General features: G+C 42.3%; 3 protein-coding genes and 3 pseudogenes across 4 annotated transcripts; 2 read left to right on the top strand and 4 right to left on the bottom strand.

Annotated features, from left to right (window-relative positions):
- The first annotated feature begins 46,910 nt into the window (after positions 1-46,910).
- LOC101725632 (RNA-binding motif protein, X chromosome-like) lies at positions 46,911-50,237 on the top strand (annotated as a pseudogene).
- A 51,372-nt stretch (positions 50,238-101,609) lies between these two features.
- On the bottom strand, positions 101,610-110,031 carry Foxi3 (forkhead box I3). Its single transcript, XM_004844549.3, has 2 exons — positions 109,275-110,031; positions 101,610-105,009 (listed from the first exon to the last, which is right to left on the bottom strand). The coding sequence occupies exons 1-2, from the start codon at positions 109,969-109,971 to the stop codon at positions 104,402-104,404; spliced, it is 1,305 nt and encodes a 434-aa protein (XP_004844606.2). The 5' UTR covers positions 109,972-110,031; the 3' UTR covers positions 101,610-104,401.
- Positions 110,032-158,801: 48,770 nt separating this feature from the next.
- On the top strand, positions 158,802-162,919 carry Spmip9 (sperm microtubule inner protein 9). Its single transcript, XM_087204261.1, is given in 3 exon segments — positions 158,802-158,828; positions 159,495-159,587; positions 162,497-162,919. Coding segments are annotated over 3 exon segments (543 nt in total).
- Positions 162,920-180,982: 18,063 nt separating this feature from the next.
- Eif2ak3 (eukaryotic translation initiation factor 2 alpha kinase 3) lies at positions 180,983-265,612 on the bottom strand. 2 transcript variants are annotated; one of them, XM_004844547.3, is made up of 17 exons: positions 265,073-265,612; positions 256,682-256,811; positions 227,387-227,581; positions 226,435-226,568; positions 224,490-224,724; positions 224,091-224,253; positions 222,875-223,009; positions 222,035-222,157; positions 220,415-220,632; positions 217,967-218,079; positions 214,421-214,543; positions 198,978-199,127; positions 197,321-198,095; positions 193,115-193,276; positions 190,798-190,899; positions 189,761-189,823; positions 180,983-182,121 (listed from the first exon to the last, which is right to left on the bottom strand). In XM_004844547.3, exons 1-17 carry the CDS (start codon positions 265,381-265,383, stop codon positions 181,921-181,923), a joined length of 3,333 nt encoding a protein of 1,110 aa, XP_004844604.2. In that variant the 5' UTR covers positions 265,384-265,612; the 3' UTR covers positions 180,983-181,920. The 2 variants fall into 2 exon arrangements, with proteins under 2 accessions (XP_004844604.2, XP_021113842.2); XM_021258183.2 differs by lacking the exons at positions 256,682-256,811; positions 265,073-265,612 and adding an exon at positions 246,354-246,523.
- Positions 199,313-199,442, bottom strand: LOC147829781 (U2 spliceosomal RNA; annotated as a pseudogene).
- Positions 265,613-278,956: 13,344 nt separating the features above from the next.
- Positions 278,957-280,232, bottom strand: LOC101725241 (protein GOLM2 pseudogene; annotated as a pseudogene).
- Positions 280,233-288,358: the final 8,126 nt, after the last annotated feature.

Below are 288,358 nucleotides of genomic sequence, written 5' to 3'. Positions count from 1 at the left end.
AAAGACACCTGATAAACACTAGCTGCGTCCTAGAGTGGGCCTCAAGGAGGAAGTTGTGGTTGGGAGGTGGCGGTGCATAGGCTGGCTCTGGCAGAGGCTTTGAGCAGGTTGCTTAATGTTCCTGTGGGTCAGCATTTTTTAGGTCTAAATTACGATGAGAACAATGAGGCTGCCTTATGAAGAGGTCTCGAGAGAGCAGCACAGAGGGAGGGAAAGGAACAATAATAGTTTTGTGTGACTAATCATATTTTCAGGGAAACTCTTCTCTTCTGTGACAGGGCAGCCGCTACCCTGTGTGTTTGGATCACAGAGTATTCAGAGAAAGCCTGGATCCTGGAATCTAGAAATACATAATCCAGGTGAATGTGGTTTTTTCTATCTGCAGCAAGGACCCAAACAATGCTTCTAAGATGTAATGCGCTGCCAACATTCCGAGAACAAGAGAGTTCGCATTTTTAACATCTAGGCTTCCAGTTGCTCTTGCAGAATCAGACAACACAGGAAAAGCAGCCTGAATTCAGGCCAGGGAGCCGCTGGCTGGCAGGAGGCGCAGGCCCTGGGGGATGTGGCATTCCCGCCTGGCCCACCTCCCCCTGTGTGGTCTGCCTGGGTGTCCCATCCAGTCCCACCATTCCCCACCTCTCCCGGTGGGAAAACTGAAGGACCCAGCTTCTCAGCCCCGGGGCCAGTGACCCTGCCTTCCTCGATGGCTCTCACATGAGCGCGGGAAAGGCGGCCTTGAGGAGCACAGCGTTTCTAAGGAGCGCCCTCTCTGTGCCGGCGCCTTGGGGCCGCCCAGATGCCCGGCAGCCTCCCCCAGCCAGGACGAGGGAAGAGGAAAGCGATCGCGGTCCGCCGCGGAGGACTTTCTGTTACCCCGGATAGAACCTGACCGGCTCCCATGGGTCTGCCGGGCTGCCGCCCCGACCCCCGCACCCCTCCCCGGACCCCTGGACGGAGCGCTTCGCTCGGGCTCCCGGCCTTTGATGTCGCCCCGCCCCAGAGTTTGCCCGACCAGGCTGCTCTGTGCGCTCCCCGCCGACCTGCAGCTGCCGCTGCCCCCAGGCCCGCTGAAGACTGGTTCTGCACCTGGCAGGGGCCCAGACTCTGGGAGACTCGGTCGGTCCCCAGGTGGTGCGAGAAGGGCGGGTGTCCGGTCAGAGGGAAGACCTGGAGGACTCTTGGCAAGAACTTCCTTGGAAAAAGGGAGAAGAGAAGGCAGAGAATGGGGGGAGACGGTGCTGTTACTGGAGTCTTGGTGCCTTCTCACTTGGCTTCGGGGACCATCGGCAATGGAAGGGGACGGGAATGTGTCTTGGGTCCCAGGTGCACTCAGGCAGTAGGTCACTGGCTCGAGTCCTTGTGCAAGCCAGGCCTTGAATGCTGTCCATTCTCCCCCGCCTCAGAATCAGGGCGGGGGGGGTGGGGTGGTCCTCTTGCATTTTAGGTCTTTGCTGTGTCCCTCTCCTGCCACCCAAAGGAGAAGGGATGCCAGGGTCAGAAGGACCAAGACTGTGGTTGTCACCATTTCTGCACTGCACCCACTGCTCAGCACACAAGTTCAAAGGCACATGCAGCTGCAGGGTGTCAGGGTGAATGAACCTCACAAAAAGAGGCAGCAATGGGCCCGGGATTTAGCTCAATGGTTCTGGCACCTGCCTCAAATGTGCAAGGTCCTGAGTTTGATCCCTGGTACCAAAAGAAAAAAAGAGAAAAAAAGAGGCAGCAAGAGAAGGCCAGGTAACAGACCAGGTGGGGTGGGGGGGGGGGGCGTCTCCTGAGTCAGAATTTACCTAACCACTCCATTTGGCATAATAACAGTCTCTAGGATTTGCTAATTGTTCCCCCTTTCCCAGGCAAGACCCTGAGCTAAGGGCATGACTTGCTTTCTCTCATTTCATTCTAACAGCCCTGTGAGAGGTACCCATTGTACAGATGGAGAAACTAAGGCTTAGAAAGGGTTACTGCCCAGCCATCTCCACTGATGGAAAGAAATTTGAACTCAAGCTGGCTGACACTAGAGTCTGCCTTTGAACCCTTTTTAAAATCTGGCCTTGCAAAAAGTGGCCCAGGCTGAAGGGACAGGGTCACCAGGCAGGAGTGGTCAGATGACATTCACTGACCCCGAATAAAATAATGAGATCCCACCCCTCTCCCCCTTTTTTTCTTTTATGGAGTAGAATAAGAACGTATTTCATGTCCAAATGGCCCCAAATTTTCAGTCCTATCTTGATTTCCAAAAATTTGGTCTTAGTGTGTTTATTAAAATATCTTGGACAGACTGATCTGCCAGCCCACCTTGCTGTGAGGACACTCCTTCCAACAGAAGGAGTTAGAGAAAGGACTGGTCTCATTTTCACATTGCTTTATTGCAGAGAAAAAATTTATGAGGATATACTAAGGTTTCCTGAAAGCCAGTAGTGCTGCTTCATTGATTAGTTTTGGTGGACTGTATTTCTCCAGAACTGTTGAAAGGCCCTTACAGACTCTATCAGCCACCTCCTCATTTTTCTGGTATAGACAGTGAGCCAGGGGACAGAGAGACTGCCCACAGCTGCACAGGTGTTGGCAAGGTGCAGCTAGGGCCTGCTGTTGGGATCAGGCCTGGCCTGCTCAGTCCCAGGGTCTCTGTGTAACCGGCATCTCAAAGTGAGACTTTCAAAGCTAGATCTTTTCCTTCAGAGACAAGTGGCTCTCCAGACTTCTCCCTGCCGTCCCTGTATCTGAGCATCTTTCCCTTCTCAAAATGCTCACCCAGGGTTATGTGCCCCAGTTTCTCCTCCTGCTCCATCTTCCAGCTGTGTGAGGGCACAGCCCGAGAGAACCGCATTTCTGTGAGAGCCCTGGACATGGTCTGTGGCTCTGCCCTCCAGTCTTCCCTGGGGAGCTGTGGTCTTCACCGGGCTGCGGGGGCTCAGCAGCATCCAAAAAGAAGAAGGGCATTGAGTACGAAGAGTTTCAAGGAGCATCTCACCCCGACACACCAGAGAGCCAAGACAAAACCAGAAACAGTGGCTCCTTAAGAAATAAAACTTTCTTCAGAAATTATATTTAATGTTCTTTTCTTTCAGTCCTAGGGATTAAACCCAGGGCCTTACACATGCTAAGCGACGCTGTGCCACTGAATTCAACCCCCAGCCCTTTTTACTTTATTTTGAGACAGGATGTTGATAAACTGCCTAGGTCATCCTCAAGCTTGCAATGTTCCTCTCTCAGCTTCCTGAGTAGCTGGAATTACTGGGGCATACCATGCTGCTTCATTGTTCTTTTTTGTTTCTTTGGCTTTTTCAGACAGCATCTCGCTGTGCAGTTCAGTATGGCCTGATCTCCTGGCTCAGCTTTCTGAGTGTTGGAATCTTGGTATGGGCCACCACACCTGGTGACTTCAAAGTTCTTGATTTAAAAAAAAAACAAAAACGGATTCACATTTTAAACAGTAAGGCAGGCTTGGTGGCTCACACTAGTAATCCCAGCTACTCAGGAGGCTGAGGCAGGAGGATCTCAAGTTGCAGCCCAGCCTTTGCAATTTAGCAAAATTTTATCTCAAAATAAAAAATAAAGGGCTGGGGATGTACCTCGGTGGCAAAATTCTGTCATATGCAAGCCCCTAGGTTCAATCATCAGGAAAGAAGAAGAAAAAGGAGAAGGAGAAGGAGAAGAAACTAAGAATGATGTGAGTTTTAAAAATAATAATAATAATGCATTTTAAAAGTTCTAAAAACACAGAATCAGTTCCTTGGGTCCCTTAGGGGCACTGCACCTGGCTTTGCTGTGACCTTCTCCTCCCTCCAGTCTGATATGTGGAAACTTAGAATGTGTGTATCAGTTACAATAGCCTAGATTATACTTAGTATCAATAAGTCCCACATTTCAACATTGTGAAAGAAGAATCAGCCAATCTTTTTTGAAAGGGTCAGTTTCTAAATCCTCTAAGTTTTACAAGTTGTAAGATTGCTGTATTCAACTTCACCCTTGTAGTATGAAAACAGACATTATATAAATTTGTGAACTCAGCCAATTCTCAAATAGTTCACCAACCTGTGACTTAAAATAACCAGGGTTTATTGAATGCTGGTCTCCATGTCCTCCAAGGGCTGGGTGACTGTCCTGCTTGGCCCCTTGTTATTGTCACCCTTAACCCAGGACCTGGCTGGCTGGAAGAGCACAGGGAACCTGGCTGATCACCCCAGCAGAGGAAAAGGAACTGGAGAAGTGTGCATTGGACCCAAGAGCATCTATCCAGATGGGCACATGTCTAGTCTGCTCACTTCTCACTGCCCAAAGCGGGTCTCCTGGCCCCGGCTCGTACACAGAGGATGACTAGGAAGTACCACCTACCATGTGTTAAAAGAGAAACGAACCTCTGCGATGGTTCCTGCAGAAAACAGAGTTGTAGGATAAAGAAAATCACTAACCCTCCTGGGAAAGTCAGTCATTCTGCCCACATTCTTTGACTCCTTACAGTTTGCCAGGGATTGGAGTTACTGAAATACATTATAAGCAGCATTGTAAGATAGCATGGGTGCCCCAAGATAAGGGAAATGGAGAAGACAGGTAGGCAGGTATATGATGGATGGTGAGGAGACTGGAAGAATGTTCAGCAAAATGTTGGCAGTGGTGAGCTCCAAGTGAGTAAGATTACTTTATTTTGTTCCTTATGTTTTTCAGTATCCTCCAGCTTTTCTTCAACAATTAAGCACTCATTTCATAATCCATTTTTCTCTTATAAAAAAGAAGGAGTAGCTCCAGCTCCTATTATGGTAGAGCCTAACTTATATGGGCCTAATGTTCCAGGGATTACAATTATAAACTCTGGAAAAATTACATACATAATTTGAAGGTATGGGAAACATCCCCAAAAGCAAGCAAAAACTGGAAAGGATTTAACGAATTAGATTTGTGTTATATGCCTTTTTCTCTGTGGCTCAGAACAACTAGTATTGAGGGAGAAGGCCTTGGTCTTGTTGGCGTGGGGTATCAGAGGATGGTGCACATGTGGAAACTGAAAGGGGAACCCTTCTCAAGAAGGGAGCCAGAGCAGAAAGGAGCCCTCAATTTGCAAATAAATCCTTTCCAATCCTTGGTTGCCCCTAGAATCACATATATATAGGGGAAGGGCCAGGGATTTAGCTCAGTGGCACTGAACCTGCCTTGTAAGCTGAAGGTCCTGAGTTCAATACCTGGTACCAGGAAAAACAAAAACAAAAACAGAAAAACGTATATATAGGGGAGACTCCAAGGAGCCCAGAAGAAAACAAAAGTCAAAAGCCTGGACAATCTGAGCAGAGTTCAACTGCTGCCCACCACAGAGGAGAGAGTTTGGAGCTGGATCCTATAAAATTAGAGAGGTTCGGCAAGTACCTCGGCTTTCCATAGATCTAAATAAATATAAATCCAAGCTTCCACAATTCAAGTTGATTATCTAGTAGCTTAACTGCCTGTTACAGCAAATATCAACAGACTTCAGAGGACGATACCAGAATCCGGAGGCTTTACAATCTATCACCACAATGCCCAGGACACAGTGAAAGAGTGACTACACGTGGGAAGAAATAGGAATATGTGACCCATATATAAAAATCAGCCAGTAGGAACAGACCATGAGATGACAGGGGAATCAGAACTAACAGACAGGGACCTTAAAATTTTTTCTTTATCTACATGTTCAAGGATTTAAAGGAAGAGATAACCAAGGTGAGTGAACAGATAGAGGAGCCCAGAAGAGAAATGGAAACTATAAACAAGAACCAAATGGAGATTCTAGAACTGAAAATTACAATCTCTGAAATTGCAAAATTCACTAGTTTGTTAGATTTAAGAGCAAACTGATGATGACAGATAAAAGGATAAGCAGAATTTAAAGATAAATCAATAAAAATTATCTGACAAACAGAAGTAAAAAAAATTTTTTTAATTATCAGAATTTCAGTGACCTTGAAAGAATACCAAGCAGCCCAGCAAATGTATGGTTACAGTCTCAGAATGAAAAAAAGAAAAGGAGAAAGAAAAAGGACATGAATAAATAATAGCAGAACCCCCCTCCAAAAGTTGGTTAAGAAAATAATTAACTTGCAGATCCAAGAGGATCATCAAAATTAAAGCAGAATTTTAAAAAACAAAACAATTAATCAGTGTACATCATAGTACTACCCCACACCCTCGGTCCTGGAGATTGCAGCCAGGGCCTCATACATGCTAGGCAAGTGCTCTACCACTGAGCTACATCCCCAGCCCTTTGTGTGTGTGTGTGTGTGTGTGTGTGTGTGTAACTGGGGATTGAATCCAGGGCCTTTGCACTGAGCTACATCCCTAGACCTTTTAATTTTTAATTTGACACAGGGTTTCACTAAGTTTCCCAGACTGAATGCAAACTTGTGATACTTCTTCCTCAGCCTCTCAGAGTGTTGGCATTGTAGGCATGTGCTGCCACATTTGTCTTCTCCGTCCTATTTTAAATTTTGAGACAGGGTCTCACTAAGTCTCCAGGCTGCCCTTGAAGTTACAATCCTCCTCCCTCAACTTCCTGAGTGCTGGGATTACAGGCATGCACCACCATGCCCAGCTCTGCTTTCTTTAAAATAAATATTTTATACAATCATTATATCATTGTATTGCAATATTTACAGCATGGAAATGTAAGATATATGGCAGCAATTGCACCATGGCTAAAGAGAGATGGATAAAAATTTTACTGTTGGTCCAGGGATTTAGCTCAGTGGTACCATGCCTGCCTCGAAAGCAAGATCCTGAGTTCAATCCCCAGTACCAAAAAAAATTTTACTGTTACAAAATTTTAACATTTTCCATGAAATATTACAATATTGTCAGTAGACACTGTTATATCCCCTAAGAAGATACTAAAACAATCCAATAAGTATAAATTGTCTATAATATACAATAACATATATATTTATCTCCACTGTGTTGCTGGGTTTTCCATCACTGTGACAAAATACCTGAGAAAATCAACTTAAAGGAAAAAGAGGCTTTTTGGCTCATGACTTCAGAGGTTTCAGTTCGCTGTCACTTGGTCCTGTGGCTTTGGGCCTGTGGTGGATGCAAGACCCAAACTATCAGACCAGGTCCAATGGGAGCCATTAACTCACCTAGTTTCATGCAGAATAAAGAAAGATTCCGTTACAATGTTATTGTAAATATCCTCCCCTGTCCTCCATGTCTTGGATCTCTAATGCTTCCCAACCCTGTCTTTTAGGTCTTTAATTTTCCACACCTTTTCAACCTGTCATTATAATTTTAACAAATTAATCTTAAGGAAATGACCATGTGTGTGAGCCCTAACTTCTAAAGCTGAAGTTCTAGAAGTCCTGTTTTGTGTCTTTACAAGATGTGATCAAAACTACAGTGAATGCTGCTGCTGGGTGCCATCCAATGGAAAGGCAGGCTCATAATATTTTGCTGTATCTTCATTCCACTTTATTCACCAGATCTGGTACTGTGTGCTTCCCGGCTCTTCCCTAAAGTCAGAAAGATCAGGAAGGTCAAAATTTTCAATGGATTTAGAACACTAAAGTGGCTATGACAGTGCAAGTAATTTAATACTCCTGAAAGAGGACTTCCAGAACTGTTTCAGAAAGTGGCAAGAAGGATGGGACAAGTGTGTTTGAAAAGAGGGTGAATGGTTTAAGAGGGATTAATGAAAAAAAGAAGGATTAATGGATGTGTATTTTCTCTAATAAATATTTTAAATTTTATGCACTGTATTTTTGATCACACCTCCAACATAGCCCCCAAATTCTTGTTTATTTTTCATTAGTCAAATTCTATTATGATTGTCCCATCATACACTGCTGCCATAAGATATATTCTGAGGTCTTTTTGCCATGTGAATAATCTTTTGTAATCTATCTATAGTGTATCTGATTCAAAAGTGAACATTTCCTTACTGATCATCTACCATGGGGCCCTTGTGTGTTACATTTGTTCCAGTGCTTTCCATGTGGTGCCTGAGCCAGGTTCTTGATGTCTGTGTCAGTGCATGGTTTCCAAAGAAGAGATCAAAGGACTTGGAACACTGTGGGCAGAATCTTGCTCAAGGCAGTGCCAGGAAATCAGGTATACAAAGTCTTCAGCCATGTGACTGGCATTGCTTACTCCTGTTTCTGTGGCTTTAACGTCCTGGACACCAGAACACCCTTATCATGGCTATGACTAGGGAAGAAAATGTCTTAAAAGCCTCCCTAGCAAGGTGATAATGAATAGAAACATTGAGATATGCTGCTTTAAGAGATCATAAAGTTTAAGAGAACTGGTAGATGCCTTGGAAAAGGAAGTAAAATTTGAAGAGGGCCTTTAAACTTGAAAAGGATTTTGGTTGTTAAAGACTGTAACAGGAGAGGTAAGAGAAGAGTTAGCAAGCCAGTGGCCACCTGTAATCCTAGAACCTGGAAGGCTGAGGCAGGAGGGTTGCCATCAAGTGTGAGGCCAGCCTGGGCTACATAGTGAGTTCAAAGGCAGCCTGAACTACAAAGTGATACTCTGTCTCTAAAAAAAGAAAGACAAAGCAAAAGAGAGAAAGGAAGGGAGGGAGGAAAGGAAGGAGAAAGGAAAGAAGAAAGGAAGGAGCTATCTTTGGACTACTACAGCAAATAGTTGACTCCTAGTGGAGCAAAGTCCTGGAAGCTTCCATAGGAAGTGTAGACTGTTTCACATGCATATGAGCATCTTCCCAATTAGATTTTTCTAGATCTTTCACATCTTTAGCTCCACAGACATCCTGTATGTAGCCAGAATGTGACTGTTGAACTGGAAACATGAGGGCCCAACCTGGCCTTTGGATCCCCTCGCTCCTGCACTCCCTCGGTCTGTGGTTGTTTTCATTTTTCCCAGCTGCCCAGGGTCTGTGAAAGAATAGCTCTTGGTGATCATTGTGCCTTCTCTGTAGAATGTGGATCATGGCTACTCACATGAGGACTTTTGCTAGACAGACTCCTTCATACCAAAGGAAGATGGGAAATTCACTTCGCCATTCATAAGTGGGCCTTTGGCCACCTGCACTTCCCTGTGGGAAAGGAAGATGCACCTGGGAGGGAAGATCGGACCTGGGCTGGCCCTTAGAACCTGGGCTGAGGCAGGTGTGAGCACTCACTGGGATCCGACTGATGTCAATCATCTCTGCCATGCAAATGAGCAAAAAAAAGAAGGATCTTGTCTAGACCAGAAACCAGAACTCAGTGGGAGGTCGCCAAGGGGTGTGGTGCAGCTGGAAACAGAAAAATTCATCTCATCTGTCCTTGAACAGAACAGGATATTCATCAGACTATCTCTGGGAGGCAGGTAACAACCCCTAGCCCGGAGGCCACAAAGCTGCTAAGAGAGAGTCCAAAAGCTGGGGCTCTCAGCCTCTCAGGCAAATGTGGGGTGGGAATCAGACACTCACACTGGGGAACTCCTGCACTTTGCAAAGCTATTTTTGGTGATGCTTTCTGTTTCACGAACTTCTCTCTGGAAACAACTGAATGTTCAGTGGGTCTTGAATGCTGCCTGACAATCCTTTTGTTCTTCCCCCTACATTAGCTTTTCCTGAAGACCATTCTGCATCTTCTTCCTTGGCAAAACTCCTATTCCTCTATTTCCCACTCAGGAGCCAGGCAGACAGGAGTGAGAGTCCACAGACGCTCACCACAGCCACCCTGCTGCCAGCACAATCACCCACATCCTCTGCTTCCCCCTCTGCCTGTGCTCTCTCCTGTCAAAATCAGGTCGTTTTTCAGTGCTTGGGATGGAACCAGGACCTTGTGCATGCTAGGCAAGTGCTCTGTCATTGAGCTGTATCCCCAGATCTAACAGTGCACTAGACTGTCCTGTTCTTCAAGAATAGTCCTTGCCAGCTGGTCTCTTCTTCTACAACATACACTTTTTCTATATCATTCTTATTAGCCAACAAACATAAGCATTTTAAACAACAATAACTACAAACATCTCTTAACTATCATCATATTTTGTTTACTTGTTTGTTTTTCAGACAGGGTCTCACTTTGTGGTTCAGGCTGGCCTCAAATTCACTATGTCGCCCAGGCTGCCTCAAGCTCAATGTGATCCTGCTGTCTCAGTCTCCAGAGTGAAGGGATTACAGGCATGAACAACCATGCCCAGATATCATCACATTTCTTCGTCCCTCTTTGTAAAAAAAATTCTCAAAAGATAACCCACTAGGGGCCGGGTATTTAGCTCAGTGGCACTGCGCCTGCCTTGCAAGCACAAGGTCATGAGTTCGATCTCCGGTACCAAAAAAAAAAAGATAACCCACCACTTTTCAAAGTCCAATGTCTGAGTACTTCTCTTTATCCTCTTTATCCATGACATGATCTTCATTTTTCCTTTGATCTCACTGAGTGTTTCCTAGTCCCTTGGCTGTACCCTTTTCTCCATGCCTTCATCTAGAAGGGCACATTCATTTCCTATTGATGATGTCCTAAATTGCCACAAAGTTGGTGGCTTAGACAAATCTACAGTTCTGGAGATCAAAGTCCAAATGAGTCTCTGGGCTCAAATCAAGATGGTGGCAGGGCTGTGTTCCTTCCTGGAGGCCCCTGCGGGCCACCTGCATTCCTTGGCTCTTGGGTTTCTTCTTCTTCTAAGCCAGCAATGTTGCATCTCTATGATGGATTCTTCATTGCTCCTTGCTCCAACCATATCAGGGAAGGGTGCTCCACTTTTAAGGGCCAGCATGATTAGATGGGCCCACCTGGGTAATCCAGGGTAGTCTCCAGATTTCAGAGCCCTCTACCTTCATCACATCTGTATGGAAAGTCCCTTTTGTTACATAAGGAACATAGTTCAGGTTCTGGGGTTTAGCTCTCTCTGGAGGCCACCATTCTGCCCACCACAGAGGACCAAAGGGATTGGTCTTCTCTCTCCACTCACTGCCTACTGATATCATCCAGGCCCATAGAGGAGACTTTTGGTTACTCCTCAGTTTATATCTCCAAGCACTTCCTGTCTCCAAAACTCCAAATGTCTTTATTCAACTGACTACAAGATACCTCCAATTATCTACCTAAGAAGTTTCAGTCTCAATCTGTCCAAAACCAAACTCCAGTTCTGCCCTCCAGTCCTCCCCACTCTCAGTCTTCTACATAACTGATGGCCACTCCAGTCTTTCCATTTCAGAACACATGGTCTAGGGACTGTCTGTGATTCCCTGTTTTCTGTCTCATATACTTCATCTCATATATCAGGAAATCTTGTCTCTATCTTTAAAATATACCCAGATTGTTTCAAAGTAACCCAGTATGTATTGTGGTGGAGAGGACAGCAGAGAAGGCATTTATTTATTTTTTAAGGTCATATTGGTTTTTGTTAATTAGTACATGTTTGCAGCATATAGTGTTTACATTCCTAGTGTATAGTTGGTACATGTACATAACACACTTTAATTCCTTTTCTCCATCCATCTCTTGATTCTTTTTCCATTTGAGAAAGCTCTATCTCCCTGCTTCCTATTTTCTATCTTTTATCTGTTTTATCTTTTTTGCTCTTTATTTAAAATTTGTGTTTCTCATATAAGAGAAACCATATGATATTTAAGCTTGTATGTCTGATTTATTTCACTTAACATTATTATCTCAAGGTGCATATCCAATTTTCTACACATGACCCAAGTTTATGTTTCTCTTTATGGCAGAGCAGTACTCTGTTGTGTGAAAATATCACATTTTCTTTATCCATTCATCTGTTGATGGACATATAGGCTGTTTCTAAAACATGGGTATGCATGTATCACTGTAATATGATATCTTTAACTCTTGAGAATATACCTAGAAGGGAAATAGATTGGTCGAATGGAATTTCTAGTTTTAGTTTTTTGAGGCCTCGCCGTACTGATTTCCATAGTAGTTGTACTCATTGACATTCCCAACAACAGCATTGTTCCTTTTCCTCCTACAGCCTTGGGATCACTCCTGATATGTTAACTGCTAAAGCAGATGGATGGGTACATGGATGCTTATTTTGTTACATTATCTCCACTCTGCATGTTTGAATTTTTCCATAGTATAGTGTTGTTGAACCCATCAATCCCATTCCTATCCCATCTTTGTAAAACAGTAGTATATAATAATACACATACATGAATTTTTTTTACTTTAGCATTGTTTTCAGAAGTAAAAATAGTGGGACTGAAGTGAACACCTATCAGTGCAGATATAATTGAATTTATTTCTGTATGTACAATGTGAGGTATCACACTACCACTAAAAGAATTAATTTTTTAAAAAAAGAATTAACTTTATATTAGGTCTAATTTGGACATATGTTTGAAAATTATATATATTCATTCTATTTTTGTTTTCAGGGTTGCATTTGTAAGATCTAGCCATCTTGCTCTATATATGACTAGACTGCTGCTTCTAACTTCTCCATATCAAAGGGTGAGTTGGGTAGGTAGGTTGGTGAAGAGAGGGAGGGAGGGAGAGATGTATGTATGTATGGATGGATGGATGTATGGATGGATGAATAGATGGATGGATGGATTTCCAACTGCTCCAGTGATGGATATCTGGATCACTTCCTAACTCTCAGCTACCACACAAGTAAACCCATATATATGTGACAGTTTTTCCGGTACACATACCCAGGTACAGAACTGCAAGGTCTTCAGAATGGCCGCATTAGTCTACATTCCCACTAGTGGCACATGACAATTCCTAAATCCCACACCCCCAACCATACCTGGCATTATCCAGATGTTTAATTTTTACCAGTCCGATGAAAAGAGGTACTTCTGGCAATTATTCTTTTAACTTGAATTTCTCTGATCACTAGTTTGACCATTTATTCATATGCCCATTAGTTCTTTGCAATTCCTTCTCTATAAACAACCAGCTTATAGCCTTTGAACATCTTTCTGTTAGAATTCCTGTGTTTTTCTTACTCATTTCAGAATCCCTCATATACTTAAGATAACAGTTTCTCACTTGTTGGATATTTAAAAATATATTTGTCCAATCTATCACTTGCTGTTATTTTTTCCTGAGTTTTCTTTGTTGAGTAGAAATCATTTTGTATAATGAAATTAATCAGGTTTGGAATATTTTGTTTTGTTTTGTTTTTTTGGCTAGTGGTTTGTACTTCGAAGGTTTTGCTCTCCAAAAAAAATCTTCTATCAATTTTATATCACAAAGATTTTTACCTTCCACAGTCCAGTTTTTAATCTATTTGAAGTCCCTGTTTTATGTAGGTATCCTAGATGCTGGTTTATTCTTTCCATAAATTAAGCCAGATCTTAATCCTGTTCCCTAAACAATTCTACTTCCTACTGATTGGTGGTGTTATTTTTCTCATTTACTAAGTTCCCATTTATATCTAGGTATATCTAGAAATGTCTTTACTGATCCTCTGATCACTCTACTTTTGTGTCAGTAAAGTAGTGTTTCATTGCTAAGGTTTTAAAGAGTATTTTAGTATTTGGAAGCACAAATCATGCCCATTTTGGTATTCTTTTTCAAAGTTAACATACCTGCTCATGGACCAGTATTTTTATAACTTGTATTTGGGCTGGAATTGCATGAATATGTAGATTAATTGGGAGGAAATTAATATGTTATAATATTAAAGCAACTCACTTGAGAACATGTAATATTTCTCCATGATTCAGATAATTTTCCTACATCCTTCATTAGAGAGTAATTTAGCAAGTGCTATGTCCTTTAAAAATAAGTATGTGCTATGTCCTTTAAAAATAATTGGAGGGAGGGGTTGAAACAGAGTCTTGCTATGCAGTTCAGGCTGGTCTTGAACTCACAGCATTCCTCTTACCTCAGCCTCCCGAGTACTGGGATTACAGTCATGCACCACCATGATTCCATCAAAGAAAGGATCATGGCCAGCCTTTTCCAGGCTGCATCAGCACTACCTGTACTGCCTAGGACAATGACTGGTGTGACATTGGAAAAGTAGTTTGTTTACAAAAGAACAACTAAGAACAAACAAATGATTTCAGAATGCAAAATGACATCACTTACAGCTCTTTGGTGACCATCTTCCCACCTGCACTTCAGACAAGATGAAGTCCATACTCCCTCCAGGAACAAGCAGGGACCCCTTGACCTGACTACTACTTCTTGCTTATCTCAGCCACACCCTCTCTTGAATTTTTTGGTATCAAAATATCTTGGAAAATCCCATGTTCTTTATCTATGCTCTCTTCCTTGTCTGTGGAATGTCTTTACCAAATACTTCACCCTCACCTTTCACCAAACTCTTTTTTCCCTTTTGAAGTACAGAGAACAATGCCCTTTGTATTCTATGACATAGATTTATCCAAATGAAACATTTGCCATAGGTACTTCAAATATTCACTAAGAAATAAGGCATTATAAATAGAGTTAACCTCTTTGGATGTCCTTCCTCTGTCTCATTCTCTCCTCTTCGTCTCTAGAGGTATCTGCTATCTTGATTTTGATATGAGCCATTCACACATCTATTTCTTGATTTTTATTGGGATTTTAAACCCCACTGATTCTAATGCTTTGAGACTCCAGAGTCCAGAGAGATTCACCCAAGGTCATGTAAGAAGGCCAGGCTAAAATAGGACAAGACCCCAGGACTCTTGACTCTTAGTTCAGTGTCTTTCCAATATACCATGGTGCATATTTTTAAAAATGTATACAAATAAAATATGTACTATGTATTGGATCCCAAAGACAGCCCTAGACTCGTGTTAAAAATACATGGACTAGGCTAAGGACATAGCTCACTGGCAGAGTGCTTGCCTGGCATGCATAAGGCCCTAGATCAATCCCCGGCACCAAACAAATAAACAGAAAATACGTAGACTAAAGGTATCAAAGTGAAAAAAATGTGTTGGCTTATCTCACAGAGATGAAGTCACCTTCCCAAGGTTGCCCCCCAAGCAGTTAGCAGAAGTAAAATTGGCACCCAGGGCTGCCTGACTTCTAATGCTGCCCTCTAGTGGGGAGAGTATGAGAAATACAAAAATTTTTAAAAGCAGAACCTAGATTTGCATTCTGGTTTCTCTATTGCTGCCCAGATAAAACTGGGTAAAATGAGGGCTGGGGATTTAGCTCAGTGTTTCTGGTACCTGCCTCGCAAGCATAAGGTCCCGAGTATGATCCCCAGTACCAAAAAAAAAAAACCTGGGCAAGGTGCATCCTGCTAAAACTACCATTTGTTAAGCCTTTACTAAGTACCAGTGATCTTTACACATTATCACATTTAGTCCCTAGTCACTCTCAAAAATAGGTATTATTAGCAGGGCGTAGTGGCTCACACCTGTAATCCCAGCACTCAGGAGGCTGAGGCAGGAGGATTGCTGCAAGTTCGAGGCCAGCATGGGCTACACAGTGAGTTCAGGGCCAGCCTAAACTACAAAGGGAGACCCTGCCTCAAAAGACCAAAAAAAAAAAAAAAAGTGTACATATATATATATATGAATTATTTAATCTCTATTTTTCTGAGGAAGAGACTGAGACTCAAGCAAGTCACACTGCTAAAAAGGAGCAAAGCTGAAGCAGAATTCAGGGTCACCAGCCCGAGCCAGGCCTTCCCCACTCCCCCTGCTTGCTTCCTCACAACCTAGATGTGTTCTTTTTTTTTATTTTTATTTTCATTTTCATGGTTCCATTTTTATTTTTTTCTTTTATTCTTCTATTAGTCTATGTTTGCAGTACATAATGATTACATTCATCATGGAGAGTTGGTACTTAATTCTATTTTTTAAATTATCATATATTTTATATGTAACATATCTGACTAAAGCTGGGCATGTTAGTGTATACCTGTAATCCCAACACTCAGGAGGCTGAGGCAGGAAGATGACTGTAAGTTTGAGGCCAGCCTGGGCTACATAGTGAATTTAAGACCAGCAAGACCCTGTCTCAAAAAAAAAAAAAAAAAAAGATAGAAAGAAAGATAAGAAAAAAGAACAGATCTGAGTAAATTCTTATAGACAAGCTATACACAGAACTCTTAAAACTTAACAGTAAGAGAACAAATACCTCAGTCAGAAATGAGCAATAGATCTGAACAGACACTTCATTAAGAAGAGGTAAACGTAAAAAATAAGTAAATAAAAGCTGTTCTTGGGGGAAAAAAGAAGAATCAAGATATATCATGTACAGGCACAAATTCCCTATGATAATGAGATCATTATGTGTATCAAAAGTGTACCAAGCCAGGCATGATGGCACACGCCTATAATCCCAGCACTCAGAAGGCTGAGGCAGGAGGATCACTATGAGTTCAAGGCCAGCCTGAACTACATAGTGAGACCCTGTCTCAAAAAAAAGTGTTCCAATAAAATTAATTTTTTAAAAAAGCTGTTCTACACCATTTGTCATTAGGAAAATGACAATTACAACAATGAGATATTACCCTATATCTGTAGGCTAAAATCCATAGATCTGAAAATGTTGACTCATGAAAAACATGCATAGAAATAAGAATTCCCTTTCTTTGTGAGTGACGTCTTAGTTACCTTTCTCATCCCTGAGACAAAATATCCAACACCCAGAAGGTAAAGGAGGAAAGGTTTATTTTTAACCCATTAGTAGAATTTTCAGTCCATAGTCAGCTGGTTCCAAGGTAGGGCAGCATAGCAGAAGAAAAACAGTCCATGGCAGTGCAGACAGGAAGCAGCAAGCAGCCTACCTACCATCTTTCCCTTTATATTCCATCCAGACTACAAACCTGTTGGTTGGTGCCACCCACACCCAGAGTGGGTCTTCCCATTATACACACCCAGAACTATGGTAAACCAATCAGTAGAGTATTCTAATTATCATGCCCTTAATCCAAATTCACATATCCTAGATCTAGCCATTTTCAAAAAGCCCTACTTATGAGCTCATGAGGCTTTGGGAGGACATCTAGATTCAAGGCATAACAGGTGGGAATACAAAAAGATGTTGCCACTTTGAAAAACATTTGGCATTTCCTCAAAATATTAAATACAAGCTGGGCAGGGTGGCACACACCTGTAATTTCAGCACTCTGGGAGGCTGAGTCAGGATCACAAGTTTGAGCCCAACCTGGGCAACTTAGTGACTTAGCAAGACCTTGTCTCAAAATAAAAAATAAAAAGGGCTGGGGATGTAGCTCAGTATGAAGATCCTGGATTCAATCACCATTACCAGGGGAAAAAAAGTTAAAAACAGAGTATTTTATGGTCAACAATCCCACCCCTCCATATATACCCAAGAAAATTGAAATTATATGTCCACAAAAATTTGTATGAAAATGTTCATAGCATCATTATTCATAACAACCAAAACAGGAAGCAACTCAGAGGCCCATTAACTTTTAAGTGATAAATGAAATGTAAGATCTCCACAAAGTAGAATATTATCTGGTGATTTTAAAAAATGAAGTCCTGACACACACCCCAACAGGGGTGAAACTGAAAACATTATGCTAGATGAAAGAAGCCATTTGATAAAGGCAACCTGCACATATTTACACATCTGTTTACACGAAATGTCCAGAATAGGCCAGTCCACAGGGCAGGAAGTGGATTAGTTAGCAGGAAGTTGGGAGGGGAAAGGCAAGTGCTGAAGAATAGAGGGTGTATTTGGGGGTGATGGAAGTGTTCTCCAATTAGATAGTGAAGTTGTACAACCTTGGAAACAGACAAAAAGCATCTGTGTACTCTGAAGGGGTAAATTTTATGGTACGTGGATTACATATCAATTTGAATAAAGTTTTTTAAAAATAAAGTAGTTTTTAAAAAATGAAGTGACGGCAAGAAATAATGAAAGTGAGGGTGTGGAGCCAGAGTTACAAGCAGGCAGAAGCATGGTTTGGTACAAGCAGCGATGGTGTCTTGGTGGAATACCTAGCAGAGCAAAATAGCAAACCTCAATTGAAAGATGGTTTACAAGATAGCTGACCTGTACTTTTCAGCCCATTGAGGTCATCTAAAACAAGGGAAGTCTAAGGAACTGTCATAGTCTACAGGAGCCTTAGAAGACACAAGAATAAAATGCAATGAGCTGGATGGGACATAGAAATAGTGAGGGATATAAGTGAAAACTAAGGACGTCTGAATAAAATATGGACTTTAGTTAATATTGGTTCATTAATTGTGACAAATGTACCATATTAATGCACCATGTGACTAGGGAGATCTGGGTGTTAGGTATACACAAATTCTCTGCATCATCTTTGCAAATTTCTGTAGATTTAGAACTACTCTAAAATTAAAAGTTCATTTAGAAATTTTAAAAAAGTTTTCTTTTTTCGTACCAGTGATCAAACTCAGGACCTTGCACCAGCAGAGGCAGGCACAGTGCCACTGAGCTAAATCCCCAGCCCTTAGCAATAAAATTTATAATAATAGTTTAAATTATACAAAAATTTAAAAAATTATACAAAATACTTTTTCTCCTCTTTTGTATACAGCTCTATGAATTTTAACACATGTAAAATGTGGAATGAGCACCACAATCAGAACATGGAATAGCTCTATCATGCAACAGGTCTCTCCTGTTATCCTTCTGTAGTCACCACTGCCTGCCACCCCAGTCCCTGGAGATCACTGTTCTGTTCTTTGTCATTATTATACTGTTTTGTCTTTTCTTTCCAGTAATGGAGAAACCAGGGCCTTGTCTCTTAAACATACCATATAAATGGAAGCATGTAATATGTACTATTTTAAGACTGGCTTCCTTCACTTTCCATTATGCTTTTTGAGTCATGTACACTATTGCTTATATTAGTAGTTTGTTCCTTTTTCGTTGCTGAGTACTATTTCATTGTGTGGACATACCACAGTTTATGCATTCATCTACTGAAGAAGATTTGGATTGTTTCCAGTTTGTGTGATCATGAATGAGTTGCTATAAACATCCATGTACAAGTCTTTGTGTGAACACCAAGAACAAAATAGTAGGTCATGTGATAAGTATACATTTAATTTTATGAGATGAAATTCTATCCAAGGTATTCACAACTTCAGTGTCTGAGAGCTCTGGTTGCCCCACAGTCTCACCAGCACTTGCTAGTGTCCATATTATTTTGTGTTAGTACTTATATTTTATCATTTCATTATTCCTGTAGTTTTCCACGAATTATGAATAGAATAGCTTTGCATGTCTTTATGTTTTATATACATGGAATAATACTGAATAAATTCTCTTGATAACTTGATTTCAATGTTGAATTTTAGATTTTTAGCATTGATTCATATACACCTAGTCCATTTATTTTCATTGCTGTATGATGTGCTATTGTATGAAAATATCATAAGGCAATTGTGCAAGTCCCCTAAGAATGGTCATCCAGGCTGCTACCAATTTTTTTCTGTCAAAAGCAGTGCTAAAATGGACATCCTTGTCCACATCTTCCTGTACATAGATGTGAAAGTTTCTCTGGAATAGTAAATCTGAAATCTTTTGGTTTGAGGACCCCTTTTATGCTTTCATGCTCAAAGCACTTTTATGGGTATTGTACCTACCAACCAGTGTTGCAGGTAGGTAATGCCAACACGTTCAGAGGGTAGCACTGAGAAATTTTAAGTGAGTATTGAATAATTTTTATAAATAATAAATTCACTTTCACTTTTTAAAATAACATATATAACTATTTTCTCCTCTAAAATGAAAAACCGTGAGACAGAAGAGTGGAATTGTTATACACTTTTGTAAATCTTTGGCATAATGAAAGACGCTGGATTCGTGTGTGTGTGTGTGTGTGTGTGTGTGTGTGGTGCTGGGGATCAAACCCAGGGCCCCCCATATGTTAGGCAAATGCTCTACCACTGAACTACATCCAGTAAAGTTTGCCTACTTGGAAACAGAAGAGATTGTGCAAACCATCACAATGTTCATTCATTCATTTATTCATGGCACTTGGGGCAATGATCATACTGAAGAAATAGCACATGCATGAAAATCAATAAGCTGAATTCAGTGTTATAACTTTCAAACCATGTCTTTCAGTTAACACATGTGTACTGAATGTCCCCTCAAATACTGCTAATACTCAGTATTATTAACTCTTCCCTGGAGTTCGGTTGGAAGAACTGGAAGGATCCTGGGTGTACTGATCGGTACTCACAAGTCAGGACAAGCTGTGTATATCCTATGTGTGTCCCCCAAATGTTTTCCAAGTCCAAAATCACAGGCAGCAGTGCTGGGGCTGGATGCATCAAGCTGGTTCATTGGGCTGACGCTGAGGATGAGGTTCTGGAGGGGACACAGAGGTGAGCTCCACAGCAGGCTTTGATAGCCAGTAACTATCCGAGTGGCCCAGGCAGGGAAAGACTCAGCTCTACCCTAGTGGGTCTGCCCAAGGGGGCTGCTGGGCATTCCCAGATGGTTGGCTGCATCCCAGAGTCCCTTAGATTCTGCCTGGAGAAAAGCTGGGGAAAGCCATGTCCTGCCACCCCACACAAATCTGCCTGATGACTGGGCCCAGTGGGAAAGGGATTTGCCCAGCATGCTGGGTGGAAGTTGGCCTGCCAGAGGACCCCAGTGTTAATTAAAGCCATTAACAAGGATGAAGCCAAAGACTGTAGGCCCCTTCTACCCGAAGTCTGGGCTTTAAGGCACAGTGGGTCACCCTGGAAGCAAGGCACTTTATTGTAACCCCTCACCCCTCACTAAATCCTGTTCGGCTTCTCGAGTGACCAGCCATCTGGGTCACCCTGGCACCAGGGCTGTGGGACTTATAGTTTGAAAACTGGAAGTGTCCCCGGCAAAGCAGGAATAGATGGTCACCCTCCCTCTCTGCCTCAGCACTGGCATTTTGTCTAACCCTCCAACTGAGAAGCCAATGCCAAGAGCAGCTGTCCTCTTACCCTGAGCTGCTCTAACTCCCATGAGTTACCAATTTATACCTAATTCTCTTGGATGAGGCCTTTTTTCCTCAAATTTCCCTATAGTAACATCAGCTACCATTACTGAATACTTACCACCAGGAAGTGTGGAAAACACTATCCACCTTTTCTATTAATTCTCTTACTAATCCTAAGAGATGAACAATTTTATTCTTATGTTGTAGGCGATTGAAACTCAAGGTCACACTGAAAATACATGGCAAAGAAAGGATGGTCTCGGGGTCCTGACTGCAGTGGGCACTTTTTTGTTTTGTTTGAGACAAGGTCTCACTATGTAGTTCAGGCTGGCCTTGAATTCACTATATAACCCAAGCTGCCCTCCAACTCCTGGAGATCCTCCTGCCTCAGCCACAGTGGGCTCTTCTAACCTCTTCCTCATTCTGCCCTCTCTTCCATAGGGACTGACCAGCAGTGGGGTGGTGATTGTCCCTGGGTGGGGGTTTTGTCTTGCACCAGTCACAGGATACTAGGTATGTATGGTGGGTGCTCTTTTGTATGGGACTAGTGACCTGCATGGTCTGTATTTTAGAGGAGTCTTCTTCCATAGCCAGAAGCAAAGTTTCTGGGACTTGGAGAAATCAGAGCCAGCCCCCTGAGCGAAGGTGGCCCATCCCAGACCCTGTGGTGCTGCAGCAACGCTGCCCTGCACAGTGGTCTCTGGGCTTTGCTTTTGTGGTCCCACATTATGTGGTTTTGAGGCTTCCTACATCAGGTGGCTACAGATCCGCTGCTGCTGCAGCCTCTTCCTCCAAATCCCTCGCCAGCGGCTCCCCCAGCACCTCTGCTTGCAGTAAACATCACCTTTGCCTTCAGCAGCCAACATGACATTGGCAGGTCTCTGCTGATCTGTAAACACAATTGTGTTTTCAATCTTCTGAATGAATTTTATTACCAGGATCCTAACAGGCAGCAGGTCTCTGTTTATCTGTAAACAACAGCCCCACTCCCCGGCAGAGAGGTTAGGGTGCTGTTTGTTTTTATTACTTTACAGTAAGAGGAAAAGGTGGTTTGTGACAAGCGGCCACACTTCCCCTCCCTCTCCTGTGCATCTGAGAAGAAAATCCCTCTCCTCCCTCTCTCTTCCACAAGGTACACAGAGATTCACGCCCCAGGCCAGGGAAAGAACTGGAACAAGTCTGACGGAAGAGCGGAAGAGCGTCTCTAAATGACCCTGAAGAATCTGGTGGAAATAATTCAGAGAATAATTGTCCAGTGTTGTGTGGACTGGCCAGCATGACTCCCTGCATTTTTTTTTCCTGTTTTTCCTTTTTGGTGTGGAGGATGAACCAGGCAAGCACTCTACCATGGAGCCACACCCCCAGCCCTGGGGTTCTGCTTCTGACAGTCACTGATCACTGATCGGGTGCCCTGGGCAGAAGTGCCTGCCCTGAGAGACTGTGTCACTCAAAGTCTCTTTCTGCAAAACTTAAGTTTTCTATTCAAGTGAGTGGAACACGCTCCCACCACCCCCACCTGTTGGTGTTCTATCGTATTTTCACCAAAAGCAGAAATAACCTGGTGAGCTGAAATTTTCTAAGAGAATTTCCAGATAAATTATTAGCTTATGAAATTTTTAGTTTCATATATAAATTTCAGCATTCACTAACTCTTGCTTTAAAAAAAAAGCAAAAAGCTAAATGGGTAGCTCCTCTTCCACAAGGCTTACTTGTCAGGCACATTGGGACATGGGGAAATTTTCACATGTGTAATAGTGTAGTGAATGTCATGGTGCTTTCTCTCCTTTCCTGCATCTTTGGAGAAATAAGTTAAAGTATTTATTCAGATTAGATGAGAAAAAATGACAGAGGAGTTGGAAAAATAAGAAGAGAAAGAGAGGGCCACGATTTAGCTCAATGGTTCCAGCACCTGCCTTCCAAGCACAAGGTCTCGAGTTCAGTTCCTGGTACCAAAAAAAAAAAAAAAAAGAAGAAGAAGGAAAAGAGAGAAAGAAAAGGAAACAAATAGGCTGGAGATGTAGGTCAATGATAGAGATGTGCCTACCATGTGCAAGGCCCAGGTTCAATCCCTAGAACCAAAATAGAATAAAGGAAAATAATAAAGAAAATAATTCCAAAAGTAAAATGCTAGAAGATGAGGGAGGATATATGGCTAATGTAATTGCAAAGAAATACTTAAATTCAAGTTTTAATAGGATAATTATTCTAGTTAGTTAAAGGGAGAACTTAGATACTTACTTTTCTTCGGCTGTTTGTTCTAAAATGCATCTTTAAAGGAGTCCTAAGTCTGGTAGTAACTTCTGTAATAATTAACTAAAGAAACTGTGCAGCCCCCGCTCTGTCCTGACTCACAGCACCCAGTAGGCACAAGGTTCCAGTATTTTTCCATGAAACAGAATAGTAACTCTAAGTGGGCTATAAAAGGATGTAAAAAAAATGTCTATCATAATCCCCAGTACAATCACTGAGGGCAGACATTGTCAAAATGAGTTGAGAAACCAAGACTCAACTGCTATGGACTGAGTTTCATCCCCCCAAATTCATGTTGAAATCTTAATGCCCTATATGGGTGTATTTAGGGTAAGAAAATGATCAAGGTTAAGTGAGGACACACATATAAAACCCTAATCTCATAGAAGTTGTGTCCTTATGAGTGGAGATACCACAGAGCTATCTGTCTGTCTATCCATCCATCCTCCTGTCCATCCATCTGTCCACCTCCACTATGTGAAGACACTGAGCAGACAACCAAAAGAAAGCTCTCTCCAGGAGCTAATTGGTCAGCACGTGGATCTTGAGGTTTATGTCCTCTAGAACTGCTAAAAAATTTACACTGCTTGAGCTGCCAATTGATAGTATTGTGTCATGGCACCCTGAGCTAACTAAGACACTTAGAGGCTGAAAGTAAATGGGTGAGAAAATACTTACCATTCAAACAGTAAGCAGAATAAAGTCAACATGCTATAGCAGATGAAATAGATTTCAAGACAAAAATTACTACTAGAGACCAAGAGGAATCTTTCACAATAACAAAAAGATCAATTCGTCAGGAAGACTTAGATAGATAAACACTCACTGAATAAGAGTTCCAAAATCATGAAGTAAAAATTTTCCAGAATTGAAAGGATAAAGTGACAATTTCACATTTATATATTAACACCTCCTTTCGGTAACTAAAAGAAAAATCAGACCAAAATAATCAGCAGCCACACAGACAGAGGTGTATAGAATATCACATCCATCACCTTCAGAACACATATGCTTTTCCAGTGTACACGGCAAGCTCACCATGATGGATCACACTCTGGGACATAAAACAAATGTAAATAACTTTTAAAACATTAAAACAATATCGACTATTTTCTTTGACTACAAAGGAATTAAATTGGAAATAAATAATCATAAAAAATAACTAGAAGCCAGGCATGGTGGCACATGCTTATAAGTCCCAACACATGAGAGGCTGAGGTAGAAAGATTGCTGCAAGTTCAAGGCCATCCTGGACCACATAATGAGTTCAAGGCTATCCTCAAGTACATTGTAAGACTCTGTCTCAAAAAACAAAAAAAAAAACCCAAACCAAACCAATTAACAACAAAAGAGGAAAATTCCAAATACCTGAAAATCACACAATGTAACTTTGTATCTGAGCTCCTCACTCACTGGACATCGTTTTGTTGTGAATAGCTATCCTCTGCACAATAGGAAGCTTGGCAGTATCCCTGGCCTTTCCTCTAGATACTATTTTAACACTTCCAAATCATTTCTAGACATTTCTGGATCCCAAGGGCCAAATCACCCTGGCTCTGGACCACTGTTTTAAGTAACACATGAATTGAAAAATAAGACTTCGGAAATTAGAGATATTTTGAACCACACATTAAAAATCTAGCATTGCGTTTCAAAGTAGCTAAAGTATGGAAAGTAGCTAAAAATTGTGCTTAAAGGGAAATACATGATGTTAAATTAAATACTTATTGTAGGGAAGAAGAATGACTTCAATCTCCCAAGCTAAAAAAAAAACAGAAAAAAAAGTTCAAATTAAAGCCAAAACAAATAAAAGGAAGAAATATAAAAAATAAGAGCAGAAATCAATAAAAAACCAAATGAGGGGCTGGGGATTTAGCTCAGTGGTGCTGCCACCTGCCTCGCACATGCAAAGTCCTGAGTTTGATCCCCGGTACCAAAAAAAAGAAAATCGATAAAAAATAAGTTTTTTCTTGGACAGGATCAATAAAATCAATAAAACTTTAGCTAGACTAATTAAGAAAAATAGAGACAAGACACAAATTGCCAAAATCAGGAATGAAAGAGGAGACACCACTGGATATTCCACAGGCATCTAAATAATAATTTAAAATATTCTAAAACTCTATACAAATACAATTACAAACTGAGAAAATAGGCCAGTTTCTTGAAAGACACAAATTTATCAAAATTAACTCAAGCCCGAAGAAATGGAAAACTTGAATAGCATAACATGTAAAACTTTTGATTTTATAACTGAGAATCTTCCCACAGTGAAAATTCCAGGCCTCGATGGTTTTATTTATAAGCTCTCAACTATTAGAAAAGAATTTTACATGACTCTATCAGATAATAAAGAAGAGAAAAGTTACTAATTTATTTTACTCTTTTTTTATTTTGGTACCAGGGATCCAACTCAGGACCTTGCATTTGGGAGGCAGGCAGAGTGCCAATGAGCTAAATCTCCAGCCCAGGTACTAATTTATTTTATTTTATTTTTATTTTTATTAATTTTATTGGTGCCTTTTAGGTATACAACATAATGACATTCATCATTGGAAATTTGTATCTCTACATAATCTCTCTTGATTCTTCTTTTTTCCCCATTTCCCTGCCCTCCCTTCAACCCCTCCATCCCTCCCTATTTGCAAAGATTTTGTTTCTATTTTTTCATTTTCTCATATTAATTCCATTCCCTTCTTTCTTTGCCTTTCCAAATTCCCCTTCCCCTTTTCCTCTTTTCTTTCTATTTCACATTATGAATTATAGCTTTTAATCCTTATTTACACTTTCATCTTCTGACACTAGAGAAACTATTTGGTATTTACACATGTGTGTCCTATTTATTACACTTAAGAGTATCACCTCAATGTGCATCCATTTAGCTATAAATGTCTCTAATTTCTCATTTTTATGGCTGAGTACTACTCCATTTTATTAAAAAACCACACACACACACGCATTTTCTTCATCCAGTCTCCAGTTGATGGGCAATTGGGCTGCTTCCAAGTTTTAGCTATTACAAATTGTGCTGCTATGAACATGGGTGCACATATATCACTGTGGTATGATTCTTTTAATTCTTTGGGGAAGATACCCAGCAGGGTAATAGCTAGGTCAAATGGGACTTCCAGTCCTAGCTCTTTGAGGTATCTCCATACTGATTTCCATAGTGGTTGCACCAGTGTACACTCCCATCAGCAGTAGAGTAGTGTTCCTCTTTCCCCACAGCCCCGCCAGCACTTCTTTTTGGTTGATTTCATGATAGCAGCCATTCTTTCTGGACTGAGGTGGAATCTCAACATTGTTTTCATTTGCCTCTCTTGAAGGACCAGTGATGTTGAACATTTTTTCATATGTTCATTTGCTATTTCTATTTCTTTGTCTGAAAAATGTCTGTTCATTTCAGATACCCATTTTTGGATTAGGTCTTTAAATTTGGGAGGTCTGATTTTTTTTAAGTTCTTTATAGATTCTAGATAGTAGACCTTTGTCTGAGGAACAGCAGGTGAAAATTTTTCTCACATTGTGGGTTGTCTCTTCACACTGCTGGTGGTCTCTCTTGCTCTGCAGAAGCTTTTGAATAAGAAGAGATCTCACTTGTTGATTATTTGTGCTAGTTCACCGGCAACTGAGGTTTTGTTCATAAAATCTTTTCCTATACCAGTGTCTTCAAGAGTTCTACCTAACCATTGCTCCAGCCAGTTCAGCGTTTCTATTTTAATATTTAGATCTTTAATTCATTTTGATTTTAATTTAGTGCATGGTGAGAGATATAGGTCTAGTTTTGATCTTTGGCAAGTTGAAACCCAATTTTTCCAACACCATTTATTAAAGAGGCTATCTTTCCTCCAGTAAGGGTGTTTGGCTCCTTTGTCAAAGATGAGGTCTCTAAGTATGTCTGGAGTTGTTTCTGCATCTTCTAAACTGTTCCACTGGTCCTCAGGTCTCTTTCCTTGCCAGTACCGTGCTGTTTTTATCACAGTAGCTTTGTAGTGTAGTTTCAAGTTGTGGGTTGTGATACCCCCTCCCATGTCTCTGTTGCCTAGAATTGCTTTTGCTATTCTAGGTCTCTTCTTGTTCCAAATGAATTTTTGGATTGTTTTCTCAAGGTCCATGTAGTATGCTGCTGGAATTTCAATTGGGATTGCATTGAGTCTACATAGCAGTTTTGGAAATATGGCCATTTTCACTATGTTGATTCTTCCTACCCAGGAGCAAGGGATGTCTTTTGATTTTCTGTTAACATCTTCAATCTCTCTTTTCAGCGTGCTATAGTTTTCAGAGAAGAGGTCTTTGATTTCTTTTGTTAGGTTGATTCCTAGGTATTTCAGTTTTTTGAAGGCTATTGTGAAAGGAATTATTTGCCCTATTTCTCTCTCAGTGAGTCTGTTGTTCGTGTAGAGGAAAGCTTTTAATTTTTGTGTGTTGACTTCATATCCAGCTACTCTACTGAATTTGGTTATTAAGTCTAGAAGACTTTTGGTGGAGTTCTTAGGGTCTTCTATATAGAGTACCATGTCATCTGCAAATAATGACAATTTGACTTCCTCATTTCCTAATTTTATTCCTTTTATTTCTTTCTCTTGTCTAATTGCTGTGGCTAATGTTTCTAAAACTATATTGAACAGGAGTGGAGATAGTGGACATCCTTCTCTTGTTCCTGATTTGAGTGTGAAGGATTTCAGTTTTTGACCATTTAGTATGATATTGGCTGTTGGTTTTTCATAGATGATTTTTACCAGATTGAGGTAGAGATCGCCTATTCCAATTTTTTGTAGGGTTTTATCATAAATGCATGTTGGATTTTGTCAAATTCCTTTTCTGTGTCTATTAGGATGATCATATGGTTTTTGTCCTTGGCTCTATTGATATAGTGTATTACATTGATTGATTTGCATATGTTGAACCATCCCTGCATCCCTGGATGAATCCCACTTGGTCAGGGTGTATGATCTTCTTGATGGTCTTCTGCATTGTATTTGCCAGTATCTTAGTAAGGATTTTTGCATCTATGTTCATTAGTGAGATTGGCCTATAGTTCCCTTTTTTTGGTTGGGTCTTTCTCTGCTTTGGGGATCAAGGTGATGCTTGCTTCCAGGAATGAATTCACGAGTGTTGCTTCCCTTTCAATTTCATTGAAGAGTTTAAAGAGTAGTGGCAGTAGTTCTTCTCTAAATGTCTTGTAGAATTCAGCAGTGAAGCCATCAGAACCTGGGCTTTTCTTAGTAAATTGTTTTTTTTTTTTGGTACCAGGGATCAAACTCTGGACTTTGTGCTTTTGAGGCAAGCGCCAGGACCACTGAGATAAATCTCCGGCCCTCTTAGTAAATTTTTAATTATGTTTTCAATTTCATTGATTGATATTGTGTTGTTTAAAATTTTTAGGTCTTCTTTATTCAACTCTGGTAATTCATACATGTCTAGGAATCTGTCCATTTCTTCTGTGTTTTCCATCTTATTGGCATATAGGTTTTCAAAGTAGGTATTGATGACCCTCTAGATTTCTGCTGGGTCTGCTGTAATTTCATCCTTTTCATTCCTAATTGCATAGATTTGTGCCATTTCTTTCCTTTTCCTGATAAGTTTGGCTAAGGGTTTGTCAATTTTGTTTATTCTTTCGAAGAACCAACTTGGCTTCATTGATTTTTTTGTATCGTTCTCTTAGTCTCCATTGCATTGATTTCTGCTCTGATCTTTATAATTTCCTCCCTTGTATGAGCTTTGGGTTAGTCCTGCTCTTCTTTTTCTAGAAGCTTGAGGTTCAGCATCAGGTTGTTTAATTGGGCTTGCTCCGTTTTCCTGATGAGTAGTCACCGCTATGAATTTCCCTTGTAAGACTGCTTTCATTGTGTCCCATAGATTCTGATATGTTGTATTGTCATTGTCATTTAATTGAAGGAACTGTCTGATTTCTTCTTTAATTTCCTCTGTGACCCATTGGTTATTCAAAAGTGTGTTGTTCAATTTCCATGTGTTTATGAAATTTTTGCAGTTTCTTTTGCTATTGATCTCCAATTTAATTGCACTATTGTCTGATAATATACAGGGGATAACTTCAATTCCTTTGCACTTACTTAAACATGTTCTATGAACAAGTATGTGGTTATTTTGGAGAATGACCAGTGTGCAGCTGAAAAGATGTGTATTCTACTTTTGTGAGGTGAAACACTCTGTAAACATCTGCTAAGTTCATTTGTTCAAGAGTTTGATTGAGTTCTAGTATTTTGTTGCTTATTTTTTGTCTAGTTGATCTATCTATTTGTGATAGTAGGGTATTGAGATCCCCCACTACTATTGTATTAGTACTTATTTGATTTTTCTTGTCTATTAATACTTGTTTTATATAGTTGGGCACACTAGTGTTTGGTGCATATATGTTTATGATTGTCATCTCTTCCTCTTGGATTGTTCCCTTTACAAGGGTGTAGTGTCCTTTGTCTCTTTTAACGAGTGTTGGTTTGAAATCCACTTGATCTGCAAAGAGGACAGCTACTCCTGCTTTTTTTGGGTTCTTGTCACATGGAGTAATGTTTTCCACCCTTTAACTTTCAGTCTATGAGTTTCTTTTTGAATTAAGTGTGTTTCTTGTATGCCGCATATTGTTGGATCTTGCTTCTTGACCCATTCTCCCAGTCTATTTCTTTTGATTGGTGAATTAAGACCATCAACATTGGGCCAGGGATTTAGCTCAGTGGTTTTGCCACCTGCTACGCAAGCACAAGGACCTGAGTTCAATCCCCGGTACAAAAAAAAAAAAAAAATGGTAACATTGATGACTATAACTCATACATATTGACTTACCATTGTCATGACTTTTTGTGTTTGTTAGAATCTCCCTCTTTGCATTTAATTTCTTGTCGCACCCAATGGATTCATTCTGCTGTGCTTCCTGGGGTTGTGATCCTTATTGTCTTTTCCTAGGGTATTTTCTAAAATTTTTTGGAGTGCTGGTTTGGTATTCATGAAGTTTCTAAGGTGCTCTTTGTCATGAAAGTATCTTATTTCTCCATCAATTTTGAAAGATAGTTTTGCAGGGTACATCAATCTGGATTGGAGGCTGTTTTCATTTAGGACTTGAAATACGTCACTCCAAGCTTTTCTTGCCTTGTGGGTTTTTTTTGTTTTTTTTGGGGGGGGAACTGGAGATTGAACTCGGGTCCTCGCGCTTGCACAGCAGGCAGCGAAACCACTGAGCTAAATCCCCGGCCCCCTTGCGGGTTTGCATTGAGAAGCCTGCTGTGACTCTGATGGGCTTTCCTTTGTTTTTGACTTGTTTCTTTTCTCTAACTGCTTGTAGAACTTTGTTCTTCTGTTGCATTTCTGTAATCTTAACTATTATATGCCTATGTGTAAATTTTTTTGATCAAGGTTAGTTGGAGTCCTATATGCCTCACTTATCTGAATCTCAAGTTCTTTTCCCCTGCTTGGGAAGTTTTCTTCCATCACTTCTGTGAACAGTTTTTTTATATCATCTGCACTCTCTCCTGTGTTTCATTGACTCTAACCAGTCTTATGTTATTCTTCTTTGCATTGTCTAGCAGCTGCTGGATTGATTTCTTGTAGTCCCTTACTATTTTAAAGCAATTTTTCTTTTCCTGGTCACTAATTGCAATCTTATCTTCTATATCTGAAACTGTGTCCTCACATTGGCTCATTCTGCTGCATAAACTTTCAATGGAGTTTTTAATGTCCTGGAAATCTGCTTGCATCTGTTTTATGGATTCCATTTGTTTCCTATGTTGGGATTCCATCATGTTCCTCAGCTCCTCTATTTTTTTTTATCTATGTCCTCTCTAGATTTATTAATCATGTCTTGCACTATGGGCATAATCTCTGCTGTTATGTGAGAAATTATTTCTGATTTCATTTTTTCCAGATTCTCTTTTGTTGCCAGTTCAGGGAGTCCAGGTGGTTGAGTATGAGATTGTTCCATCTTATTTCCCTTTGGGGTTGGTTTAAGTGATCTGGGAGTCTGGTTTTGAGACTTGTTTAAGTGTCTTATCATTTTGGGGGGAGGTGGGGGATGTGTGCTTCTGGCGCCCATGGGGCTTACCTCCTCGGAAGCCCTGGAGGGTTCACCTCCTCTCATATCTTGATTCTTATTTTTCCCCCTTCCTCTGCCTTCCCTTCAACTCCTCCACCTCTCTGTATTTACAAAGACTTTTTTTTTTTTTGTATCTTGCGCTTGCAAGGAAGGCATCGGAACCACTGGGCTAAATCCCTGGCCCTTTACAAAGACATTATTTCCATTTTTTCATTTTCTCATATTAATTTCATCCCCTTCTTTCCTTTCTCCTACCCTTCCCACTTTCCCTTCCCCTTTGTGCCTTTTCTTCCTATTTCACATTATCTATTATACATTTTGATCCTTATTTATTTTATATGGCCAGCATTGTAAGGATAGTTAAGCCAAATACTGATATCTTACATAGAGAAAACTGTAAGTAAATATATCCCATGAACATAAATACAAACTGTTTCATGGCGGCATACCTATAGTCCCAAATACTCAGGAGGCTGAGGCAGGAGGATCACTTAAATCTGGGCAACATAGAGAGACTATCTCAAAAGCACAACCATACTAAAACAAAACAAAAAAATCTTTAACAAAATTTTAGCAAATCAAATGCAAAAAGGGTAACACATCATGATCAAGTATAATTTTTCCTGGGAATGAAAGGTTGTTTTAACACTTAAAACTCCAAAACATGTAATTTGACATACAGTATTAGAAAAATAAAAGAGAAAAACCCTTTAATTTTTCCAAAAGGTTTAGGAAAGTGTTTGGAAAAAAATTCATGATAAAAAATACCCTCACCACACTAAAAATAAAGAGAACATTTCCAAACCAGATTAAGAACATTTTGTGAAAATCTACATCTAACATCACACTTTTTGGTGAACTCTCAACACCTTTTACCTAACATTAAGAATAAGGCTGGACTGGGGATTTAGCTCAGTGGCACCACACTTGCCTTGCAAGCACCAGGTCCTGAGTTCAATCCCTGGTACCAAAAAAAAAAGAACAAGGCAAAGATATTCACCCCAAATGCTTCTATTTTCAACTGTACTGAAGGCCTTAGCTACTATAATGAAATGAGAAATAAAGTTATAAAGATTAGAAAGAAATGAATAAAACTTTCTTTTGTTTTGGAAGAAATGTTTACACATACTTAAAAATCCTCAAGGATCTACCAATAGTCTAGGAAAACTAATAACTGAATTCTGAATTTAGCAAGATTGTACAGTATAAACCCATAAAAATCACCTGCATGTATGTATTGTAGCAATGAACATTTAGAAAATAAAATTAATAAGTGACATTCTTTAAACTATAATTTAAAAACCCAAAATATTTAGGAATAAATGTAATGAAAAATGCAAGCTCTACACACTGAAGACTATAAAACCTTATAAAAGGAAATGAAAAAAGCCCCTTAGTAAGGGAGTGGTATACTAGACCTCTGGACTAGAAGACCAGCATGTTTAAGATAAGCCTGCTCCCCATCTTGATCTATATAGTGAAGGCAATATCAGAAAGATCCTGGGCTGGGGATTTAGCTCACTGTGCCACGGCCTACTTCAAAAATGCAAGGTCCTGAGTTCAATCCACAGTACAAAAAAGAAAAGAAAGATCCTTAAAAGATATTTTAAGAAATCTGACAAGTTGATTCTAAGAGTTATCTCTAAGATTTTAAATAACTGTTGCAAATCTAATAAAATCTATTAATTTTGTTTACCTTTTTTTTCTTTTTTTTTTTTTTGGTACCAGGATTGAACTCAGGACCTTGTGCTTGCAAGGCAGGCAGTGGCACCACTGAGCTAAATCCCCGGCCCTTAAAATCTATTTAATTTTGCGAGCAGTTGCTTCACTAAACTTACTTCAAACACATTTAAAATATGAATTAAATTCTAACATTTTATATTTAAACATCAAATTTTAATTACAACCAAAAGCATAAAGCTAGATTCTTTTAAACATATTTATTAACTTAATACAAAGCTATTAATACTGTGAGCTTGATTTACTCATCTGAATGGTTTTTCTGTGGCCTTGGGAGTATAGTTTAGCAGCAGACCGCTAGGCCAGCACGTGTCCGAGTTTAATACCCAGCAACACACACACACAAAAAATATTTTGTTACCTCCCCAGTTTTGCAAAATCCCTTACTCTTAAAAGAGGGTACATTTAACACCCCAGAGATTCTTGGGGTGAGGATTCAGATCCACGACGTGATCAAGTATGGGTGATTGGTTAAAGGCACAAGATCACAGTCCGGAGAGAGGCACCAGACCCAGGACAATGCAACCAGAGACGCAGGTCATGACACACAGCCTCTTCTTTCCTTTCTTTCTCACACAGAGCCCATTCTTACTTTGAAGATTTTTTTCAAACCCACATTTTTCATGCTCACCCAATCCTTTTATTAATTTATCCCTTTCCTTATGTAAATATAAATATATATATACTGTATATACACAAACATGAATATATATATGTGTTTGTGTGTGTAAATATACATACATTTTTTGTATTAACTTCTGTATAAAATCAAATTGCTTGATTTGGGTAGAATTTTGCCTACTTTCTCTAACGCTAGCACTCCTGCTTCCTTCCCTGTCCCTGGGGCTGCTGATCACTATGTTGCATGATTAGATTTAATTGTACACACATGTACACATGTGCATGCACACACACATACATATATCATGTGGTGACATTCCTTCGCGGATTGCACCAATTGCTATCTTATAGTCAATATATCGATCCATTCAATTTATTTGTTGTTTGCTTATCCTGCCAGTATCACCTGGCCTAACAACATTGTACTTTCCTCATTTTACAGATGAGGATCCTAGGTTCCGAGGGGCACCCAGCTTTGTCCAAATCCTCTATTCGCATCCAGGTCCCCTGTCCCATGCTCCCAAGAGCTGCACACTGTCTTTTCTATTCCTTCACTCGACCAAGTCTTATCCTCCTCAGCTATAATCCAAAGCTTTATTTTCTTCATCAAAATGTATCTGTCCTAGCTAATTTCCATCAAATATTTTTGTGCTAAGAAGCAGAATTCAAGGTAATAATCTATTTTCTGGTGAATTTTCTGGTGAGGATGTAACCCAAACCCCCAGGGAATGGGATGGGAGATGGATGGCTGATCCCATTACAGATGTGGGCATTTGGGGCCTGGGGTGGGGGAGACAGAAGGGATCAGGTCACTTGGGGATGAGCCACCCTACAGCATCCAAAGACCATTCTTTTGGGCTCCTGGGAGTAATTGATGTTGCTAAGTCCCAAGCCTGGCAGGCCCCCTCCAGTGCCTCTCCTCCAGGAAACCCAGTCCCTTCCCTAGACAGCTCTGTTACCCAACACCCAGCCAGAGCAGCCAGCCGCCCAGTGTATGCTGCCGGTGATCTCATTAGAGTGAATGGGATGAGTCAACAGGCACACAAAGACCTTCTGGCCTGCAATCTGAGAACAGGTTTAGGAAGAACAAAGCAAAGGGGAGAAATGTAACCAAGAACTATCTCTTTATTGCTTTTGAGTTGTTTAAGGGGTTTTAAGGGATTAAGGCTAAAGAAAGGTTGACTGTAGGGAGAAGAGCAGGGTATCAGTTGAACAGAATAGAGGCCATTGTGCTGACTAAGAGCCGAAGCACATTAAAGGGAAATCTCAGCAGTTTGCTGCCTTGGGGGCCCAGGAGGGGGCAGGGTGGCTGGAAGTTAAAGGTGCATAGGAATGCCAGGTTTCCAGATGGGCAGAAGCCAGGGGATAGGGAGACTTTGGGGTTCCCACTGGTTAGGAGTAGGCACCCAAGGGCTAGCACAGTCCCCAACCCTCCCAAACTCTTGACTGAAATCCTGGGAGAAATCTCACTGTAAGTGCTGGCCATCAAGAGGGGCCAAGCCCCAGGAGACATGGGAACAAGGTACCAGCGGATCCAGAGAATTGAAGGGTCAGAACACTGTCAGTGGGCACAGAAGACGGTCTTAGAGAACACGTGAAGCATTATATCCTGTCCCTTTTTTCTCTCTTTTTGTGCTCCTCCTTCCCCACAGGACTTCCTGTTTCTACCATTGTACTATCCTGTGTCTCCCTGTCTTAATCCTCTCACTATGTCTTTTTTCCCCTAAAGATAGAGGTCTCTCTGTGTTGCCAAGCCTGGCCTCAGACTCAAAGTTCTCCTGCATCAGCTTCCTGTATAGCTGGGACCAGAGGTGTGTACCACCTTGCCTGGATATCTCCCTCCCTCTGTCTTATTTGTGGCTGTTTCTCTGTTATCCCAAGAGATGTTTCCCTCACACAAATACTGTGGATATAACCCCCACCTCCCACAAATGGATGTCGGACCCAAAGGGGATTTCCACTGGTGAGAAATTTCTTTACCATCCTCTTCTTGATCCCCACCTGCTATACACCCACAGTCAAAGGCATAAAGAACAGATAAGGGCTCTGGGCAAAAGAATGATTTATGCTCTTCTTTCAAGTAAGCAGCCACAAAAAGCCCAATAATACTTTCTATTTTTAGCCCTCACCAGATGTTACCCTGCCATTCTTCCAGCAAGCCTGCCAGGTAGAGTTTACCCTCTTGGGGAAAACCCATCCCAGCCAAGGAGGTGTCTGGATGCCCTTCTTCCTTCCCTCCACACTGACCTACCTGTCTGCTTCCAACTGTCCCCCTTCATTCCCTTCTTCAAACCTATGCAGAACTTGCCTTCTGGCCCAGCCCTGCTTCTAGGAAGCTGGAGGAGACCACAGCTTATGTTTCTAGGCTCCTTTCATCAACTTTTAAATGCAAAGCTGTGAGGGGAGTTAGTAAGTCTGATTCTTACTCCTTTGAGGACAGGGACATTTAAATCATCTGCAAATAACGCGGAACAGGGAGATAAATCTTTTGCAAATTGGAAGAAGACCAAGAGATGGAGGGATCAGGGAAGGAGGGAAGGGGAAGGGTCAAGTAAAAAGAATGACCAACACTCCAAGATGAATGTAATCATTATATACTGCAAACATGTACTAATAAAAATTAAAATTTTAAAACTTACGTCACCTGGAAAACTTTCTAAAGCATTGATTCTAATCCAGGATACAGATCAGCATCACTCATGAATTTTTAAAACATAATTTCACATTAAAAAAATTCTTCCAGCCCAGAAAATTCTGATGCCTTGATTTTGGAGACAGAACTTGGAGATTTTTCTTTTTCCTTTCCTTTTCTTTGTTCTAAACTTCCCTAACGATTCCTGATTGATTGACAGACTCCTGACATAGATCTCCTTGCTTGTATCTCCAAGACAAAGTGAAATGGATATATCTAGTTATTACCTTGTGATTAAATTCACCTGAACAACCACAATTACCAAATAGGATAAATCTTGACAGAAAAAAGAAACTCACAGGCTTTCTTCTCAGCTCTGGGCTTTTGCTAGAAATGTGGGTATGGTCTCAAATTGCAACAATAAAAGTGAAAGACAATCTATTCTCAAACTCAGGAAGTTTAGTTTATCTGCTATGAGAACTGCTTCAATAGCACAAGTCAGGGAAGAGGAACAGCCAGATGCATGACACAGGGCATAAGTCAGCAGCTTCTTTGCGTGGTGATACCCAGGAACTGATAGAAGGAGACTGGTGTAGAGTTGAGAGTCTGTAACATGTGGATTGAGCTAGGTCAGAGATGGGTGGATCTCTAGTTATCTTACAGAGTGGGCTGCAGGTCACAGTGGGAAGGAATAGCACCAATTCTGTTCATTGTGGCTGAGACTCAGGTACCAGACCACAAGATGCTGAGCCTTAGACTTTTATCTATGTGCCACCCTCTATTTAGGTTCATGTACCTTTTTATGGAGCTCTAGGAATTTCATAAATGCATCAACCTCAAGAAAAAAGCTAGAAAGAGCTGGACGTGGTGGTTTACTCCTGCAATCCCAGTACTCAAGAGGCTGAGGCAGGAGGATCACCTTGAATTCAAGGTCAGCCTGAGCTACGTAATGAAACTCTGTCTCCAAAAAAAAGTTGAAGGAGAGGAGAGTGGCACATGGGATAGTTCAGAGGAATGGAATGGACAAGGACCTCATTTGTTGAGTCTTGTAGACTAAGATCAGGCATGTTCACCTTGTAATATATATGTTGGGAAAACTTTAGAGGGACTTAAGCCTGTGCTTTATGTTTCTTAAAGATCATTCTGACTGCTCCATAGGGCAGGAGTATAAGGAAATGCAAGAGTAGAGAAGGGATACCTGTCACTGTAGATGTCCAGGCTAGAGAGTCTGGTGGCTTGGATTAGAGTGATACCAAAGGACACAATGAGATGGGGAAATATTTTGGAGATCAAAGTATATTATAGGGATATTTTTATTCAGACTTGCTAATAGATTCTATATGGACAGTAGAAAGAAAAAAAAAATCAAAATTGATTTCTATGTATTTGTACTTGAGGAACTATTTTGATGGTTGTGTAATTTACTCTAATGGAGAAAACTTAGGGAAGAGTAGGCTTGGATGGGTTGTCTGAAGGTGTAGGGAATCATGAGTCCTGCTTTGGTTATATTAAGATTGAGGTGTTTAAATTGCCAAATGGAGATATTAAGAAGCCAGTAAAATAGATATCTAGAGTTCTCATGATAGGCCTGGGCAAGAGGTATGAATTTGGGATTCATTACATATAAATAAGTTTTAAAGTCATGACTCTATTATCTACAATGAAAGTGTAAGGAAGAGGTACAAACTTGGGATCCAGTTCTGGTTCACTCCAAAGTGTCAGACTGACCAAAGGGCCTGTATCAGCCAAGGTCCAATTGGGAGACAAAACCCACACATGCTATTTAAATAGGTAGAATGTAATCTGGTATAAAGAATGGTTAGTTGCATACAATATGTTCATTGAGTTACAGAAAAGAAACAAAGACCTACTATTCTAAGATATCATAACAGCCAGAAATGGTGGTACAAATCTATAATTCCAGCACTCTGGGAGGCTGAGGCAGAAAGATTACAGGTTTGCAACCAGCCTGGGCAACTTAGCAAGACACTGTTTCAAAGTAAAAAATGAAAAAGGCATATATATAGCTCAGTGAGAAGCCCTTAGTTTCAATCCCCAATATTGACACACACACAAAAAAAACATACTGTAGACTTAGTGACTGTAATAAACGAATACAACTTCTACAGCTCAGGCAACAAAACAAGAGGTTGGAATCTTTAAAACTTAGAAACTCAGAGAAGAGGCCCCACAAAGCTTATACAGGCTTCCAAGAAGAAGTTCCTGCCCTGTAAAGGCTGTTACCTTTGAGTTAAGTATAGGGAGACTTATTCTTCAAATGTTGCACAAAGTGCAAACCAGATTCAGCTTCTGCCACAAGAAGGAACTACTGTGCTGAGATAGAGACACATCCCAAGGTTGTTGCTTACTGGCATCAGAAACAAACAGGAAGAAGCAGTTCCTGTCTCTTACCTCCAGCCCCAGAGACACTCTAGTGCTTTTCATTGGTCAGAACCCAACAGGGAGACAACAGGCAAAGGAGAAGGGTGGTTTGCAAATTCTCAACCACAGCATCACAAAACTGTGTAAAGAAGCTGAGAGACAATCACTTACTAAGTGGCATGTTCCAAACATTCTTCTGCAAATATATGACTATTCACTCAACAACAAAGAAATTCTTTATTGCCCTCCTCCCAAAAAGTATCCACAGATATGTTCTTACTGCATAAAATGAGATGCTTAGTCCCAGTGGTCACTGTATTCATCTCTGGCCTATGTCAATTACTTCTTAGATTCATTAAAAATCTTATTTGAAAACAATGGTGATTCAGTTCAAAAACACTTGTGTTTGCAAACAATTTGGTTTGAAAACAGAAGCATTTGGCAAAATTTTGTTTTTCTGTTTGCAGACTGAATCAGATGACAAACATAACCTTGGGCGTCTTTCCCACACAAACACAAATATGGCCATCTTTTCCAAAATCATAGAACCAGTTAAGTTTGTGAACCAAGGTACCACTGTATTCTGTTACATAAACACTAAAATATGAAGTTAATCTGTAATGAAACTTATGCACAATAGTAAAGGAAAGGAGGATAGAGAAGAGGAGAATAGTTAATATTCACATACATGCACAAAGGTGAGGAAGGACATACGTATAGCTTTTATAGGCTCATTTCTGCCAATGGTCCTAAAGCCATGGTTGATATTTATAAACTTCCTTCTTCCACTACTCATTCTGTATTCTGTTTGCCTTCAGCCAGGATCTTAAGTGATCAGAACCTTTACCTGGTAGAATAACACAAACCTTCATTCTCAAAAAGTTTGAATCTTCCAAGTTCTTGTTTTTTTCAGTTGCTAAAGTATTTCATTAACTTTTACTATTAGACACAGAAGTACTTAGAGATGCCACAAGGAATCTTTTATCTTCCAACATAATCCTTCATGCTCCTGTTGTGTACTAGCAATTAAATTCCTCCCTGATAATCAAGACTAATAAGACTATATTCACAAAGAAAAGTAACATCTCAGCCTGGAGAAGTAGCTCAGTGGTGGAGTGTTTGCCTATCATGTGCAAAAACCTGAGTTCAGTCCCCAGCAACACACACACACACACACACACACGCACACACACACACACAAAGCTTATTTTGTTTTGTTGTCTTACTTCTCTGATGGGCTTTGGGCCTAGGAAGCCCAAAATGGTCAGGAGGCAGTTTTGCTTACCAGTCCAATGGCTCTGCTACTGTTCCCCTGGTGGCAGCTTGTCTTCTTGGGAATCAGGCTTCAAAATCAACAGAGCTCAAAAATTTTAGGGATGGGAAACAAAAATTCTGAAAGTGAATCGTTCGATATGATAGCAATCGAATCCACTCTCCTTTGCACCTCTTGATTTACAGACCTACACATTCTGGCAAGAGAGGCAGCACCATAAACTGATCTCTGATTCAAAGCATATCATCTTTGATTCTGTGACATATCATCCGATCTGCTTTGAGTATTGTCTCTCAACTGGCATTGGCATTGAAGCTTTAGTGGCTTATTCTGTTAGCTGCTTTTGGATGGAGAGGTGTATGGGAAACCAGCTAATTCATTTCACTAACACAAGCCCACTGACATACCTCCTTTGCTCCGAAATGAGTTCCTTGGTAAGAATGTGGGCAGAATAGCGTGATGGTAAAAAGCCCTTCCTTACTTCTATGGAGTGTGATGCTGGCAACCGTCAGATGACAAAATTACAACAAATTTAGTTTAAAGATCTTAATTGGCTTTTATTTGCAGTTTTAGAGTCAGACAACATCTCATTCTGAGCAGATGTGGTAGGCAAAGGAGGGCTGAAGGAAGCAAAAACATAGCAAAACAAAATCAAAAGATTGGTTCAAAGTTCCTTTCATTATAGGGCTAAAAGGAGGAAAAATCTTTATTATGAAGACTCAGGTTGACTGGAATTTCCTGTTGTTTTAGGAAACCATCCCACTTCAAAACTTCAGTTTGATTACCTGGCACTTAGCACAATTGACTCCACTCTGGACACTGGGGTTCTAGAACGTGGTACAGGTGGCTAGTTCAAAACAATGGACTCCCATAACCTTTGTTTAACCCAAAGGAGGCAAACTATTATCTATTTATAACATATATGACATTGGAAGGGGCCCAATATAATCGATCTTGCACCAGAGACTGGATGAACTCCCCAGAGTTGGCACATGTTAGGGTTCATTGTAGGTCTCTCCTATGGCAGGTTAGGTATTTAGTTGCAGTGATAGCCAGGCAAGTTTGATGAGATGAAGTCATATTGTTGAGACTATACCCAGCCTCCATGTCTGCCACAATGGACTGTTTTTATGGGGCTATTGTATAAGTACTGGAGTAGCTGGGAAAAGAGGTTGGCTGGCATTCACAAACTCTGTTATTTTTACACTTAAATATTGAAAGCTTCCTTTTAGTCGGTATCTTGTGATGTGAGCTCATAGAGGACACAGATAGCACGTAGCATGCCCATCCTGAAAAGTTATCCACATACCTCTTACCCAGAACTCCTCGTTGGTTAATGTTTCTTTTCTTTTTAAAAAATATGTATTTTTTAGAAAATCCTTTCCTTCACCTATGTCTTCAAGTGTTTTACATATTTTATCTTCCAGAAGCTTTAATGTCTGTATTAATGTTTAGATCTGTGATTCATTTTTATTTTAATTTAGTATATGGTGAGAGATAAGGGTCCAGTTACATTCTTCTGCAAACAGATAACCAGTTTTCCCAACACCACTTGTTAAATAGGTTATCTTTCCTTCAACACATTTTTGGCCTCTTTATCAAAGATCAGATAGGTGAATGTGTCTGGTGAGGTTTCCCTATCCTCAATTATGTTTCTTGATCCACATGTCTATTTTTGTTCCAGTACCATGTCATTTTTATCACTATTGTTTTGTAGTGTAGCTTGAAGTCAAGTATTTCTATGCCTCCTGCTTTGTTTTTATTGCCCAAAATTACTTTTGCTATTCTGGGTCTCTCATTGTTCCATATGAATTTTATATTTGGTTTTGCTAGATCTATAATGTATGCTGTTGGTATTTTGATTGGGACTGCATTGAATCTGTATAAGAGTTTTGGAAGTATGACAATTTTGACAATATTTGTTCTGCCTATCCAGGAGCAAGGGGTATCTTTCCATTTTCTGATGTCCTCTTCAATCTCCTTTTTCAGGGTACTGTAGTTGTCTTTGTAGAGGTATTTCACTTCTTTATTTACATTAATTACTAGATATTTCATGTTTCTTGATGCTATTGTGAATGGTATTCTTTTCATAATATCTTTATCATCCCATTCCTTGTTGGTGTACATAAATGCTAATATTTTTGTGTGTTGATCTTGTATCCTGATACTTTGCTGAAGTTGTTTATTACTTCTAAGGGTTTTTTGGTGCCATTCTTTGAGTTCCCTATGTCGACTATCATGACATCTGCAATTAATGATAATTTGAATTCTTCCCTCCCTATATATATCCCTTCTATTTCTTTCTCTTGCCAAATTGCTTTGGCTAATGTTTCCAGTTCTATGTTGAATAGAAAAGGTAAGGGTGGACATCCTTGTCTTGTTCCTGATTTAAGGGGTAATGCTTTTAGTTTTTCCCCATTTAGTATGCTGCTGGCTATTGCTTTGTTATAAATAGTCTGCATTACATTAAGATATATGCCTTCATATTTGTTTTCTTCAGAATTTTTATCATGAAGGAGTATTGGATTTTGTTGAAAGCATATGTTGATATGACCATGTGGTTTTTGAATTTTTTTTTTTTTTTTTGGTACCAGGGATTGAACTCGGGACCTTGCGCTTTTGAGGCAGGTAGTGGAACCACTGAGCTAAATCCCCAGCCCAGACCATGTGGGTTTTGACATTTATTAATTTGCATATGTTGAACCATCTTTGCATATCTGTGATGAAACCTATTTGGTCATGATATATGATCTTTCTGATGTTGTGCTATATTTTATTTACTGATATCTTGTTCAGGATTTTTGCATATATATTCATTAAGGAGCTTGGCTTGTGGTTTTCTTTTCTTTTTGGGGGTGGCAGGGCATTTGTATATTAGGAATAAAAATGTTCATTTTAAAAAAATTTGTTTGTTTATTTTTGTCGTACTAGAAATTGAAACCAGGGCCTTTGCACTGAGCTACAGCCTCAGCTTTTGTTTTGTTACTTATTTTATGGCAAGAGGTCTCACTAATTTCCTAAATTGTCCAGGCTGGGTTCAAACCTGTGATCCTCCTGACTCAGCCTCCCAGAGTGCTAGGATTACAGGTGTGGGCCACCACATATGGATCCACTTAACCTTTTTGTTGTTGTTTTGTTTTGTTTTGTTGAGACAGGGTCTTACTGTGTATTTCAGGCTGGCCTTGAATTCAGTATGTAGTCCAGGCTGGCCTTGAATTCACAGCAGTCCTCCTGCCTCAGCCTCCTGAGTGCTGGGATTACAGGTGTTTGCCACCATGCCTGGTTTGGATCCACTTAATCTTTTAATCCTTGTCTTCTCAATGCCATGGCCACTTTGCAAAACCATTACTAGTAAATTTCTATGGAACAGTCTAGATATCTGTGTAGTCATCACTATGCCAAGATAAAATGGACATTCAAATGAACCACCTGAAATTCTACCATGAAGATTGTCTTTCACTAATGTCCTTTAGGGTCATCCTGAAAGGAGCCATATTGCTGTAGCTGTCCATTTTCAGTTGGTATATTATATATTATAATGTGTAAAAGGCCACAGTTTTTTCTCCTCAGACAGTAGTCATGAGACTATGAGCCCCCTGGAGTGCATTGCTAGAGAGAAGGCAATGCAGTGAGAATTGATGTTGGAAACAGTTTAGGAACAAAAAGCCTGGAAGGGAGAAGTAGTTTGCATAGCCAGCTGGACTTCCTGCACAACCTTCTCTTGCTTTGATCATCATTCAAAATTTGCAGCTTTATCTATTATTTGGTAAATAGGTCTCAATAGCACATTCAAATGTAGTAGATGTTATCTGTAAAACCCAGAAAATCCCACAAATCATTATGTCTCTTTTATTATAGTAGATGGTATGCAAAACAGCAACTTGTCTTTCATCTTCATGCTCCAGGCCATTGGGTACTCAGAACCTCCCCTGGAGTGTCACGTCCTGCATTTCCATGACATTTATTTCCCATACTCTGACTTGGGTGTCTTATTATCTCATCTAAAGTACTTACTACTTTCAGTTATGGGGTCAGCACAAGACCATCAACATAGTAGAGGAGTGTGATTATGTCATGATGACCAAGATATCTCAGCCTATGAGATGGCAGAGAGCAAGAGAACCAGTGGATCCTTGAGACAAGAGTGTGAAGGTGTACTCTTAACCCTGCCAGATAAAAGCAAGCTGCTTCTGATGGTTCTTACAAATTGACATGGAGAACAAAGCATTTGCTTGGTCAGTAGTACATCCCAGGTATTAGGAACTATACTTATCCCTCTGTACCCATGAGGTATTGGTTCTGGCACTACCTGTGGATACCAAAACCCATCAATGCTCAGTCTCTTATATAAAATTGTGTATATTACCTAGTACACTATAAGTGTGATATAGTTATTATCCTATATGTTTTAGAAAGTAATGACAAGGGGAAATAGCTATACATGTTCAATACAGATATAACCATTGTTGGCCTAGCTACATTTTTGATCTGTGGTGAGCTGAATCCACTGATGCTGAATCTCTGATTTTAGAAGGTCAAATATTGATTTCTTTCAGGTAAATTTACTGTATCTCAAACAACAAATCCCACTACTTGATAAAATGTATGGAAATTTGCAGTTATTTCCAATATCCTTGTGCCTTCTTCATGGGCAAATGGGAAAGTTAAATGAAATTTTATTACTCTCATGTCCTTAAATCTCACTATTCTTCCAGTTACCAAGTATGTCTACCCAATTTGCATTAAGGAAATAACAATGCCATTGGTCCATGGATACTTTGGGGCATCTATGATTTGAAATCAACTTAAGACTCCAAATGCCACCTGGGTACTGTGAGGTCCTCTTTCACTGGTAGCTGGGTAGCGTCGATTCAGAGGCAGTGTCTTCTAATCCCTGCAAGCTCTGGGTAATTATTTTTTCTCAATAAATGAGAAATTAGTTCTTTTTGTTCTTTTGGGAGATTTGGGAGGTTGGTTTTTGGGGGGGGGGGTTTTGAGACAGCATCTCACTATGTAGTTCAAGCTGGACTTGAACTCACATGTAGCCCAAGCTGGTTTCCAACTCACAGTAATCCTGCCTCAGCCACCCAAGTGCTGGGATTACAGGCATGTACCACCATGCCCAGCAGCAACAAGAAATTAATACGTGCACTGTGATTTCCTTTTCTCTCTTCTGGCCTACACACCTGGGCATCATGCCTTACTCCCAGCTCTGATCTCTCTGTGACCTGGGCATCAATTTTAGAAGACAATAAGTAGTCATGTCTTTCCTGTGTCCCCAGCAGTGGGAGAGGGGACTCTGGATGAGCAGCTGAACAGGTGCACAAAGAAGAAACATGCTCCTCCTCTTCTCATCTGGACCCCTGTGGGAATGACAGCATGATTTTTTTTCCCCTCATTAGGTTTATTGGTACATTTTAGGTATAAAATACAGTTACATTCATCATTGGGATCTTGTACCATTACATGAGTATCTTGATTCTTATTTTTTTTCCCCTTCCCCTGCCCTCCCTTCATCTCCTCCACCCTTCCCTATTTGCAAAGACTTTGTTTCCATTTTTTTCCTTTTCTCATATTTTGTCTTTTCCCTTCTTTCCTTTCCCCTACCTCTCCCACTTCCCCTGGTCCTTTAGATCTTTTCTTCCTATTACACAATATCAATTATACATTTTTAAAATTACAATATCAAGATCTAGAAGACATTACCACAGATTTTACAGAATTTAAAAGGATATAGAAAGGATATTTCAAAAATCTTTTTTGAAATAAATTTGACAACTTCTAAGAAGTACCTTGGAAGACAAATTAATGAAACTAACTCTGGAGGAAATATAAAATTTGAATAGCACCTATTAAAGAAAGTATATGCCTAGCTTGAAAACCTACCTATATGACAACAGCAGGCTCATATACACTTTAACTGATAATTTATATCAAACATTTAAAGCAGAAAAAAGAAGGAACACTTCTCTCCTCATTTTAGGATATCAACATTGTGCTAATCATAAAACTGGATAAAGATAATAGAAGAAAAAAGTATGATCATAGAAATTTGTTTAACAAAACAAACTATTAAAAGTCAGATCTGGCAGTATGTAGAAAGTGGTTTTATCATAGAGATGGCAGTGTTGGTTCAGCATTGGAAGATCTACCCCCAAAAGTCATCATTTTAACAGAGGAAAGGAAAAAGCCATATGATCCTGTCACTAGTTGGAGAAAAAGTATTGGACTAAATTCTATAGCTGTTCATGGTAAAAGCTATCAGGGGACTAGAAGTAGAACAGAACCTTCTGAACAGATCAAAGACATGTACTCCATACTTCCAACAAAAATGCATTATAAATGGAGAAGATAAAATGCTTTCTCCCTAAGGTGGGGAACAAGGGCAGATATGCCTACTCTTCATCTGTCCATTAAACTTTGAAACATAGGCCCAAACCAAAATAGTCTGGCAATAAAATGACACAATTAGGATAGAATTGGCGAGGTAGAAGCAAAATCTTTATATGTAGGTGAAATGATCATCTACAGAGAAAAATACTAAGAAATCTCTAGCAGCCCCTAGAACTTGTATTTGAATTTAGCAGGATTAGAAAACACAAGGTATATATAAAAATTCAGGTTTGTGTATACTTGCTATAAATGAAGAATTGGATATTGAAATTTAAAAGTTATGTAGGAGTACAAAGGACCTAGAAAAGTAAAAAGAAAAAGATTTTTAAAAAAGTGTTGGAAGACATTTAGTACCTAATTTTAAGACTTCCTCTAAAGCTACAGTAATCAAGGCAGTGTTGGTGTAAGGAAAGACATATAGATCATTTGAATAAAACAGAGAATCTAGAAATAGAACCACACATATATGGTCCACTGAGTTTTGAAAGATTATTTAACATTAACATTTTATAGAATATAAACTCAATTCAAGAGCAGAGGAAAAGGTAGTGTTTTCAGCAAATGGCACTAGAACACCTGGTATCCATACGTAAAAAATTAGCCTCAACCCTTTATTTTCATACATAAAAATAACTTGAAAGGATTTATGAACCTAAATATGAAAGGTTAAAACTATAAAACTTTAAGAAGAAATTATAAGGGCACAGCCCCATCGGGCCTACTGCTGCCGCTTCACAGGTAACGGGCGCCTGCGAGCGAACGCGAGGCCAGCCAGCCGGGCGGGCGGGCGGGTACAGGGAGGCTGGCCGGACTGGTGCGCTCTGAGCTCCTTCCCCCAACGCTTGTCTAGTTCTCGACACTGCTGCGGCCGACACTGTTCTTTCAGCTACTGCGGGTGGCGAGGCAGAAAGAGCCAAGGCCTGTCAGCAGAGGACCGATGGGCCAGCGCGAGAGATGGAGCCCGCCCCCAGACGCTACCAGCCTGAAAGGCCAAGCCCCAGAAGCCAGGGCTTTTTACTCTTCCGGGATGTGGCTTCTGCCCTTCCTCTAGGGTGAGGGATGTGCAGAAAAGTCCCGAAAAGTCCCGTTCAGCGGCCCCAGCCACTGCAGGCGTGATACCAGGAGTTCACACGGGGTCAGAGCCTCAGCTCTCAAGACCTCCACGCCAGAGGTGGAGGCTGGATCGGAAAAAGCTCCAGTGCTGCTGCTGCGCTTGCGACCCGGCCACTCCTGATGACACTAGGAGCATGGAGACGCGAGGTATTTTAATTAATATAGCCAAATTACACGCAGAAAAAAATACTTAAACAGGATCAGGAAAGTTTTTATATATCATCAAAACCTAGTTTATCTCGTAGCGCAGTACTGCTAGAGGCTCCTCATTTCTGTGCCCCTACTGGGTAACTGTCACTTGTCCAGGGCTGCGTGGTCAGCCCTTATCCAAGAGCTGGTAGGAGCCTGAGACCTTCGCTACCTTTCTGCAGACTCACCAGGAAAACAAAATGGTTGAAGCAGATCGCCCAGGAAAGCTCTTCATTGGTGGGTTTAACACAGAAACAAATGAGAAAGCCCTTGAAGCAGTATTTGGAAAATATGGACTAATCGTTGAAGTGCTCTTGATGAAAGACCGAGAATCCAATAAATCAAGAGGATTTGCTTTTGTTACATTTGAAAGCCCAGCAGATGCTAAGGATGCAGCTTGGGACATGAATGGAAAGTCCTTAGATGGAAAAGTCATCAAGGTGGAACAAGCCACCAAACCAATATTTGAAAGTAGTAGACGTGGGCCACCTCCACCTCCAAGAAGCAGAGGCCCTCCCAGAGGTCTTAGAGGAGGAAGAGGAGGAAGTGGGGGAATTAGGGGACCTCCCTCACATGGAGGGCACATGGATAATGGTAGCTATTCCATGAATTTTAACATGAGTTCTTCCAGAGGACCCCATCCAGTGAAAAGAGGGCCACCACCATGAAGTGGGGGGTCCTCCTCCTAAAAGATTGGCACCTTCAGGACCAGTTAGAAGCAGCAGTGGAATGGGAGGAAGAGCCCCTGTATCACGTGGAAGAGATAGTTACAGAGGCCTACCTCGAAGGGAAACCCTGCTTTCTCATAGAGATGTTTATTTCTCTCCAAGAGATGATGGATATTCCACTAAAGACAGCTATTCAAACAGAGATTACCCAAGTTCTCATGATTCAAGAGAGTATGCCCCACCACCAAGAGATCATACTTACTGTGATTATGGTCATTCCAGTTCACGTGAAGACTATCCATCAAGAGGCTATAGTGATAGAGATGGCTATGGTCGGGATTGTGACTATTCAGACCACGTGAGTGGAGATTCATACTGAGATTCATATGAGAGTTACGGTAACTCACGTAGTGCTCCACCTACACGAGGGTCCCTGCCATCTTATGGTGGAAGTCAAGACAGTTACTCTAGCAGCCGAAGTGATCTCTACTCAAGTGGTCGCGATCGGGTTGGCAGACAAGAACGAGCATTTCCCCCTTCTATGGAAAGGGGGTGCCCTCCTCCTCATGATTCCTACAGCAGTTCAAGCCATGGAGCACCAAAAGGTGGTGGCCGTGGAGGAAGCCGATCTGATAGAGGGGGAGGAAGAAGCCAAAACTAGGAACAAACAAAACTTCGGACCAAAATCCCCATTCAAAGAAACAAACAAAAAGTGGAAACTATTCTGTCATAACTACCCAAGGACTACTAAAAGGAAAATTGCGTTACTTATAAAAATTTTCCTGTTAAGTTCCTCTTTGTTATTTTTATGTTCTTGTGAAGAAAGAAAAGTAAAACATGTGTAAGTTTAATTTAAAAAACCCAAAACTCAGTGGCAATGTGCCTGCCTCGCAAGCAACAGGACCTGAGTTCGATCCCCGGTACCAAAAAAACCCAAACAAAACCTAGTTTATAACCATCTTCAACCTGCAGGAAAATGGCACTCCTAACAAAAACATGAGTTCTAGATTATAGGTTTTTGTTTTGTTTCAGTTTGGTTTGGTTGGATTTGGTTTTTGGAGCTAGGGATTCAACCCAGGGCCTTGTACTGTATCTGGTAAACATGTGCTCTGCCACTGAGCTATAGCCCAGGCTTAAACAATTCTAATGTAGAAAACTGCAAAGGAGTTAGAAAACTGCAAAACTGTTTTAGGCAAAGGTGGAATTAGAGATATGGAGCTTGACATTTTAGTCTTAGGTTATTATTTTGATTCTTAAGTCTATAAGCTACTAATAACAATATATATATTCTAATTACTGTGTACTGTATGTAGTCAGTATGTACTCTGTTGTAGGAAGAAATCTATTGCAAAGATATAAGGTAGTATTCACGTGAAACTTAAAAATGAAAAGGAATTTGTCCTGATGAACGTTAAAAAGAAATCTGATTGGAAGCTTTGTGTTGACTTTTGAAAAAGGTGGTAACTTCAGACAAAAACAAAGAAGAAATTATAAGGAAAATATTAATGAATTTAGGATAGGCAAGAATTTCCTAGGATATAAAAAACATGATGTATAAAACAAAAAAATTGATAAATGAGATTCCATCAAAATTTAGAACTTTAAATGACATTGTTAAAATGAAAAGTAGTCCTTAAACAGACCATAATTATAATACATATAACCTATGACCAGCATATATAAAGAACTCCTACAGCTCATTAATAGACAATGCAATTAAAAAGTAGACACAAGAAGATGATAAATAGCCAGTACAGCACAAGGAAAGGTGTGCAACACTAGAATCAGAAAAATACTAATCAGTACAATAACAAGATTGAATTATAGACTCATTAGGGAGATGAAGTTGAAAGTTTTAAAAGAACAAATGTCAGCTTAGGTGTGAACCAGTTAGAACTTTCTAATTCTGCTAATGTGAATGTAAAATGATAAAACCATTTTGGAAAACAATATAGAAATTTCTTGTATTATTGTTAAGAACCAATAGTCCTGTTCTTAAGTTTTTACTTGAGAGGAATGAAAACACATGTTCACAATAGACTTGTACATACAAGTTGAGTATCCTTTATCTGAAATTCTTGGGACCAGAGTGTTTCAGATTTTCATTTGAAATCCACTTGATCTGCAAAGAGGATAGCTACTCCTGCTTTTTCTTTCAGGTTCCTGTCACATGGAGTATTGTTTTCCACCCTTTAACTGTCAGTCTATGAGTTTCTTTTTGAATTAAATGTGTTTCTTGTATGCAGCATATTGTTGGATTTTGCTTCTTGACCCATTCTACCAGTCTATTCTTTTGATTGGTGAATTGAGACCATTCACATTGATGGTTATAACTTATACATATTGACCTATCATTGTCATGACTTTTTGTGTTTGTTGGATTCTCCCCCTTTGTATTTAATTTCTTGTCATGCCCAATGGATTCATCCTGCTGGGCTTCCTGATGTTGTGATCCTCATTGTCTTCTCCTAGGATATTGTCTAAAATTTTTTGGAGTGCTGGTTTGGTATTCATGAAGTTCCTAAGGTGCTCTTTGTCATGAAAGTATCTTATTTCTCCATCAATTTTGAAAGATAGTTTTGTAGGGTACATCAATCTGGATTGGAGGCTGTTTTCTTTTGGGGCTTGAAATACATCACTCCAAGCTCTTCTTGCCTTGAGGGTTTACATTGAGAAGTCTGCTGTGACTCTGATGGGCTTTCTTTTGTATTTGATTTGTTTCTTTTCTCTAACTGCTTGTAGAACTTTGTTCTTCTGTTGGGTTTCTGGAATCTTAACAATTATATGCCTATGTGTAGATTTTTTTTGATGAAGACTAGTTGGAGTCCTATATGCCTCACTTATCTGTATCTCAAGTTCTTTTCCCCTGCTCAGGAAGTTTTCTGCCATCACTTCTGTCAACAGTTTTTTTTTATGTCATCTGCACTCTCTCCTGTTTCTTCATTGACTCCAATCAGTCTTCTGTTATTCTTCTTTGCATCATCTAGCAGCTGCTGGATTGATTTCTCATGGTCCCTTACAATTTTGAAGCAATTTTTCTTTTCCTGGGCACTAATTGCAATCTTATCTTCTATATCTGAAATTCTGTCCTCACATTGGCTCATTCTGCTGCATAGACTTTCAATGGAGTTTTTAATGTCCTGAAAATCTGTTTGCATCTGTTTTATGGATTCCATTTGTGTCCTATGTTGGGATTCCATTATGTTCCTGAGCTCCTCTCTAGATTTATTAATCATGTCTTGCACTATGAGCACAATCTCTGCTGTTATCTGAGAAATTATTTCTGATTTCATTTTTTCCAGATCCTCTGTTGTTGCCAGTTCAGGGAATCCAGGTGGTTGAGTATCAGAGTGTTCCATCTCCTTTCCCTTTGGGGTTGCTGTAGGTGATGTGAAAGTCTGGTTTTGAGACTCCTTTACATGTCTTCTCATTTCGACTGGGGGGGGGGGCTGCTGCTGGTGCGTGCTTGGCTCAACTCCTCTGTGCTGGCAGGGGTGGTACAGGGGCCTGGAAGCCTCCTCTTGTGCAATGGGAGAGGCTCACCTCCTCTCTGCTCAACAGCATGCTTTTGTCAAGTATGGTATCTTCTCAGGTTCCCAGAAATCCATTGCCTTCCTAGAACCCCTGTGTCTTTACTCCTCTTGTCTTGCACCACAATTACAAAAAGTCAGCCTTTCATTTGTTAAAATCAAATTCTTGCTTGCTGTGGCCCACCAGGCCTATAAAGTCTGGTCTATGTCATTGACTTCCCTTTCCTCTCTGTACTTCCTCAAGTATTCCCCAAGGCCTCGCGCTTGTACTCCCCTCTGCCCGAAAGTTACCTATTCACAAGGCAGCTGCTGCTCATCCTTTATATTCTAGCTCATATGTTCCCTCTGCAGATGACTGACACTCAATCAAATATAAAGAGAAGGAAGGCAAAGCAAATCTCCCAGTTACGCCCCCATTTCCAGACCTAGGGCAAGAGTCCTCAACCTGCTCTGGGCCTCCTCCAGGCCTCCTAGCTTCAGTCAGGCTGTGTGTCTCCCTGGCCCTTGAAACCTGCCTCCTGGAGCTGTTTCTTGGCCCTGTCCCGAGCCCTTCCAGGAGATCAGGCCAATCCTGAGTTCAAAGGTGTCCATGTCACATCCTAGCTGACTTGGGGATAAGGACTTGTCTGGTGAGTCTGGGCCAGGGAGCACCTTCATTTGGGGGTGAGTCTTGTTCTGATGTTTCTGAAGGGTGTGAGTGTGCTGTGGGTTTTTGGGGGAGAGAATCTGGTATGGATCATGGCCATGACCACAGTGTATTCATCTGCTCACTTGCTGCCCTAACAAAGATTACAGACTAGGTGGCTTAAGGAACAGGAATTTACCTTCTCAATGTTCTGAAGGACAGAGTCCAAGATTAAGGTGCCAGGGAGGTTATTTTCTGGCAAGGCCTTTTGCTGGCTTGCAGGTGGACACTGTCTTACTATCTCCTCACGTGGTGGGGAGAGGATAAACTATGGTGTTCCCCTTTCTTCTTTTTCTTTGTGGTTTTGGGGGAATAAACGCAGGGACTTTGCATGGAGCTACGTCCCTATCCCTTTTTTATTTATTTTTGAAACAGGGTCTCTAAGTTGCCCAGGCTGGATTTGAACTTGGGATCCTCCTGCCTCAGCCTCCGAGAATATTGGGATTGTAGGTGTGCACCACCACTCCCAGCTCCTCTTCTCTTGAAAGGCATCAGACCAACTTCTTGCAGATGGGGATGGACCAGGTTCTGTCAAGGAGTCTAGTTCCCTGGGGTCGTGAGCAGCACTATCTGCCTAGGTCAAGTGTGGCTATGCAATGAAAAAAAAATCTCTCTCTCTCTCTCTCTCTCTCTCTCTCTCTCTCTCTCTCTCTCTCTCTCTCTCTCTCTCTCTCTCAACAGAGCCTCACTATGTAGCCCAGGCTGCACCATGCACCACACTGGGCTGCAGAAGTCACTTTTATATATATATATATATATATATATATATATATATATATCCTTTTATTGGTACATTTTAGGTGTACAATATAATGACATTCATCATTGGAAATTTGCACCTTTACATACTCTCTTGATTCTTATTTTTTCCACCTTCCCCTGCCCTCCCTTCAACCCCTCCATCCCTCCCTATTTACAAAGACTTTGTTTCCATTTTTTCATTTTCTCATATTAATTCCATTCCCTTCTTTCCTTTCCCCTACCCCTCCCACTTCCCCTTCCCCTTTGCTCCTTTTCTTTCTATTTCACATTATCTATTATACCTTTTAGTCCTTATTTACACTTTCAGTTTCTCACACTAGAGAAACTATTTGGTATTTACATGTGTGTCCTGTTTATTTCACTTAAGAGTATCGCCTCAATGTGCATCTATTTAGCAATAAATGTCTCTAATTTCTCATTTTTAATGGCTGAGTAGTACTCCATTTTATTAAAAAATCACATTTTCTTTATCCAGTCTCCAGTTGATGGGCATTTGGGCTGTTTCCAAGTTTTAGCTATTGCAAACCATGCTGCTATGAACATGGGTGCACATATATCACTGTGGTATGATTCTTTTAATTCTTTGGGGAAGATCCCCAGCAGGGGAATAGCTAGATCAAATGGGACTTTCAGTCCTAGTTCTTTGAGGTATCTCCATACTGATTTCCACAGTGCTTGCACCAGTCTACACTCCCACCAGCAGTGGAGCAGGGTTCCTCTTTCCCCACAGCCCCGCCAGCATTTGTTGTTGGTTGATGTCATGATAGCAGCCATTCTTTCTGGAGTGAGGTGGAATCTCAACATTGTTTTCATTTGGATCTCTTGAATGACCAGTGATGTGGAACATTTTTTCATATGTTTATTTGCCATGTCTACTTTGTGTGAGAAATGTCTGTTCATTTCAGATACCCATTTTTGGATTAGGTCTTTAAATTTGGGAGGTCTGACTTTTTTAAGTTCTTTATAGATTCGAGATAGTAGACCTTTGTCTGAGGAACTGCTAGTGAAAATTTTTTCCCCACATTGTGGGTTGTCTCGTCACACTGCTGGTGGTTTCTCTTGCTGTGCAGAAGCTTTTTAGTAAAAAGAGATCCCACTTGTTGATTGTTTGTGCTAGTTCACGGGCAACTGAGGTTTTGTTCATAAAGTCTTTTCCTACCCCAATGTCTTCAAGAGTTCTACCTAACCTCTGTTCCAGCTGGTTCAGCATTTCTGTTTTTATATTTAGATCTTTAATCCATTTTGATTTTAGTTTAGTGCATGATGAGAGATATAGGTCTAGTTTTAGGGTTTGGCAAGTTCAAACCCAATTTCTCCAGCACCATTTATTAAAGAGGCTATCTTTCCTCCAGTGAGGGTGTTTGTCTCCTTTGTCAAAGATGAGGTGGCTGAGTGTGTGTGGAGTTGTTTCTGCATCTTCTAATCAGTTCCACTGGTCTTCAGGTCCACAGAAGTCACTTAACTTCTCTGGGCTTTAGGTTTTCTCATCTGTCAGACAAAGAAGCAGGAACAAGAGGAAAGAGGACGCCAGGCTCAGGGAATGGGACAGCATGCGCGCTGCGAGGTGTGCAACCTCTTTTTTCCAGAAAGCCTTGTTTCGCTGAGCAGGGCTGGGAGCCGAGGTGCGGGGTGGTGGGGAGTGGGGTGTCACCGGGGAGATCCCAGCGTGGCTCCCCTCGGCAGCGGCTCCAGGCGCTCGCAAGGCGCGGGCGGAGCCGGAGAGAGCGCGGAGCTGAGGGAGGAATTCCAGGCCGGGCGCAGGTGAGCGCATTCCAGCCTGAGGGAGCCCTCCCGGGCCAGTGTCCCCAGGCGTCTCTGAGACGAAGCCTCCCGGCTTCCCGGCAGCCATGCTCGCTTCCCGAGGGGCAAGGATGGGGCGCTCCGATCCTTCCTGGCTGGATGACACTGAGCCGAGCCCAGTTCCTCCCACCGCTGGGGCCCAGAACAAAGGAGGATCGGACCCAGCTTCCACCTCATCGAAGGCGACCCCGTACCCCTCAGGGTATGACGAGGACTCCACCCCCAGCGCGAGCCGGGCACGGCAAACGTCCCCACGTCCACGGAATTCTGTCCTCGGGGCAGCCACAGGACGGAGTTCTGCCGTCGCCCTCTAGGCGGCGGGATTCCTCTTGGGTACCCGGGGATGAGACCCCTGCCGGGCGTGGGCACTGCACGGGGCGTGGGAAGACAGCCAGGAACGGGCCAGGTCTTTTCCAAGACCGAACAGGACTGCCTGCAGAAAGCCCTAGAGACGAAAGGTCCCAGAGCTGGAGCGGGGAGCACCCTGCCCTTGCTCCCTGTCTACTTCCCTCTAGATGACACCCGGATAAGTTCCGAGAGCGTCGCTCCCCCTCCTCGGAATACAGCTCTCCCAGCTCCACCCAGCCTGCAGCAGAAGCGAGCGCTCCTATGTGCGTCCTTGCAGGAACATTTTCTTCGCTCTGATCAATCCGGGCGGGCGTTAGGGCAGAGGCGCGCGCGCGCGCGCTCCTTTTTCTGGGAGTTCCAGGACAAGGAAATGAACTCCTCCGGGGAAGTTGAAAGAGGTTCCCGGAGTGTGTGTCCTGAAGTGGAGGCTTCTGAGAGCCGGCAGAGATGGGGACTGGGAGGCCTGGGTGGGGAGAGAAAAGGAGGATCCGCAGAGGAAGCGTCACTGTCTTCAGACGCCAAAGAATCATCTGGAACGTTATGAGAGCTAATTTACAAAACAGCCCTAAGAAAAATCAAGGGTTTTTTTTTTAATCTGCGAAATGAGCAGTTAATAAAAATATTTTCCGCTCTGTAACAATAGCAACAACGAACAAAAGACCAGAACAGTTGCGATCCTTGGTTCTCCATATGTGACACTCTGCAGGGCCGTGGGGTGCTGCAGCCAGGAGACCACCACAGATCCTGCGGCCCGTGCACCCTGGGGCTGGGCTCCTGAGCCCGAAACACTGCTGGAGACCCGATGGGGAAGGCCTGAGCCAGTCCTAAAGTAGAGGGGGAATGTGTTAAATCAAGGCACTGAGTTCACGAACTGATGGTTAAATAGTTTATTTCCATAATTTTTTTTTTAATTAGAGCTGGGGCACAGCTCCGGGTACAGTACTTGCTTAGCACATGCAAGGCCCTGAGCTCTGTCGCTGGAAACAAACTAAAAAAAAGAGACCCAGAAATAAATGTAATAATAAGCATGCAGGCTGGGCGTGTGTGGTGGTGCATGCCTGTAATGTCAGCAGTCTGCGATGCTGAGGCAGTATTGAAAGTTCAAACCCAGCCTGGGCAACTTAAATTACTTGGTGAGACCCTGTCTCAAAAACAAAAAAGGGCTGGGGATGTAGCTTAGTGTGAAGGACCTGGGTTCAATCCCCAGTACAATAAATAAATAAATAGTAAACATACAGACTGGTATCTGCAATGAAGAAATGCTGCACTTCCCCCAGAGAGAAGCCACCCAAGCTTCCTTGTTACTTTGGGGTTGAAGTTAACCTGTCCAAGGAACCGCCTCCCAGGCAGCAGGAAAGATAAAAGTTGAGTCACATGTAGGAAAATGGATGCATCGGGAGAGCACAATGTGAAGTGAAACAAATCAGACTCAAGCTTAAATATCACATGCTTTCTCTCACATGCGAAACCCAAAGTATAGGTAATTTAAAGAACAAACTAAAAGACAGTAGAAAACAGGGAGGTGGATCTTTTGCAAATGGGAAAGGAACAAGGATGAAGAGAGGGAGGGAGAGGGGAGTGAAAAGAGAAGGGGACGTAAAGGGAATTAAGATCACTGCTTCAGCTAAGTTTACAGACCTGGCTCATCCTAGAGAGGAGACTCTAAATTGTGGAGACCAGGTGGCATCCGGAGAAAAGCCACCAGCCACTGAGAGAAAGGAGACGTTCTCTGAGCCTCCTGGGACCTATAAACACCTGGAGGCTGCAGAGTGAATCACCCCAAAGACCTCGCGCAGCCCTACGGCCCGATGGAGAAGGTCTAGGGCTGGCTGTCCGGGCCCCCTCTCTGTCTTTGTTCGCATTGTGTCCCCAAGAGCCCCTCCCATGCTTGGAATTCTCCTCCCAGTTCCCTAACGCTGCCTTCTCCTGCTGCGGGCCTGGCCCCTCCTGCTTCTCCTTCAGGGCTTGGGTTTAACATCATTTTCTGGAGGAAATCTCTAAGCAGCACCCTATTCTTTCTGCTGGCAATTCCAGATAGGGGATAGTTAAAAGATAATTATAAAACTGCAGGATTAAGTTCGAGCTTGAGGTTTCCAGGAATAAGAGAAGCTAAGCACCGAAATCCTCCAATCTGAGGACTGGCTCCACCCTTCAGCAGTGAGGCCTGGGTAAACTCCTAGGAAGAAAGACAAAGACAAGCAAAAGACAACTGAAAAGGGAAATCAACATGCGAAGACATAAAATCAGGTGATCTTTAGCTGAGACCTCTAGAGGTTGGACCAGGAGCAGTGAAGGAATCAAAGACCCAGCTGAAAGCCAGGAGTAAAACCCGAGACCCCTTTTAAAGCGGGGACCACATCTTGGGGGAGGACGGAACTAGAAAATCTTTTCCCCCGGTACTAGGACCGAGCCCAGGGCCTTCGCACTGGGCTACATCCCCAGCACTACCCCTCCTTTTTTTGAAGACAGGGTCTCCCTATATAGTTCTGATGGCTTTAAACTCATAGCCATCCTTCTGCCTCAGCCTCCTGTGTGCTGGGATTAGAGGCATACACCATGTCTGGCCCAGCCTTTTCAAAATTTTGAAACAAGATCATATGTTAGTAGACTTGGAGGTAGGACCTTTGGGAGGTGTCTGGTGCTCAGGTTAGGGTCCTATGCTGGCAGTAATGGTTTGGGGGGGGGGTTCCCCCTTTTGTTTTTTTGAGAGAGGGGCTCACTTTGTAGCTCAGGCTGGACTTGAATTTGTGGTGGTCCTCCTGCCTCAGCCTCCCAAGTGCTGGGATTACAGGAGAGATCCAAACTGTCTCACCATGGATGATGCAGTGGAAAGACCCCCGAGAGATGCCCAGAAAATGACAGTGCCTTGGACACACTGTGGGACATTCTAGCCTCCAGGACCATGAGCCAAATAAACATCTGTCTTTATAAATTGTCTGGTCTCAGATATTCTGTCACAGTTCGAGGAAACAGACTAAGACACCTTAGAACATCCATTCTCAGACCTTTTAGTCTCAGCATTCCTTTACAGTCCTGGAAATTATTTAGGCCTCCCAGGAACTTTTGTTTATGTGGATTATGTCAATATCTACTGTGTCAAAAATAAAACCAGGAATTTTTAAAATACTTATTTTAAAATAGTACCATATTCTTATAATCTCAGCACCTTGGGAGGCTGAAGCAGGAAAATAACAAGTCTGAGCCCAGCCTGGGCAACTTAGGGACTTATCAAGATCCTGTTTCAAAAAAAAATAAAAAGGGGCTGGGTATGTAGCTCAGTATAAAGGCCCTGGTTTCAATCCCCAGTACCACAAAATAAAAACAACAACAAAAAAACTCCATTAAATGTTAACAAAAATAATATATTTTATGAAAAAATAGCTATGCTAACACCAAAAAATTAGCCAGAAAGTGGCATCGTTTTGCATTTTTTGGAATTTCTCTTTAATGTCAACTTCATGAAAGACAACTGGATTCTCATGTCTGCTTCTACTTTCAATCTGTTGTGGTATATTGTTTTGCATGAAATATATTTTTTAAATGTGGCCTGACATAGTTGTGTAGCTAAAGAAGGGTAAAGTATTTTTTATTGTACAGGCCTTTTACATTTATTTTTTAAAATTTTAAATTCTTATTAGCACATGTTTGCAGTACAAAATGGTCCCATTCACTGTAGGGACTTGGTATATATATACAATACATCTCAATGCTTTTTTCCCCTTTCCCTCAACCTCCTTTAAAAAAAATTACTTTTGCCAGCATCCCATCTTTTTATTTTAGAAGTCATTATCAAGTTAATTATCACTAATACAGATTGACAGGCCAAAAAACAACAACAAAAAGAAAACATGAGACAATTATACTAAATCAAGGTACATTTTTAGATATTGTCCATGCTAGATTACAATAACATTTTTTCTCTCTCTCTCCTTTTTTTCCTATAATCTTTTATTTTGTATTTTATTTATATATTGGGCTTTTCATGTAAGAGAAACCATGTGATATTCAAGCCTGTGTATATGATTACCTCACTTAACATTATGGTCTCAAGGTGTATCCATTTTCCTACAAATGACTCAAGTTTATCCTTCTTTATGGCAGAGTAGTACTCCATTGAGTATAAATGCCCCATTTTCTTTATCCATTCTTCTGTCAGTGGATATTTAGGCTGGTTCCAAGATTTAGATATTGTGAATTGTGCTTCTGTACACATGAGTGTGCATGTATCACTGTAATATGATGTCTTTAGGATACAGTATTAAATAGCCCTTTCTGATAACTGGGATTGCCCCCCCCACCTTGGTATAAAACCAAAATTTAAAAGCTGCAGTTTCTTTTTTTTTTTGGTACTGGGCATCGAACTCTGGTCCTTGCCCTTTCACAATAGGCAGCGAAACCACTGAACTAAATCTTCAGCAAGCTGCAGTTTCTTGAAGGTTTGTTGGAATGTGAAATCTGAAATCATATGGATGGACATTTCATACTCTCATATTTGCATGCTTTTTTGTTGCCATTTTGTTTTTTGGTTTTCATTTTTGTTATATGGTAGTTGTTTTGTTTTGTTTTGTTTTGAGGCTGGTTCTTACTAATTCACTAAGATGCCCAGGCCGATCTTGAACTTGCAAACCACCTGCTTCAGCTTCCTGAATGCTGGGATTACAAGCATCCACTACCATGCCTGGCTCATTGTCATACTTTAAAATGTATTGGCTTAGCTGGACACAGTGGCCCATGAGGGTAATCCCAGCAGTCAGGAGGTTGAAGCAAGAGGATCCCCACAAGTTCGAGGCCAGCCTGGGTTTACATAATGAGTTCAGGAGCAGCCTAAACTACATAGTGAGACCCTGTCTCAAAAAGCAAAATAAGGGTCAGGGATATGAGGTTCAGTGGTGCCACGCCTGCTTGGCAAGTGCAAGGTCCTGAGTTTGATCCCCAGTACCACACACACAAAAAAGCAAAATAAAACAAAAATAAAACAATCAAAAAGCACAAATGTTATATATATTACCATATGTGGAAATTTCTACTCAGTTAAAAAAAAAGGAGAAGAAGAAAAGAAAAAAGAAAGTCTTTGCATTATTATCAAAACAGCTTTGACTTTGTGAGTAATCTAAATATACGTTCAACCTGGAGCCATAGAGTTGCAGAAATGTCAGGTGTGGGCAGAGGGAAAGAGAAGAGGGAAGGCTCCTAGGTTGTGGCCTGGCACCACACACATGGGGAGCCTTCTACTGTGAGAGGAAATGAAAGAGGTTGGATGTAGTAGAAGGAGAGATCAAAATTCCCCGTTTTGGTTTGTTAGGGTTAAGATATTTATTCATACACTAATAAATTTTTTTTTTTTTTGGTACTGGGGATCAAACTTGGGTCCTTGCGCTTGCGCAGCAGGTGGCGAAACCACTGAGCTAAATCCCCGGCCCACTAATAAATTTTTAAACAGCTACTATATGCCGAGCACTGTCCTGAGTGTTAGGAATGCTCTCCAGAGCTTCCATTCTAGAACGACGTGGCAGACACAGAGATGAATCCACAATCGGATGTCTAGGAGTTAACCATAGCAGGCACGGGGGTGTCAGGGATTGTTGCTGTAGACCTAGCTTTGAGACAGCCCCTGGGAATACATCTGGCAAACACCTGGACGGCCAAATGGAGACCTAGGTTGGCTCCCTGAGAGCCCAGAGTGTCGCTCAGTGGAGATGTCAGAAAGGGTTAGTGGTGGGAAGAAGAGTAGGCATGGGCATGGTGGGCTGCAGAAAATGAGCCAGGGCCAGGCCTGCTAAGAGTCTCATCACTGGGTCTGGATTTATTCTAAGGACACTGGAAAGAGAATGACATAGTATTTTTGAACCTGTATCTTATGTGGTGAATTCTGAGGGAAAAAATATCTTCGATATAATTAATACTGTGAAAATGTCCATACCACCCAAAGAGATTCACACATTCAATGCATTCCTCATCAAAACAACAATAACATTCTTCACAGAACGAGAAAAAACAATCTTAAAAATCATATGGAAGCACCAAAAACTCCAAATAGCCAAAGCAATTGCTATGGTTTACATCTTTTTTTTTTTTTTTTTAAAGTAGGTTTTTTTTTTATTAAATTCTTTTATTGGTACATTGTAGGTATCAACACAATTACATTTCTCATTGGGAATTGTACTTTTACATAATGCATCTTGGTTCTTATTTTTTCCCCATTCCTAGCCCTCCCTTCACTCCTTCCACCCTTCCCTATTTACAAAGACTTTATTTCCATTTTTTCCATTTCTCAGCATTTTTCCTTTCCCTTCTTTCCTTTCCCCTGCCCCTCCCACTACCCCTACCCCTTTGGACCTTTTCTTCCTATTTTACATTATCGATTATTCATTCTAATCATTGGTACATTTTAGGTATACAATATAATGACATTCATCATTGGAAATTTGCACCTTTACATAGTCTCTCTTGGTTCTTATTTTTCACCCTTGCCCAGCCCTCCCTTCAACCCCTCCATTCCTCCCTATATGATTTATATCTTGATGATCCCCTAAAACTTTATGAGATCATAGGCGGGGCTTTTGGAAAGTGATGGGTTATGGGGCAGTGTTAGCTGACTTGCTGTTAGGAGCCAGGGCCTCGCTGAAGGGAGGTCGTGGGGCGGGGCCTGGATGGAGGGGGCGGTTTGTGAGGGCGGGGCCTGGAAGATTACTGCTCCTTCCCAGATCCTCCTTTGATTCCCCCTATTTCCTGAGCACAGTGATTTGAGCAGCTATTCCCTGCTCTGTCTGTCTACCAGCATCCTGCCTGGGAGCCACCAGATATGGACTAAAACCTTTACAAGCTGTGAACCAAAATAAGCCTCTCCTTCAAATTGTGGGTGCCAAATACTGTGTCTCAGCCACTAGGGCAGTGACTAAGACAACAGTCCTGAGCCAGAAGAACAGAGCTGGAGGCATCCCAATATCTGATGATAAGACATACTACAGAGCCACAGTAACTAAAGCAGCAAGGCACTGACTGGCATGAAAACAGACCACAGGCTGACAGAATGGGCAGCCCAGAAATAAAACTACACATCTACAACCAACTGATTCTCCACAAAGGTGTAAGAAACATACATTAGGTGCCAGGGATGTCACTCAGCGGCACAGGGCCTGCCTGGTAAGCCCGAGGTCCTGAGTTCGATCCCTGGAACCAAACCGCCCCCCCCAAAAAAATAAAAACAAAAAAGAAACATATGTTGGAGCGAGGATTGCTTCTTCAACAAGTGGTTCTTGGAAAACGATATTGACAGCTAATCTACCCCTGTCTCTCACACTCTACAAAGATCAACACAAAAGGGGTCAAATACCCAAAAGTGAGACCTGAAACTCTGAAAGTACTGGGAGAAAACAGGGGAAACACTTTGAAACATTGGTACAAGCAATAATGTTTTGGATATGACTCAAAAATCACAGGAAACAAAAGCAAAAATAGGCTTATGGTATTATACCAAACTAAAAAGATTCTGCACCAGGAGTGGTGTCACATGCTTGTGATCCCAGCACTTGGGAGGCTGAGGCAGGAGGACCACCACAAATCAAGGCCAGCCTTGGCTACATAGTGAGGTCAAGACCAGCCTGCACTACAAAGCAAGACCCTGTCTCAAAAAAAGAAAATAAATAAAAACTTCCACACCGCAAAGGAAACAATCAACGAAGTGAAGAGCTAACCCATAGGACCGGACCAAACATTTGGCAACTATTCATGTGACAAAAAATTAATATCCAGAGTACATAATGAACATAAAGAAATTTAAAACAAGCAAATAATCCAATTTAAAAATGGAAAAATGGGGCTGGGGATTTAGCTCAGTGGTTCTGCCGCCTGCCTCGAAAGTGCAAGGTCCCGAGTTTGATCCCTGGCACCAAAAAAAAAAAAAAAAAAAAAATGGAGAAATGACCTGAATAGACATATCTAAAAGAAGAAATATATTAGGGCTGGGGATTTAGCTCAGTGGTTCCGCTGCCTGCCTCTCAAGCACAAGGATCCAAGTTCGATCCCCAGTACCAAAAAAATAAAAAAATAAAAGAAGAAATATATATACATATATATATGTAAATGTATATATATACATATATATATGTAAATGCAAACCAAAACTACAATGAGATTTCATCTCAACTCAGAATGCTATTTTTAAAAAATGCTGGCAAGCATGGTGTCTTAGTTACTGTTCTCTTGTTGCTGAGACAAAATACCTGACACCCAAAGTTAAAGGAGGAAAGGTTTATTTAGCTCACAGCTTGTAGAGGTTTCAGTTCATACTCGGCTGGCTCCTGGCAGACAGGCAACCCAGAGGAGAAACAGTTTATGGCGGGCAGAAGGTAGCAAAGCAACTAGGCATGACCACCGCTCTTTCTATCCCTTATACCTTATCCAGGCTTCTTAGGGTGAGTAGGACTCACACCCTAATCCTAGTGCCCTTGATCCTAGCATTGCACCATGAATCAATCCCAGCAGCCCACACTCTAGATCCAGCCACCTCTGATAAAGCCCCACCTGTCACCTCATGAGGCTTGGGGGACAGAGGGGGACAGACATCTAAACACCATAACAGATGGTGAGAAAAAGGAACTCTTGTATGTTATTGTTGGGGAAAGTAAATTAGTACACCCATTATGGAAAACAGTACAGAAGTGCCTTAGAAAACTAAAAACAGACCTGAGTATGATCCAGCTGTCCTACCTCTGGGTACACTGGAACATCCAAAAGAAATGAAATCAGCATACTAGGAGACACCTGCACACCTGTGTTTATTGTGGCAGTATTCACAAACCCTAAGACACAGAGTCATCCTAGGTGTCCATCAACAGATGAAATGAAAAAGTATCCAAAAAATAAAATAAATGAAAACAGGCCTGAGGATGTAGCTCAAGGTGAAAGTCTTGGGTTCAATCCCCAGTACTAGAAGACTTTTATTTTGGTTTATTTTGGGGTTTTTTTTAAGATAGGGTCTTCCTATGTAATTCAGGCTAGCCTTGAACTCACTGTGTAGGCCAGAATGGCCTTGAACTGGCTGGCTGTGATCCTCCTGTCTCAGCCTCCTGAGTGCGGGGTTTACAGGCATGTACCACCACATCTGGCCTTTTTTGTGTGTGGTCCTGGGGATTGAATTCAGGATCTCACACAAGCCAGCAAAATACTCTACTACTAAGCTGCTGTATATCCTCAGCCCAAACAGCACCTTTAGTAACAGTTATGGATGTAACATTTATAAGCATTGACTACCAATACCTTTTCTTTCTTTCTTCCTCTTTTCTTCCACTCCTCTAAATGCAACCTGAGATGTAATGACCTAAAGGTTTAAACATGAGTTTCATCTTAATGATTAATTTATCCCTCTAAACTGTTGAAGAAAAGAAAAGAGAGGGAAGTTCTTATTTTTGAAAATTTAGGAAAAATAAAGGCACTTGAGAGGAAAGAGGAAGGAAGGAAAATCAAGAAGAGAAAAAAGGATGATAAAGAATGAAAACTCAGAGCCAGATGTGGTGGCTCATACCTGTGATGTCAGCACTCAGGAAACTGAGGCAGGAGGGTCTCAGGGAATTCAAGACCATCCTGGGCCACATAGTGATTAAGGCCAGCCTGAGCTGCATAATGAGGCCCTATCTCAAAAAAAAAAAAAAAAAAAGAATGAAAACTCACTGTGATGCTGATTGCTATGGTAATTTCAAAGCCATGTAAGATGGCTTTTGATTATTTGTGAACAGTTGTTATTTGGGGATGCCTGTGTTTCTATCTAGGCTAGTCTAGAAAATCCAAAATATCTACTGCTGCATAAGAAATGATACCAAGGCCGGGGATTTAGATCAGTAGTTCTGATGCCTGCCTCAAAAGCTGAAGGTCCCACGTTCGATTCCCAGTACCAAAAAAAAAAAAAAAAAAGAAGTGATACCAAGACTCAGTAGTTAAAAACAAACATTTAAGCCAGGTGTCATGGTGCACACCTGTAATCCCAGCACTCAGGAGGCTGAGGCAGGAGGATCAACATGAGTTTGAGGCCAACCTAAGCTACATAGTGAGACTGTCTTGAATATAAATAAATAAACAAAAATTTATTATTTCCCACAGTTTCTGAGAATGAGGAACGTAAGGACTGTTCAGCTAAGTGATGCTAGCTGAAGGTTTCTCTAGGCAGTGAAATGTAAGAAAAGCCAGGAAATAACTAGAATAAAAGTCGAGAAGGATTCACTTTACAAGTAATACAAGGTGCTACCATCAGGAAGAGGCAGAGTGGGTTCTTACAGAGCTCTGTCTCTGCCTAAGCTCCCCTTACAGGTGTTCCCTTTTATGTGTGTGTGTGTGTGTGTGTGTGTGTGTGTGTGTGTGTGTGTGTGTGTGTGTCTGCTTACTGGGGAAAGACACCAAGGCCTTCAGACTGAGCTACATCCCCAGCTCTTTTTTGTTTTTTATTTTGAGACAAAGTCTTACTAAATTGCTAAGTTGCCCTAGACAGGGCTTGAACTTTGCATCCTCCTGCCTCATCTTTTTTCTTTTTTCTCTTATTCCACTTATTTTATTTTATTTTTATTGCTTTTTTCTAAGTGCCCCCCACCATTTTCATTTTTATTTGTGTTTTTTTTTTTTTTTTTTTGCTTTGTTTTGTTTTTTTGAGACAGATTCTCCCTGTACAGACCAGGCTGGCCTTGAACTCACTATGCAGCCCCATCTGGCCTCAGACTGGAGATCCTCCTGCCTCAGCCTCCGAGGGCTGGGATCACAGGCATGCATCACCATGCCTGGCTTCTTAGTCTTCCTTTTTAAATAATACCTCTATGTTTGTGGATCTGTTTATGTTTTATGGACTTTTCTGTATTTCTTCATATTTCACAACTTTTAAAAAGTCTGTCTTGGGTCGGGGATTTAGCTCAGTGGTTCCGCTGCCTGCCCCAAAGGACCCGAGTTCCATCCCCGGTACCAAAAAATAAAATAAAATTTAAAAAAATAAAAATAAAAGTCTGTCTGGTAGGAGGGTGGAGGGCTTTAGCAATTGACTCCCAGCTCAGTGCTCTCTGCGCTGCCTCAGCATTGGATCCTCACATACTGGGGACCGTAATCAGTGTGTACTGTCACAGGGGCCTGCTCCTCCGCCAGAGTGAGAGGTGCAGGGGAGCGGGGACCCTCAGATCCCTGACACGAAGTGAACCCCGACCTCGGGTGCCGCAGCTGCGGAGCCTCACGTCTGACACTGGGCGTCCAGCCCCTGTCACCGCGACCTCTGAGCCTGTCCTTCCTAAGCCCTTAGTCCCGCAGGGGTGTCAGTGCGGCGCGGTCCCTGACCCTGTCCCCTCCTCCCACCTCTTCCTACTCCAGCTTTCAGAATCTCTTTTGTTCAGCTGACAGAAGCCGTAATTGAAGGCACTGAGAAGAGCTGGACTGTGTTTCGCTCTCTCCCTCCTGCTTTTTTTGCAGTCTGCATTGAACCTTCCAAGTTCATTACCGCAGATGGCCCTGGTCAGGACCTGGGTGGTGGCAGAGCTTATGTAGTCATTCCGGAGCAGTCCGGTCCAATTAGGAGCCGCACTGGGCACTTTCCTCTGGAGCCCATTCACAAATTAGTCCTACCACAAGCTAGGCGGGCCTGCATAGGACCAAATACCTTTTGACCAGATAATTTGATAATTTGGAGAAGAAACAGTGCAAAACAGAGTGGTGTGTGTGTGTGTGTGTGTGTGTGTGTGTGTGTGTGTGTTGAAAGTAGGTGTGGCAGGTAGTTAGGGAGAAGTATTTGACCCCAAATCCCTGTACTGCACAGGGGAGGAAAAAATCTTTGTTTGTTTGTTTTGAGACAGGATCTCACTATGTAATTCAGGCTGGCCTTGAACTCATGGCAATCCTCCTGCCTCAGCCTCCCGAGTCCTGGGATTATAGGTGTGTGCCACCACGCATAGCTAAGAAATCTCTTTGATACTGAGCAATGCCAAGGAACTGGCAAGGGTGGCAGCCCCTTCAGTGCTCAGTGTCACCCTGCAGGACTGGCTTTGTCAGTGGAGCTGGGTTGCATACATTGTGTTCTCCTGAATATTTTGCAAGTTTTAGCTCCAGGGAGTTTGTAGGAGAAGGGTTCAGGAAACCAGTGCCTCATTTTCCTATTGTGGTAAAATAATTTTAATTCACTATGTTAAAAGTTCTGTTCAGTTTTCAGAATATTGTCTGTGAATGGGTTGATCAGGGATAAGGATTAACTGCACCTCTGAGATTTATTCCAAAGTTTGTGAGTCACAAATTAGTTTTTGTTGCTAAGGAAATGACCTGCTGTAAATTCAAGTTTAAATTTTAGGCTCATTGACAACAGAGCCAAGGATAGGTGCCAGTCCTCTAACAGGAGAGAGGGAAGGGAAGGGATGGGAGAGAGGGGGTGTGTTTCTGGTGAGGACGCTGCTGCAGATGTGCGGCCTCTGAAGTATTAAATGTGTCCACTCCACAGTAAAACCTTACACCAAAAACAACAGAAACACTCCAGGTCCAGATGACTTCACCGATGAATTTACTCTTCCTTCCTTCCTTCCCTCCTTTTTCTTCTTTCTTCCCTTTCTCTCCTCCTCCTCATCCTCCTTCTCCTTTATGGAGCTGGGGACTGAACTCAAGATCTGGCACGTGCTACTAGCACCCTACCACTGAGCTACACTCCCAGACCTTCCCATCCATCTGTCACCTGTCTATCATCCCTCGATCACCTACCATCTGTCTGTCTATCTATCTATCATCTGTCTATCTATCTATCTATCTATCTATCTATCTATCTATCTATCATCTATCTGCCTAACTCTGAAGCCTGGTGAGTTAGCAACCTTCCCTGTCTTCCTCGTTCTGGAACTCACTCCCCTCAAAATCCCAGCCAGTGTGTATCAGTGCTTACTATGAACTCGGCCCCTTTACACACATTTGTTGCATCAAATCCTGAGAACTAGCCCAGGAGAAAGGCTCCGTTCTTATTTGACAGACGAGAGCATAGGGAGTTGAGAGCCAAGGCTAAATAGCTGCTCCAAGTCAAAGCTAACGACAGAGGAGAAGGAGTCAACTCAGAGATCTGATTCCAAATCCCGTACCTTTAACCCTGGCCTGCACCTCTTCTCAAAGAGAAGGGCCTGAAGGGGTCCACTGCTACACTGACCATGTCTACGGTGACCCTGAAGGATGGGGACAGGTCCTGCAAGGGTCCCACAAACAGACAAACTCAATCACACAAAGATGTGCAAGATACCCAGGTGTGGTGGCACACACCTATATTCCCAACTTGGGAGACTAAGGCAGGAGGATCTCTGTGAGTTCAAGGCCAACCTGGACCACGTAGCAAGACCTTGTCTCAAAAAAACCACACAACCAAACAGATGTGCAGGAAGGCTTGGCTTTATGGGAGATATTAAATCCTGAGTGGGAGGCTCTTGGGTTGTGACAGGCCAAGGGGCAGATATTTTAGGGAAGGGAAGGGGGGAACTAGGGAAGCAAACCCTACTTAGAGCCTCCCAAGCTCACTCTGTTGGAAGAATTTCACGTTTCTTTCCCATCCTTCTTCCCTTCCTTTCTTTCTTCTTTCTCCATCTCTCTTGTTTCTTTTTCATCCATCTGAAACCTATGGGAAATGGTGGTGCTGAAACCTCTAATGATTTATTTTTTTAATCTGATTTCCAAGAGGCAGGTGTTGATCCCCACGTTGTCTGGGACGGAGGGAGCACAGGGCCCTAATTATCTCTCCTGGCAGCGCTTCAGATGAATGAGACAGGAAGGCCGCGGCCTGCCGAGTGCACCGCTCCGCGAGGGGCTCGCCAGCCTGTTATTTGGGGCTGCAGAAGGCACGGCCCAGCCCGCAGGAATCAATGGGAAAATAAGCAGCTGCTCCTGAATAGGCTGCGGTCGCCAGCAGTTGTCAGGCCCCTCGGTAATGGCTATTTATCCCCGCGTAATTGGCACCTGGGCTCCCCGCATTCCGCGCTCCCTGGCACTTCCCGCCGTCGCCACCCTGGGCACAGCCTGAGGAGGGCGTCCCCGGGGACCCCAGCCCAGAAGCCAGGGAAGCCCGCGGTGACCACAGCAAGGCTGAGATCGGTGGCACCGCCTCTCCTCTGGGCCGCGTCCCCTCTGCTCGCCGACTCCCGGGATAATTGCGCTGGCTCAGCCCAGGAATCTGCCTGCTTCCCATGAAAAGATTCTGTGTCCCCCAGGTGAAAAGGTTCAGAGAACCTCAGAGAGAGGGAAGCTAGCCCATCTACATTTGCTTTGGGATATTGGGGCAGGGAGTGTCGTTTTGGGGTTTGTTTGTTTGTTTGGTTTTGAGACAGGGTCTTGCCATGTAGCTCAGGCTGCCCTTGAACTCACAGGGATCATCCTCCTGAGCCTTGTGAGTGTGGGGATTACAGGCCTGGGTATCTACATCTGGACTGTTTCTTATGTGGTATGATAAATGAATACTGAAAGAAAGAAAGAAAGAAAGGAAGAAAGAGAAAAGAGAAAAAAATGAAAAGAGAATGAGATTTTTTAAAAAGCTGGGTGTAGTGGTGCACACCTGTAATTCTAGCGCTTGGGAAGCTGAGGCAGGAGGATCACAGCCTGGGGGGGCTACACAAGGCTGGCCTGAGCTACATAGTGAGATCCTATCTCCAAAAAAAAAAAAAAGGAAGAAGAGATACGCTAGTACAAAAGCAAAATCCCTACACAAAATATCAAAAGCCAAGCCAAGTGTTATATAATAAGCACATTATAGCATGAACCAAACTGACAAAGAAATATACTTGAATTTGGAAAATTATAATTGGAAATTATGAACTTGGAAAGTCTCATTTGTAATATGACCCAACTTTATTATTTTTTTATTATTTATTTGACACAGGTTCTCCCTCTATAATCTCAGCTGGCTCACAACTCAGGACCCTCCTGCCTCAGGCTTCAGAATGGCTTCTGCCACCACACTGAGTTAGACCCAGGTTGAACAAAGTTCCTAGGAGAGCTATGGTCATGTGATTTTCCTCAGGCGCTACTCTCACCGGGTCAGGGTTAGGCAAGCAAATTTTGCTTTTGTTGCTACCTAGATGGAACAGTTGATCCTCCTGGAGCGATTCTGAGACCCTCGGGAAGACCTAAGCCAGCACACCACAGTGACAGGAAGTCCTCCTGGGTATGTCTGCTGTCCCGGCTAAGATCAGTCACATGGAGAGAATGAAACCTTCCCCAGAGCCTCCTAGGGAAGGCAATGTGGTGTGGGCCTGTAATCTCAGCATTTAGAGAAACTGAGGTGGGAGGGTCACAAGTTCAAGTTCCACCTGCCAACTTAAGGGCAATTTAGTGAGACCCTGTCTCACAAGAAAGTCAAAAGAGTTAGGGATGTAGCTCAGTGTGAAGGCCCTGGGTCAAATTCCCAAAGTGTGTGCACACGCACACACGCACACGGCCATAAGGAACAAGAGCTTGACACCCAGAGCTGGTGCTCCCAGTCTTCGACCGACAGTGGAACTAGCAGAACCCCAAGAGGTGCGTGCCACATGGCAGTGCTGGCACAGAGCTCACATTCGCTGTCTGCATCCCATGGTGCCCGGAGGAAGTGCAGGGCACATGAGGGCCTTGGCCTGGCCACCAGCACAGGGTGAGAAGGGCTGGAAGAGTGACCCTCACCATCGCCTTAACCCAGTGCTGTCCTCCGTGCTAAGTGTACACAATCTCCTGAAGCCCCAGCACAACTCCGAAGGAGAAGGGACTGCTGTTCCCATTTGAAAAGAGAGAAAACAGCCAGGGGCAGTGGCCCACACAGGTCATCCCAGCACTCGGGAAGCTGAGACAGGAAGATTGCTCGAGTTTGAGGCCAGCCTGGGCTACACAGTGAGTTCAAGGCCAGCCTGGACTAGATAGCGAGAGCTTATCTCAAAAAAGGAAAAAAGTGAAAGAAAGAAAGAGAGAAAGAAAGAAAGAAAGAAAGAAAGAAAGAAAGAAAGAAAGAAAGAAAGAGAGAAAACTGAACCTAGAAAAGGTGAGGACCTTGCCCAGCACTACAGCACTCAGTGAGAGCTCAGGTTTCACTCAGGGAGGTGCAGGCATCGCCACAGCCAAGGCCATAGCAGTTGATGCAGAGGACAGGGCTCAGCACACCCAGGGGACAGGCGGCCCAGAACCAGGCTGAAGGATGAGCTGCAGTGTCAGGAAAAGTGACTGGGCCAGAGGGAGAGCCTGACCCAGGCCAGGCATCAGCATCTGGCTGAGGAGTGGAAAGGAAGCAGATTGGGAAGAACAAGGCTTCCACATGGAAGTTTGCAGAGCACTCAGTCTGTTTCCTGTAGTCCATCACTACTTGTGCCCCCCAAGACCAACCAAGAATATAATAAGAATAGAAAGAAACACATGAAAGCTTGAACCATAACATCTAAAACAACTACAAACTCTCTCTGATTGTTGGGCTTTTTCTGGTACTGGGAATCGAACTCGGGTCCTTGCGCTTGCAGGGCAGGCAGCAGCACCACTGAGCTAGATCCCTGGCCCAACCCTGATTGTTCTTTAATTATCCCTACATGTCTGTCGTGTCAGCTCAAGTCAACTGTAAACACTTCTTGGAAACAGTAAACCGGAGCTGCTGTCATTTATGCAGTGCATAATCTACACAACCATCCCTGACCAGCCTGCTTATATGGTTAGTGCTATATGTGCAGAGTAAAAGGCTTTTGCTTATGATGTTCTTTCTGTAGAGTCTGAGTGGGCTATCTAATCAGTCTGCTTTTAAGGAAATACAAGGAAACATCTCAGATCTCAGGAAAACTGAAGATATCCCACTACCTTTCAAGTAGACGCCTATCGATTCCTTAATTTATTAAATAACTCGTTTAACAAACACTATCTGAATAACAACTGTGGGTCAGACTCTGTACTCGACCAATGGAAAGAACCAGACAAAAATAAATAAAACTTGGGCCAGGGATTTAGCTCAGTGGTTCCACTGACTGCCTCGTAAGCCCAAGGTCCGGAGTTCCATCCCCGATACCAAAAATAAATAACTAAATAAATAAAACTTGAAAATAGCCTCATGAGGCTTAAAAAATTAAAAGTTTCCGAAAATCTTTATTTTCTATGTGAAATAACACACAAACCTCCTACAATTTTCCTCTGCTTTTATCTACAAAATGACAGTAGCACATGAGTAATCCACACACACTACCGAATTAAATAACAGCACTGTTTCTGATGGGAGCCACTCGCCATCAAACCCACTTGGGAAGTGACTCGCGTCCTCATCCATCTTGGCGATTTACACAAATGCTCACTTCTTACAGCGTTTGGCTAATCCAGTCTCCCAAACATATCTGATGATGGAAATTTTTTTTTTTCCTCCATAGATTTTATAGTACTAACTTTAGGGACTGGTGATCCAGACACTGAAATCAGAATGACCTGGGGAACCACAGCAGAATGTTTTTCTTTTTCTTTTTATTCATCCATGTTTGCAGTACATGATGATCGTGTTCATCTTGTGCACACACATCTCAATTCTGTTGAGATACTCTCCACTCCCCTCCCTCCATCTTCTGGTCCCCTTTCCTTTTGCAAAAGATCGACCTCCCTGTTTCCTATTATCTATCTTTTCTTTTATACTCTGGGTTCGCGGTATTTAAACTGTAGGTCTGATTTATTTCTCTGACCAGCATAGTTTCCAGTTGCCACGGTTCACGTCCAGATCTCGCGAGACTTTGAAGAGCGGAAGCTGACTTTAGCTCCCGGATTCTTTATGGCTGCCGGTGAGCTCACAGACAGCAGGACTTGCGGACAGAAAACGGAACCGGGCGGGAAACTCGTGTGGTGGAGTCCCTGGACACTCGGGGCTGGTGACACAGGACAGAGCTGGGACTTGAGCACCTAAGCGCTGGTCCTGGAGTCCCCTCGGGCTCCCCATCTTGGGGCAGCCACTTCCCTCCTAGGGCCCTGTGTCGTCCGGGTGGTTACACTGGACCTCACCACCCCAGGGTGCTGCGGAATGGCTGAGGGCAGCTTTGCTTGGAAAGGACCGGGGTCACCGCTGACAAGGAGCGGGCAGGGAGTGTGGGTGCCACCGTGCCAGGGTGCAGGGCCGGTCTCACCTTGAGATTCATGATAATCTATTTTTAAGGTTTTGGGGGTTTGTTTTGTTTTTTATTTGTTTTGGATATTTTGTTGTTATCATTGTTTTTGTTTTAAACAGCTTAATTTCTGTCTGGTTTTTTTTTTTTTTTTTTGGTACCAGGGATCGAACTCGGGACCTTCCACTTTCGAGGCAGGCGGAGGAACCTCAGAGCTAAATCCTCAGCCCCTGTTTTGGTTTTTTGAGACAGGGTCTCACTATGTATGTAGCCCAGGCTGGCCTCGAACTCAGGGCGATCCTCCTGCCTCAGCCTCTTGAAGGCTGTGATTACAGGTGTGCACCACCACACCTGCCTGGACTTTTTTAAAGTTTATTTTTCTATCTGTTAAACTTTGTAACAGTACCTTGACCCAGTTATATGGCTCGGCTCCCAAATCACACCTGGAAGCTGTTGCCGTTCAGTCCAGGGACAGGACAGGAACGCACCTCTCACCCCTCGCTGGGGATTGTTCAGCGCAGCGGGGTGCGGCAACCTGTCTGCCCGGAGCCGACTGGCTGGGTCTCCCCGAGCTGGGCCCTGACGCCCCAGGCCCGCTGATCACCCCACCCACACCCAGGAGGCCCTGACTCAGTTTGACATAATCAGCTCACAGCCCCCGCCTGCGTCCTGCACAAACAGGCCGTTTTCACGTCTTTTTCATGGGATCCGACAAGCGGAAAAATAATTAATGTTACCTCGGCCCCACAGTGACCCTGGCCCTGGTGTGGAAGGAAGGCGTTCGGCATAGACGCCTCTAATGAAGGCGGGGCAGACCCGGTTCTCCGAGCCAGTCTCCCGGTCCCGGGCGGTCCAGCCTGAGCCCTGGACATGGCACTGAGCTCCGGGTTCAAAGCACTTTCCAGAGAACACTCTGCCTGGGGCTTGGCGGGTGTGGAACTGCTGTGCCTGGCAGAAAATTCTCCATACCCTTGGCTCTTCCATTGTGTTGATAAAAACTGAGTTCCTCTTTGTTGTTGTTTTTTTGGTACCGGTGATCGAACTCGGGTACCTGCGCTTGTGCAGCGGACGGCGAAACCACTGAGCTAAATCCCCAGCCCCTGACTTCTTTGTAGAAGAGATAAAATTGGAACCCACAACTGTGACTCAATGTGTTCCTTTTCTTTCTTTCTTTTGCAGGGGGTAGTTGTTTTTGTAAGACAGGGTTTCACTATATAGTTCAGGCTGATCTTGCACTCACTGTGTAGCCCAAGCTGCCCTTAAACTCACAGTGATCCTCGGGCTTCAGCCTCCTGAGGCACGCACCACCACATCTGGCATTCCTTTTCTTTAGAAAAAGAAGATACAGCTTTGTTTTGTTTTGTTTTTTTATCATAGAAGTCTACATGATGATTTATGATACTGATCTGAACCTACACAAATACAACCACTTTGGAAAGGATCTAGAAGTTTCTAAAATGGTTAAATATAAAGTTAACATTTGACCCAGAAATACCTACTCCTCTTAGGTATTTCTGAGAAATAAACCACGTGACAACACAAAAACTTGTTCAGCCAGGTATGGTGGCACATACCTGTAATCCCAGCACTTGGGAGGCTGAGGCAGGAGGATCACCACAAGTTCAAGACCAGCCTGAACTACATAGACCCTGTCTCAAAAATAAATAAACCAAAAAACAAAAACCCAACTTGTTCCTGGCTTCGTCATTTAGAATAGCCAGGAAAGGAAAGCAGCCCAATTGTTTATACAACATGTGCTATTTCCATGTGATGGAATATTATTCAGCCATGAAAAGAATGAGGTACTGGGCCAGGGATTTAGCTCAGTGGTTCCACCGCCTGCCTTGGAAGCAAAAGGTCCTGAGTTTGATCCCTGGTACCAAAAAAAAAAAAAAAAGAATGAGGTACTGATACATGTAGTAACATGAATAAACTTTGAAAACATGTTAAGTCAGTCACACACAAAGCATGTATTTTTTGTTTATATGAATACTCAGGATAGGCAACTATATAGGTTAGTGATTGCTTACGGCTTTTTTTTTTTGAGACGGGGTCTCCCTATGTAGTTCAGGCTGTCCTTGAACTCACTGTAACCCAGGCTGGCCTCAAACTCAAGGCAGTCCTCCTGCCTCAGCCTCCCGAGTGCTGGGACTACAAGTGTGTACCAGCATGCCCGGCTGGGCTTTCTTTCTTTTTTTTTGTACCAGGGATTGAACTCGGGTCCTTGCGCTTTCGAGGTAGGCAGCGGAACCACTGAGCTAATCCCCGGCCCTGGGCTTTCTTTTTAAGGTGATGAATATAGTCTAATTTTTTTAAAAAACAAGGTCTCAGTATGTAGTCCAGGCTGGTCTTAACCTGGCTAAGTAGCCCAGGTTGGCCTGGAACTCTCAATCTTCCTATTTCAGCCTTCTGAGTGTTGGGAATATTCTAAAATTGATTGTACTATTGGTTGTACATGGATATGTAGTAAAAAACCATTGACTTGTACATTTTTTAAATTAAAATAAACGTGTTTTGAGCTGAGTGTGGTGGCACACACTTGTAATCCCAGCACTTGGGAGGCTGAGGCAGGAGGATCACTGCAAATTCAAGGCCAGCCTGGGCTATATAGTGAGTTTAAAAGAAAAGAATGTGCATTTGCAGTGAAATTGTTATCAGGTGGCTCTTTCTAAAAGTGGCTCACCAAATAAACGTTACCAGGTTTTGTGGTGCTCGAGTCTCCTTCTGGAGCTGGTTTCCCAGTTCTCATCTCAAACAAAAAAAATGGCCAAAACAAGCAAAAAGGAGCAGCAAAGTTTATTTGAAAAAATGAAAGTGAGGAGTAAGGAACAAACTGGCTCTGCAGAGCAAGCTTGGTTTGAGTAAAAGGAGAAAAAGCAAGATAAAAGAACACCCTGGAGAAAGCAGAGCAGGCCAGCAAGGAAAGCCGATAGCGGGCTTCACGGGCCACCTACGTCCTTATATGTTGCCCAAATCTTGAGGAAATCCGAGAGAACTTCCACATCGGGGTCCTGAGAGATGGTGCTGCGATGCCACTCTCAGGCTGTCACATCTAGGCATCCTATTGAAAACCTGCTGGAGTTCTCTGGAGAAGGCCACAAGCAGGGCTTTGAGAACTGTTCTGCCCATGTTTGTGGAATCTTGTTATTAACAGGTCACGCCTACTTCCCCAGCCAGCTTTGCCAGGCCCTAACTTCCTATGTTAATATCAGAAGAGGTATCTGGAATAAAGTAAAAATCAAGTCCCCATCAACAGGTGAGTGAATAAATTAGGGTGCATTCCATCAAATTAAAAGGAAATTAAATGCATACATATTGTAAGGAAGAAAAATCCCAAGAACTCCTCCAAGAAAGAAATGCCTGTAATAAGTGAGGTTAGTAGATGGTCAGGATTCAAAGTCACTACACAAAAAGCAATCAAATGATTGCATGCAGTGAACAACTGGAAACAAACCAAAAGCACAATACTGTTTATAACTTCAAAATACAAAAAAGAAATACTGGGTATAAATCTAGCAAAACATGTACAGGGATCTATCTGTATGTCAAAAGCTACAAAATGCCAATTGTGACAATCTTTTTGTTTAGGGGGATTTTTTTTGGAAACAGGGTCTTGCTATGTAGCCTAGGCTGGCCTCAAACTTGCAGTGATCCAGCTGCCTCAGTCTCCCGAGTGCTGGGATCACAGGTGTGCGCTACCACACCCGTTTTTTGCTTTTGTTTTTTGAGACAGGATCTCCCTATGTAGTTTAGACTGGCCTTGAACTCTCTATATAACCCAGCCCTTGAACTCATGGTGATCTCCCTGCCTCAGCCTCCTGAGTGCCAGGATCACAGGCATGGGCCACCACTCCCAGTTAGTCTTTCTTGTCAATTTAATGGGTTTGAGAGCTAACTAGGGGACAAATAAAATGTGTCTGGATGGGTCATGGAGAAATGTGTAGCCTTCGGGACTCTGGTCCACCCCTTTCTCTCTGGTCTTGTCTCCTGTGCTCTGCTCCCTGGCTGCCCCATGGTGGGCAGCTTTCCCCAGCCACGCCCTTCCGCCATGATGTTTCTGCTTGGGAGCCAGCTCACCACAGACCTGAACCTTTGAAACTGTGAGCCAAAATAAACCCCTCCTCCTTGAATTTGTGTCAGGTATTTTGTAGCAGCAACAGGAAAGATGATTAACACATCAATAAAAAAAGTAAAACAACAGCAACAATAAGCAACTAAGTAAATGGAGAGATGTAGCGTGTGCATGAACTGGAAGACTCAACATAGCAAAATGTCAGTCCTCCCCAAACCGGGCTACCAGAGCCCTGGCAAGAGTCTGTAGATACAGCCATGCTGATTCTGGAACTTGTGTAGGCAGGCAAAGGAACCAGAGCAGCCAGAGCAATTTTCAGAAAGAGTAAACTGGGAGGCCTCACACCACCTGATCGTGAGGCTCGTATTTTATTGGGTGAGTATCTGATCCAAAATGCGTGGGACCAGAAATGCTTCAAATTTTGATTTTCAAAAAATATTTTGGAAAAAAACATATTTTGGAATATTTTCATATACCTAATGAGATACCCTGGGATAGAACCCAAGTCTAAACAAGAAATTCATTTATGTTTCATACCCATGGCCTGAACGTAGTTTTTTACAATGTTGGGGTTTTTTATTGTTGGTTTCTGTTCATTTTTTTTTCATTAAATTTATTGGTAAATTTTAAGTATACAATACAGTTACATTCATCATTGGGATCCTTTACCTTTACATGATGTATCTTGGTTCTTATTTTTTCCCCATTCCCCTGCCCTCTCTATTTACAAAGACTTTGTTTCCACTTTTTTCCTTTTCTCATATTTTTTCTTTTCCCTTCTCTCCTTTCTCCTACTTTTCCCACTTCCCCTACTCCTTTAGACCTTTTCTTCCTATTTCACAATATCAGTTATATATTTTGATTCTTATTTACACTTTTATTTATTTATTTAATTAATTTATTTTTTTTGGTACCAGGGATCGAACTTATTTACACTTTTAGTTTTTCACACCAGAGAAACTATTCGGTATTTACACGTGTGTCCTATTTATTTCACTTAAGAGTATGGCCTCTATATGCATCCACTTAGCTATAAATGTCTCTAGTTTCTCGTTCTTTATGTCTGAGTAGTACTTCTATACAATGTTTTTTTGTTTTGGTTTCGTTTTTTTTGGTACTGGGGATTGAACTCAGGTCCTTGCACTTGCAAGGCAGGCACCGGAACCACTCAGCTAAATCCCTGGCCCTTATACAATGTTTTTAATGCACTTGTGTCATGACCATGACGCCTCACAAGAGGTCAAGGTTGGAATTTTCCACTTGTGTAATCCCAGTACTCAGGAGGCTGAGGTAGGATTGGTTGTGTTCGAGGCCAGCCTGGGCTACATCAAGAGACTCTGACTCAAGAAAACAAAAAAGGAAAATTCAGCATGTTGCTAACATTCAAAATATTTCAGATTTTTGGATTAGGGTTAATCAACCTGTATATCACTCAGGAAGTAACAGTGCGGTGTTGACCAAGTGAAAGACACTTAGGACTAATGGTCCAGAAGAATCCAGAGAGCCCCTCACAGAGTTTCACCAACAGATTCTTTTTCTAATTTTTTGAGACAGAAAAAAAAGAAAAGAAAACTGAACCAAACCAAAGAACAGAAACCATGGTTCCCAAATTTTCATGTGCATCCATTCACATTACTGTAAGCTGTTTGTGGAAACTGTGCTGGCTACAGACCTTCAGGTAAGGTTAAAATTTACTGTATTAAATTTTCAGATGGAGGCGCACACCTGTAATCCCAGCACTCAGGACACTGAGGCAGGAGGATCGCTGCTAGTTTGAGGGCAGCCTGGGCCACAGGAGTTCAAGGTCAGCCTGAACTACATAGCGAGACCTTGTCTCAAAAAAACAAAACGAAAAGAATTTTCAGATGACTCAGACCCAAGACTACACAACTATATCCAAAGCCACTATGTTGGAAGGCAGGTACCTGGTCACAGTCACGCATGGCCACCTTGTTCCTGCCCAAGATAATTAATATTATACCGCAAATGAGTGGCATCCCCTAAAGTATAACTCCATAAACACGATTATAAACAGTGAACCGAGAGCAACAGAACTCGTTGGGTGTTCCCTGATTCAGTCCTCAAGAATGCCACTTCAATTGATAAAATAGAAAGTATTGCATCGAAAAAACCTAATGGAAATAATTCCCACCACAATGCCATTCCTTTTTCTCTGGCTAAGGCCTCAGAAGTTAACTGCTCCTGTGGTCATTAAGATGCCTGCTCTCCTGCAGGCTTGCTTATTTCTCCAGCCTCACTTCTGCCCAGGGGTAGAGATCTCGGCTAAAATGTGCAGATCCAGGATATTACGAAGATTAAACCCTGCTGAGGAAGAACACCTGAGAAGACCCATTCCCTGTGCACAATTGCTCCCTCCCACAATCCTAAGGTCCTGATATCTTAGCCCACCCAGGCTCCTTGGGGTGGGGCCACCTCCCCAGAGGCAAAAGGCTGCCTTTCTTTTTTAGTATATGTGCTGCAGAAGCCAGCACAAGAGGCTGCCTTTCCTGCAGGGCGGTCTTTTCCTTTCCGACAACTCTGTGTTGGTGGAAAGACGGCTCTTCATGTGTGAAGTTATCTTCCCTTCCAGGGTGGGACACTTGGTTCACTCAAATCTTCCTTCCAGTAGTGGTAGTGATTTCTGGTCCTCCACCAGGACCTCCTCTTTTGGCCACTGTTGGGCTTTCACAGAGGTGGTCTTGTTGGGAGTGCTGTCCCCAGACAGCAACTTTCCAACTGGCTGAACTGTCACCTGTGGAGACTCCACCGCGTCTCCCTCCTGGACCTCCCTCCCATCCTTTCCTTGAGACTGAGCATACAGTTGATCTTTCCTCAGGGTTGTTTCTCCACCCTTCAAGGTGAGGGCCGCTGGGCTGATCATTCATTCATAGCAGATGGCAAATTGATAAGAACTATGGTGGACGTGATGGTGCACTCCTATAATCCCAGCACTCAGGAGGCTGAGGCAGGAGGATTGCAGCGAGTTCAAGGCCAGCTGGGCTATACAGTGCAATGGTCCCCCCTGGTATTATGCCAGTCCTCACAGCACCCCTGGGGGAGAGCCTGACTTATCTCTGTTTTATTTATTTTTTGACACTTCGCCAATTTCAGTTGTCTCTATTTTAAAGACAAGATAACTGAAACGAAGGGACTATGAAATTAGAAGGCAGGAGATGCGGGATTAGAATCAGAACAGTCTACTTCCAGGGCCACATTTGTCTGAGTCACAGCAAGGTTTTACAGCTTGCTGCGTTCTCCACACCCCACCAACTCTGCACCCGTTGGCTTAGTTTGAGGTACCCTGGGAAAAATATAATCTTTTTCTTTTTCTCGAAGTACTTCAGATTGAACCCAGGACCTTCACATTGAATACCTCCACAGCCCTTTTGTGAATTTTCCTTTTGAGACTGGGTCTTGCTAAATTGCCCAGGCTGGGTTTGAACTTGCCACCCTCCTCCCTCAGCCTCCCAGAGTGCTGGATTTACAGGTGTGCACCCCACATCCTTTGGAAAAGCATCATCTTAAGGCGTTATTTCCCCAAATTGGCTAATGATAATAATCTGAAGACCAAATTAAAAATATGAGCTCTAGGGTCCCAGCCTGGAGCACTGAATCTGCATCTACCCAAGGCCATACTTCCTGGGACACTTGCTTTGAGGAACAGCCTTGCCTGGGACAAGGAGCTGCTTATCAGTGAGATCTCCGCCAGCTCCAGTCTGGGAATGGTCAGCTGGAGGAGTCCTAAGGAAGGAATGCCAACCACCTCCTTGGACATGATCCCCACCTACTAGCTGGCAACTCTGAAGAGACAGGGAAACAGCAAAGGTGGTGCAGCCTTCCCGCCTGCAGCCCATACCACCTCGCTTCAAATTCTGCAAATGAGTAAATTAGGAGGAGCTTCTCTTGGAAAGAGAATTATCAAATCAAAGTAGTTTGCATCCTGGTTCCTCCAGTTTCTAAATTTTGGGAGGTTGAGAAAATGACCTAATTCTCTGTGTTCCAGTTTCCTATTTGTAAAACAGGGATCAGAATTGTTAACGACTACCTAAGGGTCTACATAGTACCTAAAATAGTTCCCAAGACATACCGACAATTCAACAAATATTATTAGTTATTATGGTTATTGTGGTGTGAGATAATAACAGGAGGCAATAATAAAGTTCAGGTCCTCAACCTGAATGAGCTTCTAAAATAGGCTAGGCATTTTAGCCCTTGTGCTATGTGCTTTGCACATAATTTTTAAAGCCTTTTTATTTTGAAGTAATTATAGACTTACAGAAAGTTGCAAAAATAGCAAAGAGAAGTCAGGTGTGGTGGCTCACACTTGTGATTCCACACTCAGGAGGCTGAGGTAGGAGGATTGCCGCCAAGTTTGAGGCCAGTGCTATCTAGTGAGTTCGGGGCCAATCTGGACTGCATAGTGAGACCCTGTCTCGAAAATCAAACAAACAAAATAGCAAATAGAGGCCATGTTGCATCCTTCCAGCAGTCCCCCAGTAACATCTTGCATACTGACAAATACATTTTTTAATCTTTTTTTTTAGTAAACTTTTATTTTTAGTGGTACACGTTTGCAGTACACGATTACATTCCTCATGAGCTGGTGCATGTACATCACACATCTTCATTCTTTTTTCATCCCCTTCTCTTCTCTTCCCCTTCCCCCCTCCCTCCATCCCCTTTTCTTTTGCAAAAGATCTATCTCCCTGTTTCCTATTATCTATCTTTTATTTTGCTCTTTATTTATACTTTGGTTTTCTAATTCTGTATAAGAGAAACCATGCGATATTTAAGCTGTGAGTCTGATTTATTTCACTTTATGGTCTCAAAACACCTTTGAAGGGCCGGGGATTTAGCTCAGTGGTTTCGATGCCTGCTGTACAAGCACAAAGACCCGAGTTCGATCCCCGGTACCAACAAAACAAAACACCTTTGAAAAGTGGGGCAGGCAGGCAACCAACTTTCCGGGGTTCCCCTTCTGTCTCTTGTAGACAGCAGCTATCTTCCTCTCAATAAATTTTTTCTACTTTTAACCACCATTGTTCCTAGAATTCATTCTTTGACTTTAGAGAACATGAACTTGCATTTGGAGTTACAATATTCCCCTTGTTTGGATTATTTTTGCTTATTTGGATACCATTTTTGGATACTGGGTGCCCTGTATCATTTTGGAGGTCTTCCCACTGAGATCATTGGATGGAGGGAGAAACAATAATGGAGTAGTGATCAGCTGCAAAATTCAGCATCTGCAAGATTTTGAATCCAGACATCTGGAAAATAAAACTTGGTGAAGAGAAAAAAAGAAGTAGGGCCAGGGATTTAGCTCAGTGTTTCCACTGCCTGCCTCATGAGTGCAAGGACCCAAGTTTGATCCCCAGTACCAAAAAACAAAACAAAACAAAGTAGATCTCTAGGAATAAGGTAGGAACTGATAGAAAAATGAGAAGATACAGAGAAGTTGTAGATATGGACCACAACACACAAAAAAGGAATGAAGGAATCTGAAAGCTCACCCTGGCTCTTGGGAAGGGGAAGCTGCCACCACAGATACAAGCCTTAGATAAGAAGAGAAGCTTGGATCTCTGAGAAATCTTATAACCTTAAGATGACAATTATGAATGCAAAAAAAAAAAAAAAAAAGAACAGTAAAAAAAGACAATGTCTGGGCCTTTGATGGTGGTAGCTAGCTATGGAACTGATACCAGAAACTGGTGACCTGTAGATCTCAAATTCTTGGTCTCAGAACTTTTACAATCACATCCATTATTGAGGAATGTTAATATCTTAGCTTTGATAAATGTCCTATGATTATATAATACATTAACGTTAGATGAAACTTGATAAAGGCTATATAGGAACGCCTTTGTCTCTGCCACACTCCTGTAAATCAAATCTAAAATTGCTTTAGAGTATGAGAGCATACTCCTGTAATCATAGAACTTGGTAGGCTCAGCAAGGAGGATCACCCATACTTTGAGGACAGCATAGGCTAAATAGTGAGTACAAGGCCAGGCTGTACTATATAGCAAGATCCTATCTCAAAAAAATATAATAATTTCAAAATAAAAAGTTTTAAAATTTATTGAGGATCCCTCAAAAATTTTTACTTATATAAACTATCTGTTGATGTTTACCATAGCATCAATTAAAATGGAGAGATTTTTAAAAATTTTATTAATTCATTTAAACATAAGAATGATATCTATTGGGCTGGGGTATTGCTCAGAGGTAGAGTGTTTTGCCTAGCATATGCAACATCCTATGCTCAATTTCTAGCATCATAAGCACACAAAAATAACAATAATATACATCACATATTAACATAAGTAACATATGTTCATTAAAATTGTATTTTCCAAAATAAGCATAAGTTTATTGAGAAGAGTTTTACACTTCTGCAAATTATTCATGTTTGCTATAGTAAAAGGCAACTTGATTCTTAAAAAAAAAACCCAAAACGTTATGGTCTCAAGGTGCATCCATTCTTCTACAGATGACTCAAGTTTATATTTATGGCAGAGTAGTATTCCATTCTCTGTAAATTCTGACAAATATGATATAGAGATGTTTAGATGAAACTTTCCAGGTAAGGAAACTAAGGCTGACAAGACAACATAGGCAACCTTAGTTTCTGCCACTAAAGAGAAAAGTTGTGTTGTCGTTTTGGGGATGCGGGCAGCAGAGACAGGGAAGGAGCATCAAAAAGAAGGGGGAGAGCTGGGCATGGTGACGCACACCCGTGGTCCCAGCACTTAGGAGGCTGAGGCAGCAGGACTGCTGAGTTTGAGGCCAGCTTGGGCTACATAGGGAGATCCTATCTCAAAATACCAAAAAAAAAATAAAAACAAAAAGAAAAGGAGGAGGAGAAAGAGGAGGGAAGAAGGATGAAGCCTCTTTCCTCCCCTAGTTTTGTCCAAGTATGACTGACAATAAAAATGGAATATATTCAGATGTATGATGACTCACGTTTATATTTTAAAATGATCACTTCCAAGGTGACTTGCCCATCACCTGGTTGCGTGGTTGTATTGTGAGGTGAGAACATGGAAGCTCTAGTGTCTGAAAAAACAGCAACTGCAGGATACATTCATTGTCAGTACTGTGTTTGTTTCACATCTTTCTTGCCAGTGCTTTGGGTAACACAGATGAGCGGCTCCGTCTCACAGATCCTCGCTGCCCAGAGCACACTTGGCCCCTCCCCCTCCCCAGTTTCACAAGTTTTGGGGATTTCAATGCATATAATACATTTTGATCACACCCACCCCTTCCTGTATCACCCACACTTGTACCCTCTCTTATTTCCTTCTTCTTGTCTAATAATAGTCTCCTTTCGACTTTTGTCATCTTTTTTAGATTCCACATATTAGGTAGAATATGTGACATTTGTCTTCCTGAGTCTGGCTTATTTTGCTCAGCATGATTCATTTTCCTGCAAATGACAGCATTCGAACTCGGGACCTTGCACTTGCAAGGCAAGAGGCAGAACCACTGAGCTAAATCCCAGCCCAGCATTCATCCTTCTTGATGGTTCAGTAACACTCTGTTGTCTCGATACAGCACATTGTCTTTATCCATTCATCTGTTGATGGGCACCTAAGCTGGTTCCACTCCTTGGCTGCTGTGCACTGTGCCATGGTAAACACACTCTCCCTGCAGTAGGCTGCACAGTGTTCTCATAGCCACTGTCACAATGCTTCGTACCGAGTCTGTAGGACTCACTCATGTTACAACTAAGTTTCTAGCTTTTGGGCCACACTTCCCCTTTTCTCCCACCTTTAGGAGGCCTCCTTCAGGCCCAGGTGTGAGGCTTGGTGGCAGGGCTCTCACTCACCCTGTGCGAGGCCCTGGGTTCCATTCTCAGCACAAACAAACAAAAATTAAAAAGCCCCTTTTATAAAAGTATCTTCTCTTTCAAAAATGATACATCTTTTCAGAGATAGCTGCCTATTTTATCACACTCAACTCCTGAATAGAGCCCTATGAATAGGAGGGCAGAAAATGCATTATTCCAACATGACACAAAAGATGTGACTTTTTAAACAATTTGTCTAAAGCCACATGGCAGGTTGGGTGTGGTGACACATGCCTGTAATCCCAGAAGTCTACGAGGCTGAAGCAGGATGATTGAAAATTTGAGCCCAGCCTGGGCAAATTTTAGTGACTTAGGGAGGCCCTGTCTCAATCACTCACTCCCTCAATCAATGGGGAAAGGCTGGGTTTGTAACTCAGTGGGAAGACCTTGGATCCAATCCCCAGTATTGCAGGAGGGGCATCCACATGGCAGACTCAAATACAGTTGCCTTTTAAAATGTCCAGAAAAGCCGGGCATGGTGGACCACTTACTTGGAAGGCTGAGGCAGGAATATTGTTTTGCATTCGAAGCCAGCCTCGAACAGCTTCACTACATAGTGAGACCCTGTCTCCATAAATAAATAAATAAGCTTAGGTAACAGAGTCTATCTTTTCCCTTCTTCTATAATCTCAATGCCACCTTGAAATAAAGAAATCAAATAAAATGAACCCCTCTTGAGGGGAGAACAGAAGCCTAGGTGTAAATACATGGAAACCCTTGCTATTTCCTCCTGAATGCCTCAGGAGGGATGGAAGCCTTAGAAGGAGACAAGAGGCCTCTCTGTAAACTCCTGCTCTCAGCGTGGAAGGCGGGGCTCAAGGACCACAGGAGAGAACAACTGTCCTGGGCTTTCAGTTGCCCAAACACCACCAGAGGAACCTTCACACTGGAGATCAGAAAAATGAATTTGGCTCCCTCTCTAGGATCTGTGGACCGAATTGGATTTGCTGTTTGAATGCAGGAAACCTTACCAAGATTATGGAAACAGAAAAGAATTTGAGATTAACACACAATGTACATTTCTGTACAGGTGGCAGGACAATTAGAAATCTAGTTAAGCTGTGGAAAATCTCTGTAAGTCTGGGAGGGATTTAGGTCTTGATGTGCTTTGGTGTAACCCATCATCAGATGCGTGTTGAACTCGCTCTCGTGCATCCAGACTCCCCAGGTGCGGGAAATGATGCAAAGGGGAAGAAGAAAGAAGCAGTTTTCTTGGATCCGCCTTTTGTGTGGAGAAAACAATTAGGTGGCCCTGGTGCCTTCGAGGGGATCCCAGAGGAGCCTTTGAATGCTGTTGCCTGGCCACATACATTTTGGAAACGTTGCTCATTTTCCTTTAAAAGTAACTAAGAGCATTTTCATAAAAATTAAAAAAAAATGGCTAAGAGAAAAAGTTAAAAAAAAAAGAAAAAAGTTCAAAGGCAAAGACTATGGTTGACCATGGCTGCACCGATGATCTCATTGGTGTATTTTCTTAAATAAAAATTAATCATGTTTTAATCAATTATGACCTGAATGAAGGTCTGCCTCCCTGTGAAGCTTCTGCCACCTCAACTGTGCCAAAGCCAAGGCTATGTTTTGGGGGCAGCAGGCAAGGAGGTGCGGGGTGAAGATGAGCAAGGTGTGCTGTGTGCCCCCAAGTCTGCCAAAAGGGAAACCTGTTCATCTGCATGGCCAGTAAGAAAGAAAATAGTGCTCTATCCTGAATACATTTATATCCCGAAAATGTGTGATTACTTTCATCCAGACCCTTACAGAATGACACCACGCAGCGTATTGTAAATTTAAGTGACAGATTTGAAGGATTAGGAGGGAAACTGTAGAGTATAAAAAGACAACTAATTTAGAGCAATATTCAGTAAACTGTAAAGAAATACATGCATGTTCAAGGCCAGGCTGAAATCGCAGCCCGGGAGACCTTGTCTCAAGAAGATAAATAAAAACAAATTAAATTAGATTAATTATTCCCCCCCCCAAATTATTCTCCCTTAAAAATAGTGTTGAAGGGCTGGGGATTTAGCTCAGTGGTTCCGCTGCCTGCCTCAAAAGCAGAAGGTCCCGAGTTTGATCCCTGGTACCAAAAAAAACAGTGTTGAATCTGGGGAATGGACCTGGCTTCACCACACCCTCTCTACTGAGTGCCAGACCTGACATTTGGAGATCGAGGGTCGCAGGGTCTGCAGAGGCAAAGCAATGTGGACCTTAGGCTGGGAGCAGGAGAGACAGGGTGTACACGGTGCTTTCCCGGTCACGGACAGAACCCATTCAGCCATTCTTGGCTCTCAGGCCCTGGCCGGGCTTTGGCTGAGGGCTGTAGTTTGCAGAGTTCTGATGGAGACATCCCACCCTGCCTCTGACATCTGTCCAGGCAGAGCCCAGTGGTTTGAGGAAGATGGGGTCTCTTTCCCCACTCAAGGGGCACAGATCTTTCTTCCAGGTGTGCTGACCTCCTGCGCCAGCCCAGCCAGCTGCCCCCTCCAGGGTCTTCTGAAGCCTCCTGATAGGGCTCTCTTCCTACGTGGTGATTCCTGTTCCCAAGCAAGCACAAACCCTAATAGCGCACACACTCGAGTTGCTTCTAAAGAAGCTTTAAGTCCCAGATGTTAGCCAGGCAAGGTGGTGCACATCTGTAATCCCAGCCACTCGGGAGGCTGAGGCAGAAGGATGGCAAGTTTGAGGATAGCCTGGGCATCTTAGCAAGATGCTGTCACAAACAAATAAACAAACACAAACAGGGCTGGGGCTGTAGCTCAGTGGCAAGCATTTAGGGCCCTGGGATCAATCCCCAGGAGCCCACAGAGGGAGGGAGAGAGACCCAGATGCTGACAGGGCTGTGAACAGCTGGTCTCCCCACCTATTACTGCCTTGGAGCATGCATTTGTCTGGAAATGGGCCAGGCTTCCAAAGTTGCCTTCTCCTAACCAGCAGCACTGAGAGAGGAAAGGCCTGAGGCCTCTATCAGGGTTTCATACGGGTGGAATGAGACTGCTTTAGGGTGCTTCTGGAACAGATTTTTATCTCCCAAAGAAGGAGATGCCAGAAAACACACTTTGGATGTCAGAGAATGGAGTTTCCTGCAGCCAGGCTTTGCAAATCTTGTAAAATTCCAACAAAGCCCTGGGGATTCTGCCCAGTGTCTTAGAGCAGAAATCTCCCCAGTGCTGTGGGCTATGGGGGAAAACAATCTTCCCCATGGCCTCCAAGCTGAAGGGTAAAGTGGGAAGGGATGGGGTGTTTGCCTGGTCTGGGTGGGTGACTGTCAAGGAGGCAGCTGCTCTGAATGGGGACTGAGTGAAAAAGACCACAAGCCAGGCATAATCATGCATGCCTGTAATCCTGGCACTCAGGAGGCTGGGGCAGGACAATTGCTGACTTTGAGGCCAGCCTGAAATACATGGGGAGACCCTGATTCATAAAAAACCCAAAGCTAAATCACCCTGGACAGATAAAAAGGCAGGGCCCAGACCGCACTAATACAGGGTTGCCCCACCAGTGAGCACTCACCTTCCCCTCCCCACTAGGCCAAGGCCGGAGCTGGGATGGTGGGGACCAGGACAGGCCCCACGTGTAGGAGCGGGATGCAGGGAGATCCAAGGGAGGGCTCCCTGATGCATCCAGGGTGCGGTCTCCCCAGCTCCTTTCTGCTGGGATAGGTGGGGTTAGGTGGATATGGCTGTGCATCCCCTTGTCTCCATACAGGGAAATGCACAGAGCCTCAAGGGCAAGCCCAGCTCTGGCTTCTTTGCAGAAGCCTGACAGGCACTCAGAGGCCCAAATTCATTGTTCTGACAGAAACCAATTAGCAGCAGGGGCAAGGCTGGAGCCCGGGGGAGGGGGTGCTTTCTCCCTTGCAGGGCAAAAAGCTGGATTCAGAGGCTGAGGTAGATTGGGAGGGAGTGTGTGTGTGTGTGTGTGTGTGTGTGTGTGTGTGTACTGGGGATTCAACCACGGCCTTGGCACTGAGTTACATCCCCAGCTACTTTTTAATCTTTTATTTTGAAGCAAGATTTCACTAAGTCACTAAATTGCCTCAGCTAGGTTCAAACTTGCAATCCTCCTGCCTCAGCCTCCCAGAGTACCAGGATTACAGGCGTGCACTACCACGACCGGCAATATTTTTATGTTTGTTATTCTTACTAAGTAGTTAGCACCAGTTCAATGTGGAATATGGCATAGGTAATAGTGTAAAATTTTGCCTTGCTCTTGACTTTAACGGGAATACTTTTAAAACATTGTTCCTGGTTCCTGGCAAAAACTTTTTTTTTTTTGGTTGTGTGTATGGTACTGAAGATTGAACTCAGGGTCTTTGCACTAAGCTATACCTCCCACCCTTTTTTACTTTTTGTTTTTTTATTTTGGGACAAAGTCTCACTAAGTTACCAAGTTTCCCAGACTGGGTTCAAACTTGTTGTCCTCCTACTTATTCTACCCCAAGTCTTTTCTCTGTTCTTCTTTTCTCTTTTCCTTTCCATCCCTCCCTCTTATTTCTTTTTTTTTTGGTACTGGGGATTGAACTCAGGTCCTTGAGCTTGCGCAGTAGGCGGCGAAACCACTGAGCTAAATCCCCGGCCAAAGAACTGATAATTAATGTTCACTTTTTTTGTGTGTGTGTGCCAGGGATCGAGCTCGGGACCTTGCGCTTACGAGGCGCCGGAACCACTGAGCTAAATCCCTGGGCCCCTCCCTCTTATTCTCTCTCTCTCTCTCTCTCTCTCTCATTTCTTTCTTTCTTTCCTTTTAAACAGGCCTCACCAAGTTGCCCAGGCTGGCCTCAAACTTCTGTTCCATCTATCCAAGTTTCCTGAGTAGGTTGAGATCACACGTATTGCCACAGAAAACTTTCCTTTTTTTCAGTACTGGAGGTTGAACTCTGGGTCTTTGCATTGAGCTACATCTCTGATCTCTCTCTTTAAAAAAAAAACCATAATTTTTAAATTTTGAGACAGAGTCTCACTAAGCTATCCAGGCTGGACTTAAGCTTGTGACCCTCCTGCCTCAGCTTCCCAGGATACTGGGATTACAGGTATGTACCACCACTCCTGACAAAACATTTTCCCAAATTAAGAAATGTTTCTTGTATTCCTAGGATGGTAGAAATACTTTTGCTGATGTTGGTTGTTTTATTTAGTTTTAATAATGAATGAGTGATAAATTTTAGCAAGTGAATTGTCATTACATGCTTCCTTTTCTTGTTCTCTTAATATATTCAATTCCATTAATAGATTTTCTTACCTTGAATTATTCTTGAGTAACAAGAATAAACCTTGCAAGGCTGTGATCTGTGATCTCTTAATACATTATGGAATTCAACCTGATAAGACAGCTGGTGGGAACTGGGAAGGATCTGAGATTTTTACCACTTGAAAGCTAAGAAGTCACCTGCCATAGTATCAGGTGTGCTCAGGGTACACAAGACTCCTGGGTCAGAGACAGGGACATTATTACTCACAGCACAGTATGCAGGTAAACATCATGGTCCCTTGGCCTGGCTCGACTTTCAAGTCCCAGAGGGACAAAATAGAGGGACCAAGAGGTAGCTGTCACACAGTGGCCTTATGCCACAGCTGAGAAACTCCAAGCTTGGGAAACCTGAATCTTTCACAAAGAGAAATAAGCAAAACTACTAGAGGGAGATTATTTTTAGTACACCAGACAGTAGGCAAACCTGGAGGGTCTATCACTGTCTTTGAAGACTGTTCACAATATCATTGAAAATATAATCTGGAGCAAAAGGGCAGTTAGTATCTCTGTGTGTCTGTTTTGAGACAGGATCTTGCTATGTATTCCACACTGGCCTTGAACTCACTATGTAGCCCAGGTTGGCCTCAAACTTGTGCTGGGATTATAGGCACGCATCACCATGCCAGGCTAAATTTTTATTTTCTAATTAATGAGTGAGTCTATAGAAAAACCATGAAGTTTGGTGTATAAATCTTGTATCTGATCATAAGATCATATTACTGAGCTATCTCATTAGTGCTAATAATTTTTAAACGTGTAAATCTCGTGTTTCTTGGAGGAAACATAAGAGATCATGGAGCCTGTCTCACAACAGACTTTTGTATACATTGGCATATATCCGTAAGGAAAATCTTTTCTTTCTTTCTTTTTTTTTCCAGTTCTGGGGACTAAACTTAAGGCCTTTTTCCACTAAGCTACGTCCCCAGCCCTTTTTATTTTTTATTTTGAGACAGAGTCTTACTAAGTTTCCCAGATAGGACTAGAATTTGCAGTCCTCCTGCTTCAGCTTCCTAGCTTACTGGGATTACAGGCCTGTGCCATGACAACCACAATTAGGGGAATTTTTCTAGTTTTCTTTTGGAGAGCTATCCAGTTTGAAAAGTATCAGAATTTTTCTGGCTCCCTAGAAAAAATTAGTAAGTTGGCATACTTATTTAAAAGAAACAATGAGATGAAACAGTCTTAGACACACTGTAGTGCTTACTCACCGATCTTCCTTAGGTGTAGATTTTTGACCACTATTCAGATTTCTCCCTTTTCCTTCATGAGCATTGATCTTTTCAAGCAGACTACCTTCTGTCAGGCCCTGTACTGGGGATTCTATCCATCTTTGTACACGCGAGGCAAGTGCTCTGCCGCAAGCTACATCCCACCTGTTTTTATTTATTTAAATGACACAGGATCTCGCTAAGTTGCCCAGGCTGGCCCCTAACTTGTGTTCCTCCTGCCTCAGCCTCTTGTAGCTGAGATTATAGGTTTGCACCACCATGCCCAGCTTGTGTCGGTTTTATTAAAATAGTCTTAGAACATGTTCTGTTTTATTTAAATTTAATTGTTTACTGTTACATAGTATTCAACAGCCAGGAATTTACTAATCTGTTTTTTTTTAAATAGAGAACATTGTAGGATTTGGTTTTCAGGGCAGACATAATTTTATGTCTGGCTGAATTTACTGGTAAGGATATGCTCACAGAGGACTTTCACTTAGTATGTCATCCAGGCAGCAGGCTGAGGCCACAAGAAGTCACTAAGTATACTCGGGAAGCTCTGGACCCAGCTCCAACCTGCACTAAATAACAGTAAACTACTAGGAAGCTTTGGCATATGTGGAAAATCTTATGAAATATGCTGCAAACTTGATCCTTATTTTCATAACCACATTTAGTTTTCCAGTTAGGGAAGTGTAAAAAGTGAAGGTCCCAGGTAATAATAATATATTATAAACTTAATCTGGTCACAACTGATAGTTATTTCCATTCCAGATGTGGTCTCTTCATGGAGAAAATCAGTGCACCTTTTAGTACTGGCTATGGAACTATTCGTAGGATAATGTTTTATTTTCTTCAAGCAAAGAACATTTGCTTCCATGAGTTTCACTGCTCCACCTGGAAGATGTGCGGGGTGTCCGTGGGTGTCACGGGTTTTATCTGTGGTCATCACTCCACCCGCGGGCCAGGTGCTCCTGTCCGTCTCTATTGACACAGTTCTAGCAGTGGGAAAAAGTTGCTATCCAACATGGCTTTATAAGACATACACAGGAGGGAAAGTGGCAAATAAATCTTCAGAAATCTACAGGGCTTCGGCCTAGTGAAGATTCTGCAGGTGGCATAACCTGGAGTCGGACAACGTGACTCATCAGCTGCTGATTCCAATTCCTTGCCTCCTCCGTACCTAAGAGCGCAGCACTGTGCTGGAGGGGATCAATGTGGAGCTCCTGTGTTTGTCCCAGCCTGGGCAACTTAGGGACTTAGTAAGATTCTGTCTCAAATTTTTTAAAAATTGGGAGGGAAGGGTAGGGTACGTGAAAAAGAATTAAGATGTGTTATGTACATGTACCAATTCCACATGATGAATGTAATCCTCATGTACAGCAGACATACAAATTTTGGACTAATAAACATACAAATTTTTGAAAAGAAAAAAGAGAACTTCACTGAAAAAAATATAGTTATATGATTTATTTCAGCCAGAAGGAAAATATCTCAAAAGAAAAACTAGGGCACAAGCACAAGGACCCAAGTTCGATCCCTGGTAACAAAAAAAAAAAAGAAAGAAAAACTAGGCATGGTGGCACACACCTGTAATCCCAGTAACTTGGAAGGCTGACGCAGGAGGATCATGTTTGAGGCCAGTCTGGGGAACCTAGTGAAATCCTGTCTCAAAATAAAAGAAAGTGGTTGAAGATGTAGTTCAGTGGTACAGCCCTTGCCTGGCATGTGCAAGGCCCTGGGTCCAATCCCAGTGTCCTACACCCCAAAAGAAATGAGGATGCTAAGCAAAGAAAGTGATAAACACTTAAGTAAACCTTAGACTCATGAATGGTCTTGACACACTTGTCAAAAACAATTGACCGTAAGTATAAGACTGTATTTTTGAACTTTTAATTTTGCTCTATATGTCTATCCTTATGCCAATACCACACTGTCTTGATTACTGTAGCTTTGTAGTAAGTTTTGAATTTAGGATGTGTGAATCTTCCAGCTTTCTTTTACTTCTAGATCATTTTCTCTATTCTGGGTCCCTTGCATCCCCATGAATTTTAGAATCAACTTGTTAATTCCTGCAAATAAACACCAGGGATTTTGACAGTGATTGTGTTGAATCTATAGATCAATTTGAGGAATGTTGCTATTTCAACAGTATCAAATTTTTCCAGCCAGGAAAAAAAAATACCTAGCATCTATGACCAGGCATGGTGGCACACTCCTATAATACCAGCACTTGGTCGCTGAGGCAGAAAGATCAAGGGCAGCAAGTTCGAGGCCAGCCTCGACTACATAGTGAGACCCTGACTCAAAAAACCAAACCAAAAACAACAATACATGTCCAAATCCTGACCACTATTGCTATCACCCTGATTGAAACCACCACCATTTCCCAGCCGCCTCCTAACAGATTCACCTATTGACCCCCTAAGCCTGACTGATTCTTTCAGAACTTAGTCAACTCCTTTCTCCCCTTATTAGGAAACATCCTGTGGCTGCTCCTCAGCCCCAGACCTCAGTCCTCTGAGTCCCCATCATCCCTGTATGCTGGGTTCTGGCCAGCAAACTCCTGCTAGAGAGAAGAATGAAGACATGAGAAACACAGGATATCTTTGTCGGGGGCCAGGGGACTTCACCAGGATGGAATGAAGCCCCAAACTGACTCACACCCTGAAATATATTGAGGAACAACAAAGACAGAGTTGTGCTGAGTGCAGATGTTTGTTTTAAGTAGCAAGGCAGGCAAGCAAGTGATGGTGACAGTTTGACTGAACAATTAACTTTTATCTGGTGTCCACTGCTCTGTCCCCTAGGGGGATTCCCATTTTCGGTGTCCTCTGCCTGAAATGCTACTGTCCCAGACAGCAGCATGCATTTCTCCTTCCCTCCCTTCAGGGCTCTGCAAAAAGTCCATCAGTGAAGTCAGCCTGGCTGCCCCATATAGGATGGAATCATCCTCCCTGCACCCTGGGCCAACACCAGGAAAACAGCACAAGGCCAGGCAGAAACCAGTAGCCACTCTCTCCTGGAGCACAGCTACACCCTCTGGACTCTATCTGGTACCTGTTACCCTGCAGCCTCCCAGACTGGGTCTCACTAAACTGCTAAATTACCCAGGCTGGGCTCGAACTTGTGATCCTCCCGCCTCAGCCTCCGAGAAGGCTGGGATTATAGTTGTGCACCACCATGCCTGGCCCTGAGTACCTAAATTGTTGCACATTAGTTTAGATCATGTTTTTGTGCCAAATCACTTTACATCAACTACACACACACACACACACACACATCCTTTATTGTTTCCAGAATTTTTTTATTTCACTCCTGGAGATAAGGAATTAGGGAGCTATATTTAGTTCCTGTGCCCCCTATTAGAATGCACACTCCACAAGAACAGGGTCTCCATTTTCTTTTGTCCACTGACAGTATCTAGTGCCCAGAGAGTGCCTGACACACAGAGCACATAAAAGGGCTTGGGGTCATACATCAAGTAGATGAACTGATATATTGTCTGCCACTGAACCATCCTCTCTTCCTGCTTACTGTGCCTCTCTCACTTGGATGCTTCCCCCTTGAAAGTTGCATCTTGCTCTCCCCCTCTCCCACTTCTCCCCTCCCCTTCCCTCCCCTCTCCAGTGATGGAGACTGAACCCAGGGCTTCCTGTGTGCCAGGCAAGCACTCTACCTCCCTAGCTTCAGTCTGGATCTCATGCAGAGTGACACTAAGATAAATGGGTGCAATGACATCAGAGGAGACTTGCTGCTGATACCCTCAAAGCTAACACCATGTCCTCCTCTCTAAGACCCAGCTCTTCAGGATTTCCTCCACCTGCTGAGGAGAAGTCTGTTGCCTATCCCATTCTCCTTCCTTCACAGGTATTGTTCTTAGAGTTCCAGACTTTTACTGGAATGTTCATGTATAGGTCTTTTTCCAGAAATCCTGCTTGACACCAAGTGGGCCTATTCCTTCTGAAGCTTATAAATCTCAATAAACTTATTGTGGAAAAAAATGAGAAATAATCAAAGTTAAAATGACTCAAGATTTTTAACCTCTGGAAACATTCCTTTTTTTTTTTTTTTTTCTTTTTTGGTACCAGGGATCAAACTTGGGACCTTGCGCTTTCAAGGCAGGTGCTGGAACCACTGAGCTAAATCCCCAGCCCTGGAAACATTCCTTCTGTAGCTTCCTTTTTTGGGGGCAGTTCTAGGGATCCATTCCAGGGCCTCCTACATGCTAGGCATGGGCTTTACCACTAACTATATCCTCAACCCTGGTTCTATTTTATTTGGAGACAGGTTCTCACTAAGTTTCCCAGGCCAGCCTTGAACTTTTGGTCCTCCTGTCTCAGCCTCCTGAGCAGCTGGCATCACAGGCATGTGTCACTATGCCTGGGTGCATTCTCCTTGATGTGCTGTGGCTGTTGGTTACTGCTGTGTAAGTTGGTCGTATTTGGGTTGCCAAGTGCTCTACCACTAAGCTCCACCTCCAGCCCTTCTCCCATTATACAGTATTGCACATAGGAGATTTTTTGGTTTTTTTCTCTTCTGTTAATAATGTAAAAGGGGGCTGAGGGTTTAGCTCAGTGGTTCTGCTGCCTGCCTCAAAAACACAAGTTCCCGAGTTCGATCCCTGGTACCAAAAGAAACACAAAAAACAAAAAAACACAAACAAATAATGTAAAAGGAATAAAAATGTTTTCCATGCTTATTTTATAACCAGTTACTTTACTGAATTTCCCTACAAGGTCACCATATGATTATCATGGTGAGCTCAATGCCACTCTTGTCTAAAACCGTTTGAGAGTCTCCCGGCATTTATAGAACACAACAGGGTTCAAGATTGTCCTCCTGGCCCACAGTGCAGCATAGGACCTGGTGCCCCCCCCACCCCGATTCAGGACACCTGAGAGGCTGAGGCAGGAGGATCACAAATTCAAGGCCAGCCTGGGCAACATAGTGAGACCCTGTCTCAAAAAAACAAAGAGCCAGGGCTGGGGCTAGGTGATTAAGCATTTGCCTTGCATGTGGGAGGGCCTGGGTTTGGTACCCAGATTGTAAAACAAACAAACCCTTTAGTGATTTAACCAGCTGTGGTTGGGGATGGTGCTCAGAAGCAGAGCACTTGGCTGGCATGTGCAAGGCCCCAGGTCCCATCATCTCCAGCACTGCCCCCTAAATGAGTGTCCCCCACTATTAGTGAGGGACTATGGCCCTTATACAGATGGTTGAAAATGTTTTAGAAAACACTAGAAATTAACATTTCCAAGCAGGGGATTTAGCTCAGTGACACCACGCCTGCCTTGCAAGTACAAGGACCTGAGTCCAACCCCGAGTACCAGAAAAAAAAATTCCAAAGTTAAATCCGTGTGTCCCATCCGAAGCCCTGACATCCTTCCCTTTCTTAAGGTCACTTTCCTTGGCTCTGGGACTCATCAGCCTCCTCCTTTTCAGCTCCACTCCTCCCTTCCTTGGCTCCTTCCTAGAGCCAGCTCCGTCCTCTGCTTCCCTTCTGGGAAATGCCCCCCAGCCCCCCACAGCCTCTTCTCTCCCCATTTCATCCACCACCCCTGTCTCAGTAAAACCTCATTCATCTTTGGAAAATTTTACAATGACATCAAATATTTCTTCTGTTCCTTTCTCACTTGTGTCTTTCTGTTATTCCTAGTATGCATAAATTATCATTTTTATAATTGCCTGAGAGTGCTACCTGAAACATAAACTTCATTCTTAAATGAGATTAGATACCTTTTTTCTTTCTTTCTTTCTTTCTTTCTTTCTTTCTTTCTTTCTTTCTTAGTACATGTTTGCAACACATGACAGTCACATTCACCTGGGGGAATTGCTATATACACATACTCCATCCCTATCAGTTTTACTTCCTCCCTTTCCCCATTCCTCCCTCCTGTCTCCCTGGCCCCAGGTCCCTCACCTTTCTTTATTAGCTCTGGTTCATGACACATAATGAATACGTTCATCAGGAGAGTTGGTACTGGTATATATCGCATCTCTACTGTTTACTAGCACAAAAGTTGAAAAGAATTCTTGCCACACCAGTGCCATCTTGCTATCTTAGGAATGGTAAAAGCCCCCCATTGGCGGGACCTGTGTGGTCGCTAGGTCCTGCAACACAGAGTTAGATCTACCAGGACATGGGCTGTGGAGGAGGCTGGGGCCAGAAGGAGGTTTTTAAAGCCCTTGCTGCAGTCTCACCTGTCTGCAAAGAAAGGCATGGGTAACAGCTGCTACAGGGGCTTTCTTGCCTCCTAAAATCTAGGAAAGGGGGAGGACTTGAAAGTCTTCTAGAGCCCTGCGGGCAACTGAAGGGCTGAGGATCAAAGGCTGCAGGTGTTGGGTGGAGAATCTCAGCTCCGGGAGAGTGCAGGGGAGAAATGAATGGGGAAGTGGCTCGGCTGTTCTAAATCCTGACTAAACATAGCAAAAATACTTGGGAGTTTGCCCATTCAAAATTGAATGAGGATAGCTTTTTCTACTTCTTGTACCCAATGATGCCAATTTGGCAAGTGAGGTGTATCATAAATAAAAATCAGGGTAATGTGGGTGCTGTGCTTTGGCTTCCCCAGAGATGAAGAAAATGTATCTTTTTTCTTAGACCAGTAAGATAATTATTTTACTTGGACATGGGCTTTATTTTTAAAATAAAATGGGACGGCCAGGCATAGTGGTGCACACTTGTAATCCCAGCTACTTGGGAGACTGAGGCAGGAGAAGCTCAAGTTCAAAGCCAGCCTGGGCAATTTAGCAAGGCATTGTCTCAAAAATGAAATTTAAGGGGCCGGGGATTTAGCTCAGTGGTTCCGGCGCCTGCCTTGCAAGCACAAGGTCCCTAGTTCAATCCCCGGTACCAAAAAAAAAAAAGAAAGAAAGAAATTTAAAAAGAACTAGGAGCTGGGTGTGATGGCATTTGCCTGTAATCCCAGCACACTGAGAGGCAGAGGCGAAGATCACAAAGTCAAGTTTAGCCTTGGCAAGTTAGCAACTTATCCAGACTCTGTCTCAAGATAAAAAATAGGAAGAGCTGGGGATGGAGCTCAGTGCCCCAGTACTGACCAAAAAAAAAAAAGATGTGGAGAGTTGAAGGTGGGGGTGGGAACAACAGGATCATTAGGCATCAACGGGGACAAGAGTCCCTGTGCAGGTGAATGCCCTGCTTGGGTCCCAACTGGAGCAGAGAGATCCTGCTATCTTTGCTTGATGCGCTTCAGAAGGATAAACTGTGGAGGAGAAAACTCCAGCAGGCTTGGCTGCAAAGCTCCTTTGAAGTGCAATGTCTGGCCCCATCCCTCCTCCCCCTCTACACTGTGGCCCAAAAGCTGAAAGTCAAGAGTGCAGATGAGCTGGGCATGGTGGCACTTGTCTGTAGGCTGAAGCAGAAGGGTCACTGAGAGTTTGAGGCCAGCCTGGGCTACATAGCAAGACCCTGTCTGAGCAGAGTCGGCTTGGTGGGAAGTGAGCACCACCCGACCTCAGTCAGCTCTACCCACTTTGTGTACCTGGAACTGTCCCCAGCCCATTTGCTCCTAGCAGGAGCTGTAAAGGAGGGAAGGAGTCTGGAGCTTTGGCCCTCTCCCCAGGATGCAGAGCTGCCTGATGCTCCTGCTGGAGGTGAAACCAGTCTCCCTCTCTATCTGGAGGCTCACAGCTTGGTGGGGGACGATCAGTCAGCCTCGGGACCCCTGCCATGTGCACTTCGAAGCTGACTGTAACAACGGAAGCCAGGAGATGTTTTTAGTATCGCATTAGTATCCTAAAGCCCAGCACAGAGCGTGAAGCCCAACTAGGATTTGCAGTTGGTGGATAAATTCCCAATGAGTCCGAGGGTCCCAACCATCATCTCAAAGTCTGGCTTCCCTGGGCAGCTTCAGAGTCAAGATGTGGGCCTCTGACCTGGCTGCTGGTGATCCTGGGGGAGGACATGCCAAGGCAGTGACTCCCCTTCCCACAGCTCACTTTTGACATTCCCAGAAAGAGGCCCCAGCCACAAATCCCAACCCCAGAGAACATGCGCGGGCAACGCATGGAAGAGAGCATCACTGCACTGCTGACAGGAGCCTGGCTTCTAAGCCCCATTTTGCAGCATCCACGCTGTGGGGCTCTGCATGGGAAAGCCACTGAAACTTCTATTTGAAAGGGAGAGGCGGTGGAGTAGGTGACTGGCGCCAGGTGGCCTAAGTCTGAATCCTGTTCCACCACTTACCTGCAGTTTTGCAAACTCCCAGGCCACCAAGGTTCTCTCTGGGGAGTTGGGTAACTGCAATATGTGCTTCATCGAGTTGTTTCGAGGGTTAATTGAGCTACTTTATATTTCATATAGGTGTTTCAGGCCTAGCACCTGATAAGTGGGTTATTATTATTTTAATGCTTATCTTTTTTAAAATGATAAAGGATTGTGCTCTATGGCTCCCCGGGAGGAATTTGGCAGGTCCCTGGTCCTTGCTGGCCCTTTTTTGTTTTCGAATCTGACAGGAAATTCCTTCTTTTTTCAGCCGTGCCAGCCACCCCATGCCCCAGCGGATGGCTTTCCATGACAAAGGCCAGGCAGGCGCCAGGTCTCCAGCCCAAGCCCAGATCTCCTGCCCCAGGAAGCACCAGGGGTTTCTTTTTCATTAACAACCTAAGTAAGGAGCATTTGGGAGCCTCCAAGGCGACCTCTGTGCCCAGTGCTTGGTCCAGTTCGGCCTGGGAGGGACTTGTGAACACCCTTGGGGGCAGAGAGGGGAGGGCTGCAAAGGACCCTGTTTCCAGAGCTCCTGGGCTACCCAGCTGCCTTTTTCCAGTAAATTCAAGAATGGGATGGAGGATCTAAAAGTGTCAAGAGGAAATCTGAAACCTGCTTATTAGTTGTTCAAATGCTCCCCGGCCCTGTCTAACTCTGTGAACAGTACAGCAAGACCCAGAGCACAGGAAGGCAGTGGCTTCCTGGAATCAGACAAGGGCCCAGCTGGCCTGGACCTGGTCTGCAATTCCAGCATTAGCCCCAGCTCTTCCCACTGCAGGGAAACCCCAGGGAAGGGCCCAGCTGCATGCCATGCCGTGTCCTCTGTACTGTCCCACACTACTAAGCATCATCTACAGTAGTTCCAACCTAGGATTCCCAACTTGCTTCCCAGGCAAAAAATGTCACATATGCAGGAAACAGCACCAACTGGGTGCTGCTACAGTTCTGACCTGGAAGCATCCATCAGAGCGCCTAGTGCCTTCCCTTGCTTTTTAAGCCCATGCCCAGCAGGGGCCAGTAGCCTGGTGGACTTCATGTTGCAGGAATTCTTCAGCTCCGCAGCGCTGGAGTCTGAGCCATCCTGCTGACCTCTGCCATTGTCAAGAGACTCTTCCTTTCACCTGCCCTCATTAATGACTTTCATCTAGTATTTCCTGTCCACTGACTACATTTTTTTTTTTTTGGTACTGGGGATCGAACTCACAACCTTGTGCTTTCGAGGGAGGCACAGTGCCACTGAGCTACATTTTAATCATACTAGTACTTTAAAAAAATCTTCCCAAGAGCCAGGGATATAGCTCAGCAGTGCCTCGCCTGCCTGGCAAGCACAGGTCCTGAGTTCAATCCCCAGTACCAAAAAAACCTCCAAAAGACAAAAAAAACAAAGAGAGAGGAGTAGAGTAAGAAAGAGAAACTGAAGGGGAAGACTGAGGAGAAAAATTACTCTTGGGTCATTCACGTCCCAGAAGCAGAAATCTTTCCAAGAAACTTTCATGCCTGAGCTCTCCTTACCCCCTAAAAAATATTTTAGTCAAAATGATTCCCAGCCCCAGGTGTTAATTAGGAAATGACCAAAACACTCAAAGATTCTCCTCTAACATGGGCTGACCAGAGCTCAGTTCTGAGCAAAGTCCCGCTCATAGCTGCCTTCTCTAGGAGAAAAGCCACAGCACAGGACAGAAACTGGCCTGTTTCACAGGCCCAGTCAGGGCCCAACTACTGGCCCAGGACCTAGGATTCTGGTGGGGTGCTGTTGCCTCACTGGCAGATTGTGGGCTGACCCCTCAGCCCACCCTCCTGGGTCCTGCCTGGGTGGCTGTGCTCTGGCAGCTCATGGGCAGGGGTCCTGAGCCTTGATGACACACAGGGGAGCCTGGGCCACAAAGAGTCACCCCAGCCCTACCAATGGGGCTACCACTGAGAAACCCTGGTCTGTGTTGGGTTTTGGCTTCTTTCTACTTGGGGCCAAGTTCGAGTCCAGCGATTTCTTTGGGAATGAGGGGCTGCCTGTGTGCCTTTCCCCCAAGATCACACCCAAACCCAAAGGAAGGAACCACTGCTGTTAGAATATAGATCCTCCCCAAAGGGTAACTTTTATTCCAGCTCTTTCAGAAGCTAAGCTGCTCAAAGTCCACATCACATGATTCTTCTCTCCTTGCCCTGTATTTTCGAGGGAAAAATGTTTTCTTTGCTGCTCCCGTTCACATTATAAATTAATTCACAATTATAGACTTGATAGAAACAATATAAAATCCATGATTTTTCACATACAAAAATATCCATAAAAACAGGATTTTGGATACAGTATGGGGTAGGTAGTCTCTTTGGTTGTCATTCTGCACAACAGCAAAAGGCAATGGGGTTTCCTTATTTCTTAAAAAAAAAGGCAATAGTGATATAATCTGTACCTCACAAGCCATGGGAAAAATACACTCCCCCCCTCCCTGAAAAATTTCCCATGTGTATTTCAAAATAAATTTTAAAGTAATGCTGTGAGTCTTAAAAAGAAAACACAGAGATAAACAAAATTTTTATAATATGTATGACAGTTTCTAAAATCTTAAAACACCCAACTATCCTCACAAAGGCTCAAAAACATGGTATGAAGGCAACTAAGGACATTATCTTCATCTTCATCCAAAGCTGTTCCTGTAAACCCAACAACTATTTGTATTTTTAATTAATACTTCTTGAATACACTGCCATTCAACAAATAATGGCCAAGTGATTACCACATAATATCCCAGGGTCTCTGACAGCACTGGGAGGAGGACCAGGAAAGTCACTCAAAGGATGAGACCGCTGAGAAGTAAAAGGGAATCCAAAATAAATAAAATTATACATCTATTTTAAAAAATCTGATCACAAATGGTTTCTCATATTGAAAGCTACAAAAATCCCATTTAAAAAAACTGTTTAACAATAAAATTTTAATAATACTTTACTAGGAAATGAAATATCCAGGACACAGCTAAGAGGGATAGGATGCTGCTAACCATCATATGCTAGGGCGATGGTCCTCTCAGAACTTGAACATCGGTAGCAGGAATAAGAGAGGTGGTATTGCTTTTGCTACTCAGGAAAACCATTTCAAGTGACTTATTTCAGCCAGGTGTGGTGGCACACACCTGCAATCCCAGCACTCAGGAGGCTGAGGCAGGAGGATTCCAAGTGGGAGGCCAGATGGCTACACAGAGTTCAAAGTCTGCCTACATAGCTAGACCTTGTCTTTTATGGTTCAGATCTAAAATGTCCCCAGACTATGTCTTTTTTTGGAGACAGGGTCTCATTTTGTAGTGTAGACTGGCCTTGAACTCACTATGTAGCCCAGGCTGGCCCTCAGCTCATGGCGATCCTCCTGCCTCAGCCTTCAAATACTGGAATTATAGGTGTGTGCCACACCAGGATTAGAAGGGTGCATTTTTGTTCCTTGCACTTCTCTGCTTCCTGGGCACCATAGATAGCACGAGCAGCCTTCTTCCACCATGCCCTCTTACCATGTCATTTCTGTCATGGAGTCTGCCAACCATGCACCAAAACAAAGCTCTTCTTTAAGTTGCAGGTATCAGGTATTTTGTCCCAGCAACAAGAAACTAATACACTGTCTTTAAAAAAAAAAAAAAAAAAAAAGGAAAGATTTTAACTAGAATCTTTGGTTAGGTGAGATCTAGCTCCATTCCTACCCTCTTCTATTCTTACAGAAGTTTGCCCACAAGGCTGGTTAATTTTAGGAGCTAGAACACAGAAGTTACAAGCACCAGATCTACCTGAATCTACAATTTTCTGTGTGACCTAGGGCAACTTACTTAACATCTCAGAAAACTACTTCCCTTGAAACAGAAACGAAGGCCGGTCAAACCTATCTCCCACAGTTGCTATGAGGATGGCAGGTTAAGATGTGTCCAGCCATCTACACTAGTACTTGGAACACAGTGCTGCTCATACAGTTTTATTTTTACTGGTACCCAGCTGAGACCACTGTACTCAGCTTTCAAGCTGAGTAGAGCAGACTCATTAAATGCTGACAAAATTCTCAGTCTGTGCTAGTGTTTTAGCCACTTTTTGAAGGTGACATTCCTTGCTTCAAAGAGAAATCTGGAAGTGTCTACCACTTATACCAGACAGAGGGGACACCTGTGAACTGCACATAAGTCCAAGGATTTGTGGCATTTCCTAAAAAATACAGATTATCTGGCTTTTCTAGAAAAATCAGCACCCTGCCATGTGGAAGACCACCGGTTGCTCACAGCAGGCTTCCACCAAGCTCTCTCTTCTGCTTCAGGTGCAAGGTGCTGTGGTTTTCATGTTTTGGAGCTGCTGGGACACATTTGGGCTTGCCATCCCGAGACGCAGCGACAAACGGAACAGAGATGGGCCCGGCCTGAACGGGGCTCACAGGCTACCTGTCTCGGAATAGATCCAGCAGCTGTTATCCAGAGACAGCTGGGAGAGCTCCTTGGAGAGTTAGAGTCCTCTGCTTCCCTGGACCACAGGACCACACAGAAGCTTGATTCAACTGTAGGATCTGTTTGAAAGGGGCACGCTACACCTCCGAGCCCTCTCGGGGGTAGACGAGGCTGTTGACCATGCTGAAGTTATAGAAGGGGCTGCCAAAAGGGCTGCTCTGGCCCGAACTGCTGCTGGCAGGGAAAGGGCTGTAATAGGAAGGTCGCTGGGTGCTGCTGGTGCTGCTACTCAGCTGCAAGGTGTCAGAGGAGCCCTCGGGGATGGAGGTTGAGGGGAACGGGCTGCTGGAGGGCAGCTGGGCACCCTGGATGCCTAGGTGGCGGCTGCCGGGGAGGGCTCGCTGGGTGCCACTGCTGCTGCTGCTGCTACTTAGGGTGCTGAGGCTGCTGAAGAAGGTGCTGAGGCAGGGGGTGGAGCTGAGCAGGGAGGAGCCAGGAGAGGATGCAGTACTCTTGGTACCCTCAGGGGGCTCTGGGGACTGTGGGAGCCTCAGGGGCAGGGAGGAGGGGCTGTTTCCTTCTGGCTTGGAGCCTGCACCAGCCCCCAGTCCTTCTGATTTTGATGTCACCACAGCCACTGCGGAGTTACTGCTGGCTTCTGAGCGGCGTTTTCGTTTCCGACGGAAGTTCCCATTGTCAAACATTTTCTCACAGTTTGGATCCAAAGTCCAATAGTTACCTTTCCCTGAGGAAGAAAGATGAGTTACAGGAGGACTTATTTATGAAATAAACCCCCAGGGGAGTCCCTAGGCCCCAGTGGATCTCTGAAACCTTGGAGTGTGTGCAATCCTACACACTCTGTATTTTTCCCTATAAATATCTATGATACAGTTTAATCTATAAATTAGGCATAGTGAAAGATTAACAACAATAATAAACTAGAGCAATTATAAAAATATACTGTAATAAAAGCTATGTGACTGTGGTCCCTGTTTATTTCTAGAAATTTCCACTTAATATTTTTGGGCCACAGTTGATTTTTAGGTAAGTGAAACCCAGAAAGTAAAACTGAGGGAAAGAGAAGACCATTGTACTCGGCTTTCAATCTGAGCAGAGAGCAGACTCATTAAATGCTGACAAAATTTTCAGACTGTGCTAGTGTTTTAGCCACTTTTTGGAGGTGATATTTCTTGCTTCAAAGAGAAATCTGGAAGTGTCTACCACTTCAGCACTAAGACCCAATCCTATTCCTGAGGCATGCACAATGAAATCACCCAAGAAGGTCTCTTATTCTAGATCCAAATGGTGTGACCTGGCAAAGCCATCAATTCTGGAGCTGCTTAAAACTCAAGCTTTGGGGCCAGGGATTTAGCTCAGTGGTTCTGCTGCCTGCCTTGAAAGCACAAGGTACCGAGTTTGATCCCTGGTACCAAAAAAATGAAAAAAAAAACCTGTAGCTTCCATTTCTTTTATAAAACGAGGATTAAAACCAAAAGGGGATGAGAATGGTACTCATGTAGTAGTCTGGGGACTTAAATGCTATCTTAATATAGCGGTGGGCACACAAGCTGTGAAAACAGGGTCTTTATATTATTTCCTAAACATGCACAGCTCATGCTCCTGAAAAACATATCCCACTGGGAAAGGGCAATCATCTGTAAGACCAATCAACTGCTGCAGGCACATATTTGGAATACTAGGAAATTCTGATTCCTTTCTTTTTTTTTTTGGTACCGGAGGTTTGAACTCAGTACTTTGCGCTTGCGAAGTACGCAGCAGAACCACTGAGTTCTAAATAAATCCCCAGCCCAATACTAGGAAATTCTGGAAGCAACATTCATGCCTCATCTTGGGCAGGACATGCCACTGCAAATGCCCACAAGCTTTCTGCCCATGGAGCAAATGTTGGGCACTCATTTAGTACATGCAATGCTCACCTTCTGCCTAGAAAATGTCCCTCACTATCACAACTGAAGTAGAAAAGACTGTCATCAAGTCTTATGACTTTATGACTCAGTTGTTTTTGTTCTTTTTTCTTCAGTACTGGGGATTGAACCCAGGGTCTTTGCACTAAGCTATATCCCCAGTCCCTTTTTTTTTTTTTCACTTGACATAGGGTCTTGCTAATTAATTTCTCAGGCTGGGCTAGAACTTTTTTGATCCTCCTGCTTTGGCCCCCCAGAGTAATAACATTACAGGTGTGTACCACCACACCCAGCTCAATGGTTTTTTCCACTTCTGACAAAGAGTCTTTGGTGTTTGAAAGTATTATTAAGCATTTACCTTGTAATAAATTCCTTACCTGGATAACCTCCGTTACTCTTCACAGATCCATGGAGATAGTTATGTTACTGGCCCCACTTTTGAGACGGGGAAATGGAGGGGCAGATGGTTAGTACTATGCTATATTCTAAGTGTTACACAATAATTTCCAAGGTAAAGCCAACATTTAAGCAGGCTGGCTCCAGATTCATCTTTCTTTCCAGGTACTGATGACTGAGCCTAGAGCCTTCGTACTGAGTGAGCTATACGTCCAGCCTTTTGAACGGAGACAGGGTCTCACTAAATCACTCCAGGGACACCTGAAACTTATGATCCTCCTGTCCTTTGTATTCAAATTGACTGCTGGAATTTCAGCAGTCAGCATTTTTTTTTCTTTCTTTTTGATAGTCTTGCTATGAAGTTCAGGCTGGCATTGAACTCACTATGTAGCTCAGGCTGGTCTCAAACTCATGACATTCCTCCTGCCTCAGCCTCCTAAGTGCTGGGATTACAGGCATACACTACCACGCCAGGCAGACTTGGTGTTCTTAAACCACCACATGAAAATGCTTCCATGAGCTAGCAGGCACTCCCGTATCTCCAACATAGCATTTTCTACAGATAGTTGCAGGGGGAAAAATTATATAACTATGATTAGAGTAATATCTGGATATGTATATTAGGCCATCTTGGTACCAACAGTGTTATGGCTTGTGTCTAAATGTCCCCCCAAAGTCTCATGCAGTTATTCATAGGTAGGTCTTTTTCAGAGGTGGCTGGATCTAGAGTGATGCTGGAATTGATTCATGGTGCAATGCTAGGATTAAAGGCACCAGGATTCAGGGTGTGAGTGCTACTCACCTTAAGTAGGGTGGATAAGATAAAAGGGATAGAAAGAGCTGTGGTCGTGCCTAGTTGCTTTGCTACCTTCTGCCCACCATAAACTGTTTCTCCTCTACCATGCCTATCTCCCTGCCACCATGCCTTGGACCAGCTGACCAGCTGGCTAGGACTGAAACCTCTACAGACTGTGAGCTAAAAAAACAAAACACAAAACTGTGAGCTAAATAAACCTTTTCTCCCTTAACTTATGGGTGTTGGGTATTTTGTCTCAGCAATAAGAAAAGTAACTAAGACAATAGTTTTTTTTTCCTTGCTACATCCCTGGCCCCCAATTTTTTCTTCTTCTTTTTTTTTGGTTTGTTTGTTAGGTATCAGAATCAAACTCAGGACCTTATCTTGCAAGACAGGCGCCGGAACCACTGAGCTAAATCCCTGGCCCTTCTTTGGTTTTTTTTTGCAGGTACCAATAGCTTTGTCAAGATCCCATCAGTAGCTTTGAACTTTTAGTGTGACTTTTATAGGAATTGATATGACAAGTGACACAATAATCCTCGGTAATTCAAAAGCCAAATCAAGATGTCTTCTACAACTGCATGCCCTGTCCAACACAATAACCACTAGCTACAGGTGGCTAATGGCACTTGAAATGTGGCTAGTTCAAATCAAGATGTGGCATAAAACACACATGATTTTTAAAGTTTTAGACCCAAGAAAATAATGTAAGAACCCCGCCAGTAATTCTTATATTTATTATATGTTGAAACATTTTGGTTACTTAAAAATAATACAACCAGCATCTCTCTCTCTCTTTTTTTAATGTGGCTACCAGAAAATGTGGTTTTCACATGTGGTTTATGTTCTACAGTAATTCTTTTAGAAATTGCTGCTCTAGAGTGTAGTGACTCCGGGGCTGGGAAGATAAGCTCAGTGGCAGAGCTTTGATTAACTTGTAAAAGCCCCTGCGTTCAATCCTCAACACTACACACACACACACACACACACACACACACACACACACACACACAAATGACTTCAGGGGTCAGCTCATTCTGAGCACCATAGAAGTGTGGGATTAAAATGCTTTTACTTCTTTTTTTCCTACTCCAACTTCCTCCCTTGAATACCTTTGTCCTGGGTTCCTTCAGAAAACCTCAAGTAGGATTGTTTCTCTCCACCCCCACCTCTCACAAGGCCAGGTAAGAGACACTCACAGTCCTCCTTGCTCCAGAAGTTACCGGATTTACAAACTGAAATTGTTAATGTACATGTACCAACTCCCCACGAGGAATGCGATCATTGTATACTGCAAGCATGTACTAATAAAAAAAAAAAAGAAACTAAACAAGAAGAAAGCACATTTGGGGTGTTCATTTAAAAATTTCAAACTAGTTAAGGTGTCAATACCACAACTTGCAGGACCCACTGAGGTTCTCCAAGCTCCCTGCGGCGGGTCAAGACGCCCGAGGCACTAGGTCGAAGGGAGCCGAGCGCAGCCTGCCGGGAAGCTTAGTTAACGATCATGGGGTTCTCTGCTCCCCTCACTCCCTTCAGAACCATCCTCCACCGAGAGCTCGCCATTCCGTGACCTTCTTCCCTGTCTACCTCCTCCCTTCAAAGGGCCAGACGAACACGACTCAAAACGACAGACAACTTTTCCCTTTTGCTCCGAACTGGTCGGCTTTGGTTTGTGGACACAGGGGATGAGCTCCTGCCTCGCCGGGTCCTCCCTCCGCGCACCTCTGTCACTTCTCTTTGTCCTCTGGTCCCCCACTCAACCGAAGAGGTTGGGGTGCTTGTTGTCCACCTGCGCCCCCCCGCGCCGCGATCTCCCCGCTGGGGGCGCACAGACCCCGCCTGCGCCCCGCGCCCTCCCCAGCCGGGTGGCACCTGTCCGGCCGCCCTCACCTGGATCGTCCTCGTCGCGGGGCACCTTCTTGAAGCAGTCGTTGAGCGACAGGTTGTGGCGGATGGAGTTCTGCCAGCCTGCCTTGCTTCGCTGGTAGAAGGGGAAGCTGTCGGCCACGTACTGGTAGATGTGGCTGAGCGTGAGCTTGCGCTCGGGCGCGCTCTGAATGGCCATGGCGATGAGCGCCGAGTACGAGTAGGGCGGCCGCACCATTTTCATCAGGTCCTCGCGGCTGGCCATGGACAGCCAGCCCAGCTCTCCGGGAGCCCCGGCGGCCCCAGGCGCGGCGATGGGCGAGGCGGGCGCGGGCTGCGCGAAGGGCCGCTGCGCGCAGCCGAAGGTGCCCGCGCCGGGCGGCGGCTGCAGGAAGGGTCCGGCCGCGGCTCCGGGGGGCGGGGGCGGCGGGGCGCCCAGGTAGGCGGCGGCGGGCGAGCCGCCCACGCCGGGCCCGTTGAGCCACAGGTAGGGGTTGGCGGCGGCCGGAGGAGGCGCGGCGTAGTCGGCCAGCGCGTAGGAAGAGCGGGTGGCGGGGGACGCACCCGGGGCGGCGGGGGCGGCGGGCGCGGCCAGGCCCGGCTGCGAGTAGACGCCGAAGTTGTCGCCGCAGTACAGGGCCATGTCGCCGGCCGAGGGCTGGTGCGGCGCAGCCGCGGCCAGGGGCGAACGGGGCTGGTCTCGCCGCTCGGGCGATTGCATCCCTTTGGGGAGGCCAACCCGGCGGCCCCACCTCGGCCTCGCGCAGTGCCTGGGATCCTGGCTGAGGTCCGACAGGTGCGCGCGGCGCCCGCGAGCTGGGCTTTATACCCGAGGCTCCCGAGGAGCACCGGCTGGGCGGAGCTCGCCACGCCCCCCGGCCCGGCCACGCCCCTCCTCGTCAGCCCCGGGCGAGCGGGGAAGAACCTCGCAGCCAGGTTTCAGGTGAAAAGCCCCACCCCGTTCCGAGCCTACCGATTCTTAACCCCATAACAAGTTTTAACGAATATGCAGACGAGAAGACAACCCAAACTGCACAGTCGTTTTCTGTGAAGTCCGTAAGTCAGTTTGGGGTGGCTGCTCAGGCCACCTGCCTAGTCCCTTGAGGTCCAATCTTTTGTGATCCGGTTACCGGATTCACATGAGGCTCTGCACCGCGGTCCCGATGGAAATCGCTGAATAGATCGGCAGAGATTGGCAAACAGGGGACCGAGAGATGGGGGAGTGAAAAGGATGAACGTCTGTCACGAACTGGTACCAGCTCCCCATGACGAATGCGGTCACCAGCACTGCACACATGTATTAATACAAATTTTTAAAAATAGGTTGACCGCCCTTTTATGGGATCCAACGGGGACCCTTCAAGTGCGGCCCTTTTTTCTCGGAGTTTTCGCGATCAGAGCAACTGAAATTGGGGTTTCATTTTTCCAACCAAACTCTGTTCGTTCACTTTCAGAAAACACTTGTTCTTTTACGTCAAGTTCTCGCGCTTTGGGTGTGATTTTGTTATCTTTTTAAAAAGTGGATGTATTCAAAGACAAAGTTAGGTAAGTGATTTTGGAACCGAAAGATTGAAAGTTTGAGATTAAAGTGATTTAAGCTGCGCAAAAACGCTGGTTTACAAACAGTCTCTTCTAATTTCTGTGGGTTTTTTTTTTTAAGTCTCTTCTAATTTCGGTACACTACGTCCCTCAGTTTTGTAAGTTTTCAGATGGGGCTCCCTGCCTGGAAACAAACAAGATTACTAGAATACTGTGGCGACCCCAGGAGCCACGCAATCATTATTTATTGGCATAACAACAGCAATAAGGAAAAGGGTCTCTGCCGCCTGCCTCGAAAGCGCAAGGTTCCGAGTTCGATCCCTGGTACCGAAAAAAAGAAAAAAAAAAAAGAAGAAAGAAAGAAAAAAAGAAAAATGGTCTCTTTTACACTTAGAAATATTACTAAATGTGTTCTCAGTAACAAGTCTGAGGTCCTCGTTTAAGAGGTAATTTTCTCCCAGAAAGAGTCATTTTGGGGACTTGGTGGTGTTTCTAAGAACTGGATTATTTTTCCTGTTTTATTTGATCAGAATAATCATGTTTACTTACTTGTCTGGTTCTTCTCTGTCTACTGTTGACTTGTGCAATCTCTGTAATTTCTTATACAGCAAAACTATCACACAAACAAAAAAAGAGGGGGGAGCTTTTTGACTTTGCCAACTGCAAATTGAATGTCGTTTTTGAAAAGTCAGTAAATCAATTTGGGGTGGCTGCTCAGGCTTGTAATTTAGAATATTTAATAGTTTGGAAATCTTTCCCTAAGGCATTTATTCTCATGATAAACTTAGTTCTGTATCCCCAGCAGCTCACCTCTCAAAAATGAAAACCTAAAATGTAAATTTTGCTTCAAATTAACTATTTAGTCATTTTCTCTGGAAAGCAGAAAAGAACTATTTGTCAACTCTGGAGCACACTATTTGTGTCTGTCTCCAGGAAGATGCTATAGAAAGGAACAGCGTTTGTCTTAATAGTACTCTGGTTTAGAGATCTAAACATGTTCTTAATTTACATAAACATGATGCTTTTTTTTTCTGCTTTCCCTTCCCAAATGTCCTGAAAAGAAATTGTTTAACTTGGTTTTGATGTTTCCCTTGGAGGTTGTAAGAGAGACATCTATGACCCAGGAAACTGGAAAGCAATATTTAATGTTATAATGCCCAAATTTAATATTTGTCCTTAAATGTAAAGGTCTAAACTAAAAAGAAAAAGTGTAAAAGTTGAGTACCTAGATGGCCTTAGATTATGAAAACTTTGAAGTCCATGTCCTTTAGTGACACATGTTTGGAGGGTTTTTTTGTTTTCTTTTTTTGGTGCTGGGGATTGAACTCAGGTCCTTGCGCTTGTGCAGCAGGCAGTGAAACCACTGAGCTAAATCCCTGGCCCTATGACACATGTTCTTAAGACTATGTAATACCTTCCTTTATCTGTCAATAGATTGCTGGCTCATACATGCTTTGCAGCTCTTTTAGAGTCTAATTTTTTTTTTTTTTTTTTGAGACAGGGTCTCACTATGTAGCTCAGCCTAGCCTTAACCTCTCAGTGATCCTCCTGCCTCAGCCTCTCAAGGGCTGAGATTACAGGCGTGCACTACCACTCCTGGCTAGGATCTGATTCTTAACCCATTGCTCCAAATTATTCTGAATGAGAGGCCATTATTGCAAATCATGGTTCATTATTTTGATTAAAGGTGCTACCTACTAGGGATGTTTTGTTCCTTAACTATATTTTTGCAGACCTTAGTTCTATTTAAAAATAACAGAGCCACCTAGTGCCTCTTTGTATCTATTACAACATACATCCCAGTACTGAGGATCTGTATGGGTGAACTGCACCTCTAGGGAGTTGGAAGTTACATTTCTCTATTTTCTTTTCTTTTTTTTGGTACAGGGGTCTATTTTCAATCCTATGTTGATTATATAAAATGAAAACTACTATTGGTCATGGCTGGGCTTATTTAATGTCAAAACTAAAATAATAGTTTTTAAATCTCCTCCCCACCTACCTCCACCTTTCTGAAACCAGGTCTTGCTATGTAGTCCAACCTGGTCTTGAGCTAAAGTTCCATTTTTTAAAAAAAAATAAATATTAAAAGCACTTACACAGACTAAAAATTATGATTAAAAATGCAAGTTTCCTCGAATAATGTTCAGTTGCCTTTTCATATAATCAAGGCAATTGATAAATTTTTTTTTTTTTTTGGTATTGGGGATCGAACTCAGGTCCTTGCACTTGCGCAGCAGGCAGAGAAACCACTGAGCTAAATCCCTGGCCCAACTGATAAATGTTTTATGCCAATGTAAAACAAAGATAGGCTGTACAGTATTGTCATCACCAAAAAAATAAAACTTTTGGAAAATTATTCAACTCGGATAAAAGGTCTCATTTTCCACTGCCACTTGGTAATACTCTTGTTGACTCTGAATCGGCTGAACAACCATGAGTTATGGTGAAATGTGGTTTGGGGGTTTTTTTGGAGTGTATGCATGTGTGTATGTGTCTCCCAATACTGGAGGCTAAACCTAGGCCCTTCATACTGAGCTGCATCTGTAGATTTCTTTTTGTATTTTTAAATTTTGTGGACAGGGTCTTGCTAGGTTGCTAAGTTGCCCAGGCTGGGCTGGGCTGGGACTTACGATCCTTCTGCCTCAGAATGTAATCATTTAAAGCTAATAGTAAAAGGGAATATAAATTTTATTATGCTCATTAATCTGCAGAAACATTAGCACATTAGTGTTTGCTAGCATTTTTATGTATTTCCAGGGAAGGAAAAAGGTCTTTAAATTGGAGATACCCCCTGCTGTTATCTTTGAATGACAGCAAACTTAGGCTGGTTTACCTCGTGTCGTCTACAAAAACCCACAGGTGGAAATCTACCCATGTCCCTGTCCAGCTTTGTGCCTAGCACTAGAGTTAGTACACTTACTTCTTCAATGGGCTGTGGATTTAGCTCAGTGGTTCCACTGCCTGCCTCACAACCACAAGGTCCCAAGTTACTTCTTCAAGTGAACCAAACCCTATTGAGGATGAATCTGTATCTGTGATTCATTGTTTTAAACCTCTTAAACACCATAGGATAAGCATATATCAACTTTTAAAAATTTTATGTTGAATTAATGAACATCTCTACTTACAGGCACCACACCGGAATATAAATAAGCCCATTCAGGGATATGTAAGCATGGATACACACGAAACAAGCAAAAATCCAAAATGGAAGCTGGGAAATTTCTCTCAGAAAAAGTGAGTAGCCAGGTGTGGTGGCTCATGCCTGTGATCCCAGCACTCGGGAGGCTAAGGCAGGAGGATCACCATGAGTTCAAGGCCACCCTGGACTACATAGTTTAAGGCCAACCTGAACTGCATGGTAGGACCCTGTCTTAAAAGAATAAAAAGGTATAGTTTAAGATATGGTTTAGTTTACTTAGGATGATAAATTCCTAGTTGGGATTTGCTGGATTGAAGAGCATTTAAAAAAATGAGTTCATCGGGGTGGACCCTAACCCAGGATGACTCCTGTGTTCACAAGAAGAGACAATCACAAAGATGCACACATGTACAGAGCAAAGGCCACACAGGGGCCTAGGAAGGAGAGAGGCCTGCAGAGGAAACCAGCCTGGCTGACACTTCCATCTCAGACTCCTTGCTTCCAGGGCTGTGACTTTGATTTAGGTCCTGGATGAGTATTACAGGTGGGTGTGGATTCCCTCCCTTTCAAAAGGAAGTGCCAGGCAGGTGTGGTGGCACATTCCGGTAATCTTGGTACTTAGGAGGCTGAGGCAGAAGGATTCTGAGTTCGAGGCCAACCTGGTGCTGGTGACTCCAATCCAGACAGGAGCTCTTGGCCCCAAATTCAACAACTACTGGGCATTTCCACTTCGTGTGATCAGAATTCTCTTCGAAACTGCTTCCCCTTGTGTTCCCAGCCATTCTCTGCAGTCACCTTATTGACCTAGGCATCTACGCCAGAAGCTGGACATTCTTCAACATCGACATGCAAGTCATGCCAGGATAGCGCTCTGCTCTTGTGGTCCAGTGGCGACATGGCAGTTCAGGCCACCTCGTGTCACCTGGCTCACTGAGGTCAGCTACCCACTGCCTCCCTGACTCCTTGGGTGCCTTCCAATCCTCTCCCCTCCACCCCTCAAAATGATCTCCCCAAAGCCCAAATCGAATCACAAGTATTTTTTTTTTTTTGGTACCGGGGATCGAACTTGGGACCTTGCGCTTGCAAGGCAGGCACCAGGACCACTGAGCTAAATCCCCGGCCCTCACAAGTATTTTTTAAAGTGAAAATACAATGAAAGTTTATTAAAGTTGGAATCCCAGTACTCTGGAGACTGAGTCAGGAGGATCACTATGAGTTTGAGGCCAGACTGGACTACATACTGAGAACCTGTCTCAAAAAAATTTTTTTTTTTATTGTAGGAAAGAAACAGTTCAACAGACAGGAGCCCAAGAAAAGACACATAGATGGTTCCGCACACACACAGCTGCTTTCCATGCCTGGGTGCATCCCACACTCTGAACGGAGCCTACCTCAGCAGTGTGATACCAGCCATCACAGGCAGGGCAGCCCATCTTGTGAGCCAGCCCTGTCCCCACTCCACACCAGCTTTCAACTTTTCCAAAGTGCAGTGTTTCCCAAATCCAATCATTCTGATGTCTCCTCCCTGACTTTTGTTGATTCTTTATACCACGTGGATGCTTGTAATTAGATTACTAATATTTTTATGGAGACAGGGTCTTGCAGTGTTGGCCAAGTGGTCCTTGAACTTCCGGCCTTGTGCTACTCATTATTTCCTGTTTTTCTTTTAAATGATTCAGATCCGACTTTAATACTTAAATTTCTTTCTTTGAGAAGGAAACCGTAGGGCTGGGGCTATAGCTCAGCGGAAGTGTGCTTGTCTAGCATTTTGGGGCCCTGGGTTCCATCCTCAGCCCCACACATGTGTGCACATACACACTCACTACGAAAGAAAGCAAGGACAACAGTAGAGCACCATTATAAATTTTAAAAAATAATTTGCCCTAAGTAGAAGGTAAACAATTTAAACATTAACTGAATCATTAATATTACTGATACAGTGTGTTCTCTTAGGCAATATTGTTAAATACTTTTAAATTAAAGTACAAATATTTAAATACAAGTAATTTAGATCCAAATCTGACAATAAATTTTGTACTGAGGCTAGGACTATATGATCAGCTTAGTAACAAAGGATATTCAGTTTTATGATTACTTTCTTTTTTAAATTTTCAAATAGAGATTAAATTCCACATTAGTAAAGCATATTCTGTGTGTGTGTTGTTTTTTTTTTTTTGGTACCGGAGATCGAACTCGGGACCTTGCGCTTGTGAGGCAGTTGCCAGAACCACTGAGCTAAATCCCCAGCCCAAGCAAAGCAAATTCTGTTTTGTATACTTTTTAAAAACTAGCATGAAGAACTGCAATTCATAAGCATCTACATGGGAAACCCAGGGTATGCCTATAATCCCAGCACTCGGGAGGTTGAGGCAGGAGGGTAGAGGGTTCAAGTTTTGCCTGGGCAATTTAGTAAGAGCCTGTCTCAAAGTAAATTGTTTTAAAAAGCCTGGGCATGTAGCTCACTGATAGAACACTTGTGTAGCATACATAAGGCTCTGGGTTCAGTCTTTAGTATGGGAGAGAAATCCTCTGAAGTCATTGTTAGAATCTCTTGTGGATTTAAGAAAATATAATCCAAGATAACATCCAGTATAGAATAAGGAAAGGATTTTTTTCTTGTTCCCTGAATACTGTTACTAGACAGAGTTTATCACCCCTGTCAAGTATTTCTTCATGCCTTAAAAAATATTTTCAGCAATTATTTCAGGTGAGTTTGTAGCCAAGCTCATTTATGAATTTGAGAGCAATTTACAGCCAGGCATGGCAGCATATTTCTGCAATCCAAGCACTTGGGAGGCTGAGGTGGGACAATTGACTTTGAGACTAGCTGGGGGCAAATTAGCAAAACTCTATCTCAGGAAAAAAGAAAACTATTTATTGAGCACCCCAGCAGGGCTCCAGTCATAGAAGATAAACAATGAACCTGCTCATGAACTTCACTAGGATCCCAGGACTTCCCCAATCCAGCCTTCCAACCCCAAGGTCACTTTACTTTCTGTCCCTGGGAAAAGTGAAGTCAGTGTGTCTTTGGAGGGTAAGTGTGGCTCTCTGTGAGCCAGACTTATCTAAAGATATGCTAATGCGAAAATCCTCACACTGTCATGCACGTGATCTCTGAAGATACAGGTGTTCTTCTGCAAAGATTTAATTCTTCTCCTATCTCCAAAAGGCAGATGAGGAACTTGAACATGAAGTAGTTGAAAAGTAGAGAATTCTATGATTAATGCTTAAAATAGGTGACAATATGAATAGCTTCCTGGGATTTTCACGGGTTACTTCTGTGGCCTAGGGACACTGAATCACGGGCACCCTTGGCTTCCAGACGCAGCCAGGATGAAGGCTCTTACTTCCTATGGAGCCAACCGAGGCACTGCACCCTGTCTCAGGGGCCATGGATGAACCCCGCTTGTCTCCTGCAGAAGGCTGAGCTGGTGGGTCAGCTAGAACCACGGTCTTCATTTGACCAGAGGCCTCTCCAGGCTGCTGGCCTCTGTCAGACAGTCTTTGTGTCTCTGATGTATTTGCTAACTTAGCGCATCTCTTTTTTACCAACCCCAATTGAACCCAGATTTGGTTTGGGGGTTTTTTGGTGGTTTTGAGACAGTCTCACTATGTAGCCCAGGCTGGCCTCAAACTCTCTCAGCAATCCTCCTGCCTCAGCCTCCCGAGTGCTGGGCTTACAAGCATGTACCACCATGCCTGGTGCCAGATTCCTTCTTCTCACTCCAGTTCTCATCCTTAGTCCTTTGCTGTGCTTCTATTTTTTGAAGTCAGTGATTGCCTGCCTTGCATAGACAGCAGTGGCTGCTGGTGCTGGTGGCTGTGATGCTGCTGCTGCTGGCCTGGACACGGTGGCCCTTCCAACTGCAGACCCATCTGGTGGACCCCACCTCACCAGGGCTGGGGCTGCAGAGCTGGGGCTGCAGAGCTGGCCTGACCACCATGTTTCCCAGTCCTACTGTGGAGTCACTCAAGGAGCTTGTTAGACCATAGATGCTGGGCGAGGGATTTAGCTCAGTGGTTTCGCTGCCTGTTTCACAAGTGCAAGGAGCTGAGTTCGATTCCTGGTACCAAAAGAAAAAAAAAACATAAATGCTATGGGGTCAGGATTTAGCTCAGTGGTTCTGCTGTTTTGCTCAGTGGTTCGCAAGCACAAGGTCCTGAGTTTGATACCGGGTACCCCCTCCCCCCCAAAACAAAGTATAAGATAGAATATAGATGCTGGCAGGAGGCTGAGGCAGGTGGCTGGAGAGTTTGAAGCAGTTACATCATGAGCACTGTTAGCAAGTTCAAAGTCAGCATGATTTGCTTGAACTACACAATCGTGACCCTGTCTCCAAAAGTAATAATTTTTTTAGAAAAGGAGATTGCTTGGCCCTACCTAAGACTACAAGGCTTAAGAATCTGAATCTCCGGGTGGGGTGCCCACAGGCTGTACACTTTTGGGGTGGGGGTGCTGAGGACTGAGCCCAGAACTCTGAACATGCTAATGCTAAGCACTTGGTCCAGCACTGAGCTGCACCCCAGCCTGTTTTTTTGGAGGGACAAGGCTTCACTATATTTTCCAGGCTGGCCTCAAAGTCACTATGTAGCCCAGACTGGCCTTGAACTCGGTGATCCTCCTGCCTCAGCCTCCCGAGTACTGGGATTACAGGCATGTGCCACCATAGTCAGTGACAGCCTGTGTACTCTTTAACTTCCATTGTCCCCCACCCCATGATTCTGACCCTGCTGAGTTCTGAGTATACTTGCCTATCTGAAACTTTAAAAATGAAGAGAAATGTTACTTCACAGCCACATAAATGGTAAAGTGATGATTCTCAAGGTAGGGGGACCTGAGAGGGGTCAGAATCAATCGATGCCTTTTTTCCAAGATGTAGGACTCATTTGGAGGCCACCGTCATGGAAAGCCACAACCTTCAGAGGTGTGGGGACAGAGCAGGGCAGGTGAGAGCCATGCTAAAGAGCCAGATGTGGAAATAACCAAGGCACCCATCATAGTGAGGTGCTGATCTATGTTTAGGGTGGAAAGGAAAGCTAATCCCTAGTAGAGCTAGAAGATGAACATGGAGCGAACATTGAACAATTAGTTAATTGGGTTGGAAGTAGGTTCTGTGGGAGTTGTAACAATATTTTCTTTTAAGATATTGATAATTTTCTTAATCATTTTCTTTTTCTTTTCTTTTTTTTTTTGGTACTGGGGATTGAACTCAGGTCCTTCCGCTTGCAAGGCAGGCACCGGAACCACTGAGCTACATCCCCAGCCCTTCTTAATCATTTTCTAAGAGCTGCATATGTATTTTGAAAGACTGAGTCTTTTGTGGACTATGATATTTTCTCCAATGATACTCTTGACTTTGACTAAGGTGATTTTGCCACCCAGATACCTTTTTGAAATATTATCTAAATTATCAAGCTGGGTGTGGTGGTACACGCCTATAATCCCAACTCTCCTGAGGCTGAGGCAGGAGGATCACTGTGAGTTCAAGGCCAGTCTAGACTACATAGTGAGACTCTGTCTCAGAAAAACAAAAAAATATAAAATTAAATCTGTAGGTTTTCAACCCCATAAAACTGTCTGAAGACTCAGTGTGCTGTAGGCTAACAACCTGTGTCTGTTTTCTTCAGCCAGGAGCACCTCTCAAGTGTCGCCTGCTAGAGGGAGGCTGCTTCACAACAGTGCGATGGCATCAGAGCTGTGAGGAGGAGGAAAAGACTGAAGCACAAGCCTCGGCATGGAAGTTTCCACTAAGCATTGGGAGCTGGCCAGGGTAAGAATGTGGCTTTTTAAAAAATTACTCCCAGAGTCTGAACTGTGGTGTGAGGAGTACACGGCTGTCATGGTGTCACTTTCTCCTGGGGAGACTGGGACTGCCGGAGAAGCCCAGACGGGGAGTTTTGTTCCAGGCACTTGTTCATTGTGGGCTTGTTCTAGTTTGCTGGTGTTTTGTTTTGTTTTGTTTTGTGAGACAGGGTCTCCCTATGTGATTCAGGCTGGTCTTGAACTCCCTGTGTAGCCCAATTTGGCCTCAAACTCATGTTGATCCTCATGCCTCAGCCTCCTGGGTGCTGGTATTACAGGTGTGCACCACCAGGCCCAACATACTTCTCATTTTTAGGAAAAAAAGTTGACAGCCGGGTCTACCATTGTCAATCTGGGTCAAGTGGCACCGGCTGCTGCATGGGCTTGAGTTGACCTGAGTAGTGCACCCCTCACCTCCTGTTGCGAGGTGGCTCTACTCTACTCGCGCAACATGGGTGGTTTCTCTGCCGGCAGATTCCTGCAGCTTTTGTATTTCTCCAGACTCCCCTGAGCCAGTTGCATCAGTTAAGACCTTGTACTTGACTTCCAAAGATTGAACAGGGCCAGGGATTTAGCTCAGTGGTTCCAGCGCCAGCCTCGCAAGTGCATGGTCCCAAATTCAATCCCCAGTACCAAAGATTGAACAAATGCTACCCGTTGTTTCCATTTTAGAACTAGTGAGTCTGGTGGTGCACACCTATAATCTCAGTATTTAGGAGGCTGAGGCAGGAGGATCACCACAAGTTCAAGGCCAGAGTGGGTTACATAGTGAAACCTTGTCTCAAAAAAATATATATAAAATAAAATTAACTCATCTCAAGCCACAACTTTGAAGTCTGTTTTACTTAGTGGAACCCTTTTGGGAAGAGTTCTTTGTGGGTCATCTTGAATCTAAGGAGTCTCCTACAGGGCATGGCCATAATCACTGTCCCTTCTAACTTTGTATGCTTTTATATTTACTCCTTGGGGCTGGAGATTTAGCTCCGAGGTACCACACCTGCCTGGCAAGTGCAAGGTCCTGAGTTTGATCCCCAGTACCACAAAAAAAAAAAAAAAGAAAGGAAAAGAAAAAGTGTATATTTATTCCTTGTCTGTGAACAATATCCTTTTATGTTTTGAAATTGACTTTATTTTTTTCTCCAGTGCTGAGGATTGAATCCAGGGCCTCATGTGTGCTGAGCAATAGCTATACCACTGGACTGTACCTCAGCACCCCCTTTTAAACAATTTATTTAGTTATTTTGGCTTTTTTGAGGCAGGATCTCAAAATAAAGTCTAGGCTGGCCTTGAACTTGAGCTCCTTTGCCTCAGCCCCCACTCCCACATTCAAGTTCTAGCCCAGCCAGGGCAATTTAGCAAGACCCTGTCTCAAAATAAAAAATAGAAAAAGGGCTGGGGATGTAGCCTGGAGTTAAGGCCCTGAGTTAAATTCCCAGTACCAAAAGAAAAGAACATTAAACTGCTAAGATTCCACTTTATTTGGGGCAGATATGAGCTACATTACTTTTTTTTTTCTGGTACCAGGGATCAAACACATTATTTTTAATATGTCTGTTTATATCTGTCTCGTATTGAACAATGAAGAGTTTTTGCACACATTTAGTTTGGAATGTTGTTTTCTCTTCTTTTTTATTTTATTTTGTTCTATTTTTTGGTACCGGGCATCAAACTTGGGACCTTGCGCTTGTGAGGCAGGCGTCAGAACCACTGAGCTAAATCCTCTGCTCCTCTTCTTTATTTTTTGAGGCAGGGTCTCACTGGGTCGCTAAGTTGCTCCCACTGGTCTCTGACTTTCAACCCTCCAGCCTCAGCCTCCCAGGGGACTGGGATTACGGGCGGGCACCACACTGGACTAAAAGAGAAATCATCTTGGAAGTAAAGAAGGGACCAGGAGGAGCAAGGCCAGCAGCACCATCTGCAGATGAGGTGTGTGGAGCACTGCGGGCATTTCCGAGAGTAGCTCGAGTCCCAGGCTGCGCTCCTGAGTATGGGAGGACAGGTGTTCACTGCCACGCCCAGCACAGAGCTTTGAGTTCAATGTTTTTGTGGTCTGTGTGTGTAGATGGGGAGACACTCAAGCTGGATGAAGGGCGAAGAGCGTGTCTTTTATTATGAGAATAAGAGTAATGATGACAAAAGATGAATCAAAGCAGCAGTCCTAAAGCCAATACTCATAACAAGGGAGGAGATCACTGGTGCCTCTCGGCTGATCGAGTTTCAGCAGAGAGGAATGCTACATAGGGGACATTTTATTGTGGAAGATCATGGCAAGCGGTGCCAGGGTTCCCCAGAAGTGATCACAATTTCTGAACATCCTGGTGAAGCCTACTTTTTCTGTTTGTTTGTTTGGTTGGTGGGTTTTTTGAGGCAAGGTCTCACTATGTAGTCCAGGCTTGCCTTGAACTCACTATGTAGCCCAGGCTGGGTTTGAACTCCTGGTGCTCCTCCTGCCTCAGCCTCCCAAGTGCTGGGATCACAGGTGTGCGCCACCATGCCCAGCTATTAACTGCATTTTACAGATGAGGAAACTGACGCAGAAGGAGTTAAGGATGATGGTCCTCAGCTTGTAAGGGCTAAGTTAGTATTTGGAGCCAGACCCCTGGCTTCAGACTGTGCACCAGACTGCATAGTCTGCGAGTTCCCCGGGAAGTGACGATGGTCAGCAGGGAGCTGCAAGGCTCACATCCCCCTAGGGACACTTTACTCTATAGCTGGACCAGCGTCTTTCACAAAATACTGGCTAAGGGGAGACAGAAGTGATGTCCTGGGTGGACTGGACAAGACAACTTCCTCCTGGTGATGTTCTGCTGCCTGCCAAGGAGCCAGCTCACCCGAGTGGCAGAGCAGATGGGGGTGAAGGAACAAGCAAGTTGGGAACTACTCACGAGAAAACAGAGTATGAACTCCTACCCATGAAAGTGTCCACAATTTAACTTCCAAAAGGAGATCTGTAGGATGGGCATAGTGGCACACACTCATAATCCTGGCACTCTGGGAGGCTGAGGCAGGATGATCCCAAATTCAAGTTCAGCCTGGGCAATTTACTGAGACTATGTCTCAAAAACAAAAACATAACAAGAGCTGGAAATGTAGCTCAAAGGCCCTGGGTTCAATACCCAGTGCCACACAATAAATAAATAAATAAAATTTAAAAACAAGAAACTAAAGGATTTCCTAGAAAGTAGAACAAAAATACAAAGAAGTGAAAACTAGCACAAAATAGATAAGAAAATTACAGTATCAAGCCAGAGGGGCCAATATCCAACAATATAAATTCCAAAACTACCCAAAAAAGTGGAAGGAGGAGCGTATAAAGAAATGATAGAAGTGGTCGGGGATTTAGCTCAGTGGTTTCACCACCTGCTGTGCAAGTGCAAGGACCCAAGTTCAATCCCTGGTACCAAAAAAAAAAAAAGAAATAATAGAAGAAATCTGCCCAATCTCAAAGCCTCTGGTATCTAAAAAGGACCAGTTGCAGCTCAGTGGTAGCGGATCTGCTCAGCATGCATAGGCCTTGGGGCTGCAGATCCTGGGACGAGAGCACAGAAATATCCTCAAAATCCAGAGAGCTATCCGAAGACTGTAGGCAGACGGCCCAAGTGTCCACTAATGAATCAGTGGGTAAAAGTGGGGTTGTCATTTAAAAGAAAATAAGTGGGCCAGGGGTACGGCTTAGGAGAGGAGACCTTGCCTACCACATGCAGAGAATGAAGTTCTGACACTCAAAGTGAACTGGAAACGGGGACGTTACAAAGCCTGTCAGGAAACAGCGCCTCCTGAAGGGTTCTGTTCCTAAGTAACACCCGGAAGTGGCAAATCTGGCGATCAGTGGGGATGCAGGAGGAGGGGTAATGACTGCTGATGGGTTGAGGTTTCTTTTGGAGGGGGATGGACATGTCCTTGACTGACTTCTAGGGTCCATTTTCTGTCCCAGTTCATCACTTCTACTCACTCTACTCATTTGACTGTTATATTCTGTTGTCTGAGATGCTGAAATCTCTTGTTTGCAAGGCATCAGACTAAGGCTGGGGCTGTAGCTCCGAGGTAGAGCACTCGCCTAGCGTGCGTGAGGTCCTGGGTTCAGACCCCAGCCCTGCAAATAACAGCAACAATAATCAGACTAAATAGAACTACCTCTGGAAATGGGTACACTTTATCCCTAACCCATTGCTATCAGGTGACAGTCAGGCTGAGAGTCTCCCTGCCCAACTTGTCCTCCAGGGACACAAGTGCCTCCCCTGTCCTCCAAAGGCCAAGGACAAGTTCTGGCCATGTGGGACAGAGAGGCAGAGCTCTCCTGAGGGCCTCCAAACATCAACTCACGTTTATCAAAAGTTGGGCTTTCACAAAGCCGCGGCCTCCGTCTGTCATCAGCAGGACCAGGAGAGGGGACCCACCTGAGCCATCCCTCTTCCTCCTGACGGTCACCACCCGGGAGTCTGAGGACCATAAATAAAGCCCTCTGCGGACAGCTTTGCTGTCTGACCCTTTAACCTGCAATAAAAATAAAGCTTGGAGAATGGACCCTGAGTCCGGCTCCCACTCAGTTCTCCTTACCTTACCTGCTGACAGGTGTCTGCCAGACTCCGCGGTTACCTTTGATTTAGCTGTACCGGCATCTCCACACTCAGAGGTCTGCCCTGTCATCCTCTTCGAAGCCGCGGTTGGTTTATGTGGTAACCTGAGCCAGAGCCATTTCCTGCCCACTGCCAACCACGCATCTGTTAACACTTGCCGGAGTGACCTCCGAAGTCACATCAAGACCCCGGAGTTGCTGAGTACACGTGGAGCCAGAGCTGCCCAAAAGTAAATGTCCTCCAAGTTTTCAAAGTAGAAAAAAAGGAGCTGTATTCCCATGTGTCTTTTTGTAAATCCCTAAATTATCTCAGTACTATTTTCCAGAGAACCAAGAATGGACCCTGGATTAAATAAAAAAAATCTTCACCTAAAGCTGGGTATAATGGTGCACTCCTATAATCCTAAAACTCAGGAGGCTGAGGCAGGTGGATTGCTGCACATTTGAGGTGAGCCTGAGCTACACACTGAGTTCAAGGCAACCCTGAGCTACAGGGTGATACAGTGTCTCAAAAACACCAAACATAAATAGCAAAATTATGATCATATTATTAGAGGATAATTATGCTACAGCAGAGGGATACATGTCTATGAGTATACATTTTGCTTCACTTTAAATGTGGGAAAATACAGCCAGGCATAGTAACATAGGCCAATCCAAACACTTGGGAGGCTGAGACAGGAGGGTTGGGAGTTGGAGGCCAGCCTGGGATACATAGCAAGTTTATGTCTTGGACTGTATAGTGAGACCCTGTCTCAAAAAACAAACAAAAAATATTTGGCTTTAAGTTTTCTGAATTTACCTAGTTCCAAATATCCACGACTTCCTGCCCTACCTCATTTCTTTCTTTTCTTTTGGTACCAGGGATTGAACTTCATAAAAATCAACCTTTATTTTTTAATTTTAATTTTAATTTAATTTTATTTTTTTTCCTACCCCATTTCTTATTGCTGCTGTGATAAACTGCCACATGGGCTGGGGATGTGGCCCGTGGTAGGATGCTTGCCTAGCATGCATGAGGCCCTACATTCGCTCTTCTCCACTCCCTCCCCCTCAAAATAATAAATTACCATAAAGTTAGTGGGTAAGAAACACAAATACAGCCAGGTGTGGTGCATGCCTGTAATCCCAGTACTCTGGGAGGCTGAGACAGGAGGATGGAAAGTTCTGGCTCAACCCGGACAATTTAGCACTTTAGTAATATACTCTCTCAAAATATAAAGGACTGAGGGTGTTTAGTATGAAGGCCCTCAGTTAAATCCCTGTAGAAAATGATGATGATGATGATCCCACAAATTTATTCCACACAGTGCTGAAAGCCAGAAGCCTTAAATGAAGGTGTCAATGAACTTTACTTCTTGCTGAGGTTTCCAAGGTGCCTCCCTGCCTTCCCAGATTCGAGAGCCACTGCACCCTGACTGTGGCCCCTTCCTCCTCTTCAGGTCCCAGGGTGGCACTCTCAGCTCTGACCTCCTCTTGGCTTCTGACCTCCACTCTTCCTGACCCTGTGATTCCCCAGCCACCTGGCCAATCTGGGGTGATCTCCCATCTCAAGATCCTCCACTTGATTCCTACTGTGAAGTCGTCTTTCCCATGGGAGCTAACGATGAAGGTGTCTGTGGGTCAGGGTCCGTCTGTGTTTCTACCATACTGATTTAAAGCCCAAGCTGGCAGCAGGGCTGGCTGCATAGTGCTGAGAGGTGAGGAGGAAGAGTGCCCTCCGCCCTTCCTAGGGGTGGATGTTCTGCCCAACCCCCTCCCAGAGCCTCCTTTCTCCCCAGTGGGTCAGCCCTGTTGAGCCCGCTCTCAGAAAATGCAGGTATGTAGCTCAGTGGTAGAGTGCTTGCCTGCCATGTGCAAGGCCCTGGGTTTAATTCCCCAGTACTGGGGGAGAAAAAAGCCAGTGTTGAACCAGGTGGGGTGGTACACACACACTTGTAATCCTGGCACTCTGGGAGGCTGAGGCAGGAAGAGCAATCACAAGTTCCAGCCCAGCCTGGACAATTTAGAAAGACTTTGTAACAAAATAAAGATATAAACAAGGGGTTGGGCACGTAGCTCAGTGCAGACCTTGGGTTTAATTCCCAGTATGAAGGGGAGGGGGAGGGAGGGAGGGAGGCGTTATAGTGCATGTGGTAACACCAACCTGTAATGTAATCACAGCTTTCAGGAGGCTGAGGCAGAAGGATTGCAACTTTCAGGCCAGCCAGGCCTGCATAGCAAAGACCCTGTCTAAATAAGAAAGACAGAGGAGTCCGGGGATTTAGCTCAGTGGTGCTGCAACTTGCCTCGCAAGTGCAAGGTCCCGAGTTCAATCCCCGGTACCAGGAAAAAAGAAAAAAGAAAGACAGGAGCTGCCAGGCCCCTTGCTATGGGAGGATGGAGGGGCGCTGACTTTGGGTGACTTTACAAGGCTGATTATCCTCTCCCCTGGGCAGCTTTCCTCAGGTGTGATACGGGACCGGATGGATCTTCAGTGCCTGCAGAGACAGTGAGGTCAATGTGGAAAGAGCTCTCTAACCTACAATGGACCACAAAATGTGGATTCCAGGGCACTCGTGTTAGGGTGTAAATACCTGTGGTTAGAGCCAGAAGAGACCTCAGACCCAATCATGCCAAACCCTCACATCAGATGTGGCGGGGCTGAGCCTGAAACCCAGGTATTCCAACTCTTGGGTCCTTCTTCCTTCCCGTGCAGCCCAACGTGAGGACGATGCACTGTGCTCAGTGCACACAGCTTCTCTTCCTAAGGAACCCAGCTCCTCCTCGTCTCCCCAGCTATCCCCACTGCAGTGCTGGTCTCCACAGTGTCAGAGGTGGGGTAGCCCCACAATTTGTCATCTCAGCGCTGTGCCATCTTCCCTGGTTCTGGAATCCAGCCGTTTGCCCAGATAGTCTCCTCCCAGATTCCCTCAGTGACTGGTTTAAGCCCTGGGTGATCTGTATCTGTTCTCTCCTACCTGTGTCTGCTTCAAAGGCAGCCAAGGCCATTCTCGTTTCCTCACCACCACCCCTTTTTTTCTGGTAACAGGCATGGAACTCAGGATCTTGCGCATTCGAGGCAGGTTTGGTGCCACTGAGCTAAATCCCTGGGGAGTGCCGTTCTGTTTGTCACCTCAGGGATGATCAGTTCCTATATGCTTTACATGAAAGTGCTCTATATTTATTGACATTATTTCTTTCCTTCCCTCCTTTCCTTTTGCATTTGAATAAATTGTATTGCATTACATCATTACATTCACTATTTTAGTGTCCATTTCTATGATTTTTTCCCTTTTAAATATTTAACTTTACTAGTACATGTTTGTGACACATACTGATTACTTTTATGGGGGGAATTGGTACATGTACATAGCACATATTAACTCTTTTTACATCCCCTTTCCCTCCCTTCCCTCCCTTCCCCCTCCCTCTCTTAGTCCACCTCCCATCTGCAAAAGATCTGTCTCCCAGTTCTATGATTTTGATCACACACACACATACAGATGTGTAATCTCTCTTACTGTCAAGATATGAACTCACTACTCCAAGGAGCACTAAGAAATCCTTGCCTATCCCAAAGTGACAAAAATCTTCTCCTATACAGACACTCCTCTCCTCCTTTAACAAACAAGTTCCATTCCTGGGACAAGATCATTAAATGAATTGGTTGCTAGATGAGGAATTGTGGTTAGTATGTACATTACAATACTCAGAACAAAGAAACAGTCAAAGGAAATTCCAACTTGATGACTTTGCTTTTATTTGCATAACTCTTACATGCAGTACTGCGATGCATAACAGAACATAAAACTACAGTACTTCCAAAGAATTAAAAGAATCATACCACAGTGATACATGTGCACCCATGTTCATAGCAGCACAGTTTGTGATAGCTAAAACTTGGAAGCAGCCCAAATGCCCATCAACTGGAGACTGGATAAAGAAAATGTGTTTTTTTTATAAAACGGAGTACTACTCAGCCATAAAAAATGAGAAATTAGAGACATTTATAGCTAAGTGGATGCACATTGAGGCAATACTCTTAAGTGAAATAAATAGGACACACATGTATAAATACCGAATAGTTTCTCTGGTGTGAGAAGCTGAAAGTGTAAATAAGGACTAAAATGTATAATAGGTAATGTGAAATAGGAAGAAAAGGGGCAAAGGCAAAGGAAGTGGGAGGGGTAGGGGAAAGGAAAGAAGGAAATGGAATTAATATGAGAAAATGGAAAAATAGGAACAAAATCTTTGTAAATAGGGAGGAATGGAGGGGTTGAAGAGGGGCTGGGCAAGGGTGAAAAATAAGAACCAAGAGAGACTATAGAAAGGTGCAAATTTCCAATGATGAATGTCATTATATTGTACACCTAAAATGTACCAATGATTAGAATGAATAATTGATAATGTAAAATAGGAAGACAAGATCCAAAGGGGTAGGGATAGTGGGAGGGGCAGGGGAAAGGAAAGAAGGGAAAAGAAAAATGATGAGAAATGGAAAGAATGGAAATAAAGTCTTTGTAAATAGGGAAGGGTGGAGGGGGTGAAGGGAGGGCTAGGAATGGGGAGAAAATAAGAAGCAAGATGCATGATGTAAAGGTACAAATTCCCAATGAGAAATGTAAATGTGTTGTATACCTAAAATGTACCAATAAAAGAATTTAAGAAAAAAAAACCTACAGTACTATAGTATACAGTATCTTCATCAAAAATCATGTATAAATAAAGTGTACTGTACCAAAAAAACACATTGGGACTCTGTAAACAAGATGCACAGAATTGTACAAATGGGTCATAAGTGCAAGCAGCTCACCTCAGTCGTAAGTCTGAACAGTCATTAAAGAGCTATGTTGTTAAATGAAGAATATCTGTTAGTTTCTTTTTTCTCAAAGTTTTAGTGTAAGATTTTACAATCCATTCTGAGTTGCTTTTTGTGTAAGGTATGAGGTGTAGATTGAAGTTTTGTGTTTGTTTTTTGCATTCCAGTATCCAATTGTTTCAGCACCATTTGTTGAAAAGCCTTTTCCTTCTCCACCAATTAATTGCCTTTGCAACTCTGTAGAAAACCAATAGACTACATATGTGTACATCTATTTCTCATTTGCTCTTCTGTTCCACTGATCTGTCTTAATTAGCATAGCTTCAGAGTGAGCCTTGAAATCAGTTCATATAAGTCACTCAGCTTTGCTAGCTTCAAAACAGACTTTGGTTATTTTGCTTCCTTTACCTTTCTGTATAAATTTTAGAATCAGCTTCTAAAAAAGAAAGAGTTTTAGAAACTCTTTGCTGGGATTTTTATTGAAATTTCAATAAAGCTACAGATCAGTTAGAAAGAATTGCATCTTAATAATATTGAGTCTTCAGATCCATAAACAGAATTTATCTCCACTTTAGATTTTTTTATTTCATTTATTAGTATTTTGTGTTTTTTGCATACATTGTACATATTTTATTAAATTTTTACCTGATTTTTAACTGATTTACTCAGGATTTTTTTGTTTGTTTGTTTTTTGTTTTGTTTTTTGGTACTGGGGATCGAACTCGGGTCCTTAGCTTTTGAGGCAGGCAGTGGAACCACTGAGCTAAATCCCCGGCCCTATACTCCATCAGTTTTGATGCTGTTATACGTGGTACTGTGTGTCTGTGTGTTACTAAGGATTGAACAGATGGTCTTCAGACTGAGATATACCCCAATCCTTTTTTTGTTTTGTTTTGTTTTTTATTCTGAGACAGAGTCCCTCTAAGTCACTAAATTTTCCAGTCTGGGTTTGAATTTGGGATCCTCCTGCCTCAGCCTCCCAGAATGCTGGCATTACAGGCATGCACCACCACACCTAGCTAATCTCTGACCTTTAACTATGGTATTTAGATGTTTGTCCTGTATTTCCATGTCAGACATGAAGGTCACTCTTTTGCCTGAAAGAAGGAACACCAAGCTAGATGTATTGCATAGAATGGCAAGGTAAAATGTTTCAAAAGCTGCATCTCATTTTGGGTGTATTATCTTCATTTGATTTCAAACTTGAATGGATGTAAATATTACCAGGTTTTTAAATTTGGGCCCCTGGGTCTCATCTACAAAGAGCCTGACATGGCAGCCACTCTGAACCTGGAAACCCTGTTTTGGGACATGATCCTTCTCCCCTCCCCATAGCCCTGCTCCCTACCAATGCAGGAGGCCACAGACCACAGCTGGAAGAACAGTGTATATTTCCCACCAGGTGGAAAATAGCAGGTCCATAGGACATGCCATCATTTTTTTTCTTTTTCTTTTTTGGTGGAGATTATCTATATCTCCCCAAAAAAGAAAAAGAAATATATATATGTTTTTTTGAAACAGTTTTGCTATGTAGTCCAGACTGCCCTTGAATTCACTGTGCAGTTTGGGCTGGCCTTGAACTCATAGTGATCCTCGCGCCTCAGCTTCTCAAATGCTGGGATTACAGATGTGTGCCACCACACCTGGCTAGACTATCAAAAATATTGAAGAGATCCACTAAGGTTTCCCTTCCCACTTTCTGAGGTTTTCATTATACCCAAATCTCGCCAATATCTATTGGTGTAAGTGAGGCCCTCCAAGGAGGCAAATTTGTTTTTCAGGACTAGATCTCTATGCTTTAGCTGCAGATTCTGTGTTTAACAAGAAATGGGAGAAAAGAAAGCAGCTACTCAAATAGAATCTGAGTCAAAAGAAGATGAAAATACCTTGGGACCGGGGATGTAGCTCAGCAGTACAGCACCTGCCTGGCAATCATGAGGCCCTGAGTTCGATTCCTGGTACCAGGAAAAAAAAAGTTTAAATGAAGATGAAAAGTTTTATAATTGCAGCAATAGAAGCATATGTAACAAGAGAAAAGTATTCTAGGCCAGTGGTGCAGGCCTATAATCCCAACATTCGGGAGGCTGAGTCAGGAGGAGCACCGTGGTTCCAGGCCAGCCTGGGCTACATAGTGAATTTGTTTTGATTTTTTGTTTTGTTTTGTTTTCCAGTACCAGGGATTGAACTCAGGACCTTGCACTTGTGAGGCAAGTGAGGGACCACTGAGCTAAATTCCCAGCCCTAGGGCTACATAGTGAATTTGAGGCCAGTCTGGACTCTGTCTCACCCACAAAGAGCCTGATATGGCAGTCTGGGTCTGGGTATGGGAACTGTGTTTTATTCTCAGACCTTCTCTCAAAAAACAAAAAACAAGCAAAAAAGAAAAATATTCTGTATTTGCCTAGCATCTATTTTGAAACTGTTTTTCTTTCCTTTTGGGGGAAGGAGGGAGAGGAAGGGTTGGAAATTCCAAGCAAAAGGAACTTTTTGCTGCTGTGCCAGATGTCTCTCCTAGACATCTGCCTCCTCCCAGAGCGCATCCAGACCTTGCCCATCCTGAGACCCAGCCTAAAGAACTCCAACCCACCAGTCCACCTTCTCAGACTTGCTGCCAAACTAGAGTGGATTCAGCAAATGGATCATGTGAGGAATTAATGATGAGCCAGTTGGCTTGCAAGATGCAAAACTTTAGAACAAATCCACCTTAGAGGCTGGAAGTCAGGTGAGAAGGAAAAATTATATCCCAGTGCAATCAAAAGAAAAACAATTCTCCAACAGTGATTCCTGGACTGCTGGGACACATGGAAAATCTCACCTACCAACGGAGCAGCAAGAAGGAGCCCCACGTGTGAGGAAAGGGTGCTGCCCAGTGCAGACTAAAAAAGAAGTACAGCTCAGTGGCAGATTTCTTGCCCGGCCCACACAAGGCCCTGATTCAATATCTGGCACTGAGAGTGGATGAGCCTGCAGAGTGGGAGGTGGGGATGGTTGCTGAGCCCTAAGAACCCAAGATCTTTCAGTTTAACACCAGGACCTGGTCCACATATCCAAGGTCTAACAGGGGCCAAATGGAGATAATGTCTGACATCATAGAGCAATGCAATCAGCACTTGATTTCCCCTTTGAAAGCCTGCTGATGTTTCTAGGGCACATTACCCAGAGTGGGCTGTGGTCCATGCACACATCAAGCAGTGTGAGAAGACAGATCGCTCTTAGAGGGGCTCTGTTTATCCACAAACACCTGGACCAGTGGTGGTGATGGAAAGCAGACACAGGTAGGGTAGGTGAGGCGCCGGGCAGAACAGGCCACAGTGCGCTGCTGATGCCCCTCTAGTGTCTCTCACCCTCTGCTCTCTTTCTTGTTGCATTTCCCAACAATGTGACTGTGTAGTGCTCTGCGAGAATAACACAAATGCAGAGATTATTTCAAACTGTCACTTTCAAGCAGAGGTGAATGTCCTACTGAATATGATCCAGGCAGCTTCAAATCTGGAGAGAGACCAGAAAGAATGGCTGCTATCAAGAAATCAACCAATAACAAATGCTGGCGGGGATGTGGGGAGAAAGGAACACTTCTCCATTGTTGGTGAGAGTGCAGACTGCTGCAACCACTGTGGAAATCAGTATGGAGATACCTCAAAAAACTAAGACTAGAGGTGCCATTTGACCCAGATATTCCTCTGCTGGGTATCTTCCCCAAAGAATTAAAAGAATCCTACCACAGCGGTATATGAGCACCTATGTTTATAGCGGCACAGTTTGTAATAGCTAAAGCTTGGAAACAGCCCAAGTGCCCATCAACTGGAAACTGGATAAAGAAGATGTGGGGTTTTTTGTTTTTTTTTTATAAAATAGAGTACTACTCAGCCATAAAGAACGATAATCTAGAGACATTTATAGCTAAATGGATGCACATTGAGGCCATACTCTTAAGTGAAATAAATAGGACACATGTGTGTAAATACCAAATAGTTTCTCTAGTGTCAGAAGATGAAAGTGTAAATAAGGATCAAAATGTATAATTGATAATGTGAAATAGGAAGAAAAGATCTAAAGGGGTAGGGGAAGTGGGAGGGGTATGGGAAAGGAAGGAAAAAACATGAAAAAAGGAAAAAAATGGAAACAAAGTCTGTAAAGAGGGAGGGGTGGAGGGGTTGAAAGAAGGGCAGGAAATGGGGAAAAAATTAGAACCAAGAGAGATTATGTAAAGGTACAAGTTCCCAATGATGAGTGTAAATGTATTGTATACCTAAAATGTACCAATAAATTTAATGAAAAAAAATCTGGGGAGAGACACAGAGAGAGAGATGGGGACATCAGAGTTTCTGGTTTGCACCTCTGTGTAGATTTCCCTGGCTGTCATACAAAACTGCTGAGAAGCTGAGGTGCAGCTTGGGGGCAGAATACTTGACCTGCATGCACAAGGCCTTGGGTTTGATCCCCAGCACTGCAAAAACAAAACAAGAACAAAACCCAAAGAACTATGGCCAAAGCTTTCTTGTTCTCCTACAACTCAGTACACTTCCCACATAGTATAGAGGCTCAATATACAATTAAATAAAAAATTAGTCCTCTCATGGTGGTTATTTGAGTCTATACCTGCTATTAGTATACTCTAAAGGGAAATATAAAATGAGAAAGAGCATAGAGAAAAGCACTGGGCAGAATAGTGGTTTGCATACTTTATATACTTAGTTAACATGAATTTAAGTCATTGATGAATCATTTCTTCAAAACTGGAGCTTATTGAAATAACCAGAAGAGACCTAGAATAGTACAGGCAATTCTGGGCAGCAAAGGCAAGGCAGGGGGCATCACAATCTCTGACTTGGAATTATACCACAAAGCTATTGTGATAAAAACAGCATGGGGTTTGCAAAAAAAAAAAAAAAAAAAAACAGACCAGAGGCTCAGTGGAACAGATTAAATGTAGAAAGAATTCCAGACATACTCAGCCATCTTATCTTTGACAAAGGACTCAAACACCCACACTGGAAGAAAGATAACCTCTTTAATAAATGGTGCTGGGAAAACTGGCTTTCCATATTCCAAAGATTGAAACTAGACCCATATCTTTCACCATGTATTGAACTAAAATCAAAATGGATCAAAGATCTAAACATTAAAATGGAAGCACTTAATCTGCTAGAAGATAGAATAGGTAGAAATCTTGAAGACACTGGTGTAGGCAAAGACTTTATGAAAACCCCAGTTGCACAGGAACTATCACAAACTGGGATCTCAATAACTATCAACAACTGGGATCTCATCTTATTAAAAAAAATTTTGCCAGCTGTTCCTCAGACAAGGGACTACTATGTAAAATATATAAAGAACTCAAAAAAATCAGACTCCCCCCAATTTAAAAACCCAATCCAAATACAGACATCTGAAGTGAATAGACATTTCTCAGATGAAGAAATAGAAACAGCAAATATATGAAAAAATGTTCAACATCACTGGTCATTTGAGAAATGCAAATTAAAACAATGCTGAGGTTCCATCTCACTCCAGAAAGAATGGCTATTATCAAGAAATCAATGTGCATCCATTTAGCTATAAATGTCTCTAATTTATCTATTTTTATGTCTCAGTCGTACTTCATTTTATTAAAAAAACACATTTTCTTTATCCAGTCTCCAGTTGATGGGCATCTGGCCTGTTTCCAAGTTTTAGCTATCACAAACTGTGCTGCTATGAACATGGATGCACATATATCACTGTAGTATCATTCTTTTAATTCTTTGGGGAAGATCCCCAGCAGTGGAATAGCAGGGTCAAATGGGACTTCCAGTCCTAGTTCTTTGAGGTATCTCCATACTGATTTCCACAGTGGTTGCACCAGTCTACACTCCCACCAGCAGTGGAGTAGGGTTCCTCTTTCCCCACAGCCCCGCCAGCATTTGTTATTGGTGGATTTCATGACAGCAGCCATTCTTTCTGGAGTGAGGTGGAATCTCAGTGTTGTTTTCATTTGCATCTCTCGAATGACCAGTGATGTTGAACATTTTTTCATGTATTTATTTGCTATTTCTACTTCTTTGTCTGAGAAATGTCTGTTCACTTCAGATGCCCATTTTTGGATTGGGTCTTTAAATTTGGGAGGTCTGATCTTTTTAAGTTCTTTATAGATTCTAGATAGTAGACCTTTGTCTGAGGAAAAGCAGGTGAAGATTTTTTTCCCAGATTGTAGGTTGTCTTTTCACACTGCTGGTGGTTTCTCTTGCTGTGCAGAAGCTTTTTAATAAGAAGAGATCCCACTTATTGATTATTTGTGCTAGTTCACAGCCATACTCTTAAGTGAAATAAATAGAACACACAAGTGTAAATACTGAATAGTTTCTCTGGTGTAAGAAACTGAAAGTGTAAATAAGGACTAAAATGTAAAATAGGTCATGTGAAATAGGAAGAAAAGGGGCAAAGGGAAAGGGGAAGTGGGAGGGGTAGGGGAAAGGAAAGAAGGAAATGGAATTAATATGAGAAAATGGAAAAATAGGAACAAAATCTTTGTAAATAGGGAGGAATGGAGGGGTTGAAGGGAGGGCTGGTCAAGGGTGAAAAATAAGAACCAAGAGAGATTATGGAAAGGTGCAAATTTCCAATGATGAATGTCATTATATTGTATACCTAAAATGTACCAATGATTAGAATGAATAATCGATAATGTAAAATAGGAAGACAAGGTCCAAAGGGGTAGGGGTAGTAGGAGGGGCAGGGGAAAGGAAAGAAGGAAAAGGAAAAATGATGAGAAATGGAAACGGTGGAACCAAAGTCTTTGTAAATAGGGAAGGGTGGAGAGGGTGAACGGAGGGCTAGGAATGGGGAAAAAATAAGAACCAAGATGCATGATGTAAAGGTACAAGTTCCCAATGAGAAATGTAAATGTGTTGTATACCTAAAATGTACCAATAAAAGAATTTAAGAAAAAAAAAGAGAGAGCTAGTGTTTTCATGTGCCTATTAAATAAAAACATTCCACTTGTTCACTTTTTTTTTTTTTTGATTCATGTCAAGGTCTCTGTAGGATTAATTAGTTAAAGATAGACATTTTGGAGTCTTTTCTGAATTTTATTCTGTCATTATATAAGTAAGTTTATTACCCTCCCTTGTGAATCAGTATTTTGAAATAGCTCCTGTGACATTTTCTGAATCTCATGCCACCAAATCACTATTAACTCTAGACAAAGTGCACTAATTTTCCATTGTGCTGAACATAAATAAGCTTCATGAATGGATTTTTTTTTTTTTTTTGGTACCAAGGATCGAACTCCGGTCCTTGTGCTTGCACAGCAGGCAGCGAAACCACTGAGCTAAATCCCTGGCCCTATGAATGGATTTTTTTTTTTAATTCCAAAAGACATTAAAGACTTTTTCTATCATAACACCACCTGAGTCATGCTTGATGCCAATTAGGTGTCTTTTTAGGGCAATTATTATTTTTGGGTTTTAGTTGGTTTTTTGTTGGTACCGGGGATCGAACTAGGGACCTTGCGCTGTGAGGCAGGCGCCGGAACCACTGAGCTAAATCCCCGGCCCAAGGGCAATTATTTTATTAGCATATAGTTATCATGCAAGCAAACATGGATTTGTAGAACACGTGGAACATGAGTATAGAGAGAGATGTTGAAAATACAGGAGAGACATTTGCTTGTTGAAATATTCAAATTTAGTTTTCCTTAAATCAACACTTTATTTAATCTTTTTGCATTCACAGAAGCTTGTTACTTAAAGATCCGGAATCTGTGCTGGGTACAGAAAGAAAGATCAGAATCTAGTATCTACTGATGGTTAAGATGAAAAAATAAATATTCAGTAGGGGTTATTCCTTCAAGAGGGAGGATTGTGCTTTTTCTGTTAGTCTGGAGAGGTCCAGCACAGGAGATGATGAGCAGTATCCATTGAATTTGAAGACAGAAAGGCAGAGCCAGATGAAGGACTGAGTTGCCCAACCAGCTGGCCAAAACACCAATGACTAAGAGGCAGTTAAAGAAAATCATTACACTCAATCAGACACAGAGCAGCCTCTTACTTATGTTTCCCCACACATTCCTTAATTGGAAAGAAATGGGAATCAGTACTGTGTTTGCTACATACCCACATGGCACCTTTCTCTACCCTTGACCAACTTTGTGTTGAATGTCTTTTGCAAGACATGTGCCCAGACCTCATCACCAACTCTAAAAACACAAGCTTCCCATCTTCTGAAGTCAGTGGAAGGTCTGAAATAGACTTAATAGATGGCAATGCTTTTCCAGAGGAATGGACTATTTATTGTTTATATTTAAAATCTTTGCATATGTCTCCCAAGTGTGCAAATACAGGAATATTTAGGTTTACTAATAATATGTTTTTTTCTAGTGTCACAAAATAAATGAAATTCAAATTTTTAAAGAGATCGAGCAATAGCAAATGTTGCAGGGATGCAAGGAAAAAGGAACCCTTCTCCACTGTTGGTGGGAGTGTAGACTGGTGCAACCACTGTGGAAATCAGTGTGAAGATTCCTCAAAAAACTAAGACTAGAGGTCCCATTTGACCCAGCTATTACTATTCTTGGTATCTTCCTGAAAGAATTAAAAGCTTCATACCACAGTGATATATGCACACTCATGTTTATAGCTGCACAATTTGTAATAGCTAAATCTCTTTTTTGGGGGATACCAGGGATCGAACTCAGGACCTTGTGCTTGTGAGGTAGGCAGCGGTGTAATAGCTAAATCTTGGAAACAGCCAAAATATCCATCAACCAACGAGTGGTTAAAGAAGTTGTGGGGTTTTTTTATATATATATACAATGAAGTACTACTCTACCATAAAGAAGTATGAGCTTGAGACATTTACAGCTTAATGGATGCATCTGGCAACTATACTCTTAAGTGAAATAAATTGGATACACATGTTTAAATAAAACGTTTCTCTGGTGTGAGAAACTGAAAGTGGAAATAAGGACTGAAATGTATAATAGATATTGGAAAATGGGAAGGAAATGTTCAAATGAGAAGGGGAACAAGGGAGGTGGGAGGGGGAAGGAAAAGATGGGAAAAGAAAATAGAAGGAAAAAAATGGAAACAAAGCTTTTTTATATAAGGAAGGGAAAAGGGGTCCAGGAGAAGATGAGAAAAAAAGAAGCAAGATATATCATGTACAGGTGCAAATTCCCTATGATGAGTATTATCATTATGTATATCTAAAATGTACCAGTAAATGTTTGCTTTTAAAAAAACACTAGCACTGACAGAGCTGAGGATGTGACCCTCATATGGGCTTAGCATTTGAGAGGCCTTGAGTTCAACCCTGAACACCAAAAACCAAAAAATCTTATATAATAATTAAGTATTATAGACTACTTCATGTACATTTTAGAAATATATGGCATTCCACCAATATTGTTATTCTCATTTTAGTGATTTCTTTTCAGACTTTTTTCCACATATAGTTTTGAAATCTATTAATAAGAAGAAAATAAGCTTCTGTCCAAAGTGTCAGGGAGGACTTGGAATCTCCAAAAACAATTTTTTTTTTCTGGTATTGGGGATCAAACTCATGACCTTGAACTTGCAAGGCAGGCATGATGCCACTGAGCTAAATCCCCAACCCTTGGAATCTCCAAAATTTACTCGTTTGTTTTTGGTTTTTTGTACCAGGGATTGAACTCAGGACCTTGCACTTGCTAGGCAGGTGGCGGAACCACTGAGCTAAATCCCTGGTCCCAAAATTTACTCTTAAAATGAGAAGGACCCTCCCTTCAAAAAAAAAGTGGGGGGGAACCCTCTTGCCCTTATACCATCCAACTTCTGGATATACCCAGAGAAACACTTAGAGATCTAGAAGATTACCGTGAAAATAGACTTGGACCTTTATTCCCTCAACCAGCATTTATTAGCACGAGTTTTCATTTCATTATTTCATTTTATTTTATTGAGACAGGGTCTCGCTCTGTAGCTCATTATGTAGCCCAGGCTGGCCTCGAACTCCGTGAACCTCCTGCCTCCGCCTCCTGAGTGGTGAGACTACAGGCGGGCACCACCACGACCCATAAGCACAAAGTTATTTCAAAGTCACCGCCTGCTCTGGGTCCCCGGATGTGAAGCTGAGCGGATGCATTGAGTCTAGCTGGGCTAGGCTGGAATTCGGGATGTTTCGCAGTCAATCACCAGTTGACAGAGATTCAAAATAGGCCCAGAGACAGTGACTGAGTCTGGAGGAGCAATGGAAGGCCTGGAGAGAATTTTTTTTTTTAAATGTGAAGGTAGAGGTCTGTGCGGAGTGCCCCGCGCATGCCCAGATTACACTTTCCAGTTTCCGGTGAGCGTAGGTGGCAGAGGCCCAGCGAGCAGGGAACCGACCAGGGTTCTGCTCGGCACACCGATGGCAGAGCGCTCATTCGTTGATGGCTGCTGAAGTCCAGAGAAGCCCGCGGACCTGTGCCACCCACACAGCTCAATAGGCCAGATGAGACGCGCACCTTCTCGAAGTGAAACCTTCAACTATGGACACAGTGTAAGAAAATCAGTCACTCCGTTTCTCAACACAACTCATCTGCAAATCAAAAAGCAGCACCTGCACACTTTAGTCAGCTCTGCAAGGAATAGCTTGGATGAGTGTCACTTCCAGTCCTAATGGCAAATTTTTATATATTTCATGCTGTTGCAGACTAAGAAACAGAAGTCGGAAGTCCTGGAGAACCCAGGCTTTGGCTACAGGCTGCTAAGCCAGGAAAGATACATCTCTGCTGATTTTTTTTTTTTTTTTTGCAGGGGGCAGGGGTACCAGGGATCGAACTCCAGACCTTGTGCTTGCAAGGCAGGCGATGGAACCTCTGAGCTAAATCCCCAGCCCTCTGCTGATTTTTAAAACTTCAGATTTTTTTTTTTTTTTTTTTTGAGTCAAGGTCTGGCCTTGAACTCATGGTGATCTTCCTGCCTCAGCCTCATGACTGCTGAGGTTACAAGCAGGTGTCACCATGCCTGGCTGAGATTTCCGATTTATAAAATTAGGATCAGGGGCCGGGGATTTAGCTCAGTGGTTCCACCGCCTGCCTTGTAAGCGGAAGAATCCGGGTTTGATCCCCGGTACCAAAAAAAAAAGAATCTAAAATTAGGATCAAAGTATTTTCGATTTAAGTCAATAAGGGTGGGGTAGGAATTCCTAGGATAGTATCTGTTCCCCCAGGCTGATCTGCTCTGCCTAATCACTTGGAAATTAATGGGGCCCCCAGGGCCTTGAAGCAGGGGGTGGCTGAACCAGAGGCACAAAGAGAGTTTCACTTTTTATTGCCATTGTCAATGGAAAGAAAAGATAAGAAGGAAGCCTTAAGACTAAGGCAGAAATCATCTCTATCAGCTTGTTTCTGGGCATTTTGGACCGATAAAAGCCTCTATTTGCATACATGTAATCTGCAGATCTGCCATTCCTGGCTGTAGTCATGCTAGTGAGGAGCAAAGAGGAAAGTTGTGACTAAAGGGTTAAACTACAGCTGTGACTATTAATTAATGAGAGGTGATTGTGATTATGATTTTCAATAGTATAGAGAGACTGCTTTTTTTTTTTTTTTTTTTTGAGACAGGCTGTCACTATGTAGCCCAGGCTGGCTCTCAAACATATGACAATCCTCCTGCCTCAGCCTCCCCAGTGATAGGATTACAGGGATGCACCACTATGCCCATCCAGATATTGCATTTAGATTCTGCTGCTAAAAGCTGAAAATTTTATTACACTGGGGCTGAGAGTATAGCTCAAGTATAGAGCGCTTGCCTAGCATGTGTAAGACCCAGGGTGGAATCCCCAGCACTACACACACACACACACAAAAAGCTTCCACCGGAAATGTTTCCCAAAACAGTGACCCTGTGTAGAATTTCTTGAAGTTTTGGGAAGGGCAGCTGAAGAATGCTGGGCACTTACTTTCCTTAGGGAACACGGAAGGTAGATTTTCACTACGGAGGAAGTGGGATGAGATGACTGCGGACAAACAAACACTTCACACTTCAAGGTGGACTGAAATTTCTCCCTTGCCCTGGCCCTCTTCTCCCATGACCCTCAGGTCCATGATGTTCCTTGGCTGAAGTAGAGATCAAAGTGAGCAGGTATCTTGTGACACAAACCGAAATAGCCCCAGTGCTTAATTATCTCTTTATGTGAACAGCCAGGCCTTGCTCCACTTGTCTGTCAATACAGGCAGGTAGTTGACTGGTACCATGGCTTTTGTTTTCCGGACAGGTTGTGTTACCTAACAGCAAAAATGAGTCAATGGTAGAAATCCTTGGACTTAATTAATCCTGTTGGAATCGTTCTTATAGACAAAAAAACTTAGGCCTAACTGTCTCAGTTTGGAATCTGTTGTTGACTACGTGTTTAGCTTTAAAAACAAATCTGAGGGGTACAAATAAATGGCCCAAAATGTTACGTATTCTAAAACATTATGTGGTAGTGTTAAAGACAGCAGTCTAATACAGTGATGGCAAACCTTTTAGAACCAACTGCCCAAACTGCAATCCCAAACCCACTTATTTATTGCCAACACTGCAATTAAACCTGAATACTGAGGTTGTAGCTGAGAAAAAACGACTCATACACTTGGCTCGCATGCTGACGGAGAGGGCTCTGTGTGTCTGCTGCAGCACGTGTGGCATAGGTTCGCCACCACTGATCTAGAACATTCTTTGCTAACTTTCCCGGGCATCCTCTTTATCAGCTTTAAGTTTCAAGGACACAAAAAGTTTTAACAAATGCAGCCCTGATGTTGCATGAAGTACTGCTTGCGAGAGGACCTTCTGCAAATCCCGGCTGACTTCACATGGGGGCCAAAGCCACAACGGCACATGAAAAGGTGATGGATTTGTGAGCCTAACAAATCAGGAGACACTGCCTAGCTGTGTGACCTTGGGCAAGCTCTGGTCCTGTGTCCTCGTTTGTAAATGGTGCTCTGAATATTCCAGCACTCTTAAGAGCCTGAGGCGGGAGGATTGTGTGTTCAAGGCCAGCCTGGGCAATTTAGAAAGTAAGACCTTGTCTCAAAATTTAAAAATAAAAATTTAAGAAGGCTGGGGATATAGCTGTGTGCAAAGGCTCTGGGTTCTACCCCCAGAACCCATCCCCAGTGTGTGTGTGTGTGTGTGTGTGTGTGTGTTCTGACACATGACAAGGTTGTGGTGAGGTTTTATATATTATACATGTGGAGTTAGCATCACCCTCGGGTTAAACACCAGCACCATATTGAAGTTCACCAGTGAGCACCCTAATTTTAAATGCAAGTCCAGTGAATTTAGACATCACAAGATTTGATTCTTCTGGTCAAGTTTTGACCCACCAATTAGATGTTATGCTGTAAGTGAAATGTGTATGAAGCACTCTTTTTGTTTTGTTTTATGGTAGTTTTTGAGACAGGATCTCACTATATAGTTTAGGCTGGTCTTGAACTTAATTGTGGAGTCCAAGCTGGCCTCGAACTTGCAGCATCCTCCTGCCTCAGCTTCCCGAGTGCTGGGATTACAGGTGCACACACCATTCTTAGCTTCCAGTAAATTTTATGGTCTGTGGGGCTGGGCATGATTAGTTGCTTTAGGAAGAACAAATAAGACCCCAAGTCTGGGGACTCCCAGCAGCAGGCCTGGGCCTCTCAGCTTTCCTTCTCAGCTGTGGCTCACTCTGGCTTCTGAGCAATCAGGGACGAGCAGTGCCTGGCCCAGCCCTGAGGTGGATTCACACCTCAGCACCCGATCACTGTGCTGAAGTTTGTGATGGTGCGGGGGGGTGGGTGGGGGGGGTGGGGGGGTGGTGGTGATGGAGCAGGTGGCTAAGTCAGCCCGGGTTAGGCATTCAGTGCACAGGTGACTGACTGACTGTGACTTAGGGCAAGTTGCTTAGCCTCAGAGCAAGGTGTCCTCCTCATAGAGCTGCCATGACAACCAGAGGAGGTTATTTTATTTTATTTTGTAGTATTGGGGGTCAAATCCAGGGCCTTTGCTCTAAGCTACATCTCCAGACTTTTTTAATTTTTTGAGATAGGGTCTCGCTGAATTGCTAAATTTCCCAGGCTGGGCTCAGACTTTCAATGCTCCCACCTGTGCCTCCGAAGTACGTTGGATTACAGACTCTCACCAGCAGGTGGCCTAGGAGGTAACCCTTGCACAGCATTTTGCACACGTCTGGCACCTGGTGTTAAGTAACAGATGTGGCATAGTGTAGCGAAGTCCTTACTGCCCCATACTTATTTTGTGTCTGAGTAGCTCTTATAAAGTACCCCTGAGAAATGTGCTAATACTTTGCTCTTTATAAATAAATGAGGGACCTCAGGCACAAAGTTTGAGATTTTTGCCCAAGGCAGGCAGCTAGAGAAGTACAGGTCCTTCTACACTGTACCTACTGCACCGCTAACCTGGGTGTGCTAAGCGAGTGCAAGGTCCTGGGTTCGATCCCAATGCTGGGTAGTGGGAAGGGGAGGGAGCAGATCCCTTCTGCTGGGAAACTATTCACGGGTCACTCAGATCTCACGACATGGACACGGGTACTGATGCCTCAGCTGTACCTACATCTTCTGCGTGCAGAGGGTGGAAATATGTGCATAAGATGCACAAATGCCAGGGCAAATGGTCAGAGGAGCAGATTGTGCAGTGTTTTGGCTTCTGGTGATGGAGGAGGCTTTTGCAGTAGGCAGGTCCCAGCCTGTGGTCTGTGAGACAGGAGTTCAAGGGGTGCTGCAAGTTGCAGAAGGTTACAGTCCATGGTGAGGGGAGGATGAGCCTGCAGTATCCCCACTCGGGCTTTCTGAGTGGTTCACCGAAGGCTCTGTGTGAAGAAAGTTTCCCACCATCAGCATCAGGGAGCTCCTACACCTTTCTGCAGCCAGGTGGCCTGGCTTGGTGTCTGCCTTGTCAGTGTCCTGAGTTAACCATGGGGGGACAGCTCACCAGCCCTGTCTCTAAGGTTATCGATGGCAGTGCCTTTGCTTGGGCTCCTCAGGGGGGATGGAGCCTTCATGAGACAGCAGGGGCGGCTTTGTCATTGCAGTAAGACTGGCGCCATTGGAACCTGAACTAGGCAGGGCTCCTGCCCTGGGCTCCAAGTCAGGGTAGGAGCAGCGTTGTTCTACCTCACTGGTCCTGGGAACCACAGAGTCCACACTGATGCAGACATGGATATCCCGGACACCCACTCATCTACCAAATTATGTTCAGCGACTGTTCTGGAAATATGTGCAGAAAGAAACTCTAGATTTCACGAGACTTCACAAGTTGCAGAGTGAAAGAAAATAGCAAGGCCAAAAAGGCATGTTGCAACAAGCCCTAAATTGCTCACATCTTCTGCAAATGTGTGTAATTTTGAAGTGTCTGATGTCACAGGTATCTTCCAGCCCAGAGAAGGGAATGGCATACAGGATGGGAAGAGGTGGCAGCACTTGAACGCTTGCTGAGGGCATTGGAAGATTTTCCCTCTAGTATTGGGGATTGAACCCATGGCCTTTGCACTGAGCCACACCCCTGTCCTTTTTATTTTTATTTTTAAATTTTATTTATTTACTTATTTATTTTTGCAGTACCAGGGATCAAACTCAGGACCTTGCACTTGCAAAGCAGGTGCCGTGCCATGGAGCTAAATCCCCAGCCCTCCTTTTTATTTCTATTTTGAGACAGGGTCTCACCGCAATCTTCCCACCTCAGCCTCCTGAGTGCTAGGATTATAGGCTTGGAAGAAAATTTGGAGATCTTTGGATTCAAATGCCCACTTGGAGGTCTTATGGGATCTCAAACCATAAGGGCCAGTGCATACTGGGTGGTTAAACTAGAAAAATCCCAAGGGTGTAATTACTCTAAAAGTCACAGCAGGGCTCTACTCTTTTTTTTTTTTGAGACAGAGTCAAAAGTGAGTTCAGGCTGGCCTTGAACTCACTATGTAGTTCAACCAAACCCAGAAAATCTCTTTCCTTGATGTGAACTTTTTCACAATGACAACAAAAATGACTGTCCCCCACACAAGCCTGCCCTCCCCTCCTCTTCACCACTTCAGTACTGTTATTTCTCTTTTTAAAAACAGATCAGAGCCGGGGATTTAGCTCAGTGGTTCTACCACCTGCCTTGCAACCACAGGGACCCGAGTTTGATCCCCGGTTCCAAAAAAAAAACACCAAACAGATCAGAACCTCTCATTTCCAGGTTCCAAGGCAGCAGCCATCCCCCCTCCTCTCCCCTCCATCCCCTCCCTTCCCTCCTTCCTCTATCCCCTCCCCATTCCTCTTCTCTGTGGCTCCCAAAACCCACCCAGCTTGTTTCTCCCACGCTGCTGCTCACCTGGGTGGGCCCACCTCCCCTTCTCCTCTGCCTCCTCCTCCTCCTGCTCCTCCTCCTCTTCTGCTGTGGTGAGGGGCTGGCTGGACCCTTGGGTGTCTGCTCCCCACAGTCAGCCACCTGGTGGCCAACAAGCAAATAAATACAGACACAAGCAAGGTGACTTCAGGTGGTGATGAGGAACACGGAAAAAATAGTAAAGCTCTGAGTCCCAAGATCTTCCTTGGGGTTCTCCCAGGATCCTATGCTCTGTGATCACTTTTTTTTTTTTTCTTTTTGAGACAGGGTCTTGCTATGTAGTCCAAGCTGGCCTTGAACTCACTATGTCAACCAGGCTGGTTTCAAAACTTAGGGCAACAGGGCCGGGGATTTAGCTCAGTGGTTCCAGTGCCTGCCTTGCAAGTGCAAGGTCCCAAGTTCGATCCCCGGTACCAAAAAACAAAAAACAAACAAAAACTTAGGGCAACCTTCCTGCCTCAGCCTCCCTAGTGCCAGGATCACAGGTGTGCTCCTCCACGCCCAGCTAATTGTGATTGACTGCTCAAGATGACCTCCAGTCACAGCACCTCACAAAGGGCCCGTGACAGACAGGGCCACCTGGATGCCCTAGTGGGGCTGTGGTAGGTGCAGCTCAGGGTAGCCAGGATGTGCTCATATCAAGGCCTGGAATCAAGCGCTTCAGTTGAATCGAGTCCCCCTCAAACTCACATCCATCCAGAGCCCGAGGCTGGCTTTATCCAGAAGCAGGATCTTTGCCCATGTAGTTAAGGTGAGGATGGAGGTGAGATCCTCCTGGCTAAGACTGGGGGGGTGGGGGTGGGGCTCTGCTAACCTGCTGGGTACCCGGAGCAACTGGAGGAGGCAGGAAGACGCCCTGGAGCCCTAGGAGGGAAGTGCGACCCTGAGGCCACCTGGATTCGTGCTTCTGGCTCCACGCATGAGGGAATGAGCTCCGTTGGGTCAGGCACCAGCTCTGTGGAAATCTATTCTGGCAGCCGTGGGAATGAACACATCTCCCCACCCTGGCACCATCACAGCACGCATGCAGCAGGCCAAGGCCAAGGACATCAGTCTGGTGGACAGCCAGGATCCAGGCAGCTGAGGGCCATGGGAGGAGAGACACCACCCGTGAATAATGAAAGCGGAGGCACGAGGTCCTGGGTTCAATGCCCCGTACCTCAAAAAAGGAAAGCTTTCAGTAGAAATCAGATGATCAAACCAGGGCACAATGCCCCACGCCTGTCATCCCAGCTGCTTTGGAGAAGGGAGGGAGGGAGGGAAGAGAGAGAAAGAAGGAAGAGAGAGAGAGAGAAAGAGGAAGAGGAAAGGGGAGGGAAGAGTGGGATCTGATGAGCAAGACTCATTACAGGAAGGGAACTCAGAGCCTTTGTGAGCAAGTGTTCTGTGCTGGGAGAGCCCGGGATAGGGAACCAGCCAGGCACGTTTCAGCGCAGGGGAGTCGGAGCGGGACACAGCACAGCAACCAGGCTGGAAGTGGGCCTGGACAGCCCTGGCCCTGCTCCCCAGGCCCCTAGTGAAAGTCACCACCGGGTCCTGTGAGAAGTGAGTATCCCCGCATGGACTGATACACATTCATCAGTGGCTGCTTTGTGCCATGCCAAGACTCTTGTGGACAAGTGAGGGGATGACTGTGGTCTCACCCTCAGAAGGTGGATCATAGTGAATGAGGAATAACGAGTAACAGAATGAGGAATTGCAAATAACAGAAAGCTCAACAAAAATTGACTTAAATTTCTCATTGAAACAATAAAAGGAACTTCTTATCCCCAGGAAAGGAACTTCTTATCCCCAGGATCTAACCAGTGATTTGGGGCTTCCCGAAGCTTCAGTCAGAATTCTACTTACTCCTGTCATTCTTTTGGCCACCTCCTCTTCTGCATGCCAGTTCCAGCCTAGGGTTGATTTCTCTTTTGTCAAGGTGTGCAATGGCTTTGGCAATGTCTGCAGCCACTTGGCCTACACATTCCCCTGCCACCATGGATTGTGTGCCAGCCCCAACTCAATCCTAAGGTGAGGAAATAAGATACCTTCATGGGTTTGGACCAGTCCAACTCATATGGTCTCCAGGCCAGTGGAACCAGCATCTCCTGGGAATTTGCTAGAAATGCAAGTCCTTGGAATCAAAAACTAAAACCTGGGGGAGGCAGGAGGATCCCCTTGAGTTCAAGACCAACCTAAACTACATAGCAAGATCCTGTCTCAAAAAAAAAAAAAAAGGAACTGGAACTTCAGCTCTGAGGGTCAGGCTCTGCAGTCTGGTGAGAAAGCCCTGCAGGTGATCCACTCTTGGGTGGATGAGATCCCATCTGTGGAGCTGGTATGCAGGTTCTTCTACCCAAGCTGTCCCATGGTAGAAGCATGGAATGGGTACTGGAGAGGCAATCATGATGTGCACTACCCTTAGTGATTAAGATGATGCTGAGGATTGAACCCAGAGAACACCAAGCTACCTCCCAGCTCTTTTTGTTTTATTTTGAGACAGGGTCTTGCTAAGTTGCCCAGCCTGGCCTTGGACTTGTGATCCACCTGCCTCAGCCTCCCAAGTGGCAGGGTTGACAGATACGTGTCCCTACACCTGACCCTTTTATCTGCCTCTTCTGTGAGAGGTTGCAAACCTAGATAAACTGCCTAGGAGGTGCATTAATTAATGACAAAGCACTGAGTTGAAACTGAAGTCTGCATTGAAGTCAATATGCTTCCTCAGGCCACAGCCACCATTAGGAGCTCCTGTGGATCAGGGATTCTCATTTATTGTAAAATTCATCCTAGAGACTCAGGAAAGATAGGACGTGGCCTTTTTTCACTTATATATCCATAATTCCTGGCGTATGGCAGGTGCTCAACAAACATTTGCAGGAGGACAGAAAGGAAGGGAGGGAGGGAGGGAAGGAGAGAGAATGGAAATGGAGAGCACTTCCAGGTGTTACCATACTCAAGATTTTGTTACAAAGAGCAGGAAAGAAACAAATTTTACCTGGGTATACATGTCACAAATGAATATAGACAAGAAAGCTCTGCAAGCTGAAGGCAGATCTTTATATCTCTGAGCCATTTACTAAACATTTGCTAATAAAGTGAACCAATAAAGGGCATGTATTTGTATCTGTGCAATTTGTCTTGAAGTTTTCTCAATATTATGGCTACTGTACTTGGTGCTATCTTATGTTTCACATTGCTGGAATATGCACAGAGTAATCCATTTAAAGTCAGCCTTTATTTATTTTCCAATTATTTTCTATGCCAGTGTCACAGGATAGATCTAGGGCTGGTCTACTGCTTGCAAGAAGATGTAATCAGACATAATGGGCTCCTGAAAGACATCCCCAAAGGCAAGATATCACCAAGGTCCTCCTTAGTTGTTTCCAAACTACAGGGAACTAAAGAATTCCCTGAAGAGCTTATTTAAAATGCTGATTCCTGGGCCTCCTCCCACCTCCCCCATGGACTCTGATTTGGAAGACCTGAGGATCTGCGTTCTCCCCAGTTGTCCCGGGAGCGACAGAGACCACACATTAAGATCCACCACCTCACCTTCAAGGTGTCTGTGGCGACAAAAGTCAGTCTTTTCCTCGACCTCCCACTGCCAGGTTTGCATTATGAGGCTGGAGGGGGCTGACCTCGAAGTGACTGGCCGGTCTGTCAACACAGTTCCCGGGAAGACGTTGCTCTCTGCACTTCATTCCCGCGTGATGGCAAGAAGGGAGATGCCCTGGGAGATTACGCTGAAGTGCCAGGTCAGGCAGGGAGAGACTGAGGTGTAACTTACTGATCGCCTGGCCCTTTCAACATCTAAATGGCTCGACCCAGCACTGACCCTGCACGCATGTGCCAGAAAGCATCTGAAAGAATCTAGGAGAGTTGACAGAAGAACAAGGAGACAAAATGAGCTCAGCTTAGATGTTGCAGTAACTGTTAGGCAGAGTAACATCTTTCAGGAGCAATGTCCTGATTTCAGCTCTTTGGGCACAGATTCTTCGCCATTATCACCACCATCATCATCAAGGACACAGCGGCCATCAACAGTTACTGATCATGGTGCATCTTGCACTTATTATGGGTAGGGACCCTAAGGCTATTGTTTCCCATTCCCTTTCCAGACTTTTGGGCAAAGAGACTTTTTTCCACCTATTCTCTAAGGGTGTCAAAATTATTTCTTAACATCTCAGGAAAGTTTTCTCCTTCTCATGGACATGGGCATCTTTCCATGTCAGTTCATGTGAAATTCTATCTTATTTGGTCTAAAAAGATGCAAATATTTCGTGCCTGCACCTATAGTTACTCAATCAGTTTTTGCTGAGGTAGACACAAGTTGCTATGGGCTTTTGGCAATTTTGAGCAATACCATGTTGAACTGTGCCATGCCTGTCTTCAGACAAGTGAGTGATCATTGGTGTAAGACTTAACACCTACAAGTGTAGTTGGTAGGTCAAAAGGTACAGGATTTGACATTTTTGACAGATGCCTCTAATTGCCTTCAAAAAAGTTGTGGCAATTTATACTCTTAACAATAGCGTGTGGCAAGAGCTCGTGTGCTCGGGTCAGTAGTAGAAACTATGCCAGGCAGTGGGCATGACTCTTGCTATCTTAATGACACTTATCTGGCAGGTAGGAGGAATGCATTGAAGCTAAGGAAGCAGTGTCACCATCAGGCGGGGCAGGGAGGGTTCTGTCGCTGTGGGGGTCTGTCTCAGACAGTGTACGTTTTCTGCATGTGGAGATGTGGCTATGGAAGCGTACTGGTTTTGTCTTCATCTCTCATGGACACAAGGGCCATGTCTGGTGTTGATGTTCTGTAAAGTTTTTATGCTCAGGAGAAGAACATCACAGATCTGAAGTCATTTTCTCAGCAAATCTGAAGACATTGTTTAAAATAAAGCTACAGTGTATATTTCCCTCTTCAAAGGTCTCTCCTTTTTCTTACCAGGCATACTTGTGGCCCACTGGCTCCTTTCCCTTGCTCGCTGGGAGTGACCCTCAGCAGGTTGTTTATTGGGATGGTTAAATCTATGTGTCAACTTGCCTGGGTTAAGGGATGCCCAGGTAGATGTGAAGCATTTTTTCTGGGTGTGTGGAGGAGAATGTTTCCAGGGAGATTAGCATGTGCCTGTGAAGGGTGAGTGGAGAGGACAACCCTTCCCAGAACAGGTGCCATCCAATCCCTGAGCACCGCACAGAGTGAAAAGACAGAGAAGGGGTCCATTCATTCTCTCTCTGCTAGAGCTGGGCCATCTGCCTCTCCTGCCCTTGGCCACCGGGGCTCCTGGTTCTTGGGCATTCAAACTCAGGCTGAAATACACCATGTTTCTCCGGTTCTCCAGCTTGCAGATGGCAAATGGTGGAACTTGTCCATCCCTATGATCATAAAAGCTAATGTCTGGAAGCTTTGAGCACCTCTTGTAATTGTACAGCCCAAAGGTAACTTTTATTAATCTCATGAAGTCTCAATAAATGTAGTACTAAATATTTGTACACAGGGGCTGGGGATTTAGCTCAGTGGTTCTGCCTCCTGCCTCGCAAGTGCAAAGACCTGAGTTTGATCCCCAGTGCCCCCAAAAATAAATAAAATAAAATATTTGTACACATTTTTCTTTTCCTGATGTATACATTTTTTGGCAGACTCTATATATCTCTGTATATCTAAATATCTCTATCTGTATTGGTTTTTTGTTTGTTTGTTTTGTTTGTTTTGGTACCGGGCATTGAACTCTGGACCTTGCGCTTGCGTAGCAGGTAGGCAGGTGGTAGAAGCACTGAGCTAAATCCCCGGCCCTCTATCTCTATTGTTATCTATCTATCCCATAGGTTCCCTTTCTCAAGAACCTTAACTAATATACTGATCCTTTCTGTACCCCATTTCCCTCATTTGCATAATAGGGAGAATAAAAAGGGTCGCTACTATGGATTTAGGGCAATGAGTAAGCAAAGTGAACCGTGCAAAGCTATCAAAGGAGCACTCAGCATGGAAGGCTCCCATGGTCAGCGTCTTGCTGCCCGTCTCCAGCCCATTATCAGGTGCAGCAGGGCGACTGTAGGAGCCCCTGGCTGTTGTAATCTTTTCTATGTTCTTCTCTTTCCTGGCCTGATGCACACCTCTCCCATGCTGGTCTTAGCTCCTGTCACCATGTGACTGCGACCACTGACATGTTCCATACTTGCTCTCACTTATGGAGAATTTTTATTTTTCCTGTATTTCTGAGGACTGAATGCAGGGCCATTGCAGTAACTAAATTGTTAAGTTGCCCAGGCTGGGCTTGAATTTATGACTTGAGATTCTCTTGCCTCAGACTACCAGATTATTGCTATCACAGGTGTGCACCACCACACCTGGCCAAGCTGTATTGTATGTCAGGCCTTGGGCTTAGGAGCACATCAAGGGGTTCTACTCCATCTTCCTGCTGAGCAGGCATTTTCATCCCCATTTTCACCACCTTAGAGGGACAGAGAGGAAAGCGTAAGTGACATACCCAAAGACATACAGTGAGTGAGCTGAGCCCAAGTGCAAAATCATCTCACTCTAAAACTCTTCTCAATACCCAGCCTTAGGCCATGGCAGAAGGGTTTCAGTGACCCACCTCAGCCTGTCCTTCTGGCTTGACTTTTAAACATCCCCCCCCAAAAAAATAAAAAAAATAAAAATCCTCCAAACAATCAAGGATGTGATTAAGAACACCTCCCCCCCCATGGTGCTTGTCGTGGTGGCACACATCCATGATACCAGCACCCAGGAGACTGAAGCAGGAGGATCTCTGCAAGTTCGAGGCCAGCCTGGGCTACATAGTAAGTTCAGGCCAGCCTGTCTCAAAAATCCACACACAAAAATATCTTTTTTGAGAAGTTAAAAAAGAATGCATAACTAAATAAAGACATAGGAGTGGCATCAAGTAAGTGGCAAATGACTGCCAGAGAATCATGAATATTCAGAGGAAGGGATAAATAGTCTGGAAATTCTCCTCAGAAGGAAGGAAGAGGCTAAGCCTTCAGAGATGTGCCGAATTTGGACAAGAGGGTGCCGATTTCCTCGCTGCCTCTCCCCTGCCATTTCCCTGGTCCCCCCAATACTGGGGGTCGTGCTGGGCCCTTGCACCCTACCTGTGTTGCCTGTCCCCATTGTGTACTTTCTCTGCTTTGTAAACTGCTAAGTGGCAGGAATCTAATATTTTCCACCTGTGATCATCATCTCACCAACACTCCCCCTCTTCTATCATACACACACACACACACACACACACGCACACACACGCACGCATGCACACATGCACGCACACACGCACCTAGGCCCAAGTCTTACTCCCCCAAGGTGTTCAACATCATTGTTCCTCCTTATGCATGGTTATACTTTCTACGGTTTCAATCTCCCATGCTCAACCAAAATATTAATAGGAACATCACTTATTATAACATGTTGTTCAATTTTTAAATTTTTTTTTAAAATTTCCTACTGTCAGGGATTTAGCTCAGTGGTTCCGCTGCCTGCCCTGAGAACGCAAGGACCCGAGTTCAATCCCCGGTACCCAAAAATAAAAAAACTAAAAAAAATTTCCTACTGTGCCCAATTTATAAATTACACTGTATCATCAGTGTGCATGGGGAAGAAACATAGTACATGTAGGGCTGGGTACTATCTGTGATTTTAGGCACACACTGGGGGTCTTGGAATATATCCCCTAGGATAACAGGGCCTGCTATGTGCTGTACACATGTGCTGAGTGGTTAAGCAAATGACTGGAGTTCTTTTTTGTTACTTTGTTTTTCTTTCTGCTTTTGAGACAAGGTCTCGCTATGGAGCCCAGGCTAGCCTCAAATTCTCTGTGATTCTCCTGCCTCAGCCTCCTGAATGCTGGGATTACACGCATGTGCAACCTGGACCAGAAAGGCCTGAGTTCTTATCCTTGTGAAACAATTTCACGGGCTCTTTGGCACTATTTCTCCTGGACTGTGCATGTGCATGGTCCAGCGAGCATCCCACTGGCCCTGGTCTCTGTCCAAGCCCTGGATAGCTCTGGGCCACAGCTCCCTCCTCTGTGAGCTGCTGCTTCCTCTTTCCGTTATAAGAATCCCTGAGATGGGCCGGGGATTTAGCTCAGTGGTTCTGCTCCCTGCCTTTCAAGCACAAGGACCTGAGTTCAATCCTCGGTACCAAAAAAAAAAAAAAAAAAGAATCCCTGAGAATCCCCAGGGAAGCTGTACAAGGCAGCTGCCAAGGCTAGTTCTGTCTCCCAGAGATTCCGACACACAAAGGCAAGGACAGAGAGCGTCAGTGAAGCCGAGGGTCCCTGGGCTGCCCCTGGAAGCCTGTCCCAGGTGACCCATTGTGTGGGGATTGGCCTGTCCACTTCACACCGAATGGCTCCCTGCTGTGGGACAGTCCAGGGTCCTGTATCCTCCTGGAGATCCGAGATGCCACAGGGCCTTTCACCAGAGGTTTCCTCGCCTGCCTGCTGCCCTGCTGTGCAGCCCAGCTGATCTTGAATTCACTCCAGGGTCAGTTTTTTGTTTGTTTGTTCTCTGCCTGGCGCCCTCCTCCCAGGGGAGGCACCTTCTTGGGGACAGGCAGTGTTTGCTCAGCCCTTCAGGCTCCAGGCCCCTGGAGGGGCAGCAACGCCCCACTGGCTGGGAGCGGTTTTTGTAGTGTGGACTCGCTGTTTGCATTTTGGGCTCTGAGGAGAGGGTTGCTTCTAATTAAAGGCATAAATGCTTTAATCCCTGGCCTGGAGGCTTCCCCTGGCGTATTAGCCGTATTAGGAAGGAAATGGATTGTAATCCCTTTAATATAAGCCTGGAGGAACTCTGGGGCTTCCAGTTCGAGAGAGAATTTCCTCCTGTGATTCCACATTGTGAACAAGCTGAATTTGCATAGACAGAATCTCAGGGCCCAGAGGGGTGGAGTCGGGGGCACTCTCAGTGGGGCTTGGGGGGCTGGGGGGCTGGGAGGGGTGTTCTCCAGCAACAATGAAGCAAGAGCCAAGCAATGGACGGCATGTTTTTCACCTTCACTGCTCACATCCAGGCCCGAGAATATGTGTAGGACTACTGTCAAAAAGGAAATGTTCATTAGGGGCTAACGCCCTCCCTGGAGGAGGGAGGGGAGGGCTGCAGAGGGAGCACGGGATGCTCTGTCCACACTGGTTATTGGATCCTGGCTTCGCATCTCTTTCACATCCTCTTAAATAACATCCATTTCAATGTAAATGTAATCATACTTCTGAGCCCATATTGCTTTCTGTAACAAATTAGTTTATCTTTCCCTACAGTTTATATGGTGTGATGGAAACTTTTTTGTTTGGTTTTTTTTTTTTTTTTTTTGGTACCAGGGATCAAACTTGGGACCTTGTGCTTTCAAGGCAGGCGCCAGAACCACTGAGCTAAATCCCTGGCCCTAATGCGATGGAAACTTTTGTTGTGTTTCGTTTTCCACTACAGGAGATTGAACCCAGGACTTTCACACTGAGCTACATCCCCTTCCCTTTTTTCTTTTTAATTTTGAGACAAGCTCTCACTAAGTTACTCAGCTAGGCTTGAACTTGAGATCTTCCTGCCTTAGCCTCCCTCAGTGCTGGGATTACAGGTGTATGCCACCATGCCTGCCTATGTGATTGAAATTTAAAAACACAAAAACCAAAACAAGCCAGGATTGGCTTTATCTCTTACAAATGTTGAAAAGAGCCCCCTTTGTATGCTGTTAAATCAAACACAAACCATGAGAGATTTAACTGTTTTATCCCTTAGGACTACAGGTGTATTGCAGTGTAAAAATGTAAAAACTAGGTACCTGGTGGTATTTTGCACTTCTCAGTGAGCTTCTAAAGGCAGAGCGTGTTGCAGTCTGGGGTGGAGAAAGTCTGTGCACACAGCACACATCTCAGGTCCCATCCAGAGGACTCTGAGGCCCCTGGGAGCAAAGCCACCTGCCCAGGCTGTGTCACCAGTGCCCAGCTGCCTCTGTAAGCTGCTGCATTGGTGTTGCTGTGTTGGAGTCTCGAGACTGCAGAAACACAGCTGCAGTAGAGGTGCAAACCAAGGGCACCCAAAGGAGCCTTAGTCCACTGAATAGAACCTCAGCTGACCAAGCATCTCACTCCCCACACCTGTGCTTCCCCAAGGACCAGCAGGCACCACCTGCTGATTCAGAACCCCGGGAATTTCGAGAGGCCTCTCTGGGCCTGGGCCCTGCCGCTTCCTAGCACTGACTTGGTCCTAAGAGTTGGCTTCCAAAGCGCCTCTTGAACCCACTCACTTCTCTCCAGGGATCTGTCCAACCTGTCCCAGCCACACCATCACCCATTGGACAGGAGGCAGGCGAAGACCCTCCTGCACCCATCCAGGGAGCTCCCCACTCGTGTCCAGCCTCGCCCAGAGCTGTTCTTGTCCCTCTGCTGGCACAGCAGCATCTTCTTCTGCACAGGGAGTCTCCCCAGCCCAAGCTGGGAGCGAGATCCTCTGTCCCCTTTAGGACAGAGTCACATGTCCCTACCTCAGGAATCTTCTCTGCATCCCCATCCTTTTCTCCTCTGTGGAGCTTGTGATAACTGCAATTACAGACTCCCTTGTGTGGTTATTTATTTATCTTTATCTATTTAGTTAGGGGTTTTTTTGAGACAAGGTCTTGCTATGTAGCCCAGGCTGGCCTCGAACTCAGGGCAATCCTCCTGCAAGCTCAGGTGCTAGGATCACAGGTGTGTGCCACCACACCTGGCTTATATTTCTATACTTTTATGTGACTGATAGTGCAATAGTTTGCTTCCACCAGCCCTCCTGCAAACACACGCATATAAAGTGTTGCTCTATGACCTTACTATCCAAGATGACAGGAATTTTTTGGTTCCATTATAATCTTATGGGGCCACCATTATATGTGAGCCTGCTGTTGACTGACCTGTGATCATGTGGTACACAACTGTATCAGGATTTGAACCCAAGACTCCAAAATCTACTTGGTAATATATGAAAAAACATACATCTGAGGCAGAAAAATCACTTATTTTGCCTGAGTTACCCCTTCTATCCCATCCTTGGGGCCACTCTGTTCTTTGCCCGATTCTTTGCCACCTCTTTCAGTTTTATTAAAGTCACAGGCACTTCTGAAATCTCCATGTTTAAAAGATGGGTAAGATCCAGTTCTTCACCTCAAGAACAGGGGCTGGGGTCAAGCTCAGTGCCCAGCAAGTATGAGATCCTGGGTTTAATCTCTATTTTAAAACAAAATGACAGCTTGGTTTTAGGAGAAATAGCCATTTCAGCTCTCAGTCTTGAGATTGTTGGGACTGTTTCAGCTGGAAGTCACAGGAACTCCACTGAAACTGGCTTAGCATGAAAAGGAAGGTACTGGCTTCTGTGCATCACAAAGTGAAGATGTTTGATGAGACTTTGGGCATGGCTGTTTCTAGGGGCTCAGTGTCTTCTTGATGTTCCTCTCTGTCTCTATCTTGCAGGTCTATTTTCTGTGCTGGGTTTGCTCTTGGCTAAGCTCTCTGCACCTGGTGGCAAAGATGACCTCAGGCAGCCCTGGGCTCATGTGGGTCTTACACACACTGTCTCTGGAAGAGACGGTCCTTCCCACCAGCAGGAGGACGTGCTCATCAGCCCAGCTTGGGTGACAAGCTTCTCCCTTATTACTGCTGTGGCCCTGAGGGTGGAAGTTCTGGTGGCCAGGTGCCCATGAAGAGCTGCCCTGGGTCGGCACTGCCCATTCCACCAGTCCCTGAGGGGAAGGAGCCCTCTGTTTGCTGTGTCTCCTGCTCATGAGGTGTGAGCGCTGTGGGGACCATGGTGTCCGAGTCTGCAAGTGCTCAGGAAATACTGTTGGGTAAGCGGAAGTGAGATCGGGAAAAGCTTCCTGGACAAGGTGGTGGCCAAAGGAGGGTGGACGTTTTTCATGTCTCAGGAAGACTGAATTTATCATTTTCACCTCTTCTAAGCATGCAGTTCAGTGGCATTAAGTGCCTTCATGTTGTTGTGCAACCATCACCTTGATCCATTTCCAGAACTTTTTCCATCTTCAGACTGAAACTCCATGGCCGTTAAGTTTTTTTTTGGTACCGGGGATTGAATTGGGACCTTGCGCTTGTGAGGCAGGCGCTGGCACCACTGAGCTAAATCCCCAGCCTGACATCAAGTATTAACTCTCATTTCTCCTTCCCCCCAGGCCCTAGTGACCCTTCTACTTTCTGTCTCTGTGAGTCTGGCCACTCCAGGGACCTCATCTACGTGGAACCACACATACTTTGTTTTTTTATAGCTGCTTTTTTTCTACTTAGCATAAGGTTTTCAAGGTTGATCCGTGTTATAGCAGGGACAGGATGAACTGGGGGTACACCAAGGCCAGGGGGCAGGCTGGCACCCACTCACATCACAATGACCTGGGCCTGCGACCAAACAGCTTCCTCACACAAGTCAGCTCATCTCAGTGACAGCTGTGGGACCACAACAGGACCCTTGTGCTGCAGGGACACGACACCTGGGGCTGGAAGGGCAGGAGCAGCCTCGGCTGGAGGAAGGAGGGGTAAGCAATGTCCACACTGCAGCTGGTCTCTGGCCCCAGGAAAGCAGCTCTCCACACACAGAAATCAGGGGACAAAGTGGCCCGCTGAGGTCTGGCTACTACCCTGTTGGCCACAGCCTGCTGACCAGAGTGAGGCCTAGGGCAGGGTTCCCTGGGCATAGTGTAGTCCTCTGCAGGACCTTAGGGCAACTGTGCACACACAGTGGGGTAAGCTCATCAGGGATCTCAGGGGGCCGAGGAGGAGCTGCAGGGCTGGACCTTCGAGCTGCTGTTCCCCCACTGGGACTGCAGAGCCCCAGACTTTCCTCACCTGGAACCCCTGCTCCCAAGCTGGGGCTGCTGAGTCCTCTGCCTGGGCCTTTCTTGCTCCTCTAGGCTGGGGGGGGGGCTGTGTTCCTAGGAGAGCCCCCCTCTTCTGTGAGCCTTCCCCTCAGTGGCACTGTGTCAATAGCTTGCAGGGGTCTGTGGTGGGGGAAACTTACACCCAGCCATCAGTGGACACTGGACACTACACAGGCATCAGTGGAACTTATACCCAGGCATCAGTGGACAAACCCAGCGCTTGTGTTTGCCAAAAAGATGACTGTTAAACATTTACCTGCACACCACTTGCCCTTCTATCTGGTTTACCTGGTAAAATGGATGTTTTAAGAGTCTCACTGCATCCTCTTTGTCCCAGGGCCCCTGTCCAACAGTCCCTCTCTCCCTGGACCCCTCCAGCCCTGGCTGATGGGGTAATCTGCAGGACGGGACCCGGGGGAGGTGGGCACAACAGACAGAGAGGCCCAGGACAGCTGTGCTTGGCTGGCACAGGTCAGGGAACAGCAGCTGCTTCTTGTGCTGTGGGTGAGCAGGGATAACCAGTTTGTCTGTCTAGGTCCTTTGCCATGGCAGGTGTGGTGTACCCCAAACAGGTAAGCGCTGTGAGTTTCTGTCCCTGTGACTGTCTCAGGGCCAGGCAGCCTCATAGGCAGGGGAGGGCTAGGCTCTTTGGGGCTCCATCTCTCATCATTGTGGAATGATTTTTTTTTAATAGACAAAGGAGATCTACATGTTTACCGTGCTCTGGGGTTTTTGTTTTTTGATTTAGCATGCATTTATTAGGCACCCACAGTGTGCAGGCATCTGTGTTGGATTTTGGGGCTGCACAGGTGCCTAAAATAGGGTCTCAACCCAGTGTATTCATTAATTTCTTCCGCATACACCCCAGCATGTGCTGCCTTGGGGTGGGTGGGCTGCAAACTCTGCTATCCAAACAGAGGGGGAAGGGGTTGACTCTTGGAAAGTGGAGAATTAAAGGGTGGACACAGCAAAAACCTGATCTGTACAAAGGTGAAACTGGAAAAGATATATGAGTTCCATGTTCCTCAGGAACTCGGAGCACTTGCCAGGCGGGAAGAAATGAGTAGAGAACAGAAGGCGAGGGAGGTGGTATCAGGGGTAGAGAAGCCAGGTCCTGAGGGCTCCTAATGCCACCCAAGTTAGCCTTTGTTCTAGAAACAATGAAAAGCCATCCAATGGCTTTATGTAAAACAATGACAAGATGCAACTCCTGTTTTGTAATCCCTCCTGTCCTCCAGGGCCCTGTGGATTTAGACATATACCAAAGCTCCCACGTGGTGGACTATAAGCCCTACGGGAAGCAAAAATACTCTACGGCCACGCTGCAAGAGGTAGGAAGGCATTCCAGGCTTGTCACTCATTCAGTTGTCCCCTGCAGTGGTATCTATTTCATTTGTTGTCTGAATGTGGACATGGAGGCACTTACTTAAAATAACATTGGGTGCCATGTGACCTGACTTAGAGGCCTTTTGTGTGTTCATGAGCATGCATGTACTAAAATGCACATGAAGACAAGCCATGCACACAAAAGATTGTGAGTAATGCAAATGGATAGCTTAAGTAACACTGTAAAACAAACCCTGTTTGAACCATAATCAGCCAGCTTCAGACAGAGCCCATGAATGAATGCTACCTCAGAGTCTCTGTGTACTGCCCAGCCCTGCCCTCCCCACCCGCCAGAGGAACCCAACACTCTGGGTTTGGGCTTAATCATTCCTTTCTGTCTTTTTTTTTTCTTTTCTGCCTTGTTTTCTAAAAAATATTTTTACTCTGTATGTATGTATTACTTTACACTTGATCTTAGACAAAAGGCCAAGAAGCTATATGTATGTATTACTTTAAACAAATCGTTTAGTTTTGTTCTTTTTTTTTCATTTGGTATACGTTAGATTCTTTGTACTCTTCCATGGCTTCTATTTTTAAACATCATTGTTCACTAGAGAAACAGATTTATATATACAGTATATGATACATATATGTTTTATATATATATATATATATATATATATATATATATGATTTACAAGGTAGGCTTACAGTGGCTATGCGCAGAGTCAGGTGTGAGAACATAAAGGTCCTGTCTGCATGCTGGAGATCTGAAGAGCTGACACCACAGTTAGCTATGACAAGCACGGTGTATTAATCTGCTCTCTGCTATTCAGCACTACACTGCATGAATGTGCCATGTGTCTCAGTTACTTTTCTCTCATTCCTGAAACAAAATACCCAACATCCAAAGTTAAAGAGGGAAAAGTTTATTTAGCTCACAGTTTGTAGAGGATTCAGTCCATAATTGGCTGGCTCCAAGGCAGGGTGGTTTGAAAGAGGGGCATAGCATAGAATCAGTTCATGGCAAGCAGAAAGCAGCAAAAGCAAGCAAGCAAGGGACCTTAACAGCATTTTTCTACCCCTTTTATTTTATCCAGACTACTTAGGGAGGGTAGCAGTCACACCCTTAATCCTGGTGCCCTTGAGCCTAACATTGCACCATGAATCAATTCCAGCCGTCACACTAGATCCAGCCACCTCTGAAGAAGCTCCACCTATGACAACATGAGGCTTTGAGGGGACAGCTAGACATGAGCTTACTTTCTCCCCACTCTCCCCTCCCAAATGCCGCAGTGAAGATGAGACACACCCTAATGTATGTGTGTGTGTGCACATGTTATTCAGAAGCTATTAGGTAAACTCACTCTACCAATTTTCACATTGCTGCCAGCAATAGAAGGTCACTCTGTCACTCTGCAATCTTGCTATTACTTGGCATTTAATTTTTTACCAATCTGGTGGGTGCAAAGTCATGTATTCCTGTGGTCATAGTTTCCATTTCACTTTTAATGAAGTTGGCCATCTCTTCATCTGTTTATGGGTATTTATTCTGTGAAATGTCTGTTCCTGAATTTTGCCCTTTTTTTTTTTATTGGATTGTTTTTTATTAGGATTGGGGATGAAACTCAGGAATACACTATCACTGAGCTACACCCCCAACCTTCTTTATGTTTGGTTTTTTGGGGTTTTTTCTGGTACTGGGGATTGAACTCAGGATCTTGCACTTGTGAGGCAGGTGCAGTGCCACTGAGCTAAATCCCCAGCCCTTCTTTATGTTATTTTTTATTTTGAGAAAGCCTCTCACTTAGTTGGCCAGGCTGGCCTCAAATTTATGATTCTCCTGCCTCTACCTCCCTAGTAGCTGAGATTACAGGCATGTGCTGCCCTCCCTAGCTGTAGAAATTCCCAAAATATCCTAGGGCTCTTTCATTTGTCAGTTGCACATGTGGCAAGATTCTTCTTCAGTTTGTGGTTTGTCTTTGTACTCTATATTTTAGTGAACACAAATCTTACTGTTAATATAATCAGATTTACCAGTCTTTTCCCTTATCATTTCTTCTTCGTCTCCTTCTTCTCCCTCCTCTTCCTTTTCCTCTTCTTTTACTGCTTCTTTTTTTGTTTGTTTGTTTGTTTTTGTTTTGAGACAGGGTCTTGCTCTGTAATTCAGGCTGCCCTTGAACTCATGGCAATCCTCCTGCTTCAGCCTCCTGAGTGCTGGGATTACAGGTGTGCACCACCATGCTTGGCTTTTCTTCCTTTTTGAAAAGAAAGAAACCTTTTCTATCCTGTGGTAGCCTCAGCAAAAACCTGATCTGTACAAAGGTGGAAAAATTTCTGAGATCCATTCTTTAAAGGAAGCTGACCATAGAATGGAAAATAATAATATGAATCATTTGTGTATAAGCTAGGTGAGGGAGATACACACATATGTTTATAGGCATATAAAATATTTCTAGAAAAAATTTTACAAAGCAGCTAACAGAAGTTTCCTGCATCTCTAGGATGGAAACCAAGGTAGAAAGAAAATAGAAAATAGATTTACCTTTCACTATAAATGCTTTTGTATGACTTCAGTATTTCCCTCTGTTGCGTATATTAACATTTGAATTAAAGGGCTAGGGATTTAGCTCAGTGGTTCTGCTGCCTGTCTTGCAAGTGCAAGGACCCGAGTTTGATCCCCAGTACCAAAAATAAAAAATAAAAAAATGAATTAAAATTTTTATTTTTGCAGTGCTGGGGACTGAACCCATAGCCTCACACATGCTAGCCAAGCACTCTTACCACTGAGTTATACCCCAGCCCTCAAAATTTTTTAAAATAAAGGAAACTGTGCTCTTAGATACTTCTGAGGGGCACTGCCTTGCCTTTCGCCTCTCTCTGCCCTCCATTCACACGGGATCTGTCTCGACAGCAGGCGAAGCTGGACGCCCAGCTCCAGAAGGAAGAGTTTCACAGGCCCGTCCCTGACCCCAGGCCCAAGCTGGCTGATGGGTATCCTGCCTTCAAGAGACCCCACATGACTGCCAGAGACCTGGGACTCCCTGGCTTCTTCCCAACACAAGATCCAGTGGCCAGCATGGAGGACATGGGCCCATTCAGCAGCACCTGCCCCTCGGGGTACCCGGCCTCCCTGGCCCTGCACCTGGCCTGAGGCCCCCCGAACCTGCTTCAGCAGAGCACCGGCTTCCCGTGCCTCCTGGAGCCCGAGTGCCAGCCTGCTGCCAAGGAGGGCAGAGGCTACCTGCTCCTGCCTGGCTGTCACTGCCCTTGGCACCAAAGAACCAAGGTCCCCATCTTGTATTGCTGGGGACCCCTGGTGCCATTTTACCAGTAGGAAGAGGGACAACTCATGCCTTGGGCCGTTCCAAGGGCTCATGGATATCCCGGGCCACTGCTCAGTCCTGCAGGCCGGAGACGGGAATTAAAAATTAAACTGGAAAGATCCTCCAGCAGCCCCAGGACTGCAGTCTTTCACCCCATCCTCCAACTTGCCTGGGTCTGCAGCCACCCTACAGAGGGAGGGAGGCAGGGAAAGTCAGAGTGGATGGAGAACTGAAGCATGTGTTGGATTTTATTATAGTTTACACTGCCCAGGCCTGGTGGTGCACACCTGCAACCCCACTGCTCTGGGACACTGAGGCAGGAGGTCGGACTGTTCAAGCCCAGACTGAGGAACTTAGTGACTTAGCAAGACCCTGTCTCTAAATAAATAAATAAATAAATAAATAAATAAATAAATAATAGAAAATAAAATAAAAGGGGCTAAGGGCTGGGGATTTAGCTCAGTGGTTTCGCTGACTGCTGTGCAAACTCAAGGACCCGAGTTCAATCCCCGGTACCAAAAAAAAAAAAAAAAATCCCTAAAAGGGGCTAAGAAGTAGCTCAGTGAGAAGGCCCTAGGTTCAATCCCCAATACCACACACACACACACACACACACACACACACACGCAAATGTTGGGTATGGTGGCACATACCTGTAATACCAGCACTTAGGAGGCTGAGACAGGAGGATCCCTATGTGTTTGAGGCCAACCAGGGCTACATAGCGGTTCAAGTTCAGCCCGAACTACATAGCAAGACACTGACTTAAAAACAAAACAAACAAAAACAAACTTCTACATACAGATTGTTTTAGGCATTTATTTCCTGGTAGGGTTTGAATGTATCCCCCAAACCTTGGGGATTAGCTTTATGTGTTGGAATCTGAATCCCCAGGTTACAGGTTACTTGTTTTGGAGCTGCCTTTGGGAGGTCACTAGGATTAGATCAGGTCATGAGGGTGAGGACCGTGTGACAGAATTAGTGTCTTTGGAAGAAGAGGAAGGAACTGAGCTGCTGCACCTGCTCTGCCTCACAAGAGATGCCTCCCCCCAGGAGCTGAGCAGAAAGCTGGGAAAAAAATCTGCATTCTGGGTGGCCAAAGGGCCAGCTAAAAACGAGGGGCTTGTTAGTATAGATGGACAGGCTACATCCTGATGGATGACTATAAATTGGTGCCCTTCTCACTTGTCCGCTCTGCGAAATGGGTGTAAGAATTCCTAAGACCAGAGATGGAAAGGATGAAGGCAGATAACATCTGCAGCTGTGTTTTGTAAACTCGAAGGATATCCACATGCAAAGATTGTCACACTGCCCCCAGCCCCCAGCCCAGTTTCTGCAGCCAGCTCAGGAGGTCCCTCCAGGGCCCAGGAATGACAAAGAGCAGCGCTGGGGGTACCTAAAGGTGGGGGTGGGGAAACAGCGCTGGGCGGCAGGGTGGCTACCGGAGAGGGAGCAAAAGAGGAGTCAGATCATTCTGCTTTGTATTAACAATCAGAAGGAACATTTTATTAACCTTCAGAGTTTTCTAAAGTGCATTCATGTACGTTTTTATGTGTTGGGCTCCTCTGCTGTTCAGTCCCTCGCAGGGAGGAGGTCTCAGCAGAGATTCGTAGAGACCATGACCCCAGTCATGGCCTGGGAGCGGCAGTTTCCCTCAGGAAGGGGTCACGGGGGCAGGGGAGGTAGAAATCTGGCGGCAAAGAGAAGCCAGGGAGCACTGAGGCTTGGGGAAAGGCTCCTGGCTCTTCCACTCCTCCCAATCCGCAGCGTGGACACCTGCGAGCCCAGGAGTCGACTCTACCTGGGGATGCCCGGCCGCTTGCACAGGATGGGAAGCAGGGAATAAACAGCAGATTTCTGCTGTAAAACACCCTGTCCATGCTTCAAGGCTGGAGTGGGGGACAGCAGTTCTGAGGTCTGGTGAGAGGAACCAATGAATGCACCTGAAATCTTGCTAAATGTCTCATATTGCTTGGTATGTTTTGAATCTTACTATTTTTGTGTGTGTAGAAGAAAGTTATATTTTTTTTGTATTACTTTTATTACACAAATTTGCAGGACATGAGTACATTCATCGAGGGGAGCTGGTACATGTACAAAACACTCCACCTCTCCTACCCTTCCTGCATCCCTGGGTCTTCTTCCTTTTGCAAGAGATCTATGTCTCTACTTCCTATTATCTAGCTTTTATTTTGTTTTTTTAATTTATGTGTTAGGTTTCTTATACATATGTTAATTAAATGATATTTGAGCTTGTGTATCTGATTATTTCACTTAACATGGTGGTCTCAAGTGCATCCATTTTCCTACAAGTGACTCCAGTTTATCCTTCTTGATAGAGTATAAATATGACGGTTTGGATTTTCAATGTGTGCAAAGGCTTGTGTGCTGACAGCTCAGTCCTCAGTGTGGTCAGGAGACGGAGGGACTTTTAGGACCTGGGATCTTGTAGAAGGAAGTTTGGTCACCAGGGTTGTGCCCTCGAAGGGGACATGGATTCTGGCCTCTTTCTCCTGTTTCACTTCCTAGCCACCCTGAGGTGAGCATCCCCCTCCACCACGTACCCCTGCCATGACCGACCGCCTTGTCACATGCCCTGACAACACAGCCAAGGAACATGCACTGAAGCCTCAGAAGCGGCGAGGTAGAACACATCTTCCCTCCTTTACATTGATCATCTCCAGTGTTTGTCCTAATGGTGGATGCTGACTACAGACTGACTATGTACTTTAAGGTTTTAATCAACCCAGAGTTCCGACGTGTACAGTTGTACTGCTTCCGAGCCAGTTCTCACTCAGCCTGTTTTTCCAGACTTGAGGAACCTGGAAAGGATAACGGATCTCCCTAGAACAGCCCCTTTCCCTAGCAGTTGCTCAGCAGAAATTAGGAGAACTAACCCTTGCCTAGCTGCATTTGTCCTTCCTGGTACAGTCTGCCTGCTTAGCAGCCAGGCTATGGCTAGTCCAGGGACAGGGCTCAAACCAACCTCAATCTCACCACCGGCCATCTCAAACCTTAACGTGCACGAGTCACTTGGGATTCTTGTGAAAAATGTAGATTCTGAGCCAGCCGGTCTGGGATGGAAGTTAAGAGTCTGCATTTCTTTGGATGCCCCTAGTCCAGCTGCACAGTGTGAGTGGCAAGGCCTGTCACTCTGAGGCTTCAGGGCACTTTGGAATCAGCTGGGAGCTTTAGAAAATCCAGGGCTAGAAGTGCAGCTTAGTGGGAGCTTAGCATGCACAAGGCCCTTGGTGTCATCCTCAGCACCAAAATAATCATAATGCTAATCCTATGCCTGGGCTCCAAACCCACAGGCTGTGATCTACAGGGCTGGAGTAAGGCCCTTTGGCAGCACTGCGGCTTGAACCCAGAGCCTTATGCGTGCTGGGCCAGCACTGTGCTACTGAGCTCCACTGCGAGCCCTGAGGGGGCCGTTTCATATGGATCACAGTATTCTTGCATGGAATCAGGATTGAGAAGCGTTACCTTAGCATCCCATAGGAACTGTATTTAAAAGAGTCATTTCTAGGAAGTCATCCTTAAAGTTTTTGCTTCTATACATCTTGGAAGAGGCCCTGGAAGAAAAGTCATGCGTCCCTGGGGATTCAGCCACAGGTGAACACACTCACACTTGGAACAGAGGACAGGTCATGAAGGTGCCCAGTGCTGGGGTCCCTCACACTCGCTGGGGGTCAGGATCACCATAGGGTCACGCTGACCTGACCTTCAGGTACCCATTTTCTGGCACTGCAGTAACAATAGGCAAACCACACTTCAAAAACCAATCCCTAGTGCAAGATGGCAGTGCAAGCCTGGAATCCCTGCACTCTGGGAGAGTAAGGTAGGAGGGTGAAAATTGCCCAGCCTGGGCAATGTAGTGATTTAGCAAGACCCTGTCTCAAAATTTGTAAAAAATACATAAATAAAATGCTGGGAATGCAGCTCAGTGAGAAGGTCCTGGATTCAAGCCCTCCCTTTCAGTTACCCCGTTTCCCCCAAAGAAAACCCCCAATCCCTTTCCTGTCTTTCCCAGGAAGGGTAACATTGCACATACCTTCGATGATGATGGTGGTGGTGGTGGTGGTGGTGGTAATGGTACTGGGTTTCAACCCAGGGCATTTACACTGTGCTTCATCCCCAGACCTTTTCACTTTCTAAAGACAGGATCCTGTCTGTGCTAAGTTGCCAGGCTGGGCTTGAATTTGCTACCACACCCATTTCTGTGTAATCATTTCTAATTCCCAAAGTGGAATTGCTGTGTTGAGGTTTTCATCACACTTTCACTTAAACAGGTAGATCTTTAAAATGTTTGCCATCTAAGTCTGGAAAAATGGGATCCCATTGTTGCTTTCGTTTGTATGTCCCTGATGATTAGCCCTGACTGGGTTCATTTCATGGATTTTTTTGTTTTTTTGTGTTTTTTTGCTTTTTTGAGACAGGATCTCCCTATGTCGTCCAGGCTGGCTTTGAAATCATGATGATCCTCCTGCCTCAGCCTCTTGAGTGCTGAGATTACTAGTGTGTGCCACCAGGCCCAGCTCATTTCATTGATTTTTTTAAAACTATTTACAATTCACCTGTGATTTGGCTGACTAGGTGCATCGTGGGTAATTCCTTAGACTCTGGAAGCCTCAGTTTCTACCCTGTAAACTGGGGACATACTATATCCCGAGGTTGTACAGCGGATCGGGTGAGAGTTCGCGAGTGCACTCTGCCTAGGATTGATCTGGCACACATCAGCGATGCAGCAGCAAAGCAGCCCGGCCTTTGCTCGGTGCCTGTCGACCCCACGTGGCCCCAGGCTGAGCGCCTCTTTCTCCTGGGCAGGCGCCACTCCCGGCTCCCGGGCTCCGGCATCCTCGCCCCTCTCATCTCCAAAGCCTTGGGGCTGCACCACTCCCGGGTCCCGGCGGGGGTCAGAGGAGGGGAGACCCCGGGCCACCCCTGCTGCCGCCCCCAGCCTAGGGGCATTGTCCTGCGGGGAGGAGGCATCGCCAGGCCTGGCCGCACCCCAGCCCTTGACACCCAACACCTCTCTACGTTTCTTGACTGTTTTAATGACACCCCTCCCCCGCACTTTCACATTTGCGCAACTCGCGGTCCTCTTCAGCTCCGGTGCGGGGCTCCACCTGTCACACGCGCAGTCAGTGTCTCCTACTCTGCAGCAACGTCACGGTCCCAACGCCGCATGCCTTGCGCTGCCATTGTTTCTCTTCTCCTTCATCCCAGCTGTCTTCCTCTCCCTTCTTGGGTTAACCGGTGGGAGCACCCGGGGCCCCTTTCCCGGCCTCTCCCAGCAGTGTAATCACAGATCGCATCTATGCGGCTATCTGCACGACTCTTTAACCATAATTATGCCCCGAAGTCCTCACAATAACCCAACCATAGAATTGCACCTCAGAGCTGAGCAAACTGAAGTTGTGATTTCATTTTAAGTCTCTATCGAATTCTAAGTACTTACCAGAGTCTATGCACAGTGTAACATTTTGATCGCTTAATCTTCACAACTTGCTATTTGCAGTGGAGGAAACAGATCAGAGAGGGCTGAAAAAAAATGATAAACAAGAAGTAATTACTGCTGCGGGCTGTGAGGGAAAAGCACCCCTGGTCAGCTAGCCGACTCAGAGAAGTGGGAATTGTTATGCAAAGAAGAGTGGTGGAACTGATAAGTGGGTTATTTCAAGCCTCCTGTGACGTTATGCAGTTATTTTAGTTACTTCATTCTGTATCCTCACATGTAAAACAGTGAGGGAGACATCTACTCTGCAGAAGTCCTAGTAGAAGCCAAGGAGACCATGTTTAATTCTTCTACAAAACAGAATAGTGAGAGCTCAGGGAAGACACGCCAAATGCTACTTATTGGTTGCATTTTTTTCTAATTTTATTAATTTAATATTGTTGAGGCTGGGCATAGTGGTGCACACCTGTAACCCCAGCACTCTGAGAGACTGAGGCAGGAGGATCATGAACAAGTTCAAACCCAGCTTTGGCAACTTGGCAAGACCCTGTCTCAAAATAAAAATGAAAAAGGGCTGGTGGGGGTGGGGGTGGGGGATGTAGCTCAGTGTGAAGGCCCTGGGTTCAATCCCCAGTACTGTAAAGAAATAAACATATAAATAAATGTCAGTGAGTATAGCCCAGTTGCCAATGTGCATGAAATTATATTATATTTTTGGAAAGAAGCCCAACAATATAGAGATTCATAATGAAGTTAATAATCTCCCACCTTCCCCCAAAATCCCCTAGGTAATGAGTACAGCATTGGGTAGAGTTCCTTTATAAACTTTATGCTCAAATCCCATCTAAACAGACAGAACCAGTGTACTGGGCTGCAATCACAGTATCCACACTTCTCTGCAACTTCGTTTGTCATTTATCTGCTTAATAAACCATTCAGTAATTCTAAATAAACTCATTCATTTGTTTTCATAGTTACATAATATCATTATATGTATGTATCTTAATTTATCCAGTTGTTCTGAATATGGCTTCCAAAGAATCTTTAGGAGAAAGGACACTTTCTCCTCCTTTGTTACTTTGCAGCATCAAATCCTCTTGCTCCTGGGCCAGGGATTTAGCTCTGGCATTGTTTCTGCCTCACAAGCACAAGGTCCTGAGTTTGATCCCCGGTACCAAAAAAATAAGGGGGTGGAGCAGGGATGTAGCTCGGTGTGGAGACCCTGGGTTCAATCCCCAGTACCACAAAAACCCTCTTGCTCCTTTTTGGGCTGTGGAAATCCTGCCAGCAGACTGGGAGGATTCTGTTCCTTCTCCAATCCCTCCCCACATTCCTAGGGCTAGCAAGAGAGGCACTGTCCAGAGTTGCTGTCATCTCCAATGACAATGTTCTCTGGGCACTCTTCAAAAGCTAACAATAAGTCGGGCATCGTGGTGCACACCTGGAATCCTAGCACTTGGGAGGCTGTGGCAGAAGGGTTGTCCCAAGTTCAAGGCCAGCTTGGACTACATAATGAGTTCAAAGCCATTGTAAACTATGTAGCAAGGCCCTATCTCAAAAAAAACAGAATAAATAAAAAGTAAGAGCTAACATCATTTAGGAAGGCAATGTCTTTCCCAATCAGGGAGCCACTCACCACAGCAATCCTTGAAGCCCCCAAGTCTCAACAATAAGGAGCAGTAACAGAGTCCTCTGGGTTGCTGGGAGCCAGCACACATTTACCTGGTGTGATTGAAAAAAAAAATAGAGTGAATGTTTAGATTTTTTAAATGTATTATAGTAAAAGACACACTGCCACTGATCCCCTTCAAAATACTCCCTCTCTCTTCAAATAGACTTATCCCATCTTTCTTGCCACTTTCTGAAGCAGTTCTGGAAGTCCTCTTTTGTGAGTGTCTGTAGTTGTGCTGCTATGGCTGCCTCAATGTCCTGAATTGATTCAAAACATTTACCTGGTCATTTTGACTTTGGGGAAGAGCAGAAATTGCGTGGTGGCAGATCAGGTGAATAAGGCAAATGAGAAACACTGTAATGTTTTCATCTGACAGAGATTGCCATAAATCTTTTAAATTGGCTCAGGACTTTGGGGCGGCCATGGAAAGACACTCAAGAAAGAGAACTTCTAAAACTGCATCAGAAAGTGGGATAGTGTGCTAAAAGTGAGGAGGAGGATTTTGAGGGGAATCAGTAACATTATGTTTTTTACTGGAACACAGTTGTAAATTTAAACACCTCGATGGAGGGACATCGGCCATCACACTAACTGCCTCAGATGGGCAACGGCTTGGTCCCCTGCCTGCTTCCGGTCTCCTGCTCTTTCTCTCTCTCCTCTTCCTCTTCCTGACTTGCCCTGGTGACCTGAAAACCTCTCCTCATATCCTTCCTCAGCTCAGAAGCTTTCTATGGCTGTCCATTTGCTAACACAGCTCTAGATTTTTACTACAGAATCCTGGGAACGTTATTGTCTTCAAAAGGAGGCACAGTCATTCCTTCTGCCCCAAACCACATCCTCCTCCTGGATTTTATGGAAGTTTGCACACCAAAAGCTCAGGAACTATCTTCTCCTCACCTAGACTCAATCTCAGTGTCCTGGTCGTTTCTTAACTGTTTTTTCTTTTAAAACTAACTTCCTTCTTCTCTCCCTTCCCTTCCCTTCCTTATCCTCCCTTCACTTGCCTTCCCCTTTCCTTTTTTCCGCAAAGTGGAAATGTGCCACCTAGTGGCAGATACTTTAGTTGCAGGGGTGGAATCTCCACACCAAGACTCCATAAGCAGTGCCTGGAAAAACTATTATGGAGTCCTGGGGATAGCAAACTTTCCCAGGAATGGGACAGAGGACATCTAGAGTCCCTGCTTAGATCTCTTTTCCAAGAGTAAGACTCATTGACTATGGCAGGTAATGGGACTGGAAGAACATTCTGTCCTCTACCCGAGAGAAAGATGAAACAGAAATCCAAAGGCTGCTAAAAGAAAAAAAAAATGTGTTTAAAAAATTATTACAGTATATGACACATTGTCAGGAATCCCCTCAAAATACACCCTCTTGGTTCAAACACACTCATCCCCTCGTTCTTGCCACTTTCTGAAGCAGTTCTGGAAGTTCTCTTTTGTGAATGTCTAATTAAGTGTGATTTGTGAAAAAATACTGTGAATGATGCTGTCAAGTGCCATCCAGTGCAAAGGCATACTTGTGTGTGCTCACCCACCGATTCACAGGATCTGGCACTGTGACACTTCTGGCTTCTCCCCAAGGTCAAAATGACCACGAATTGATTCAGAATATGGAGGCAGCCACAACAGCGCAGCTGAAGACACGAAAGAGGACTTCGCCCCCTGCCGCGCAAGCGCAAGGACTAGAGTTCGATCCCCGTTACCAAAAAAAAAAAAAAAAAGAAAGAAAGAGGACTTCTAGAACTGTGTCAGAAAGTGCCAAGAACGAGGGGATAAGAGTGTTTGAAGCAAGGGAGAGTATTTTGAGGGAGCTAATGACAACAAGTCTTTTTGTACTAAATTTTAAAAATCTAAGGCTGGAGATTTAGCTCAGTGGTTCCGGCGCCTGGCTCGTAAGAGCAAGTTCCCGAGTTCGATCCCTGGTACAAAAAAAAAAATCTAAACATTCATATTTTAAATATCCATATTTTTCCATCATGTCGTATATAACAGCTTTTGTTGTAAATGTTTTCTCACAAAGTTATTGGTGAGGAGGAAATATCTGCTTTTCCATCTGTCCCAGGAGGCAAAGGGCACTCAATTTGGGGCTAGTGCTGCCCCAGAGGCCAGGCAAACCCAGGAAGAAGCCTGATGGTTCTGCCCTTGGTCTCCCTCCCAAGATGGAGGAGGAAGTCAGACTGCAGAAGGGAGTTACCAGGCTGAGCCCCGTGGAAGCGGACAAGTGTTCCAGCCCGATTCTCCTCATTGAAAGTACAGGATATCCTTCCTTTAGAAAACTTCCAGGATTTGAGACTTTTTTTTCCAGTATCGGGAATCAAACTTATGGCCTTGCACTTTTGACGCAAGCACAGTGCCACTGAGCTACATCCCTGGCCCAAGGCTTTGAGACTTTTATCTGTTTCTAGCTCTCTTTTTTATTTTATTATTATTATTATTATTATTATTATTTTTTTTTTTTTTTGGTACCAGGGATTGAACTAGGGACCTTGTGCTTGCAAGGCAGGCGGCCAAACCACTGAGCTAAATCCCCAGCCCTTATTTTTATTATTAACATATATTAATTATACAAATTAATGGAGTTTGGTTCATTGTGATATTTCTTTTACTGTTATATTTCTTTTTATTGGAGTGGTTTTTTGTTGTTGTTGTTGTTTTCGGTACCGGGGATTGAACTCAGGTCTTTGTGCTTGTGCAGCAGGCGGTGAAACCACTGAGCTAAATCCCTGACCCTGGAGTGTGTGTTTTTAATACACGATATTTACATTTATTTTGGTGAATTGGTATGTATATATACAGGGTCTGACAAAATATATATACACACTTCAGGAAAAGAAAAATAGTATGATGTTTTTTCAACAGATGGTGTTACCTTCGTATGGGGGACCCTAGAAGATGTTGTGTATGGCAGAAAACCTACCACACTGCCAGAACTTACAGAAGAAACTGTAAATGCATGTGCAGCAATCTCAGTGACCAAGGTTACCCTAGCAGCAGTTTGCCATACTAATAAATATCCAGAAGCCAATGGCCACCACTCTGAGCACCTCCTGTAATCACAGAGGCCAAAGACAACTTGCATTAATGTCATGATGTCTCAATAAATTTAGTATTAAAAATGTATACAGTTTTTGTTTCTGAAGTATGTATAATTTTTGGTGGTCTGCCTCTCTCTCTCTGTCATATGATAATTTTTTTTTTTTGGTACAGGGGATCAAACTTGGGTCCTTTAACTTTCGAGGCAGGTGGCGGAACCACTGAGCTAAATCCCTGGTCCTCGTATGATAATTTTTGATATCTTTTTTCCTTTCCTTACCCTCTCCCTTTGCTGTGCTTTTTCATAATTTCCACATGTGAGAGAGAACATGCACTGCTTATTTTGTTGTATGTGGCTTATTCCACATCACATAATGTTCTCCAATTCCATGCACTTTGCCCCAAAAAACCTAATTTCATTTTTCTTCATGGAAGAAAAATAGTTCATACTGTATCCATGCTCTATTTTCTTTATTCACCTGTTGTCAGGCAGCTAGGCTGATTCCATTGCTCAATACACACATAGATCGAGTTTGTGTCTCACAATGCTGGAACGTGGACTTGAGGGCGTTGGGGATGAGTGGGAAGAATGTTCTTCAGAGTAAAAGCTCCTGGGAGTGGCCCTGGTCCCCAAACTGGGGTACCCCTGGTGTTCTTTGAGGCTTTGAGACATGAAATGAACTACATCATAGACTACTCCAGGATGGGCTGAGGTCAACTTCTGGGGTCACAAGCAGGAAAGTTTGGCCAGAGGTGCACTATAGAAATGAAGGGTAGGTAGCAAGCATACTTTTGGAACCACCTTTAAGTGTAACTTTTCTAAAATTATCAGCACAGGCAAAATGAAGACGTTCTCCAGAGGAGTTATCTATTACCTGGTTTTTATCACGTTTGTGGGCAGGAGGATCCCCTCTATTGACCACACAACCAGAGCCTTGGCCTTGGCCCTTGTGTTTCATCTTGGGGCCTGGTCCTTGTCAGCCCTCGGTCCTCAGGCTTTGTCTTTCACAGGGTCCTTGACTTTCACAGGGTCATCTTGACTCCTCTCGGGGATGGCTGTTCCCTCACTGCCTGTCCCTCCTGCTGCAGTGATTCCACATCCTCGTGATTGTGAACAGTGCTGCAATAAACACAGGCATGCCAGTCTCTTTTGTGTACTGTCTCCATTTCCTCTGGATCTGTACCTGGGAGTGGGATATCGGAATCATATGTAAATCTATTTTTATTTTTTGAAGAACCTCTGTACTGTAACCTGTAGTTCCTATACTGATTTACATCCCCATCAACAGTGTAGAAGAGTTCCTTTTCTCTTCATCCTTGACAGAAATTTGTTGGTTTGGTTTTTATAATAGTCATTTGAACTGAAGTGAGATGCTATCTCAGGATAGTTTTAATTTGCATTTCCTCGATGGCTGATACTGTCCTTTTTTTCATTTATTTATTTGCCATCTGTATTTCTTCCTCTGGGGGGGGCCTATTCAGATCATTTGCCCATTCTTTACTCAGATTACTTATTTTCTTGTTATTTTTGAGTTCCTTATTCTGGATATTGACTTTCCTTGGGATGAATAGTTGGCAGATATTTTCTCCCTCTCTGTAAGTTGGCTGTTCAACTCTATTGATTCCTGAGCTGGGCAGAAGCTTTTTAGTTTGCTATAATCCCACCTGTTTCTTTTTTTTTTTTTTTTTACCGGGGATCGAACTCAGGACCTTGAGCTTGCGAGGCAGGCGACGGAACCACTTAGCTAAATCCCCACCCCCACCTGTCATTTTAAAGTTTTGTTCCCTGTGTTTTTACAGTCCTATCAGAAAGCCATTGTCTGTGCCAGTATTTTTTTAGTGTTTCCCCTGTGTAGTTTCCGGTCTTCCATTAAGGTTTTTATGCATCTTGAGCTGATTTTTGCACAGGGTAAGAGATGGGCCAGGTTTCAGTCCTCTGCATGTGGTGACCTAGTCTTCCCAGCCCCATCTGTTAAAGAGGCTATATTTCTTCCTGGACCTTTGTTGAGACTTGGTGGGCTGCAGGTGTATGTGTTCACTTCTGGGTCATCTACCCTGCTCCATTGGTTTATATGTCTGTCTTAATGCCAATACTGTGCTATTTTGGTCGCTATGGATTTGCAGTGTGTCTTCCAGTTGGGTGTTCTGATGCCCCCAGCCTTTTCTTTTTGCTTATAATTGCTTTGGCTATTTGGGGACTTTTGTGCTACCATGCAAATTTTAAGGACCCCCCCCACCCAGTTCTGTGAAGAATGTCACTGGTAGTTTGTTGGGGGTGGGACTAAATCAACAGATTGCTTTGGAAAGTTATGGACATTTTAACTATATTGATTTTTCCAGTTCATGGCCCTGGGAGGTTTTTTCACCTTTTATTGTCTTTTTTAGTCCCTTTCATCAGTGTTTTGTTTTGTTTTGTTTTTTTGAGACAGGATCTTGCTCTGTAATTCAGGCTGTCCCTGAACTCACTATGTAGCCCAGGCTGGCCTCAAACTCGAAGGAATCCTCCTGCCTCAGTCTCTTGAGTGCTGGGATTACAGATGTGCGCCACCATGCCTGGCTTCTTCAGTGCTTTGTAATTTACATTGTAGAGGTCTTTCACTTTCATAGTTAAATTTCTTTATAGGTGTTTTATTTTTGTGTGTGTGGCTATTGTGAATGGGATTGTTTCTATGATTTCTTTCTCAGCAAATTCATTATTGGTGTGTAAAAAAGCTGCTTATGGATAGAATCATACAATCTGAAAACAGAGATAATGTGATTTCCTTCTCTGCAATCTATATGCCTTTTATTTTTTTCTCTTCTCTAGTTGCACTGGCTAAAATTTCTAGTACCCTTTACTATTCCTGATCTTAGAGCAAGTCCTATGAGTTTGTCATATATAGCATTTATTATGTTGAGGTATGATCCTTCTATATCTAATATGTTCGGGACTTTTATTATCAAGGTATGTTGATTTTTGTTTTCTTTTGTGTTTTTTTTTTTTGGTACCGAGGATCAAACTCGGGTCCTTGTGCTTGTGCAGCAGGCGGCAAAACCACTGAGCTAAATCCCCAGCCCTTGTTTTGTTTTTTGAGATAGGGTTTTACCATGTAGTCTAGGTAAGCCTTGAACTTGCTATGTAACTCAGGCTAGCCTTGAACTTGGTGATTCTTCTACCTTAGTCTCCAGAGTTCTGGGATTACAGTACCACCATGCCCAGCTGGGGTGTTGATTGTTTTTTTTTTTTAAGACAGGGTCTCACTATGCAGTCCAGGCTGGCTTTGAACTCACTATGTATCCTAGGCTGGCCTCAAACTTGCAGTGATTCTCCTGCCTCAGTTTCCTGAGCGCTGTATTATAGGTGTGCAGCACTGCGCCTGGCAGGATGTTGAATTTTATCAAATGTTCTTTTGTCTCTGAGATAATCATATGATTTTTAAAAAATAAAAGCAAATGATTTATTTGAAGGTGGGGAAAGGGGGAGAGGAGAGGAGAGGGGAGGGGAAGGAAGGGGAAGAGAAGAGAGAAAGATACTCTGGATGAGTAGGGAGTATTTGAAAGGGAAATGCAGACATGGATTTCCTGTCTGCAGATCATATAATTTTCATCCTCCATTCTATTTGTGATGTATTACATTTATTGATTTGTATATATTAAACCATCCTTGTATCCCTGAAATGAAGCCATCTTGATTAAAGTGCATGATTTTTTATGTACTGTGGAATTTGATTTTTTAGTATTTTATTGAGGATATTTGCACCATGTTTATCAGGGATCTTGGTCTATAGTTCTCTTTTTTATTGTGTTCTTGTCAGGGTTTGGTAACAGGGTAATGATGCTTTAAAGAATGAATTTAGAGGGCTGAGGATTTAGCTCAGTGGTGCAGCACCTGCCTGGCAAGTGCAAGGTTCTGAGTTCGATCCCCAGTACCGGAAAAAAAAAGAAAAAAAAGAATGAGTTTAGAAGGGTTCCTTCCTTTCCAATCCTATGGAATAGCTTGAGAAGCATTGATGTTAGCTCTTTAAAAGTTTGGTAAAATTCACCCGGGAAGCTATCCAGTCCTGAGTTTCTCTGTGTGGGAGACTTTTTATTGCTGATCCAATCTCATTACTTTTTATTAGTCTACTCAGGTTAATTGTATATCCTCTCAGTTTGACTTTGGTAGGGCATTAGCAAGTTTGAGCCCCATGTGAGCTGTGTCTGAGTGGAACACAGAGAGCAGGCTGTGCCCGGAGTGGCTCCTCCTATAGTGGGGTTGTGGCCCAGCCTGTGAGGAGGGTTCCCTCAGGCGCTTGGACACTGGCTGTCATTGAGCAGGTCTGTGGGACCGGCTGCTCCAGTACCAGATGCGGGCCCAAAGGCCCTGTCCTCTGGGCAGGCACTGGTGTGGGTCCAAGTGCTCCACAGGGTGAGTCGGGCAGAGTCACAGATTCCCTCCTGAGGCACCCACACTGTCCTGTCAGCATCGAGTGATCCGTGACTGGCGGTGGGGACTTATGTCCATGCGGTGGCAGCAGAAGATCTATACTCCTCTGCTGCTGCTGCAGCTGCCCTCCTAGAAGCAGGACCTCAGGTTCTGTCTCCAGCAGTGCTTGCCTGGTGACAGCACAAAGGCAGATATCAGGCCCCCTGAGGTGTCCACCAATGCTGGGGGGGAGTGCCTCACAGCTGGAAATTCTCTCATCTGGGGTGTGTGCAGGGGCAGAGAGAATGGGAAGTGTCCCCCCAAACTTTCCCTCTGGACTTTCTCAGGCTGTGCGCCCAGGAGGAGGGGAGCCCTGGAACTAGAGTTCTTTCTGCACGTTAGGAACAGGTGCCCACATAAGCACCGCGTAGCAGCAGCCCTCAGTTGTGGAACCTGTGTGGAGCCATGTGTGACTGCCATGCCCTGGTCTCTTGAGGCACCCTCCATTCCTGTCACAACACCTGCTCCCTACAGTGCCTCGCTCTCAGTGGGTGTCAGTCATGTCACCTAGCAGCACCTGGCTCCTAAGCCAGGCAGTGGAATGCCTGCGGGGTTCCAGAGGTGGGAACATTCGAGGGTTTCCAGTCCCTAGAGCATCCAAATCCAGATGCTAGGTCTCTTCTCAAGATGGCTCCATGCTCTAGCACCTCAGAGGATGACTTTTGGGGGATGAAGTGAATTCCTTAGCCTCAGGTGTCTTATTTAAGGAGGTTGCAAGCATGTAAGGGTTGTAGAACTTTCCAACGCTAGGATTGCCAGTGTCTGTGCTGATAATTTGCTGAGAATCCTTCACCCTTTGGGGAATCTGCTGGGGGAAGACGCCCCTCCTCCCCCTCTGCCTGGTGGCCAAGCAGGAGTATTTTGTTTCTCTGGCTGTGCTGCTGTTCCAGGTCTGTGAATGCTACAAAGTTTCCCCCTTTCCTCCTGTTTAATTCCACTGTTCTTGTGATGCTCACCAAAACGTGCAGCTCTACACCTGTTCCTTTGGTTGTTTTGTGGAGGAGCATATGAATGCCAGGTGCCTACACTGAGCCATCTTGTTTCTTGTTACCCCCAACCCCAGCATCAGCATTCATTCATTCACTCACTCATTATCGCCAGACTGGAGCATGAACACAGGGCTTTCACACTGAGCTACACCTTCAGCCCTTTTATTTTTAGAGACAGGGTCTCACTGAGTATCAAGTTCTTTTTTTTTTTTTTTTTTTTTGGCAGCAGGGATCGAACTCAGGTCCTTGCGCTTGCTCAGCAGGCTGCGAAACCACTGAGCTAAATCCCTGAATCGAGTTGAGTATCAAGATCTTTAAGGCATCTTTACTTTTTTACTTTGTCAAATACCTGTTGCAGCGTGTGGTGCATTACCTTCCAATTCCCCGTTAGGCCATTCATTTCCTGAGGACTGCACCTGTGCTGGGGCTGTACCTGTGTCCTCACATTTAATTCTCCAAGTATGTAATGAGGGACCAGACTTCATGCTGGGTCTTGCTGGATTTTAAGGTTGCCCTGCCCTCTGGATCTTAGTAGTGAACAAAAAGGGACCTGACTTGTACAGAGCTCCTGGCTGATCTGTCTGCACCCTAACTGGGAAGCCTGAGTACAAAGTGTCAAAGCCGAGGCCAGCATGTGTGTGTGGGCGGCTGGACATAAGCCAGGAAGGGCATGGAAGGGTTGGAGTCAGTGGGGAGGGCTCTGGGTGAAAACTCAGGAGACCCCATTCTGCACCTGTTGTAGACTTGCTGAACTTTGTGCCAGACCAGCCCCTTGGCCTCCCATCTTCAGGTCTACTTTCCTGAAGGTCACAGGCAAAGGTGCACCCAGGATTAAGGGACAGAGGCCTCATTACAGCATGTGTTTTGATTACTTTTCTCGTTGCTGAGACAGAGTACCCAACACCCAAAGTTAAAGGAGGAAAGGTTTATTGTAACCCCCAGTTTGTCAAGGTTTCAATTCATGGATGGATCCAAGACAGGGTGGCCTGGCAGAGGGGCATCACAGACAAGGATAGTCCCTGGCAAAGCAGGGCAGGCAGAAGACAGCCAGCAGTATAGTAAGCAGTGAGCGGCAGCGGCGGCAGCCTTCTTTCTGTCCCTTATATTCTATCCAGGCTACCCGACTTTAGGGCGAGTAGCATTCACACCCTTAATCCCAGCATCACATACCTGATATCCAGCCACCTCCCAAAAGCCCCACCTACAAGAATAGACAAGACACTGACTGGATCAGAAGACCTGTATTTGGGCCCTGTCCTGCTCCTCTTGGCTTTGTGATGTTGGGCAAATCACAGCCTCTTCCGGCCTGAGTGTGGCCCTAGGGGAGTGGGGTTAATATCTCAACCATGGCCAGCTCCAGGGCTGCTGTAGGGGTCAGGACTTCCGGGGTGAGTGGGCTGTCCAGGGAAGGAAAGAACAGGGCCCTGGCTAGAATGAAGAGAAAAAGAGAGCTGGGACCAAAGCAGCCAACCCATAGGTGGAGAGAACAGGGCTGGGCTGGCCAGAGGCCGAGCAGAACTTTGGGCGGGAGAATGACATCCTAGCAGTAGGGCTACACGTGAGTCTGGACAGAGTCCACAGTCTTAGGAAAGGTTTCCCAGCTTACAGACTGCTCCTGACTTTGTGTGACAGACACTGTTTGTCTGTGGCATGGTCACACTTTTGAATTTTGACCCTCGGAGGTTGTGTGTAGCTGGTTTGTGCTGTCAGCCCAGGTGCCATGTGCTTCCGTGGGACACACATGGGACACACTGTGACATCAACACAATGAGCACTGCCACAGCCCTTTCTTCGAGAGGTCTCCCCTTAGGGCAGAGTCCTGTTCATAGTCCCAGTCCTGGGCACAGGGTGGGCACTGAACAAATGTCTGTGGATTATAAATCCTGTGATTCTGAAAGGGCCCTGCCAAGTCTTTGGGAATCATGGGAGAGACACTTGTCTGGAACAGGTTAGGGAAATGTTTTCTTTCCTTTTTTTTTAAATCGGTTTCTTTTTGGGTTTTTTTTTTGGTACCAGGGATTGAACTCGGGTCCCTGCACTTGTGCAGCAGGCGGCGAAACCACTGAGTTAAATCCCCGGCCCTTTAATCGGTTTCTTAAGACACAGTCTCGATAAGTATTCCAGGCTGATCTTGAACTGGCAATGATTCTCCTGCCTCTGCCTCCTGAGTGTTGGGATTATGGCCTGTGCCACCAAGCCTGTCAGGAAGTTTTTTTGTTGTTGTTTTGTTTTTTGAGACGGGGTCTCAGTATCTAGTTCAGCATGGCCTTAACTCACTATGTAGTCCAGGCTGGCCCTGAATTCAAAGCAATCCTCCTGCCTCAGCCTCTCAAGTGCTAGGTTCGTGCCACCATGCCCAGCATGTAAGAAGTTTTCTTAATGGTTGTTGTGTTTGACCCTTCACAGATCTATTATCCCCGTTGGTATATTAGAACTACCATTTTAGGACCAACTTCCCAAAATAAGAGTTAACCATGAGTAATTTTAAAAGTTTTATTAAATCATTTAGACTTGAAAGAAGTCACAATAGTTAACACACTTCAGTGCGTTCTGTACACCACCAACCCAAATGGATTGATTCCAAAATTTTTATAAATAAAAAATAAAAATATTTACAGGGGAAAATAAAAACATGTCAGCATGTGAAATGATTAAACTGGTATCTATAATCAGTTTGGGGATGTACCACAGAAGACACTGATGATTTTATGAGGTTAAAAATTCCATAACTGAAGAAGTTAGTTGTAAGTCAGTATCCATTGTTAACTACAGCTTTTTTCTTCCCAGTGAGAATTTAAACCAATTTACATTTAAAGCTTCATTTCCCCTTTTATTGGCTTTACTGGAGGTAAAGTACAAAAACTTCTAAAACGCTCCCTAGAACCATCTAAGGAATAAAACTATTTAATGCTACAAATAGAACTATAAAACTATAGACATCAACAGTCATAGAGTTTGTGCTATTTGTCCTCCAAAATAGTGCAGATTCTTCATTTACCCACCAGGGACAAAAAAGAAGTCAGCTTCTTTAGATATCAAGGTCATTATCTTTCTAGAAAGCGTATTTCTAGAACAATAGAGTTTCCACAATGTGGGGTTTATTCATCTGTATTATAAAAATATTTCCACTTTAAAGCTCTCTATGTTTTAGGGATTGCTCCTACCTCTGAGGCAAAAGATGAGGGTATAAGGCTGGGCGAGGCAGTTTGAGGAGACCAACAGAGAGCAGGGACCACGGGTCTCTCAGACAGCCCTGTCCCATGAGAAGAGCAAAAGCAAGAGTTGGCTCAAAACAGGTGAGGCCCCATGCCCAGTTCAAAACGCTGCCCAAAGTAAGAGTGAGCAAAGAACAAAATGTTCACGTCCACCACTCTGGAGAGGAGGAAGCCGCTGTGTCCCGCAGCTGCAAGCCTCAGGCTAACTGCTGGGCGCAGGGCTGCCGGAGGTGCTGGGCAGTCTCGAGTGCTTCGCGCCTGACGAGCTCAGGGAGCGAGACCGCTGTCTGAGCACCGCTTTCCCTGGCAACTCCAAGTCCTCAAACAGAGCATTTTCAATGATGTTCGTGGCTTCAGGTCGATCCACGGGGGAGGGAGAGAGCATGTCTTGAACCATCACATACTGAAATATAAAAAGTGTTTTGTGACAGAGCATCAGCTTTATTTATTTTATGGTACCGAGGATCAAACTTGGGACCTTGTGCAGAACCACTGAGCTAAATCCCAGGCCCTAGCTTTAGATCACTAAACAGTCCTTTTAAGGCAAGACTTGAAAAAATTTTTCTGTAAATATTTTAAGTTTGTAAGTCATAGAGTTTCTGATAAAAGAAGTCAGCTTTGCCACAGAAGCCTAAAAGCAGCCACAGACAGCAGGGAAACTAAAGGGCATGGTTGTGCTCCAATAAAATTGTATTATAAAAATAGGCAGCAGACTGGATCTGAGGTGCTGGTCCTAATTTTCCAACTCCTACTTCAAATACGGACCATTTTGGGGCCAAGTGGTGCTTTTTCTAAACTCACATCCTTGAAGCGCATACAGCATAAACTCATCTCACAACTGTGTGTGAATCTACAGTTATCTCAATAGGAATTTCAGCTGAAAAATAACCATGCCAGAGATTAGCCTCCGATACTCTCTTGGTTTTTAAAAAAATCTTTTTTTTTTGGTACTGGGGATTGAACTTGGGTCCTTGTGCTTGCAAGGCAAATGACGGAATCCCTGAGCTAAATCCCCAGCCGAAAAAATCTTTTAAAAATGTATCTTATGAACTATCTTGGGAAATGACTCATTAAGTTTACAAAATACAGGATAATAATTTTTATTAAGACATTTAATTTCAAGTTACCATATGTAAGTATATATGATAAAGTTCATTTTTTAATGCAAGTCTTTTACCACTCTCTTCCCCGGTACCAGGGATCACTCAGGACCTTGAGCGACATCCTCAGCCCTGCAAGTCTTATCATACTGATAGATTATTGACTTTTTCCAATTTGATCATTAACATACACTCCCTAATTCACTTCAACTTATTTATTTAAGAAAATTCAAGATTTATCAATGTTTAAATTTTAAAATGATATGCTTTTGTGGACTATAACACTGTGAAATGAAAATAAAATGTATAAAGACAACTTTAGAAGTTCATTGCACGCAAGTTTTATCACCAAGACCAGCTTACTTTATCCCTTCTCAAACTTCTGACCCATATGCTGTGTGGTATAAATCCAGTCCCCATAAACCAATAATCCATAAGCCAATCCCCATAATCCTTCTTTACAAAAAGGATAAGGCAGTTTTTAAGCTTTCTTGGATACCACCATAATGGAGAGGTGAATGGCATGACCTTTAAGGTGTTCTAAGAGCCCAGCTCTATTTAAGCAAAGTAGCACTCAGCTGGTGGAGAGGTGTCCCACAGTGTGCCCTTCATAGGACCCAGGCTGAAAGGCAGCCCAAGCTCCTGGCCTCAGTTTTACTTAACAAACTCTGCCTGTAGGAGCAGGTCCCGCTCCTCTCTAGACCTCTGGCTTCCTCACCTGTACAATGAAGAAACTGGATGCCCTACCGAGGTCCTGAGTCATGCGGAAGACACCGAATCACCCTGCTGCAGACAGGCAGCCACCTGATTCCACACTACAAAGATGCAGAGGACACCAGACCACCAGACCAAGGTACTGAGTCCCACTGTTCCCGGCCCAGAGGTAGGGGCTTCTGAGCCACCATCCCACTGCTCCTGGTCCAGAGGAAGGGGCTTCCTGGTCACTATCCCTCCCGCTGCTCCTAGCCCAGAGGAAAGGGCTTTTGGGCCACCTTCTGTCCCGCTCCTCCTGGCCCAGAGGAAGGGGCTTCCGGGTCACCATCCCTCCCACCACTCCTGGCCCAGAGGGAGGGGCTTCTGAGCCACCATCTCACTGCTCCTGGTCCAGAGGAAGGGGTTTCCTGGCCACCATCCCTCTGGCTGCTCCCAGCCCACAGGAAAGGGCTTTTGGGTCACCATCCCTACTGCTGCTCCTGGCCCCTGTCGCACCTCACCCAGCTCAGAGGAGGTAATCCGTGCAGGCGCTAAAAGCCCCCTGCCCTAGTCGAAATGAGAAAACATGTAAATAATCTCAAAACCAGACTTCCAGATCATCTACAGCAACCCCAAAGGGAAATGAGATGGAACACTCTGATACTCAACCACCTGGACCCACTGAACTGGCAACAAAAGGGGATCTGGAAAAAATGAAATCAGGAATAATTTCTCAGATGACAGGAGAAATTGTGCCCCTAGTGCAAGACATGATTAATAAATCTAGAGAGGGGTCCAGGGATTTAGCTCAGTGGTTTTGTCGCCGGCTGTGCAAGCGCAAGGACCCGAGTTCAATCCCCGGTACCAAAAAAATAAAAAAATAAAAAAATAAATCTAGAGAGGAGCTCAGGAACATGATGGAATCCCAACATAAGAAACAAATGGAAACCATAAAACAGATGCAAATAGTTTTCCAGGACATGAAAAACTCCAATGAAAGTCTACACAGCAGAATGAGCCAATGTGAGGACAGAATTTCAGATATAGAAGATAAGATTGCAATTATGACCAGGAAAAGAAAAATTGCTTCAAAATTATAAGGGAACATGAGAAATCAATCCAGCAGCTGCTAGATGATGCAAAAAAGAATAACATAAGACTGACTGGGCTCAATGAAGAAACAGGAGAGAGTGCAGATGACATAAAAAAATCTCTTCACAAAAATAATGGCAGAAAACTTCCCAAGCAGGGGAAAAGAGCTTGACATACAGATGAGTGAGGCATATAGGACTCCAAATAGCCTTGATCAAAAAAAATCTACACATAGGCATATAACTGTTAAGATTCCAGAAACACAACAGAAGAACAAAGTTCTCCAAGCAGTCAGAGAAAAGAAACAAATCACATACAAAGGAAAGCCCATCAGAATCACAGCAGACTTCTCAACACAAACCATCAAGGCGAGAAGAGCTTGGAGTGACATATTCTAAGCCCTAAAAGAAAACAGCCTCCAACCCAGATTGATGTACCCTGCAAAACTATCTTTCAAAATTCATGGAGAAATAAGATACTTTCATGACAAAGAGCACCTTAGGAACTTCGTGAATACCAAACCAGCACTCCAAAGAATTTTACACAATAGCCTAGGAACAGACATTGAGGATCACAACCCCAGGAAGCAAAGCAGAATGAACCCATCTGGCATGACAAGAAATTAAATGTAAAGGGGGAGAACCCAACAAAAAGAAAAAGTCATGGCAATGACAAGTCAATACATTTCAGTTATAACCATCAACGTTAATGGTCTCAATTCACCAATCAAAAGAAACAGACTGGCAGAATGGGTCAAGAAGCAAAATCCAACAATATGCTGCATACAAGAAACACACTTCATTCAAGAGGAAATTCATAGACTGAAAGTTAAAGGGTGGAAAACGATACTCCATGAGACAGGAACCTGAAAAAAAGCAGGAGTAGCTATCCTCTTGGCAGATCAAGTAGATTTCAAACCAACACTGATTAAGACAGATGAAGAAGGACACTACATCCTTGTAAAGGGAACAATCCAAGAGGAAGAGATGACAATCATAAATATCTATGCACCAAACACTAGTGCACCCAACTATATAAAACAAATACTAACGGACATGAAAAGTCATATATGCACTAAGACAATTGTAGTGGGGGACCTCAACACCCCACTGTCACAAATAAATAGATCAACTAGACTAAAAATAAGTAATGAAATACTAGAACTCAATCGAACTCTTGAACAAATGAACTTAACAGATGTTTACAGAGTCTTCCACCCCACAAAATCAGAATACACATTCTTCTCAGCTGCACATGGGTCATTCTCCAAAACAGACCACATACTCACACATAGAACATGTTTAAGTAAGTGCAAAGGAATTGAAGTTATCCCCTGTATATTATCAGACCATAGTGCAATGAAATTGGAGATCCACAGCAAAAGAAACTCAAAAAATTTCATAAACACGTGGAAATTGAACAACACACTTCTGAATAACCAATGGGTCATAGAGGAAATTAAAGAAGAAATCAGACAGTTCCTTCAATTAAATGACAATGACAATACAACATATCAGAATCTATGGGACACAATGAAAGCAGTCTTACGAGGGAAATTCATAGCAGTGAGTATGCATATTAGGAAAACAGAACGAGCCCAATTAAACAACCTGATGCTGAACCTCAAGCTTCTAGAAAGAGAAGAGCAGGACAACCCCAAAGCTCATACAAGGGAGGAAATTATAAAGATCAGAGGAGAAATCAATGCAACGGAGACTAAGAGAACGATACAAAAAAAAAAATCAATGAAGCCAAGAGTTGGTTCTTCGAAAGAATCAACAAAATTGACAAACCTTTAGCCAACCTTGTCAGAAAAAGGAAAGAAAAGGCCCAAATCCATGCAATTAGGAATGAAAAGGGTGAAATTACAACAGACCCAGCAGAAATCCAGAGGATCATCAATGCCTACTTCCAGAACCTATACGCCAATAAGATGGACAACACAGAAGAAATGGACAGATTCCTAGATACATATGAATTACCAAAGTTGAACGAAGAAGACCTAAAAATTCTGAACAACCCAATATCAACCAATGAAATTGAAAATGTAATTCAAAACTTATCAACTAAGAAAAGCCTGGGCCCTGATGGCTTCACTGCTGAATGCTACAAGACATTTAGAGAAGAACTGCTGCCACTACTGTTTAAACTCTTCAATGAAATTGAAAGGGAAGCAATACTCCCAAATTCATTCCTGGAAGCAAGCATCACCTTGATCCCCAAAGCAGAGAAAGACCCAACTGAAAAAGAGAACTATAGGCAAATCTCACTAATGAACATAGATGCAAAAATCCTTAATAAGATACTGGCAAACAGAATGCAGAAGATCATCAAGAAGATCATACACCCTGATCAAGTGGGATTCATCCCAGGGATGCAGGGATGGTTCAATATACGAAAATCAATCAATGTAATACACTATATCAATAGAGCCAAGGACAAAAACCATATGATTATCTCCATAGATGCAGAAAAAGCATTTGACAAAATCCAACATGCATTTATGATAAAAACCCTACAAAAAATTGGAATAGATGGTCTCTACCTCAAACTGATAGAAGCCATCTATGAAAAACCAACAGCCAATATCATACTAAATGGTCAAAAACTGAAATCGTTCACACTCAAATCAGGAACAAGACAAGGATGTCCACTCTCACCACCCTTGTTCAATATAGTTCTGGAAACATTAGCCACAGCAATTAGACAAGAGAAAGAAATAAAAGGAATAAAGATAGGTAATGAAGAAGTCAAACTGTCATTATTTGCAGATGACATTATAATCTATATAGAAGACCCCAAGAACCCCACCAAAAGTCTTCCAGACTTAATAACCAAATCCAGTCAAGTAGCTGGTTACAAGGTCAACACACAAAAATCAATAGCTTTCCTCTACACCAATGACAGACTCACTGAGAGAGAAATAGGGCAAATAATTCCTTTCACAATAGCATCCAAAAAACTGAAATACCTAGGAATCATCCTAACCAAAGAAATCAAAGACCTCTTCTCTGAAAACTATGGCACTCTGAAAAGAGAGATTGAAGATGATATCAGAAAATGGACAGACATCCCATGCTCCTGGGTAGGAAGGATTAATATAGTGAAAATGGCCATCCTTCCAAAACTGCTATATAGATTTAATGCAATTCCAATTGAGATCCCAGCAGCATACTTCATAGACCTCGAGAAAACAATCCAAAAATTCATTTGGAGCAAGAAGAGACCCAGAATAGCAAAAGCAATTCTAGGTAACAGAGACATGGCAGGGGGTATCACAATCCCCAACCTGCAACTATACTACAAAGCTACTGTGATAAAAACAGCATGGTACTGGCAAAGAAATAGACCTGAGGACCAGTGGAACAGATTAGAAGATGCAGAAACAACGCCAGACACACTCAGCCATGTCATCTTCAACAAAGGAGCCAAACACCCTCACTGGAGGAAAGATAGCCTCTTTAATAAATGGTGCTGGAAAAATTGGGCTTCAACTTGCCAAAGATTAAAACTAGACCTAGATCTCTCACCATGCACTCAACTAAAATCAAAATCGATTAAAGATCTAAATATTAAAATAGAAACTCTGAACCAGTTGGAACAGAGGTTAGGTAGAACCCTTGAAGACATTGGTGTAGGAAAAGATTTTATGAACAAAACCTCAGTTGCCCGTGAACTAGCACAAACAATCAACAAATGGGATCTCTTCTTATTAAAAGGCTTCTCTACAGCAAGAGAAACCACCAGCAGGGTGAAGAGACAACCCACAATCTGGGAAAATATCTTCACCTGCTCTTCCTCAGACAAAGGTCTACTATCTGGAATCTATAAAGAACTTAAAAAGATCAGACCTCCCAAATTTAAAGACCCAATCCAAAAATGGGCATCTGAAGTGAACAGACATTTCTCAGACAAAGAAGTAGAAATAGCAAATAAACACATGAAAAAATGTTCAATATCACTGGTCATTCGAGAGATGCAAATGAAAACAACGCTGAGATTCCACCTCACTCCAGAAAGAATGGCTGCTATCATGAAATCAACCAATAACAAATGCTGGCGGGGCTGTGAGGAAAGAGGAACCCTGCTCCACTGCTGGTGGGAGTGTAGACTGGTGCAAGCACTGTGGAAATCAGTATGGAGATACTTCAAAGAACGAGGACTGGAAGTCCCATTTGACCCCGCTATTCCACTGCTGGGGATCTTCCCCAAAGAATTAAAAGAATATGTGCACCCATGTTCATAGCAGCACAGTTTGTAATAGCTAAAACTTGGAAACAGCCCAAATGCCCATCAACTGGAGACTGGATAAAGAAAATGTGTTTTATAAAATGGAGTACTACTCAGCCATAAAAAATTAGAAATTAGAGACATTTATAGCTAAGTGGATGCACATTGAGGCAATACTCTTAAGTGAAATAAATAGGACATACATGTGTAAAGACCCAATAGTTTCTCTGGTGTGAGAAACTGAAAGTGTAAATAAGGACTAAATGTATAATAGGTCATGTGAAATAGGAAGAAAAGGGGCAACGGGGAAGGAAGTGGGAGGGCTAGGGGAAAGGATAGAAGGGAATGGGATTAATATCAGAAAATGGAAAAATAGGAACAAAATCTTTGTAAATAGGGAGGAATGGAGGGGTTGAAGGGAGGGCTGGTCAAGGGTGAAAAATAAGAACCAAGAGACTATGGAAAGGTGCAAATTTCCAATGATGAATGTTATTATATTGTATACCTAAAATGTACCAACGATTAGAATAAATAATTGATAATGTAAAATAGGAAGAAAAGGTCCAAAGGGGTAGGGGTAGTGGGAGGGGCAGGGGAAAGGAAAAAATGCTGAGAAATGGAAAAAATGGAAATAAAGTCTCTGTAAATAGGGAAGGGTGGAGGGCGTGAAGGGAGGGCTAGGAATGGGGAAAAAATAAGAACCAAGATGCATCATATAAAGGTACAATTCCCAATGAGAAATGTAATTGTGTTGTATACCTACAATGTACCAATAAAAGAATTTAATACAAAAAAAAAAAAAAGAAATTCCTAAAGGACTGCAAGATACACTAAAAAAAAAAAAAAGAAACTGACCAGCTGACTGCTAAGCACCTTTCAGTACTAAGTACTACTTTAGAGAAAATCAGGGATGAGACATATACGTACCTCACGAGGATATTTCTGAGTGAACAGTGGTGGAAATTTGAGATTTCTTACATCAGTCAAGGTCTAAAAGAAAAGAAAAGCATTGCTTTAAATTTATTTTGACACATGGATCTATTCATACAAGCTGTATGTGTGTTTGTGTGCATGTGGTGCTGGGGATGGAAGTACTGTCACCAAGCTACATCCCCATCCCCATCCCCATCCCCATCTTTCAGGCTCTTGACAGTGTTTTGATGCACTCAGAATTCTGATTGGTGACATCTGATTCCTAACTCTTTGCTTAGGTTGGGCCTGTTTTATTTTCCTTTCTGGAGGTTTTCAGGGCCTTTTTTTCTGTGTTATAAAATGTAGTTATTGTTTTGTTTTGTTTTCTTTCTCTCCATTAATCGTACAGAACATCTAGTAGGTCCTTCCAGTTAGATACGATTCTTTGGGTTCTACATGAGAAGTACACTCTCTTCTACCAACGCTAGAAGTCAACAGAACAGATCTACAGCCAATCAATTAAGAAATGGCTTTAAGAGCATGAACTCTGAAAATATGAAGGTAGGGACCAAGGACAACAACTAGCACAGTTGAGGGTAACCACTCAGGAACAAGGTGACAGATGCTTACTCTGAAAAGACATTGAGCACTGTCTGTCCTAACAGCTAAGAAGAAAAGAGCCAAGGAGGGAAAATCCTCATTATGTTAATTTGCCAGCTTTTAAGTACCTGAGTATGTAGCTACTTGGCCTCTGGAAAAATCTTTTCTGGCCAACTACTACTCCCCTTCCCCACTCCTGTTACCCCATGGCTAGCACAAATGTTCTCTGTGCAAGACACTGTTAAATTATGGTGAATTTAAGCCAAGACAAGGAACAAATGATTCAATAAAACAAGTTTTCTTGAGGACTGGAAGCAAACGGTCCTCCCTGTGTTGGACCTCTTTGGCTTCTAGTTAACTAATCTGCTAGCATTAGAATAACTGAATTTTTAAACTCTTTTTTGTGTACACTTTGGATGATTTTTGATGTTTTCTGAGGAAGGGTTACTTACCCGGACTCTTTCCATCTGAGTGCTGAATGGGTACAGCAGTTCAAATAGAATCAGGCCTAAGGAAAAGATGTCCACTTTATGAGAGTAGTTGTTTCCTTGGATCTGAAATCCATGTAAAAATATTTTTAAAAAATTAACAGAGACAGTACAATTGATATTACAGCATTACCGAATCCTGAAGTTTACTCAGCTAATTCTTGGTTTAAAATAAGTGTATGCATGAAAATGTGAGCAAAGAGTTAATCTCCCAAGTCTCCTGCCTACACTCCGGACACCAGGTAATTACACCACTCAGCATTACTGAGGGAAGAAAGCCCAGGTACCTCTGAGATATGCATCAGGAGAGCAGGTGGCAGAAACCTGGAGCCTGAGATGGTGACAAAGTGGGGAGCCAGCAAAAGCTCTCATTCCCTGAGGTGAAGATTTTCAAAGCCAGCACTATCTCCCACCAATCTCTCATTTCTAATCATCTTAGCTCTTGCCCATTTTTATGAGAAAATCTTCATTACTCCAAGCCACTAATCAACCCTGGTTAGCTTTCATTAAGCCCCTTAATTGCAGACTACTTTGCATCCTCAGTTGTAGTTTTCAGGTGCATATTTTTTATTCTTTACAACTAGATTATAAAGTCCTCCAGGGTAGGGAAATGCTTCTTCTGTCTTCTCATCATCCAGCATTGGGCAAAGTGTAGTGAAGCTCTCAATAAATGCTTGTTAAAATGAACAAATGAATCCCAACTGAACCACTCTATTAAGGAAAGCCTCATTCAAATTCAAGTGACCTCCTGGTGACTCAGAAGAGCCCTTTCATTGGTGAGAATGTCTCCACGGCTATAAGTCGACACTTGGCAACAGCCTGAGGAGGGGGTCACCCGGGAAATGTTCCGCACCAGCACTTGGGGACTACAGGCTGCCCCTTATTCCACGCTACTCCTGGTGTCCCGGTGTGGTCTCTGCACTTCCGCTAAGCCAGCTACCACTGTGCTCAGCATGTGGAAGTCCCAGGGATCATCTATCTTCATTTTAATCATCTCTCTCTTTTTTGTTGGTACCGGGGATTGAACTCAGGTCCTTGCGCTTGTGAGGCAGGCGACGGAACCACTGAGCTAAATCCCCAGCCCGGGATCATCTGTCTTGGCTGTCCCCTTCCTTCCTTCTAAGTGAATATAGCAATGTGGACCTTCCCTTACCTCTCATCTTTGGGGACTGGGAAGTATTCAAAGAAATACAAGATTTGTTTGAAAAATATGGCAAATGTTTACATTAAATAAACTTTATTACGGTAAAAGACACATGGCTGTTAATTTCCCTCAAAATATTCTCCCTACCTTCAAACAAACTTATCCCACACTCCTTGGCACTTTCTGCAGCAGTGCCACAAGTTCTCTTTCGTGAGGGTATTTACTTATTCTGTTGTGGCTGCCTGGACCAATTCAAAATGCTTACTTTTCATGGCTATTCTGACTTTGAGGAGGCAAAAGCTGCAAAGTGACAGATCAGTGAGTAAGGTGGATGAGGATACACTGTAATGTTCTCATGAGCCTGCCTTTCTGTTAGATGGCACTTGACAGCAGCATTTGCTATATTTTTGATCACACCTAGTAAAGACACTCACAAAAGAGGACTTCCAGAAATGCTCCAGAAGGTGGTGAGGACTATGGGATAAGTGTGTTTGAAGTAAGAGTGATTAATGGCAATGTGTTATTACTACAATACATTTAAACATACCTGTAATTTTGATCAGCCCTTCTATGTTAAAAAATGATTCTTATAAAGTATAGTGGTAAGGGACATCTTCATACACTCTTTGGACAATAAATGTAGAAATTCATGAAAAGTAACTGGATAAGAAATGTTTACTCCCATTTAATGATCCTATCTAACTCACTCACCCTAGAGTAGATGGAAATGTGAGGGATTTGGTTACAATGATCGTTATCCAAGTGGTACTCCTAATAACAAAATTTACAAGTAACTAAAATGTTCAAAACAAATGTTGAGTAAACTGCTGAGCTGACTGAATACACTGCAGCCAAAAATATTTTCTAATGTTTAATGACATAGGAAATGCTCACATTTTAATATTGTATCCAAAATGTTACAGAAAAGAATCCCAGGCCAGGCATGGTGAGCACGTGTTTCCTGTGCTGTATTTTTCTCAATCCATTCCTGATTCAGGTAGAGTTGTGTTGCCTGTGGCACATTACTGTCAATTTTCATATCTTTCTAACTTTATCCTGAGTATTTTAATGTGAACAAGGCAGAAGAGTCAGCAGGCAGAGCTAGTCTACTGCCTGGTTAAAGTCTGAAATACTTGCCTGCTCTGGGCTCATGTACAGTTTGGTCCCCACTTGTCCTGTGTGTGTGGCTGGCATGGGGGTCAGAACTGTCTGCTCCTCCTCATCCTGGTCCATGGCGGTCACTAGCCCAAAGTCTCCAACCTTGACCACGTCGTCCACTGTGAAGAATATATTGGAAGGCTGGAGAAAATAAAACAGACGGAAGTACAGTGAGCATGTAGAAAGGAGAAAGTGAATAGAATTATCTAAATGATTACAGAAAAGAAACATGAAAACTAGGTATTCCAGTACATTTTTTAAATTGGCTAATATGAATATAAAAAGTTTCTCTATGCCAGACAAGTACTGTGGAAAGGGAAGAATGACAGTCTTATTGAACATCTACTTAATGAAAGCTTTAGAAATCCACACATTCCCTATATCCAGCATACAAAACCCTCCATCTTATTATTCTACGCACTTTCTCTGGGTAACCTTCTCTATATTTATAACTTAAATTATAACAGAAATGCAAAAGGCATACATGGTGCTTGTAATGTGTCAGGTGCTATTCTGAGCAGTTTACTGGTAACTCATGTAATCAAACCCATGAGAATGGTACTACTCATCCCCCATTTAACAGATACGGAAACTAAGGCCCAGAAGTTAAACAAATTGCCCAAGGTTCCCAAGCTAGTAAATGGTAGAGACCAGGAATTTAGCTCAGTAGTTCCTCTGCCTGCCTTGCAAGTGCAAGGTCCCGAGTTTGATCCCTGGTACCAAAAAAACACAAACAAACAAAAAAACCCCAAGATCAACACCAAGCTAGTAAATGGGAGAGCAGCCTGGCTCTGTGAGAAAAGGATCTTTTGTTTCACAGCCTGGCTCTATGAGAAAAGGATTTTTTCACAGCCATGTCCAATAATTAGTAAAGTGCTTGCTCTGTGGCAGCTAATCACTATTTGATAATGAGTGTCTGAGGGAGAGAAACAGACTCTCAAGGGGAATAAGAACTCTTGGCTAGTATCATTTATGCTACGTCTTCTAAAACTTATATATGCAAGATCATATCTACCACTCTTGACTTCTATCTTGAGTTCAAAACTCTTACGCAAAACTGTTTATAGGGCATCTCTAACCCAATGTCCCATGAGCTCATCAAACTCAAAGTCCCCTACATGACATCCTTCCCCCAGAGACTACTCTACCTTGAAGGTAACATAACACAGTCCATAAATTAAGTAAAAAGGAAGCTAGTTAGTCCATAAAATTGAATTTCATGCTTCAAATATTGCCAGAAAAAAACCCACTGTGTTCTCAATATCCAAAATGCCATTGTACAAATTGAACTTTGAAACAATTCAATTACTATGTATAATTAAAATCTATGGTTATAACCCGCAGATCTCCCACAAATAACCCTGGACCAGAGACTTCACACTATGCTGCTTTATTCTTTCCTCCCCACTGCTGTCCTCTGATGGCATTTACTTCCTGAACCCTGAAACAGACAGCGTTTTGGTTTTCCAGATGTAACTCCCTCTGTTTCCATTACAAGTATCTTGACTTTGCTTCAAGAACTCTCTTCCTCCTGAGTGTGCAGCAACCCCATAGTTGCTCAAAGCAAGCCACGAAATCCCATTCCCTGAAGGGGCAACTGGTTTCTCAGTAGACTGAGACCCAACACTTCTGACCAATGGGAAGAAAGAGCTACTTTTCTCCCCAGCCCCTATCCAAAAGCCCTCTGTTACGGCTTGAATCTAAAAAGTCTCCCCAAAACATCATGTCTTCAGAAAAATCATGAGGGCTTCTAACTTCATCAGTGCAATAATCCACTGATGAACCCATAAGTTGATGCCATTATTGGGAGGTGCTGGACACTCAAAGTGGAGCCTAGTTTAAGACAGCAGGTCATGGGTACCCCCCTGGGGACTCCATCTTGTTCTGGGGCCTTTCCTTTTTGGCTCCCTTCTCTCCCTTCTTCCTGGATGCTATGACACTTCTACCATGATATACTGTGTCACTACAGACCCAAGAACAACTGAGCCAGGGACCATGGACTGAAGCCTCTGAAACCAAGAGCCAAAATAAACCTTTCCTCCTTGAAGTAGATGGAAACCGAACATTCTCCAAAAGGCAAACCAGCAACCATGAGAATCTCTGACAGCTATGCTGAGACTATGAGGGGAGAACCTGACTGAAAATAGAAATAAGAAATGAGAGACTAGGTTCTGGCCAAATCATTTGATCATAGCAAAAGTTTTACAACTGTCATCCTCAAAAGTTTAGTCACATGCGCCAACAAAGCTCCTTTTCTGACTAAATCATACTTTGGGTGCAAACAAAAGAAAATTCAAAATAAAATGATATGACCATTTATCATAAAATGATATGAGAAAATACACAAGTAGTGTAGTGAGGCTACAGACATGGTTCATGCCACCACAGAAACCAGAGGAGAAATAATCTGGGTCTGGTAAGGATGATGAAGGAGAAATACCAGGCCCTAGGACAGTGGTGGTGAACCTATGACACATGTGCTGCAGCAGGCTGTTTATTATCATAGAAAGCTCTGAAAGATTTGCCATCACTGTCTTAGAACACTGTATTTGAAGAACTGAGGAGAGTCCAAGGTGGACAGAGTAAAATATAGTACTAGAAGGTTGGAGTGGCAGGAACAGAGAACACTGATGACAAAAAATGTGACCCTAATACAAATGGGGGTGGTGGTGGTTAGAAAAGATATAACATTGAGCTCAAAAAGGTAGGTTATAACGAAGCAAAATGTATAGCTTTTCAATTGAGAAGAAAAAATGCTCATGGTATTTTTTTCAGCACACTAAAAATCTTTGTCTTTTGAAAGGAATAAAATGTTTCAGATTTTTAGAGAAACTACAGGGGAAATTAACCCTTGGAATTTTTCTGTTTGCATATTCAGAAAAATCTAATTTTAGACAACATCATGGCATTAAGTAAACTTCACCATCTCATTTATATTATAAAATTAGCAGAATGTTCATTATTAGTGAAAACACGATTATGTTGCCTTTCAACTTGGTGTGTGTTTACGGCAAGTGTTAAGTTCAAGAAGAATGAGTAATCAGTTTGCTGTCTTCTACCAAATGGTGAATGTTAAATGCACTCAACCCTGAACAGCCAGTATCTCTTGGGTTAAAGGTGTCTGGTCTTCTGTAGGCTGTCGTCTCCATTCCAACCAAAGAACTCACCTCTGAACTTTCCATTTGCTGCAGAACAAGTCCTAGCAACCAATTTGTATTCAAACCAAAATCACTGAAGCACAGCAATTATATATAACCAAAAATTATTCTGGAAAATGGGAATTATTTCTAATTCTTATTCCTATTATCCCCAAACTTTTAAAATATACTCAACAGTTTAAAAACTTACTGATGATTTTTTGGAAGAAAATAACTTTTGCCCAAATAGCCTGATGCAGAAGTTTGTGGTTACATAAATAAACTGGAAAATATTTAAAATGAATCCAAATCTGTCAAGATTTGAGCTATTTTCATCAGAAAAAAAATTTACACATTCATTACACATGTACAGAGACCACTATTAGCATGTGAATGACAGAAATTAGTTATATAAAAGTCCTGTATACTTATTTTCACAAACATACTAAGGAAATGCTACAAGTTTTGTAAGAATTTTATGTAATTTATCATTCTGTCCCACTACACTTTTTGATACTTATACAATAAAAATGGAATTGAAGGTTTTAGAGCTACAATTACCTGGTGGTTCCATTTGCTACTTTTCTCTATCCAGCTTCCCCTCCAAAGCCCAAGAAGTTCAGAAATTGGGGCAGAAGCATGGCTATTTGCTGCCCCAAGTAAGAGCTGGGCAGTCAAACTCTCCTGCACTCAGGGACCTCTCACCAGGCCAGTGCAGGGCCTTGGGATTACAGAAAAAATGGTATAACTGCTTGTGGTGGATTTTACATATGCATTTGTTTTCTTTCCCCTTTAAGGACTACTATGAACATTATTCAGAGTAATCTGAACATAAACACATTATAGAGGAGAATGCAGACTTGCATGAAGTTTGCGAATGTGTGACTATTCCTGCAGCAGGGCTCTTCACAGACCTCTCTCTGTGATGCCTTCACTTCCCACCCTCCTAAGGGTCCTTCCCTGACAATCTGACCAGTACTGTGAGTGCTGCACTGAACCCCCAAGTTTCCCCAAGGGAAACTCCGGGTGACATCCCGCCTCCACAGACCTTGAGGTCCCTGTGCATGAGCCCTTTGCTGTGCAGGAACTCCACCGCCTCAGCGATCTGCAGGAAGATGTGCAGACACACGCCCCGCTCCCGCTCCTCCAGCGTACACCGCTGGTTCATCCAGTCTTTGAGGTTTTCTTTTCTGCACAGCTGCATTTGAATGTAAAGATACACCTTTGGTGAGCTGGGCTGGAGTTTCTCTGTAGTGTTCTTAGTGAGATCTAAACTTAAAGTGGTTGGTCTTGGCGGAGAAACAGACAAGGTGGCTTCTGAAGATCTGCTGCTGGAGTACTTCAAGGCAGTGAGTTTATTAGCACAATGGTTGCCAATATGCACTCGGTTAGTTTTGGGCTCTTCTTTACTGGATGCATTATCACAGCCAGAATCTTCAAACACTATGGAAGAGGAGGTCTCCCTTGACCTCACGTAGGGAGAAGCTTCAGAAGGACAAAGTTCAAAGGAGTAACCCTCATCATTGGCGTCCATAGTGCCATCTTCCATGTCACAGTCTGTGAGGCAACTGTCCTGCAGGTTGTTTGCTGCATCCGCTGACCCACTGCTGTCTCCATGGTCTGTTCCTGACAGCTCCAGAGGAGAGAACTGGCTCTCAGAGGAGCTTGTCTGGCCACGGGAAATCCCCACAGAAAAAGACCTGCTTCTCTGTGGCGAAGGAGCTATGATTTCAATATGTTCTTTGGTGGAGAATGGATCCACCCTGCGTATTTTAACGGATGGTGCATCCATGGGGCTAAGAGAGCTGAGAGGCCAGTCTGTGCTAAAAGTGGGAGAAACAAAGGGATGAGAGTGAATACATTAAGTTATCTGAGATGCACTTTTTGTTTCAGAAGTATCACCTATAATAAAACCAGTTATCAGATGACAAACAACACAACACATATCCACTCCTAAAAAATCTTGATTTGAAAGATTAATTTATACTTGAAACAGTTATCTGGGATGATCTCTCCAGGGCAACCAAAGCTTTTAGTGCAAAACACAAAGGGCTGAAGGAACACCAAGGACAGGGTTCCTTGGCTGCCGTGATTCTGAAGTCCCTGTCGACGCTCACAGCTCAAGATGAAGGTCACTTCCTTTGGTCCTGGAGTGGCCCATGAGCGTCACTGCTGTAAGCTGCTTAGGGGCCCGTCATGCATAGGAGCCTTTCTGAGTGCTGGCAGTCTCCCTGTGCCTGCTTCCTCTGGGCTCTTCCCAGGCAGCTCTCACAGGGTCTTCCTTCCTACAGCACGGGCAGTTAATGTGGGCAAGGCCTCTGAGACACCTAAGTTTATCTTGAACTGTACATTTAAAACTACTGGAAAGGGAGTTGTAAATTCTTAACTGCTAAGAGAAAAACTAAACGAAAACTTAAAAATGGAGACAAATAGAAGCAGATAATATCTCATACTGAGAAGAGCTATTGTGAATCCCTCAACTATAATCATACAGCACTACTGGGCAATCATTTTTAAAAACTTCTGTTCTCAAAAACAACATTAAAGGTCACTTAAAAGCGGTTAGAGATGACATAGAACATGATGATGTAGAACCGAGCCCTGTAGTTCTTTTTCTAGTTATAGAAATGATATTGTGTACACAGAAGCAAAAAGTTAGCCTAACAGGAAATAACAGTTTTTAAACCCATGTTTAACTAAGTTACCTTTCATCTTTCAGCCAAATTTCGTCCATCTTTTCTTGCCACTTCTCTGGTGGTGCTTCCAGCCAGGCATTGAAATATCTCACAATTCCTGGGTGTTCAAGTTTGGCTAAGGCTTTAACTTCTCGCATGACCTTTTCCCGAGCCAATTCTCTGAAGCAGAGAAAGGAAGAAGATGCTGAAGAAATATTCTTTTTTTTTTTTTAAAGGTTCATACGGTTCTTTATTGATGTCTTATGGGAGGAAGGACTTCCCATTGAAGAAATATTCCTACCAGTAGTGAAAACAGAAAAATAAAATAAAATAGAAGTCTCCCTTGAATTTAAAACTAGGAGTAGGTGTATTAGCCTCAGGCATAATTTTTGCAAAAAACAAAAAACAGAGTAAGTACTGCAGTTAAAAAAACACACATTTATTTTAGTAATTTTTTTTCTACACTTGATCTTAGCCAAAAGGCCGAGAAGCGATAGTAATTTTTTTTCTTCTGGAAATAAATGCTACAAACTCACCTGTTTTGTCATTCAAATAAAGCTTTCTGGGCTGAAGAAAACCAGTCACTAGACTCTTAAATGTTTGTTAGTTAAAATAGGAGGAAGAATAAGGATAAGAGAAATACCAAGAAAAGAGAGCTTAGCATGACAAAGACCACCCCAGTGTCACAACCCTGACTCCACTAGCACACTGTTTACAGAAGCCACCATGCCTGTAGCCCATAGGCACTGAAGAGAGAGCCTCCAGGAGGCCCACAGCCCTGCTAGGCCTCCAGATGCCTCCCAGCCCACTCTCGCCAGGCTAAGATATTTATTCATACACATACTTAGTTCTAACAGCCTGCCTGGGATGCCATACTATGCTCAGCAGAATAAACGCCAAGCATATAGTATCTGATACCAATGTTTACATACACAAATACAAATACATAGCCAAAAAATATATAAACCTTCTAACATGTCACTCTGCAAATAAATGTATAAATACCTCCAACCACAATACATTAATAAACAAATATGAAAAAGAAAAGCATCTGGATTTTAGTTTCCGCTTTGACAGTCTTTCTGACAGATTTAATCTCCCATCACTTTAAACAACATAAATACATTATATCCTCTTTTCTGACCAGGAAAATGTCAGCTACTCTCATTTTTCCTTTTGTGCTTCATTGTTAATGTCCCATGACCCATCTTGTCCCCATCCCATCCCCATTACTTTTTTCTCCTTGCTGAGAGAAAATATCCAACACCCAAAGTTAAAGGGAGAAAGGTTTATTTAGCTCATAGTTTGTAAAGGCTCCATAATCAGCTGGGTCCAAAGTAGGGTGGCATGGCGGATAGGCACTGCAGAGGAGAAACAGTTCACGGTGGGGAGAAGATAGCAAAGCAGCAAGGGATCCTGGCAGCTTCTTTCTGTCCATTTTTACTCTACCTAGGCTACAGGCATTAGGGCTGTCCCAAACCAATCAGTGGACTGATTTAGCAATTGACCACCCTTAATCCTAGCACCGCACCATGAATCAATCACACACTCTAGATCCAGACACCTTTGAAAAAGCCCCGCCTATGACAGCATGAGACTTTTTTTGGGGGCGGGGGGGGGGGCACATCTACACATAAGCCCTAACACCCTCTCTCCTAATCTAAGGATCCTGATACATTTAAAAAATTTTCCAACTTTTAGATCCCCACATTCAGTTATCAAATCCTATCAGCCCCTCCTTTCCAAGTCCCTATGCTCATTCCTATCTTGGGACTGAAATATGGCAGAGCAACCCCTTAACATTCCTAACTCCTATCCTTTGCTCAGATCAGCCATCTACACATGGCTAGCATCACCTCCATTTTGATAGTGTCACATTTCTACTCAAAGATCAAGTCTACAGAATAAAATGTGAACTCCTTGGCTTGGCATATAAGGTGCTGCAACCAACTCTTTCCATGCTCTCTTCATCCTCCCTGCTCCATACCATGTGCCCCACCCATTCCAGAGCATTCACCATTCCCAGCAGCATCTCCAAGCACTAGCCAAGAGCCTTTGGCTCAGGCCACTTCCTGCACTTGGCCACCCTACCCTCCATGGCTGTCTACATGAGGAAGGCCACTCTGGTACACCCAGAACCAATGTCGCCAGCTCCACAAAGCTCAACCTCCTGGATTGACTGGTTCTCAGGTCCATCTGTTCCTTCATGTGAGGCTGCTGACTAGGATAAGATGCTGGTCAGGATCTTTCTTGCGGTGTAACTACTTGCATCTGTATACAAAAGCACTGAGAAGGTACAGGCTTCTTAGAGAAGAAATGTGGCTTAATTTTAATATTCTACTGCAGTGCCTGGCAATAGAAATATTTTAACCACTCAAAAGTTATTTACCAAGGGGAAAAAAAAAGTTATTTACCAAAAGGAAACGGTAACAGGCACACTGGCTGCCAGTTTGGCCTTGCGGTCAGACACGGGTGGCTGCGGTCAGACAGGGGTGGCTGTGCCCTACTCCATCAGGCTTGCCCTGCCCATTTGACCAGACCACTGTACTTGGTAAGTTGGAGGGATCATCACCTCCCATTTGAACTTGGACTATTTTCAGGGGAAAAACAGTGGGAACCTGTAGTAGAACCTTGCAGAGTTCAACCCTGCAGCAGGACAGGGAGTTCAATTTTAGACTTGCAGCCAGAAATCTGACTGAATCTCACAGGTCTCTGACTGGCTTATTGAGACTCATTGACTTATAACTGACAGCACCAAAAACAAAAATGAGAAGACATTCAAGCAAGTCACAAACTCAAGACTTCCACCCCACAAAAGACAATTTCTGGGGAAAATGAGGTGGAAAAGTCTGATAATCAACCACCTGGACACCCTGAACTGATAGCACAGGAAGTAACAAAACAGATGAACGAGGCTCTAGAAAATTCAAAGCAGAAATAATCTCCCAGATTACTACAGAGATGGTGAGCGGAGTAAAAGACATAATTAGAGGCTCTATAACATACACAGATAAAAAAATAGATGAGCTTAGAAACACGCTGGAAGCCATGAAGCATAAGAAAGAAACAGAAACCATGATTGCCCAACATAAGAAAGAAATGGAGATCAGCCCGCTGCACACAGGCAGGTCTGTGCATGCCCTACCGAGGTCCTGAGTTGCGCGGAAGACACCGAATCACCCTGCTGCAGACAAGCAGCCACCTGGTTCCACACTACAAAGACGCAGAGGACACAAAACCACCAGACCAAGGTACTGAGTCCCACTGTTCCCAGGCCAGAGGTAGGGGCTTCTGAACCGCCGTTCCACTGCTCCTGGTCCAGAGGAAGGGGCTTCCCAGTCACCATCCCTCCTGCTGCTCCAGGCCCAGTGGAAAGGGATTTTGGGCCACCTTCTGTCCCACTGCTCCTGGCCCAGAGGAAGGGGCTTCCAGGGCACCATCCCTCCCACTGCTCCTGGCCCAGAGGGAGGGGCTTCTGAGCCACCATCCCACTGCTCCTGGGCCAGAGGAAGGGGCTTCCAGGCCACCATCCCTCCTGCTGCTCCTAGCCCACAGGAAAGGGCTTTTGGGTCACCATCCCTACCGCTGCTCCTGGCCCCTGTCCCACCTCACCCAGCTCAGAGGAGGTAATTCGTGCAGGCGGCAACAGCTGCCCCCCGCCCAAGTCAAAATGAGAAAACACGTAAATAAGTCTCAAAACCAGACTTCCAGATCACCTACAGTAACCCCAAAGGGAAATGAGATGGAACACTCTGATACTCAACCACCTGGACCCACTGAACTGGCAACAAAAGGGGATCTGGAAAAAAAGAAATCAGAAATAATTCCTCAGATAACAGGAGAAATTGTGCCCCTAGTACAAGACATGATTAACAAATCTAGAGAGGAGCTCAGGAACATGATGGAATCCCAACATAAGAAACAACTGGAATCCATAAAGCAGATGCAAATAGATTTCCAGGACATGAAAAACTCCAATGAAAGTCTACACAGCAGAATGAGCCAATGTGAGGACAGAATTTCAGATATAGAAGATAAGATTGCAATTAGTGCCCAGGAAAAGAAAAATTGCTTCAAAATTATAAGGGAACATGAGAAATCAATCCAGCAGCTGCTAGATGATGCAAAGAAGAAAAACATAAGACTGATTGGAGTCAATGAAGAAACAGGAGAGAGTGCAGATGACATAAAAAAAATCTCTTCACAGAAATAATGGCAGAAAACTTCCCAAGCAGGGGAAAAGAGCTTGACATACAGATAAGTGAGGCATATAGGACTCCAAATAGCCTTGCTCAAAAACAATCTACACATAGGCATATAATTGTTAAGATTCCAGAAACACAACAGAAGAACAAAGTTCTCCAAGCAGTTAGAGAAAAGAAACAAATCACATACAAAGGAAAACCCATCAGAATCACAGCAGACTTCTCAACACAAACCATCAAGGCGAGAAGAGCTTGGAGTGACATATTCTAAGCCCTAAAACAAAACAGTCTCCAACCCAGATTGATGTACCCTGCAAAACTATCTTTCAAAATTCATAGAGAAATAAGATACTTTCATGACAAAGAGCACCTTAGGAACTTCATGAATACCAAACCAGCACTCCAAAGAATTTTACACAATATCCTCGGAACAGATCACAACCCCAGGAAGCAAAGCAGAATGAACCCATCTGGCATGACAAGAAATTAAATGTAAAGGGGGAGAACCCAACAAAAAGAAAAAGTCATGGCAATGACAAGTCAATACATTTCAGTTATAACCATCAACGTTAATGGTCTCAATTCACCAATCAAAAGAAACAGACTGGCAGAATGGGTCAAGAAGCAAAATCCAACAATATGCTGCATACAAGAAACACACTTCATTCAAGAGGAAATTCATAGACTGAAAGTTAAAGGGTGGAAAACAATACTCCATGAGACAGGAACCTGAAAAAAAGCAGGAGTAGCTATCCTCTTGGCAGATCAAGTAGATTTCAAACCAACACTGATTAAGACAGATGAAGAAGGACACTACATCCTTGTAAAGGGAACAATCCAAGAGGAAGAGATGACAATCATAAATATCTATGCACCAAACACTAGTGCACCCAACTATATAAAACAAATACTAACGGACATGAAAAGTCATATACGCACTAAGACAATTGTAGTGGGGGACCTCAACACCCCACTGTCACAAATAAATAGATCAACTAGACTAAAAATAAGTAATGAAATACTAGAACTCAATCGAACTCTTGAACAAATGAACTTAACAGATGTTTACAGAGTCTTCCACCCCACAAAATCAGAATACACATTCTTCTCAGCTGCACATGGGTCATTCTCCAAAACAGACCACATACTCACACATAGAGCATGTTTAAGTAAGTGCAAAGGAATTGAAGTTATCCCCTGTATATTATCAGACCATAGTGCAATGAAATTGGAGATCCACAGCAAAAGAAACTCAAAAAATTTCATAAACATGTAGAAATTGAACAACACACTTCTGAATAACCAATGGGTCACAGAGGAAATTAAAGAAGAAATCAGACAGTTCCTTCAATTAAATGACAATGACAATACAACATATCAGAATCTATGGGACACAATGAAAGCAGTCTTACGAGGGAAATTCATAGCAGTGAGTATGCATATTAGGAAAACAGAACGAGCCCAATTAAACAACCTGATGCTGAACCTCAAGCTTCTAGAAAAAGAAGAGCAGGACAACCCCAAAGCTCATACAAGGGAGGAAATTATAAAGATCAGAGGAGAAATCAATGCAATGGAGACTAAGAGAACGATACAAAAAAAATCAATGAAGCCAAGAGTTGGTTCTTCGAAAGAATCAACAAAATTGACAAACCTTTAGCCAAACTTGTCAGAAAAAGGAAAGAAAAGGCCCAAATCCATGCAATTAGGAATGAAAAGGGTGAAATTACAACAGACCCAGCAGAAATCCAGAGGATCATCAATACCTACTTCCAGAACCTATACGCCAATAAGATGGACAACACAGAAGAAATGGACAGATTTCTAGATACATATGAATTACCAAAGTTGAACAAAGAAGACCTAAAAATTCTGAACAACCCAATATCAACCAATGAAACTGAAAATGTAATTCAAAACTTATCAACTAAGAAAAGCCTGGGCCCTGATGGCTTCACTGCTGAATGCTACAAGACATTTAGAGAGGAACTGCTGCCACTACTGTTTAAACTCTTCAATGAAATTGAAAGGGAAGCAATACTCCCAAATTCATTCCTGGAAGCAAGCATCACCTTGATCCCCAAAGCAGAGAAAGACCCAACTGAAAAAGAGAACTATAGGCAAATCTCACTAATGAACATAGATGCAAAAATCCTTAATAAGATACTGGCAAACAGAATGCAGAAGATCATCAAGAAGATCATACACCCTGATCAAGTGGGATTCATCCCAGGGATGCAGGGATGGTTCAATATACGAAAATCAATCAATGTAATACACTATATCAATAGAGCCAAGGACAAAAACCATATGATTATCTCCATAGATGCAGAAAAAGCATTTGACAAAATCCAACATGCATTTATGATAAAAACCCTACAAAAAATTGGAATAGATGGTCTCTACCTCAAACTGATAGAAGCCATCTATGAAAAACCAACAGCCAATATCATACTAAATGGTCAAAAACTGAAATCCTTCACACTCAAATCAGGAACAAGGCAAGGATGTCCACTATCACCACTCTTGTTCAATATAGTTCTGGAAACATTAGCCACGGCAGTTAGACAAGAGAAAGAAATAAAAGGAATAAAGATAGATAATGAAGAAGTCAAATTGTCATTATTTGCAGATGACATTATAATCTATATAGAAGACGCCAAGAACTCCACCAAAAGTCTTCTAGACTTAACCAAATTCAGTCAAGTAGCTGGTTACAAGGTCAACACACAAAAATCAATAGCTTTCCTCTACACCAATGACAGACTCACTGAGAGAGAAATAGGGCAAATAATTCCTTTCACAATAGCATCCAAAAAACTGAAATACCTAGGAACCATCCTAATGAAAGAAATCAAAGACCTCTTCTCTGAAAACTATGGCAGTCTGAAAAGAGAGATTGAAGATGATATCAGAAAATGGACAGACATCCCCTGCTCCTGGGTAGGAAGGATTAATATAGTGAAAATGGCCATACTTCCAAAACTGCTATATAGATTCAATGCAATCCCAATTGAGATCCCAGCAGCATACTTCATGGACCTTGAGAAAATGAATCCAAAAATTCATTTGGAACAAGAAGAGACCCAGAATAGCAAAAGCAATTCTAGGTAACAGAGACATGGCAGGGGGTATCACAATCCCCAACCTGCAACTATACTGCAAAGCTACTGTTGATAAAACAGCATGGTACTGGCAAAGAAACAGATCTGAGGACCAGTGGAACAGATTAGAAGATGCAGAAACAACACCAGACCAACTCAGCCATGTCATCTTCGACAAAGGAGCCAAACACCCTCACTGGAGGAAAGACAGCCTCTTTAATAAATGGTGCTGGAAAAATTGGGCTTCAACTTGCCTAAGATCAAAACTAGACCTGTATCTCTCACCATGCACTAAACTAAAATTGAAATGGATTAAAGATCTAAATATTAAAATAGAAACTCTGAACCAGTTGGAAAAGAGGTTAGGTAGAACTCTTGAAGATATCGGTGTAGGAAAAGTTTTTATGAACAAAACCTCAGTTGCCTATGAACTAGCACAAACAGTCAACAAGTGGAGTCTCTTCTTACTAAAAAGCTTCTGCACTGCAAGAGAAACCACCAGCAGTGTGAAGAGACAACCCACAATGTGGGAAAATACCTTCACCTGCTTTTCCTCAGACAGAGGTCTACTATCTCGAATCTATAAAGAACTTAAAAAGATCAGACCTCCCAAATTTAAAGACTCAATCTAAAAATGAGCATCTGAAATGAACAGACATTTCTCCCACAAAGAAATAGAAATAGCAAATAAATACATGAAAAAATGTTCAACATCACTGGTCATTCAAGAGATGCAAATGAAAACAACGCTGAGATTCCACCTCACTCCAGAAAGAATGGCTGCTATCATGAAATCAACCAATAACAAATGCTGGCGGGGCTGTGAGGAAAGAGGAACCCTGCTCCACTGCTGGTGGGAGTGTAGACTGGTGCAAGCACTGTGGAAATCAGTATGGAGATACCTCAAAGAACTAGGACTGGAAGTCCCATTTGACCCCGCTATTCCACTGCTGGGGATCTTCCCCAAAGAATTAAAAGAATCATACCACAGTGATATATGTGTACCCATGTTCATAGCAGCACAGTTTGTAATAGCTAAAACTTGGAAACAGCCCAAATGCCCATTAACTGGAGACTGGATAAAGAAAATGTGATGTTTTAATAAAATGGATTACTACTCAGCCATAAAACATGAAAAATTAGAGACATTTATAGCTAAGTGGATGCACACTGAGGCGATACTCTTAAGTGAAATAAATAGAACACACAAGTGTAAATACTGAATAGTTTCTCTGGTGTGAGAAACTGAAAGTGTAAATATGGACTAAATGTATAATAGGTAATGTGAGATAGGAAGAAAAGTGGCAAAGGGGAAGGAAGTGGGAGGGCTAGGGGAAAGGATAGAAGGGAATGGGATTAATATCAGAAAATGGAAAAATAGGAACAAAATCTTTGTAAATAGGGAGGAATGGAGGGGTTGGAGGGCTGGGCAAGGGTGAAAAATAAGAACCAAGAGAGATTATGAAAAGGTGCAAATTTCCAATGATGAATGTCATTATATTGTATACCTAAAATGTACCAATGATTAGAATGAATAATCGATAATGTAAAATAGGAAGAACAGGTCCAAAGGAGTAGGGGTAGTGGGAGGGGCAGGGGAAAGGAAAGAAGGGAAAGGAAAAATGATGAGAAATGGAAAAAATGGAAATAAAGTCTTTGTAAATAGGGAAGGGTGGAGGGCATGAAGGGAGGGCTAGGAATGGGGAACAAATAAGAACCAAGATGCATTATGTAAAGGTACAATTCCCAATGAGAAATGTAATTGTGTTGTATACCTACAATGTACCAGTAAAAGAATTTAATACAAAAAAAAAAAGAAAGAAATGGAATCCATGAAACAGATTCAAACAGATATTCAGGAGATTAAAAACTCCATTGAAAGCATGCATAGCAGATTAAGGGAATCTGAAGACAGAATATCAGATACAGAAGACAGGATTGTGGTTAAGAACCATGAAAACAGAGATTTCTTAAAAATAGTAAGGGACCACGGGAAATCAATCCAGCAGCTGTTAGATGATGCAAGGTAGAATAACATAAGACTGATAGGAGTCTATGAAAAAACAGGAGAAAATACAATTGACATTAAAAAAAAAACTGTTCACAGAAGTAATAGTAGAAAACTTCTCATGTAATAGTACAAGATCCCAATGATGAATGTAACTGTATTTTACACCTAAAATGTACCAATAAACTTAATGGGAAAAAAAAAGAAAGAAAACGTCCCAGACAGGGGTGGAGAACTGGACATACAGACAAGTGAGGCATATAGAACTCCAACTAGCCATGATTAAAAAAAAAAAATCTAAGCCTAGACACATAATAATTAAGATCCCAGAAACTCAAGAGAAGAACAAAATGCTACAGACAGAGAAAAGAAACAAATCACCTATAAAGGAAAGCCCATCAGAATCACAGCAGATTTTTCAACGCAAACCCTCAAGTCAAGGAGAGCCTGGAGTGAGTGAAGTATTTCAAGCCCTAACAGAAAGTATCTTCCAACCTAGACTGTGGTATCCTAAAATATTATCTTTCAAAATCGATGGGGAAATTAAGATCCTATCAAGACAAGTACACCTGAGAAATTTCATGAAAACCAAACCAGCAATCCAAACAATCCTAAGCAATATCCTAGAAAAAGACAAGGAAGATCCCAACTCCATGAGGCCCAAAAGAGGAAAGCCACCAGGCAAGGTAAGAAACTAAAGGGAAATGGAAAAACAAACGAACAAACAAAAAAGAAATAAATGAGCCACCAATAGTAAAACATCATGACAAGGATGAGTCAATATCTATCAATTATAACTATCAATGTAAATGGTCTCAACTCACCAACCAAAAGAGAAAGACTGACAGAATGGATTAAGAAGCAAAATCCAACAATATGCTGTATAGAAGAAACACACCTAACTCAAAAAGAAATACAAAGACTGAGAATAAAAGGATGGAAAACATCTCCATGTGGCAGGAACCCAGAAAAAAGCAGGGGTAGCAATTTTATTTTCAGACAAAGTAGATTTCAAACCAAAACTAATTAAGAGAGACAAAGACGGTCACTACATCCTTGTGAAGGGAACAGTCCAAGAGGATGCGATAATAATCATAAATATATATGCACCAAATATGAATGCCCTCAACTATACAAAACAAATATTAATGGACATGAAAAACCAAATAAGCTCTAATACAATTGTAGTGGGAGATCTCAATACCCCATTATCACAAGTAGACAGATCATCTAGACAAAAAATTAACAAAATTCTAGAACTGAACCAAGCCATTGAACAAATGGACTTAGTAGATGTTTACAGAGTATTCCACCCCACAAAATCAGAATACACATTCTTTTTGGCTGGACATGGGTCATTCTCCAAAACAGACCACATGCTAGCTCACAGGACTTGTCTAAGTAAATGTAAAAGAACTGAAGTTATCCCCTGTATATTATCACACCATAGTGCAATAAAATTGGAGATCAATGACACAAGAAACTGCAAAACTCCTACAAACACATGGAAATTAAATAACGCCCTCCTGAACAACCAATGGGTCACAGAGGAAATTAAAGAAGAAATTAGACAGTTTCTACAAGTAAATGATAATGCCAGTACAACATATAGGAATCTATGGGACACAATGAAAGCACTTCTACATGGGAAATTCATAGTAGTCAATGCCCATATTAGGAAAAAGAGAGAACTCAAATAAATAACCTAATGCAGAACCTTAAGCTCCTAGAAAAAGAACAGCGTAACTAAACCCAAAGATCGTACAAGAGTGGAAATTATAAAGATCAGAGCAGAAATCAATGCAATGGAGACTAAGAGAACGATACAAAAAATTAATGAATCAAAGAGTTGCTTGTTTGAAAGAATAAATAAAATCGATAAACCTTTAGTCAAACTTATCAAAAACAGGAAAGAAAAGGCACAAATCCATGCAATCAAGAATGAAAAAGGTGAAGTCACAGCAGATCCAGCAGAAATTCAAACCATCATCAATACCTTCTTTGAGAATCTGAACTCTAATAAAATGGAAAACACAGAAGAAATGGACAGATTCCTAGATACATATGAATTACCAAAGTTAAATGAAGACATAGAAATTCTAAACACCCCAATTACAATGAGTGAAATTGAAAATATAATAAAAAATTTACCTACAAAGAAAAGTCCAGGTCCTGATAGTTTCACTGCTGAATTCTACAAGATATTTAAACAAGAACTATTGCCATTACTCTTTAAACTCATCAAGGAAATTGAAAGGGAAGCAAAGCTTCCAAACTCATTCCTAGAAGCAAGTATTACTTTGATTCCAACACCAGGGAAAGACCCAACCCAAAAAGAGAACTACAGGCCGATCTCCCTAATGAACATAGATGGAAAAATCCTCAACAAGATACTGGCAAACAGAACACAAAGGGCCATCAAGAAGATCATATACCCTGAACAAGTCGGATTTATCCCAGGGATGCAAGGATGGTTCAACATTCATAAATCAATAAATATAATACACTATATTAACAGAGTCAAGGACAAAAACTGTATGATCAACTCAATAGATGCAGAAAAGGCATTTGACAAAATCCAACACCCATTTATGATAAAAACCCTATTGGATTGAAGAATAGAAGAAAATTTGAATAGAAGGTCTTTATCTCAACTTGATTAAGGCTATGTATGAAAAACCAACAGCCAATATCATACTAAATGGTCAAAAACTGAAAACTTTCACGCTAAAATCAGGAACAAGACAAGGATGTCCACTATCACCACTCCTGTTTAATATTGTTCTTGAAACATTAGCCACAGCAATTAGAAAAGAGAAAGAAATAAAAGGAATAAAAATAGGAAAGGAAGAAGTTAAACTGTCATTATTTGATGATGATATACTTTACATAGAAGACCCAAAATACTCTGCCAAAAGACTTCTAGACTTAATTCACAGATTCAGTATAGTAGCTGGATATAAGGTCAACACTCAAAAAACAATAGCCTTTTTATATACAAATAATAGACTCACTGAGAGAGAAATTACAGAAATAATTCCTTTTACAATAGCATCCAAAAAAATGAAATATCTAGGAGTCAATCTAACAAAGGAAATAAAAGACCTCTACACTGAAAACTATAGCACTTTGAAAAAGGAGATTGAGTAGGATATAAGAAAATGGAAAGACATCCCTTGTTCCTGTATAGGAACAACCAATATAATGAAAATGGCCATACTTCCAAAACTATTATATAGGTTTAATGCAATGCTGATTGTAATTCCAACAATATATTTCACAGAACTAGAAAAAACAATCCAAAAATTCATTTGGAACCAGAAGAGACCTAGAATAGCAAAAGAAATTTTAGGCAATAGAGATATGGCTAGGGGTATTACAATCCCCATCTTGAAACTACTCTACAAAGCTACTGTGATAAAAACAGCGTGGTAATGGCAAAGAAACAGGCCCAAGGATCAGTGGAATAGATTAGAAGATGCAGAAACAAGTACAGATATGCTCATCCACCTCATCTTTGACAAAGAAGCCAACCATCCTCATTGGAGGAAAGATAGCCTATTTAATAAATGGTGTTGGAAAAACTGGATTTCAACCTGTCAAAGATTAAAACTACACCCATACCTATCACCATGCACTAAACTAACATCAAAGTGGATTAAAGATTTAAGTATTAAGACAGAAACTCTAAATTTGCTGGAAGATAAGTTAGGTAGAACTCTTGAAGACATTGGTATAGGTAAAGACTTTATGAACAAAACCTCAGTTGCACAGGAACTTGCACAAAGAATCAACAACTGGGATCTTATCTTATTAAAAAGCTTCTGCACTGCAAGAGAAACTACCAACAGAGCTAAGAGACAACCTACAATCTGGGAAAAAATTTTCAGCAACTGTACCTTAGACAAAGGACTACAATCTAGAATATATAAAGAACTGAAAAAAATCAGACCCCCTAAATTCAAAGACCCAATTCAAAAATGGGCATTTGAAATGAAGAGACATTTTTCAGACAAAAAAGTAAAAGCAGCAAATAAATATATGAAAAAATGTTCAACATCACTGGTTACTCGAGAGATGCAGATGCAAACAACAGAGATTCCACCTCACCCCAGAAATGGCTGCTATTAAGAAATCATCCAATAACAAATGGTGGCGGGGGTGTGGGGAGAAAGGAACCCTTCTCCATTGTTGGTGGGAATGCAGACTGGCGCAACCACTGTGGAAATCAGTATGGAGATACCTCAAAGAACTAGGCTTAGAAGTCCCGTCTGAACCAGCTATCCCCCTGCTGGGTATCCTCACAAAGGAATTAAAAGAATCTTACCGCAGCAATACATGTGCACCCATGTTTATAGCAGCACAGTTCGTAATAGCAAAAGCTTGGAAAAAGCCCAGGTGCCCATTAACTGGAAACTGAGTAAAGAAGATGTGGTTTTTCTTATAAAATGGAGTACTACTCAGCCATAAAGAACAAGAAACTAGAGACATTTATAGCTAAATGGATGCATATTGAGCCCATCCTCTTAAGTGAAATAAATAGGACACATATGTGTAAATACTGAATAGTTTCTCTAGTGTGAGAAACTGAAAGTGTAATTAAGGATACACACAGATGAAATTGCCTAATAACATATTTCTCAGATTGTGTTTCCATCACGTGTCATATGACTGTATCGAAATTTAAATTAGGGAGAAGCTTGGCTTATGTGGAGTCTGCTAACTAACTGGAGTTTTTTTCCAGATCACTATTTGTTCAGTGTTGGTTTGGGGGATCTTTCTGAAACAAATCACATCGTCTATTGTCTTGCTGGTGCTTGAGATGCTTTTATAAGTTATATGGAAAATGTTTAAGTTTCTTTTCAGTTTTGTTTTGGTTGAGTTCTACTGTATTTGAATTTTACTGTAGTTTTTTCCCCTTGCATTGTTCTTCTTTGAATGGTCTTAATTTTTGTATGTGTGTGTTTGATAATAAAGTTATTTTAAAAAATTAAAAAAAAATAAAAGGAAACAGTAAGTTCCTAGTACCCAAGCCATCAAATTCCTGGGTCTTTATCAGGTAGAAAAAACTACCTGTACTACTCAATATAAGGACAGCTCAGTGATCAAGGATTAGTAAGAAACTTTTACAGAAACGGGAAGGATGGTATTGCTGAAAGCCCATCAACTTAAGCATCATACTGTTCTAGGCTAGAAATTCGACTTCCAGGAATCTACCATAAGGTAACAGATGTGATTAAAAATGTACACAGATAGGATAAAAATGTATACAAAAGATGAATATTGCAAGATTTTAAAAAAACATCAGCAACCAAATTGTTTAACATTAAGAAATATTTGGCACTCAGCACCTGCCTTGCAAGCGCAAGGTCCCGAGTTGGATCCCCAGTACCAAAAAAAAAAAAAGAAATATTTGACACATGTTCTGAATGGACTATTACTAAGCCATGCTTTTAATGCATTTTAGTATTTAAACAAAGTACTCTTAAAATCCATGGAAAATGCTGAGAAGCAATAGATAAAACTGTATAATACTAGTATCAGGTAAATCTATGACCAGGAAAAAAAACCAAAGTAAAGTGTTAACAGTGGTTATTACTGGATAAAAAGACTTATCAATAGTTTCTTTGTCTGTGTCCTTTTTATGGTACTGAGGATTGAACCCAGGGAGCACTAAGCTACAACCCCAGACCTTTAAAAGTTTTATTTTGAGACAGGGTTGCACTAAATTGCCCAGGCTGGTTTCTAGGTTGCAATCCTTCTACCTCAGCCTTCCAAGTAGCTGAGATTATGAGGATGTACTTTTAACACCTGGTATCAAGTTTTAAATACTTTTATTTACTATAATAACTGAATGTTTTTTTAAAAATGTTGCAATTTACTAAAGTCTATAGTTATTATATATCCCTATGAGAAAGTCCTGAATTGTTAATAATCAAAAACAATATCATATTTTAAAAGTAAATACAAAGTAACCTACATATAGAACAATATTTAGACAGCAAAGTTACTTGGCAACACTAAGAACCTGGTACTTGGAAAGTTAGAAACAATGTTCTCTATAGTGACTGCAGAGTATACGTGTAAGAAGGACATTATGCTATGGGGTTAATCATCTAGTGCCAATTCCAAGTTTACTAAAGTGTCACCCATTACCTGTTGGGCAGCCGGATCCTCTTGATAGCATAATTGCAGTCATCTACTTTGTTTCTAGCTTCAAAGACAACTCCAAAGCCACCACGACCCATGCACTGAATTGGTTCAAAATCTGTTAGGTATCTAAAAAAGGGGGAAAAAAGTAAGTTTAAAAAATTTTATAATAGTTTTATAATTTGGTTTAATCTTATATTATTATTATTATTTTTTGGTGCTGGGGATCGAATTCGGGACCTTGAGCTTGTGAGGCAGGTGCCAGAACCACTCAGCTAAACCCCTGGCCCTGAGGGTTTTTTTTGGTACCGGGGATCAAACTTGGGACCTTGTGTTTGTGAGGAAAGTGGAGGAACCACTGAGCTAAATCCCCAGCCCAATCTTGTATTATTTAATCTTATACTTACAATATATAAACTTAGCAAAATCACAGAACTTATTTTAATAAAGGCTACGTTTTGAATTCTATTCATTACATTCCTAGTTCTTATATGTATACATGAAGCAAACCTATTCTTGAGTTATTTTTTTTTGGTATCGGGGATTGAACTCGGGTCCTTGCGCTTGCACAGCAGGCGGCCAAACCACTGAGCTAAATCACCCAGAACGAAAACCTATTCTTATAAGTTTCCCTGGGAAAAAATTAAAAATAAAAAGTTTCGGGGGCCAGGGATTTAGCTCAGTGGTTCCGCCACTTGCCTCAAAAGCACAAGGACCCGAGTTCAATCCCCTGTACCACAAAAAAAAAAAAAAAAAGTTTTGTTTAACTGGGAATTATTCATTAATCATCTGTTACAGTACTTGTATTACCAATTTGTCTTATCCAATACTTTCTATTATCTACCAAAATGTCATATTCTTAATTCTTGTTTTTTTTTTTTTTCACACAGGGGATGGAACTTAGGACCTTGTGCTTGCCAGGCAGGCACCATGCCACTGAGCTAAATCCTTGGTCCATATTCTTAATTCTTAACCTTTTACTTTTTATGGCATTTTGTACTCAATTAAAAATGTAATCTTATTTCACTACTTGTAAATTTTATGGAAAAATTTAATCAATTCTATTATATTTAAGAACTGTTTAAGCCAGAATTCCTTCTGGGAAGGGAAGCTGATGCTGGCAGGGTTGCTTCCCGAGTCGGTCACTCAGGTGTGCACCGAAGGTGTGAGGACAGGTGACTCTACCCGCCATGCACAGTGGGACCTGCACAGTGCAGCCTGCTCCTCCCCTGTTGACACCTCACCACCCTGCACTGCAGACTCCAGGCCATGTGTAGGGTGCTTCACACCTGCAGGGCATTCTCTCCTCCCCACGACTCCACTCTGATGGTCTTTGCAGTTATCAAAACCCTATTCTTCCCTCATTCTGTTCACTTCCCCACTTCTGTAAGGCTTTCTGGACCCAAGTCTTAAGGTTCCTGTAGCACTGTGCACATAGAATTTTGAACAATTTAGCCTTAATCTCAGTATTTTGCAATTATTTGTATGCAGTGTGCTTGTCCTACCATTACTGTACCGTAGGGACCCTTAAGCACTTTTGTTTTTCTTTATGTGTCCAGAACCTGCCAGATCAGAGGTCTGACAAAATGTCTGTCTGAGAATTAATAAATGCATGCATGTGAGGAAATGATTTCAACCACATGGGAGAGCTGTATTAGATGCTCTGTGGTATCTCTTATATAAGGTTTATAACTTTATGACTTGCACACTCACACTAATTTGGTAGTTGCCTCAGCTGGTCAGAGTGTGGAGTTAAGAAGGAGAAACAATAGATTCCAACCCTCCATGGGCCAATTACCTTCATGGAGAACGAAGAGTAATGATCTGTATTCCTAAAAATAGCTAGTCACCGCACCTCAGTACAAATCCATTTCCTTAAATGCAAAAGGTCACACATTTCATGTCCTACTCCTAGAGGGCAAATGAATTTTCTTCCTGCATCATACTTTCTAAAAAGAGTAACAAATGATTCTGACTACAGACCTTATTCACACAAGCATCAGCTCTGCTCAAGTCCCAGATGACGAATGACAAAGCTGGGATCTGCTGGTTCATGACTGATCCCAAGAGTTCACGCTCTTAATAGTGCATATGTAAGTATCAGGTAGTATTTTTTTTTTTTTTTTGGTACCAGGGATCGAACTTGGGTCCTTGTGCTTGCGCAGCAGGCAGCGAAACCACTGAGCTAAATCCCCGGCCCTCAGGTAGTCTTTTTATAGAACCCTCATATTAAAAACAATACCTGTACTTCTCATACTAAATAAAGTTAAAGAATGGTTGATTTATGCTTAGTTCCATTTTAGAGTACAGTATTCTAATTCTCCTGACATCTTGCAAACCCATCTTTATTCTTGATGCTGCTTCCTCCTGCCGTCTCCAGCTGTCTTAATGCTTACAACTGAAGATTCTATTTAAATGTGATCTTCTTTATGATGCCCTCTTAAATCCTCACAGCCAGATGTACTGCTTAGTTCATGGCTTTTCTTCCTTATGTTTCTGTTTTTCTCAGTATCATACTTTCTCATAGACTTTAAGCCTCCCCAGGACAGCCCCTGTCTTTGTCTCTCCTGAAGCCTAAGATACCATCCTGCACTTGGCTGTTCAGAGTCCGTGCTGAGTAATAATGACCAGCCTCAGTGGTGGGCGAGCTGAAGGGAGCCCTTGGTCCCCTGTCCTTGTCTCAATGCCTGCTGAGGTTGATAGCCATGGAGGTATTGACCAGCATCTTCATTAACAAGAGTACAAAAGTAGCCCTTGCCATCTGTTTGTCACCTAGTGGAATTCTGCTTTGTTCATGAAATTTACTGGTTCTATCTATTCCTGCCATCCTGAAGCAGCTGGCTTGACAGACAGAGAGGCCCGGCTAATCCACACATATACCAATTACTTTCAATCTTTTCTATCGTAAAACCAGTACCTTTGACATTAAGCAGCAAAGGCCCATGTCTTTTCCTTGACCTTATATCACGACAGCAATAAGTATGCTATTAAAACAAAAAGTAGCTATAATCTATGAAATATGAAAATAAACTATAGCACCATTTCCTCTACCACATAGCATCAAAGGTGATATTTTATATTTAAGAGAGTGTAATAGTTTCTCTACTTTTATTTTCAAATTGCTTGAACGGCCTACTTTTAGCTAACCCATCTTTTTTCTGCTTTTAAATATCATTTGTTCCATTAGTCTCCCATTCCACACAGAATAAAAGATGAAATAAACAGCTGAGTATTAATGAATATATTGTACTCTAAGTATAATAATTATTATTTGATACTATTAAAGACAACTCCAGTACATGGTAGTCCCTAAATCATTAAGTTAAACAAATAAGAACTTAATTTGATGGTTGAAATTCTAAACTCTTCTAACATTTTATTTTCATCACTCTTAGGGTACATACCATCCTTAATAAATTTAAGTTACCTGAGGTGGAAGACTGTTTTATTTACGGAGATGTTCACATATTAAAAAAAGACCTTAGTTTACCAGTCACTTCTTTGATGCAAATGGTCACTCTCAGAAGCTATAATATTTCATGAGACTCTTACCGTGAGACATATCCAGAGCTTTTGATGTCATTCCAGCTACTGTCACTGGCTTCACCTCTTACAGAATCATATTTATTTTCAGTTTGACACTGAGTTTCAGATTCCTTCCTTTGCTGATAAAGTACAAAACGAAGTCATTTTCAGTAGAAAGCTGAATTAAAATTAGCTAACAATCTTTGGTTATAGCATTGAAAAATACAGTATTAAGAAAAACAAAAGTATTATAGAACCAAAAACATAGAAAATTCCCTTTTATTATACATAACAAAAAGTTTATTTTCCCACTGGTATTCTTTTAATCTTAATGAGGATTTTGTCTCTTTATTACATGGGTATGTCATGTGTACAGACTAAGCATAATACATAAATAGCTAAAAGAGAAAGCCCATATGTGTGTATGAATTCAGACTTTTAGGCAAAACTAGTAATTTTCCTCCCAAACAGTTCTGTAGATGCTTTAAAAATGCTTCAGATAATAGGAAATTGGATTTGGCAATGCCTCATTTGCAATGCCTCTTCACCAATATCTTCAAAAGGTTTTCCAGGAATGTTAATAATTATCCTGTTCAGAGAGAGTACTGTGGTTCCTGTGTTCAGTCACTGATTCTTTCAACAAACCTTTACAGCTCTAATCATGTGCCAGGCACTGTGTAAAAATTAGGGAGATGGAGGTAAACTCACAGATTGGCCTCTGTCCTCACAAGTGTACAGCAGAGAGGCAAAGAGAGAAATCAGCTTCCTATCAACCATGTTAGTAAGGGGAGGACAGTGTTCTGACGCAGTTGGGGAAGTTAAGGAAGATTTCCAAGAGGACACAAGGACTAATTACAAACTTAAAGATACACAGGAGTTAATCATGTGAGAAGGAAGGGAGAAGAGTTAGGGAACAAAGTTCAGAGGCAAAGTCAGAGGAATAGGCACTATCAGGCTCCTTTAAGGACAGTGTGGCCTCAGCTGGGCATGGTGATGCATGCCTATGATTCCAGCACTCGTGAGGCTGAGGCAGGAAGATTGCCATGAGTTTGAGGCCAGCCTGGACTACATAGTGAGACCTGCGTCAAAACATCAAAAAGGAAAAAAAAAAAGAGCATGTGATCTACACAAGGGACTGAAAGATGTTCAGCACAGTGGCTGAGCACCAGCAAGAGGGGAGGAAGGGGTAGGGATGAGTGAAGGTGAGTAATGAGATGGGGCACAGCTCTTTCAGAACCAAGCATCTTTTAAGAAGGATGGACTCTAGCCTAAAAACAACGTGAAAACAGTGAGAGCTGTTTATTAGAGGTGTTTAAGCCAGGACATGCAGCTCTACAGTTAGTTAGGTACAGACACAGAGACCAGCTGGAAGCAATTTAGTAATTCTGGAGAGGCCTCATGGCATCTGTACTGGGAAATGGAAACTGGAAAATGGAGAAGACAGAGGTAGGAGAATCTGACAGGACAGGTGACTGGTGAGGGAGACCAAGGACTATGACTCTGGTGACTGAGGCTGGCAGTCCTCTTACTGAGAAAGAGGCCTCATGACACACTAGGGATGGGAATGGGGAGAGGAACAGTCTGAGCCAAGGCTCCTCTGAGGTATGTAGACAGCTCCTACCAACTGGACCAGGGAAAAGGACTTGGAAACCTCTTATAAGGTGTCTGAAGCTGGGCAAGTAGAAGACTGTCCAGGAAGTCCATGGAATGAACAGGAAGAGAGAGACCAGTGATCTGTTGTGACCAGGGGAGGCTGAGGATGAGGTCCTGAGGGATCCAAGCAACACTCAAGGAGACAGGTGAGCAGGGAGCCAAGAAAACAGGCAGGAAAGGTCCAAGAGAGGTGTGACAGTGTCACACACAGAGAGGTTCGGTTAGGTAAGAGCTGGAAGATGTCCATTACATTTTACAAAATGATCATATAACACTTGGGCAGAAGCAGCTCCAGTGGAGTGGTGGGGGCAGATGCCAGTTGGCAACAGGTTGAGGGGTGACTAGGAGATGAGGAGTGGAAATGGGAGTACAGTCATACTCACATAATGACATTTTGGTCATCAACAGCCCACATACATGAGTGGTCCTGTAAGATTATAATGGAGCTGAAAATACCTATGGCCCAGTATTTTTACTGTGCTTTTCTACATTTAGATACACAAATACCATCATGTTGCAACTGCTGACAGTTAACATGTTGTACAGGTTGGCAGCTGCAGGAGCAAGGCTATCACACAGCCTAGGTGTGCAGTATGCTAGACCAGGTTTACGAAGCACCTTCTGTGACCTTTGTACAGCCCTGACACTGTTTAGTGGCATACTGCTCAGCATGCATCCCTGTCAGTAAGCAATGCATGATTGTTTAAATAGCAGTGAGTTTACGGTAAAACCTAAGGTTTACATTTACCCCACCCCCCACCACGTAATAACTCTTCTATACCTGCAAGATTTTGAAGCATTAGATTTTTTAAAATGTCTTACTCTGTGAGGCTGAGGATGAAAAAGTCTGCGCACAATGAAAGTTGTTGCAATGATACAAAACAAAATGGTTCCAACTATTTCTTTCCACCAATGTAAGAGGAGAACTGGATCCTTTTTGCGGATACTCTTGTAATTTGGGTTGTCAAAGAATCTGACTGTGATCTGTGTGCTCCGTTTGTTCCTTTCCCTCTTGTAGTATGGTAGATAATAACCGTTATCTTCAAAAACAAACACAAAAAAGGCTTGCTTTTTATTTATTTTTTGGTACCGGAGATCGAATTCGGGACCTTGCACTTGCACAGCAGGCGGCGGAACCACTGAGCTAAATCCCCGGCCATTGCTTTTTATTTTAAGATAAACCAAAATAGGCTCATCTTTATTGGTTAAAATTATCTATTTTCCTAAGACGTATAACAATAATTCCTTATTTCTCTTCTTTAAGGCATTTTCAAGTATCTTCCTTTGCCTTTTTCTTAAATACAGTCATTTTCTTTTATAACATAAGCACCTTAAATTTTCTTTATACAGTGTATTCAATAATAAAACTAGAAAAAAATTAAGGGCCACCTCATTCATTCCCTCATTAATAATTAATTTAATCTTTTAAATACGGGATGAGTACTCAATCATCCTTTATGATATTTTAAGCTTTCCTTTCACTTGGTATCAACAAAATACCAAGTTTTACCATGAATCATTCTTTACCGATGCAGGAAAACATCCTCATCACACTCTAGGGTGTATTTTAGGCTGTCAAAATGAGTTTGTTCAGAAATCAGCCTTTTTTTTTTGGTCTCCTATTTTGTCCTACACATGGGCAGACTACACAATTCTCTCCTACCTTGACTTCTGATCAACTGCTGATAACACCTGCTATTTCTAGCTCACAGCCTTCTGTGTGTCTGTGTGTGTGTGTGTGTGTGTGTGTGTGTGTGTGTATTTTAATCGATTTAGGTTCTATAACAATTTTCTACTCCTAGCATCTAGGGTAATTGATGAGGAGTCTATTTTTTGTCTGATGTAGATCTGAAGACTTTTTAAATATCCAGAGCTTACAACAAGAACTAATGTTTACTGACACAATGTGTACGGCACAATGCTGAGACTTTACATGCATTCCTCAGACCTCAGAAGAACCTAATGAATACAAACTAGGAAGATCATCCTTGTTTCACAGATAAAGGAACTGAAACAGGGAAATTAGGGGTGCTCTACTCAGTATGTGGTAAAACTGGGACTTGAACTCTGGCAAACTGATTTTGGAGCTTCTGTGTTTAGCCACCACTCCTGAAATGTTTTCGTATGTTCCAATCAATTTCCTTTCATTTAAATTCTGTTAATTAATTTCAAATAACTGAATAAGACAAACAAAACTCAGGTTTTTCTTTTTTTGGGGGGGGGGTACCAGGGATCGAACTCGGGTCCTTGTGCTTGCACAGCAGGTGGCGAAACCACTGAGCTAAGTTCCCGGCCCTTCTTTTGGTTTGAGACAGGGTCTCACTGTGTAGTCTTGACCTCACAATCTTCCTGCCTCAGCCTCCCTAGGCTGGGACTGCAGGAATATAACACCATGCCTGGCCCAGAACTCAGCATATTCAACCCAGGGGTGATCACACTTACCATATGGATACTGTAAGATCGAAAGTGCCCCATTACTGTATTCTTCATGAGAAAACTTATCATTACTAAGACATTTGTCAAATTCATCAGACCCTACCAAGACTGGAGTTCTGGAAGGAGAATCTAAAAGAAAATGATAAGATATAAACTGTTAGAACTTGGCAAAAATGCACATGTTCATTCACTGAACAAACTGATGTTCAACCACAGATCAATGCAATGATATAAGTCAAACAAATGGCCCAAGGTTCCTGCTCTTGAAAAGTTCAGTCTTAAACAGAATTGGAGTCATTTATAGAAGCAACTGAAATATATTGTGACATGTAGTTAAAAAAAATACAAAAGATATGTAAAGGTATTTAAGGAAGGAAGTCACATGTGTCAAAGTATATGATGTAATAACTGGCTAATTTTTTTTTACCTAGATTTCTTAAATAAATATGTTAAGAGCCAAATGTTACTTTGCCATGGTCAGTGAATGGTTAAGAGTTTTTCTAAGTTGCACAGAGAAATAGTTTATTAACATTTATTTCTATGAAGCAACTGCTTTTTCTATGAATGCTCTAAATGATAAATTAAAATTAATTAATTAATTTATTTATTTATTTTGGTACCGGGGATTGAATTCGGGTCCTTGCACTTGTGAGGCAGGCACCTGAACCACTGAGCTAAATCCCCGGCCTAAAATTTATTATTAACATCTGAAATAACTTTCTGATTTATTGGCAAGATATAAAGCATATAATAATTCTTACCTCTGCAATATTGAAAACTAGGGTAAAGACAGAATTAGGTTTCTAAACATTTCAGTAGTATTTATAAAGTTTACAATTCACTTACGAATTAAGGGCTTCCATTTGATGGTTGGCAAAGGAATAATTGCATTTTCACTAGATTCCAAGGCCTTGGGGCTTGTAGGAAACTTTTCTGAAATTCTGACTGATGACTGCAGATACAGCTGGCCTCTATACATTCCTGAATCAACCAGAGCATTTTCAATCATGCAGTGATATTTTTAAAATGTTCATTTTGATTTTTAAAAATTAGATTAATTCTAGTTATTTGAGCATTACATAGCTCTTTTCAAAGAAGAAAGATGCCTGATGCACTCAAATATGACTGGCTAATCAAGAAAAAAAGAGGAAAAGCACAAACAGGCCAATACAATATTTCTTACTGAATAACAGCATATTTTCAGTAATCATAGGAAAATTTCTCTTTTGTTTGAGACAGAGTCTCACTATGTAGCCCAGGCTGGCCTTGAACTCATGGTGCTCTTCCTGCCCTAGCCTCCAGAATGCTGCTGAGATTACAGGCCTGTGTCACTACACCTGGCCAGGAAAATTGTTTCAATAGAAAAATTCAAAATTTAAGCCATTGTACTCTCATAAAATAAACAGCATACTGAAGTAACTTCCTCCTTAAGGTTTATCTAAACATCTATAATCCCAAGCTATGGTTAACAATTCAGTCAAATACTATTACAAAGCATGTGTGACATTTACTCTCTCAAAGTCTTACTTTTCATTGGGAAGTACATGATAATGCTTATATAATTTTACAAGTACTTATTGACTCAAATTATGTAATTCAAATAATTCAAAGATCTAAAACATTTTATTATATTAAGTTTTTCCAGTTGCCCAGAAGGACACCAGAATTTTGTTTTTCAGATCTGTTGTACAGATTCACTAAATAAAAAAACTCAATCTTTAAGAGGATAGCAAACAAATAGAGATATGAAAATAAATACAAATAAGAGACAGTTACAGACTTTGAGGGTATGTAAGTAACTTTTAGGTCATACTATACAATGAGAACATTCTAAGCCTTTCTAATAAAGGCCTCAGATAAAAAGAATATAGTACAGTAATAAAAAATTTCAGAATTGGACAAATGGAGTAACAGTAGGAACAGAAATCTTAAGGGCAACCCAAATCAGAGAATGTATTCAGGAATCAAATACAACAGGCACTGCTGAAGTAGGAAGAAATAATACAAGAATACACTCTAGATGTCAGCGTGCACTCTCACTAGGTAAAAGAAATCTATTCACCCAAGTACACGCTGTTCTCTGTTGCTCCTCGGGCAGCTTCTACAATGTCTTCTTCATCTTCCAAAACTTCCTCATTAGATCCATAACTTGTGTCATCAAAAAGACTGATGGGGATGACCTTTCCATCCCTAAGCAACCAGGCAGATGCAATTGGAGTACAAAACTAAACAAAGATGGAAAACAGATTTTAAATACACTATTTATGTAGTTTCAACTCATAAAATACCACTTAAGGGGAAGGAAAATAAAAAAATTAAAAATAAAAACTTAAAAATCACAAATCTCTTAAGGCATAGAGAGTAAGTAAAGAATCCAACACAGTAGCTGTTTCCCTCCACCAATAAGTGTGGACAAACTGGGAGAGAAGGAAACATATAAGTTCTCAGTGGTCTTACGTACCTGGTATTCCCATTCCAGATGTCCTCCCTTCTTACTGAATGCCATAACCTTCCAATCAGCGACTGAGACTTTTATGACTGTATCCAGCATGGTAGCTTCCTGTTCTTCCACATCTGAAATAATTTTAGATTCTTCTTTGTTTTCACTGGGCTTAAAGGTGCTTTCAATAAATCCAGCTCTAGTTTCCATGTCTGGAATATACCGAAGTTCAAAGTGGCCAACACTGAAATTCCACCTTAAATTTACAAAGGTTTGTTTTAGAAATTTACATTTAAACAAAGGGGCCAAACAGCACAGAACTCTCCTAGATTGCAGAAGCAAATATTAAAATTTTATGATGAGAAAAATGTCGGTATAACTTTCTGGAAAGGCGCGCTCTGTTGATTATCGCCACAAGAGGGCCTAGGAGAACTGTCTAGAGCCTTCAGAAACTGGTTCTGAGAGTTATGAATGGAAGCAGATATGGGCAGGATTTTCTTACAAAAATTAACAAATGTTCACACTGACAAGAATGATTTTCTTAAAACATAAAGTCACCTTAAAACAAGCTGGCATGGAACCTGCATTATCTCAATTATCTGGGCACATTTCATTCAAGTGAAAAGAAGTTAATACATCCCAATATACCAAATTAAAAGGCCAGATGAATGCATCCACTGCAGATCCATAAGAATGCACGGCCAGAAGAGGCAATGTGATCAGTATCATCACCACAAAAGTCACAGCACTTCAGCTCCACTGTCAGATGTCTCCTGATGAGCAGTGGTGAGAATTTCCCCTTCCCTAATTTGCGGTGTCCCTGTCCATAAAGTAGCAGTAATGTTTCCTCTATAATTAGTGAATAAAAAAAGTCTTCACTATTGACAGAGTAATATCTTATTACTTGGCTATAAAACACAGAATTCTGACATCTATTGAAAAATACGAAGCATGGATGTTGGACTCCTTACACCCTTTCTACTGTGGCACCTCCAAATTCTGTTGCATTGTACATTTGTTCCAGTGGTGGCTGAGCTCCCAGTGAGGACTCAAGCTCTTAAGGAAACCAAATCCTATCAGGACAAAGAAGGTCAGGCTGTTGACACACGCAAAGCCCTTCCCAGAGACCAGTGAAAGGAGAAAGGATACATTCTTAACTGGGTTTGAGAACAGTTTCCTGAAGGAGAGATAACTGTTGCATCAGACTTGACAAAATCTGAAAGACTGGCTCACTTTCAAAAGATGAAGATGGGATCGAAAGTTATTCCCCAACCCCCAACATGCAATATAAAACCTAAATGTTAGGTTTTAAAAACCTAGCACATGATAGTTTGCATATGTTATTTTTTAATCACATGTTTACATATAGAAATTACATAAGGGGTTCATTATTTGAAGAAGGAAACAAAAAGGTATTAGTTTAAATAAATGATTTTAATGCTCTAAGGAAAGAGCATAAAATGATTATTCTAAAATGGGGATAATGAGATGAACTATAAAAAACTCTACTACACAGAACTATAGAGTTAATCAGGCCCAAGCCAAAGAAAACACATAACTTTGTTTTAAGAGCTTTCTGCAGTCAAAGAACTTCGATAATGGAGGTTGCTATGAAAAATGTCATTAATCTAAGACCAAACCGTAGGTCTCCTGGTTACCATGTTCTGAAGCATATGGTGATAAGTTTGGTGTCACATTTAATAACCTTGAAGCCATTTTAAATTTAGAATCCACATTTCTCTTAAAAGAATAGTGTCTGGGGGTCGGGGATTTAGCTCAGTGGTTTCGCTGCCTGCTGTGCAAGCACAAGGACCCAAGCTCGATCCCCTGTACCGCAAAAAAAAAAAAAAAAAAAAAAAAAAAAAAGAATAGTGTCCTTTTAGGGCAAAAAAATAGATCCAAAAATCTCCTCAAAGAAAAATCTGAAGACTTTTGGTCTCAGGGGTACTCAACACCAAATACGCACTTCTCAGTGCCACTCCGAGGCCCGACGGCTCTGACAGTCTTCTGCGTGCGCTGCAGAAGCAGGATGTCCTCTTCCTCTTCCATCTCATCGCTGTCCCACCGGCGACAACCCAAGGCAGAGCAGATGTACCTCACCTGGACAGAGAGACTGAAATCAGCACAGGATACAAGTCACAGGAGATCAGAGATGACACGGATGGTCTACGATCTTTAAAAAGTTAAAAGGAAGTTAAAGAAATATGTAAGAAGTACCCAAGTAATAAGAAGTATCAGTTAGATTACAAATTCATAAAATGAATTAGTTAGAAACATGAAAGTCCTAAAAATATTTATTTCAGGAAATGATTTTAAAGATTTAGCAATTTTAGTCTTATTTTGGGGTTTTCCATGGAACATACAAGAGGAACTGGAGAACCACCTGTGATATCCTATCAACATTCCAGGTGATTTGAAAAAAATCAACCTCAGAATTCCTTATAACAGAGGAATTTGGTTTTTTAAAAAAAACTTGAACCTTTTCTAATAGCTTTCATACTGAAAAGCTTCTTCTTTTAAGCTGAATGGTGCTATAGTGGTGCGTGCCTGTAATCCCAGCACTCAGGAGACTGAGGCAGGAGGACTGCTGTGAGTTCAAGGCCAGCCTGGGCTCCATAATGAGTTCAAGGACAGCCTGAACTACATAGTGAGACTCTGTCTTAAAAAAAAAAAGAAAAAGTACCTGACACAGTAGACCATATTAATTCTCTTCCTCCTGCTATTCTTGGCTCTTCTGTTTATTCTTGTCTTACATAGATTTTAGTTTCCTCTTTCTACCTCATAGTTCTGTTATGAAAACAAACGTTATCCTCAGGAGAAAATTATAGTAAGACTCCACTACTAATAATATGGCTTAAGAAATTTTCTTCTATCCCAAGTTATTTGAATTTCCCTGAATTAAGTACATTTTCACTCACCTTTCCATTGTACGCACTGAGTCCATATGTAGTGAGAGATTTTCCTCCAACTAAAACAACATCATCTCCAAATTTATAAGAAGATTCAAGAAGGGATTCAACAGTGAAAGGAACGGTTTCCATGCTCTCCCGGTCTCGGTCCCACTGGAAGAGGTCTCCATCCAGGGAAGGAATAATCATCTTATTCCCAAATACCTAAAAGAGAAGACAGCTTGTACAAGGGTCATAACTTTAAGAGTAGTAGCTTAAAAAAAAAACAACAAAAAACAGCAGTAGCTAAGACTGGAGGGTTGAGCCTGATGTACTCCAGCTTCTCTGAGTGCCACATAAGCAGCACAGTCCACCAACCAAGAGTAATTTACAACTCCTAAAGCTCCTAGAGCTTACACACAACATACTAGTTCAGTTTTCCTTAAATTCTGCCAAGAACTAAGAGGATCTCATGATAGGCTAGTTACCAATTCAAGGAGGACAAGAAGCAGTTACCACAGGAGTTCTTAGAGCCATTAACATGTTCACGTGCAGTATTTTGGGGGCCTGTTTTATCCAAGCCAAATAATGTCACAGACTCGACCCTGGGAACACAGGTTTGGAGATGTTGACTCACTCAGTATGCGGTCCCCACTTCTCTATGTTCTCAAATCTGCTATGAGCCAGATGCCTGCCTGGTAACTAGGCTGAGTGACTGGTTTGTGTTCTCCGCTGTCCTTTCTTCTCTGAACAATGCTTATGGAGGGCCACCTATGTCCGGGCACAGTCTGGTGGCTAAAAGAGACAAGCTGGCAGAACAAATGAACAACTACACTTCTTGTGAAGCTTAAACACTGATGTCAGGAGACAACATAATAAATAAGATAGAGTATGGCAGGTGGTAAGTGTCACAGGGAAAAAACAGAACAAGACAAGAGGGACTGGAACATGTAAGGGGTACAGTGGGGAGGCAACTGTCAATAAAGCTCAGGGTGGATCCTGCTGGCAAAGACCTAAACAGTAGAGAGTGAACGGAGCTGACTGGGGAGCAGGCTTTGCCAAGGCTTTCAGGGGGAAGTGTGAGCCCCACACTTCATGACTCGTGAGCCACAAGGAAAGCAAACAGGTAGAAGTGACAGTGAGAGTAGGGAGTAGGCAGAAGGCAAGAGATGAGCTGACAGCAGTGGAGGTGAAGAAGGTGGTGAGGGCTGGAGTATAACTAGAAGGTAAAGCAGCAGGCTTTGCCCCTGACAGTACGAATCAAAGGAGACCAGATGACTCCAAGATTTCTGGCCAAGAATATATTGTTTCCTGAGTCAGAGTTTCAGTACTTGTCTTTGTGACACTGACCTTTGTCATTTAAAATAGAAAAGTTTGACCCATTGTACTTAGTGACACAAACATTGTTCTGATCATCCAGGCTCAAAACTTTGGGAATATGGAATATGAAAGAGGCATAGTTAAAAAATAATAAAAACAACCTCCAAACAAATAATGACCTTATAATTTCCTTATGTACTTTTGTTGTTACTTAAGCAACAGAATGCGTTCTTTAAAGGCCTACTTCCTTGAAAACTCCCAAACAGGCACTCACAATTGTGACCTGGTCCTCAACTCACACACCCTCCCCTTCCCCTACATTTGTCCCAAATCCTGGGGTTCAGGAACACAGGCTGAAAACCACTGCTCTAATTCACTTCTTTCTTTCACAGTCCAGTTCATATTCATACTATCTCTAGCTTGAACTACTATAAAAGCCTCTGCACAATTCTTAAGTGGAAATTTCCTCAATCTAACCTCTAAGTATCTTCTAGATTGCTTGTTTTTTGCAGCACCGGGGATCAAACTCCTGACGTTGCACTTGCCAGGCAGGTGTGGTGCCACTGAGCTACACCCCCAGCCCCACTTAGTATCTTCCGGATTAATCACACTCAGAGTTAAGCTTGTTACAGTACTATTCAAAAATCTTCAATGGCTCTCTTCTTACCTAAGACCCCAAATCTTAAGACTCAAAATCCTTTAGAGGACATTCAAGATTCTCTAAATATGACCTCAAAGCACCCTTCTATCCCTGTCTTTCACTTGTCCCTATGGGCAGACATCTGGCATGGGTGCTTAAACACAACACCTAGGTTAACAGTTATGCCACTGTCAATGTCATTTTCTTCTCCTGGAACACTGTGTTTTTGTTTTGAAATCTAAGAAAAGTTTGACAGCACAAATGTACTAATAGAAACCTTCCCATTCGGTAATACTCTCTCTACTTTTTGTGGTAACTAAAGCTAAGACAATATCTCATTCTCAAAAACTGTCCACTATACACCTAAGGAATATTTATCAGATCCAGTAAGGTTTGTACATCTGTGTTTATGCAGTGGCTGTTAAAGTAATACACTCAAACCTAAGGCCCAGATTTTAATTCCTCTCCAAAAGGTAGCATGGCTTCTCAAAGAAATGGGCTGATTTTAGGGCAGGGATAGTTACAAGATAAGCATCTTATTATTATAAAAAAAAGAAAGAAAGAAAGAAAAGTAAGTATGAGCTCAAAAAGGATGGGCATTTAAGCACCAGACAATTCAGACAATTTAAGCCCTTTAAGTATTGATTTAAAAAAATGGGAATTACTAAGTCCACAGCAATGAAAATATTGATGAAATAAGCAATAAAAGAAAGAGAAGAGAGAGCTGGATCTGGAAAAATTAGCATTTTACAACCATCACAGTAAAGACTGGACCAGACAAGAATCAGCAATGAAATTGAAAGGGAAACAATACTCCCTAATTCACACCTAGAAGCAAGCATTCCCCTCATACCAAAACTAGAGAAGGACTCAACCAAAGAAGAGAACTATAGGACAATCTCCCTAACGAATATAGATGCAAAAATCCTTAATAAAATGCTGGCCAACAGAATGCAGCAAATCATCAAAAGGTTATACACCATGATCGAGTAGGATTCATCTGAGGGATGTAGGGATGGTTCAAAATATGCAAATCAATAAATGTAATACACTACATCACCAGAGCCAAGGACAAAAACACCATATAATCCTCTCAATAGATGCAGAAAAAGCGTCTGACAAAGTCCAACACCAATTCATGATAAAAAATCCTACAGAAACTTGAAATAGATGGTTTTTATCTCAGTCTGATAAAAGACATCTGTGACAAACCAACAGCCAACATCATACTAAATGGACAAAAAACATGAAAGCTTGCACAAAAATCAGGAACAAGACAAGGGATGTCCAGTCACCACTCTTATTCAGTATAGTTCTGGAAATATTAGCCACAGCATTTAGATAAGAGAAAAAAATAAAAAGGAATAAGGATAGGAAAGGAAGAAGTTGAATTATCATTATTTGTGGATGACATGATGCCCCAAAAGCTCCACCAAAAGACTTCTACATTTAATAACCAAATTCAGTAGTGTAGCTGGATACAACGGCAACACTTAAAAATCAACAGGGTGGGGATTTAGCTCACTGGTTCAACTGCTTTCCTTGCAAGCACAAGGTCCCAAGTTCGATCTCCTCTACCAAAAAAAAAAAAAGAAAAAATCAATAGCATGCTGTAACACAACCCCTAGCACAGAGGAGCAGAGTACCACCCGGGCCTGAGGAGGTGAGCCACACAGGGCACAAGCAGCAACCGCCCCCCCCCGCCCCCACCCCCGCATTCGAAATGAGAAGACACGTAAACAAGTCTCAAAACCAGACTTCCAAATCACCTAAGGCAACCCCAAAGGGAAACGAGAAGGAACAATCTGATAATCACCTGGACTCCCTGAACTGGCAAAAAAAAGAGGATCTGGAAAAAATGAAATCAGAAATAATTTCTCAGATAACAGCAGAAATTGTGCCCATAGTGCAAGACATGACTGATAAATCTAGAGAGGACATAGATAAAAAAAACAGACGAGCTGAGGAACATGATGGAATCCCAACATGGGAAACAAATGGAATCCATAAAACAGATGCAAACAGATTTCCAGGACATTAAAAACTCCATTGAAAATTTACCCAGTAGAATGAGCTAAGGTGAGGACAGAATTTCAGATATAGAAGATAAGGTTGCAATTAGTGACCAGGAAAAGAAAAAACTCTTTAAAGTACTAAGGGACCACGAGAAATCAATCCAGCAACTGCTAGACAATGCAAAGAATAACATGAGACTGACTGGAGTCAACGAAGAAACAGGAGAGAGTGCAGACGACAAAAAAACTGTTCACAAAAGTGATGGCAGAAAAATTCCCAAGCAGGGGAAAAGAACCTGACACAGAGATAAGTGAGGCATATACAACTCGAACTAGCCTTCATCAAAACACTTCTACACAGAGGCATATAATAGTTAAGATTCCAGAAACCCAACAGAAGAACAAAATTCTACAAGCACTTAAAGAAAAGAAACACATCATATACAAAGGAAGGCCCATCAGAATCACAGCAGACTTCTCAACGCAAACCCTCAAGGCAAGAAGAGCTTGGAGTGATGTATTTCCAGCCCTAAAAGAAAATAGCCTCCAACCCAGACTGATGTACTTTGCAAAACTATCTTTCAAAATGGATGGAGAAATAAGATACTTTCAACACAAAGAGCACCTTAGGAACTTCATGAATACCAAACCAGCACTCCAAAAATTTTAGACAATATCCTAGGAAGAGACAATGAGGATCACAACCACAGGAAGAACAGCAGAATGAATCCATTGGGCATGACATGAAATTAAATGCAAAGGGGGAGAACCCAACAAAAACAAAAACTCATGACAGTGATAAGTCAATACGTATCAGTTATAACCATCAAGGTGAATGGTCTCAATTCACCAATCAAAAGAAATAGACTAGCAGAATGGGTCAAGAAGCAAGATCCAACAATATGCTGCATATAAGAAACACACAACTCAAAAAGAAACTTATAGACTGAAAGTTAAAGGGTGGAAAACAATACTCCATGCGACAGGAACCTGAAAAAAAGCGGGAGTAGCTATCCTCTTTGCGAATCAAGTGGATTTCAAACCAATATTGATTAAGAGAAACAAAGAAGGACACTACATCCTTGTAAAGGGAACAATCCAAGAGAAAGAGATGACAATCATAAATATATACGCACCAAACACTAGTGTGCCCAACTATATAAAGAAATATTAATGGACATGAAAAATCAAATAAGCACTAATACAATAGTGCTGGAGGACCTCAATACCCCAGTGTCACAAATAGATAGATCAACTAGACAAAAAATAAGCAACGAAATACTAAAACTCAAACTCTTGAACAAATGAACAGATGTTTACAGAATGTTCCACCCTACAAAATCAGAATACACATTCTGTTCAGCTGCACATGGGTTGTACTCCAAAACAGACCACATACTCGCTCATAGAACATGTTTAAGTAAGTGCAAAGGAATTGAAGTTATCCCCTGTATATTATCAGACTATAGTGCGATGAAATTGGAGATCCACAGCAAAAGAAACTGCAAGAATTTCATAAACACATGGAAATTGAACAACACACTTCTGAATAACCAATGGGTTACAGAGGAAATTAAAGAAGAAATCTGACAGTTCCTACAATTAAATGACAATGACAATACAACATATCGGAATCTATGGGACACAGTGAAAGCAGCCTTATGAGGGAAATTCATAGCAGTGAATACTCATATTAGGAAAACACAGCGAGCCCAATTAAACAACCTCATGCTGAACCTGAAGCTTCTAGAAAAAGAAGAGCAGAACAAACCCAAAGCTCATACAAGGGAGGAAATTATAAAGATCAGAGAAGAAATCAATGCAATGCAGACTAAGAGAATGATACAAAAAAATCAATGAAGCCAAGGTTGTTCGAAAGAATAAACAAAATTGACAAACCCTTAGCCAACCTTATCAGGAAAAGGAAAGAAAAGGCCCAAATCAATCCAGTTAGGAATGAAAGGGTGAAATTACAACAGACCCAACAGAAATCCAGATGATCATCAATACCTACTTCGAGAACCTATTCGCCAATACGATGGAAAACACAGAAGAAATGGACAGATTCCTAGATACGCATGAATTACCAAAATTGAACACAGAAGACCTAAAAATTCTAAACAAGCCAATATCAATCAGTGAAATTGAAATCATAATTAAAAATTTACCAACTAAGAAAAGCCAGGGACCTGATGGCTTCACTGCTGAATTCTACAAGACATTTAGAGCAGAACTACTGCCCCTACTCTTTAAACTCTTCAATGAAATTGAAAGGGGAGCAATACTCCCAAATTCATTTCTAGAAGCAAGCATCAGCTTGATCCCCAAAGCAGAGAAAGACCCAATTGAGAAAGAGAACTATAGGCCAATCTCACTAATGAACATAGATGCAAAAATCCTTAATAAGATAATAGCAAATAGAATGCAGAAGATCATCAAGAAGATCATACACCCTGACCAAGTGGGATTCATCCCAGGGATACAGGGATGTTTCAACATACGCAAATCAATCAATGTAATACACCATATCAATACAGCTAAGGACAAAAACCATATGATCATCTCAATTGATGCAGAAAAAGCATTTAACAAAATGCAACACGCACTTATGATAAAAGCTTTACAAAAAATTGGAATAGACGGTGTCTACCTCAATCTGATAAAAGCCATCTATGAAAAACCAAAAGCCAATTATCAAACTAAATCGTCAAAAACTGAAATGCTTCACACTAAAATCAGGAACAAGACAAGGATGTCCACTCTCACCACCCTTGTTCAATATAGTTCTGGAAACATTAGCCATGGCAATTAGACAAGAGAAAGAAATAAAAGGAATAAAGATAGGAAATGAAGAAGTCAATTGTCATTATTTGCAGATGACATGATACTCTACATAGAAGACCCCAAGAACTCCACCAAAAGTCTTCTAGACTTAATAACCAAATTCAGTTAAGTAGCTGGATACAAGGTCAACACACAAAAATCAATAGCTTTCCTCTACATGAACAAGAGACTCACTGAGAGAGAAATAAGGCAAACAATTCCTTTCACAATAGCATACAAAAAAGTGAAATACATAGGAATCAACCTAACAAAAGAAATCAAAGATCTCTTCTCTGAAAACTATAGCACTCTGAAAAGAGAGATTGAAGATGATATCAGAAAATGGAAAGACACCCCTTGCTCCTGGGTAGGAACAATCAACATGGTGAAAATGGCCATACTTCCAAAACTGCTATATAGATTCAATGCAATCCCAATTCAAATTCCAGCAGCATACCTCACAAACCTTGAGAAAACAATCCAAAAATTCATTGGGAATAAGAAGAGACCTAGAATAGCAAAAGCAATTCTAGGCAACAGAGACATGGTAGGGGGCATCACAACCCCCAACTGGAAACTATACTACAAAGCTACTGTGATAAAAACAGCATGGTACTGGCACAGAAACAGACCTGAGGACCAGTGGAACAGATTAGAAGATGCAGAAACAACTCCAGACACACTCAGCCACCTCATCTTTGACAAAGGAGCCAAACTTTCTCACTGGAGGAAAGATAGCCTCTTTAATAAATGGTGCTGGAGAAACTGGGTTTCAACTAGCCAAAGATTAAAACTAGACCTATATCTCTCACCATGCACTCTCCTAAAATCAAAATGGATTAAAGAACTAAATATTAAAACAGAAACGCTGAATCAGCTGGAACAGAGGTTAGGCAGAACTCTTGAAGACATTGATGTAGGAAAAGATTTTATGAACAAAACCTCAGTTGCCCGTGAACTAGCACAAACAATCAACAAGTGGGATCTCTTCTTATTAAAAAGCTTCTGCACAGCAAGGGAAACCATCAGCAGTGTGAAGAGACAACCCACAATGTGGGGAAAAAATTTTCACCACAGGTCCCTCAGACAAAGGTCTACTATCTGGAATCTATAAGGAACTTAAAAAAATCAGACCTCCCACATTTAAAGACCCAGTCCAAAAATGCGCATCTGAAATGAATAGACATTACTCAGACAAAGAAGGAGAAATGGCAAATAAACATGTGAAAAAATGTTCAACATCACTGGTCATTCAAGAGATGCAAATGAAAACAAAGCTGAGATTCCACCTCACTCCAGCAAAAATGGCTGCTATCAAGAAATCCACCAATAACAAATGCTGGTGAGGCTGTGGGGAAAGAGGAACCCTGCTCCACTGCTGGTGGGAGTGTTGACTGGTGCAACTACTGTGGAAATCAGTAAGGAGATACCTCAAAGAACTAGGACTGGAAGTCCCATTTGACCCAGCTATTCCCCTGCTGGGTATCTTCCCCAAAGAATTAAAAGAATCATACCACAGTGATATATGTGCATCCATGTTCACAGCAGCACAATTTGTAATAGCTAAAACTTGGAAGCAGCCCAATTACCCATCAACTGGAGACTGGATAAAGAAGATGTGGTTTTTTAATGAACTAGAGTACTATTCAGTCATAAAAAACGAGAAATTAGAAACGTTTATTACTAAATGGATGCATATTGAGGTGATACTCTTAAGTGAAATAGGACACACATCTGTAAATACTGAATAGTTTCTCTAAGTGTGAGAAACTGAAAGTGTAAATAAGGACTAAAAGGTATAACAGATAATGTGAAATATGAAGAAAAGGGACAAAGGGGAAGGGGAAGTGGGAGGGGTAGGGGAAAGGAAAGAAGGGAATGGAATTAATATGAGAAAATGGAAAAAAGGAAACAAAGTCTCTGTAAATAGGGGGGGATGGAGGGGTTGGAGGGCAACAAAAGGGGAAAAAATAAGAACGAAGAGAGATTACCTAATTTTTTTTTTTTTGGTACCAGGGATCAAACTCAGGTCCTAATGCTTGCGAGGCAGGTAGTGGAACCACTGAACTAAAGCTCCAGCCTGAAGAGAGATTATGTAAAGGTGCTAATTTCCAATTTAAAAAAAATTCAAAAACTCAGAAAAAAAAATCAGTATCGTTCCTGTACACGAATAACAAACTCACTGAGAGATAAAATTAGGAAAATAACACCTTTCACAATAGCATCCCCCCAAAATTAAATACCTAGGAATCAATCTATGTAGGAAGTAAAAGATCTCTACATTTAAAACTCCACTGTTGGTCAGAGTGTAGTCTGGTGTGACCACTGTGGAAATCAGTGTGGAGATTCCTCAAAAAACTAAAACCAGTGGTTCCACTCAACCCAGCTATTCCCCTTCTTGGTATCTTCACCAAAGAAAAGCTTCATACCACAATGATACATGTACAACCATGTTTATAGTGGCACAATTTGTAATAGCTAAATCTTGGAAACAGCCCAAATACCCATCAACAGATGAATGGATAAAGATGTGGGGGCTTTCTATACAATGACGATGAGCGTAAGACATTTTTAGGGAAATAGAGTTACCTTGATGGAGGTACCTTTCACTCTTAAGTGAAATAAATTGAACACATATGTTTAAATGTTAGATTGTGGGCTGGGGTTTAGCTCAGTGGTTCCACCACCTGCCTCGCAAGTGCAAGGTCCAGAGTTTGATCCCCAGTACCTAAATAAATATCAGATTGTTTCTCTGGTGTGAGAAACAGAAAGCGGAAATAAGAACTAAAATGTACAATAGACATAGGGAATGGGAAGCAAATTTCAAAAGGGAAGGGCAATAAGAGAGGGGGAGGAGAAAAAGGAAGGAAAGGATAAGAAAAAAAAGTTAAAGCAGGAAAAAATGGAAAGAAAGCTTTTGTAATATAGGGACAGGAGGAGAGTTTGAGGGGAGTAGTGGAATGAGAAAAAAGAGGCAGTATATATCAGGTATAGGTGCAGACTCCCTATAATGAATGTTACCATTATGTGTATCTAAAATGTACCAATAAATGTTTTGCTTAAAAAAAAAAGAATCAGCAATAGTGCTAATTCTAGGTGGAAATTTTGATGAAGAACAGGATCTTTGCATGGTCTTTATCTCCCTACTGACTGCTTATTAGTTATAAGAAATTAAAAACAGAATGGTAATCCTGTAGTGGAGAACTCAGACGACATTTGATAAATTAAAATGAACACTATCGATGGATGAGTGACAGATGTGATACCCTGTTAGAGGCCACACCACCACCTTGGTAGTCTTCCAGCCAAGACTGCACCACATCTGAATCTAATCACAAAGAAATGTCAAACAAGCACCAGATGATGAATTTTCTCTGTTTTTTAAATAAAAGGGTAGATACAGTGTATTCTTCAAAAATGTCAATGTTAAAAGAGGCTAACATGTTAAACGCAATACCTGATGCTGGAGCAGACACTGCTGGGGTGGAGACAACAAGGGATACCATTAGATCAACTGGCAGAGCTCAAATGTAGGATGTAGTGTATGACATAAAATGATGAAGCTGATGACTGTTCTGTGGTTGTGTAAGAGAATATCCCTACTAGGAAACACACGTGTTCAGGAGTGAAGGTCAGGATGTGTACTTAACATTGTCAGATGTCTGACAAATACAAGTCAGTAGGAGGGCTGAGGGCCTGAGAGTGAGGGCAGCACAGTGACTGCAATTAAATATAAAGCAAACCACCAGGATGAGGCAGATAAACCACCAGGTTGAGGCAGATAAATCTAGTTTTTTAGTACCATTTTTATTACTACAACCTTTTGTAGTTTGAATTCATTTTCAAGTTTGAGGATACAAACAAGACTCAAGAGTCTTTCAGAAGCTCTATAACTGAATGTAGAACACTACAGCATTAAGCAGAAGGTTCATAATTCTGTGCACTTAAAGCTTTTTATCTCTTCCTTTTTTTTTTTTTTTTGCAGTACTGGAGACTGAACCCAGGGCCTTCACACTGAGGTATATCCCCAGTCATTTTATTTTTTATTTGGAGACAATGTCTGAGTTGCCCATGCTGGGCTCAAACTTATGATCCTCCTGTCTCAGCGTTCCAGAGTGCTGGGATTACTATGGTATGTACTACCATAATATTTCTTACTCTTTAAAGAAAAACTTTTGATGTTTTTTAAGTTCTCAAACAGACACTGGTATGTATCACACCTAATATTACCCAGAGTTTTAGCATTGCTATTTTATTCCTTGCTTCCTTGTATTTCTTGATTACAGATAACAAGCTTATTTTTGGTACCAGGGATAGAACTCAGGTCCTTGTACTTGAAGGGCAGGTGGCAGAACCACTGAGCTAAATCCCCAGCATCAAGCTTATTTTTTAAAAATTAAAAACTTATCTTTTATAGAATGTGCAACTTGAAGTTGCCATTAAAACAAATATGGATCATAGTATGCGTATTCATATTATTTAGCCAACATGATCTCCCATTTTGAGTTAAACATCAGTTTTTTGTTTTGTTTTCTTTTGTTTTTTGGTACTGGGGATAGAACTCAGAACCTTGCGCTAGTGAGGCAGGCGTGGTACCTCTAAGCTAAATCCCCAGCTACACATCAGTATTAAAAAATCCAGTTTTACAGGTCTTTACCTTCCGTATTTACAACAACAGTAGCTTTAAATCATAATAAAGCTAAAACATAGATATCTCAATTGTCTGATCACCTTAACAGTAATATTAGGTCAAGTATAAACAGAGAAAGCAAGTGTATGTCACTAAAAGAAAGTTAGTGGCTCTGTAGCAAGCAGCACTGATTTTGACCATTTCTTCTTCCATTAAAAATCGCTTTTCTCCTAAAGCAGCTGCAACTCCTTAGGGAACATAGTAGCTCCCATGTGTGAAAAGCAACTGTCAAACTAATGTGGACTAAAATTCATTTTTGCTTTGAGAGTGATCTATGCACCTCCAAAAGTAATAAACAAACAAACAAACCACTCATTAAATTTAAATAATACAGTTTAGGCTGGGCATGGTGGTGCATGTCTTATCTCAGAACTAAGGGGTAGCCAAGGCAGGAGGACAAGTTCAATTTCTCTCTGGGCAGCTCAGCAAGACCTTGTCTCAAAATAAAAAATAAAAAGGGCTGGGGGGCATAGCTCAGTAGCTCAACCCATGGATTCAATCCCTAGTACCATGAAAAAAGATACAGTTTAAACAACCAAGAAGTTTTGATATGATTGACTGTATTGAGAAAATTGTTGTTTTAAAAATTAAATCTTCAACAGCATTAATGGAATAAGTGCAAAATATAAAACAACAAAGATGAACTGTGATTCAATATTGAATCATCGTGTCATATTTCTGGATTATGAGTTTGAAAGTTCACTTTTAAACAGCAGCTCTTCGGTAATTGGCTGCTTATGAGTCACACACATGGCTGCTGACCTTTGCACCAATCTTTGAAAAGTCTTTCAGGCTGCATATGTGAAAGCAGATGGTGTTTTTCCTTGAGAGCCAAGAAGCAATATATATGCACGCAGTTCAGGTAGAGATGACATCATCCCTCACAATAGCATTACCTCACCCCTAAGCAAAGGAATGAGTCACCCTGTCAGCTGCAAATCTCTTTGTAGAAAAAAATGTAGGTTGCGGTGATGTATTTTCACATTCTACTGATTTGTCCATGGAAGCAGCTATTTGTTCTGATTCGCTGCTCTGCATCTCAAATTAATTATGGGACCTGCTTTTCCCTTCAGTCATTTAAAAAAGCATAAGTTCTTGTTATTTTGTATATATTTCCTCTCTTTGTTTTTCCCTGTACATAATTTTAAACTAAAAGGTTTGTCCCATTGGCTAGTAAACTTAGTACCAAAGATCTAGAGTCTATTTGTGCAGTCACCAAGCAGTTTAGTAAAGTAATTCGATTTCTGTTCTGAACAAATCTAAGTGGCATAATGAACACCAGTGGCATGTAATCAGGGATTGCTATCTGAAATTAGAATGTGAAAATAAGGATGGAAGAACTTCAGTTGAAAATATAAAGGTACTACTACTACTAAAACGAATACCATCAGCAATAAAAAACAAAAATCCCTCCAGCTACACAAATTTTTCATTTAGCTCTTCCCTATTTTTTCTAATGCAACCAACTCCCCACACCCATACATATATATATATATATATATATATATACACACACAAACTTTAGGGAAGGGTACATTTAACTTACTATGAAAAATGCCAGACATAGAAAATGTAAAGAGACTGATACAATAACTCCCATGTTTCCATCATTTAGCTTCAATAATTACCAACATTTTGCCAATTATTTCATCTATCTCTATTGCTACTGCTACTCACGTAGTATAATACATTCACAGATTAAAGGCATTTAATATTCAAATTTCCCTGATTGTCTCAAAGATCAACTTTATAATGAATCCTAAGTCTACATTTTATATCCAATCTCCCGATAAGACCCCTTTGACCCTATTTTTCTTTCTTTCTTTTTTTTTTGGTACCAGGGATCAAGCTTGGGTCCTTGAACTTGCGAGGCAGGTGGCGGAACCACTGAGCTAAATCCCCGGCCCCTTGACCCTATTTTTCATGCACTAATTTACTTGAGAATCAAGACTATCCTATAGAATGTCCTACTCAAGAGGCAGCTGTCATTTAACTTGTTCCTTTATTTCCTGGATTTTCTGGATGGAAACTTTTTTTTGTACCAGGGATCTAACTCTGGTCCTTGCGCTTGCGAAGCAGGCAGGCGAAGCCACTGAGCTAAATCCCTGGCCCTATTTCCTGTATTTTCTGAAAAGTGTGACCAGATCAGGAGCTTTGATCTGATGGGAGTTCAATTTTTTGTGTGTGTGTGGACAAGAATACCTCATAGCTAGTGCTGTATACTTCCTGTTACAGTAGGGGTCTGCTGCCAAATCCCATGGCTGTTCACTGTTTGGTAAGTAAAGTTGTATTGAAACACATTCATTTGCATATTATCTAGGACTACTTTCAAGCTAGAACTGCAGAGATGATTAGCTGCAACATAGGCCCTATGGCCCTCAAAGCCTAAGATGTTTACTATCCGGTCCTTTACAGAAAGTTTGGTGACCCCTGTGCTATACCGTATCATGAGGCACACAGTGCATGGCTATCTCACTTTTAATGTTACCATCAATCAGTGGGTTCATGGAAGTTAGCCCAATCCCTCTATTTAAAGTGTCCCAAGCCAGATGCGGTGGTGCATGCCTGTAATCCCAGCACTCAGGAGACTGATGCAGGAGGATTGCTGCAAGTTCAAGGCAGCCTGGGCTACACAGTGAGTTCAAGGCCAGCCTGAACTACATAGCAAGATCCTGTCTCAAAAAACCAACAAATAAATAAATAAATAGACTTCTCACCATTTTAGTATTGACAATTCACTATATAATTAAGTAAAATAGTGATTTTTTAAATTCTACCATATTGTATTTATTAGCTGGAATTTTTCTATTAAGAACTTTTCTCATTCTGCTTAGGAAGCCAGATTTGTATACACAAGCATTCTGCCAATTAGTAACTCACATTAACCATTCTCAAATCCCCAAAATTGTACCTGGAAGAAACCCATGTGCAATAAGACTGAAAACTGAAAATGGCTTCCGAAATTTAGTGTGTTCCTTCCATAAGCAGGAAAGAGGAAGAGGAAACACACAGCCATGAACAGTTACATAAGCCAAGTGTTATGTACAAGCTAAGAAGTAAAAGTTGAAAGGAACAAAAGAGAAGGAAGAGTGTGGCAAGATGCAGATTCGCCAAGAGGAACAATGAACAGAGATTGCAAAGAAGGACAGGAAATGACCCCGATTATCCTAAAACAAGTACTACAAGGGTGCACATCCGCTCCTACCCAAAGAACATCTCTAGGACATTACAGTAAGTGACACAACATGATCCCAAAGAACTAATACAAAGACCAAATTCATTAATACACAAACAATACTCCATTTAAAGTGCTCAACTGCTGACTTTTTGTTATCTGGAAGCCCTTTTCACCTTGAACTCCCCTTTCCTAGTTGCGCTGGCTACTTTGCAAACAGGTAATGGACAGGCACCCTCAGATGAGATCAAAGCTTCTCTCTGAGGAGCCAACTGCACCTCACCCTGCCCCACCTGGGACACCAACTCCGTCACTCGCTCCCTATGGGGTCCTGGATCAAAATGAATACTTTACTGTTGCACAAAATTTCTCACCTTATTTCACTTGATTCTCATAGTCATTCTTGACAACTATTTTAAAAGGTTAAGCCTTTTTGGTCCAAACTACTGATTCATGTTTTCACCTCTCCAGGCACCTAATAGGCTTCCTGACTTCTCCTACTTCTTTCCCAGGTCCCCCAACTCCTCCACAATCAAAATGGAAATAACTGGTGACAGTCTCTTCCACTGTGAGACTTTCACTGAGACTCTAATGAATCAAGAAGTTATATCAGTGAAGCCTTTGCCTTATTATCAGGTTATCTTCAATTGTGTATTTATATTTTTAAAAATTTATATTCACATCATGTTGTAGAAGAAGCAAGATCATACCACGTACAGGTACAAATTCCCTATGATGAATGTTATCATTGTGTATATCTAAAATGTACTAATAAAATAAATAGTACTTAAGCCTGAAGAAAACCAGAAAAATCCATAAAACCCCACTAAAGCAAATTTATCCCTGAAACACTTTTTTCCCCACTCTGATTCATTACTCAATTTTAAAATGTTTAGATTTTAAAAGTTAGGTCATCGGGCCATTTTATTCTCAAGGTGACCGATGTTCTCAGTTTCCCTGACACTCACACTTCTGTGTACAGCTTAGACCTCTCCTGGGAGCGCAGAACCCAACAGTCAAATGGACCCTACCCTCTCTCGGAGACTGGTGCAGCCACTCCAAATTCAGCAAACTGAAAAAAACAGGTACATCTTCTCTGTACTTATTTCTAATTTACTATTAAATCCTCTTTTGATCTTTTAATGTCATAAAGACCTTCCATTTTTTTTTTTTCCAGTTTTTTGAGACAGGGTCTCATTATGTAGTCCAGGGTGGTCTTCAACTCACTATGTAGCTCAGGCTGGTCTGAATTTGTGGCAATCCTCCTGCCTCAGCCTCCCCTGTGCTGGGATACAGGCGTGTGCCACCACACTCAGCTCCAGATCTTCCTCTTTAAATTCCTCTTGAACCCTTGTCCCCCCTCACTATCAGTCTAAATGATCACCCCCACCTGGCTTACTCCTGTGCAAGCTCTTACCTACTCCAGCCAACTAGAAGTCTCACCCCATTTCTGCACTTGGTCCAGCCCATTCCATGATCTCTTCCACTTCAGTTCCTTCAAAGGTATGCCATGGCTCACAAGGTAAAATCCAACACCTAACACGGCTTACCAGACCCTGTATCCCCTGGGTTGGCCCCCTCAATGGGCTCATCTGCTGTTTCTTCTTGCTGCCATCCTCACTTCTCTCAGTTCCCTGAGCGTGCTATGAAAATTCCCACCCCTCCAATGCTCTTTCCTCCCCCTCGGCACCCTTCTCCCATTCTGTACCCTTCTTGTTCCTAATCAGCTCCTTATCATCTGATCTCCTAAGGAGTCTTCTCTGACCATCAGACAAGGTGCCAGTTACCTTGCCACCCTCTCAGTGCTCCCTCCTGCCCTGGGACAGTTATTACACCCTGTCATATTTACAGTATAATCGCTTGGGATCTGTCTCCCTAGCTGGTACCACACAGTGCCATGGAAGTTCCCCGAGTGCTCCCTTCTGCAGCACATATACTAAAATAATGTTTCCTGAGTGCAGGGACCACTCCCGTCCCGGGACTGCTAGACCCAGCACAAGCCCTGTATGCCACACCAACATAATGATGAATTGTTTGGGGTATGTTAAGGTGAAGGTGCCTGTGACTAGCACACTGAAGTTGTGTAACAGGCAGTGAAATCCTCACAATGTGCTGAGCAGCATGGTAAGAATGCTGTGCACATGTTGCCTTTGAATAGTCAACTTTGATAAGGTACATGAAGAATTACATTAGAAAAAATGAAAATATACCACTAAGTACTGAGGCACTTAAAAAACTATGAAATGGTGAGGAGAGGGAAAGGAATAAGCATGATGATCTAGGATTGAGTCTTGGCTTTACTACATCAGATAAATCTCTGAACTTTATGGAGCCCTAATTTTCTTATCCAAAAAACAGATTAATATTTATTTCACAAGGATATATTAATGATTAAATAAGAATAGATCTGATACCACTTTACAAACAATAAGGTACTAATCAAAAAATAGTTTTTACAGATGTAATGGCCCAGGGGTTCTTCTTTTAAACTTCTAATGTAATATGTGTGTGTATGTGTGTGTTGAAGCACATATGTATAGACTTATATTTTTTAAAAGTTAAAAACTCTTAATGCAGAAACATCTGACCACTATAATTCATAAACCTTATGGTATACTGTATAAGGAAACATAGTCAGAAAAGAACTGTTTCATTAATACAAAATTTCAAAAATAATAAAAGCCTTTAGAATTCAAAGATGTGCTCCAAAGGGAACTTCAAGGGGAAAGCAGACTGAAAGCTCAATTATGCCAGGTCAGTAGTTTCTTTCTCAAACCTCAAAATCAAATAAAGATCAATTCAATATAGAATTAAATATATCAAATTGCTACCAATTTTTGGTTCACAAGACATTTCTTGCTGAGTGTGGTGACATATGCCTAGAGTTCTGGCTGCTTTGGAGGTTGAGGGAGGATTGCAAGTTTGAGGGCAAGCTGAGCCACTTGGCGAGAACTTCTCTCAAAATAAAAATTTTTTTAAAAACCTAGAAATGTAGCTCAGCACCAGAGTGTTTGCCTAGTATGCACGAGACCCTGGGTTCAATCCCCAATACAAAAAAAAAAAAAAAATCAGTCCTACATTCTTTGATTAAAACAAAGAAGTTCAGAAGAATCATAAGATTTCAAACACTAGAAAGATGTTAACAAGTTTATTTTTATATATTTAATTCTTCAAAAATAATATACTATGTATGGGACTTGAACAGAAAAAGATGCTCCACTATTGTTGTACAGTGGCCATGCTGTTTATACTTACACTATTGCTAACAGTCAGGAGTCCCTTACCATTGAACCATCCCTCAAAGACTAGGGACAGTGTGGTTAACAACTAGTTAGATGACGTGAGAGGAGAGGTGGTAAGATCTCTCAGCAAAACTGGTTATTAGTCAGAACTCGCCCCAGGTGACATGTTTAAATGGAAACAGGAGGAAAAATACTCTAAAATGACTTGGTGTTTATTTTCTATTTTCAAAGACTGTGAATGACTTAACCCAAGAACAAAAAGGACCAAGTAGATAATAAATGTTTAACACCCTTTCCTTTATTTAATCAACTTACAAATACTTGAAGGAAAACTACCAGACTGGCTTTTTAGGCATAACTTTCACATTCATGATGAAAAAAACAATGATCTCTGCCTTCATCTAGACTAACAGACATTTGTGAAGTAGGGAAAGAAAGAAAAGAAAGAAGGAGAGGGAGACAGGGAGGCAGGTAGGAAGGAAAAGATCTATTTCCTAAAAAATAGGGTCAAGTCAGTTTCTCATTTGGCAGCATGCACGCCAAAATTAATTAGTTTGGTTCACACCACTGCGTTTAGCCATGCTAAAAGATTGATAAAATTAAACCACTGTTTCATTTCCATAATTAAAAGAAAAGCAATTATACTAAGCAATTATTTAAATATTGGCTGGCCACATAACAGACAGTCACTCTTCAAAATAAACCACCATCTTAAATGACACAGACAGCCTCAATATCCATTACTTAATGTACAAAGGAAAACAGTATCAAGATGATTTGGATGACTTTCAGTGTAAGTGAGAGACTCTTTAAGAGACTGCAGCTGCTTCTGTAACAAAGCAGTACTCAAGTCTGGACGCTGTGGACAAAGCAGCAACCAGAAAAGGTGCACTCATCTCAAAGCGACGCCCCCTCCCCAGGCCTCTGTACCAGCTGGGATGAATCCAGGCTGCCACAGACAGAAAGGAGGATGGAGAGCACCAGCATCACAGCTGTCTACTGCACCTGTCTGAAAGAGCAGGGCACAGTCCCTGGGGAGGAGCATACTCGAAATTAAAAAAAACCAAAAGCAAATTCTAAGTATAGACTTACAGCAGAGTTGTTTGCTCTTTTTTTTGTTTTCTTGCTTTTTCAGACAGGATCTCACTACGAAGTTCAAGCTGGCTTTGAACTCACTATGTAGCCCCGGCTGGTCTTGAACTTGAGGCAATCTTCCTGCCTCAGCCTCCCCGAGTCCATTACCATGCTCAGCAAGTTGTTCTTTTTAGGAGGGATAAAAAGGCATTTTAATAGGAAACAAAACAGAAAACAAATATATGGTATTTAATTAACGAAAAGGTTAAGGAGTTCTCCAAATTAGTTACATTATGTATACAAATTAATATTATACAATGTAAGGTAATGTATAGATAAATTATAATATTCTTTATAAGGTATTCTAAATAAAGACAAGAAAACTCTTTGTATTCATGTATCCCCAGATATGGAGAACTTGATAGTTCAAGGATATTTAATCTACTTAGATTTGGAGTATGATACAAAGACTGCCTGAAGATCCCCACGAAAAAAATTACTGCCAGATGTGGTGGTGCACACCTGTAATCCCAGGACTCAGGGGGCTGAGCCAGGAGGATTGCCGCAAGTTCAAGGCCAGCCAGGGCTACACTAATCATTATGCTAATAAGTTATGAAACAAAACTTTTAAGACAATCAGCAAGAAGCCACAGCCAAAACCTCTTAGTGCTTTTTCAAGGTTGAATCTGTATGTAAATTACCAGAGGAAAGCAAATCAGATTTCACCTCAGGAGGCCCATCAGAAAATTAAAAGCAAAACTCTTAGCTACTATTAACTGTCAAAAATATCAGGCTCAGTAACCTGGACACATCTGTTAAAGTTCACACTGTGAACCTCAGGTGTATTGTTCAGTCTGACACACACAAACAGGCACACCTACATGCACACACACCAATGGCTTTGGCTTGAAAAAAATCAGTATTCTTTTGAGGAAGTGTGCAGATACCTTGACAACAGGAAAGAGCAGCAAATGAGAAATGAGTCCCAAGGTACCCCAAACTTCCGGCAGCACACAATTCATTCTAAACACAATGCAAAACACTTGGTCTTATTGCAACGGCCAGTCTCCCTTTTCCAGCAGGAACTTTCACTGACATATTAAGTTACCACTGAAGCAACATAATATACTTCCAGATCGGAAAAGGTTAAGGACAACATCACAGCATGCCAGGAGGCAATGAGATATGGACTTAGTAATAATCTATAATGAAATTGATTTGTGTTTTTTTAAAAGTCCTTAAATGTAGTAAAAGGAGAAGTTCAAAAATTTCTCTAGATAATTTGGGTGTTTCAAGTACTTAATTGTATCTGATTCCTGAAGTCAGAACAATTAGATTTAATTAGTCCAACCCCATAATTTTAAAGAGAAGAAAATTAAAGTTCTATAGGATTAAAGAGTCAGTTCACATAGCAAGTTAATGGTGGGATCATGACTAGTACCAAACCACCCAAATTCAAGTCCACCCTCCACGAGAACCGAATCAAATTCAGTGGTTAGATTTAAGGTTGCCCTTATGGAGAAATTTGATTCGGTTCTCGTCCAGTTCAGTTTGCGACCAGAATCATGGAAAGAATTAAGTTCATGAACCAAGGTACCACTGGATTATGAAAGTTGGCAAGCTTCATGAAAGCTGGCATGAGATGCACTTAGAATGATTCTATTACTCTATGCATCCAGTTCAGCACATCTGACATAGTGGTTTTTGATCTTCCTTTTGTGGTATTCTACCCACCTTCTGAACATAATGTCTGGATGATGTGCAGCACATACCTTGTTGAGTAACAGATGATTCAGGCTCACACTACAGTCCCCTCTTCCTGCTAATATGCTCATAATCTCACAAGTATTATGTCTATCATACACCAGATTAGCAATTCTCCAAGTGTGGCCTTCGGGCTCTTTTTGGTTTTTTTCCATCAATATTGATTTGTTTTATTTTTATTTTTTTTGCCCATTAAGTTTATTGGTACATTCTAGGTATAAAATACAGTTACATTCATCATTGGGATCTTGTACCATTACATGAGTATCTTGGTTCTTATTTTTTTCCCTTTCCCCTGCCCTCCCTTCACCCCCTCCACCCTTCCCTATTTGCAAAGACTTTGTTTCCATTTTTTCCTTTTCTCATATTTTTTCTTTTCCCTTCTTTCCTTTCCCCTACCCCTCCCACTTCCTCTGCTCTAGACCTTTACTTCCTATTACACAATATCAATTATACATTTTTTAAATTACAATATCAAGATCTACGAGACATTACCACAGATTTTACAGAATTTAAAAGGATATGGAAAGCATATTACAAAAATCTTTTTAGAAATAAATTTGACAACTTCTAAAAAGTACCTTGGAAGACAAATTACTGAAACTAACTCTGGAGGAAATATAAAATTTGAATAGCACCTATAAAAGAAAGTATATTCCTAGCTTGAAAACCTACCTATATAACAAAAACAGGCTCATATATATTTAACTGATTAATTATATCAAACATTTAAAGCAGAAAAAAGGAACACTTCTCCCCTCATTTTAGGAAATCAATATTGTGCTAATCCTAAAACTGGATAAAGATAATAGAAGAAAAAAGTATGAACATAGATAGAAATTTGTTTAACAAAACAAACTATTAGAAGTCAGATCTGGCAGTATGTAGAAAGTGGTTTTATTATAGGAATGGCAGTGTTGGTTCAGCACTGGAAGATTCACCCCCATAAGTCATCATTTTAACAAAGTAAAGGAAAAAGCCATATGATCCTGCTACTAGTTGGAGAAAAAGTATTGGACTAAATTCTACAGCTGTTCATGGTAAAAGCTATCAGGAGTCTAGAAGTAGAATAGAACCTTCTGAACAGATCAAAGACATGTACTCCATACTTCCAGCAAAAACACCTTATATGAATGGAGAAGATACAATGCTTTCTCCTTAAGGAGGGGAACAAGGGCAGATATGCTTACTCTTCATCTGTCCATTAAACTTTGAAACACAGGCCTAAACCAAAATAGTCTGGCAATAAAATGACCCAATTAGCATACGATTGGCACGGTAGAAGTAAAATATTTATATGTAGATGAAATGATCATCTACAGAGAAAATACTAAGAAATCTCTAGGAGCCCCTAGAACTTGTATTTGAATTTAGCAGGATTAGAAAACACAAGGTATATATAAAAATTCAGGTCTATGTATACTTGCTATAAATGAAAAATTGGATATTGAAATTTAAGAGTTATGTAGGAGTACAAAGGACCTAGAAAATTAAAAAGAAAAAGAAAAAAAAAGTGTTGGAAGACATTTAGTACCTATTAAGACTTCCTCTAAAGCTACAGTAATCGAGGCAGTGTTGGTGTAAGGAAAGACATATAGATCACTGGAATAAAACAGAGAATCTAGAAATAGAACCACACATATATGGTCCACTGAGTTTTGAAAGATTATTTAACATTAACATTTTACAGAACATAAACTCAATTCAAAAGCAGAGGAAAAGGTAGCATTTTCAGCAAATGGCACTAGAACACCTGGTATCTGTATATAAAAAATTAACCTCAACCCTTTATTTCCATACATAAAAATAACTTGAAAGGATCTATGAACCTAAGTATGAAAGACTAAAACTATAAAACTTTAAGAAGAGATTATAAGGGAAAATGTTTATGAATTTAGGGTAGGCAAGAATTTCCCAGGATATAAAAAACATGATGTATAAAAGAAAAAAAATGATAAATGAGATTCCATCAAAATTTAGAACTTTAAATGACATTGTTAAAATGAAAGTAGTCCTTAAACAGACCATAATTATAATACATATAACCTATGACCAGCATATATAAAGAACTCTTACAGCTCATTAATAGACAACCCAATTAAAAAGTAGACACAAGAAGATGATAAATAGCCAGTACAGCACAAGGAAAAGTGTGCAACACTAGAATCAGAAAAATACTAATCAGTACAATAATAAGACTGAATTATAGACTCATTAGGGAGATGAAGTTAAAAGTTTTAAAAGAACAAATGTCAGCTTAGGTGTGAACCAGTTAGAACTTTCTAATACTGCTAATGTGAATGTAAAATGATAAAACCATTTTGGAAAACAATATAGAAATTTCTTGTATTCCTGTTAAGAACCAACAGTACTGTTCTTAAGTTTTTACTTGAGAGGAAAGAAAACACATGTTCACAACAGATTTGTACATTCAAGTTGAGTATCCCTTATGTGAAATTCTTGGGACCAGAGTGTTTCTGACTTTTGTTTAAAATTCACTTGATCTGCAAAGAGGAAAGCTACTCCTGCTTTTTTTTTTTTTCGGGTTCCTGTAACATGCAGTATTGTTTTCCACCTTTTAACTTTCAGTCTATGAGTTTCTTTTTGAATTAAATGTGTTTCTTGTATACAGGATATTGTTGGATCTTGCTTCTTGACCCATTCTGCCAGTCTATTTCTTTTGACTGGTGAGTTGAGACCATTAATATTGATGGTTATAATTCACACATATTGATTTATCGTTGTCATGACTTTGTTTGTTGGATTCTCCCACTTTGTGTTTAATTTATTTATTTTTGGTACTGGGGATCAAACTTGGGTCCTTGCACTTGTGCAGCAGGCGGCGAAACCACTGAGCTAAATTCCCGGTCCTGCATTTAATTTCTTGTCACACCCAATGGACTCATTCTGCTGGGCTTTCTGGGGTTGTGATCCTCATTGTCTTTTCCTAGGATATTGTCTAAAATGTTTTGGAGTGCTGGCTTGGTATTCATGAAGTTCCTAAGGTGCTCTTTGTCATGAAAGTATCTCATTTCTCCATCAATTTTGAAAGATAGTTTTGAAGGATACATCAATCTGGGTTGGAGGCTGTTTTCCTTTAGGGCTTGAAATACATCACTCCAAGCTCTTCTTGCCTTGAGGGTTTGCGTTGAGAAGTCTGCTGTGATTCTGATGGGCTTTCCTTTGTATGTGTTTTGTTTTTCTCTAACTGCTTGTAGAACTTTGTTCTTCTGCTGGGTTTCTGGAATCTTAATGACTATATGCCTATGTGTAGATTTTTTTTGATCACAGCTAGTTCAAGTCCTATATGCCTCACTTATCTGTATGTCAAGTTCTTTTCCCGTTTGGGAAGTTTTCTGCCATTATTTTTGTGAAGAGATTTTTTATGTCATCTGCACTCTCTCCTGTTTCTTCATTGACTCCGATCAGTCATATGTTATTCTTCTTTGCATCGTCTAGCAGCTGCTGGATTGATTTCTCGTGGTCCCGTACCATTTTAAAGCAATTTTTCTTTTCCTGGTCACTAATTGCAATCTTATCTTCTATATCTGAAATTCTGTCCTCACATTGGCTCATTCTGCTGTGTAGACTTTCAATGGAGTTTTTAATCTCCTGGAAATTTGTTTTCATCTGTTTTATGGATTCCACTTGTTTCCTATGTTGGGATTCTACCATGTTCCTCAGCTCATCTATTTTTTTATGTATCCTTTCTAGATTTATTAATCATGTCTTGCACTATGAGCACAACCTCTACTGGTGTTATCTGAGAAATTATTTCTGATTTCATTTTTTCCATATCCTCTTTTTTTGCCAGTTCAGGGAGTCCAGGTGATTGAGTATCAGAGTGTTCCATCTCGTTTCCCTTTGGGGTTGCTGTAGGTGATCTGGAAGTCTGGTTTTGAGACTTGTTTACGTGTCCTCTCATTTCTGACGGGGAAGGGGCACTGCTGTTGGCACCCATGTGGCTCACCTCCTGTGTGCTGGCGGGAGTGGTACGGCAACCCGGAAGCCTCCTCTTGTGCACTGGGAGCAGCCCACCTCCTGTGTGCTCTTTAGGGCTCTTTGAGGACCTTAGAAGTTCAAGAAGTTTCCATAATGAGATGTTATTGGCTATTTCATTCTGTTTTTATTTGCACTGATGCTACAAGAGGGTTGCTGGCATTTTTACATGATTTGAGCACCAAACTCGTAGGTGTTGTGTTCTCTTGTCACTCATTTGCAACCAGAAGCAAAAACAGACCACTGCACTTAAGAATGCTCTTGATGAAGCAGTAAACATAATTAATTTTATTAAATCTTTTCTTTTTTTTTTTGGTACCAGGGATCGAACTTGGGACCTTGTGCTTGCGAGGCAGGCGACAGAACCACTGAGCTAAATCCCTGGCCCTAACTTTATTAAATCTTGACCCTAAGTATATACTTTTTACTATTCTGCATAACTAATCAGGAAGCATAAACTGAAGCACTTCTTGAGTGAAAAAGCTTGTAGGACTGACATGAGCTGAACTAGCTGCTTTGTTCCTGAGGATCCATTTTTACTCAAAAGTCAACTGAGAAAAACTATAGTTATGAGACTCAGGTATGCAGCAGACATCTCAGAAATGAACAAAATGGATTTCTCACTTCAAAGAAAACAACTGACGAAGGTTAGCTCAGTGGCACCGTGCCTACCTCGAAAGTGCAAGGTCCTGAGTTTGATCCCTGGTACCGCAAAAACAAAAAAAAGAAAAAAGAAAGAAAACTGACAGTACTTGCCATAAAATTCAAGTTTTCAAGTGAAAATTCTAATTTTGGAAAGCTCATATCTTCCAATGTGAGCCTGCCAGTTTTTTAGTACTACACTTTCCTGGGCCTTGGGGTACAGGTCAGCGACAGAGCAACTGCTTAGCAGAGTAAGGGCCTGGGTTTTATTCAAAGCACACACACACATATAAAACCAAAAAAAAAAGACCAGATAAAATCTGCAATGATAGTAACAAATTTATCTTTTATTTTTACTTTATTATTTATTTAGAGATAGGGTCTCACTATGTAGTATAGGATGGTCCTGAACTCAATATGTAGTCCAGCCTGGCCATAGAACTCATGGCAGTCCTCCTGCCTCACGTCTCCTGAGTGCTGGGATTAGGGAGTGTGCCACTATGCCTGGCTCAATTTTTTAAATATTCTAAAATATCAGAATTAGAATACTCTAGTCAATATCTGGAAGATCAATGTAACTCAGTAAATTCATATTTTCTAAATAATGTTAGAAATTATACATGAGTAAAAGGCAGGACAAGGATGCTAATTAGCAGAGTACTAAATGTTCATTTATGGTTTCAGATCCAATGCAACTAAGCTTTAAGAAATTTCTACTTGTTTCATGGTAGTAATCGAAACAGAATGACAACAATTATCTGAAATGACTCCTAAAATACTCCTTTCTTTCCAATTACATACATATGTGGCTACAGTTTCTGCTTCACATAATTCAATCAAAACAACACGGCAAAATATTTCATATAGAAGTAGATATGAAAATCTAGTTATCCTCTATTAAACCAGAAATTAGAGATTTGAAAAAATGTAAAACAATGCCACTTTTCTCATTAAATTTTTCCTACTAAAAAATTATCCTTGATAAAAATATTATGCAAAAGGTTTAGTATGATTTAACAGATTAGTAAGGTTTTTGAAAATTTATTTTAATTTTGAATTTTATAAATATAGAGCCCACGGAAGAAAAAGCTCTTTGAAGCCCTCAAGGAACAAAGAGCTTGAGACTCACTGTGTTACATGAACTACTGGAGTTCATAGAGGGCACACACACACACACACACACACACACACACACACACACACACACGGAAAAGGCTTAATACAGTAGAGCTGGGCAAGCCTGGATTCAATCTTTATCATAGAATAGGTCTATAACTTCAAGTAAAAAAACTTCTCTGAGCTTCAGTTGTTTTCTTTCACAAAATGGAACCAACATCTCCACATCTGCAAGATTACTCCGAGGATTACACTTTGTGTAAGGAACATCAAGTACAGTATACATTACAGTGCCAGGAGCAATACTGTCAACAGCACATCTACACACAAAATACATGTTCTCAGGAAATGGGCCCAAGAATTTGAGGCAACGGTAAATCTAGTAAACTTACGTTATCACAGATTCAATATCTAGACACTTTTTCTGTAAAGTAGAAAATTAAAATCTAAATAATATAAAGAGATCTCAGAATTCTTCTCTTGTACAAAAAACAGCTAAAGAGTTTTTCATTTATTGCTGCAAAGATGCACAATAAAACCTTTAAATGTGCTTGCAAGTCAGCATTGCAATGTATTCTATCTGAAACATCTATGATTGGGTGTGGGAGAGTGGACACTTAAAGTAAGAGATCTTTGAAAAAGATCACAGTAAGTTAAACACTAACATGCTGCCTATAATCCTAGGATTCTAGGAAGCTTAGGCAGGAGGATCTCAAGTTTGAGCCTGTCCTGGGCAACTTAGCAAGAGCTTGTCTTAAAAAATAAAAAAGGGCTGGCGATATAACTCAGGGTGAAGGCTCTTGGTTCAATCTCCAATACTGCAAAAGAAAAGAAAAACAAAAAACACAGCTCTGATATTTGCTATTTGTAAGAAAATCTCTGAGTGTGACTAGCTGCTTATAATTTAAACATACTCAATAGCACTTGGGTTATTACAACTATTTGCATTCTGCTTTGTCATATCACGCAAAATATCTTTGTCTGTGTGTGTGCACACATGCATGCTCACATGTATATTTCTTTTTTTTTTTTTGGTACCGGGGATCGAACTTGAGACCTTGCACTTGCGAGGCAGGCACCGGAACCACTGAGCTAAATCCCCGGCCCTTCACATGTATATTTCAATTTGCAAACACACTCATGCTTTGCACCACTACAACACACTGAAAAATTACCTCAGGTGTAAGCAGTTTACAATCTTCTCATTTTGCTCATCATCTTTTATGTCTAGTTTAGAAACAAAGCAAAACATGCAAACCCAAGCATAATTCTAGCTGAAGACAAAAAAGTCAGAAACTTCACCTGGAGTAGCAATTCATTTGAGTGTCATTCAGAAAATTTGACTTTCTATTCAAAATTTTTAAAGTAATTTATAATCAAACTGCTATTTGCATTAGTGAATTACAATACAACAGGGGCTCACTATTTTCAAAAGGCATTTTAGAATACCACCGGATGCACAGCAGGCACTCTGAAGTCTAGTCAGGGTTCAGCCACAGCAGACATGGACATTTGGCAGTGCTGTTTCCCTACATACCCACCCGGGCGCAGCTGAGAAGAACTCAGGCTGGTTTCCGGGAGAGCACAGTGGAGTTCTATTGCAGATGGGCTGCTGGCAGCACCTTTCTCATTCAAATGATCCATCAGCACTACTCAGATCATCCTCACACCTCTTACGTTGGGTTTTGTCTTTTCAAAGAAAAAGACTGATGATGAAATAAAAGACTATCATAGGGAGTATATTACAGGAAGAACTCAGTACACTAGAAAGAAGGCCGAGGGCATTCTAGAAAATAGGTGACTGCTTCAATATCAGCAGTCACAAGTCCAAAGATGGATTGATTTTTGTTTTTTTATTATTATTATTTTTTTTGGTACCGGGGATCGAACTTGGGTCCTTGAGCTTGTGCAGCAGGCGGTGAAACCACTGAGCTAAATCCCCGGCCCGATGGATTGATTTTTAAATGATTTAAACAGAACAAAGATCCAGAAAAGACTTAATCCATCACAGCCAAGACTATAGGGGCAGGAAATGAGCTTTCCTCTTACTGCCTTCCCTTTCTGATTCCCACCTTACTGATGAGGACATTAAAGCTCTGAGGCGCTGAGTCACAGTCCTGAGCCAGAGTAGTGCTGGAATCGAGGTCTCTGAATCTGTGCTCATTTCCCTCTACCATTCTAGAGCACACAACTATTAAGTACAAATTCTCTGCAAATAATCAAATTTATCTAGAATTACATTCCAAGAAAATTTTAGGTGGACTGTGCTTACAGATAGGATGTATTTGAGAGACAATGTAGGGAATAACAATTTACGGTATTTTGCAGCACAAATCTCTAGTAAAACTCAGTTTTGATTTATATTTGTCTGATTATTCCTAGGGATCTTGTGAAAAGAACAAAAAATGATCATGTTATAGATCAGGTAATATGCTATATTGACAGAGCAGAGGGTATCCCTCAGTTACTCATTTCTATGATTAACTCATTTAAAACCCCAAATAATCCTAAGAAGTAGGTGCTATTGTCCACCTCATTTTACAGGAGGGGACTGAAGGATAGAAAAGCTACGTAGGCCGGGGATTTAGCTCAGTGGTTTCGCCATCTGCTGCACAAGCGCAAGGACCCGAGTTCAATCCCTGGTACAGAAAAAAAAAAAAGAAAAGAAAAGCTACGTCCCCAAGTAAAACAGCTGATAAGAGGCAGCTGGGCCTAAAAAAAAAACCTAAGGCAGCTTGGCCTTGAGCCCAAGCTTTACCAGCAAATCCATCAGCAACTATTGACTACAGCTGTCTTCAAGTCAACATTTAATAGAAAATTCTTACCTCTGGCTTGCTAAGGCTGGATGAAACCAAGGAACCAGATCCCACGTCCAAATCCCACTGCTTTTTACCATGATTCTCAGCATCCAAGGCAGCAATTCGTCCATCTAAAGTGCTGATAATTACTAATGATCTGTAAATTAAAAATGAATAGACAAAATTGGAAAAGATATCTAAGATTCTGTGCACTTCCATACACTTGAAGAAAACTAACCCCTACTGATAAAAGGGGAGCCCAGCTCCCTCCAACACTTGACACCACCATCTGTCTTTAGATTGTTTGTTTTTTGGGTTTTTTGAGACAGGGTCTCACTATAGCCCAGGCTGGCCTCAAATGCACAGTGATCCTCCTGCCTCAGCCTCCCTAGTGCTAGGATTACAGGCATGTGCCACCACGCCAGGCTCACCATCTGTCTCTAGAACAGGAAGGCTTCAAATACGATGCTCTTTATCTGTTTATTGCACATATGGAAAGTCCCAGATTCCCCTCCTTCCACATCCAAATGTCTATGAGGAGCTCAACATTCTCTGCTCTGTCCTCTCCTACCTTTCCCCCCTCCTGAAAGTCATTCCCCTGAAACACAGTCCTCCCTAATCTTCACTTACCTCCTTACTCTTACTGAAATGGGGCTTCGCTAAGGGACATTACTTCCCTACAGAGGCAAAGGGAATTTTCCTCTCTCACAACCCTAGACTCCTGGGCCCAGAGATGGAGTAGGTGCACTCCTTGTCTCTTCCCGGACATTTCTTAACCATTTTCCTCCTCTCCTCTCTGAAAATCCTCAGGATCAGACTGTTTCATCCACATCCCCTCCAGTCATGTACTGACCCTTAGGTCATTCCAGAGCATTTCAGCTGCTTCACACACTTCTGGCTTTCCATTACCTACCTCTCTTAGCCATCTGTTAGGCCTTGTGTCTAGATGTCCCCTCACAGCCTCATGTGGCTATAGGTGGGGCTTTTTGGAGGTGGCTGGATCTAGGGTGTGACTGATTTATGGTGCAATGCTAGGGTTAAGGGTGTGTGATTACTAAATCAGTCCACTGATTGGTTTGGCACTGCCCTAATCCTGGTAGCCTAGGTAGAGTAAAAAATGGGCAGAAAGAAGCTTGTTTTTGTCCACCATAGACTGTTTCTTCTCTGCAATGCCTGTCTGATCAAACCCTAGGCTTATTATTACCAGTAGCAACCTCCCTACTCACTGAAATTTTAAGCATTTCACCCCCAGCCACCAAGGCCTCTGTTTTAGCTCAGTTCCTCCACCTCTCTGACCCCACCAAGAACCTGCAAGTCAGTGACCCTAGGAGCATCACCACTGTCACGCTCTCACTTCCTTCCCATCTACTGTAAGCTCCAGTCCCTCTTCCTATCCTAAGAACTAGCTTGCATCTACCCTCAGCTCCCTCTCCCTCCTTCACCTTCACAGTGGACTGGCAGGACTCCAACCCTGGTTAAATCCCATTTCTCCACTCTCCCATGCCTGCATCTGTGCAAGGGAATGCAGATGGAGAAAAACATAGCCCTGCCAACTGCTCTTGCTTTAACTCATGACCATGCCCTTGAAAAGGCCGTGGGTGATGCTCAGTGATCAGGACATGCTTCCTAGTCCACACACTATCTCGGGATCTAGGTTAGCTACCTCATTTCTCCTCTCCTTAAACTTGATGCCAGTTCTTCCGAGCTCACAAATCTCAGTAGCTGTGCCCCCCATTTTACTAAGGTAAAGAGAGGTAATCACAAGCTTGCTTCCTGCCACCACAGCTGCTAGTTATCTACACCTGGACTGATGAACTCTGATCTCCCCTTGAGAGCACAGGGAGACTGTCCAATGTCCCTTCCACGCTCAACTCCTCTCCATAAGCAATAGCGCTCCCCCCACGCACACTTGAAGACTTGCTCCTTCCTGAAAACGTCTCCTCTTACTCTACATCATCAATTACTCCCTCTCCTGGAGCATTCCCAGCAGCAATTGCTCTAGATTCAGTGAAAATACATGTGTTGAAAGCTAATCCCCAGTGTGAGGAATTATGAAGTGGGGTTTTTGGGAGGTGATTAGGTCATGAAAGTGGAGCCTGCATGAGTGACATCAGTACCCTTATAGAAGTGGCCCCAGAAACTCCCCCCGCCCATTCATCATGCAAGGACACAAACAGAGGATGTCACCTATGAGGAACAGGCTCCATGAGACATCGAATCTGCTGGACTTCCTAGCCTACAGAACAATGAGAAATAAATTTTCAAGCCACCTAATTCATAGAATTTTGTTATAGCAGGCTGAACAGATAAAAATAGCATCCCAAATTGTTATTATTTCCCCCAATTTAAAAACCAAACCAGGGCTGGGGATGTAGTTCAGTGGCACAGCGCCTGCCTAACAGGTACCCTGGGTTCAATGCCAGCACCATAAACAAACACATAAATAACACTGGATCCCTCTATGCTGATTTATAGGGGTCCAGGAGCTTTGGCTTAGGAACTGCAATATGTCCTTGCCTGCAGTCTTTGACACTTTTTACAGTCAAGGACTTGATCTTGACACTTCTGTTCTCTTCACCCTCAGTACTTTTCCACCTATTACCCATTCTACTATAGTTAACTCTTTAACACAATTACCTCCCTGTCAGACTTGGAGCTTCTCAAGGAAAAGACAGCTATCTACTTTCAGGATCTAACAGTGTACAGAATCTAGTCCTTAATAAACTGCAGTAAATGTTTGCTGAATGAATCAACTCTGCTAAGACAGACATCCACATAAAACAGAAACAGAGGTTGAGACATGAAAAGAGACCTGTCTCCAATCACGCATAATCTAATTCTGGACAGAAGTGGAAAGTTAGGTTTCCTAACTCTAATTTTGTTATTCTGTCAACTCTAAGTTTGCATAAGTGGCAACTACTGTATTATTCTAATGTGCAGAGTGTTATTTCTTCCAGAAATCTCATCAAATGTCATTTATCTTCTAATTGCTCTGACTATGCCCTCAACTGAGCAGAAATGACCTCATGCCACAATGAATACACAATTTTTAAAGAATTGTTTGCTCTGACTTAAGTCACCCAGAACACCTGGCTGACTTACAGTTATGTCTATTGGATTCTGGTAAGTATACACTAAATTCCTTCACAAGGTAATTGAGAAACTTTCCCCATGAAGAACAGAACCAGGTAGAAGAGCCTCGTATGGAGTGAATAGGTTTTACATTAACTGCTTATTTTAAAATTTCACATTTCCTTTCTTGGAAGGAAAACACTTCCCAAAGCTGAAAATATGATTTGGTTGAATCTGCTTTTTAAATTTACCCTAGAATCCTGCACCTGAACATACGCTCTCACTAAAGTAAGCATATGTTCTAATTTACAAACAAACTAATACTAATTGGACTTTACTTTCTAGCCCACACCTACTAAGCAAATCTTTAAATTAAACCTACTTTATTTAAACACACATATCACAAGACTAGCCCTATCCCAAACCAAAACAAATAAAATGAGCTGGGTGTGGTGGCACACATCTGTAAGGGGGGGGGGGTGGCCGCTGAGGCAGGAGGGTCACTGTGAGTTCAAGGTCATGATAGGGAGACCAAGTTTCAACAAAACAAAAGTCAACTATATAAATACCAAGAATACTGGATCACTCTGACATATCAAGACTGTTAAAAAAAAGTAATCCAATTTTTCAATGTTACAGGGAATATGCAAATGACTTGTATATCCTTTCCCTGCTGTATTTACATTTCTGGAAGCACTTCTAGGGCTGGGGATTTAGCTCAGTGGTTCCACTGCCTGCCTCACAAGTGGAAGGACCGAGTTCGATCCTGGGTACCAAAGAAAAATAGAAAAGAAATTAGAAAAAAATTGGCGTGTGGAGCTGCAAACACTTCTATTGTATTCTACGAAACATTTTTTTTTTTTTCCTACGAAACATTTTTAATCAAAATGGTTACTTAGGGTCTGAGATTTAGCTCAGTGGTTCCGGCACCTGCTGAGCAAGCACAAGGTCCCAAGTTCAATCCCGGTACCAAAAACAAACAAATAAAATGGTTACTTACAAATAGAACATGGTTTTAAAAAATACAATTTCCTTCCTTGTACAGTATTTAGCTCTATAATTCACAAGCTATGTTTTTGTTTGTTTTCAGGGGGATGCACATGCTAAGCACAGGGTTCTATCACCAAGCTGCACCCACAGCCCCGCCTCAATTGGTAATAAATACATATAAGCAGCTCCTCTTATAATAGGGGAGAGGCAGATGGAGTTCAGAGACAAGAGTGAGAAAGTGAGGCACTTGATAACTACTGCACATTGTAACTAATAAAGTGAGGTTCCTTCTGCAAAATGCCAAAGAGCACACAGAGCTGAGCTCTAATAAAGGACAGCCTCCTGTCCCTGTCACATCCACATAGTACTTGGGCATCAATTAAACGAAAGACAAGTGCAGACAAGGGTAATCCATTACTCATGAGTATGTTTATTTTGGCTTTCAGACTTGCTTTGAAAGTTATTTGTAAATTCTTTAAATATGATTTTTAGTTAGCCCAGAGTCTGGAGTCAGAAGAAAGAACAGGGATGGGACCAGGTGACTGACCTCTCTTTCAACTCTATATTCTGAGACGTGCATTATTCAGTGCTCCTAGTGGTTAAAAACTGACAAGCATGAATATGAATCTGGAAATCTGAGGAAGAATAGATTTCTGTACCTTTGTTTCACGTTAGATCAGTTTGTGAAAGGAGAGGAAAAAGAGGGATTGAATCATCTTACATTTGCAAAGTATTTTCATGGTGTCTCATTTAACCCACAAAAATTCAGATTACAGATGCACAAACTGAAGAAGCATCAGAGATCAGTGTCATATTAGTACTTTTGTTGGAGAGAAAATACACACTGAGGTAAAAGGAAATATATTTTGCAAATTAGTGTACAGTAGAGGTAAAACTAATTCTTTACAACTTCTGAGGTTGTCAGAATATCTTCAGTGTGAAAATGTTCAACTTACTGCAAGAACCCCAAGAAATACCTTGTAATTTGCTATGAGTGTTGGAGTTAGAAAACTGGTAATAGAAATTATGCCAACATCCATAAAACCTAACAGTGAGGTACAACTGAGGCTTTCTTCCAAACTTTCTGCAATGAACCTATCATTTAAATTTCAACTACATGTAATGTTTAACAGAAGAAACACAGATAGGTACTTTTTTGAACAAAAAATAGTTTATTTATTCATTCACATGCTTGAGATTCAGAATGAGCATTAAGAATGAACCCAACGAAACACCAAGAGTTCTAGGTAGACAAAAAAAGAAAATAATAAACTGGTAAGTCTCATCTTGCTTAAGTATCAAAAGACGACCAGCAATAATAAAGGTCTTAATTCTTCATCTCCCATGAAGAGTTTGCAAGTACAGCACAAAAGTTCTTCACAGCTGTTTGTAATAAATGCTTGGGTAACTCAAATCTGTTCCCCTAATCCTCTTTCTTGAAACAAACAGGATATTGGTCTATTATTATGGAACTCACTGTCTCTGGTTTTTGACTTTTTTTTAAAAGAGGAGGAGGGACTTTAAAGCTTTGCATATTTATCTGCCATTGACTATCAAATTACTTCCCAAAGGTTTGTTAAATGGTCCACACAATCTAAACTTCGCACTGCAGACAGACCCTTAAATCAGGTCCCATTTCTTCTCAGCCAATCTGTCTGCCAGAGATTAATTTACTCTTCACAGGCAAAATTCACCATGTCCTCTTGTTTCTGAGAAAGAAGTAATCCTCCTGCTTACCAAGCAGATCCTCTCCATCTACCTTCATGTTCTCCTTACAGTCTGTAACCCTAAGATCAGGCCCCTTGTCCTAAAATTGCCTCCCACCAGTGAGGAAAGGGGGGAGCCAGGCAGAAAGGGATGAATCATTAACCTCTTGATCTGCCTTCTATCTCAATGGCTTTACTTAAATTCTTTTTCATGTGTCATCTGCACCAAATCTTTTTTTCCTCCCACTCCTCATCTTACACCTCCAGTCTAGCCAGGTGTACTTGTTTCCTCTGCTGGCTCTCCATAAAATACAAAGATGTTTCTTGAGGTTCTCTTGTGGGTCCCTCCTCTTTCTCACAACCTCAACTATGCACCCTAACCTCTCTCCAGCCCCTCGTATCTCCCTCTGATTGTCTTCTTGTCTGCACCTCCAACACCAAACCTCTAATCCTTTCTTCCTTGCTCCCCAACCTTTTGCATTTCCTATATGTGCTGTCATCTCTCAGCCACTTAGTCTCAATTTCTAGACAGGTTGCCAGGAGAGGAGGAATCAATTCATCTGCCAGGAACAAAGATTTTCCCTCAAATCTCTTTCAAATCTGTTGCCTGATTTATACCACATAACACTAAGCCTCTTACTAAGCTAGAATACTCTTTTTTGATATCTCTCCTTTACCTCAAAGTTTTCAGCACAGCTGCCAGAGAAATATTCCTTACACATAAGTTTGATCAGGCCTAGCATTCAAGATCCTGTATGGAGCATTTGTCAAACTGCTGTGCACGTTAATTAATAGTGACTTTCCTAAAATATGGGCACTTGGTCAGGCATTTAGCTCAGTGGTTCCACTGCTTGCCTTGCAAGTGCAAGGACCTGAGTTCGATTCCCGGTACCAAAAAAAAAATGTGGGCACTTGTTCAGTGAGAGTTGGGGTACCTGATCCTGGGGTTCTAACATGTTCTCAGGAAATGATGCTAACAGTGTAAGAAACACACACACACACACTATAGCTCCAACCTATTTTTTAGCCTAGTCTTCTACTTCTCCCTGCACAGCACACATATCTGTATCTCTCACATACACATGGGTCACATGCACAGAGGTACAAAATGTTCTCTGAACATAATTACAGCCTATGGGTTTGTTGATGTTTCCTCAAGTCCAATGTCTATCAGAATTCTAACCACTTTTCAAGAGCCAGCTTTTTTGCTCCAGCCTCTCTCTTATAACCTATCTCATCCTCGTGACCAACCCAGTGAGAACCACAAAAACTTTGGGACACTCAGGATTTCATTGGCACCACTTCTGCTCTGTAATGCCATCAGAGGTCTCTCTTTTCTCCCCTACAGCTGGACTGCACATTCCTGCAGAAGCTCAGGATTTACTTGCTGAAACTCTGTAACCCCAGGGCATCTAGGATTTTAGCGCCTGGTAAGGCAGAGGTGCCTTCGAAGGCAAGCAAAACATCTTACCCTACTTTACCATCATTTACTTTGAGCAGCTGTCTCAGAAATTTCTTTAAGAAAAACAATATTCTTCCTGAAGTTGACTCATTAGCAAACCTAAGATGTTGCTATACACTTGCTATCTAAAAAAAATTTTAATATGAACACGCAAATGGTTTCTAGAGAATTTTAGTATTTCTCTTATTTTCAGTACTCTCCAAGTATAGAGATCAATGTTTTGATATTTAACTGAAATTTAAATCTAACTTATGATGATGTAGTTATTACTATAAGCTTTAAATACTTTGTAATCCAGATTCTAACCCTTTCTGGCTTGATTTACCTAACATCCTGTTATCATTCCATTTGTTAAACAGCTTTTCCCCACTTTTTCCCCAGCTGTACAAAGACTGGCTATCTGCAAAATACCTTATGCTAACATGTCTTACATTCACATCCAGATTTTGAAAAGTGCTTTAAAACGTGCACCTCGAAGTAGTACACTTAAGAAGGATAAGAAAACCAATCAAGATAACCCTAAATTAAATGTTTACACAGCAAACCCTTTAAATATCAAAGAACTGCCAGCATTCACTATAACCAGAGCTCTTAGACTTCAGAGTATTCTTGAATTATCCAGAGTGCCTGCTAAACATGAAGATTCCAGGTTCCTATCCAGAGAAGTCTAATTCGGTAAAGCCAGGGTGGAGCCCAGAAACCTGTACCTTAACCAGCATCCCCAGGTGATTCTGATGCAGGTGTTTCGCAGCTCTCAATTAGAGAAATACTGCTCACTCCCCGCGTCCAGGAGCACTAAAGAGTTGTGTTTAAAAAACGTAGGCATGCATCTCTTTCGAAAGGCCTTTTTCAAAACTGCTGTTACATCAGCCCAAGTATAGGGTGATTCACATAAAGGAAAAAAAAAAAAAAGAGAGAGAAAGGTTGTCTGCAGGTTGAATGAAGCCCAAAAACGAAGGACTAAAAGTACCATTTCTTTCAAACCTCTGCACTCCGTTCTCCAAGCAGCCCCGACTCATTCGAGGATGCTGCTCTCTCCGGGGAGCCAGGACCAGGCGTTCTGGAGCTAAGCCCAACCCGGTCGCTGGCTGGAGGATGGGAAGGCGTCACGGTCCCCCGCCCCGTCTCCTGGCACCAGAGGGAGGACCCGCGACCCCGGCACTCCTGGCCCGGGGGCGCCTCACTCACCGGCCGCGCGGCCGCAGCTCGGCGTCGTCGTCGCCGCGGTCCGCTCCCCGGGTCTCCTGCTCGCCCGACGCCGCCGGCAGCGCCTCGGCGTCCTCCACCGTCACTTCAGCCGCGGCCACCGCCCCAGCCGCCGGCCTTCGCGCGGCCGAAGTGGGGGCGGCGGCAGCCCCCAGGCCGAACGCCGCCTCTGCAGTCGGGGCTGGGAGGTTTCGGGCGCGCCCCGCGGCCACCGTTCCCGTCGCGAGTCCCAGCAGCAGCTGGAACATCAGCAGCGCCCGCGCCAGCGGCCCCGGGCGGTTGGCGCGCTCCATCAGCGGCCGGCCCCGCGCGCGGGCATGGAGGCTCAGCCCCCGGCGCCCGCTCTTCCCGCCGTTGCAAGTCTCTGACCCCGGAAAAGTTGCGTTAGCGAGCCTGCAGCCGCGCGGACGGAATAAACAGCCAGTTGCGTTCCCCGGGCCACGTCTCAGCCCGGCCTCAGCCACCACCACCTGAGTGACAGCCTCCCGCGGACATCGCCCATTGAGCAAACGGCCCGTACATCTTCTCTCGGATTGGCTGCGGGCCCTGCCACTCTGAGATAGGCGGGCTTTTCTCTGTGGACAACATCACACTTACCAATCAAATCGTATTTTCGTTCCATGAAACCTGGCCCTTTTCCAGACACGGTAACCAATGAGGAATGCCCCTCCCAAGAGTCTTCTCACATGATTGGTAAGCCCTGCGATTCCCGGAATACCTTCCCTGAAACAGATTGGCCATCTCGGCTGTTGGTCTCGCCCATCAAAATGAGGCTCAGGAGAAGACTTGAAGGTTATTGGTCGAAATGAATGCCCTTCAAAATAAATCTGTGCTAACTGCTTCTTGATTGGTTGGAAGCTGCACTTACTACGTGGCCGATTCTGACTGCGAAGAGGACTGTCCCCAGGGGAAGGAAGAGCAGGAGGCGAGTCCCTAGTGGCGGGGAGGAGGCCGACCTTAAAGGGACTGCTTTTGTGGTTATTCTAAAGCAGAGTCTATTTGGAAAGGTAAAAGCGAAGCAGAAAAAAAGAAGTGACCGTACAAGTCATATTATCCCTAGAAGCGGCTGGAAGGGATAAAACAAGTTGAGGAGATGATCCTACTCTTAGAGATAGCGTGACCTATAGATACCCAAGCCACCCGAAGGAGCCGGCCAGGTGCACCTGTAATTAGTCCAAGGTCGCATAACTATAGAAACATGACTTTAATTCAAGCTTTCTGACTGTGGTCTGACATGCTTTATTCCTCTATAGAGTTCTAGTGAAGAGAAAAATGAATTGCAAAGGGCCAAAGTGGAGAAGATTTGAATCTTCAGCTAAGACATTTGAACTTTCCTTGCAGCAGTTAAGAACACTAAAGATTTTTGAGCAAATGAGTAGGAAAATAAGAATTGGATCCTTCAGCAGTATATTCAGAAGAATAGCATCGAAAATGAGACTCATCAGAATCCTGTGAAGATTTAAGATGTTGGCAGTTTGTGTACATACCTACATTATTCTCCATCTGCATGCAGTCACGTTCTATTTTCTTCCATCTCAAAACAAAACAAAATTACTTCTCCCTGTAGCCCTAACCACATTTCTTTGCGCTTTTGGACATCAACTGTAAACTCCCTGTCTTCATTTCCTCTTTTTCCATTCTCAAGCACACTACAGTCAGGCATTTGTCCTCTTAACTCCACCAGAACTGTTCTTACTTAAGCCACTATTGCTGAATTCAAAGGATAATCTCTAGGCTTCACCTTAGTTATATTTGACTCAAGAATCCAGCCTTTTCTGCATGAAATACATTTTTACTGGGTTTCGTGCTTCCCCATAAGTTAGTTCATAACACTCAAATGGTCCTCCGATTCACTCAGCATGAAGACCAAGCCCCTAAAATTTCCCCAGTGTATTATTTAGTAGGCTGCCAAATACCATAGGCTAAATGGCTTTAACAAGAGAAATTTATCTTCTCACAGTTCTGGAGACTGAAAGTCCAAGATTAAGGTGTCAGCAAATTTTTGTTGTCCTTTCTTTGGCTATATAGAGGACTGAATCCAGGGCCTTGCTCATGCTAGACAAGTGCTCTACTACTGAGCTATATTCTCAGCCTTTGTTCTAAAAGTTTTTATTTTAAGACAGGATCTAGTTATGCTGCCCAGACTGTCCTCAAACTTAAAATTCCCCTGCCTCAGATTCTGAGTACCTGGGAGTATAGCTGTGTACCACCAACCCTGGTGCAGGATTGTTTCTTCTGAGGTCCTTATGTGGTGACTAAGCTTAATCATGTCAACTTGATTGGCTTGGGAGCTGCCTCAGGATTAGTAAAGCACACTTCTAGGTGTCTGAGTGGGCCATGAAGGTGTGACTTTGGATGCTATATAGGGTCCATGGCTTCTTCCTTCTTGGCATTGTTCCCGTGCTCTGCTTCTCCACTGCCATGAACTAAGCCAGTGGTCCCCAACCTTTTGGCACCAGGGACCAGGTTCATGGAAGACAATCTTTTCATACATCAGGATAGGAGTGGGGGATGTTTTTTGAATGATTTAACCTCATTTACTGTGCACTTTACTATTATTACACTATATTATATAATAAAATAATCATACAACTCACCATAATGCAGAGTCAGTGGGACCCCCTAGCTTGTTTTCCTGCAGCTAGATACTTCCTTATAGTGCTGATAGAAAAGATTGACACCAAAGTCTACTCTATAATCTGTTTTTGGTTGCTGTCACTACAGGAAACTGTTTCACAAAGGTAGTATGTTTGGAATGGAAACAGGATTTCTGTGCTTTTGTGGCAATCTGGATATACCACCTTGACTTTAATCCAGAATGTCTGGAGATTTGAAGTTGTCTCAGGCATAACTTTTAAGGCCACTGGCATTTGTGCTCTCAAGCATGTGGGCCTATTCTAGCACAAAGTCCACTTACCTGGTGTTATGGCTTATATCCAGATGTCCCCTCAAAGCCTCCTGTGCCATACGTGGGGCTTTGGCAGAATGATTGTATCATGCATGTGATACTGGATTAGTCCACAGATTGGTTTAGCATAATTCTGGGTGTGGATGAAGGATTTACTAAACAGGGCTGGGTATGGGTGGCACTAACCAATAGGCTTGTAGCCTGGACAGAATAAAAAGGAAAAGAAGGAAAGCTCACTTTTTCCTGTGTGCCTAGTCATGAACTGTTTCTCCTCTGGCATGCTCCTCTGCCTTGGAGCTAGCCAACTACAAACTGAAACCTCTACAAACTACGAGCTAAAATAAACCTTTTCTCCTTTAACTTGTGGGTATCAGGTATTTTGTTGCAGCAATGAAAAAGTAACTAAGACACCTGGCTTATTCATAAATGGGCCACAGGTCCATTCCTTCCCAGTGGGGATCTTTTGTAGTTGGGAAGTAATGCTCAAACTCTTTCAAAAGCTAAAATAGATGATCATACAGTAGCTGGGAGAAAGGCCCTGCCTGCCTCATTTTCTTTCGAAATCTCTGCTAATATGTAAAATGTCAAAAATCCCAGTGTTCACCTGTTGTCCACATAATTCCAGTTTGGCTTTGAATGCATCCACTTTATCTGCCAACTTACACACAGTTTTCTTTCTTCTTTGAAGTGACAGATTGAATTCATTGAGCAGGTTGAATATGTCACATGAGTAAGCAAGTTTTGCAATCCATTTTGTGTCATTGAAACGTTCTTCCAGTGGTTACTGTTTTTCAAAAAGAATTCTCTGAAGTTACTCTCATAACCCAAAAACCTGGCTAGCAATCTACCTTTAGAAAGCCATCTCCCTTCTGTGTATAAGAGGAGATGAATGTGCTCTACCTCCATATCCTCACAGAACTGCATAGACATGAATTAAGGACATGTACAGTAATGTGGTTTATGATTTTAGTCACATCCTACAAAACATTGTTACATTTGGGTGACATTTTTCCACTAGTCAGCATTTCTCTGTGGATGACACAGTGTGTGAACTTATGTTCAGAAGTGATGGCTTGACCCAAGTAGTGAAACCAAAAAGCCATCCAGCCATAGTGGCTGCTTCATCCATGCATGTACTGACACAAAATGACCAATTGATTGTTCCTACTGTGTGATCATTCAGAGACTTGAATAGTTCTGCAGCCATACTATTTGTTGGCAACAAACATGCATATAACATATTTTCATGCGCATCGTCCTAAAATATATATCTCATGAAACCAAGCACTGTTGCCTTGTCATTATCAGTAGACTCCTCAACCTGGATTGCATATCACGGTGATTCATTAATCCTCTCTAACAATTATGTCTCCTTCTCTGCTATTTCATCAGTCCATCTAGTTGTGATAGATAAGAGAGGAACATGTACCACTTTTCAAAATGCACCTTCTTCTAAAAGTTCACAACAAATGTCCTTAGCAGCAAACAGGATTAACCTTTCATCAACAGTAAAGGGCTCCTTAGCTTTTGCAGTTCAGTTAACCACTAAGAATGATGCTCGCAGAGCAAACACATTTCATGAAGTGGTGACCTTCAATAGTTGTTTCTGTTCAGTGTGTCTATGTATTTTTTATTTTGAAAAACTCCAAAGGCTCATCTTTTAATGCAAGGTGCTTGGTCTCTATGTGGCCAAGCAGTTTGGAAGGTTTCATGGCTTTGCTGGATAGCTGGTTGACATATACAAAATAGACTTGGAGAATGTGAATCACCTGTTGCAACCTAAAATTTAAATGGGATTCTTGATATTTTCTTTTAAATGCAGCTTTCTTTTTGTTGGCAGTCTGGTGTCTCATCACTGGGTCTTTCCCCTTTTCAAAAAGCTCTCCAGGGATGTTTGTTTTTTACTCACTTTGGCAAGGGTTAGCTGCTGGGCTTACAAAAACTGTGACTGAGACAAGTGTGCAGTGTAGGAAAGAGGAAAAGATGGAAATGGTAAATAAAATAATGGGCATCCCATGTACAGTCTAAAAAAAGTGTCAGACAATGAGAGTTTGGGTCTCACAGGACATAGTTGTGTTGGTCAAGTGACTAAATTTATAAAATCACCATGAACTGGAGTCAGAAGTGCCCTTTTTGCCCAACCACAAGCTCTTTGTCAGAATAAAACGGTATGGGATCAATTAAACAGGATAATTTTGTGTAAAAAAAAAAAAAGTGTCAGATTCTGACTTAACACTTGCCACGAGATACACCTATACAATTGAAGTGTATCAACCCACTTGCAGCCTGCTACCGGATGCAGCTTAATTGTGACTTGCTACTCACTGATAGGGTTTTGATATGAATCTGAAAGAAAGTGATTTCTAAAGGTATTTGTACAGTCAAACCTCTCTGCTAATGTTAATCTGTATTTGCAGCCTCTCACCAGCATTAGCATCACCACCTCAGCTCCACCTTAAATCATCAGGCAGTAGATTCTCATAAGGAACATGCAACCAAGACCCCTCCCATGCTTAGTTCATAGTAGGGTTCTCATTCTGTGAGAATCTAATGCTGCTGCTGACCTGACAGGAGACAAAGCTCAGGCAATAATGTGATCAATGGGGAGCATCTGTAAATGCAGATGAAGTTTCTTGTGCTAGCTCACTACTGTGTGGCCTGCTTCCTAATAGGCCACAGATGGGTACCAGTCCATGGGGACTCTAAACAGCTTTGCTCTGTCACCTCCTTTTGGCCATGATGTTTCTGCCTTGGAGCCGGATGATGACCAATGGACTGAATCCCTTGAAACTATGAGCCAAATTAAACCTTTTCTCCTTTAAATTGTGGGTACCAAGTATTGTGTCCCAGTAACAGGAAAGCTAAAACATCTTCTTTGGTCTGTAGATGATCCATTCCCTTGCCTCTTCATGTGATCATCCCTCAATCTATATATGTCCCTGGTGTCTCTTTCTCTTCATTTAAGGATATCAATCATATTGGATTAGGGCTTCACACTATTAGCTTCATTCTAATCTATCACTCCCTTCATTATCTTATCTCCAAATGCAATTGGATTCTTAGGTGTTAGTGGTTGGGATTTCAACACACATATTTGGGGGGGCACAAGTAGTATGTAACACTTGAATGCACACAAGTTGTGTGCCCTCACTTCAGTCAAAGCTTTATTACCTTCACAGAGAAGTCTCTCCTGTCTGCCTTATTTAAAATTGAAACCATCACCACCTTAATTCCTATACTCCTTTCCTTCTTTATTTCTTTTCCTAGCCCTTAAATACTGTAATTTACCTATTTGTTTTGTTTATTGTCTGTCTCTCTCCACCGTATATATGTTTTGTGACGATCTGCTCACTGATATAGTCTAAGAATTTAACACAGTACAAAGTGGTTAGTAAGCATTTAATAAACTTTTATTGAATGAGTATTTGGGAACAGAGGGGAAAGAGACAGATACAAGAGGAAGAAAGAGATTATAGTTGCTATAAGAAGACCTGGTTGATTAGGGAAGTAAGATCTCGGAGTACCTTGAGGAAAGAGGGGCACCTCTGACTTCCATGTTGAAAGTAGAGATTAGGAAGTATCCCTAGAGAATAAGTTATTTTGAAATGAAAAGAAGATCAATGAAAGAGCCCAGTGTAGTTGACCATTATTTACTCAACAAAACAGGAGATGAGATCTCCTGCCTGAGGGATTATAATAGATGGTATGAGGAAGGTGTCATAAAATTAACACAAGATGAAAAATGATTGTCAGCTGCTTATAATGGCTATCTATGCATTAGCTAGCACATATATTTTAGCTTCATGGTTTTATAAAACTTTCCAAAAATGATCATGGCATAAACAAGGTTATTAATCTGAGCTGATGAATTTGGAGTCTTCTTGATATTGATAAATAATGTGGAAGTTTTTTTCATTCGTGTATTCACTTAACATTCAGGAATACTGCATGACCACCTCCTTGTGATGGGAGTAAAAATGGGACAACACAAGCATTGACCCTGCCTTTCTGAAACCTAACATCTTTCTAGTTAGGGAGACAGACATTACTTTAATAAGAACACATATATTTTATTTATGAAAACAAAGATAAGTACTATGATGAAAAAAATGCACGCAAAAGAGAACAGTGATGGAAAATTCCAATAAGGAACATTTCCTTCACACTTGTGGGGAAAAAAACAAGCAAATATTTCCATTTTGAAAAGATGAAAAAAAAGTCCTGAGTCTAGGTCAGCTGACCGTGTGATAACTTGAAGCAGGAAAGAAAGTCTTCCAGTTTTAGGGCAGCATAGAGAATCATGGTGAGTAGCTGGGGGGTTCTGGGACCCGAGTCTGAGTACCTCAGGGGAGTATAAGAAAGTGGGGGCCAGGCATGCACTGATGAGTGCATCTGGGCCAGGAAAAGAAGCTGGCACTTAGGTACCCTGAGCCAAAGGTGCCCAGACCAATTGAGATTCTAAAACTGAGTTTGGTGTTTGATCTGGAAGATCAGAAAAACAGGTCTGAGATTTAGAAACTGCAAGCTCAATCCTTTAAAAGAGAGGCTTGTATCTGTTGAGATTATGTTTGGTTTTAAATAACAAAAAGCCTTTCTCATAGCAGCTGAGGCAAAGAAGGGTTTTTCTTTTTCTTTTTTTTTATTACTTAAATTCTTTTATTGGTACATTTTAGGTATGCAACACATTTACATTTCTCATTGGGAACTTGTACTTTTACATGATGCATCTTGGTTCTTATATTTTCCCCATTCCTACCCCACCCTTCCCTGTTTACAAAGACTTTGTTTCCCTTTTTTCCATTTCTCATCATTTTTCCTTTCCTTTCTTTCCTTTCCCCTGCCCCTCCCACTACCCCTACCCCTTTGGAACTTTTCTTCCTATTTTGCATTATCAATTATTCATGCTAATCATTGGTACATTTTAGGTAGACAATATAATGACATTCATCATTGGAAATTTGCACCCTTACATAATCTCTCTTGGTTCCTATTTTTACCCCCTTCCCCTGCCCTCCCTTCAACCACTCCATCCCCCCCCTATTTACAAAGACTTCGTTTCCGTTTTTCCATTTTCTCATATTAATTCCATTCCCTTCTTTCCTTTCCCCTACTACCCCCACTTCCCCTTTCTCTTTGCCCCTTTTCTTCCTATTTCAAATTATCTATTATACATTTTAGTCTTTATTTACACTTTCAGTTCCTCACACTAGAGAAACTATTCAGTATTTATAAATGTATGTCCTATTTATTTCACTTAAGAGTATTGCCTCAATGTGCATCCATTTAGCAATAAATGTCTCTAATTTCTCATTTTTTATGGCTGAGTAGTACTCCATTTTATTAAAAAACCACATTTTCTTTATCCAGTCTCCAGTTTATGGGCAAATGGACTGTTTCCAAGTTTTAGCTATTACAAATTGTGCTGCTATAAACATGGACACACATATATCACTGTGGTATGATTCTTTTAATTCTTTGGGGAAGATACCCAGCAGGGGAATAGTGGGGTCAAATGGGACTTCCAGTCCTAGTTCTTTGAGGTATCTCCATACTGATTTCCACAATGGTTGCACCAGTCTACACTCCCACCAGCAGTGGAGCAGGGTTCCTCTTTCCCCACAGCCCTGCCAGCATTTGTTATTGGTTGATTTCATGATAGCAGCCATTCTTTCTGGAGTGAAGTGGAATCTCAGCATTGTTTTCATTTGCATCTCTTGAATGGCCAGTGATGTTGAACATTTTTTCATGTATTTATTTGCTATTTCTACTTCTTTGTCTAAGAAATGTCTGTTCATTTCAGATGCCCATTTTTGGATTGGGTCTTTAAATTTGGGAGGTCAGATCTTTTAAAATTCTTTATAGATTCCAGATAGTAAGTAGACCTTTGTCTGAGGATCAGCAGGTGAAGATTTTTTCCCACATTGTGGGTTGTCTCTTCACATTGCTGGTGGTTTCTCTTGCTGTGCAGAAGCTTTTTAATAAGAAGAGATCCCACTTGTTGATTGTTTGTGCTAGTTCACGGGCAACTGAGGTTTTGTTCATAAAATCTTTTTCTACACCAATGTCTTCAAGAGTTCTACCTAACCTCTGCTCCAGCCAGTTCAGTGTTTCTATTTTAATATTTAGATCTTTCATCCATTTCGATTTTAGTTTAGTGCATGGTGAGAGATATAGGTCTAGTTTTAAATTTTGCCAAGTTGAAGCCCAATTTTTCCAGCACCATTTATTAAAGAGGCTATCCTTCCTCCAGTGAGGGTGTTTGGCTCCTCTATCGAAGATGAGATGGCTGAGTGTGTCTGGAGTTGTTTCTGCATCTTCTAATCTGTTCCACTGGTCCTCAAGTCTGTTTCTTTGCCAGTACCATGCTGTTTTTTTTTAATCACAGTAGCTTTGTAGTATAGTTGCAGATTGGGGATTGTGATACCCCCTGCCATGTCTCTGTTACCTAGAATTGTTTTTCCTATTCTGGGTCTCTTCTTGTTCGAAATTAATTTTTGGATTGTTTTCTCAAAAAGGGTTTTTCTTAATGACACAACAGCTCCTCAGTGATTTAGACTTATGCTGCTTCTATTTTTCCCCCTTGTGTGTATGACCTTTGTTCCTCCTGCTTGTTACCTCACAATCTCAGGATAGCAACTAACTCCAGCACTATTTCTTTATTAGAAAAATGGAAAAGGGGAAGGGCAAAAGGTATATAACCACCTGAATTTGTCCTTATCTAAGAATTTTCCTAGAAGTTCTATGCAATGGTTAAGCTTGATTGTATCAATGTGGGTGCCTTAGGATCTTCTAAGGAGACTGGTGGAGCACACTTTTGAGTATGTCTGTAAGCAATAAAAAAGAACATGTTGTTGTTACATGAAAGATAGAATGCATTTCAGAAGCATTGCACTAAGTGAAAGAAGCCAGACAGAAAAGACTGGACAGTGTGGTTCTTTCTATGTGATATTCTGGAAAAAGCAAAACTATAGTGACAAAGAGGATGAGCTTGAAAGCAGGGCACCAGGGATTGTTTAAGGGTGGTGGAAATATTCCAAATCTTGTGTGTGGTGGTAATCATACAAGTATAATAACCTGTAAACACTCAGAACTAAACACGTAAAATGTGTATTGAGCCTTACTGTATATGAATGTTACCTTAGCAACCCTGGAGCATGTTCTAATGATGGCAATGACAGAAGAGCAAGAGGGCAAGTCCCACCACTTATGCATATTCCAAACCCCAGCTCTCATACATTTGCTGATATCTGATAGCCAGACAGAATATGCCATGTGGCCAAGTGCAAAGTGAAAGGGTGGGAAAGTCTACTTCAGACACCATGATGCACACCTGTATGATGTGTCTTGGTACCACCATGAGAGAGCTGTTCCTTCAGTCTACCACACCCATTGAGAGTATTTGTTCCCTTACCAGAATGACAAAGTACAGAGAAATGTCTCAGAGCGTCCCTGGGACAGTAACTGGTAATTATCAACTCCTGAATTTACTACATTTGATCTTAGCCAAAAGGCTGAGAAGTGATCAACTCCTGAATTTACACAGTCCAGTCAAGTCCCACGCTGATATGGATGATTCATTCTGGTGCTTTTGGAGAGCTCTCCAAATGGGGGGTTTTGAAACTTGTGTGGATAAATTCAGCAGCAAGCGCCAGCATATGTACCCATGTGTGCTTACCTAGCATGCTCCAAAGCCTGGGTCTGATCACCTGCACAACACAACAAAACAATGAAGAATCCTGTTGCCAGAAGATTTAAAGTAAAATAACTACTAAAGGAAGCTTTACAGATGGAAGGATAATGGTGCAAGACAGAAATTTGAAAATGAAGGACTAAACTAAAGATTGTTACTGGAAAAAGTAAATTGGGTGGGGGTAAATAGAAATGAATTTATTGTTTCACAAAATAATTCTGATGTCTTTTGGAGTTTTACGTATATGCAATATTGGGGCTGGGGATGTAGCTCAGTGGTGCTGTGCCTGCATGGCAAGCTCAAGGTCCTGAGTTCGATTCCTGGTACCCAAAAAAAGGACTAGTAAGACATATATGCAAAATTAAATGTATGTAATTATTATACATAGCAACACAAAGAGTGGGTAGAGCCTAATGCAGTTAAAATGGTCAAAACTCTTTGCATTGTTTAGAAAGTAAAGAACTAATTTATGAGCCAGGTATGCTGGCTTATGCCTGTAATTCCAGCACTTGGGAGGCTGAGGCAGAGGATTGCTTGAGTTCAAGGCCAGCCTGGACCACATAGTGAGTTCAAGGCCACCCTGAACTACATAGTAAGACCCTGTCTCAAAGAACCAAAAAAACCCCACCTAATTTATGTTTTTATAACAGATCAATGATGTGTGCCATAATCCTAATTACTTAAAAAATGGTAAATGTACAAGTATCAAGAGAAGAAAAATAGAATAACAAAAATTTGCACATATTATATTCAGATTTATCCAAAGCAGGCAAAAAAGGGGAGAAACAAAACAAAAACAAGTGGAACAAGTAGAAAAAAAAAAAAGAATAGTTAGCTATAGATATAAGCCCAATATAGAAGAAAAATCATTAAACATACATGGGATAAGTACTTCACTTAAAAGTCAATTTATCAGACTGGATAAAAGACAAACTTTAACAGTAAGGCCACATGTAAAATGATGGTCATACAACCAACAGTTAAAAGAACGTTATAGGGCTGGGGATGTAGCTCAGTGGTGCCACGCCTTCCTGGCAAGGTCCTGAGTTCAATCCCAGGTACAAAAAAAAAAAAAGAAGAAAGTTATAACTAGAGTGATATAGTTTACAACTATTTTTTTTTCATAACTATTTTTAATAGACTATCTTTACAGTGCTGGGGATTGAACCCACAGCCTTGTGCATTTGAATGGACTTATTTTTTAGAGCAGATTTTAGCTTACAGCAAAATTGTGCTACAAGTACAAAGATTCCCACACAGGTCCTTCCCACATTTGCACATCCCCATTCTTTGTTTTTAAGTTTAATTTTTAATTTATTAGAACCAGTAAGTGGTGATTTTAAAAGCAGAGTTCCCATCAAATTAACACGTAATTCAGGGCAAAAATACATATTAAAAAACCTAAATGTTAAGGCAGAAGTAAAACATTATAAAAACAGCATCTATTACAGACTGTAGAATGTCAGATTTTTAAGAGATTCACATAGCATTTTATAGCACTACAATGTGTTAATACAGTCAAAAATATTTTCCATTGGTCCCAGATTTTTTTAGCCTGTAAATGCCTCAGCTGCTAATTGAAGAAATTTTGCTGTTAAGTAACAGCTGTCACATAACCAAGTGACCACTTTTTATGTCAAAGGAACTGAGGCTAGTAATCTTATGGTTTTCATTTGTAAAGATTTTAGAATATTATATATGAAGTATTACTATAAATATTTTTAGATTTATCTCCCCATGCTAATTCCCAAAGGATGTATATCACTTCCCTTTAACTCTTTAAAAATTCTGTGAACTGTTAATATCTATTCATTGTAGGCCTATCCTACTGATAATGAAGGCATAAATTACTTTGATATGTAGAAAAATTGTAGTCAGTTATTGCATCTTTTTCTGGTCACTAACTTCAAACTGAAGTCAAAGAAATTTTGTACCTCAGCAAGTGAACTTGTACAAGTTTCAATTATGACTGGAACCTGGGCGTGGGAGGCAGGGGGAGTTCATGTTTGTTTGCCTGTTTTGTGGTGCTGGGAACCAAGTAGGCAAGTGCTCCCTCACTCAGAGATACTTTCAGCCCAATATTTCATATATAGAGAGAATTAACAGTAGTCCTTCTGAAAAACAGAGTTAACAACCTTAAATTTCCCTTCATGATCAACACCTTTTGTTTTGGGGGCATGGGATAAAATGTAAAAGTGCTTTAAACAGAAAACAAGGATTAACTAGCTTACACATTCTATTGAATAGGGTCAAAAAAGACAAAATGTATTTAAAATAATTTGTTAGTCTAAGAAATATGAGATTGATGGTATCTTAACTAATATAGTAATTACAAAGTTTCCTTTTTATTACAAACTTTAAGCTATTTTTATAAAACAGCTTTACTTCACTGTACTTCTATCCTTATTTTTGCATTAATAAAAATTTCTTCCATAGTGTTTCTGAAAAATAGTCAAAGAAAATCACTAAAACCTTCAGGAAGCCTTTGAAATCCTGATTGCAGATTCATTTCAAAGTGGATTTAGTGGGCCAGGGGTTTGGCTCAGTGGTTCCTCTGCCTGCCTTGCAAGTGAAGGGTCCTGAGTTCGATACCCGGTACCAAAAAAACAAAGAAGCAAAAAAATCCAAGACAAAGTAGATTTAGCCCCTTTCAGGACCTGGGATTTAAATCATGAATATCTTCTCAAGTGCAAACTGTGAAAATAAAACTTTAGTCAGTGCTGACTATAGTTAAACAGTACTGGTATTATGGGAAAAAAATGAAAATGCATTCAACACTAGGTAAAAATAAAATAAATATTAATGTCTTTGAAGGCTATCTCAACTTTCATGAGTCTTCAACTGAAAGCTAATCTGCCCAGACACATCAGCACATGTAAAATAGGAGTAGGAAGGTAATTTTGTATACATGTTGCACATGTTCGACACCATTTCCCTTCATTTATGTCACTATTGTAGGCATAACTCCTGGAAGAGCATGAAATGAAGGGCAGCCAGAACAGAACACCTGTTGGGCTCACAAGAATACATTAGTGTATAAAACCTTTCCAGCTGAATAACTGCTCTTACTGTGGTTATGCTATGTGCAACATATAATCGGTACAACCATGTTCTCTTGCTATTTGTGGAAAAAATTAAGCTTAATAAAATGTGAAATATACATTAGTTTGCTTTAAATGCAAAGATTAACCATTTTTGGCTCAAGTGTATCATAATCAAAAAAGTCTGCTTTGATAATACAATATGAAAAAGTTCACATATGTACATGGGTACATTACTTCGTTAAAGGTTTTCCTTCAATCTACCTCAATGTATCTTTAAAACTGATACAACTGATCTTTACAACAAAAGTGAAAAATGACAAAGTAGAAATGATTTCATTTTACAGCACTTTAGGTATTGTGAATTTTTCCTTTAGGATTTAAAGGGCATCATTGAAACTCTGCTTTCCATAGTCTTCAGGATCCATCTGAAGCTCTCGTTCTTCATCATTTTGCTTCAGTTTGTGGAAATCACCAACTCTATCCTTGGTGGCTTGCTTTAGTGTATCCATTTCAATTCTGGGTTCACTCTCCCAGTTTGAGTCAGGATTTAAATGCTGAAGAGGATCAGAAGGGTTCTGTTTTGAAGTACCTGGGTTGCTATTGTGGTTTACATGTGAATCTGGACCTATATTTGGGGAGAGGTTGTCCAGTTGGAAGATGGGAGATTGTCTGATGATTTTCGTGTTGAGAAACTAAAACAGGGGGCTTCCTTAGGTAGGAAGATCATCAACTTTAGCTAGGTCATTTTCTTTTTCTTCAGGCATCCCTGCATCATCATCTCGTTTGATTTGCTCTTTTCCACGTGGAATATGATTACTTGAGGGTTCTTCATTCTTATCCAGCATTCTCATCTACTTTTGGAATATTTTTAGATACTACATGATCGCTTATACCCAATTCTTTTCCATCATTTGATTGAACCTTGGGGGCCTCTTGCTTTTGTTCTTGCAAAACCTGATCTGCTAACTTTTTAATATTTTCTTCATGCGGTGCTCTTAATTCCTTGATCTGCTGTCCACACTGAAAACTTTCATATTCTAACCTCTTCACAAGGTAAGTGTTGTTCTTTCTGTAGTCTTGAAGCTGATTGATCTTCTTGTCGAAGAAACCCCTGGCGAAGCTCAGCAAGTTGCTCTTTTAAATGATGTGTCTGCCATCTGATATGATACGTTGTTCTGTAGTTTAATCTTGTCATCCTCGCAGCTCTTTCCCAGGCCCTCCCTGGCCTGCAGCCGCTACTGGCTGTCACAGTCGGCCTCCTTCTGGTGGATCTGTTTCTTGAGCGCGTCCACCAGGAGCAGGAGATCCGAGTTGCGCTTCTCCAGACGCCTGTGGGCCACCTCGGTGCTCTGGACCTGGGCCTGCAGCTCGGCCACCTCCTCCTGGAGCTGGACGTGGCGGGAAGAGATGCTCCAGCAGTTGAAGGCGAGGACGACTATCACCACGAGGAGCACCACCAGCACGAAAGCCGCCGCGCTGGTTGGCCCCGAATCCCACCATGAGGCCGAGCTGAGCTGCGCCCTGGGGCCCCGCTAACGACACCTCCGAGCAGGAGCTCTGGGCTCGGGCCGGCTGCAGAGGTGCGCTGGGACGCGGCCCCAGGGCTGGCAGAGGGGGGCGGGGTGACGGGGAGGGGGCGGGGCCGCAAGCCCGGCTCCCTCCCCGCCCCTGCCTCTGACCCCAGCGCGCGCCGGAACCAAACCTACTCCACCACCGAAGGCCTGGAGAACCCCAAGGGCGCACCTGGGCCAGGCCTTTCAGGCCCACTCCTAACATGCCACACCAGAGTAATCTCTGGTGAATCCACACTGGCGCATCATTACCACTCAAAACCCATTGCATTAGGGTTCATTCATGTACAGCTAGGGGTGCACATTCCGTGAGTTTGGACAAATGGGTGATGACATTTATCCCTCATAATAGTGTCATACAGAATAGTGTCACTGCTCTAAAAATACTGTGTACCCTTTTTCATCCCTTACTCCCAATCTTGGAAACCACTGACCTTTTATACCTTTCTCTCTCTCTCTCTCTCTCTCTCTCTCTCTCTCTCTCTCTCTCTCTCTCTCTCTCTCTCTCTCCCTATCTAATCTCCAGAAGAATTACCTTTAGGAAAACAAGCAGAGTGGACAAGATACAAGGATGGGAGAGCAAGAGGGAGACAGTTTCACTCTTCAGCAGCTTTTGTTTTGTTTTGTTTGTTTTCAGCACAGAGTCTTGCTATATAGCCCAGGTTAGCCTCAAACTCACTGAGCTAAATCCCCAGCCCACTTTTATTATTTTAATAGCGACCTTATTGGCATATAATTCACATATCATATAATTCCCCTATATAGAATGTGCAGTTCAATGATGTTTAATGTATTGATAAAATTATGCAACCTGAAGGGAGATTTTAGTGTATCCCTTTGTCTTTTTGAATTACAAACAAAATACTGTATGAACTATTACAATTTAAATAAATGAATAAATAAACAAATAAGTAACATAAGACTCACAACAAAGGTTTCTCTGGCCCTTATGGTGTTTCATACAATTAGACAGTAGCCTGAAAACACAGTGTTGTTACTCGTTTCATATGTATAGATATTTCAGATGCCTACAGTGTTACACTGCAGTGACCTGGTGGGAAGTAAAGTCTCATACTCTGTCAGGTGTCCTTGGGGACATATGGTATTTATCTTTCCCACACACCTCTAGTCCTGGGAATCAAACCCAGGGCCTCATCCATGCAGGGCAAGTTCTCTTCCACTGAGCTACAACCTCAGTCCTTTTTATTATTTTATTTTGAGCCAGGGTCTCTTTAGGTTGCCTAGGCTGACCTTGAACTTGCAGTCCTCCTGCCTCAGCCTTCCAAGTAGAGGTACGCACCAACATGCCCCACCAAGGCACATTTTGTATGTTCCTCATGAAAATGGCATCCCCTCAGAGGAGCACCTCCTCTGTATTTCCGTTTCCTTTCTGCACCCCTGTGACAGTGGGGACAAACACTGGATGCTTATGAACAGCTATAATGAAAAATAAAGCAGGGCCCAAGGCACAGCCCCCCCCCCCCCCAGCTTTCAGTGTTTGAGTAGCTTTTGTTGCTCTCAATCAGAGAGTGGAGGGGAGCCTTCTAAAGGCCAGAACCTGGGATCGAGTTCTCCCTCACCCTGCTTCCTCCCCAGGCTCTTTGCAGAGCACTGATTTCCACAGAGTGTCTATGAGGATTTCCAGGCACTTGTCACTGAGCAGGGGACTCGGGGACAGGTCGGTGTACAGGGGAGTGATCACATCATTGCTCTCTTAAATCTCTCCAACTTGGCACCACCACTTTTTTCATAGGTGTTTCTGTTTATCTTCAGCATCCATTCTCAACCCCCTCTAATTTTCTGTAAGGAATTTATGTGACCTGTGTATTTTTAAGTTAAAAATAAAGCACAGTCCTCATGGTGCCTCCTGTAAGAAGCCTTCCTTGTCTTCTGTCTCCACTTCCCCATGGTAGCTTTGTTCTCTTTTCTTGGTTTCTGTAGAACCCTGCACACCTTGAGCACAGCTCTTACCATACAGCATTTGAATCACCTGTTTAATTACCTACCTCCTCTTAGACTATGATTTCCTTAGGGCAGGTGCTGCACCTTTCATAACTGGGTCCCTAGGGGCTCACAGGAGGCCAAGGGTACAGCAAGAGCTTTGATTTTTTTGTTCATTTTCCCTAAGTTTTCTGCCTTTAACATGCAAATCAGTCCACAGCCAACCCCACAACTCTTTTTCTCAGAGAACCCAAAGAAGGCTTCTGCCCTGCAGTCAACTGATAGGCATCACCAAGCCCCGGGAGGACAGCCCCCAGCTATGATGAGAAGAGGAGGGCTCCAGAGGGACTCGACTGGCACATCTGCCTCAGGAATGCTACAGGTCAAGGCAGATCTTCAGGCCTATTATTTTGGTAGGTGCTGTATTCCTCTGGAATGAAAGGCAAACAGGGTGGACAGGGATTAGGGTTGGAATTAGGTTCTGAGCCCAGACTATAAACTGAGACATAGGAAGAAAGCATGTGCCTCTGTTTTGGAAATCAGACTGATGATGGAGGAGGGACAGAGTCACACAAGGGCTGAACTTGCACAAATACAACTTGGCTAAAAGGAAGGAAGAAGCAAAGAAGCAAAAGAGATGAGAAAGGGACATTTAAGATATATAAATAATAAATATTTAAATAATAACAGGATTTTATATTTTTATTCATGTATGGGCGAGTCTACCCAAGAATCCACTCAGTGTTGTCCCTGATGAGCTTGAGGAGGGAGAAATGACATCTTGTTTACTTTTCCTGGGGTGAGATTTGGCCTCAACTGCACTGGATTAGCAGCAGGACTTTTAAAAATGCAGCTGCCTCCACCCACTCCCAGGGAGCCTGATGTAATTAACTGATCATTTAAACATTTTCTGTACAAATGGGAAGGGGAACAAGGGAGGAGGGGAGGAGAGCGGGAAGGAAGGGAAAAGGAAAAAAAGAGACTAGAAGGAAAAAAATGGAAACAAAGCTTGTGTAAATAGGGAGGAAAAGAAGGGTTGAAGGGAGGGGAGGAGAATGGGTAAAAAAGAAGAATCGAGACATTGTGTACAGGTGCAAATTCCCTGTGATGAATGTGATATTATGTATATCAAAATTGTACCAATAAAATTAATTAAAAATAATTAATTAATCAGTGATATGGCATGGTCTAGCAGGAAGATTGCTAAAATCTCCCCAGGGGAGGCTGCTATTCAGCCAGGGCTGACAACCTCTGCAGTTGGTCATGGTTCCTAATGCACTGCCCCTCGTGTGACTTCACACCATGTCAAGAGTGATTCTACTTGTTTAGGGAGACATATTTAACACTTAAAATGACTCCCAAACTCAAGTCTATCTCTTCATCTGGTATTCATCTGAAGAAAAAGCAGTCCATTCCCTTAGTGACCACGTTCACGTCTTTATAGTGTTGATTTTGGCATTAAAGGAATTTTCAAAGGTGATTCTTAAAATCTACCCATGATTCCCTCCTCTTCTACTCAAACAGGTACTATTTTATTAATTTCTTGTGAAGTCTTCCAGAGCTTCTTTATGCAAATTCAACTAAGGTGAATATTTATTTTTCCCACATTTTGCACTATATTAACGCACCATGTTCTATTCTGCAACTTTTTTAAAAAATTAAGAATATTTCGGCATCTTAGTGCTTAAATTGTAAGTGCTAAATACCAATTTTCACATAAAGGAACCAGAAATTTCCAGATAAATCATTTATTCTAGATTTGAGTGGGAAATATAAAAGAGGATTCTAGAATAACTTGTCAGAAAGCAAGCAAACAAGCTTACAAGGACCTGTAGAGTCATGTATAAAGGATTCAGGTTCCAGACTGCTGAGCTTTCCCTGGGCAATGATGAGGCTAGGCAAGCTGTGACAGATTAAACACTGTCAATTTTACCATGATATTCCAAAATGTCACCATTGGAAGTGTCCAAAGAACCTTGTTAGTTTTAAAACTTGAAAAAAAGAAGAGCATGAATTAAGCATTTCTACACAAAGTACCATCTAGTAGTTAAAAACAAAGAGGGAAGTTTCTTTTTATAAAAATATTCCAGCTAATGGAGAGGGAATAATAGAATATTGTCACCCCTCAGCATGAATGAGTGGATGTGGGGGCCAGAGCTTAGGCAGTGGTGTCATACAGAAGACACAGTCTGATATAATTTACCTCTCAAAGTGCACAGACTACTCATGAAGTCATCTTACTACCAAGAGAAGGAGGAGGGGGAAGGAGGAGAAGAAGAAGAAGAGGGGTCGGGGATTTAGCCCAGTGGCTCCGTCACCTGCCTTGCAAGCTCAAGGCCCCGAGTTTGATCCCTGGTACCAAAAAAAAAAGAAGAGGAAGAAGAACAACAACAACAGTCTAAGTTGGATTGTGCCTGCAGATATAATTACCAGTTCATGAGAAAGACAGGGAAAAGAGAAATGCTTTATTTATTTATTTATTTTTAGTTTTTTGAGACAGGATCTCACCGTGTAGTTCAGGTTGGCCTGCATTCACTATGCAGCCCCAGGCTGGCCTGGAATTTGCAGTCACCCTCAGCCTTCTAAGTACTAGAATTACAGGTAGGTGCCACCATATCCAGCTGAGAGAAATATTTTGAATGACTAGAGGATATGCGTAAGCAAATCCAGACTATTGGAAATCTACATAATTGCAAGGGGGAAAAAGAGAGGGGAATCCTGAAGATTAAAAAAGATTGAAGATATATCAACCAGTGGCAATGCATGTACTTGTGAAGACAAGAGTTAACACAGCAGGCCTGAGACTAATATCCTTGGAAAGACCTTACAAGATTGGTTCTTGGTTGGCACCTGGAAGCCTGGATTTCAGGAAAATTCCCCCCATTATCTAACTGATAAGAATGGCTCACTGCGCCTAACCATTGTGTAGTATGATTTGTGATAAATAGCTGCTTTCATTATGAAAACCCAGAATTAAGGGACAGGCTGAGGGTGCCTACAGGACCAGCTTCCCACAAACAGAGTTGCTAATGAGCTTCTCTGACAGCAGACTTCATGGATCTGCATCCCCTCATGGGCAGAGTGGAGTGGAGGAGCCCAGGCTCTGCTCCCGGCAGATGGGCAGGCACCCAGGCCTTTCCGGGTCAGTACAGAAGCTCAGAGGGGCTGCCTTTTGGGGGTCTTCAACACTGGCCCCTTTTCCTTTTGTGACTTTTATTTTATATCTTTTTTGTAATAAATCACAGCCGTGAGGATGACCATATGCTGGGATCTGTGAGACTTCCTGAGTCACAAACCGTGGAGTGATTTTGGGGACCCCAGACATAGCACTTTATTTGGAACTTGATTCAAACAAAAATTGGAAGGCAAAAGAGACCAAGGGAAGTCTGGGCTCAATATTAATCATATCAGTGAATTATTAATTTTTTAGGGATGATAATAAATTGGGGGTGTGTTTAAGAAATGTACATATATTGAAATATTGTGGATGGAATATAAAATTCTGGGATTTGCTTCAAAATAATCTGAAAGGGAGGATTGGCAATGGGTAAAGATATGAATGGAAAAATATTGGAAGGGCTTAATGGCTATTGAAGCTGAGAGGAGTTTCTATTAGGCTTCATTGTACTACTTTGTGTTCCTTTGCATATGTTTGAAATTTCTGTAGTAAAATAATTTTTTAAGAGTGTATCTTGGAGATTTCTTAATTTCAGATCATGGAAAGCTTTCTCATTTTTTCCACTTCCATCTAGTATCCCACTGCATGAGGTGGCTTGGTCCTAGGTAGGTTTGTCTCATTACCCTCAGAATCTTCACGCTAAGCACAACTCCAGTTGGAACTGCTTCTCAGCTGATTGCCTAGGGGCCTGTCCCAAATGGCTAAAGTCAAGATTAACATAAAGAGCTGTCATGCTAGTCATACCAGACCAAGTGGAAAATATGATGATTCCTGGAGGGCAGCTCCTTGAGACAAGCTGAGCTGGGACAATCCAGGCAGCAGAGGGAGATCACCGTTGCCCCTGGAGACTGGGGTTAGGGCTGCCCACAAGTGAGCAAAACATGACTCAGCAGCACTGTCCTGCCAGGGTCTCCAGCTCTTTGGGAAACTGGACAAGGTGAATTACACAGCTGGGGGACGTCAGGGCTGTCTTCTCATGTGTCCCACATCTGTGGCTGGTGGTGCTTATGCTATTTTAGGATAATTGATCCTAAGGCTTCAGAGAATGTTACTTTCCTGTGGCAAGCCACAGGATCCAACTCTAACCATTTTCAGAGAAGTTTTTAAACAATACATTGTTGTTGGAAGGATATGGGATAGCTCACAGGGTCATAGTCCTCTCAAGACTATGCACAGAGCTTAGGGGAAGAGAGTCTCCCAACAGGGAAATCAGGGTTCCTTTATCAGCTACATGGAGGACAGATGCCGGACAGAAAAAAACAACAGATGTTCACTATTGAGGAGAGGGAGACCTCTGTGTGGGGCCTTACCATGACCAGCTGTGAGGGAAGACTGGGTGGGCCTTCAAGGATAGCCTTGGCCCTTTGTTTCCTCAGTTAGTGCAGCCTAAGAAACAAGAGCTACTCTAGAGAGATAGAGGATACAAGATTTCCTCCTTTTCCTGTCTGACAGAAAAATTCAGGGTTTTAAAAATTCCCTGAATGGTAACAAATGCATATATAGAGAGAGAGAGAGAGAGAGAACAACGTGAAAGGTTTCTGGACAGGAGGCTGCAACTTGACTCTTAACAGCTCAAAGCAAGAGCTCTGCTACCTTCTCATGATACACTCCATCCATTATCCCAGTCATGGAAGGCTGTGGGGATATTTGTCCCCTGTCAGTTCACGAACGCAACCAGCTATTCAAGAGGCTGGCATTGCCTATTGAGAGTTGTACTGTGATGCTGAGTTGTGAAAATATGGAATAGTGACTCCTGTTCATAAAACCAGAGCATATTAGAGAAACTCAGGAGGGCAGACCGAGGAGAGAGGGAAAGAAGTTACCAAATACTAGAGTGACTTATACAGGAGACTATGGAATTTCCTTCTTGGATATCTGTAGATTTATAGTAAGAAAAATTTCTAGTTAGATACAAACTTCAAAGTGGCTTTTCTGGGTGTCTCCACCCCTAAAGCTTTATATTTTCTTAATAGCCAAATGTAAATAATGGATATTAGAATGTGTGTTTCAGTTATAATTTTGATGCCACTTTGTTTTTTATTGTAAAAACATTTATTTTTTTCTCAAGTATTAATTGTTTAATGACAGAGAGGGCAATAGCTAATCACAGTACAGATCTCAGTGAACAGCTTTTAAAAATTTTTTTTATTAAGGCTAATTCTCAATCAGTTAACCTGTTGTTTTTTTAAAAATTAATTTTATTGGTACATTTTAGGTATACAATATAAGGACATTCATCATTGGAAATTTGCACCCTTACATAATCTCTCTTGGTTCTTATTTTTTCCCCATTTCCCTGCCCTCCCTTCAACCCCTCCATCCCTCCTTATTTACAAAGATTTTGTTTCCATTTTTTCATTTTCTCATATTAATTCCACTCCTTTCTCCCCTTTCTCCTACCCCTCCCACTTCCCCTTCCCCTTTGCCCCTTTTCTTCCTATTTCACATTATCTATTATACCTTTTAGTCCTTATTTACACTTCCAGTTTCTCACACTAGAGAAACTATTCAGTATTTATACATGTGTGTCCTATTTATTGCATTTAAGAGTACCACCTCAATGTGCATCCATTTAGCTATAAATGTCTCTAATTTCTCATTTTTGATGGCCGAGTAGTTCTCCATTTTATTAAAAACCACATTTTCTTTATCTAGTCTCCAGTTGATGAGCAATTGGGCTGGTTACAAGTTTTAGCTATTACAAACTGTGCTGCTATGAACACGGGTCCACATATGTCACTGTGGTATATTTATTTATTTTATATATATTTTTTATTAGTACATGCTTGGAGTACATAATGATTACATTTATTGTGAGGAGTTGGTCCATGTACATAACACATCTTAATTCTGTCTTCATCCTTTTCCCTTCCCATCCTTCCCTGCTCCTTCCAACTCATTTCCCTTTCTATTTGCAAAAGCTCTATTTCCACTTT

This window comes from Heterocephalus glaber, unplaced genomic scaffold (genome assembly GCF_053883595.1).
Source record: "Heterocephalus glaber isolate CG9 unplaced genomic scaffold, H.glaber_assembly_v1.0 deba00000470, whole genome shotgun sequence".
NCBI lineage: Eukaryota > Metazoa > Chordata > Mammalia > Rodentia > Bathyergidae > Heterocephalus > Heterocephalus glaber.
This window is presented reverse-complemented; position numbering and strand designations above follow the sequence as displayed.

Excerpts from the sequence above, each read along its gene's own strand:
- Foxi3 (XM_004844549.3), bottom strand. The coding sequence starts at position 109,971 with ATGCAATCGCCCGAGCGGCGAGACCAGCCCCGTTCGCCCCTGGCCGCG. Across the intron at positions 105,010-109,274 it reads CCGCGACGAGGACGATCCAG|GGAAAGGTAACTATTGGACT; the intron begins GTGAGGGCGGCC and ends TTTCTTCCTCAG.
- Eif2ak3 (XM_004844547.3), bottom strand. The coding sequence starts at position 265,383 with ATGGAGCGCGCCAACCGCCCGGGGCCGCTGGCGCGGGCGCTGCTGATG. Across the intron at positions 223,010-224,090 it reads AGAGAACAGCGTGTACTTGG|GAATGTATAGAGGCCAGCTG; the intron begins GTGAATAGATTT and ends TGGTTGATTCAG. Across the intron at positions 222,158-222,874 it reads CAAATGGAAGCCCTTAATTC|ATTCTCCTTCCAGAACTCCA; the intron begins GTAAGTGAATTG and ends ATTTTCTTTTAG.